This window comes from Pongo pygmaeus, chromosome 5, assembly GCF_028885625.2.
Source record: "Pongo pygmaeus isolate AG05252 chromosome 5, NHGRI_mPonPyg2-v2.0_pri, whole genome shotgun sequence".
Taxonomy (NCBI): Eukaryota; Metazoa; Chordata; class Mammalia; order Primates; family Hominidae; genus Pongo; species Pongo pygmaeus.
In genome coordinates, this window is record NC_072378.2 from 16893459 (window position 1) to 17181816 (window position 288358).

The following is a 288358-nucleotide window of genomic DNA, read 5'->3' on the forward strand; positions in this document are numbered from 1 at the left end:
AAAGCCTTTGGTATGCTGCTTTGAGTGTGTCCCATGCACATGCTACTTAGAAATTAATCTGTGATGTGGGCTGCATTTTAATATCAGTGCGGCTCTCACAGCCTCTGCTGTGCTGGTTTGTGTCTGATCCATGCATGCACTTGCGTGGGTTCATAAACAGGATTATGGGATCCCCTTCACTAACTCTCTCCTATCCACACTTCTGGCCCCTTTTCCCAGATCTTTCATCCAGAACGTTGGGGCTATCATCTAAGTTTTAGCAGTCAGCCCAGCTGATCCTTCCCAGCTCTGTGTTTGGGGCTGCCCCCAGGGAAAAGACATGAGAAAAGGATAAAAATGCACTTGAGAAATTCATTCTTTTGCAGGTCACCTCTCCAAGTTTCAACCTCCTTCCCCAATCTGCCTGCTTTGCCTTAATTTTTAGGGTCCCTGGGGAGCTGGTTTCTGTATTTTGCCGAGTTTTTAGTTATAAACAGTGGGAGAGGTCGACTGTGGCGGACTTGCCCTGTTATGCCAGAAACAAAGTCTAAGTTCATGTGGAAAGTACATTTTCAAGGAGCTTGGAAAGGAAAAGGAAGAAGAGAGCAGGATGCGGTGTGGCTAAGGAGGGAAGGTGGAGACAACGATGTCTTAGAAAGAGCTGGCGGTCTTGCTTGAAGGCCAGGAGCAGAGACCCAGAGAAGAAGTTAAATAATAACCATCTGCCTCAGTCAGAGAGGAAATGATGCGGGAGAGGACTCTGAAAATTAGGTCAAATCAGGCAAATTGCGGAGGGAAGTGGAAACATGGAGAAGTGACCTGCAAGGGAATTAATTTCCCAGGTGTCTGTCTTTCTTTCTTTCTCTTTCTTTCTTTCTTTCTTTCTTTTTCTTTCTTTCTTTCTTTTCTTTTCTTTCTTTCTTTCTTTCTTTCTTTCTTTCTTTCTTTTCTCTCTCTCTTTCTCTCTCTCTCTCTCTCTTTCTTTCTTTCTTCCTTTCTTTCTTTCCTCCTTTCTTTCCTTCCTCATGGCTTTGCCCTGCAGGTGGCTTTAAGCACAGAGCTGGGAAAGTGAGTCCAAGATGCAGGCTGCTACAACTCAGGTAATAACTGTCTTTCTGACCTGAAGAACTAGGTAAAGGGGCACTTGGGGGCCAGAGAGTATGGAATGGAGAAAGCTATGGAAGGAGATCCCATAATTTTGTTTGTGAATTCACACAGGTGCATGCATGGATCACATTGCAGACTCAAGAAGGAAGAGATGGGATTCAGGACATAAATGGTCGGTGTGGCTTAGAGGAGGGGAGGGATACTTTCTTCTCTGAGATGGAGGGAGGGAGGTGAAAATGAGGTTAATCCCCAGAGCTTTGGGGGTGAACAGAAAGGAAGCTGAGTTGGCTGATATCTAACATCCTACTAAGATCACCCGCCAAGAGTAAGAGGGGGCTGGTTTGGGGTCCAGGACTTACGAAGACATCTTTAGCTAATCAAATCCTTGTGAAGTTTAAATGGGCTTCAATCCAGTTGCAGTGCTAGTATCGTTTCATCTGTGACTGAGGCAGGTTATCCTATGTACCTTTTAAACCAGCACCGTTCCCCCAGGAGCTAAATGTCAGTGCAGAACTCATCAGAAGAGAACGAGGTCTAAACTTGAGTAACATGTGCATTGCATAGTCCCTCCATTTCCAGAGTTGAAAATGGCTTTGGAAAAAAAATCATACAATTATAATATGTGGACCACAGAAGAAAGAAGAAAAGTTAGCAGTGTTCTGGGAATGGTGCCCAGCTCTTTTATGACTCTGAGTAGTAAAGTTACAGCTTGCCACATGCAAACTTGTTGGCAGAATGCAAACTGAAGCAATGCTCAGTCAAGGCCTCTCACTCATCTATTTCATTTGTTGCCAGCATCACCATTATTAATGAGGAGCGACTGAGCCTCTTGGCAGGTTTGAGCTAGTTCTGATGTAATTGTCCATTATCTCTCTTGTAATTACTTCCATGCAGTTCAAGTTCCTCCCCTCTATTTCCTGAAATCTGACTCCCAGTACTTCAGTTCTGGGTGCACCAAAACGCCAAGTCACTTCAGATCAGATTTCTTCTGATTCTCTGAGTACTCCACTCCGTGCCTCTCCCACTTGCTGAGAAAAATCACTTAGAGTCAATGGTGATTCCATTTCTATTAACCAAGGTGCAATCTCAACATTTTCCTCCAGGCAAAGGTACAAATGACACATTTTTTCCACGTATGGTTTGCGTGTGTGTGTGTGTGTGTGTGTTAAGTGCTCTAAGACTGTTTTTATTAAAACAAAGCAAGAGCTACTTCCTGTGAGAATCAATGTTTTGTTGTTCAAGGATGGGGTTTTGTGTTTCTATGTTAAAGTCCCTTGGCCTGGAGTCAGGATTGGTGGTGGTGGTAACTGACTAAAGATTCACCCCAGAGTGTCAGCTATAGTGATCTCAACTGAAGATGAGGATAAGGAAAAGAGAAGAATTTATTAGAGGACGGAAAATGACTTGGAGATCAACTACCAACCACAAACTGCTGAGTTGATTAGTTTAAAATTAACGTACTGAGTGATGATCTCCTCTTGACTTTAGTGAGGATTTAATAGACGTTCTAGTCACCCAGGTAATCTTGGTTTTTTAAAAGTGAATTCCAGTGTCATATGATCATAGGACACTATTCTCATTCATGAGTTTTTGTTTCATAAGTAAGAATCTCATGGATCGGTTTATGAGCTCAAGAAGGAAGCTAAGCTGTAGACTCCTAGATATTTAAGGCTGAAAAAAGTAGGTTGAAATCCTCTTGTCCAACCCTTTTATTTTATAACCACAAATGGAAACACAAGAGACATTAAGCAACTTGCTAAAGGTCATACAGCTGGTTACTGACACAGCTGCAATTCAGATGCATGTGTGTTTCCTCCCTGTGTATGTGCTTTCCATCCAACGTACCTTCAAGATTCACACTTGTCTTGCTGCCTTTGCTTTTTCTCTTTCAGTTGAAGGGTTGGAGGCAGTGGGACGTGGGAAGAAGGAGAGTATTCACAGAGAGAAAGTCCTCTGAAAAGCAGTCGATTTCTCTGAAGGAAATGGCCCAAAGATGTTGATGCAAACTTATTGTAAGATTTCCATTCACTGAAGAGGAAGTCCGTGATCCTCACTCCTAAGAGGGATCCAGGAATCTAGAGACTCCTAAGACCCTCCAATATTTAGCGATGATGTCAGACCAGTGATTTTCTTGAGCTCACAGCACAAACTGTTATTAATGTTTCCTGCCCGTGCACCCCCTCCTACAATGTGCGAACACACACAGTTCATCATCATCTGATGATGGACATGCTGCAGTTTGAAAGTTCAGATTCTGTAGGTGTCCTTAGACTTGGTTAGCATGAGAATGTCCCCTTGAAAACAATCTCCAAATGAATGAAAAATGCTGGTGACTTCCAGGCAAGTTAGAAAATGAGTTCGTTTAGGTTTTCAGTGACCATCCTCTCTTCCGCAAATACATTCATTCTCATCCACATGGGCTAGTCTCATGAAGACATAACCAGGTCAAAATAGTCTCTCAGGGGTTATTTAGGATGTAACACTACACAGTGTTGTTAGAATGGTTAGAATCAGACATTTTCCAAGTCAGGGTTAGGGAAGACAGAGAGTCCAGGTGATACTAGAAATTCAGTCTCAGGGCCTGGCATGATGGAAATTAAACTGGCCTGACCCAAATCACTCATAACCACCAAACAGCTGGCATAAGCTAAAAAAAAAAAAATTCTGATTCAGGCCTCCAGGAATAATTTTTTGGAAATCTCTGAGCACTAGTTCTCATTTCCCAAATTCCTCTTCTTCCTTCTTCTATTGAAGGAACCAGACATAGGCCATCTGGGCAAGAGATTCCAAGAGAAAAGGTAACTCAGCCCTGTTAAACAAAGACCCAAGACTCATTCATACAGAGGCAACAGCCTAGAACATGCTTCTTGTCTTTGCTGGGAATGCCCTTCTTCCCATCCATGGATATACCAGTGGCTGCTCTTAAACTTCATTTTTTAACCAAATTAGACAATCAATTTGTGGAAGGAAAAGGAGGGTTTAAAAAGGAGCCCCAAGGCCCAATCCCAGTGGCAACAAAACCACAGCTATTTGTAGCGACTGAAGAAGGTGCTTTTAATCTCTTATGTCTAAGGATTTCTTTCTCCAAAATAATCTCTGTAGTCATCCCAGTTTAAAATTCTGTTTTTATTACCCCATCAGGCCTGTACATTGCAGTCATTGCAGCTCCTTTTACTTGGACTTGGACACAGCTTACATCTGTGGTCCATGGACCACAATCAACAGAAGTTTGTAAGAAATGTGAATCTCAGGCCCTGCCCCAGATCTACTGAATTAGGATCTGCATTTTAACAAGATCCCCCAGGTGACTGGTGTAGGAATTTGAGTTTTAGAAGTGCCACTCAGCTGGAGTCTCAGAAAACCAGCTATGAACCTGAAAATTTTCATCAGTCTTATTATGTTTTGCGGTCTACATAAGTTAAAAAAAAACTAAAAATATCTGCTTGTTGTTTTTGATATGCACACATATAACAAACTAACAATGTGTGTATGTATAAATATGTGTGTATATATATAAAATATATCAATATAATTCCATTTTTGTATGAAGATCCATCCTTTCAGTAAGGAGCTAAATATGATTAGCTCTGTAATAAATTTCTCATATCTTCCAGTAACTAATCTGGACCACACCCACACAGCACCCGTGCCAGTCACTGGTTAAATGGTGATAAGCAAAACATCCATATTTTCTGCCTTCCTGGAATTTACAGTAAGTCCAGTAAGAAGTTTTCACAATATCTGGAAAATAGAGACCATGTATTTTACATCGTTATGTCTTCCAAAGGGTCTAGAGCTAGAATGATGCAGTAAATGTTCAATAAACTTTTCTCAAGTTAAAATGATAACAACAGAATGCCTGGAAATTACCTGACTAATATTTTGCAATTGTTCAAGCTGTTTGGACGACACCCATCAGGAAGCTGAGAAAAATGTGGTTAACTTTTAATTTATTCTATTTCTTCTCACATTGTTAAAGTCTGAACAATTTGTTAGGTTTTATTTGTAACAAGTAACTTTCTAAATACAATGTATCCATGTTTTCAATACACATAAATAATAGTTGGCTATATATATTGCCTAAGCCTGTGTCTACCTGGCAGGAGAAAATAAAGCAAGATGTTCAGTTGGAACTTGTTCTACTTTTTTTTTTCCATATTGGTTTCTGCTTTTGTTTCAAGATGTGTGTGTCTGAGAGATTTCCAGACCACAGTTTTTGATTGAGTGACAGTGAGTCAGGTTCCCACCTGTTTTATCTGTAATACTTTCTTTGCAAGTTAAATAGAATGATGGAAAGATAATTTGGCTCCAATACAGAGTGATTTGAAAACAACAGAAAAAAAATTAGCTGGAAAATAGAAGCATAGGAAAAAAATCACAGAGCTGGAAGAAACCTTAGATAAAGTCTAATCATGTTGGAAGAAGAGTAGGGTGAATGGGGACAGTCCCTCCCCCTCACTTTATAGATGACGGAAAGAAGGTTCAGAAAGGAGAAATGACTTGCCTAAGGTCAATCAAGTTTTAGGGAAACAAATAGAAGTGATTTTTGAAAGATGTCTTCAGTTTTATATAAAAAATTCTCTAATGAATGTACTAGTGGGTTTTTATTTTTATAACCCAGATATATGGAAAAACTTACAAGGTAGGTGATATTTGCCTACGATATTCCAAGCTTTTTTTTCTATTTCCAATTTTACTCTGATGCCTTTTCTCCGACTCCCCCTTGTTGATTTTCTTATTATACTTGAAATGAGTTTCTTGCAGACATCATATAGTTGGGTCATGGTGTTTTGTTTTTTTAAGCTAACAATCTCTGTCTTCTAATTGGCATGTTTATACCGTTTGCATTTAAGATAACTATTGATGTACTTGGATTTAGGTCCACATTTTATTATTTGTTTTCTGTTTTATTCCTCTGTTTTCCTCCTTCTGCTTCCCCTTCTCTGCCTTCTTTGGGATTATTTAAACGTGTTTTAGCATTCCACTGTGATTTTTTTATTGTATGTTTGGCTATATCTCTTTGTATAGTTTTTTTGGCGATTGTTCTAGAGAATGCAATAAACATACATAGATTTTTTTACAGTTGACTAGAGATCAATATTTTATCACTTTAAGTAGAATGGAGAAATCTTATCACTATTAAGAATCCTTTGCCAGCCCAGCCAGGGTGGGATCATGCCTGTAGTCCCAGCACTTTGGTAGGCTGAGGCGAGTGGATCACTTGAGGTCAGAAGTTCAAGACCAGCCTGGCTAACATGGTGAAACCCTGTCTCTACTAAAAATATAAAAATTAGCTGAGCATGGTGACAGACACCTGTAATCCCAGCCACTTGGGATGCTGAGGCAGGAGAATTGCTTGCACCTGGGAGGCAGAGGTTACAGTGAGCTGAGATCATGCCACTGCTCTCCACCCTGGGTGACAGAGTGAGACTCTATCTTGAAAAGAAAAAAAAAAAAAGATCCTTTACCCTCTCCCATTAATGTTGTAGCTATCTAAAGCATTGTATGTATATATTTTGAAAACCTAATCCGATATGTTATAATTTTTTATTTCAATCATCCAATATATTTTAAAGAACTAAAGAGAAAAGTAGTCTACTATGTCTACCTACATATCTAACATTTCTGTACCTATTTCATCATTCCTGATATTCTAAATTTCCTTCTAGTATCACTTACCTTCTGTCTGTTTAGAAGAAATGTTTAGAAGTTCTTCTTGAGGAGGTCTGCTGGTTAAGAATTCTCTTAGTTTTCCTTCTTCTGAGAATATCTTTATTTCTCCTTCATTTGTCATGCATATTTTCCTGAATATAGAGTTGTGGGTTAATATTCCTTTGCTTTCAGCACTTAAAAAATGTCATGCCACTTCTTTCTGGCTTCATAGTTTTTCAGGAGAAATTTATAGTGACTTTTAAAATGTCACACTGCTTTGTTCTGCCTTCGTGGTTTCTTATGACAGATCTACAGTCAGCTGAAACATTGCTTCCTATAAGTAATGTGCTATTTTTTTCTTTGGGTGTTTTTAATACTTTGTCTTTAGTTTTCAGCAGTTTGATTATTATGTATCTGGGCTTGGGTTTTTTGTGGGTGGGGGAGTTGTTTATTTGTTTGTTTGTTTTTCTGTTTGGAGTTTCCTTAGCTTCTGGAATATGCAAGTTTATGTCTTTCACAAAACTTAAACTTTTCAGCCATTTATTTTCTAACATTTTTTGGAAAATGCACTTCATTTTCTCTTCTCTTTCTGAGACTCCACTGATATAAATATTACACATTTTGTGATCGTCACACAGGTCTCTGAGACTCTATTCATTATTTTTTTTTTCCAGTATTCTTTTCTCTCAGTTGCTCAGGTTAGATAATTTCTATTGGTCTATCTTCAGCTTACTAACCTTGCCTTTGACAGTTCTATCATACTGAGCTCATCTAATGAGTTTTTATTTTTGTTATTCTACTTTTTGGCTCTAACATTTTTATGTCATTCTTTATAATTTCAATTTTTATGAGACTTTCTATCTTTCCACTCATTTCAAAAATATTTACTTTTACTTCTTGGAGCATGTTTATAATAGCTGTTGTAAAGCCTTTGTCAGATAATTTCAACATCTATATCATCTCAGCATTGGCATTTGTTAACTGCCTTTTCCATGCAATTTGAGATTTTACTGGTTCTTTATTTGCTGAGTAATTTTTTATTTTATCCTGGACATTTTGGATTATGTTTTAAGATGCTGGGTCTTATTCAAATCTATGAAGAATTTTGAAGTTTTTGTTTTACTGGATGAACAGCATGTTTGGATTGAGGCCACAAGTTTCAAACAGCCTTCTGTAGTTTCAATGTCTATTCCATTTTCAAAGCTTTGTAGTGGTATTCAGATCAGTCCCAGGTTTGCACCATCCAGTGGCCATTCTGAGACCTGGCCAATAATCTGTCCTATAGTTCAATTCTCAAAGTTTACAGGATGCTGGTTGAGGTCAACCAGTATTGGTACAGGTCATAAGACTAGGAGTTCAGAAATACTTTAATGAGTTTACTTTCCTGAGCTTTTCCCTCTCTGCTATCTCCATGATACATTCCAATTCTCTGAGATTCCTCTTTTTTAATCCCCTGGTAGAAAGCTGGACTTTATTTGCCCATTCTGCCATGTAATTCCTACATATCCCATATCCAGAACCAAGCAGTGGGAGGATAGAGAGAGACAACAGCAGGGGCTCTCCCTCACCCTCTTGAAATTCTAGTTCCATCCATCTGAGAGGAAGGTCCATTCCTTCAGAGTTTCATATGCGTATAGGCCACTGGAACCTGGGGAGCAAGAGAATAGGAAAATAAAGAAATAAAACCACTGTCTCTATATGTTGAGACCCCTTTTCTTCTTGTGCTTGAACTAGAGGAATTTTCTGAAGCACTTTCTGTCTATACCAATGGCCATGTCTGGGTTTCAGGATGCCTGAGCCCAGGTCAAACAATAACAATTACAACAAAACAAAGGTAAATTCATTGATGGTTTAGTGGTACTTAGAATTCTGGTCTTACCCAATCCACCTACTTTTTACTTTTCAGAGCCCTCAAATAACTGCTCCATGCATTCTGTTCAAGTGTTTAACTTCATTGAGTAGGTGGAATATGTTTTTCCATCTTACTGGAAATCAGAACTTTGAAAGCTTTAAAAATTCAAAACAAAACAGATATTTAGGTCTCAGCCCCAGCGATACTAATTCAATTTGTACGGGATGGTATTAGAACAAAAGTTTGGGGTTTTTTGTTGTTGTTGTTTTGTTTTTTAAGATCATCCTTTTGATTCAAATATACGCCAAAGTTTAGAGTCACTGTCATAAACAAAGATACCTTCAGGCAGATATTCATTTTAAAATCTATTGCTACCCTTTATTGCTATCTTGCCAGATACTCTGCTAAATATTTTAAGGGTATTTAACTAATAGATAATGGTTAAGGGTTTGTGCTCTGAGATGAGCTGTACCTGGTTTTGAATTCCTACTAGACCACCCATTTGTTGTGTGTTCTTCAATAATTTGCTTCATCTCCAAGCCTCAGTTTTGTATCTGGGAAATGGAGTAATAATAAAACCTACATTAAGGGGTTGTTAGAAGTATTAAGTGAGTTAATGAAAGCATACAGTATAGTGCCTGGAATATAGTAAATATTCAATAAACATTATCAAGTATTACCACTGACATTGTGTAGGTGAGAAATTTGAAGCTCAGATAGGTTAAGTGAATTGCCCAAAGCTGCTTCTTAGAGCTTTTTGAGTTACATCAACCAGACCCTGAAAAATATAATATTACCCTCTGTAATGGGACAGTTGGAAATATCTGAGAAGATCTTTTAAGACTGAAATTGTTCAGATATAGTTTTGACTTTATGAAAAAGAAGTCTGTACAATTCATCTTAAATGTTCATGAGTAACAATTAAAAAGGCAGCTTCTTCTAGGAAGCCCGAGTTATGATAATATGTGGGCAGAGTCACCAGTGGAGAGTATTTGTTCTAGAAACCTTCAGTGACTTATTTCCATATATGCATATGCTTAAGGTTTTGCATGATAATAGAGAATAAGAAAATCTTGTGATTTCCTGGCCACGTAGAGTTCAGAAACAATGTTTTGTTTTTGTTTTTGTTTTTTTTAAGTTCTTGGACAGGATACATATAGGCTTAAGACTGTGTTCTGAAGCATCCATTAAATGGTTGCTAGACATATAATCTGTGTACATGTATAGTATAAATTATGATACAATATTTGTAATTCATGCATAGGGTTTTATTATCTGGGGAATTTTAAATTAACAAGGAACGCCTCCCAGGTTTTCTAAATTAAAGGCTTCACATGATATTTTAACTTATTTGCTTCCCAAAATGTACATTTAATTTTAATTTTCCTTTCTAGTTTTTTCTTTCTCATAATTATTTAAAAAAGAAAAACATGTTTTTCTTCTAGGCAGAAGAGGTCCTGGTACTCTCCTAGAAGAAGTTCTATCATTGTAATAGGATTCCTTCTTTGAGAATGAGGAATGGTGTCCAACTCTTATATTTCATCTGCGAATTTATTAATAGGAATAGCTCTTAGGAGATCTTTATAGCATCATGTAACATTATCCACATCAGAAGCACAACATCTAGCATAAATTTAATGCACCTTTTAAAACCACAACGTTGAAATATTCACAAGCTGTAAATGTGTTCTTGGTCTGTATGTGTAGATGGAGGGAGGCAAAGTGGTGGTAATGAAGTGGGAAGGCCCGGGAAGAACAGCTAACTGTATAGGGGTGAAATGACACTGTTGATACTCAGGTGGTAAATGTCAATATTTTTCCAAATTCAACTTTGACATTCAGAACAATTATAACTTCTGTCACATTTCCATGGGGCAATAACGATTTCCTTACATTGTAATTTATCTTCTTTGACCTTCAAATGGCATTTTTCGCCGCCTTTGTCAGATGTTCCTTTTAACTCTCAATCTTGAGGACCAAGTTTTGGCAAACAAGGATCTCACATTATCAACTGCATTTTAGTGAAGTCATATATTACAAGGAGTAGTTGGCAGCATGACCTAATAAATACCTCCCTCTTGTGTAGAAACTAGCACAAGTACACATCACAATACTTGAATAGGGGATCTTAGATATGATACATGACATAGTTGTAATGAGCCAAAGGTTTTCTTGGAAAAGATTGAGTGCTTATGAAGCAAGACAGAGAATCCTTCACTCTGCATTGCACCCAGCCACGTGTACAGTGCACATTGAAGTATAAATGGCTTTTAAAGTATAGCACCTCTGCTAACAAAGTCTCTTTGAACTGAGGTTAGGATAGGATGTGTGGGCTTGTATAACCATCAGAGTGTTTTAGAAAAAAACACAAACATGACAAGTTGGGTGGGGATTTTCATTTTCTAGTAGTGTAACATAATAGTCTAGAAGCAGTTGTGTCTGGAAAAGAAAAAACAAACAGATGTCCACAGCTGATTCCAACCATACCCATTGTGGATTTCCCACTGTGTGGCATTTCTCCTGCCAGTTCTTCTCTTTTTAGAAGACAATTTGGAGGAGGTGGAAACAGTTGGATTTAACGAGATTCAGTGTTGGGCCTGCCATTTACCAGCATTGATGGGATACATCTCTTCCCTGAGTCTCAGTTTCTTCATCTGTGAAACGGGAGAAAAACAGTAACGATTCACTAAGTCATTATGACTATTAAGAGAGGTGGCATTTAAAAATAACTTTGAAAACAATAAAGCTTTAAATATATGCTGATAATAACAATGGTAATAATAATAAACATTCATAATGGTAAACATTTACTGAATACTTACAATGTATCAGAAACTGCACTGAACATTTTTCATGCATCGTCTCACTTGGTCCTCATAGCAACCTAAAGAAACAGGTACCAAACATGATGCTTATCACCAAGTAAGGACTCAATAAATCTTTTTTTAGAGGATCTCTATTTTTCAGAGGAGAAAACTGAGGTTCTCCAGGTTTGATCATTCATTCATTCTTTCTTTCCTTCATTCATTTACTGTCCAAATACTTGCATTTAATTTTCCAACTAAAGACTTCAAGTTCCTTGAAGGGAGAACGCATCTTTCTCCAGATCACCAGAACCCCTGGATTGAATGAATGAATTTAGATCAGTAGTTCTCAACCAGGGGTAATTTTGCCACCCAGGGTACATTTGGAAATGTCCAATAGCATTTTTGCTTGTCATTTTTGCTTGGCCTCTACTGGGTTGAGGCCAGGGTGCTGCTCAGCATCCTACAATGCACAGGACATCTCCTCACACACACACAAAAAATGTCAATATGACAAAATGTCAACAGTGTTGAGGTAAAGAAATCTTGATTTAGATATATGAACAAAATAGGAAAATAAATTAATGCACTTGCTGAACCGTCTTCCAGAACATAATGTGTCATGCAAGCTCTCTCCAGTCATGAGAAGGTGCAAGCTCTCACCTGCCTCTGGTATGGACCCTCAACATCATCCCTTCATAATCCTCATTCTTCTTTTTTGTGCTCGAGGAGACTTCTCCCAGCAGAGATTAGATGATTGTGCTTAGCTAACTGCCATGATATGACAACTCAATAGAAAACCTGATAGAAATCCAAACCAGCTTTTCTCCAAGGAAAATTGTCTCCCCCTCCTATCTCTGCAAAAGATATTCTGCTAAAACAATCTCTTAGAATAGATCTGGTCAGTCAAAATGAGAAGAGGAGCTGATTCCAGCAAGTTTAATATATGATTTGTTCCTGATTCTTTCAAACTTTCTATCTTTATATTTTCTTTTACTCATTTTCTGACCTATTAATTTATTTTATCTTTCTAAATTATTCATATTTTTGTAAGGTATTCTTAATCATTTCTAGCATAAGGCAGGGAATAAACACATGCATCAAATAGCAAAGAGAGGCATGCCATTTAAAATTGCTCCAACATTTTCATTTTCTTCATTAGTGTTTCTTGAGCAGGGCTAGGATTTTTTTTTTTTTTTTCCTGCTAAGAATCACTAACTTAGCATAGAAAACTACAAGTAAATAAAAAAGCAACCAATGACTAAGTTTTTTTTCTTTGGGAGGGGTGGTGTTGAGTGAGCAGTGGCAAGATGGGGAGGATAGGAAAAGAGACCAGGGTGGAAGATATACAAGATATTTGATTCACTTTAAAATTCTGAGTAAAAAATACGCAACATTGATTAATAAATACAAAAATATAAACATGCTTCAGGTATATGCTATGCAAGGAAATGAGATAGTGCATAAGAAAAAGCGGTTGGGTAGGAGAAAGAGAAAGAAGAGGGGAAATACAAAAAGGGGGAGGGAGATAGGGGAAAGGGGAGGCGAGAGAGTGAAGTGGGGTAGAAAGGGAAGCACGGAGGCAGGGGGTGAGGGGATGGGAGAGGATACAAAGAGAAGAGAGGCCTGAGGATAGATAAAGGCCAACCTCTCCTGCCCACCCAATTACCATTCCCTGCAACACCCTCCCCCTTGTCTTGCCTCCTCAAAGCTTCACTCCTTTCTCATTTCTCCATTAGATAAAAATTCTGCAGAATGTCTGTCTGTACAGATTTTATGGTAGGACTTGAGAAATACAAAATGAGAATAATCATTTTTCAACTCAATGTTTTATTAAATTTTTATTGCCTTCAGGAAGGGCAAAGGCTTTATTCTTTAATTATTTGCTAAGCAGTTCCCTCTTTTCCCACCCTCTCTCCAAAACTGCCAGCAAACCTCTTTCCTTTCATAGAATGAACTAGGACAAAACAGGCCCTGTCCACCTATTACTATTACTTACTTTCTCTAAAATAAATAAACAAAACACATACACACCAGAATTCATCTAAGGTGAAGTCAGAAACATTTGTTCAGGTATAAATAAGAAAAATTTAATTCTACTTTCTGTGCAATATTGTAATTGATTTTCTGCAATTTTCAATTCTGTGGGTAGAAAATGGTTGGCAATTTTACACCCCCCATCTTCATGCACATGTACTAAATCCCATAATTAGTGTTGGCTGAGCTGATCGACACTTGAAATAATAGGTGCATTTTTTTAGACATGAAGGATGGTGCTTGGAGGTTAGTTATCCTCTGTAAAAATTCCTGGCAAATTAATTGCTCTGCTGTTGCACTGTTGAACATTAAATATTTGATCTCCCATAATTTCAACATTAAAGGCCTTTTCTAGTTTGTTGTGTTTACATCACCAAATCAAAATGTCTTTGACTAAGCAAAGACATATTTAGCTCTTTCAAGATTGTGATAAACACCTCTAAAAATAAAACACAAATTTATCTTTGTACTGAGTATACAGTTGGCAAAACAATTTTGTTAAAGGATGTTACAGAAATCAGGCGATTCTTCCAGGGAAAAGAATGGTACATGTATCTTATAATCATTGTATGGGAAATCTTGAAGTACTTTGAAAGAATTATTCATTTTCTTGTAAAGGAAATGATAATTCTTTCCCTAGTTCCTACTTCTTCCTGGTAACTTAAGAAGAATAAACAATATCACCTAAAATCGTGGAGAAATTTTACAAGCCATAATTATTATATGATTTGCAACTGCAGTTACTACTCAGAAAGCCATTCCTATATGTGATTCTGTCTCCAAAACTGTGTCACTGTGTCATAGACTTGTAGATGATCCAAGACTGTTGCAAAAAGGTTACCCAAAAAGGTTACCCAGCTCCTCAATACTGGATCCAGACTCTGTTAGCTGCTGCTTTATTTTCCCATTAGATTTCAATTATAAATCAATGTTTCAGAGAGGACTCTTCTTTCCCAAAGAATTGTCCACTTCTGATTGTTGGGATATTGAAATGTCATTACTAGTAATGTATTCACACATTCCATAAGTTTTTACTGAATACTTTTTGGACACATAAGAAATCACAATCCCTTCCCTAAAATGTTTGCAGATTTGGTATTGGAAGAAAGACAATTAAAGACAATTATGGATTTTAAAAGTCCACTAGTGGGCTGTATGATTTCAACTATGTGGCATTATGGAAAAGGCAAAGTTATAGTGACAGTATAAAAGATCGGTGGTTGCTAGGGGTCAGGAGAGAGGGAAGGATGAATGGGCAGAGCACAGAGATTTTTAGGGCAGGGAAAGTGCTCTGTATGATATTATCATGGTGGATACTTGTCATTATATACTTATACATCCAAACCTGTAGAATGTATGATAGCAAGAGTGAACCCTAATGTAAACTGCCAACGCTGCATGAAAATGATGTGCCAAAGTAGGTTCATGGATGGTAATATAGGTACCATTCTAGTAGGGATGTTAATTACAGGGGCGGCTGTGGATGGGCCATTTTCCCTTCCTTACTCCTGCCATCTTCCTTATTGTCTCAGCATGTACACTCCTTCATATTCTTTAGAAGGCAATTCCAGTCTCATGTCATTCACTAAAAATTATCTAACTACTCTAGCTCCAGCCCAATTGACTCTCTTAAAAAAAAACACAACAAAAATTACTCCAGAGACATATTATTTACATAACTAATCTGAGCCCTTAGCCATTGTTAGGTACGGTGAATTGGCTTAGTTAATCTTTATTTCACCCTTTCTGTAGCAGAATTCCTCACCCTCAGCACCATTGACATTTTGGGCCAGATAATCTTTTATTGTGGGGGCTGTCTTGTGTGTTGTAGGATGATTAGCAGCATTCCTGGCTTCCACTTACCAGATGCCAGTAGCACAGACCCCGAGGTGTGTTAGCAAAATCACCCCCAGTTCAAAACCGCTTCCAGGGTACTTCACTGAAAGTTGGAGGCTAGAAAGCTGAGAACTGTATGTCTCAGGTCCTATTGCAGCCCTGATTCTGGCCAGGAACTAGGTTCTGAGAATTAGCTGAAGTTGTGCTGGATTTTTAAGGTTCAACTGAAGTGGAGATTATCTTCCTTTACCCTTGGCTGTTCTCAAGTGGCAAAAATGGAGTTGTAGAGATACAAAATATTTCTGCAGCAATATTCCACGTCCCTTCTCCTGAGTGCTGAGGGCGAGTTGTGTATATGTGAATGGGGAGTTGGGGGGTGGGAGGGTGGTGAGGCATGAGTGGTCTCAGTGTTCCAGGGCCCATTCTATAATCTGATGAGTGCCCTAAGGCAATTTCTATGGCCACACAGTGTTGGCAGCTTCCTGATGTCTGAATAGCAGCTGTCAGAATGAGCTCTTGAACTTGAACAATCTGGTGGTGGCTTCAAAGGTACTAGTTTCCCTTGCGGTCAGTTCTGTCATGTTCTAGGAGGTGGTCTCCAAGGGTCAGTGGAGAGCAGACTCTTCAGCCCTTCCACAATTTTTTCTGCATCTAGTTTACTAAAGCAATATTTCCCCAAACTAAACAGTATGGTTTCTCTTTCCTGCACTGAACTCATATAATGCCTTACTTGGATTATTTGACTCTTAGTAATTTCCTTTCTTTCTGTGTGGTTGAATTCCAGACAGGAAGGAATCATATTTATTTATCTTACCTGCCCCCCATAATTTCTATTCAGTGTTATACTCACAGTGTGAAATCAGGAAACCAGTTTGATTAGTGTGTATTTGGCACTGAGTAAAAAGTTTCCTGATGAATAAAAAACTTAAAAGAAGGGATAAAAAACAAAATAGAGACAATCCTCTTCTCTGGTTCTCCCTCATCTTCAGTGTGGGTCTGCACATCTGAGCTAGGAGTAAGAAATTGACTCTAGTGGAAACTCTTGTGAGACTTTCTCATCAGCGAGCTCAATCATACTCCCCATCCCAGGTAAATGGCTATGTTATGTATCCAGAACACCTTCTTGCTGGAATAATCTCAGTCGGGTGTTTGGCTCTAGATCCCTATTTGCTGATGACCCTCAGGTTTGCATGTTCAGACCCAGCCCCTCTCTGAACTTCAAGTTTGTATAGACAAGTGCCTATGTGATATTTCCATTTGGATGTCTAATATTCATATTAAATGTATCATGTGCAAAACCAAACCCTTCTTTCCCTAGCCCAGTCTACTTCTTTCATTTTCTTTGCTTCTTAGTAAATGCCACCACCACCCACTCATGTATAAAACCTGCAAAATAACCATTAATTTCTTCCTTTCCTTCAACCTCCACTGTTAGACTATCAGCAATTCTGTGTTTTAACTTGAAAGTTGATCTAAAATCCATCCGCTTCACTGTATCTCCACCATGTCCAGCTTGGTTCAAGCCATTATCATCTCTCATTTTCTAGATGGTTTCACTGTTTCCAGTCTTTCTCCCACATTTTAAAACATAAATTGAATCATGACTCTACTCTGCATAGATCAAGACCAATAGCTTCTCATCAGGATAAGATCTATACACCTTACCCCAGTGAACAAGGCCCTACGTGATGTGGCCACTGCCTTGTTCTCCAAACTCATGCTATACCATTCTCCTTTTGCTATGGTTGGAATGTTTTGTCCCCTCCAAATTCATGTGTTAGAAGCTTAATTCCCAGTACAATGGGGTTAGGAGGTGGGACCTAATGGGAGATGTTGAGGTCATGAGGATTCTGCCCTCACAAATGGATTAATGCCATTATTAAAAAAAGCTTATGGGTTTGCTCTCTTCTGCTCTTCAGCCACATGAAGAACAGTGTTCCTCCTCCCTGAAGGATTCAGTGTTTAAGGAACCATCTTGGAAGCAGAGACATGCTCTCACCAGACACCAAACCTGCTGGTGCCTTCATCTTGGACTTTCCAGCTTCCAGAACTGTAAGAAATAAATTTTAGTTCTTTATAAATTATCCAGACTGTTGAATTCTGTTACAGCAGAATACTACAGGACAAAGACACCCCTTTTTCGTTATACTCCGTCCCTAGGCCTTCTTTCTGTCCTTGAATTGCCCAAGTTCATTCTCACCCCAGGGTCCCTTCCACTTTCTGTACCTGTGCACTGGCTGGCTGTCTGCATGTCTAGTTCTTGTCATCTTCCAGATCTTAGCTCACACGTCATTTTCCAGACATGTTTTGCTTGATCATCCCATCTTAAGTAAGATTAACAGGGTGGCCCTCTAAGTCACCCTGTTAATTTCCTTTATGGCATCCAACACTATCTGAACTACCTCATCTGCTTCCCTGCTCCTTTTCTGCCTGTGCCCACGTACCAGAATGTAACCCTCCTTAGGGCAGGATTGAGGATTTGCCTTGCTGCTACATTCCAGCACCTGAAACAATGCTTGGCACATAACAAGCTCTCAGGAAATATTTGTTGAATTAATGAATCGTTGAATATGTTCTCACCCATGTTTTTTAGACTTGTTTTAAAGAGTGGGAGGATAAAGTGAAACAAGTAGCTAGCTCTAAGACAATTATCAACTTTGCTCTATAGGAAAGGAGAGAGCCTTGCTGAACTGAAAGTGACATTGTCATTGCTTAGGTATGAAATTGACACTATTTCTGAAAAAGTTCTTTGGTGTTCTTTATTTCAGACACAGCCAGGCCTGGAAAATAGGGGCTTCACTGTGTGTTTTGTGCAGAATGGATAACAAAATTAATAACAATAATATTAGTGATAACAGCTTATATTTACATAAGTGTTTGCTGTGCATCGGGTACTGTTCCAAGCATTTTAATCCTGATAGAAACCCTGTGCTTAGGTGCTGTTATTAGTCTCTTTTTAACAGATGAGTAAACTGAGGCTCGGAGAGTTTAAGCCATGGCTAGTAAATGTCAGAACTCTGATTCTCACTTTGGGAGTCTGGCTCCACAGATGCTGTGCTGCCTCTACTAATAAATACATCTTTTTGATCATGGTGCAAGTGATGAGTGAAATCAATGGGCAAATTCAACTTTCCTTTAAGGTTCGCCGGTAGGTCTGAATGCTCCTTAGAGACCGTCTTGAAACATGTCAGCCAGCCCAGAAAGCCTGTGCTTGGGGCTTTGGAGTCCAGGGCTTCCAGGCAGAGCTCTATGCTACCTTCCTTCCCAGTCTCTGGACACCTATTTGAATCTCTCTGACTGACACATTTCCTTGCTAAACCTTTACAATCACTCAGACTCAACCAGTGACAGCATTCTGGTCTGCCATGCCAACGTGACACCATGCTGGGTACTTGGGCATGCGTGGTTGGTATTACCTTAGGTACCTACATTTTTTGCGCTCCTACCTTCCTGTGGCATCTATCCCATTTTTGGAATTAGTGTGCTCCCTTCATGTTGCTGCTTTGGATTCATCAAATCTCTGAAATAACACCTGGCCACTACCTCTACTTTAAGGCTGGCTCATTTGAGAAGGCCTATTTTAAAAGGTCAGTGTTGTTATTAGTGGAGAACAGCAGTAGCCAAAGCAGAACAGAGTCGGAGCATCAGTGCTCTGGTCAGAAACTCCCTGGGGATCGGAGCAGAGGAAAGTGCATGGAACCCTTTCTTGGCACATTGCTGGACCACGGACCTGATGCAATAATCTGTAAAAGCACACCCATAATACACGCAGTAGTCACAGATTTCTTCTCCTTCCTGCTGGAATATTGAGTTGGGAAAATCTTCCGAGCCTGAGCTGGCATGTTGCTAGCGAGGCAGAGATTTCAGGTGAGAAGTAAATGTGCAGAGCGGATGCAGTGACCTTTCTTATTTGCAGTGTTTTCATTCTGCAGCTTGCACGGCAGGGACCCTGACATCAGAGGCTCTGATGGCCCGAGGCTGTGTTGGAGAGGAAATAAATTAGCCTGCCCTACTTCCAGAGGCTCGAGTAATCTACGTGCAGCACGGAACCTGGGCAGGGCAAGATGTGTGTGGATGAGCGACCTCTCGTGGCTGGTAGCGGGAGCTGCATCGCCTGTTCCGACCGGCTGGAGGAAAGTAGAGGGGACCCTGGGTCACACCATGGTCTGTGTACCCAGTCCGGTCCTGGGTGTTAGGGAGGATTCAAAGGAATTATACACAGGCAAATCTAAGGAGCTTATCCTCCGACCTGGGGAAATAAAAGGAACATACGGTTTCTCTATTGACTTGAGGTCATAAGAGTTTCCTAGAAGGGAGAGACCCGCACGGATCAGAGTAATCCAGGAAGCTGAGCCTAGAAGGATGATTGGACTTCAGATAAAAAGAGGGAGGGCTTTCTGGGATAGGAGAAGAGCACAAACAAATCAGGCAGGAAGAAAACCTTGATGACATAGAACAAAGATTTTGAATGAAAAAAAAATGTTGAATAGTTTGGGGTTTATAGATACAACTGAAAACCAAGCGATGTGGTAGGGAAAGCAGGAATAGAAAAAGGTCCTGCCCTCAGAAGCCTTCGTAAAAGACCTCCTCAGGTCTCCGCCGCAGAAAAATAGCCTCACCACGCAGCCTGGGCTGCTCTTTCTGCCCCAGCGTTTGGTGCGTTGTGGACCTATCATGACAAAATCAGGGGTTGCAAACTCAAATGCCACTGGGGCCTAACAGTTAACGTGAATGCATGAAACAGACTGGGTGGAGGATTCTGGCATTTCCGAGATGTCGACTTCAATTTTAAATTTTTCGGTGACATTTAGACAGCCTAGAGTCATGACTAGGATTGGAAGTAGTGGAGGCTGTAACAAAAATAGGAGGGCTTGGGCCTCTTTACAATAGGCAGCAATGACTCAGCTCTGGCCGGTGCTACCGTCAGGGATATTGCCAAGTATTCCAGGTATTCAGTAGAAGCATATATATTACGTAAAATTTAATGGAAAATCTCCCCATGTTTAAATGTTGGATCGACTTTTTTTTTTTTTTTTTTTTTTTTGAGACGGAGTTTCGCTCCTGTTGCCCAGGCTGGAGTGCAATGGCAAGATCTTGGGTCACTGCAACCTCCGCCTGCCAGTTCAAGCAATTCTCCTGCCTCAGCCTTCCAAGTAGCTGGGATTACAGGCGCCCATCACCACATCTGGCTAATTTTTGTATTTTTAGTAGATATGGGGTTTCACCAAGTTGGCCAGGCTGGTCTTGAACTCCTGACCTCAGGTGATCCACCCACCTCGGCCTCCCAAAGTGCTGGAATTACAGGCATAATCCACCGCGCCCGGCCTGGATCAACTTTTGAAAACATCGTATGGATCGGAAAAACCATTTGGCCTGCAAATTGTCACTTTATAAATGGGGATTTGGATTAATCAGGTTTATTCTGGAAAAGAAAATTTTAAAACACTGAATTAAGTAGATTCTTATGTTTGGGGGAGAGCTATGGATGCTGGTGGCTGCTTTCATTTCTTTTTGGTGAGAGCCAAAAGTGTTTTTTCTCTGACGGGTTCCTTGAACAGGGCTCGGGCTAAGGTCAGGAGCCTTCTGCTCCTGTTGTCTGTCTGCCTCTTGTTAGCAAGTTGGGGTAACTTTTCTGAGTTTCTGTTTACTCATCAGTGAAATTGGCAATCTAATTCCAGGTCCTTTTAGCTCAAACATTCTATGACTCCTAAGGCACCATCTAGATCTAAAATGCCGCAATTCTTATTCCAAGCTGGAAGCACATGTGCTTTCCAGCTGACCTCACCTTACCTTATGCTCAGAGAGAGTTGCATTTTGTGTGCTAGCCTCCTGTGATCCTTCAAGAAAGGCAGTGTAATGTAGCAAAGTCATCGTCAACCTTAGCCACACATTGGAATAAACTGGAGAGTTTTGCAACAAACCCAATGTCAGGCCCCATTCTGAACCACCCAGACAAAGGGAAGTAGCCTCTGGGGATGGGCCCCAGGCATGGAGCTGTTTTCATGACTCCCTCAGTGAGTGTCATGGGCAGCCAGGATTGTGAATCAATGGTGTGGGCAGAAGTAGGCATTTGACCCGGTCTCTGGGATCTGAAAAAGCTGAGCAGCAGCAATGCACATTGGAATCTGAGGCAAAAGGGAAAATGTGGCCTCCTATACACACTTATCAAAACATCCACCCCTATTCTGAACAAAATGGAAAAAGTTAATAAAATCTCTACAATCAGAAATCAATAACTATATATAAAGCCTATGTTGCCCAATCTGTTCATGCACTATTGTCAACACTCATCAACCTGGCTGGGTACTCCATAGCCATGTGATGCCATGGAGCCATGGACTCATCGGACAGGCTGATTCCCATTGCACAATAATACAGCGTCATAAATCAAGCCAAGGACAGCAGCCTGTCATCTTTACTTAAAATGATGAAAGTTTGTTCATTATGGGTATTCTTACATTCATCTTAATTTTTTCAAATACTGAATTCAGATATTATTTATCTTGATTACTAAATGTTTTGCTGCCCCCTTCAATTTTACAGCCACATTGAGTAACTCACTCATCCCACCCTAATCCTGGGTTCAAATGCTGTCTCTGCCTAGGTAAGTTACTTAGCCAGTCTAAGCCTCCACTTACTCTTGCATAAGAGGCAATCTTAACCTCTTTTATAGAGTTGTGAAGATTAAATGAGGTAATGTAGTGAAGTGCTTAGCACCAACTGGGAGCTCTTGAATACACTAATATGTGTTGGCTAATGTTACATACAAAGATTATGTAATACTATGGTTATCATGGGTCTGATTTGTCTGTTTATTCGAAGACAGCTGGCTCACCTGGGATTTCCCAGTTCTCTGTGGTTATAGAATTGGGGGTGTCTCAACATCATAAACTGTCTCCAGCCAGTGGCATCTAGATTAGTGGCATTCAAGCTCTTCCACACAAACCCCCAAATCCAAAAACAACCAGTTATTATTCATAGCCAAACCATGACTATATAAATTGACTAAAAGCCATAATTATTTTAATCTATTCTATATATTTGGCTCTGTGCAAATTTAAATTCAAAGAAATGTAATCAATTTGAAGAAAAAGTTACATTTTCTTAAAATGTTTGAAGACTACACTTCTGGATCGTGTTTTCAAAGTTTAATGTCCCGAAGATTCAGCTAGTGGTCTTGTTACGTGTAGATTCTGATTCAGTAGGTGGGTGGTGAGGCCTGAGCCTCTGCATTTGGAGCAAGCTCTCAAGTAGGACTGGCTACATAATTTGTGGAGCCCAGTGCAAAATACAGGACTCCTTGTTCAAAAATCATTAACGATTCCAAGATGGTGATGACAAAGCACTAAAGCAAGTGGTTAGTGGTTTAGTGGTTTCTCAAATCAACAGGAAAAATACAGAAACTCCAATAGAAATTGGACAAAAAATATAAACTATAATTTTATGAAAATGCAGAGCTGGGCAAAGTGGCTCACACCTGTAATCCCAGCACTTTAGGAGGCCAAGGCAGGCAGATCGCTTGAGCCCAAGAGTTCAAGACCAGGCTGGGCAACAGTCTCAAACAGTTCCTGGGCACAAAGTCCTATACCTCTGCCCAGGTCACATGACAGGAAGCCAGTGCTGCTCTCAGGCAATGCTGATGTTGCTGGTTCAAGGCATACTTTGAGTAGCGAGAGTCAAAACTTCATTGTCCAAGAGAACTTTTTGTGATCACGGAAATATGTTCTATCTATGCTGTTCAGTACGGTAGCCACTTAACCACATGGGGCTATTGAGCACTTGAAATGAAGCTGGTGTGACTGCAACGAACGTTTTATTGAATTTTAATTAAATTTAAATGGCCCCATGTATCTGGTGGCTGCTGTAGCAGACAGCACAATTTGGACATCAACTTTGTCCAGCAGGACAGCTTCTTACTTTAGCAAATTGTCAGTTTCAAAATTGACTACAGAGCATTACAGTCAAGGGGGGTCAGAACAGATCTTTTTCTTTATGTTTTAATACATCTATTTAAACTTAAAAAAAAAATCTGACAGGTAATAAATGCTACTCCAAATAGTCTCATGGAAAAGACATGGCCCAAGCTGGCAGATAATAATTTTTCACATTTACTAAAATATATATATATATTTCTAATTTACTGTAGCAAATATTGGCAATTCATATGTTAAAAGTTTCTTGTCTCCTCTCATAAGAAATGATTGACAGCCTTTAAGTGCTGTCTGTGTCTCTTAAAACAAAAGTGACTGACATTCTTCAAGCAGACACACTTTTCTGCAGCCTTGCATATGACTTGCTCTCCCTAATGTGAAGGTGGTTTTCAAGCATCCTTGCTGCTTCTTAGGCTTTTAACCCTCTGTGGTCAGACGCCTTCTGGCTGGTAGTTAGAATGAGACTGTACAGGGAGGCAAGACCCACCAGATTGCTACCAGGCCTGCTATGATGAAACAAAGAGGCACTTCAATTCTGAAGGATTTTTTTTTTTAATTTGGGCTGAGTGAAATCTCCAAATTGCTAATCTCCAGAGAGGTTTTCTGATTTCCAAACTCTGTTCAAGACTTTAAACTTCCTTTTTGAAACAGGATTAGTGTGGCACTCAGTGAGAGAGATAAAGGGAAGAGGGAGGGAGATAGGGGGAGAAGAAAGAAAGAAAGAAGAAAGAGAGAAAGAAAGAAGAAAAAAAGAAGAAAAAGAAAGAAAGAAAAGAGAGGGGGAGGGAGAGAGAGAAAGAAAGAAGGAAAGAAAGAAAGAAGAAAGAAAGAAGAGAGGGAGGGAGAGAGGAAGAAAGAAAGAAAGAAAAGAGAGAGAAGGGGAGAGAGAGATAGAAAAGAAAGAAAGAAAAGAGAGGGAGGGAGAGAGAAAAGAAAGAAAAAAGAAAGAAAGGAAAGAAAAGAAAGAGAAAGAGGAAGGAAGGGAGGGAGGAAGGAAGAAAAAGAGAAAGAAAAAGAGAAGAAGGAAGGAGAGAGAAAGGAGGGAGGGAAGGAAGGAGTGAGGGGGAGGAAGGAAGGAAGGGTAGATGGAAGAGAGGGGAGGGTAGATGGAATAGAGGGAAGAAGAGAGAGTAGGAGGAGCAGGAAGAGAGAAAGAGGGAGGAGGAGAGAGAGAAAGGGAGAGAAAAACAGAGAAGAGAAGAGAGAGAGACATCTGACCTCTTGAGTCAAAGAAGATGCTATCAGAAGGCTGGGCAACCAGGAAGGAGGGAAGGAATGTGAGAAGGGGCTCATTTAAGAATAACAGTCTAAAACCAAAGTTCTACCCAACAAGAATGTGTAAGTACCACGGAAAACAGCCCTTGGTTTCTGTGACAGTTTTTTCTCTGGATCTGTAGTTAGTTCGTGGCTCTTGACATCAAAGCACAAAACACAGGAAGGATTAAACATTCTCCAAGTGCTCACTGCTTAGCAGCCCTGAGATACACTACTTAGACATCTAACACCTGGACACAGACCCAGGAATCTATGAGAAGTTAGGAGTGATAGCACAGTGGGGGAAAGGAGGTGTTATTCACAAGTGTTAGGTCAACTGGCCAAACATTTGGAGAAAATAAATATTGCTAAATACTTACACTTTACAACAAAATAAATCCCAGATGGATGAAATATTTGTGTGTTAAAAATAAACAAAAACTCAAACTATGAAAGTGTTGGTAAAAAAGTGGAGTTTCTGGGACAGGAGCATTGTAGGCACTTAATTTCACCAAGCACTGCCAGATTACTCTCCCAAATGGCTGCCACCCTTCCATTGCCAGTGCGAGAAGGGTTCTGTGCCTCCAAATCCACACCAACACCTGAGATTGTCTAGTTTCTGGTTTCAGCATTCTAATAAGCTCATTAGTGTTTTAAAATGCATTTCTCTGATTATAAGTGAATTTGAACATCTCTTTATACACTTGTTAATTTTGGGAGGTTTCTATTTCCTCTTATTTTATTTTATTTTATTTTATTTTATTTTGAGATAGAGTCTCACGCTGTCACTCAGGCTGGAGTGCAGCGGCATGATCTCGGTTTGCAAACTCTGCCTCCTGCAAACTCTGCCTCCTGGGCTCAAGCCATCCTCCCCCCTCAGCCTCCCAGGTAGCTGGAACTACAGGTGTGAGCCATCACGCTGGGCTAATTTTTATATTTCTTGTAGAGACAGAGTTTCACCATGTTTCCCAGGCTGGTCTTGAACTCTTGGGCTCAAATGATCTACCCGCCTCAGCCTCCGAAACTTTTGGGATTACAGGCGTAAGCCACTTTGCCCAGCCATGCATTTTTGTAACATGCCAGTTTATATATATTTTTTTTTTTTTGCCAAATTTCTATTGGAGTTTCTGTATTTTTCCGGTTGATGTGAGAAAGTTCCTTGCATGTTCTAGATATCGGTCTCTTGTTAGTTTAGGGTCTGCAAAGATTATTTTACTCTTTGTCATCCACTAACTTTGTCTATATTCATCTTGGTCAAAGTCCTTCATGTTGGTGCAGTGAGTTTCCTCTCACACAGGTCCCTAAGCGAATGCAGTGTTTGTTGTTTACGGTGGTGGAAGCTGGAGGTGAGCAGTGCGTCCATTCCTGGGAGGGCTATTGGGTGAAATGTGGGGCATGCATACTACAGAGGGCTGAGCAGAAGTTAATAGCAATGGACCCGAGGCACACTAACATCAAGGAGGGACCCTAAAAATGTAGTCCTGAGCAAAACACGTAAGACACAGAATGAGATATACAACACAATATCACTTATGCCACTTAAAATGTGTGAGCATTATACAATACATATTTAGCAAAAACAAATGCATACAAAAAAGATACATATTTAACACATTCAACTGGTTGTATGGGGGGACTGGAATAGGAAACATGGATAAAAGGGATTTTAAAAAGTAGAAAGGGACCTAGGAAGATTAACCACCGATAATGTCTTAGGAAATGAGGAATATAATTAACTGCACCAACTGCACGTGACGACCTTACAATTCGACTACAGAAGAAAATATAGGTAAATATTTATATTGTGTTGGTGTAAGAAAAGACTTTCTAAGAGCAACACTTATGACAAAAACTATAAAGGAATAGGATGATACAGCTGTCATATTGTGATATAATAAGAAATACATAGGCCGGGCGCAGTGGCTCACACCTGTAATCCCAGCACTTTGGGAGGCCGAGGCGGGTGGATCACCTGAGGTCAGGAATTCAAGACCAGCCTGGCCAACGTGGTGAAACCCTGTCTCTACTAAACATACAAAAATTAGCCATGCGTGGTAGTGGGCACCTATAATCCCAGCTACTCAAGAGGCTGAAGCAGGAGAATCCCTGAAACCCGGGAGGCGGAGGTTGCAGTGAGCCGAGGTCGTGCCACTGCCCTCCAGCCTGGGAGACAGAGAGAGACTCTGTCAAAGAAAGACAAGAAAGACAGAAAGACAGAAATAAAGACAGAAGGAAAGAAAGAAGGAAGGAAGGAAGGAAAGAGAAAAAAGAAAAATAAAAAATATATTTTTGAAAGTTTATAAAACTAAGTATAATAGAAATTTAAATTGAATTTTTCAGGGGTGTGTTTTGCAAGATTTTAGCAAATAGACTTCTGAAGTTATTAAAACTCACAGCTGTGCTAAGCTTCTTGAAATACTTTGCAGATAAGGTTGCCTCTGACTTCAGTTTCACTATAGCTACTCAGCATATGTGTAGGTGGTAGCCTCCCCATCTTCTCTCCTAACCTTCTGCCCTTTTAACTGGTGATCTATATGTGAGGACGGCTGCTAATGTGAACTCATTTCCTGCTCCCCAAAGCCGTGTGATTTCCACGAAGTTGCATCAAAGCAAAGGTATAGGGAGAGGGTTAAAAAAAAGTGGGGGCACTGGGGTCACTCAGCCTGGACAAGAAGAAACTCAGCACAGGACAACTGTCTTCAAATATCTGAGGGGCTCAAGAAGCAGAGGTGCCATGAGGAAATGCTTTCTACTCATGAAAGCTCTCCATCAAAGAACTGGGCTCCCTTGAGAAGCAGTGAGTTCCCCTTCCCTGGAAATGTATCCCCTGTAGAGGAGATCCTCTGCTGGCTTGAACCAGATCATTGCCAAGGTCTCATGATGCACTTGCATTTGGGGATTGACTAAGCACACAGCAGCATTATCAAGTTGCTTCCTCAAAGGATGAGAAGAAGACCACAAGGGGAATCGGTATCTGTGGAGGAGGCTTTGCTGCACGTGCCTGGTAGCCGGTGGAGAGCAAGATTGCAATGTGAGCTTAATTTCCTTAACGTCCTGCTTCTGAGATTCATCATCAGTTTCAGCCAGACTGCTCTACCCACTGTCTTCCAGTCCCAAAGCAGGCTGACCTCTCCACCTTCTAAACTGCCTTCCTCTCTACCTTCCCCACCCTAACCATTTTCCCACACCTCTCTTCCTCCATGGAGTCATCTCTTATAACTTCATCCTCCATCCTCTCCTGTGGCACTTAGCGGGGGGTCTATTTCAACATCATTGATAGAGCTCATCTTGGTCTACACACTTGCCCATTTACCACAGCGCAGCAAAATATAAAAGTTAAGACACTGGCCTTTGGAGTCAGACCAAAGTTAGAATGCAGGTCCTACCAATAACTACTTATTAGAATTTCCTTAGCACCCCTCAACGTTGGTTTCCTCATTTGTCAACTGAGCAACATGATGCAATTTCCTACCTATTTCACCAGGCACTGAGTGCATCATATGGATAATCTCTCCTAATCCCTTCACAACCTTAGAGGTAGGTACTCTTTACTATCTTCATTTGATGGACTCAGAGAATTACTGTCAGGCAGGTACAATGCCTTACCCAATGCCTGGTGCACTCTCAGCACCATACAAATACTGCCTCTTTTTGTTATAAGGCAGGCTGTGGGAGCAGGCGCTATTCTAGCAATGATAGCCCTAACTCCACTCCTTTCTCCTCATTGACCATGACAACCTATGGGGATGTGATACCAAAGTTGAGAATAGCCAGTCTGCACACTAATTGGGCATTTATTACATTCGATCTTGGACTTACCACATCACTCATGTGTCTAGATGTCTTATCTCTTGAGGACAAGAACTTTCAGTGACACATCTGGACGCTTCCCCCAAAGAACTATGAGCATCCCAAGCTCACACAGTCGTGGTGAATGGGGGAGGTGAATCCCAGCTGGGTGGTGACTCCAAGTCAGGCTCAGGAAGGGAGCTTTCCCAGGTGCCAGACAGATGCTTTAGGAAGAAATGACAAGCTGTGGGTGGAGGCTCAGATAACGGAGAGCTCTAGGTCTTCACACCTCCAAGCTTACCTTGGCAACAGCTCTTTTCCCTGTTCTCTTTTGAAAGGGAATTATGTGACTGCTGGCACTAGGCAATTATCATTCATGAACATTTTTTTTCTCGTGTCACGTCAGGAAAAGACACACAAAACTTGCCTGTGAACAGTACATTCAGGAATTACAGGCATGAGCCAATCTAGTTTTAAAAATGATGTTGCCATCTAAATTCTATTAACTCTATAATGCAATCTCCCTTAGACCAAAATATTGCAATTTCCTTCTCTTTTTACTTTCTTTTTCTCCAATTTAATTTGATTTTTGCTCTCTTTAGAGGATACACAGTAATCAGGTTAAGCCATCCTCTTTTCAGTATTGCCGTTAGAGTTCCTTCTCTTTCTATTTCAGTCCATTCTCTACTTCTTCCTTAATCCACTTTCTGCCCAGTGAATATCCCAAGAAGAACTGGACAGAGATAAATCATTTTGCCTTGGAAACTTATCAGGCTGAAAAAAAAAATAAACAAGCTGCTGCCCTTCGAAAGTCAGAAAATCACGTTAGCCTAAGGTACCAAGTCTGTTTATTTTCCTTTGTCTAAGGGATAGATTTCATTATGAAAGCTGGGCCTGACTGAATGGCCAAAGAAGTCCTTAACACTAAGGAAGTGCCAAAAATCATAAATGAATGTGTTTGCTATTAAAATGGTCCAATCTGGATTTCAGAAGGGATTATATATATTTTTTAAGGGTGGCAATCATAGAGGTTTTAAATAATAAATCTGCAACTTCAGCTCTTTTTGAGGGCATACAAAAACAGCTTGCCACCTCCCGAAAGCCCAGAGAGTAATTGACTTAACAAGACTGAAGCAGTATTGCTTTTTAGGCAGTTTAAGCTATAAACAATTTCTTCTTAACACCTTTCCAATGTTTGGGATAATAACATTCATCGAATTATATGAAAATATACACATCTTTTAAAATATCCAGTCTTTGTTCTTTCTCTTTCTATATCTGAGAAAATGAAGAATAGAATGAAGAAACTAGAATGGAGTAAGTGACGAGACTAAGTGGTTTTGTTTCTTTCTTGTGCATTTTGTTTACATGTTGACTTGGAAGAAAGGGCTCTCTGCCTACAAGATCTAGTTAAGTGCCTTTTTATTCTTTGGGGAAGGGAAATGAGGAATAACAATATGATAACATTTTCATCCTGGCAAGGCTGGAATGGTTACCCCATCCAAGATTAGTGCAGTGAAGGAGAACATCCTGGACTGGGATCATTCAAAGAAGCATCCCCAGCAATTGGGAAGCTTCACGGAAACTCCGTAACAAAAACTCAGGCACCCTGACTTGTTCACGAGTTCCCATATCCCGGTCAGCCTTGCTACCACCCTCACTCCAGCCTCCTAAACTGGTGTCCCAGCCCACTGGGATTCTGCCACCCTGCAGCAAGATGGCTTTGAACTGGGATAACCTTCAAAAACGTCTTCCTGGTTACATGCCCACCAGGTTTCGGACATCCTTGGTTACAGCCCCGCCAATGTGGCTTGGAAAATTCTCCATCCAGGAAGACTGGACACAAATCAATAGGCAATTCCTGCAATCCAAAGGGAGAATCTATGTTCTTCCAAAGAAGACTATGAGCCATTTAATCTGCAGGGGCAAGAAGGAATATATAAAGGCCTTTTGGTACAATTCTTGTTCTTTTTGTCAGACTTATCACTGACGGTATGATGATATAAATCAACAGAAACCAACATGAATCTATCTCATCTATCTATATCTATCTATCTTCTAATCTGTTTATCATAATGTAAATGTAGATCCAATTAATATTTTTGCTAATATTTCTACCATATTTACATGATGTAGCTTGACACAATAATGTCGTGACATTTAATCTCCCTTTTCTAAATGGACAAAATTAAAAGCAATTCAGCCCTAGGCGATGCAGCAGGCAACAGTGTATTACCAAGTATTGTCAGTGACTCTATGTGGGCTGTGGAGAAGGCTCCAGAGTACGAAAATTGAGTGAAAGAGTAGGCTTGTACACTTTGTGAAGCACACATGAACACAATTAGAATTTGCCTCAAACTTTGCAGTCAATTTACCTTGAATTGATGTCAAACAGGGAAAATTTCAGCCTGAGGACACATTCTAAAGGAACTGATCAGTATAGGAGAACAGAGGAAACAGAGCGAACTGGAATGGGCGTGTTAATAGGAACTCTGTCTCAGTCATGCCTGTAGTGTTAATGTGAATACGACAGTGGAATAAGTATCATTGAAGCAGATAATTCCTCTTGTTCCTATTACCCCACCATTCAACCTGCCAACCTGTCATTATTTTAAAGTAGAATTTTTTTCCTCCTTTCTGTTTTTAGCATTTATATCTGAGCACTGAGGTGCTACAATAATGTACCTGTAAAATGTACTGGGAGGGAGCCATATCAGGCCAAAGTCCACAGCCACAAAGAACACTTGAGGATCTTCAGTATAACTAGAGGCACTGCAAAAATACACCTCAAAACAACGTGGTCACGGTGGATGATCTTTATTTATCAAGTGCCTAGCTTATCATGATTGACTGTATTTAATAAGCATCCGTCTACTCACCTGCTCAAATGGAAATGATTCTGTCACCAGAGTTATCTGAAACCAATATAAGTCATTCAAAGGGTCCTTAATGAATCTTCTCTCCATTATCCATCTCTACAACGTCCAGGAAGGGCCCAGGCCAGGATACCATCTGCTATTTCAACAAATGGGTGAAAGGAAGGGTCTGGGGTTAAATGACATATATGGTGCTTTAGTAGCCATGCCGTGGGGCCAGTACTGAGCTTCTGTCTCTTTAGATCCTGAAGTAATTGGAAGCAGAATGTACAGGAGCACACTGAGGTCATCTCATCCCTGCTTCTTTTTTTAAGGGAAGAAGTCACGTAGGGTGGGAAGATCCAGTTTGGAAAATAAAACAAAAGTCAAAATGATAGGGCTGTGGGATTCTACCTGGGGTTCTCATCAACTTTACATCCTTTCTAGGGGACTGTTTCTGGGGTGTGGGTAGATGGCTTTCATCCTGGCTTTCAATGGATTCTAGTCCCATCCAATCCAATTTAATCTCTCAACACATACACCCCTACCTGCCTTTGATGCCAGATGGGGAAGAAAGGGCAAAGTGATGGAGGAGAGAGTTGAAGCCATGAGTTAGGCAAAAGGGAGACTAAGAGGATAACAAAGGAAGCAGATGGGGCAGGAGATCTGGAAAAGCGACTGAGAAATGGTGGTGGTAGGTGAAGCATGGACGTTCAATGCACAAAGTCTCATCAAAGCTGTCTTATCTGCCCAGTGTGTGGTCTCACACCACTCCAAGTTTTGTTTTTCTATCTCAGTGGAATTTCGTGCATATGTACTGGGGCCGGGAGGAATGGAAGCTGGGTTTGCAGTGGTGGGAAGGGAAATATGATGAGAGGAAAGGAATAAGAAGAAAAGAACTGCTAATAATACCCTTGATTCTCCCCTCTTGGCTTCGCCTCCATGTTTATCCAGAATGATGTGTGATTACAAGAGCAAGTACTGCAGATTCAGCAGCCGGGGCATGAAAATTGAAATTACTCACCTTTGAAGAAGGACACATTTGTGATCGGATAAATGGAATGACTGTGTTCATTCATCAGAGGCTGCTATGCATTGAATTTCCAACTGGTTAACTTCTAAATAACAGGACTTGCTATAATGAAGGGTGAGGGTACTTGAGTTTGGTTCTTATATCATAAAAAAGCATCAAGATTTTCACTTATATTAAACTTGGTGGGGAGCTCTTGATATAAAGAAATAGCAAATTGTGACCTGTGGTTCTTCATCTGTGTGGGAAAATATCTGAGAAATCTATGGCAGGATATGAAAAAGACTACGGTGCAAAGAGAAAGAATCATAGAGATCAAATTTGGCAACATCTATCCAAGCACTGCCTAAGGGAGAAGATGCTCTCTGGGTGATAGGAAGTACGTCCCCATCTAAGAGGGGGAATGTATACAACTATCAGACTCTATGCCATTAAAAATTCCAATCCAATTCTGATGCCATGCTTACCAATCCCCCTGCAATGATCTGGCTTCCCAGAGAGCTTGCTTAAAAGGGAGAGAAGAGACTGCTCAGGCCAGTGCAAATGTCTGGGCTAGCCAAAGTTTCACTTCCTATTGTCAATTCATACACTTGCACTTTATATATTTGTTTTAATATTCTAATTGCAATTCTCTTGTATTTAACTGAGTCAAAAAATGACATCCGAACAAAGCTCTCCTTCTTCAGAGCCATGAGGAGTAGTCATGATCAAGATCAACACTTGTTTCCAAATGTGTAACTCCCTTAATTAATGGAAGCTGATGTCTACAAAAATATCAAATTGTATAAGATGAATCCATTTTGAATGGATCTTAAGTGAGTCATCTTACTGGGTTGACTTGGTTATGTATTGACTTTGAATTTAAATACCACATACTCTACTTTCCATTGCTAAGTTCATACCCTGCATTTATGCCAATGGCAGAAAACACATGACCTTGTCATCCCTTCTAGCTGAAAGACATCTCTAGGAGAGTTGCCCAGGCTTTCAAGGTGTCTCCCCATTTCATTGGTAAGTACATTCTCTGGGTCTTCCCAGTATCCGCAAGGAATAGCTTGACCCACCCATTCTTTTAAGTGCCATGCTGTCACCAGTGCTAATAACTCTGGCTCTGGCAAATACCTCTGGAATTGAGTTCCCACACTCTATGACCTCCTTGTCCCATCCCCAGGCTTCCAAATCTCTGAGCTTATCTAGAACTCCCAAGCAGCCTCTAAGGCTTAGCTGTCAGCCCCTGAGCTGTTGGCCTCTTACCCTCCCTAGCATGTTGGTTGCAGAGCCATGCCACTCCCTAGCATGTTGGTTACAGAGCCATGCCACTCAATTCAGCTTTTCTTCAGATACATGATCAGAATAATCTTTTTAAAACTCAGATTTTTTTTCATCACCCCTTCTCCCAAAGGATTCAATGACTCACCATTGCTTTTAAGATGAAGCTTCTTACTGAAGCCAATGTGCCCAGGTTGCCCTTGCCCTGTTCCCACTCTCATCTGGCCCCACATTCTCTCCAACTTCCGCCCCAGCCTCACCAGCCCTCCTCTGTCTGCATTACTCACCATGCTCCTGCTTGCCACAGGGACTTTGTACATGCTGCTCCCTCCACCTTGAATGCTCTTTCTTCCCTCCTCCCTAGTTAACTCCTATTTGCCCTTCAAATCTCAGTTCGACCTCCATGTAGTCAATAGATGGATGAGCTGTTAAGGTATGTGGACGCCACCTTTTCTATGCCAAGGCTTTGAAACTGTAGTTTGCAGCTGATTTCTTGTTCCCTAGTGAAGCAGGGGTGGTGGATCAAAAGCCTGCCCTTGACTTTCTCCTTGCCTCAGACCCTAGGACTCTGTCAACCACAGCATGAAAACCACTGCTTTAGGTGATAAAGAATCATTTAAAGCAGAGGAGGGCAAGATAACATCTATGCTTTGGGCAGCTGGCTATTGAAGCAGTCCATCGTTGCTGTAGGGAGATCATGCATCTCTCATGTACCACTTCAGATCTTTTCAGTCTCCAGTCTTTTGCTGCAGCTGCTGCCATGGCAGATAGCACTACACGGGCTCTAGCAGACTCAATAAAGGTGCATACTGATGGTTGCCTGCTTCTCCCCAGGGCCAAGTGCCTCTCACTTCCCACCGTGGGGTTTCCCTGTTGATATCAAGGCGTGGGACATCACAGGATCCTCCCCAGACTCACAAATGCTCAAACTGTACATTCAGAAACTTATTACATCACAGGGTTAAGTTCTCCCTTTCTCCCCACCATAGAAGGATGGTCCTGAGAAGGAATTTCTGTGGCTTTTCAGAAGACTGTTTTCCAGGCTCAAGCAATCGGTCACACTTAGCAATAGCCAATGCAGTAACACACCGTTGTATTGATTCTTCCTCCCTCCATGTCCCTCTCCTTGTCTGCCCCCATGTCTCTCTTTGTGTGTGCTCCCTAATAAAGTAGCAGCCTCTGCCTCTGGCTAAGACAGAGAGACAGGAAACCAAGGCACAGGGATTTCCAGCAGGTCCCAGTCAGCAGAAGCCCATTCTTAAGTTTGGATGACTGGCAGCTTTGCCAATAATTCATGAGAGATGATCTAGGCCTAGTCACAAAGAGTAGCTACGAGAATAGAAAGAAGAGATAGATCAGAGAGAGGTCTGGGGAGAAGAAAAGGTAGAACACAATGACTGATGGGATTTGATATAGGATGAGTCCCAGGTTTCTAGTTGGTGCACTTGCGTAGGAAGATAGAAGTTCAGTTTTGCAAATGTTGTGCTTGAGCTGCCCATAAGATAATTAAAGAGAGGTGTCCAAGAAGTGGCTGGAGTTATGGATCTGGAGCTTAGGAGAGAGGTCTGAGCTGACCATGAAGGTGTGAGACTTATGGGGGTGCTTGGAGTCAAGGAGAGGGTGAACTGAATCACCCAGAGTAAGTACACAGAATAAGAAGAGGGCTAAGGAAGGAGTGGGGTGGATGAAAAAAGAATAGCTATGGAAGAGGAAGGATAAGTCTGAGATGTGTGAGCATATGAGCCAAGTGGTGTCCAGCCCAATCACCTGAGAAAATGATCACTGGTACATTTCTACATGAGAAAACAGAAGATTGGAGAAACACAGTCAAAAGAACTTTTGTTTATACGAAACTGACATAGTAGCTCCCAACTTGTCCCAATAGATAGGTAATATTCAACATAACATGGTCACTAACTCTAAATAACTTCTAAACTTTGAAACTGAAAAGACTGAACCATATGATCTCAGCAGAAGTCACGGTATTTAAGGGAAAAATTCCACACTTAAGAGAGGGGAAAATGTCAACTTACTTGCAAATTGATGAGTGCTTCAGTTTTAGTAACTCTTCAGTTTTAGTAACTCTCAAATAAGGATTCTTTGGCTGTATCCATACTCTAGGTCCAAATGTTCATTTGGGGAATTGGAGAGGGATAAGTTCTCAATCTCTTTCTTAGATTTATATCTATATTCAAAAATATAAAATAACTTTTAAAACCTAACAGACAAAAAAACTTGTTGTAGTTGTGGAATTTTTAATGATCATTTACAAAAGGGGCTCATATAGAACTTTTGAAAAAAACTCATTTTAATTGTGTATTCGGGAGCAAATTCAAAATAAAATTTACCCTTGAACAACACAGGGATTGGGGCACTGATGCTGCGTGCAATGAAAAATTAATGTGTAACTTTTGACTCCCCAAATCTTAATTACTAATAGCCTACTGTTGACCGGAAGCCTTACAGATAACAACATCAGTTAATACATATTTTGTATGTTATACATATTTATACTGGTGTATATATATATATATATATATATATATATATTTGTATGTTATATATATACTTATTCTTATAATAAAGTGAGCTAGAGAAAAGAAAATGTCAAGAAAATAATATGGAAGATAAACTATATTTACTATTCATTAAGTGGAAGTGGATAATCATAAAGGTCTTCATCCTCACTGTCTATACATTGAGTAGGCTGAGGAGGAAGAGGAGGAAGAGGAGGGATTGATCTTGCTGTCTCAGGGTGGCAAAGGCAAAAGAAAATCTGTGTATAAGTGGACCTGCACAATTCAAACCCATGCTGTCCAAGGGTCAACAGTATTATAAGGCTGGGAGTGGTAGCTCACACCTGTAATCCCAGCACTTTGGGAGGCCAAGCCAGGTGGATAGGTTGAGCCCAAGAGTTTGAGACCAGCCTGGGCAACATGGGGAAACCCTGTCTCTACAAAAAATACAAAAATTAGTTGGGCATGGTGGCTTACAAACAGTTCTTGAACTGATAGTAACAGGCTTAACCAATACTAGCAGCCAAACGGCTATTTAAACATACCAAGATTTCTTAGTTAATTTTGTTTTTTTTGAAATGGAGTTTTGCTCTGTTGCCCAGGCTGGAGTGCAGTGGCACAATCTCAGCTCACTGCAACCTCTGCCTCCCGGGTTCAAGTGATTCTCCTGCCTCAGCCTCCCAAGTAGCTCAGATCACAGGCACCCGCCACCATGCCTGGCTAATTTTTTTATATTTTTAGTAGAGACGGGGTTTCACCATGTTAGCCAGGCTGGTCTCGAACTCCTGACCTCATGATCTGCCCGCCTCGGACTCCCAAAGTGCTGGGATTGCAGGCGTGAGCCACCACGCCTGGCCTCCTAGTTAATCTTAACCAACAGGATAACCTGTGTCACATCAGATATTGAAAAATATATGTTTTTTTAAAAAATGAAATTTCAAGCTTAATTTGCTTGCATGATATATGTTTGGCCATATTTTTCTCTCTGGCTCATTCTATAGTCACAAAGGCTGTTGCACAGTGACTGCATGGTGCTTGGAATAAATGAGATGCATTATACAGCTTTTGATTTTCTAAGGCGGCTGGCTAAGTTACAACAACTTCGTGTATCTGGGGGCTTTTGACATAGGTCCAGTTAAAACAAAAACTTCTAACAAACCCTGGAGAAGGTTCCATTCAGCAGGATGAGCTAACCCCCAAAACAGTCACTTCTGGCAACTTATCCTGCTTAGGTTGCAGCTGTCGATTTGGTAAGCAGTCTGGTCTGTTGGTTGGCAAAGTGCTGTGAAAGCAGATGTGAAACTCCAGGACACACACACATACACATGCTATGCACACGCACAAGGTTACAATCACTGAACTCAAAGAAGAGACTCATCTTTTTACAAATTGAAAATGAGTAAGACTGCTTGTCTCAGTGTCTATTATCCTAATCCAAATGGCATGCAGACATCAATTGGAGCATTTGTTAGCTATTCAACTTCCAAGACTAATTCAACAATTACAATAAGGAATAGAAATTTTAGGCCCGACATGGTGGCTCACACCTATAATCTCAACACTTTGGGAGGCCAGGGTGAGAGGATCACATGAGCCCAGGAGTTCAAGACCAACCTGGGCAACATAATGAGACCCCGTCTCTACAAAAAAAAAAAATTTTCATTATCCTGGTATGGTGGCAGGCACCTGTAGTCCCAGCTACTCAGGAGGCTGAGGAAGAAGAATCACTTGAACCCAGGAAGTCAAGACTGCAGTGAGCCATGATCACACCACTGCATTCCAGAGCCTGGTGAATAGGATCAAAAAAAACAAAAAAAGAAGTAAATCACAGAGTACTCAAAAGGAAGATGCATTCTTAAGGTCTGGTTTCTTAGCAGTAACCTCCCGTTCCAGCCCGCTTGCTTACCATATAAAGGCTTAAAGAGACAATGTGACCCTACCTACCCTGCCATTGCAACTCTAGCCGGAGGGCACACTTCACACCTTCCGTAGTATAGGCAGGGCTCCAGCAATCTCCAGAACAGGATCCTTGTCAACAGGGCAATGAAATTCACATACTTAACACAAAGGGCCTTATTTCTCTATGCAGACAGCTGTATATTTGATGCAATTTTGAAATATGCATGTCAGGTCAATTCTCATTCTTCTATTTTTTAGTCCTTACTTTTTAAAATTCGAGCTTTAATAACTTAGTAAGAAATCTTTTACTGGAAAGATAGCTTTTCTTTTTCATGAAACTAAGTCTATATGAGGGAAGAGGACACGAGTGTTAGTTCAGCTATGTGGGAAATGTCCTTCCAATAACCCCTCCCCAAGAACTCCTTTGTATCTACCCCATAATGATACAAATGGTATTTGCATTGCTCTAAGTCAGAGATGTTGCTGCTGAGATTCTCACAGTTAGCAATGGAGGCTTCTGATCTGGTTGCATACACAACCAGGAAATAAGTGACTTCAGGGCCTTGGAAATAAGTTATTGGGTCTATTGAGCCCAAGGATACAGTATTTCTGGGTCTCAATTCTTTCATCTCTAAAATTATGTCCCACTTATTCTATGCATAACTCTCTTTATTCTCATTTATTCTACACACCATTGCCAGATTGATTTTCCTAACATTACCTCTGATCTCAGCTTTGCTCTGTTCAGCGGCCAATCTTTACCCTTAGCCTGACATAGAAACTTTTCATCCACAACTGAGACCTGCTGGTAAAAAATGTCAGCCAATTGTTTAGCAATTTTCCTCTCAAATCCCCCTACTTATACTCTGCCCTTTAGCCAAAGTGGACTGTTTCTGTTCTCAGTGTATTTTTACTCTGTTCTTTCTCCAATCTGTCTTGTAACTCTTTCAAGTCTCGTATAACCTATTTCAACTTTTGCCTCTTTAATCAAACATTTTTCGGGTCCTCCAAGGATGTATGTGGTCTTCCCTCTTTAAATAGGTACCAAACTTTTTACTTCTCTTAACAAGGTCTGTATTACTCCTAGAAGTGTGTGTGCTTATTTCAATCCCATCTTCTAGTTAACAGTAAGCTCCTCAAGGGCAGGCAACATGCCTTAACCTTATATTTGTGCCTATAGCCCAACCTCTACAGCACAGCATCTTCCCCAAAAAGGATATCTGTGGGAATAAACTGAATCTATATGTTTTCCACTTATTCATAAACAAGCGAAGGAGTGACAGATATTAGATGGGGCTATGCAAGTGAAGTATTGAATAAGAAGGACCATGGAGAACTGTTGTCTTTGTTCTATTTAGAGGAGAAAGAATATCTTTCATCCAGTCCTCATGCTAACCTGTTACTATCTCACACCATACCAGTGAGGTCAAGAAACAGCAAAAGAGAAAAAAGGGACTTCGAATTTCAACACCATGTCACCTTCAGAGTGAAGGGACTTCACTTGTCCCCAGCAGCATCCTTAGACAGTTAGTGAATAGTGGGAGAAATGCGGAGAGAGGAGTTTGGAAGGGGTGGGGTGGCTCCTAATCAAGAAAGTGGGGGCTGGGCAGGGGCTGGTAGCATGGGAATGAGAAGAGAAAAGAAAAAATGGGCCACACCAAAACACTGAACTGGGGAGGAAAGACCTTCCTGTGTGCAGATGAGGGCTGCTGGAAACCTACGACACAGCTCTGCTCTTCTTATAACTTAACCTCTGTCCTGGTCTCCTTTTCCATGAGATTCCATGGAGGCAATGATAGTCAAAGCACGTGAAGATTCTTGAATTAAAAGGCACTATGTAAAGACAAAGCATTATTATTATTATTAATTAAAGGAACTTGTCATAGACAGAAACAGACACCGCAATGCATAATTTTTTTAAAAAAATGAATACCATGCTGTCAAATTGGATACTGACTGGCTGTTAGATAATTTGGCAACCATAGCGGAGCAAATGTTCAGGAGAGGTGAGTATTTTTCCACTATTCCAGAAGGCTGGAAGCATAAACAGCAACAATTTTTGCATCAGTCTCTCAGTCGTGTCCATCAAATTAGGCTTTCAAGTTTAATGCTGAATAAAATACCCTAAACACAGCAGAGAGCAAGCCCAGACAGAACATCTTGAAAGTGGTAAAGCTGAAAGAGAGAGCGTGCACATTCCACGTGAATGTTTCAGCAGTGTCAGAAAATGCAGCACATTAAAAAAAATCAGTCAGTGGATTTCTTCAGTGCATTCCCTTTTCATAGTCCAAAGGGAATTCACATTTTAACTGTGGGATGCACTGTCATAGCTGCTTAGGCAGAGTGGTTAGTATCAGAAGGGGGAAGAGCAGTTAGCCAAACACCCTGTGCTCTACGATAAACTGGGGCACTCCAAGAGCAGGAAAAACCTACACAATAGGTGCATGCATCACGTAGCCCAGCTCTTCATGCCAACCATCAGCACAAGGCAACCTCAGCTGTGTTTGTCTGGATGTAGGACCAAGGGCATAGGTGGGGGGAGTGGAGGGTGGCATGTAGCCACAGACTTGCCCACAAGCAAAGGGATTAGCTAATAATAGTTGTGTTTATACCAGGGAGGATTGAAGACACGGCAGAAGGGGAAACTAAAGACATTACATTTTGGTGGAGCTAATTTTGGAAGAATGGGGAAAGTGCTGAGGGAAATGAAACAGGATAAAGCTGTTGAGGAGAAAGCCACGGAGGAAATAGAAAGTGTTCGGAGATAAATTAATGCATGACCAAAATCACTACAAGCTACCCAGTCATAAATATTCCAGCAGGGGGAAAGAAGGCCAAGGTGGATTAAAAGTGAGAATCAATGCTTAGAGAAACAGAAGTGCTGTATAATATGAATTTGTGGAAGTAGAAGAAATCAAAGATCGGCTAAAATACAGTGACTGAATGAAAGTCAAATGTGGAGAGGTAAATCTTTTGTTGGACAAACCCCACTGTTTACTTCTCGTACACTTTGCTTCAAGTTCCCTTCCTGCCATCCTATAAATACTCCTATTTGTATTTTTCTGTCTGGCATCCACTTCAACTCTCTTGATTCACGTCATGTTTACTCTCATATGTTCTTGACTGGAGGTAGGGAGTTGTATTTGAAGATGGGTTGGGGGGAACCTACCCCAGAGAAAATACTAAGGCCTTAAGCAATGGCTACCCTGCCTGCTTTTTTGTTTTTTGTTTTTGTTTTTTTTTTTTTGAAACAGAGTCTCACTCTATAGCCCAGGCTAGAGTGCAGTGGCGCGATCTCGCCTCACAGCAACCTCCGCCTCCCAGGTTCACACCATTCTCCTGCCTCAGCCACCCGAGTAGCTGGGACTACAAGCGCCCACCACCACGCCTGGCTAATTTTTTGTATTTTTGGTAGAGATGAGGTTTCACTGTATTAGCCAGGATGGTCTCGATCTCCTGACCTCGTGATCTGCCCGCCTCAGCCTCCCAAAGTGCTGGGATTACAGGCGTGAGCCACCGTGCCCAGCCTACCGTGCCTGTTAATAATGCCCCCTCAGCATCAGAGCAAGAGCTGAGAGAAAGGTTTGGTAGTTGAGCTGTAGACAATAAACAAGGTCTTGTTATGGAGAATACAGAGTCACTGAGGAGAGCACGTGGGAGTTTGTCTGCCTTCCTCTTCCCTTAGGGACACTGCTCGCAGTTCATCATGGAGAAGACATGTCTATCTGTGTGGTTTTGCACAGGGGTGAGGAAGGCACAAGAGACCTACAGCTTTAAGCCTTAACTTCCTCATAAGTAGGTCAAGTAGAAGTCTGCAAATTAAAAATGGAAATCAGGAAGGTACAAAAATTATACCTCGTGGATAAATTACAAGCAAATGACTCCAACTCAGCATGGCCAAAAAGGAAAACATAGTAAAAGGAATCTTCTGATCTGTAGCAATGAAATATACTTATCAACAAGCACTCATACTCTATCATCCAAAATAACTTGAGTTTTAATATGTCATTTTAATAGAGTTTTGGGGTCTCAGTTTGGTGGATAGCTTTCTTTTGGTATGAAGATTCTAGAAAATGTTCTAGGTACTAGTAGTTACTACTTCCAGGCAAACCCTTAAGACCCCTGTCTAGAGGCTCTGTGGGGAGTGGCCACAGGTTGGGAATCCCCAGTGTGCTCCACCGTCTTTGTGTCAGCTACACTTGGAGGAGCGTAGACATGGCTGGACCTTCCACATCTTTCTTTCACAATAGAGAGAGTGATTTCTTCACTGAGAAATCTGGTGCCTCGGAGTACCAGAAAACAGAGTAGGGCTTGGAGCCAGCTTGAAGACTAAGGACAGCAGGCTGATTCTCAGATTCTGGGGAATGCTCAGGGAGAAGAGACTATGCTTGACTAAACTGATATCCTAGCTCATAGTATGTCAATAAGAGGAAATTAGAAGACGACTGTACTGGGTTGAACTGTGTTCCTTTCCTAAAATGGATGTCCATCTAGAACCTCAGAGCATGACCTTATTTGGAAAGAAGTTTGTGGCAGATGTAATTAAAATGAGGTCATAAATTCAATGACTGGTGTCCTTATAAGAAGGCCACGTGATCACGTCTCTGAGTAGCCACTGCACTCCAGCCTGGGCAACATAGAAAGACCCTGTCTCCAAGGAAAAATAAAGAAGGCCACATGAAAACACGGTTATGGACAGCCACACCCAGAAGAAAGGCAACTATGTGATGACAGAGGGGAAACTGAAATGATGGCTGGGCACAGTGGCTCACACCTGTAATCCCAGCATTTTGGGTGGCCAAGGCAGGCAGATTGCTTGAGCTCAAGAGTTTAAGATCAGCCTGGGCAACATCATGAAACCCCATCTCCACCAAAAAAAAAAAGAAAAAACACATAAAATTAGCCAAGCATGGTGGCATGCACTTGTAGTCCCAGCTACTCAGGAGGCTGAGATAGGAAGATGACTTGAGCCTGGAAAGCAGGGGTTGCACTGAGCCATGATGGTGCCACTGCACTCCAGCCTGGGTCAGACCCTGTCTCAAAAAACAAAGAAAGAAATTGAAACGGTGCAGCTACAAGCCAAGTAATGCCAGCAACCAGCAAAGGCTAGAAAGAGGCAAGGAAGGATTTTCCCTACAGCTTTTAGAGGAGGTATGGCCCTGCTGATTGACACCTTGATTTTGAACAGCTAGCTTCCAGAACTGTAAGAGAATAAGTGCCTATTGTTTTAAGCTAACCAGTTCCTAGTACTTTGTTACGACAGTCTTAGGAATCTAATACATGGGCTATGACAGGCAGATATTCTGATAATAACCAGGAAATGGAATGAGGGAACAGTCAGAATAACTACAAAAAGCTCTTTCAAGGACAATAAAAGCACCACTTCCCAGAGCCTTTTGCCACAGAGTAAACAACTCAATGTAACCCCTACAAACAGTTGGGGGTAAAGGGAAAAGTCAGTGGACATTTAAAGTTTTGAGTCTGCAGACAATTTTGATGGGCATGAAAATAATGTTGTAAGGGCCAGGCGTGGTGGCTCACACCTGTAAGCCCAGCACTTTGGGAGGCCAAGGCGGGCAGATCATGAGGTCAAGAGACTGAGACCATCCTGGCCAACATGGTGAAACCCCGTCTCTACTGAAAATACAGAAATTAGCTGGGTGTGGTGGTGTGTGCCTGTAATCCCAGCTACTCGGGAGGCTGAGGCAGGAGAATCACTTGAATCCAGAAGTCAGAGTTTGCAGTGAGCCCAGATCAGGCCACTGCACTCCAGCTTGGTGACACAGCAAGATTCCGTCTCAAAAAAAAAAAAAGAAAAGAATGTTTTCATCCCCACTGGCCAGATATACGGCAAAGGAAATGGCAGGCAGGGACAGCAAAGAAAGTGTCTTTTGTTTCCAAGGGGCAGTGTTTTTCGCAGCCCTCTGCTGGAAGCTATTCTTTCCCATCCAAAAGCACAGGGAGGAAATAAATGGCTCCTTCTAGCAGATTTTGAGTAGAGACCCAAGAGACCGACTGATTCCTGGAACCAGTACAGGAGGGTATTCTGACACTCAGAATAAGCCACAGAATTCCAGCTGGGAAGATGTGTGGGGGTGGGGCAATTGCCTCTAAGGTGTTCTTCTACATGTTCATGACCAATTCCTTCTTCTATTTCTCAACATGTGGTTACAACCCTTCATGACTTTCCTTGAGGTCCCCGGCCTTCTCCTCTGCCCTTTTTTTCTTGGCTTTGTACATCCTTGCATTTCACTTCACAGAGAAAATTCAGTCCTCCTACCAGGGAGTACCTCCACCTCCTGCCCTGATATGGTTTGGCTTTGTGTTCCCACCCAAATCTCATCTTGAATTGTACTCTCATAATTCCCACGTGTTGTGGGAGGCACCCGGTGGGAAATAATTGAATCATGGGAGCGGTTTCCCCCATACTGTTCTCATGGTAGTGAATAAGTCTCACGAGATCTGATGGTTTTATCAGGGGTTTCCACTTTTACATCTTCCTCCTTCTCTCTTTGCCTGCTGCCATCCATGTAAGATGTGACTTGCTCCTCCTTGCCTTCTGCCATGATTGTGAGGCTTCCCCAGCCACGTGGAACTGTAAGTCCAATTAAACCTCTTTCTTTTGTAAATTGCCCAGTCTCAGGTATGTCTTTCTTAGCAGTGTGAAAATGGACTAATACATGCCGCCTTTACTGCAAGTATTACACATGTTCCTCTTCTGTCTTGGAGTAGTAGGTGCCCCCAACATGTATAAAGCCAACTTCTCCACCTGTACTCTGTATCTTCTAATCTTCTCAGGGACCTACTCTATCAATTACCTCCTCTTTCATGTCCTCAGCCTTTTCTTATTTCCTTCAGTATAAAATATATTAAATCCTCCTCATGTTAGAAAACCTCTCCCTGGCATGATAGCTCCCATTGCCTTTGGCAACCACTCTCTTCTATTCCTTTGCTTCTTAAAGATTCTTACAAGAACATCCTGCTTTCAGCAGGATGGTTTCCCTACCATCCTGCTTCAATCTAGTTTTTTATCCTATCACTATAATGAAACCATCCTCGCCAACATGGTTATCAAATTAAACAAATATTTTCTAGTTCTTATCTTCATTGATAACTCTGTGGTATTCAGTATTGCCCACAACCCCATCTCCTTGAAATTCTATTCTTTTTTTTTTTAACTTAAAGAACATTGGAAACTCTCTGCCCAAAAAATATCATTCACATGCTCATCTAAATACATACTGATGACTCTCAAATATATACCTAAGGCTCTGGTCTTTCTTCTTCATTCACATCCCAAAGGCCCTCCTAATTCAACAGGTTCAAAGTTAAACTCATCTGTCAGCTCTATTGTTCTCCTTCTTAGTTCCTTCCATTCCTTACTAATAATTAAGCTAAGGTTTCTTGAAGTGCCAAATGTGTAGGTGCTTGGTCCTGAGCTTGCAGAGAGAAATAAAATCTCAGAGACCAGCATGGGAGAAAGACAGGCAAATATTGAAGTCAAAGTTCAACAGTAGAAGCAAAACTAGAAGTAGTGGTATCATGGAAGAGAAGATGATTATTTGAATCAGGCCAGGAATGACATTAGGTCAGAGTGCCAGGGAATGCTCCCAAAGATAGAAGAGATTATCTCTCCCCTCAAAGAGCTGCTGGCTTGTCCCAGTCAATGCCCACCACCACCACCAATCCATGACACTAGTCTGAATCTCAGGAGTTTTCTTAGAGTCAACTTCTACATTGGATCAATTCCTATCAGTTCTACATGCAAAAATCTCTTAAAATTTTTATCTTGGACAATTCTATTTATCTCCTAATTGGCTTAAGTCCCATTTCATCCCCAATTCTACCTGCATGAGAGCAAGGAGTCCGTCCACTTTGTTTATGCCTGTATTCGATGATTCGATCAATTTCTGCACTCAGTGGGTGCTTAAGAAATGGCTATTAAATGCAAGAATGCTTCAGAGTGATATTCCCATCACTAAAACCTAGACCTGATCATACCACATTACTCTTTATGAATCTTCAGGGCTCCTCAGTGCCTGAAGGAAAAATTAAAACTCGGCTTGGCAAACAAAGCCCTTTACGATATGCTCTCTGCAGATTTTTATCAGCCTCGTTTTCACCGGTTCTTCTGTTCACCTTCCTTTTAACCACAAAAAACTACCCACTGACATGTCAGCCAGGGTATCACACCCTTTCAAGCTTCTGTGCCTTTGATTGTACTGCTCCCTCCTCTAAAATACATTTACCTTTCTGGTCCTTAAGATAGACTTCTATTCATCTTTTAAGATGCAGTTCAGGCATCTTTTTATTTTTGCCATTCATTCTCTCTGACCAAATAAGGCCATGACTTGTCCTTGATCCTCTGTGTTAGAGCCTCAAGATGTTTATCACTAATTGTCTCTTTGACATATTTACATATCCTCTTCCCCAATAAAACTATGAGCTCCTTGAAGACAGGAACTGGGAGTCAGAACAATAAAATCGACCTAATTAACACGCAATGGTGTCACTTTTGGGTCAAAGAGAAAACCAGCAGTAGAAACAGATGCAGGCCGATGTGAAATGTGCCTTCTACCGTACACATGTTGCTGTCTCCCTGGGTGAAGTTATATTATGTTTGTATAAGAAAGCAGTCAAGTGTGTAATATAGTTAGAAAGATTCTGATCAAAATGGTTTGGATTTTTAAAAATATTTGGGAGCTTACAGAAGATAAGCTTTAATTATCTAAAGTCTGTTGGTATGGAACACCTCATTCCTTTCCAAAGCTAGATATGGATATGTACAAAGGTTGCAAAACATGCAGAACACTTTCAGAGCAAATGCAAGATGACAAACACCACTGCTATGAGCTGCACTGTGGATCCCCAAAGGAAAAACTAGAAAGACCATGGATAAAAGCCACAAAACCAAGGAGACTACAAAACATTTAGCAGGAGAAGGGAAGGAGAGGTGGCATTATGGAGGGGACAGATTTCTAGAGGCCTAAAAGAGAACTTTCTTCTTTTAGACATAAAGGAAGACTGCTGCTTAGAAAGTGTTTTCAAAATCATGATACTTAGCATGCCTTTGACTCTTATAAATTGCAAAGGATGATTATGAATATTAACTAATTGATCAACCTGCAGAGCACTCTTTAGAATTCTATAGAACTGGACCCCAATTAAAAAGGAGCAAACATGCCTAGAGAAGTCCCATGAAATCTTGGGGTTGGGTCTGAATTCTCAGGAGCAATGAGGTCTGCCCTTGCAGATGTAAATTGCTCAGGTCTTAGCCTTGGGCCAGTTCTGGAACCTTTTTAGATGAGTTTAGTTGGTAAAGGATGGATATTTTTCATTTCAATAGTTGATTAATTATTTTAATGTGCATTTAAACAATTATAAATAAAGTATCTTATTCATGACTTTGTATGCTTGACATGAGTAAAAATTTAAAAAGTAAGTCTATTCAAGGAAAAATAGTAATGGTGCTGACACTTGCCTAGGGAAAAGGCCACCCTGGTTATATATCAATATATTGACATGTCAATAACTGAAGTTTTGAGAAAAGCTGAGAGCAATGCTCACTCTTATTTTCTCAAATGTATGCCTGTCTATTTAATCTTCATGTCTACAACTAAATGATTTTAAATTTGTGCAGTTTTTATTTCTGATGTGGAGTTAAAGGAAAACAGATAGAAAAGGGGGATGAGATGAGGACACAGGAAGCAAGTAAGGAAAGTTCTAAAACCATGCAAGCTCTGAAAACCGGTTAAAGAAAACTAGCAGAAACAAGTGTTTTGAATGCAGTGTACACAACAGTCTGCATGAAGATGCAGCTCTATTTTATTTAGAATTTGGCTCTCTTGAGTGGCCTGGGGAGACAGGCATCTCATTTTCTGGAGGGGCCCGGAGAAACAGCAGTCACTCGGCATTCTTCTTGCCAACATCTCTCACAAATAGCACGCAGCAGTGGCTCATTCTAACAACAGACAACACTACCGAGCACTCAGAGCCCTGTTCTCTCAGCAGAGACAAGGCTCCCGGAGGCAGTGACCAAAAAAAAAAAAGGATTTTTTTTGGAACTTCCTTTCTTATTTCCTTTCTTCAAATTACCTCTTCTAATTGCATACATGGAGTTTACAGAAATTTAACAGGAGAAATCAGGATGGGAAATATATGAGAAGAAGTGACATAAAGGCATGTCATGTCAAATCCGCAGGAGATTGCTGAAGCAGGAACCAGTAATAGATCTGCCAGAATAGAGATCTATGACATCGCATTTCAGCCACTAAAGGATGCTCTGTGGTCTTTTCTAGAAGGATCCAACCACCGGCCCTTGGACATCTCTCAGCCTCATCTCTGCCCATTCCAGCTAAAGTGGTTCATTCTCGCAGTCTAGCTGGTATCTCATTTTTCGTGACTCGGTCCAGCCTCACTTCTTTCATAAGACTTCCCTGGTTCCCATGGTCTGAGTCAGATGCAATGCTCTGGGCTCCCATAGTGCCTTCCTCTTTCCTTCCTACCTTCCTTCTTACTTCCTTTATTAGATCCTTCAGCAAATATTTATTGAGCACCTACTATGTTTTGATGACTGTTTTAGGTGCTAGAGCTATGATAACAGGCCCCCTCTTCTCATGGAGAATCCATGGAGACGGGTCAGGATGGGAAATAAAACACAACCCCCTCAAAAGCATCCCAAATTATAAACAACATAATTTTATAATAAAAGTTCTGTAATGGCAATAAAGAGGGTTACGTGTCATGATCTAAAGAGGGTCATTTAGTTTAGGTGGGGTAGACAGAGAAGGCCTCTCTGAAAAGATCATTTTAAGCTGAGATCATGATGATACAAAGGAGTCATAAATGAAAAGATCTGAAAGGTTAGCAGCAACAGCATATGCGAAGGTTCTAAGATAAGGAAGCGCTCTTAGGTGTTTCAGGAACAGAAACAAGACCAGTGGGGCTCAAGTGGAGTGGGTCAGGAGGTAAGCAGGGGCCAGGTCCCATGGGGCTTTTTCAACCATGGTAGAGCACAAGGATTTTATTCTAAGGACACTTTAGAAACCACCTACATAAGTGATGAGATGGGAAGAACTTATTAAATTTACTTAGGGAGCCATTTTGAAACTCTCCTGTTTACCAAACATGCTGAATGCACAGGTCTGGGGAGACCAGGTAGATACATTTGTGTTCCACTGACCAACACGCTCTGTAGACACATCGAACTTGACATGTTCAAAACCAAACTTATTACCTTCCTTTCACTCACCCTTCATTCCCCCGACCCCAGCCCAAGTGGCTTCTGCTGTATCCTATTAGCATCCCACAGTCATCCAAGTGGGAATTCAGAGTCATCCTTGATGCCTCCTCCACCTTCCAACTAAATTCAATCAGACTAAGTCCTGTTAGTTTTACCATCAAAATCTCTCTTGAAATGGTCCCTTCTCTCCTTCCTCACTGCCAACTGCGTTCATCCAGACTCTCATCATCTCTCCCCTGATATTCGTGATAGTCTCCTAAACTTGCTCCTGGTCTTCATGTTCAAGAGATCGTCCACATTGCAGCCAGTGTTCTCTTTCAAAAACAGGGAATGCGATCACAGCAGTAAGCCTCTGTCTAGGGGGAAGTACACTGACATTTCCTTTCTGGATATTGCTGACCTTCTTGCCTGTTTGATATCAGGGATACCTCCATGTGCTTACAGGATAAATCTCAAGTCCTTATTATGGTTTATCAGGACTTTATGTGTCTGACTCAACTTATGTGCCTGATGCCTCCCTAACATCCTACGTCCTACGATCACTTCTTGCTTCTAGAATACTCCCTGCCTTTTCCTGTCTCTTTGTCTTCACCCAAACTCTTTCCTCTGCCCAGAATGCTCTTCTCCCTGAGCAAACTTCACTTGCGTTTTAAGTTCCAGCTGAAATGAATCCTCCCATCGAAATGTAGGTGGTCCATTATCAGTGCCTCTGCGTATAGCACTTAGCACTTTATATTTTCAGGGCTTCTCATCTTGGTTATAAATCTTTGTATTCCCATGAGCTTATCAAGAGCAGAGATTAGGTCATGCTTATCTCTTTATTTCTAGCACTTGATACCATATCTGGAACAAAATGCATGGAAGACATTTGTTGAAAGGATAAACCAATGAATTACTTTTTCTCCCTCTGCCCCATTTGCCATATATTTTGATATCCAAGCCCACCTTTGCAAGCAAACAACAACAGCAACAAAACACAAATAATATGCAAAATGTCAAGCCATTTCTGTTCAATGTCCGCTATGGATACTTCCTCAGTCACAGCTTTAAATAATGTGAGGTGATGCTAAATTGGAATTATCTTGGCACGGTAAACGCATCTGAGATTTAACTGAGTTTAGGCCAAAAGATTTCATTTTTCAAGGAGTTTGCCAAAATGGCTAAAACAGAAACAAGCAGACACTGCTTTAAATATGGGTTGCTTCCTCTTTGTTCGAGGAGTTACTGGCCCACTTTAAAATGGGTGAAAGCTCCCCAGAGGAAAAAAGCAATGATCATTCCTTTTTGTTTAACTACAGGTAGAACAGCTACTTGGAGACCCCGGAGCATTTGAACTCTTTGTCCTGGCACTTTTATTCAAGTTTACCTAATGTAGTGCTCTGCTAAGAACGTGCTAATGAAAAAGTGGCGTTATTAATGTTTGGCTGTGCTTAGAAATCCAGGCAAGAAGGTCAGCAATATCTGGAAAGAAGATGTCAGTATATTCCCCTTAGGCATGGGTTTACCCACTGTATTCACAAAACAGAACACAGAAAGCAAAGGCAGAGGTCAGGCTGAGCTGGAAGACTTGATGCATAATCACACTGAAATACAACCAAACCCTACGGAGACAGGGGGTGCCATTGCACAGAGAAGATCTCTGTGAAGATCTCAAGATCACTTCAATTGTTCAGCTGTGTCCATCTTTGTCTGGACAATAGAAAGGCAGCTTCACTGAGCTGTACTCTCGTAACTTCTGGATGACTCCAATCCCACACTTGCAGGTTTCCATTTTCTCAGCTATAAAATAGTGGAATTCAGGTCTAGGAGAGTATGACTCTGAGTTTAGAGGAGCCAAAGATTGCTGACAAGAGAGTGTGTTCCATGTCATGGAAGGCTGCACAGAAGCTATAGGCTTTGAGCAGTACCTGGAAGAATGCATAGGACTTCAAGAGAGGAGTTAAGAGAGGAACGGCATCAATGTGAAGAGGGCAGAAGATTGTTCTGAGTTCAGTGAGTAAACCTGTTTGGAGAAGAGCTAAGTCCTACCATATCTGTTATTTAAATCTTTTATCTGCTAACATTAATCAACATTCTTCTATAGTGCCTTGTACTAGGACCCTGGGGTGGCAAAAAAAAGAGACATAGCTTATATCCCCGAAGGAACTCATAGTCTATGGAGGAGACAGACTTGTGAACAAGTTCAGAGCGGTGTGATTGATGCTACAATAAGAGGTGTAATCAAATGCCTTGGAAGCACATAGAGAGGACAGCCTGACTGCCCAGAAGAATCACAGAAACTTTTATGGAGGTAGTGACAATTGGAGAAGTCTTGAAGATGAGCTGGAGCTCACTAAGTGAGGCAGAAAGAGAGCTCCAGCAAAGAGTCCCTTGTCGTTGCTCAACACAAGCCTTCAGGTACTTAACAGTCTCTTCAATGCTCCTCGTATTTGCCAGACTCATTTTCAGCCTACTCATACTGCTCATTGCCCATCATGTTTGCCAAGCCTGGGATGCCCATTCCAAAATGCCCAGGTCCATCACCTCTCTGAAGTTTGCCGTGTGATCTCTTCAACTTTGTTAGCTAGAGAAATGATATGCACGCTGATACACCTGAGTTGTCCAGAGATTAGGCAAAACAGGGTATAGCAGTGTGAGGGCTCATACAACCCATGCAAACGAACTGCTCATTCGGGCCCATCTACTCCTGTTCCCAAAAACATTCCAGGAAAATGCAATGCCAAGTTAACAAATGGCTGCCACTATTCCAGCCCACAGTGTTCTCTCTGTGTTTGGAAATTCTAAAACACCCTTAGTTTGTACTGCCAACTTAGCATACACAAATGTATCCTTTTAAAAATAAATGCATCATTTTTATTGTTTCTTTTGTGTTAGTTGTATCTCACTAACTAGACAATAGTTAGTTGGACAGTTAGTTGTATCTCACTAGACAATAATCTCCTTCATGATGGCAACCAAGTCTAACATTCTTCTATAAGTAACATGACCCTATGCCCCCAGGCACCAGTGGCAACCCCAGTTACAACCAGTTATGTGTCCTACTTAGAAGTTTCCCACTAACCAGCCCTGTACTCGAAACATTCATCTACTCAGTTGCAGACACACTGAAAATATTTGATGAATTGATTTGCTCCAAATGTTCACGAATCCCCTCGTCCTAAAGACAGAATGTCCCAGAGCATTTCCTCATCTGTAACAGCTGCTCAAAAGTGTTCATTGCATCTAATACTATTAATTTTACACAAATGACTTCTAAAGCTACATCTCTATCCCAGACATGTCACATCAGCTTCAAGACTCCCATTGTCCTCTAATCCCAGTCACTTAATATGTCCAGAATTTATCCTCGCCACTCTGGATCACCCAGATACCTGCTCATTCTCTCTCATTTCCTATCTCAGTGATTGGCATCCATTCTGTTGATCAAGCCAGAACCCTGTGAGATATCTTCCACTTCTAAGTAGAAGGACCTACGATGACTCTGCTTCTTACTTTCTCGTATTACTTCCTTCCTTGATGATCACTCACTCACAAAATCCTGTCGATTTCATCCTTTAAATATCTCTTGAACACGGCTGCTGTATTTCAGATTGCCATCATCTCCTGTTTAGATTATGGTGAGGGCTTCCAAACACATTTTCCTGTTCACAGTCTTTCCAGTTTCTGGTCTATTTTCCACCGAACAGAGGGCTCTTTCTAAAACATACACATAATCATCTCACCCTTAGGCTTAAAAACTCTTTAGCGGTCTCACTTTTTTTCTTGGATAAAGTCCAAACTCCTCAATATGGTTCCCATTTACTTCTTTGACATCATTTCTCATTACCTTTATCTCTTTTTACTCTGGGGATTTATGCTACAGCCAGATTAAATACTCCAGGTTCACTGTGAATGTCTACTCTCATCTCCCAGCCTCTGCACAGCCTCTGCACATCCTCTTCCCCTTGCCTGAAACCCTTTTCTTGCCCTCCCATCTTTCATAAGGTGAACTCTTTTTATCCTTCAGCACTCCTCCAATCTTACTCTCAAGGATTACACCCAGCCCCCAATCAGCAACTGGAATGACCTAGCTAAAATGCATATCTAACCACGTCACTTCTTTGATCAAACGATTCAGTGCTTTCTGATCTCCTACAGCATAAAATCCAAGCTCCTTACTACATTGCTGCAGATGTTGACTTCTCATTGTTCTGTCTTTGTGCTTCATGTTTCATGTGCCTAAATGCCCCTCCATATTTCAGGAGGGTGCTGGATTTGATCTTGGCCTTAACACTTAGTAGCTGGGAATTCGTATCTGTTTATTCTCAGTACAATGGGGATATTCTATCTAAATACTGCATATATCTTAGACTTATTTTGATGATATGAATTAGTATTTTATGCATTGTACATAATGAGCTTTCAATGAGTATTGTTCATGATCTTCATTATCTTTATTGTTGTTGATGTTCTAGGGATTGTCTCCTTCAAGACATTTTTCAACCCCAAGATTTCATTCATTCATTCAATAATATGTATAGAGCCCCTGCCATGTTCCAGACACTCTGCTAGGCACTTGTGAATAAAGATTAATAAGGTAATCTTTGCTTTCAAGAATATTATAATGTAGTCCTCCTCTTCTGATACTAGTGGTAATCATATCACTTTACCATGGTGCACAAAAATCGTCTATTTATATCACTTGCTTCATGAGATTGTATCATCCTCAGAGTCAGAAATGGATTTATTCACTTTTAGTCTCCCAATGCCTAGTATACTTCCTGGCACATGGTACGTTTTCAATTACTGTTTGTTGAACTGAACAAATACCACACTTCAGCATTCCAGTCTTACTCAACTCTTGGCAAATATTCTGCAGGCAAGTCTCAAATTCATAAAAACTAGTTTATACCAGTTCCAAAATTTACTTTCTTGTTTCTGCTGTTCTGAAGAAAATAAAAATGTTACTGCACTATTTGTCGATTATTTCTGATTAATTTAGAAGTCTGCAGACTTTAGAGACAAAATATGCTATAGCACCTTATAAACTATGGATGGAAGTAAAACAAGATTTATTTTGGCTAGGTTTTCTTAGCAAGCTCCATAAAGTAATCATTGTGTACTTTTCTGGAAGCACCAATAACAGTCCTGCACCATGGACAAATTTCAGCAAGGATCATAGAAACCTTGAGCCACCCATCCATCCACCCTTCTCACCCTCCCTTCTTTTCTTCCTTCATCCATCCATCCATCCAACCAGCCAGCCAGCCAGCCAACCATTCATCCATCCATCCATCCACCCATCCATCCATCCCTCCATCCATCCGTCTGTTCATCCATCCATCCATTCATCCATCCATCTATCCATCTGTCCATCTGTCCATCAGTCCAACCATTCATCCATCCTTCTGTCCATCTACTCACCTAGACAACTATTCATTCATCAACTAACTTCAACTAGGCATAAACTCTATGGTCAGAATGGTGTCTGGGCACTGAAGTCTTATGGATTTCAAGTATTTCTTATAGAATTTTCAGCATTTCAGTAGGAGTAGTGGAGAAGATGACATGGATGTCTGTTTTCTCCTTAACACATTTGTTATTGGCATTTTTGTTTGATTACAAACACTTTTATCTGAGTTTATATTAAATATGACATATTTGAGGAAAGTTACCTTTTTAAGAAAGAATTTTTTTTTTTGAGACAGAGTCCTGCTCTGTCACCCAGGCTGGGGTGCAGTGGCGTGATCTCGGCTCACTGCAACCTCCGCCTCCCGGGTTCAAATGATTCTCCTGCCTCAGCCTCCAAAGTAGCTGGGATTACAAGCACATGCCACCACACCCAGCTAATTTTTTTTAATTTTTTTTTTTGTAGAGACGGGGGTTTTACCATGTTGGCCAGGATGGTCTCGATCTCTTGACCTCATGATCTGCCCACCTCGGTCTCTCAAAGTGCTAGGATTACAGACGTGAGCCACGGTACCCGGCCAAAATACTTTTTAAGTTGCTTTCAGAAAGCAAACGTGAGTGAACAGATAAAAGTTCTGAGAAATTAATGGAGCTAGAACCTTGGGACCTAATGAACAAATCAAGAGAAATGATGATGTGGTTCTAAGTTAAACAATGAATTCCCCGTTGCTTACTTAGCAAGTTGTAATTATTACCAGTGCCACATGTGCTTATAACATTAACAAATCCAACCCCCTAAATCAAATCTAATTGACCTTGAATAATGGCAAAGAATAGCCATCATAGTAAAACGGAAAATGTTTAACTTTTTTTGTGTTTGCACACTTTTCAGAAGCAACACATCAAGAATCACTTCCTTTTGAGAAAATTCCATAAGAACAATTCTACCACCATAGTCCATGGTGTTCAGCTCTCTCAAAGTCTGATCATCTCTTTTGAATTTTTTTTTAAAAAAAAGGGTCCCCACCTAGGTATGTCATTTCCTGCATAGTTATAGAGCTCCATCTGCTCAACAAGGCATGGACCAGCATGCCCTAAAGTCCCCAAATCTCAAGGGCAATAAAAAGATTGGATCAAATCTATGATGACAGGGAAATGATCACAAGCTTAGTCTTGCAAGAGCTTCTTTACAAAAGCCCCAAGCAAGTCAGCCTTCATCTGAGCTAGGTTAACATCAACAAGCAAAGGTTGTATTGTTATCTTGCACAGTCTATTTCTATGGGGAGTATTAGGGCAATTCCCACACTTACCTATCTTCTTTCTGCTGCACCTGGGGATCTTCAGCCCCCAATCCTATATCAAATCAATAAAAATATATTTAACTGTGAATGTCTGATGAAATCCTCCTGGAGCTCATTTTCCTTCTCTACTCCATTGCAGCATTTTCCAGGTGTTTCCCTTGAGAATGGACCATCAGCACTTCACAGAGTACACTGCCCACCTGCTCTTCCAAAAGCTGCAACCCACAGGCTCAGCAGCAATATCTGATGTAATTATTACATGTGTCTCATCTTGAAATCTGCAGAGGCTGGCAAACAGGACCACCTCAGTGGAGGACCTTAGGGAGACCTTCCACCAAAGAACAGCCTTCAAGTCTTCTGGTCTCACTCATTGACTGAAAGATCTGAATTTCTCATTATTAATTATTCACTATTTCCTAGGAGTCCCTAAGGCTTTCTAGTTATCTAAAGAACGAAAACATTAGAGACATAATATGCTGAGAAAGGAAAAAGAAAGAACGAAAACACTGTCTTTTCATTTCTTATCTGTGGATTTTACTTCCTTACCCTGAGTTCTATTCTGCGACTTAATTATTGTAGAATAATCTAATGGAATCATCATCTCAATAGTTGGATGCCTCATGTCCTTTCAACTAGAAGCAGTTATCTGCCTGAAGGTAGTCATCAACAAGGAGACAGACTCCTGGGCAGGGACCCAGTGGGGAACCTCTGAGAGACTGTGCAAATCAGGCCAGCTTTTCCAAGTGCTGAAATGAACCTGCAGCAGCCTTGCAGGCAAAGGTATATTTTAGGACAGCAGCACTGCATATTTAAAAGTTAAATCGCCTGTTACACATTAGTGTTTCTCTCTGTTTCTCAGAGACAGGCAGACACAATCTGTTTCTCATTGTGTCTGATTGTCTCTGTGTGTCTTTTTCTGTTCTGTCTCTCTCTCTCTCTCTCTCTTTTCTCTAGTTCTGTTTATCTCTTTGGGGTTCTCTCTCTGTCTCTATCCATCTACTTCTCCACTTCCCTCTTACTCTCCGTAGTGTAGCCCTTTTATTAAAACAATAAAATTCTATTGCCAAATAACTGCTACTAATTGGGTCACCTGAGCCAGTGTGCCCTACCCCATTCTTAGGTTGTTCTTCTTGTACTACAGAGACCTGAGCGAATACAGGTTTTAAGGGAGGAAGAAATTGATGTTTTTGTATCCTCAAGATTTAGATGCTCAAAAATGGTCTAGCTGTCTGCCAAAAGAAACGTGGAGAAGAAGTATGCCTCTGGGGATATGGAGTGCCAGGTCTTCTAACCATGCCAAGTCAATAATCAGTAAACTGATAACGTCACAAGAAGTGATGTGAAGTTGAACCCCAGGTCACAGGCTATCAGAAGTCAGATTCAGGCTATTCTGATGATTTTAGAAAATAGATAGTATTCAATCCATGTTACAGGGATGTTTTGAACCAGTCTTCTGGTTCAAACATGAAAACAGCTAAAGGCAACTTCTTGCATCTATCCTTCCCCCACGATCCTATCCAACAGCCACATCAACATCTGGTGAACATTGTAATCAGCCTTCATAATTGGGAGGAGGAAAGTGGAATGTTAGTATGAAAGAGTAGGAAAGATGATCAGAAATGATTCGGGGGGTGGGGGGCAATTGACAATTGGAGGGAAGCTTTCCTTTTCATGTCTTTTTCAACTCGGAATAAATATATCCTAAGTTGGGAAATGAGCCACTAAAATAAGCAAAAATTAATTGAATTTACTAATTTCTAAAGAATAGGTCCAAAGAGAGAGTGTTTTTTACCTATGAAATTGGCAAAGATTCTAAACTGAGAATGCCAAGTGCTGACAAAGGTATAGTGGAAAAGGCAATCTTAGGGCACTCATAAGATGGAAGCTTGGTACAACAGTTTTGGAAACAGTCTGATGGAACATTGAGCTCCTGGAAGTTTTTCATTTCCATTGACACAGTAATACAACTTCAGAGTAGAAGTCTAAAAATACGTTCTGAAATAGATAAAATATTAATGCACAGGGATGTTCATCATAGCATGATTCATTATTGCATAAAGAAAGATAAAGTGGAAACAACTTGAATATCCACCAATAGGGAGATAACGAAAAAATCATTTGTGGAGAACTTTAAATATAGAGAAATGCTTATATATGATGTTAGGAGAAAAAAGGCAACATACAAAATGGTCTAAACTATGATAATATGAGTAAGAAAAATTGAATGTGGAATAGTAAGCAATTTTTTCCTTCTGATTTTGTCATGCTTTAAAAATAAAGCAAGGATTTTTGAAAGCCTTACAAAATCTCTACAATATGCAAATATATTTGCTTTAATAATCAGGAAAAATGGCATTCTTTTGGCTGTAATCTGAGAGTGAAAGCCTTTCCAATACTTTGATTGAGACCTCAGAATTTGAACTCTTCTCACCAGTGCACAATGCTTGATTAGCTAAAATGTTCATTTATAGCATTAAAATAATCCTCTTAGTTCACCATAGTGCATTCTACTTTCATCCTCAGAAAACTGTGCACTTGAAGGCAGAAATTCACTCATATAAACCTTCCAACTAGACTCACCAACCAATTCTCTGAAGCACAGCTCTCTGAGAAAAGGGACTGTATAAATGTTTCCTTCTGAGATTCTTTGACTCTCTGATAACTTTCTATAATTATCCTTTATTGAATTAAATTACCACAGCCCTGATTACCCACCCACACATAGGATTTTCAAAAATCTTCTGGAGCAGTTTCCCAAATCTTCCAGGGTTTTCTGCAGTTGCAAAATCAGAGAGTTTAGCTAAACTGGATATTGCATGAAAATACACTGTTACAAGTTGGCTTACAAAAGTTATCTGGGAAGATTTTACTAACTATATTTTGGTGAATAAATGGAACTGGGAAAGTGTTGCAATCATGTTCTGGGATGTCTGTATCTGGGAAAGGATACTCTTGCTAGAAACCTCCACTGGGGCCCTTGAGCTGGCCTCAGGGTGTCATGGGATGGTCATCATACCTATTTCCAGATAAATTTATTATGTTCTCACAGAACCTGTTGGTCTGATAACTCAACATTGTCTTTACTTTGTGTATTCTGGATGCCTGTATTTGTCAGATATATGTACTAGAAATATCTTCTCCTAGTCTGTGGCTTGCTGATTCATTTTCTTAACAGTGACTTTTAACCATTTTTCTGAAGTCCAATTTATTATTATTTTTTCTGTTAGTTTTAGTGTTTGTTTGTGCTTTCTAAGAAATATATCCCTGTCCCAAGGTCACAACGATACTCTTCTGTGTTTTCTTCTAGAATCCTTATGGTTTTAGCTTTTAAATATAGTCTATGATCTATCTCAAATTAACTTTTGTGAGGTAGGTGTGGTTTAAGTTGATTTTACCCCATGCATTTGTTCAATTGTTTCAGAACTATTTTGTTGAAAAAAAAAAAGGCAAACTTCACTTTCCCTATTGAATTCTCCTGACATACTTGTTGAAAATAATTTCAACACAAATGTATGGGTTTATGAGTGAACTCTATTGTATTCCACTGATCTGTTTGTACATCCTTACACCAATATCACACTGTCTTGATTATAGAACTTAATAATGAGACTTTAAATTATGTACTTGGTTCCAGCTTGGTTCTTTTTTTTTCCTCTGAGATAATTTTGACTACCCAAGGCCCTTTACATTCCCAGATAAATTTTAGAATAAGCTCTTCAGTTTCCTTTTTTTTTTTTTTTTGAGACAGAGTCTTGCACTGTTGCCCAGACTGGAGTACAGTGGTGCGATCTCGGCTCACTGCAAGCTCCGCCTCCCAGGTTCACGCCATTCTCCTGCCTCAGCCTCCCGAGTAGCTGGGACTACAGGCACCCGCCACTACGCCCAGCTAATTTTTTGTATTTTTAGTAGAGATGGGGTTTCACAGTGTTAGCCAGGATGGTCTTGATTTCTTGACCTCGTGATCTGCCCGCCTTGGCCTTCCAAAGTGCTGGGATTAAAGGGTGAGCCACCACATCCAGTCAAGCATTTCAGTTTCTACAAAATGTCTTGGGATTTTGACAGAGTGTATTAAATCCACAGATAAGCTTGAGGATAACTGACATCTTAAGACTATTGAATCTTATTTATGAACATGGTATATATTTTGATTTCTTTAATTTCTCTTATAGATGTTCTGTAGTTTTCAGGGTGGAGATCTTGTCTTTCACTAATTTTACCCCTTAATATTTTACAGTTTTAGAAATCTGTTTCAAATTAGTTTAAAACATTTTTCATTCCTCTAGTGTTTGCTGTTATTAGGTTGGTGCAAAAGTAATTGCCTTTTTTTCCGTTAAAAGTAATAGCAAGAACTGCAATTCCTTTTGCACCAACCTAATATTTTATGTATATGCAGTTAATTCCTGCATATTGATCATGGACCCTGTTATGTCCAGAATTGGTTCCTTCTGGTGGGTTCTTGGTCTCGCTAACTTCAAGAATGAAGCCGTGGACCCTCCCGGTGAGTGTTACAGTTCTTAAAGATGGTATGGCCGGAGTTTGTTCCTTCAGATGTGTCCAGTGCTTTTTCCTTTTGACGGGTTCATGGTCTCGCTGACTTCAGGAGTGAAGAGACAGACCTTCGCAGTGAGTGTTACAGCTCTTAAAAGTCACGTGTCCAAACCCCGTCTCTACTAAAAATAGAAAAAATTAGCCGGGCATGGTGATAGGTGCCCATAGTCCCAGCCACTGGGGAAGCTGAGGCAAGAGAATGGCCTGAACCCGGAATGCAGAGCTTGCAGTGAGCCAAGAGCGTGGCACTGCACTCCAGCCTGGGCAACACGACCGAGCCTCTGCCTCAAAAAAAAAAAAAGAAGTGGCATGTCTGGGGTTCTTTGTTTTTCCCAGTGGCTTCGTGGTCTCGCTGACTTGACGAATGAAGCTGCAGACCCTCAGTGTGAGTGTTACAGCTCATAAAGGTACTGCAAACCCAAAAACAGAACAGCAGCAAAATTCATTGTGAAGAGCAAAAGAAAAAACCTTGCACCACCTGGAAGGGCACCCGACTGGGTTCCTGCTGCTGGCTCAGGTGGTTATTCCTTTATTTGGCCCCACCCACATCCTGCTGATTGGTCCATTTTACAGAGTGCTGATTGGTCCGTTTTTACAGAGTGTTGATTGGTGCATTTACAATCCTTTAGCTAGACACAGAGTGCTGATTGGTGCATGTACAATCCTTTAGCTAGACATAAAAGTTCTCCTAGTCCCCACCCAACCCAGAAGCTCAGCTGGCTTCAACTCTCACTGTGACCTTGCTAAATTTACTTATTCTAGTACAGATTATATCCAATTTACAATGATTTGACTTACGATTTTGTGACTTTACAATAGTGCTAAAGCAATATACATTCAGTAGAAATTGTATTTCAGGTACCCATACATCCATTCAATTTTTCACTTTCAGTATAGCATTAAATAAAGTACTTGAAGTATTCAACACTTTCTTATAAATAGGCTTTGCATTAGATGGTTTTGCTCAACTCTAGGTTGATAAGTATTCTGGGCACATTTAAGGTAGGCTAGGCTAAGCTATAATGTTTGGTAGGTTAGATGTATTAAATGCATTTTTGACTAATGATATTTTCAATTTATGATGAGTTTATCAGGATGTAACCCCACCGTAAGTCAAGAAACATCTATAGTTGTTTTGTAAAATTTTTAAGGCATTTTCTTTATAAACCATCATGTTATCTGCAAGTAAAGATCATTTGACTTCTTCATTCCCAATATGTGTATCATTTTTTCTTATAGTTTTATTAACATAAAGTTGTATTTTATCTAAAATTTTTGATAAAGACATTCACTACTAATACTTAAGAAAATGATGGAGACTATGTCTTTGCTTGAGCCACATATCAGACAGTCACATGTTACGTGTAGACAGGAAGATATTCTGAGAAGAAAGTGGGCTTCCTGAATGCAGATTTGAGAGAAGAAACCACTCTCATTTTCTCAAGATGATGATGAAAGGCAGTTTATCTCAGCCCACATAAAGCATTTACAGATATATTACCAGTTTTGACTAAATAAGTCTTTGAATTTTGACCAGTATTTTAAAAGGTTTTCCGTAAGGAAACCAAAGACTGAATATAAAGCACCAAGAACCAACTTCTTCCACTCCTAAAACTAGCTCTTTGAGAGACACTTTATGAAATAAAAACAATGCTGGTTTAACCAGATCTTATGATAAGTCACCTGGAGAGGCTGACTATGAAGGAAAGCAGCACAAGCAACCCAGAGCCTAAGTGAATATCAATTACTACAGGCTGAATGGAAGAAATGAAACACTATGAGCGTGTGACGCAGAACTCAGTTGACATCAGGGAAAAGGAAGGGCAGAGAGTGTTACAGCAGCTTATTATCAACCCCGTAGCATGTTTTTAAAGAAGATGAGAGAATGGTAATATTCTAGAAGTGACAACGAAAGACCCCAAATAGCCAAAGCAATCCTGAGCAAAAAGAACAAAGCTGGAGGCATCACACAACCTGACTTCAAAATATACCACAAAGTTATAGTAATCAAAACAGCATGGTATTGGTATAAAAACATACACATCAACCAATGGAACAGAATAGAGAACCCAGAAACAAATTCAGTATTTACAGCCAACTGATTTTTGACAAAAGTGCCAAGAACATACTCCGGGGAAAGGACATCCTTGTCAATAAAGTGTGCTGGAAAAACTGGATATCTATATGCTGAAGAATGAAACTAGACCCCTAATATCTCACCCTATACAAAAATAATTTCAAAATGGATTAACAACTTAAATGTAAGACCAAAAACTATAATATTACTAGAAAAAATATAGGAGATGCACTTCAAGACATTGGCCTAGGCAAAGATTTTATGGCTAAAACTTCCAAAGCACAGGCAACACAACCAAAAATAGACAAATGGGATTATATTAAACTAAAATCTTTTGCACAGCAAAGGAAACAATCAACAGAGTATACAGACAACCTGTAGAATGATAAAAAAATTTGCAAACTATTCACCTGACACATGACTAGTATCCAGAATACACAAGAAACTCAGACAACTTAACAGAAAAAAAATCCCATTAAGAAGTAGGTAAAGGATCTGAACAGACATTTGTCAAGAGAAGGCACACAAATGACCAACAGGTATAGGAAAAATGCTTAACATTACTAACCATCAGTGAAATGCACATCAAAGCCACAATGAGATATCACCTCAGCCAAATTAAGAATGGCTATTATCAAAATGACAAAAAAAATAACAGATGCTGGCAAGGATACGGAGTAAAGGGAACTCATACACTGTTGTTACAAATGTAAATTAGTACAGTTATTATGGAAAAACAAAATGAAAGTTTCTCAAAAAAACTGAAAATAGAACTACCATAGATTCCAGCAATCCCACTGTTGGATATTTATTTAAAGGGAAGAAAATCAGTACATCAAAAGGATACCTGCATCCCCCATGTTTATTACAGCAGTATTTAAAGTAGCCAAGATATGAAATCAACTTCAGTGTCCATCAATGGGTGAATGGATACAAAAATATGGTATAATACACAATGGGATACCATTCAGCCATAAAAACAGAATGAAACCCTGTATTTGCAGCAACATGGATGGAACTGGAGGTCATTATGTTAAGTGAAATAAACCAGGTACAGAAAGACAACTATCACATCTTCTCACTCACACGTGAGAGCTAATTTAAAAAGTGGGTCTCGTGGAGGTAGAGAATAGAACAAGAGTTATCAGAGGCTGAAAAGGGTGTGGGGAAGTGGTGGAGGTTGGGGGGATGAAGAGAGTTTCGTTAACAGATACAAACATACAGGTAGATAGAAAGAATAAGTTCTAGTGTTCAATAGCACAGTAGATTGACTATAGTTAATAATTTATTATATATTTCAAAATAGCTAGAAAAGAAGATTTGAAATGTTCCCAACAGGCCAGGTGCAGTGGCTCATGCCTGTAATCCCAGCACTTTGGGATGCTGAAGCGGGTGGATCACCTGAGGTCAGGAGTTCAAGACCAGCCTGGCCAACATGGTGAAACCTCGTCTCTACTAAAAATATAAAAATTAGCCTGCATGGTGGCAGGTACCTGTAATCTCAGTTACTCAGGAGTCTGAGGCAGGAGAATCGCTTGAACCCGAGAGGTGCAGGTTGCAGTGAGCTGAGATCATGCCATTGCACTCCAGCCTGGGTGACAGAGAGAGACTCCATCTCAAAAAAAAAAAAAAGAAAAAGAAGAAAAAGAAATATTCCCAACACAAAGAAACGATAAATGTTTGAGGTGATGATATGCTAATTACTCTACCTTGATTACTATACATTGTATGTAACAAAATATCACATGTAACCCATAAGTATGTACAAATGTCCTAACATATACATATGTTGTTATGTATATGATATACATACATACATCAATACAAGAACAATTAGAAAGCAAAATCAAGAATGTTAGATATTTTCATATTACATCTTAACAGAAAGAATTCTTTGAAATGATACTGTCTTGTTCTTTTAACACATAATATATTCAAAATTACTAGACCAATTAAAAAACACCTCATAGTTAACTTCATTTTATTTTCTGGCTATTTCAGGCAAAAGAAAGGTTTTATTTAACTTAGCCACATAATTTACTCATGAATCAAATTATTTTGGATATTTAATATTTGGGAAAAGTATAATCTGAAATTTGTTTAGCTTAGAAATGCCCATTGATTTTTTCAAATTCTAATAGCATTTAGAAATATTTGTTCCTTCCACTTTAAATCATACACCCCACCCCTGCCCTCCAACTCTTGCCTTCTGTTTTCAGCCACACTTCTGGAAAAATCTGTCTCCTCTCACTGATCCCATTTTCTTTCTTTTTTTAAAAAAACTTTTATTTTAGGTTGGGGGGTACATGTAAAGGTTTGTTACATAGGTGAACTCATGTCATGGGAGTTTGTTGTACAGTTTATTTCATCAACCAGGTACTAAGCCTAGTACATAATAGTTATCTTTTCTGCTCCTTTCCCGCCTCCCACTCTCCACCCTCAAGTAGACCCCAGTATCTGCTGTTCCCTTCTTTGTGTTCATGCGTTCCAATCATTTAGCTCCCGCTTATAAGTGAGAACATGAGGTATTCGGTTTTCTGTTCCTGCATTAATTTGCTAAGGATAATGGCCTCCAGCTCCATCCATGTTCCCACAGAAGCATGATCTTCATTTCTATGGCTGTATAATATTTCATGGTGTATATGTACCACATTTTCTTTATCCAATTTGTCACTGATGGACATTTAGGTTGATTTCATGTCTTTGCTCTTGTGAAATGTTGCAATCAATGTTCACATGCATGTGTCTTTATGGTAGAATGATTTATATTCCTCTGGGTATAGACCCAGTAATAGGTTTTCTGGGTGGAATTTAGTTCTGCTTTTAGCTCCTTGAGGAATCGCCATGCTGCTTATATTGCTTTCCACAGCGGTTGCACTAATTTACATGCCCACCGAAAGTGTTTAAGTCTTCCCTTTTCTCCACAACTTCACCAGCATCTGTTTTGTTTGTTTGTTTTTGTTTTGTTTTGAGATGGAGTCTCGTTCTGTTGCCCAGGCTGGAGTGCAGTGAGGCAATCTTGGCTCACTGCAATGCCTGCCTCGCAGATTCAAGCGATTCTCCTGACTCAGCCTCCAGAGTAACTGGGACTACAGGCATGTGCCACTAAGCCTGGCTAATTTTTGTATTTTTAGTAGAGACGGGGTTTCACCACGTTGGCCAGGCTGGTCTCCAATTCCTGACCTCAAGTGATCTGGACACCTCAGCCTCCCAAAGTGCTGGGATTACAGACATGAGCCATCACACCTCACCAGCATCTGTGATTTTTTTACCTTTTAGTAACAGCTATTCTGACTGGTGTGAGATGGTATCTTATTGCGGTTTTGATTTGCATTTCTCTAATGATCAGTGATCTCATTTTCTTAAATCCCCTTCAGTTTGTAAAGCACCGTGATTTGGTTTCTGCCCCACTAAGGTTCTGAAACTGCTTAATAACCTTGCTGGTACATAATCTTTCCTTCCTGACTTCTCCACAGCTTTTGTTGTTGTTTACCATACCCATTTAAACGACACACACACACAACACACACACACACACACACTATTTTTCCTTACGGTCTGCAACATGCCACTCTCCTGGTTCTCTGCCTATAGTTCCATTTTAGTTTCCCTGGCAGACTTGTTTCCCTCTCTATCTTTAAAATACCAATATTCTTCAAGGTCCTGACTTGGTCCCCTTATATGCCCTCATTTTCAAAATATTTTCCTAAATATTCTCAATCTTGCTCGTAGCTGTAATTATCAGCTTTACCCTGATGAATCCCAAGTCTCTATTTTCAGCCCAAACTTCATTTCTGAGCCCCAGTTCTGACATCCAACTGCCTATTTAACTTTTCCACTTGAGTGTCCAGATTGAACACGCCTCAAGCTGGACTCACTCTCTTGGATCCCCTCCTCCACCCCACCTGCTCATCTTCCCATGCTCCTTGTCTTGCATAAATAAGAAGTTCAGTCATTCTCAAGGAATCCCCAGGAAATCATCTTTGACCCCTCTTCTTTCTCCATGCCCCACATTCAACCAGCCACTAAGCTTTGCCCACTGGACTTCCTAAATATCTCACAAAAGCATCCAGTCCCTTCCAAACCCGCTCTATTATCCCAGTGCAAGCCACGCTCATTTCTCACTTCAGGTATGCATCTGTGTTCTTGCTGCTCTCCGTACCCTGAGTCTTTTCTCTCCTTGTTCTCCACACTGCTACCAAACTGATATTCTAACGTGAAAATCTGATCCTGACACCTCCCTGCTCAAGACCATTAGGTGGCTCTGTACTGCTCTCACAGCAAAGACTGGCTCTCTTAGCATTCCTTACAAGGCCCTGTGGGATCTGATTGGAGACGGTGCCTCTGGCCCCTTTGCATCCTGAACTTCCCCTGTCATAACAGTAAGTGCCTGATAATATCTCCAAACATCAGCCTTTGTGCTTTGCTTTTCCCAGCATCCTTGTGCTTGCGTGACTTTTCCGTTGTCAGAGGCATCTACTTTGCCTGGAGGAGAAGGAGGATTGTTAAAGCAGGAATTTAAAAAGCAGGAAACAGTCAATGTTCAGTGTTTCTTTTTTTAAAAACTTCTAAACAGGATTTTGAATATCTGAAGATATGTCCTGAGGGAATCAGAGAACAGAGTTTAGACCGTAAAAGTAACAGAAGAAAGAGGATGAAAGAAAATGAAGCCTCCCCTCCCTACCCTCCGTGTAAGTGGAGGAGATTGGGTGGAGGAGCAGGAACGTGATGGGGGAGGGAAGTGCATGGCCTTAGAGGAGGTGGGAGTGGGAATGAGAGGCCAACCTGGCAGGACAAACACACAGCAGTGGGGCAAGCATCTGAATCGCTAACTGTATGGTGAACAACACCAGGATTCATGTTAAAGCCCAACCAGTGCCTGCTAACCATTCATTGCCATTGTAGGTCATACCACACAGTACCCCAAAAGGGTGCATCTTCTCCTTGACAGTTTCCATTACAATACGTAAATTGTTGCTTTCTCATTGAAATGTGTGGGTTGCTGCTCCCTTCCATTTATCAAGCGCTTGGAATACTCACAAGTTTTTCCTCCAACAGAGGGTGATGGGACCCTGACACCCAGGAATGAGATGGTGGAATGGAAGGAACAGTGCCTAGCACTAAGGGTGGGGTGTAACTGGACGGCAGTGAGAACCATTCCTATCACACGCTTATTGCACAGTGTGCTAATAATTTCCTTGCTTTTCCTATCTCCCACGTGACTGTAAACTTATAAGGGCGGAAATCATATTGATCTTGGTCAATATTATGCCCAGTGCCCACTGCAGTGCCTGGCACATTGTGAGTGCTCAGTAGACACTGATTGGTTAAATCAACAATTTAATGAAGAATGAGTGGTTTTAAAGACATTGATTTTAAAAGACATGGATTTCCTTTAAGTAGAGAGAATATCAAGATGGTGATGGCTTTTTATCCTAAGCATCTAAGGCCTAACACTTTTAAAAATTAAGCAAAGGGACTGCACTATTAATAATTTTTAAGTAATTGTAGACTTTCCTGCTCTGTTAAGACTTTCCAGCCTTTGAGGCCTATTTATAGTCTCCTGTTATTCATCATTTGGAATGCCATATATATTTGGTATTTAAAATGATAAAGGCATTTGGGATGACATCTAGAGAGTTAGAATAAGCACTCACACCAGCATGAGCAAATTCCTTTCCTTCTATTGGCAAGAAATAGTTGGCCATACAGGGAATTATTATGTGACACTGTTTCCCTTTGTACTTATGGTACAAACGGAAAGGTGAATGATGACCCTCCAAAGATGTCCATGTCCCAGGCCCCAGAACCTGTGAATGTTACCTTATATCACAAAAGGTACTTTTTGAATGTGATTAACTTAAGGATCTTGAGATTTTGGGTTGTCCAAGGGCCTAATGAAATCACAAGAGTTCCTCTAAGAGGACGCAGGAGGGTCACAGTCAGAAAAGGAAATGCAAAGATGGAAACAGAAATTTGAAGATGTCATGTTGGTGGCTTAGAAGATGGAGGAAGATGCTGTGGGAGTCCAAGGCAGGCAGATCGTTCAAGCTCAAGAGTTTGAGACCAGCCTGGGCAACATAGCGAAACTCTGTCTCCACCAAAAATACAAAAACTTAGCTGGGTGCGGTGCCATACACCTATAATCTCAGCTACTTGGGAGTCTGAGGTGGGAGAATTGCTTGAACCCCGAAGGCAGAAATTGCAGTGAGCTGAGATGGCTCCACTCTGCACTCCAACCTGGGCAGCAGAGACCCTATCGCCAAAAAAAAAAGGCCATGAAGTGCAGGAACCTGCTAGAAGCCAGCAAAGTAAGCAGATTCTCCAGAAGGAACACAACCCTGCTGACACCTTTTCATACTTTTTCTTTAATGTCAAAGTTTAAAAAACAATTGTCAAAAATTGAACATATTTAAGGTGTACAACATAATTATTCGATATACATATGCACTGTGTAAGGATTGCCACAATCAACTGAAGTAACTTATCACCATTCATGCTGTACATCACACCCACACAACTCCACATTTTTTTTTAAGATGGAGACTCACTATGCTGCCCATGCTGGAGAGCAGTGGCACAATCTCAGCTCACTGCAACCTCCACCTCCCAGCCTCAAGCAATTCGCCTGCCTCTCAAGTAGTTGGGACTACAGGCATATGCCACTCCACCCAGCTAATTTCTTATTTTCATTTGACACAGGGTTTCACCGTATTGACCATGCTGGTCTCAAACTCCTGACCTCATGATCTGCCTGCCATTGTCTCCCACCACACTTCAACTACAGGTATCAGAACATTTTTTTTTCTTTTGGACAGTCTGGTGCTGTAGCCCACACTGGAATGCAGTGGCACGATCTCTGCTCACTGCAGGTGTCCAGAATTGGTGGGCTCTTGGTCTCACTGACTTCAAGAATGAAGCCACAAACCCTCATCATGTGTGTTAGTTTCTAAAGCTGGCACGCCCAAAGTTTGTTTTCTCTGTTGTTTTCACGTGTTTACAATTCTCTTTCAGACGTTCGTTATAAACAGTACAGCTCTTAAGACAGTATGCCTGCAGTTGGTCATTTCTCTCAAGTGGGTTTGTGGTCTCACAGACCTTGAGACTAAAACTACAAACTTTTAAGGTGAGAGTTACAGCTCATAAAAACACTGCACACCCAAACAACCAACCACAACAAGATACATTGCACACAACAAGGCGGGGGGGAAGGAAACCCCCCCCCCCCCCCCAACTCTTAGCATAACACAACACTATCCTAGCAGATTGCTGCTACTGGTACCAGCAGCCTGCTTTTATTCCCTTATCTGGCCCCACCCACATCCTGCTGATTGGTCCATTTTACAGAGAGCTGATTGGTCCATTTTACAGAGAGCCGATTGGCCCATTTTACAGAGAGCCGATTGGTCCGTTTTGACAGGGTACTGATTGGTGCATTTACAAACCTTGAGCTAGACACAGCGTGCTGATTGGTGCATTTACAATCCTCCAGCTAGACATAAAAGTTCTCCAAGTCCCCGCTCAACTCAGTAACCTAGCTGGCTTCACTTAGTGGGTCGTTTTGGGGTTGTAGGCGGAGCTGCCAACCAGTTCTATGTTGTGGCCTGGTGGTAAGGAGCAGCGAGCGTCCGTGGGGGAGCCCAAGGTGGGGGGTGTAGGTCTCAGGCATACCGGGCTGTGGGTTCGGAGCTAGGCATGGCGGGCTGTTACTTGTGAGCCCTGCCTTGTGGGTAGGTGGCTGACGCCCAGCATGGCCGGGCAGGCACTGGTGGGGAACCTATCTGCCACGCCCCGTGCGGGGCCTGTCGAGGCCGCGCCCACGCGGAACTTGCGCTGGCCCGCGAGCACCAGTCGCAGACCCTGTTCCCGCCTGCGCGTTTGCCTCCACACCCTTCCGTTCCAGCCCGCCCATGTTCCACCACATATCCCTGCAACCAGAGGGAGCCGGGCCTGGCCTCAGGCAGCGCAGAGAGAGGTTCCCATGGTGCAGCAGCGGGCTGAAGGGCTACTCAAGCGCAGCCCGAAGCTGAGGAGGCGCCCGGAGGCAGGGCTGCCTGCACGCTGTCACCTCTCACAAGCTGCGCCTCCCGGGTTCAGGCCATTTTCTTGCCTCAGCTTCCAGAGTAGCTGGGACAACAGGTGCCTGCCACCACGCCTGGCTAATTTTTTGTATTTTTAGTAGAGACAGGGTTTCACCCTGTTAGCCAGGATGTTCTTGGTCTTCAAACCTCGTGAATCGCCCGCCTGGGCCTCCCAAAGTGCTGGGATTACAGGCGTGAGCCACCCCGCCAGGCCCAGAACTTCATCTTACAACTGAAAGTTTGTACTCTTTCACCAACATCTCGTTTTCCCTACCCCCAAGCCCCTGGCAACCACCATCTTACTTTCTACTTCTAAAAGTTCAGCCGTTTTAGATTCTTCATATAAGTGAGGTGATGCAGTATTTGTCTTTTTGTGTCTGGCTTATTTCACTTAATGTAATGTCTTCCAGGCTTATCCATGTTGTCGCAAATAACAGGATTCCCCTCTTTTTTCTCTATCCATTCATCTACTTTTTTTTTCTTTTAGAGACAGGGTGTTGCTCTGTCACTGAAACTAGAGTGCAGTGGCACGGTCAGAGCTCACTGCAACCTTGAACTCCTAGGTTCAAGCAATACTCCTGCCTCAGCCTCATAAGTAGCTGAGACTACAAGCACACACCGCCACACCCAGCTGATTTTTAAGTTTTTAGTAGAGGCTGGGTGCAGTGGCTCACATTTGTAATTCCAGCACTTTTGGAGACTGAGGCAGGAGGATTACTTGAGCGCAGGAGTTTGAAACCAGCCTGGGCAACATGGCAAGACCTAGTGCTACAAAAGGTTTTTAAAAACTAGCAAAGCATGATGGCTCACGCTTGTAGTACAAGGTATTCAGGAGGCTAAGGCAGTAGGATTGCTTGAGCCCAGGAGTTTGAGACCAACCTAGGTGACAGAGTGAGACCGTGACTCAAAAAGAAAAAAAAAATCAGTTGTGTTTCTATATACTAACACTGAGCTATCTAAAAGAAAACCCCAAAGCTAAAAAAAAAAAAAAAAAAAAATCCTATTTGTAATATCAAAAAGAATAAAATACTTAGGAATAAATTTAACTGAGAAGATGAAATTTCTGTATACTGAAAGCTACAAAACATTGATGAAAGAAATTGAAGACACAAATAAATGGAAAGATTTCTCATTTTCATGGGCTGGAAGAATTAACATTCATGCACCTCATAACAACACTTTGGTGTTGGCCCGCATATCTGGTGGTCTATAAAACTCTAATGAAACTGAAAAATTCCTATTGACTAGTGATATCATAGCCACTGCAATAAAGTGCAACACATTACTCACGTGTTTGTGGTGATGCTCGTGTAAACAAACCTGCACTGCCAATCATATGAGTATATCACATAAAGGCCAGGCGCAGTGGCTCACGCCTGTAATCCCAGCACTTAGGGAGGCCGAGGAGGGTGGATCACGACCATCCTGCCCAACATGGTGAAACCCCCGTCTCTACTAAAAATTCAAAAACTAGCTGGGTGTGGTGGTGTGCACCAGTAGTCCCAGCTACTCAGGAGGCTGAGGCAGGAGAATCACTTGAACCCGGGAGACAGCGGCTGTAGTGAGCCGAGATTGTGCCACTGCACTCTAGCCTGGCAACAGAGCAAGACTGTCTCAAAAAAAAAAGTATAGCACATAAAATAATGTACAGTGTACAGTACTTGATGATTATAATAAACAACTATGTGACCAGTTTATGTATTTCCTATACTATAAGTTTTACTGTTATTTTAGAGTGTACTCTTTCTACTTATTTTTAAAAAGTTAACTATAAAACAGCCTCAGGCAGGTCCTTCAGGAGGGATTCCAGAAGAAGGCATTGTTATCATAGGAGATGACAGCTCCATGCCTGTTTGTGCCCCTGAAGACCTCCCAGTGGGACAAGATGTGGAGGTGGAAGACAATAATATTGATGATCCTGACCTGTGTAAAGGTAGGCAAATATGTGTGTTTGTGTTTTGAGTTTTTAGCAAAAAAGTTTAAAAAGTAAAAAATATATAAAAATTTTAAAAATAGAAGAAAGCTTACAGAATAAGGATATAAGAAACTATTTTTGTATAGCTTTAAAATGTGTTTGTGTTTTAAGCTAAGTGTTATTGCAAAACGGTCAAAAAGTTTAAAAAAATTTTAAAGTTTATAAAGTAAAAAAGTTACAATAAGCTAAGGTTAATTTATTATTAAAGAAAGAAAATATTTTTTACGAATCTAACGCAGCCTATGTGTACAGTGTTTATACAGTCTATAGTAGTGTACAGTGATGTCCTAAGCCCTCACATTCACGCACCACTCACTCACTCACTCAGAGCAACTTGAGTCCTGCAAGCTCCATTCATGGTAAGTGCGCTATACAGGTGGACCATTTTTTATCTTTTATACAGTGTTTTTACTTTTTCTATGTTTAGATATGTTCAGATGCACAAATACTTACCACGGTGTTACGGTTACCTACAGTATTAAGTACAGTAACATGCTGTACCAGTTTGTAGCCTAGGAGCAACAGGCTATCCCACATAGCCTAGGTGTGTAGTAGCCTATCCCATCTAGGTTTGTGTAAGTACACTCTATGATTTCACACAATTATGAAGTCGCCTAATAATGAACTTCTCAGAACATATTCCTGTCCTTAAGTGACACATGACTGCATTGTTAAGATGACCCCATTACCCAAAGTGATCTACAGAGTCAATGTCATCGCTACTAAAATTCCAATGACATTTTTACAGAAATAGAACACAAATCCTAACATTCATATGGATTTTAGTATTTCTGATCTCCAGAATTGTAAGATAATAATCTGTATTGTTTTAAGACTAGGAAATTAATACTATTCTGTAGACTTTATCAGTGGCATTAGACATACGCACCTACTTAACAGAGTGCTAGCTGAGAAAAGGTGTCTGTAAAGAACTTTATGAGGTGATGCTCAACTGGGACAGAAAGGGAATTCTATAAACAGATCGGGTGATGTTAGGGAACTTAAATTATTCATTTATGTATGAATTGCCTTATGAATATTTATAAGCATATGTCTGAATATTATAAACATATCCAGATTTCATATATATAATATACACACACACATACACACACACATCTCACACAAATACACACATACACACCATCTTGAGAGAGGTGTAAACAGAAGAGTGTGATATAAGAGTACTTAATCCATTTCAAAATTACACATGCCTTACGCAGACTTTCCCCATATAGTACTTGAAAAATTAAAGTGTTGCAAGAGTTAGTTTGGGAGAGGGGGAGATGGAGTTCTTGGGAGGTAAACCAATTAATAATTAGAATTAATTAAGTGAAATAATACAAAACATGCACCAGTGTTTCATGGTGGAGTAGTTGACTTTATTGATTTTCTCTAAGAATATGAAAAATCTTAAACACGTTGTGGATATATCTGATCTTTGAGCAAAACTGAAAATGTTTTAACTTCTGCTTTAATATCATTAGGGTCAAAGCCAAGTGTATAAATAGATGCCTTGAGTTATGGTGCCAACTTGTAAACCTAAATTCCACCCCAATTACAATGTTTTGAGGAACATAAATCACTGAGATTCTCCTAGCCAAAATAACACCCTTTACTCTCATCATGATGACCGAAGTTCAATTAGGAGCCATTTATTTCTGTAAGACCTCTAGTCTTCATCTTCTCTCAAAATGTCAACACCCACAGGCTGGATAGCTTTCAAGGGGGTTCTCACCAACTACCGTAACAGGAATAACCACTGAAGAATCCTTTTTAGGGCAGTAGGTGGTGAGAAGGGAGGGTAATATTAAAAGGAGGCAGAGGACACCAGAATATGCTGAACACTGGCCATAGCCACAGTCTAAGAACTCTATTGTGGCCGGGCGCGGTGGCTTATGCCTGTAATCCCAGCATTCTGGGGGGGCGAGGTGGGCAGATCACGAGGTCAGGAGATCGAGATGATCCTGGATAACACGGTGAAACCTCGTCTCTACTAAAAATACAAAAAATTAGCCAGGTGTGGTGGCAGGCACCTGTAGTCCCAGCTACTCGGGGGGCTGAGGCAGGAGAATGGCATGAACCCGGGAGGCAGTGCTGCAGTGAGCCGAGATCGCGCCACTGCACTCCAGCCTGGGCAACAGAGCAAGACTCTGTCTCAAAAAAAAAAAAAAAAAGAACTCTATTGTTACCAAACTTTGCTGCAAGCAAAATTGTGAAATAATTATTGCTAGTTGCATTAAATGCATTATTTCACCTTATCCCTACAACAGACCCACTTAAAAAGTGCTAATGAGATTCCAAATTTACAGGTGCATAAAATGAGGCATAGAGCTAGAAGTTGAAGAGTCAGTACTAAGTGCCAGGTCTGTGGGCCTCATTACTCTGCCTGTATTTATCCTATGAAGATTATCTTGGGCACCGGCCTCTTCCTTCACTGTGCCCTGACTTTCCATCTCAGATGCTCTGTGCTCTCCTGTCACCCTGTTGCTTGCACCCTCTCACTTAAGAGTCTCCATTATGATGGGTTCCAGACCCCTCCCTGAACTCCCTTCCACAGTGGCAAAGCTGGGGTTGATTTAACTCCAGGTGGGTTGCAGATGGAACTGAGAGACTCCACAGGGCTAACATGCACTTAGCAGGAAGTCCAAAGAAGGAGAAAGGTAGCACCCTGCTGATCTAGTGCTATGCAACAAGCCAAGGCCATACCTGGAATTATTTGGCAGCCATTGAAGGCCTCCCCTGCTCAGGGTACTGTGGTAGGTGCTGGGCAATTGCAGCCAGAGCTGGGAAAGTCTGAGACTGTGCAGTGGGGACACAGCCACATGAAGCAAGACTTTAAGGTAAGAGAAATAGAGCACAAAAGAGACTGTTGTTCTAGGATCCAAAATAGTGATTCTGTATTAGAATTGGAGTACAAGAAACAAAGCAAGAGCTTTGAGAGAATTGGCCAAGCAGCAACCTTGACCTCAAACTACTCAGCTGTGTTTGAATTTCTGCCGGATTAGTAGGGCTCAGCCTGCAGCGGATGCTCCTGTAGCCCACACCATTGTTTTTCAAACTACAGGTCATGACCTATCCAGTGATCATGGAATTGGTTTCATGGGTGGCAGTTAGCACTCTTTAAAATAAATAAAATAGACTAGAAAAGAAAATAACAAAGTGCATTGCATGTCGTAAGGATTTTAGCGTTGGGTACACGCATCTTGTTCTGATGTAAAATTTATTTCTTAATGTTACTGTCAAAAAAAGCTTGAAAACTCCTGGTTTGAAACTCAAGGATATAGGGCAGAAAGCCAGGTTAGTCATTATGTTTAAAATATTTTCTGCTTTTCCCAGATGACTGTGAGCTAATGTAATAAACCAATCCAGGCTGCAGTGTGGCTAGATATGAATGAATTAAGGCTTACAGCTTCTCTCATGGAGATTTTCCACATATAGCCCTGCTTGAGAAACAGAATTGTGGAATAAAGATGGAATACTTTAAGATTTTATCTTTTCTAGAGCAGTTTTAGGTTTGCAGCGAAAATGAGAAGAAGATACAGAGATATCCTATATGCCCTCTACTCCCCTACATGCACAGCCTCCCCTATTATCAACACCCCCCACCAGAGTCACAGCTATGAACCTACATTGACACATCAGGATCACACAAAGTGCAGAGTTTACATTAGGGTTCACTCCTTTTTTTTTTTTTTTTTTTTTTTGAGACAGAGTTTCCCTCTTGTTGCTCAGGCTGGAGTGGCTGGAGTGCAATGGTACAATCTCAGCTCACTGCAACCTCCACCTACCAGGTTTAAGTGATTCTCCTGTCTCAGCCTCCCAAGTAGCTGGAATTATAGGCGCCTGCCTCCGTGCTCGGCTAATTTTTTTGTATTTTTGGTAGAGACGAGGTTTCACCGTTTTGGCCAGGCTGATCTCGAACTCCTGACTTCAGGCGATCCACCGGCCTCAGCCTCCCAAAGTTCCAGGATTACAAGCATGAGTCACCCGCACCCAGCCAGGGTTCACTCTTAATGTTGTACCTTCTGGGGGTTTGGTCAAATGCATAATGACATGCATCCACCATTATAGTATCATACAGAGTAGTTTCACTGCCCTCAAAACATCCTCTGTGCCCTACCTGTTCATCCCTCCCTCTCCCAAACACCTGGCAACAACTGATATTTTTACAGTCTCCATAGTTTTGCCTTTTCCAGAATGTCATACAGTTGGAATCACACTGCATGCCGACTTTTCAGATTGGCTTCTTTCATTTAGTAATATGCATTTAAGCTTCCTCTATGTCTTTTCGTAGCTTGATCACTCGTATCTTTTCAGTGCTGAATGAATTCCATTGTCTGGATGTACCACAGCTTATTTACCCATTCACCTACTGAAGGACATCTTGATTTCGTCCAAGTTTCAGCAATTATGAGTACAGCTGCTATAAATATCCATGTGAGGTTTTTGTGTAGGCATAGCTGTCAACTTCTTTGGGTAAATATGAAGAAGTGAGATTGCTGGATTGCATGGTATGAGTATGATTAGTTTTGTAAGAAACCACCAAACTGTCTTCCAAAGTGGCTACACCATTTTATGTATTACCACCAACAGTAAGTGAGAATTCCTGTTGTTCCATGTCCTCACCAACATGTGGTGTTGTCAGTGTTCTGGATTTTGGCCATTCTAACAGGTGTGTAGTGGTATTTTACTGTTGTTTTAATTTGATTTCCTGAGGCATATGATGTGGGGCATCTTTTCATATGCTTATATACCTTACGTTTATCTTCTTTGGTGTAGTGTCTGTTAAGGTCTTTGGACCCTTTTAAAATCAGGCTGTTTTCTTATTGTTGAGTTTGATTTCTTTGTATGTTTTCAATAATGATCCTTTACAATATATGTCTTTTGCAAATATTTTCTCCCAGCTTGTGGCCTTGTCTTTTCATTCTCTTAATAGTGGCTTTCACAGAGCAGAAATTTTTAATTTTAATGAAGTTCAGCTTATCAATTATTTCTTTCATGAATTGTACCTTTGGTATATTAAATAAAAGTTACCACCAAACACAAGACTATTCAGATTTTCCACTACGTTATCTTCTAGGAGTTTTATAGTTTTATGTTTTATGTTTAGGGCTGTGATCCATTTTGAGCTAATTCTTGCGAAGTGTGTAAGATCTATGCCTAGATTTTTTTCCAGTTGTTCCAACACCATTTATTAAAAAGAATATCTTTTCTCCATTGTATTCCTTTTGCTCCTTTATCAAAGATCAATTGACTATATTTACGTGGCTCCATTTCTCGGCTCTCTATCCTATTCATTGATCTATTTGTCTATTATTTTGCCAATACCACATTTTCTTAATTATTATAGCTTTATAGTAACAGTTGAAGTCAGGTAGCCTCAGTCCTCCAACTTTGTTTGTTGTTCTTCAATATTGTGTTGGTTAATTTGAGTCAATTGCATTTTTGTATAAACTTTAGCATTCGTTTGTCAATAGCTACAAAGTAATTGGCTGGGATTTTGAATTGAATTCTATTGAATCTGTAGATCAAATTGAGAAGAATGGACATTCTGACAATATTGAGTCTTCCTATCGATGAATATGTAGTATCTTTCCATTCATTTAGTTCTTTTTTAATTTCTTTCATCCAAGTTTTATCATTTTTCTCATACATATTTTATACAAATTTTGACTTATACCTAAGTATTTCATTTTGGGGGATGCTAATGTAAATAGTATTGTATTTTTAATTTCAAATTCTATGTGTTCACTGTTGGCATATAGGAAAGTGATATGGTTGGATGTTTTGTCCCCTCCAAATCTCATGTTGAAATGTGACCTCCAATGTTGGAAGTGAGCCTAGTGAGAGGTGTTTGAATGATGGGATGGATTCTCATCAACAGCTTCGTGCTGTCCTCACTGCAATGAGTGAGTTCTGACTCTACGAATTCACACGAGATCTGGTTGTTTAGGAGAGCCTAGCACCTCCCTCTTCTTGCTTCCTCTCTCACCATATGATATGCTGGCTCCCCTGTTTGCCTTCTGCAATGATTGAAAGCTTCTTGAGGCCTCATCAAGAGCAGATGCCGGCACATGCTTCTCCTACAGCCTGTAGGACCATGAGCCAAAGTAAACCTCTTCTTTATAAATTACCCAGCCTCAGTTATTTCTTTAAAGCAATACAAATGAACTAACACAGAAAACTGGTACTGAGGAGAGGGGTGTTGCTATAAAGATACCTGAAAATGTAGAAGCAGCTTTGGAACTGGGTAATGGGCAGAGGTTGAAAGAGTTTGAAGGGATCAGAAAAAGATAGGAAGACACAGGAAAGTTTGGAACTTCTTGGAGACTTCTCAAGTGGCTGTGGCCAAAATGCTGATAGAAATTTGGACAGTGAAGGCCAAGTTGACAAGGTCTCAGATGGAAATGAGGAATTTATTGGGAACTAGAACAAAGGTCATCCTTGACACACCTTAGCAAAGGATTTGGCTGCACTGTGTCCATGTCCTAGGGATTTGCAGAAGTTTGAACTTAAGAGTAATGGCCTAGGGTATCTGGCAGAAGAAATTTTTAAATAGCAAAGCATTCAAGATGTGGCATGGCTGCTTTTAACAGCCTATAATCAGATACAGGAGCAAAGAAATGACTTAAAGTTGGAACTTATAATTGAAAGGGAAGCAGAGAGTAAAAGTTTGGAAAATTTGCAGCCTGATCATGTGGTAAAGAAGGAAATGGTGTTTTTAGGAGAGAAATACAAGCTGGCTGTGGAGTAACCATTTGCTAGTGAGATTTGCATGACTGAAAGGGAGCCAGTTGCTAATAGCCAAGACAATAAGAAAAATGCCTCAAAGGCATTTCAGAAGTCTTTGAGGCTGCCCCTCTCATCGTAGGCCTAGAGGAAAGAAAGGCTTGAGGGGTCAGGCTCAGGGGCCTGCTTCCCTGCACCACCTTGGGACAATGTTTCTTGCATCCTGGCCACCCTGTTTCCAGCCAGAACTCAAAGGGCACCAGGTTCATCTCAAACTGCTGCTCCAGAGAGCACAAGCCATAAGCCGTGCTGGCTTCCATGTGTTGTTAAGTCTTCAGGTGCACAGAATGCGATAATGAAGGAGGCTTGTCAGCTTCTCCATAGATTTCAGATGTATCAGAAAGCCTGGGTGCCCAGCAGAAGGCTGCTGCAGGGGTGGAACGCTCGCTGACTCTACTATGGCAGTGCCAAGGGGAAATATGGAATTGAAGACCCCACATACAGTGCCCACCAGCACACTGCCTTGTGGATCTGTGGAAAAGGGGCTGCCACCCTCCAGACTCCAGAATGGTAGAGCTATCAGCAGCTTACACATTGAGCCTGGAAAAGCTGCAGACACTCAACTCCAACACCTGAGAGAAGCCATGGGGGCTACACTCTGCGAGGCCACAGGGGCAGGCAACTGCCCAAGGCCTTGAGATCCCACTCCTTTAATCAGTGTGCCCAGGATGCAAGACATGGAGTCAAAGGAGATTATTTTAGAGTTTTAAGGTTTAATGACTGCCATGCTGGGTTTCAGACTTGTGTGGAGCCGATTGCCCCTTTTTTTTGGCTGATTATCCCCTTTTGGTCTGGGAATTTTTACCCATTGTCTGTACCAGCATTACATCTTGGAAGCAAATAGCTTGTTTTTTTATCTTACAGGTTCGTAGGTAGATGGAACCTACCTTGGGTCTCAGACAAGACTTTGGACTTTCAATTGAGTTGATGCTGAGTTTGAATGAGTTAGGACTTTGGGGGACTATTGGGAAGGGATGATTGTATTTACAATGAGAGAAGAACATGAGATTTGAGGGGCCATGTGCTGAATGATATGGTTTGCATGTTTTTTCCCCTTCAAATCTCATGTTGAAATGTGACCTCCAATGTTGGAGGTGAGCCTAGTGGAAAGTGTTTGGTTTAGGGGGGTGGATTGCTCATGAATGCCTTGTTTCTGTCCTTGTGGTAATGAATTAGTTCTCTCTCTGTGAATTCACAGGACATCTCATTGTTTAAAAGAGCCTGAAACCTCCCCTGCCTCACACCCTCTCTCATCGTGTGACATACTGGCTCCCCCTTTTGCCATCTACCATGATTGGAAGCTTTCTGAGGCTTCACCAGGAGCAGGTGCCAGCACCATGCTTCTCATACAGCCTGCAGAACCATGAGCCAAAATAAGCCTCCTTTCTTTATAAATTACCCAGCCTCAGGTATTCCTTTATAGCAATGCAAATGGACTAATATAGAAAGTGATTGATTTTCGTATACTAACCTGGTATCCTGCAATCTTGCTATATTTGCGTATTAGTTCCAGAAGTTTTCTGTTGATTCTTTTTGCATTTTCTATGTAGACAGTCATGTCATCTATGGAAAAAGTTTTATTTCTTCTTCTCAATCAGTACACCTTTTATTTCCTTTTTGGTCTTATTGTATTGCTAGAACTTCCAGTATGATGTTGAAAAGGAATGGTGAGAGGGGACATCCTTGCCTTATTCTTGATCTTAGTGAGAAAGCTTCTCGTTTCTCACCATCAAGAATAGTGTTGGCTGTGGATTTTCTGTAGATAATCTTTATCAAATTGAGGAAGTTCACCTCTATTCCTAGTAAGATTGAACACTTTTAAAACTAAATGAGCTCTCAGTTGTTTCAATACTTTCAGAGTTATTTACATGTTAACAAAGGTATCACATTGATCAGTACTCTGTGAGTCATTGTACTATTTTGCCTTCAGTAGGCAGTAAGCTAGAGCTAGTTTTGGGGACTTTGCTCTGGTCAGCATGGCAGTGCTATTTCATGGCTAAGTCGTGAGCTTTTCACCTCTTGGTTTATCTCAGTAGCTAATGCCAGTGAATCCAAACTCTGGATCCTGAAATCTTCCTTTGTCTTCAATTCCATATCTTCAATTACTCAGTAGACATTGTCATTTCAGATCTCTTTCCCCATCCAATCCTATCCAAAAATTTTGTCTTCTTTCCCCAAACAAGCAAGCATCTCCTCTCTTTTCTGTCTTTATTAATGACACTAACATCCTTTCAATAATCCACATTTTAAAGTTTGGGATCATATTTAATTCTCCTCTTTTATTCATTCCCTTGATACATGTACATATACTGTCAAGATAGAACAAATATTTGTTGAGGTATGGTCTTCTTTGTCTTAGGTTTCCCATTTCTAATTTCTACCTCATATCAGTACCAGAAAAAGCTTTTCTAAAGCCACCTCTATCATGCTATTTCTCCTCTGCAAATAAGTGACTCTCATTTCCTGCTACATTTCCTGCCAGAATGCATTTCCTTGCATTGTTTTCTGGCTTTTTCCATTCTTCACCTCAAACTCCTTCTCTCTGCCTCCCAGATTTAAACTTATTTCCAGTTATTTATTTAACAAACACTTAAATTGCACTTCCTCTGCTGCAGGAACTGTTCTAAATGCTTTAAAAAATCTTATATCTTTAACCCACATGAAAAACTCTGTGAAACAGTATTATTACCCGCCCTGTTACACGTGAGATACCTGAAGCACAAATTGGTCTATTAACCTCAGAATGTCTAGAGTCCTAGAGTTCATCTCACTATTTTCCAGTATTTTGTATGCCAGGGACTGAATGTTTTTGTCCCCCCAAAATTCACATATTGAAATCCTAATCCCCAATGTGATGGTCTTAGGAAGTGGGACCTTTGGTAGGTAATTAGGTCTTTATACATGGAATTAGTGCCCTTTTAAAAGCTCTGGAGAGCTCCCCTGCCCTTTCCACTATGTGATGACACAATGAGAAGGCAGCAGTCTATGAACCAGGAAGTGGGCCCTCACCAGTCACCGAATCTGCAATGCCTTGACGTTGGACTTCTCAGTCCCTAGAACTGTGAAAAATAAATTTCTGTTGTTTATAAGCCACCCAGTTTATGGTTTTCTGATACAGCAGCCTGAATGGTCTAAGACAGACAGAAAGGGACATATTTATTCTACGTGCAATGTTGTTTCCCTCACCTGAAATGCCACCCCATCTACCTGGTAGTTATAAAGATCCTCATCTTTCTTTCTTTCTTTCTTTTTTTGAGATTGAGCCCCACTCTGTCACCCAGGCTGGAGTGCAGTGGCACAGTCTTTGCTCGCTACAACCTCCGACTCCCAGGTTCAAGCAATTCTCCTGCCTCAGCCTCCCAAGTAGCTGGGACTACAGGAACTCGCCACCACGCCCAGCTAATTTTTTTATATTTTTAGTAGAGATAGGGTTTTGCCATGTTGACCAGGCTGGTCTCAAACTCCTGACCTCAGGTGATCCACCCGCCTTGGCCTCCCAAAGTGCTGAGATTATAGGCATGTGCCACCGCGCCCAGCCCTACCCATCTTTCAAAGCCCAATTTTTGGCATTCACCCATCTCCTTGGTGACTTATCTTTCTTAAAAACTCCAGGTCTCTTATTATTTATCTCCACTTATTCCTACAGTCTTCTACACATAAGTTGCCACTTTATCATATAGCTATATTATGTCTCCCTTACATTTCATTCATGTGCAATTGCCCTGTCTTGGAAGCAAAGACCATAGCGTGTAAGTGTTTTCTATTCCTCCCTTTTGCTTCTTTCCTTCTTTGCCCTCTTTATCCTTCCTCCCACCCATCCAATCCTTAAAAATATTGAGTACATAAAAATATTACAGAAATAATGAATTGACATTAGCAGTCATCATTTTATAGGGAGAAAGGGGAAGCCTAGTGCATTGGTTTGGATCCTCTGAGAAGCAGATAACAAGACAGAATTAGCCATGCAAGAGATTTATTGGGGTAAATGTCTGTGACAGAAAAAGAGGAGAGAGTCCATAGAAGTGGGGACAGTATTTAGAACACAATGCTGGAAGACTCTTCTAAAAAAGAGGAGGAAGGGTGGGGCAGGGAGAATCTCAGACTGCAGCAGAGTTCCAAGAAAGTCCCCGTCCAGTGACTGTGGAGTCCTCAAGCTAATGTCAGAAAGAGGAGACTGGCCCTTCTCAGGAAGAGGCTGCATTGGGACCCTGCAGAGCCAGAAAAATCACTGGCTGTAGTAGCTGGGGGGAAATGTGGCCTGGGCATGAACACAGAGATAGACTTGGAGTACAGCAGTCATGGCCATTGGTGATACATACTCATGACAGCAGGAGATCTGAGCAGCACATTTTTGTGACCATCCCTTCTGGAACGTTGGAAAGAATGTTAATTCTGAATCCAAAATCTTAACTTTGGATCCCTTACTGACTCTGCACCTTCACTTAAATTCTTATCTACATCTCTTCATTTGTAAATGGAAATGACCAATAGCTTACTGGGTATGATGATTAATTTTGTGTGTCACCTTGACTGGGCTAAGGGATGTCCAGAGAGCTGGTAAAACATTATTTCTGGGTTGTTTGTGATGATGATTCCAGAAGAGATTAGCACTTGAATCAACAGACTGAGTAAAGATCACTCACTAAGTGATGATGGCTATGGGCAGCATCCTCCAATCCACAGAGGGCTCACACAGAACAGAAAGGTGGAGGAAGGACAAATACTCTCTCCTTCAGCCTGGGCATCCATCTCCTCCTGCCCTCAAACATCAGAGCTCCTATTATAGTTCTTGGGCCTGCAGACTCAACAGGCAGTTACACCATTGGCTACCCCAGTTCGCAGGCCTTCGGATTCAGATGGAATTACACCACCAGTTTTCCTGGTTCTACAGTTTACAGACAGCAGATCATAGGACTTCTCAGTCTCCATAATCTCATGAGCCAATTACTATAATAAATCTCCCCTTATATCCATCTACTACATATACATCCTGTTGGTTCCGTTTCTCTGAAGAACCCTGACTAATGCACTGGGCTACCCTGAGAACCACACGTTGACAAGAATATATAGTGTTCTGTTTATGTTGCATATTATGTCATCAGGTCTATCTGATTATAGTGGCACCTAATGTTTGTGAAACATCACACAGGTCACCGCAAGCCTTTGTTCCAGCCAATTAGCCTGTGAGGAAGGCAAGACAACCATTTCTTTCCACATGCACTGCCCTGTTGGCTCTCTGGTAAACAGAAAGGTTCTAGGAGGGGACACTGAAATGTTCAATAGAGGTGGGATCAAGCCCCAGAGCCTGCTTGCCAGGTAGGATCTGGTTATAACTATGATAATCAAGGAATAAAATTCCTGAGAAAAAAATACACATAAAGAATCAGGTAGTCCCTATTGATTTAGGTAGCCTGGAGAGCTGGCCCAGTGGGCAGGCTGGCCAGATGCAGAGTCCAGCAGGTAAGAAACAATACCACCTGCAAACCTGAGACTCAGGAAGTGAGTTCTGATCTGGGACACCCACAACAGTGCCGACTCCCCCACCCTTTCTGGTGCACAGGTGGAAGGAGTGTGCATAGGTGTGAGTGGCAGATCTGGGGAGAAGGGGAAGCTGCCAGTACAATTTGCCTATGTAGGAGCAGAGGGCTCTGCCTTCAGGGCCAGCCAGCTACTGTGGGTCTTTACAGCAAGCACTGGCTGAATAAACCTACCTTCCCTTATGGGCCTTGACCCTCGACACAAATGCCAAGTTAGTAGCCTCAGAATTGTCTTTTCTCTTCAGAGAGAAGCGTGGAAAAGATAAAGCCAGAGGCAAGGAAAACTTCTCACTCTTCTGTGGCATGCCAGGTTCAAAGAATGCCAATAGCACCCATCATCCCACCCCAGGAAGAACAGCAGCAGCCCCTAATTTGGGAAGAGCATCATGACTAATGTGCTAGAGGTTGCACTTGCACAGATGATAGAATTTATAAAAGAAATTCAACATGGGTTCTGTTATGGGTTGAATTGTGTCTTCTCAAAACAGATATGCTGAAGTCCTAACCCCCAGAACCTCCAAATGTGACTTTGTTTGGAAAAGGTCACATTCTGATGAGCTTTATAGAGGTTGTCAAGTTAGAATGAGGTCATTAAGACAGGCCTAATCCAACATGACAGGTGTCCTTATAAAAAGAGGAAATTTGGACACAGACACATCCACACACGGAGACCTCCAAGTGGAGATGAAGGCAGATAGTGGGGTGATGCTTCTACAAGCCAAGGAACGCCAAAGACTGAAGGCAAATCACCAGAAGCCAGGGCCGAAGCCTGGGACAGATTCTCTCTCCCAGTCCTCAGAAGGAACAAGCCCAGATGATACTTTATCTCAGACTTGCAGCCTGCAGAACTGTGAGAGATCCATTTCTGCTGTTTAGCCCTCATCTGTGGCACTTTATTACAGCAGTCCCTTCCCCACAGACACTAGTACTAGTCCTAGGAAAGTTCACTCAAGCTGGCAGTGGTTCAGGAGGAGAATGGAAAGGATACTGACGCCACTCCTTTGCTTCTACTTGAGGACAAGCGGGTACCTCTCTTCCCGCTTCTTCTTACTGCTGCTCCCACCCACGCAGCCCCCAGGCTTGTCCTAGAGGGCTCTGGCGGTACACGCGAGGCCGGCGAGTGGTCATGGCAGGGAAGTTGTGGGGAGGGTGGAAATGGCGATTTCCATTCCTTTTTTCCTATTTCATGTCCTGCCGGAATATGAAACAAAACAAAACAAAACAAGACCAAATGCCCTTGGTCAAAACACCTCTGCGTCCAAATAGCAGCCCCTGAGGCAAAGCAGCTTCTGAGGCAAGGCGGGGCATCGCCGCACAGAGGCTTGGAGCCTTTGAGGAACAAAGAGGGCTTCAGAGCGCGCTGGCACTCCTTGGCTCACCCATTGATTTTCGTTTGCACAGACGCAGGCCCTCTTTTTGTAATCAGAGGGGGAAAGCGGATCTGTGGAAGGCAAATCTACCATCGGCTGCCTAAAAATAGACCCGCCGCCTCACCACCGTGCAAAACAGGCGCCGGCCCGCTGCTGTGCGCTGGTTGCAGCATGAATTCGCTGGGCAGGGATTTGCAGTGTAGACGCAGAGTTATTCTGGCCTCCGATGCTGCGCCCGGGCCTTAAATGGAATCGCGGTCTGTAGTAACTTTTGACAAGAGCTGGCAAGCTGAGCCTTTCTTTGAAATGCACTGGGGGGCTCTCGCACAAGAGCCAGGGCTTTGCAACAGGTGTGAGCTAGGGGGTAGGCCCCACAGATTATTAGGAGGGAAAGTTGCCTATGGTAAATTACCAACGGGGGGAGGTCAGAGTCAAAATCTCCATAGCAGAATTATTACTAATTGTGAAGCGCCAAGATCTTAAGAGAAGAAACCATTCTGACGTGTCATTTTTCCCAGGCCACGACATCTCTGTTAAACAAAAGAGACTCATATTTGAAGTGATGAAAAAGCCGTGAAAGATAATTTGAAAATTATGTCATGCCCAGCTTTGCCTTCCCTCAAGGCAAATAAAAGCCTTGGAATAAAAATGTTTCTATTTATTTTCAAATATTTGCATGGGTTGCCCCTTTAATCATCCATTCCCTCTGATATTACTCACAAGCAGTTTAAATGGAAGCTGTTAGCATGAATGAACACTCCTTAATGGCTGGATCACTGGAGGAAGTGAGCTGTAAAGCCCAAACAGTCAGATGAAGAAAAGCAATTAGTAAAATTTGCCTTTATCTCAAAGAAACTAGAATGTTTTAAATGCAATTATGTTTTGAGGGAAACAAATATGATGGTTGATTATCAGGGAAAATAGACTGAATCCTGCCCACTCGTAAATTCACAAACTCACTTCAAGTGGAAAACCCAAGTCTGCATCCTCGAGGAATTGTACAAATGTGCATCACGAGACAAGATCTGGCCCAATGCCTAGAAGCTGGTGAGGTCACCAAACTCATTACTCAGAAAATCAGCTGTGAGCCAAGCCCTCATTCCATTGCATTTCACATAGAATGGAGATTCCTCAATCTTTCACATGCTCCCACCTCCCATCATTAGAAGAAAAATGGGATTCCCAGGTATTTAACTTTGAGAATCTTACAGAGATCCAACATGGACGCTTTCACGCCACATCCTGATTTTAGCTGTGGCTCTTCTTGCTCTGTCTGGAGGCATCTCAGCAGTTAATGGGAGTGATTCACATGATCCTACTCCAATTCCTGCTATTTTAGGATACTTAGCTTTTCTTAGCCATGGATTTCTTCTGTCTAAATCTGCCCGACTGAATTGGAAGCTGCCCAGAATCTTCTTCTTTGGAAATTACATTTGTGCATCTAGGGTATATTTGTCGTTCCGCCCACGCTCCAGCCACTTTTTGAGAAGTGCAGAGCGAGTCATGTGACAGCCATCAGTGTATTTGCACCCTTTTTTGTTTAAAAACATAATCTGCATTACAAATTGCACCAATTCCTGTATGTAGTAAGTCATCATTCAATAAAAAGCACAAATGTATGCCTGTCACATTCAACATAATAAACTGCAAGTAAATACATCTTTTCTTAGTCCAAATCAGTCAGTAAATGATGTCTTTATTTTCTCTGTTATGCACCAAGTTTGCAATCAGCTTTATTCTTGATTCTCTCAGGCCAAGCCTACACAGCGTTAACAGCAGTGGAAGATTGTGCTTTTATCAGAAGCAGCTGAACACCTGAGGACAGGAACATGGCTGAAGCAATTCATTTCTCCAATTCACTTTGTTCTACTTTATCATCGTCATTCCAGTATTATCATCATGTTCATCAGATTCTCCATCTAAAAAAGATTTATCACAGTGTCTGCATCTGCAGGCGATACTATAATATAGATAAAACCATTGCTCCCTGCCTGCTCCGGATGAGTTTGCAAAGAGATATGGCATAGAAGAAACACTTTGTGCTTTGAAGCAAGACAAAACTGTGTTAAAATGGCAATCTTAGCCTGGGCAACATAGTGAGACCCCCATCTCTGCAAAAAATACAAAAATTAGCTGAGCATGGTGGTACACCTGTAGTCCCAGCTACTCGGTAGGCTAAGGCAGGAGAATCGTCTGAACTTGGGAAATTGAGGCTACAGTGAGCCATGATCGTGCCACTGCACTCCAGCCTGGGTGACAGAGCGAGACCCTGTCTCAAAAAAATAAAAAATAAAATTGCGGTCTTACTACTTACATTAGATATTTGATTTTGGTAATATTATTCAACCTCTGAGAGCCTTCGTTTCCTTATCTATATGATGACAAGAATAGTTACCTTACAAGATAGATGTGATAACTTCAAATTACATGGCTGTTGTGCTCACGACACAGTGCCTTTCTGATTAAGCATTGACTAGAACAGGGGCATGTTCTTATGAAAAAAGGCAAGCTGGCCAGGCTTTATTTACTATGGATGTGTTATTAATAACAGTGATTATAATAATGGATACCATGATCTCTTTTTATTCTATAACAAGTGGGTAAGGTCAAATATGGAACAATTTGAGCTTTAATAAAGATAATAATTGCAAGGGGGAAAGAATCAAGCATTTATCCTGACTTGCCTGTAAGAACTATTCCACTGAGTAACCAAACAGTTGCTGGAGAAACATGTCACCCCTTTGTATAGATGAAGAAACTGATAAGATAGTAAACCAGAATTTTCTCTTTTAAATTTGGATCCCCTTTTCACAAGGATCATGACCACCCCATTTACCCTCTTTCTGCCCCTCAAACGATTCAGGTTCTTTCTGCCTTAGCATCCTTGGACTAGCTGATTGCACTACCTGGAAAATTATACCCTCAGATCTTTGCATGTTCAACAACTTCCCATTACTTAGGTTTTAACTCAAATGCCCCCTCCTCAGAGAGGTCTTCCTTGATCACCCTATTTAAAGCAAGCTCTTCAACCCAGACACAGCCGCTTAGCACCCAGCACTTTCTACTTTTATGCTGGCCTGTTGTCTGTCCTTCAAGCAGTGCAGAAGTTCATGTGATATAATAATTAAGAATGTGGACTCAAGAATCAGATGATCCGTATTTACCTTTTAGTTTTACCACTTATTGACAGTGTGACCTTGGAAAGTGACCTAATCCTTCTTTCTGTGCCTCGGTTTTCTCATCTGTAAGATGGAGATGATAATATTTTCACTTGCAGCATGAAACTTCTGGGAGGATTATGTGAATAACAGACACAGATCATGTAAATCAACATCTGACAGAGTAAGCACTCAGTAAGTGTTAATTAAGCTTCTACAGTTACAAAGCTCACAGCGCTCTGTGACATCATCTCAACTTTAGTGTGTTTATTGTCTGCCTCCACTGCTGTGAAGGCATACAGCCTGCCTGTCTTGTTCAACACTCTATCTCCAGCATGTAGAATGGCACACAGCAGGGACTCAGTAACTATGTTTAGTTAATGAATGAAAGAACATCAGGTGTGTGCATAGCAGATACTAATGAGCAAGGTATGGAGGGGAAGAGTTGAGGGCAGAGTTGCTGTATATTAAGGTAAGATTGTTTCTGGGAACTTTCTGCTTCTGTTTGACTGTATATTATGCATTTATTTTCTCAGTGCCTTGCAAAGCCCTCTGTTCTTCTCTGATTTTGTCCATTCTCTCAAGCAGAGATATCTTACCAGCACCTCCACATGCGCTCATGACCTATGGGTGTAACTTCTTAAACTGTTAGGACTCAGGAAGAAAAAGTAGAAGGAATGCAGATTTTATGCCTACTTAAGAAAGGCGGGCAGTGGGCCAACTCTGTAAAACTCAGCATCACTGTAAAAATAGAGCAATATCCAGAAAGTGAGCAAAAAGAAGGGGATTTTGACAAAAGTCGCTTCTGCCACACACCCTCACATGCAGACACTCACACTGCAGACAGAGACACTGTCACCTCCAACACACACACAACCTTGATTGTGCTGTGCTGTTCTATAGGAATCTGTATATCCATGAGCCATAAAGCACAGGCTCACAGAGGCTGTCCCATTCTACTACACACCCAGTGCATGCAGTTCACCAAGTGATCATGGCACCTTGTCTCCGTCTCTTTACCTGGGCAAACATCCATGGCACCTGTCACCACTCCTCATCCAGTTTCCGTGCCCATCGCCCTCCTGATTGAGCTTCTCAATGCATTCTTGTTTGGTAATAACTAGGATGACATGTGTCCCTCTTTGTCCAGGATGGCCCTAATTTACATACTCAAGTAATATACCTCAAGTAATTACCTCAAGTAATCACCAATGACATTTTCAAAAGTGTCCCATTTTGGATACTAAATTATATGCCCACCTAGGTTTTGGTTTTGGTTTTGCTTTAGAGACAGGGTCTTGCTCTGTCACCTAGGCTGGAGTGCAGTGGTGCAATCACAGTTCACTGTATCCTCAAACTCCTGGGTTCAAGTGATCCTCCCACCTCAGCCTCCCGAGTAGGTGGGGCTACAGGTGCATGCCACCATGCTGGGCTAACTTTTTAAATTTTTGTAGAGACAGATTCTCACTATGTTGCCCAGGCTGGTCTTAAACTCCTGGTCTCAAGTGATCCTCCTGCTCTAGCCTTCCAAAATGCTGTTATTATAGGCAGGAGCCACTGTGTCCACCATGGCCTGATAGTTATACTCGGCTTCAACTGTGAGACTCAGAAGAGAATGCAGAAATCCCAATGGGAGTCCTTTTGTGAGCCCCAAAAGATCACCAGAGAGCGATCCACTGGATCTTCCGAATCCAATAGTAAGCTAAGAAGCTTTCACTGTTCCATTTCTAAAAGGAGTGCAGGAAGTAGGAGGATATCAAGGTGCCAAGATTATGGTGGAAAGTTGAAATGCGGGTGAGCTATAATAAAATGGAGTGGATGAAAAAAAAAAAGGTGGAGTCTTACTTCCTTTAGCTTCTTTATGCTAAATACGTAAGTAGATGTATTTCACCATTTAGAATAGAGCAACCCTGAAAAACTGCCTGTAAAACAAATTTCTGTTTATCATAGCCAATGTGCCTGTTGCACTTCTATTTAAAATATATTGCTCAGTGTTTTTATATTCTGGAACAAATGGACTTAAAAGCCTAATGAAATTTTCCTTACATGTGACTGGGGTGATCTAGGTTGTTTGAGGTGCAGTGATGGTGCATTAGTTCTTCCCCAGAGTGCACATCTTTGACATATACCATATCCCCCTCCTGAAGAGCAGTCTAAAGGTCTCCAAGGCCCTCTCATGTGTGTTCTCATCTCCTGAATAAAATTCTAAATCTTTTATGCAGGAAACAAGCTTTGTATTTTTTTGACTTTTCATTCAACTTTTCATACAAATACATGAATACCTTCTTGATGTAAAATATTCGAATAGTACTTTTCTTATATAATTCAAAAGATCTTGCACATACTTGACATAACATAGGTGTTTAGGAAAACCTACATTTAATAAATAATATGTAGTCATTCAGCGTATTTGAAAATGCTGCTGGTAATGTGCCATTAGAAGGTTTTTTCCACTGTGAAATAGATCACACACACAAAGGAGTGTACAAAATGTATGCTAGTGTTCAAAGTCTACTAATAATACGAATGCCCCAATACTTGTCATCCAGCTTAAGAGACAGTGTGTTACCAGTACCTTAGAACTTCTCTGAATTCCCCATCCAGATGTCTCCTTTTTCCTCCCTTTTCAAATTTCATGTTAATCATTTCTGCGCTTTTCTTACATTGCTAGACAGTGCAAATTGTTTTCCAAAGTGATTGTACCAGTTGACATTCACACCAGCAGTAGATGAAAGTTCCTGATGTTGTATATATATCATTGTCAATACTTGGTATTGTCTTTTCGATTTTTGACAGTCTCTTTAGTGTGCAGGGCCATCTCATTTTCATTCTAATTTGGATTTTCTGGATACTAATCCTGTGTCACTCATAATTTGAGAAAATAATTTCTCCTAATTTATGGACTTTTTTCAGTTGTTTTATGATAGAGTTTGATAAAAACAGATGTCCTTAATTTCCATTTACATATTTTTCCTTTTAGACTTTGTGCTTTTTGAAGCTTAAGAAATGCTTTCCTACCTGGAAGTAATAATGATATTCTGTTATATTAAATGTTTATAATTTTCATCTTTTACATTTAAGTTGCTAACCTTACTGGAAATTATATTTGCGTATGGTATGAGGCAGTGAGATTGTTAAAATCTGGATAATCAGTTTTTCTAGCACAAGTAATTAAATAATCCATCCTTTCCCTCAACTCTTAAATGTCTGCTCTATGTTACTCAAGTTGCCACATATGTATGGGTGTGCTTCTCAACTCTCTCTTCTATTCTGTTGCTCAATGAGCTCATGTCTCTTCCTAAACTAAAACCACATGTTAATCCTCTTAACTTTGTGATAATATTTGATATCTGGGAATGCAATCCCCCATGCTGTTGTAGTCATTGTTACTGTTTTTCTTCTTTAGTTTGACACATTCTATGTAAAACCATACTGAAGTTTTTGTTGATACTTTACTTACTCAATATCTACATAGCTTTTAATTGTTAGATAAACTATAGATACAGAAAAGCCACTAAAATGTACAGCCTAAGGAATAAGTATTAGGTAAAGAAAAACAGAACTTTGCTAGCCACCCTAAAAGCTTCCTCCACGTTCCGCAATCCAAACACAACTTCTTCACCTCACCAAAAGCAACCACTATCCTGAATTTTATAGTACTTTCTTTCTTTTTTACTTTTTTATCTTTTTAAATTTTTGTAGAGATGGGAGTCTCAATACGTTGCCCAGGCTGGTCTCAAACTCCTGGGCTCAAGTGGATCTTCTTGCCTCAGCCTCCCAAAGTGCTGTAATTATTGGCGTGAGCCACTGCGTCTGGCCATAGTCACTTTCTTGAAGTTCTTTATAATCTAAATATAGTATTGCCTGTTTTTAACATTTATATACTGTAAGAATAGCTCTTTTGGTTGTACAGTTCAGTGAGTTTTAACATATGCACAAATTCATAAAATCACCACCACAATCAGGATACAGAACAGTTCTATCGCCCCTGAAAATTCCCTCATACTACCCTTTTGTAGTCAAACCTTCCCCCACCCTTACCCCTGGTCAATTACTGGTAGTCTTTTTCCAGAATGTAATATAAATGAGACAGTGCAGCACATGGCCCTGATCCTGGCTTCTCTTAGCATAATGCATTTGAGGTTCATCCACATAGTTGGTATCATTTTATCACTGAGTAATATTCCACTGTGTAGAACAACATAGTTTTGTAACTGCATTCATCCGTTGAATGACATTTGGATTGCTTCCTGGTTTGGGTGACTATGAAGAATGCTTCTATAAACGTGTGTACAGGTTTCTGTGTGAACATGAATTTTTATGTATCTAGGTTAAATACCTAGATTGCCGGATCATACGTTAAGGGTGTATTTTACTTTATAACTGTCAAACTGTTTCCCAGAATGACTGCACCATTCCACAGTCCCACCAGCAGTGTATAAAAGTTCAAGTTGCTTTGTTTCCTCACCATCACTTGGGATTGTAAGTTTTATATATTTATTTTTGTTTTAGCCGTTCTAATAGATGCATAGTGGTAGTTCATTGTGCTTTTAATTTGCATTTCTCCTCTGAGTAATGGTGTTGAGCATTTTTTCCTGTACTTATTTGACATCCTTCTATCTTACTTGGACAGCGTCTATTCAGATTCCATTTTTATTTTTATTATTTTATTTATTTATTTATTTTGAGATGGAGTCTCGCTCTGTCACCCAGGCTGGAGTGCAGTGGCGTGATCTCGGCTCACTGCAAGCTCCGCCTCCCGGGTTCACGCCATTCTCCTGCCTCAGCCTCCCGAGTAGCTGGGACTACAGGCGCCCGCCACCACGCCTGGCTAATTTTTTGTATTTTTAGTTGAGACAGGGTTTCACCGTGTTAGCCAGGATGGTCTTGATCTCCTGACCTCGTGATCCGCCCGCCTTAGCCTCCCAAAGTGCTGGGATTACAGGCGTGAGCCACCTCGCCCAGCCCAGATTCCATTTTTAAATTGTTCATTGAGTTTTGAGAGTTATTTATACATTCTAGGTAACAGTCCTTTGATGCATATGAGATTTGCAAATATTTTATCCCTGTCTGTCACTTGTTTTTTCATTCTCTTACCATTGTCCTCCAGAGAGCAAAATTTTTTAGTTTTTAAGTCTACTTTATCATTTTTTCTTTTATGGATGCCGGTTTTGGTGACACAATCCCAAAAACTGCCCAATCCAAGACCACAAAGATTTTCTCGTTTTCTTCTAAAATTTTTATAATTAAAAATAAAGTTAGGCTTAAGTATAAAGTCTATTTTAAGTAAAATCTTTTATAAGGTATAAGGTATATAGATGACCAATTGTTCCAAGACCATTTGTTAAAACAACTCTCCTGTCTCCGTTTAGTCTTTACAACTTTATCAAAAATAAGTTGACCGTGTTTGTGTGGCTCTGTTTCTGGATTGTATTTTCTATTCCATTGAGCTATGTGTCTATCCTTATGCAAAAATCACTGTCTAGATTACCAGTAAGTCATAAAATCCAGTAATGGGAGTCCTCTGGCTGTTCTTTCACAAAATTGCTTTGGCTATGATAGTTCCTTTAATATTCACTAAATTTTACAATCAGTTTTTGTATTTCCACAAAATTCTGCTGGGATTATTTTATTGGAATCATTTTGAATCTATAGATCAATTTGACAAGTATTGGCGTCTTAACTATATTTAGTGTTCCAATGCATTAACAAAGCATGTTTCTCAATTTTTGGGGTCTACTTTGACTTCTAGAATCAACATTTTATACTTTTTTTTTTTAAATGGAGTCTCGCTCTGTCACCCAGGCTGGAGTGCAGTGGCGCCATCTCAGCTCACTGCAACCTCCGCCTCCCACGTTCAAGCAATACCCTGCTTCAGCCTCCTGAGTAGCTGGGATTGCAGGTGCCCACCACCACGCCTGGCTAATTTTTGTATTTTTAGTAGAGACAGGATTTCACCATGTTGGCCAGGCTGGTTTTGAACTCCTGACCTCGTGATTCACCTGCCTCGGCCTCCCAAAGTGCTGGGATTACAGGCGTGAGCCACCACGCCCGGCCAACCTTTTGTACTTTTTAGCATATAGATCCTATATGTCTTTTGTTATATTTATACCTAAATATTTAGCTTTTGAAGCTATCGTAGATGGTACTTTTAAAAAAAATACAGTTTCCAATTGTTCATTGCTAATATGTAGAAGTAAGACTAATTTTTGTATGATCACCTGGCATACTGCAACCTTACTAATTTCACCTGTTGGTTCTAGGAACTTTTAAATAACAGTATTTTCTATATAGTTACCTATTATAATATATATATATCTATATAATATATAGATATATATATCTATATAATATATAGATATATATATCTATATAATATATAGATATATATATCTATATAATATATAGATATATATATCTATATAATATATAGATATATATATCTATATATATAATCCTGTTGTCTCTGAATGGAGACTGTATTATTTCTTACTCTCTAATATGTATGAGCCTTATTTTTCTTGCCTAATTGCATGAGCTACAACTTCCAGCATGATGTGAAATAGAAACAGTGAAAATTGACATCTTTGTCCTGCTCCTGATCTCGGGGGGCAACATTCAGTCTTTTACCATTAAGTCTGATATTAGCTGTAGGCTGTTAGTTGAGGTCCTTTATCAGATTAAAGAATTTCCCGGCCAGGCACTATGGCTCATGCCTATAATCCTACCACTTTGGGAGGATGAGGCAGGTGGATCACCTGAGGTCAGAAGTTCAAGACCAGCCTGGCCAACCTGGTGAAACCCCGTCTCCACTAAAAATACAAAAATTAGCCAGGCATGATGGCGTGCACCTGTAGTCCCAGCTACTTGGGAGGCTGAGGCAGGAGAATCACTTGTACCTGGGGGGCGGAGGTTGCAGTGAGCTGAGATTGTGCCATTGCACCCCAGCCTGGGTAAGAAGAGCAAAACTCTTTCTAAAAAAAAAAAAAAAACCTACTATTTCTAGTTTGCTGAGTGCTTGTATCATGAAGGTGTTCTGGATTTTCTCAAATGCTTGTTCTGCCTCTATTGAGATGATACTGTGTTTTTTGTTCTTTAGTCTTTTAATATGGTGGACCTCATTGATTTTCAAATGTTGGACCACCCTTGCATTCTGAGATAAAATCCATGTGGATGTGGTATATTATTCTTTTTTCACATTGATGAATTTGATATGCTAATATTCTATTGAGAATGTTGGCATATTTACATGGGAGATATTGTTCTGTAGTTTTCTTTTGTTGTGCTGATATTGTCTTATAGTATCAGGGTAATGCTGGTCTCCTAAAATGAGTTGGAAAGTGCTCCCTCTTCTGTTTTCTGTTTCTAATCAGATATATCTGGGAGTGGACTTGAGATTTCATGAAGAGATTTATGGGATTCTTTTCTCAAGCTCCTTCCTCTGTGATTTCTCTATGCCCTCCAGCTCTCAGAGTCCCCTTTTCCCAGTCTCTTAGTTAGAAATACAGGATTTTATTCTCCCCATTCTGTTATACACTTTCCATGGCATGGTTCATTTCCAGGGTGAAGCGGCAAGAGAAAAGAAGCAAAAGGCTTTCCCCACCCTTTCAGATAACAGGGATCCTTTTCCTCGTTTCTTTCCTCAGAGAGGATTTTTCTCTCTCAGGGATTTAGTTGCCTGCTCACCACTGCTGCCACCAACACGGCTGCAGTAATACATCGTCAGGACTGGGTATTGCCCCATGGGAGGGGCAGGAGAGGAAGAAAACAGGGGATTTCCCCTGCTCTCTTTGTCCTGAAGTGCCCCACCCCTTCCTTATCTTCTGCTTAGAAAAACAGGGATTTTTCTAGAGATTTTTCTGCCCATGCTTGTTAATGCAGTTCCAGGATTCAGGCTACCCATAGACTAATCAGGGAAATACAGAAAGAAAAAATAGGAAAGTTGCATGCCATTCACCAGTTTTCAATTTTTTAATTCTCTCCCCAATCTACCTGCTATTGTTTATTTTCAGAGTCCTCAGACAGTTGCTTTGTTTATTCTGTCCCTGGGTTTTTAGTTGTGATTAGTGGGACAGAGAGTGTGTGCTTCCTTCACCAACTGAAAACAGAAGTCTGGTCTTTCTCATTTAAACCAAATGCGACATGTGCATTTGGTTTACAAATGTCTTTTAGTCTACATATTTCCCTCCATCCTTTCCCCCCTTACAATATATTTGTTAAAGAAGCTGGGCCATTTGAGTTGTAGTATATTTCTCGTACTCTAGATTTCATGGATTAAGACTCAGGTTTGATCTCTTTTACAAGAGTATAGGTGATTGTGTGTTCTTCCACTGGGAAGCAAATGATGTTTTGTTGTCTATTTTTCTATAATCTGCAGCCATTATGCTAGACCTCTAGAATCCATTAATTCATTAGCAGGTGCAAAATGACAATATTAACTTCTATAACTTCTTCTTTACTTATTCATTGGAGTACATTTTAAAAGAGAAATGTTTCCCCACCTACTATTTGGTTACTCAGTGGAATAGTTCTTATGGGCAAGTCAGGATAAATGCTTGTTTCTTTCCCCTCTTCCAATTATTATCTTTATTAAAGCTCATATTGTTCCATATTTGACCAGGGAGCATCTTCAAGCTGGCTCCTGAATCCTTTTGATGTGACTCCAGTCATCTTTGATAACTTCCCTGCTCTCTGATATGACAAGATATTCCAGGCTCATTTTGTGCATTTCCTACTCCAGAACTGGAATCAACCATTTCTCCAAGAAGCCTTGATAGCCTTCAGTGGAAAATCTAGTAGCGTTTCAATACCATCACCTAGGTACTAGGATGCTTGTTGCTACTGGATTAGTCATTGTTTTTAAGGCATTTTTAGTGGATAGAGCTAGAAAAATTATATGTGAGATAAAATAATAAGTTCGTATTGACTTTAAATACAGGGTTACAAATGTTTCACTTACACTTTTCTATATTACAACTGTATTTTCTTTCTTCCACACCAAGAATCCTGATTCTAAAGGATACTGGGGATGATACAATTAGAATATACCATCACTATTTGTTCAAACCACATAGTATACAGAAAAGCAAGCTAATACTACCACTACCAGTATACATACTAAAAGCGGTTTTTTTTAATTTTCACATGTTCTCCCCATTTTCAATTGTTGTCCAGTGTCTATGTTGTCAGAACATATATCCATTACATACTGTACTGTCTTTCTTTTGAGCATCATTAAGTCTTAGTTCTAAAAGTAACAATACATTTAATGTTTACCAGTTCATCTCATGTCATTATATCTCTAGTTATTTTGGTTGTCTGAAGATCATTCTGAGTAGATTACTCAGAAGGACCTCAGGTGAACAAAATTCCCTGAGTTTTTGCATCTTTAGTAGTCTGTTCTGGTTATGCTTGGAAGTCAGTTTTGCTGGATATAAAATCCTTGCCTCACATTTTTTTTCTTTGAATATATAGTACACATTATATTTTTATCTGTTGTTGTTTGAAAGTCTGATGGTAGTATAATTTATTCCCCTGTCTAAATTGTATATCCTTTTTGGTTAGATCCCCCCAAAGTATTTTTCCTATTTTTTAAGGTACAGCAATTTTACTAGAATATATCTTAGTGCTGGTCATTCTACTTTGACATTCTGAGGTATGCAGTGTGACTTTTCAATATATAATTTCAAATATTATTTTATTTCAAAATAGTTATCTTGAATTATATGATTCTGAGGGGGTAATAAAACAATAAAATTTTGAGGGGATTAATAAAATAATACATGCTTTGAGAGGATTAATAAAATAAATAAGATAATAAAGTAAATATAATTCAGATAACTATTCAAAATAGTTATCTGAATTATATTGAATTATATCTGAATTATAATTCAGATAACTATTCAAAATAGTTATATGAATTATATTGAGAGGGTTAATACATAACAAATCAACATAATAAATTTTATTAATAATATTAAAATAAATTATATGATTTGAATAAAATAAATTATATGATTTGGAGAGGATTAATAAAATAAATAAATTCACATTGCCTTTTATATATTAATATTCAATTAACATTAGCTGTAATTTAAATATCAAAATTCGGAATTCTCTTCCACCACCCAGGACAGATGAAGGAATATTTGCAGCTTCGGATTTCTAAGACCCTGAATGCATTGTTTGATGGTGAGAGGAACAGTGGTCAGGAGCTAGTTATGTTCACCATAGGCTGTTAGGAGCTAACGCCTCCCATATGGCACTAGGTAGGAAGCAAGACTGTAAAGATGTGCTGGCTTTGATTCTTGAATTTTGGAGCCAGAAATTCCCTGTAACTCAGCCCTAGCCCTGGAGCACACTTAGAAACCTGGAACTAAGTAGAGTCTTCATGGGTAAAATGTGTTGCCTCATTACCTGACATAGGACTGGCCCTATTTAGATATAGCTGGAAATTGGAATTGATTATAAGAAGTGCTGAAAGTTTTATCTGCCTTATTATATCTCTCACCAAACTGATCCAGTGTCTGAAATCTCCTCTGTAACGTTGCCAAGGACAGCTCAAGTAGCAGATGCATAGCTGGGATTTGAACTGGAATCTTTCTAACTCTAAAGACAAAATTCTCAGCATTCTATTCTCCTTAGTTACTTCCACATAGTTTTAGGCACACATTAGAACTGTGTGCATGAAAACAGGGTATGTTTTCCCAGCCTGTCTTGGAGAAAAGCCATCCATTTGTTCCAAGCACTTTGCTTTCGGTTCCCCATTGCCAATCTTAATAGTCAGCTCTAGTGGTGCTTGACTTTGCAACAACATGTACTTTATTAACTCGAGTTATATTAGAGCTGTAGGAACTGATCCCATAGATGCCAGCAAGATCTTGCCTGTGTTACCACTTCTGCCCTTCATCTTACCTGCTGCTTTGCTCCAGTACAGAGCCCTCTTGACTGTTTTCCCTGCCAGCATGGCTGGGTGGCAGAGGTTGCTGCCCGGCGTTTCATGGGCAGGCAGCATTGTAACGAGGGACATTCCAGTGTTTACTTAGAACAAGGGTGGAGACTTTTTTCTGTAGAGGTTCACTGACCATGGGAAAAAGATGTCCAGAGGCAACATAAGTAAAAAACAGATATATATCAAATATAAGTCTCAGCCACTTTGCATATGAAAAACTGTTAACAGGAAAACAAATTAGAAGAAAACAATTTAAAAATTATTGTTTCATGTTGTGGCTGTGTTTAAAAGAGAGATTGGGAGACAAGTAGAAGGAAGAAAGGAAATACTGTTGAAAAAAAAATTCAGAGGGATGGAGTAAAACCCAAAGATTTAAAGAGAGCAGTTGAATATATATACACATACACACACTTATATATGCATATAGGTATATATGTACATGTATGTATACCTATTCAAATGGATACATATATTCAATTGTGTCTATTCAATACATATACTGTCTTCAAATATATGTTCCATTGAATACAATATTTAATATGTGTGCATATCCATTCATTGATATTTATAACTTACACACACACACACACACACACACACGAGAAAGGGAGGGAGAATCAGTCAAAGGAGACAAACACACTTCCCTGGCCCCACTTTGTTTTTTCTATCGCTACCCTCTCTTTCTCCTTCAGCCATCCACCAATGTTCTGCCTTCCTCCTGTAGCTTCATTTTGGCCCACTTCCTGAGCCAGTTGTGAAAGGAAAGTAGAATAGCTACAGCCTCATTGCTACCAGTGTGATGGGTCTTGGAGTCAAATCTCAGGACCCACATAAGGGTTCCTACTGGCCAGCCTCATTTGCTTGGCAACCCAAGGGGCTCAACAAATCTTAACAAATGACTTCCCAGAAAACCTGGAAGCTGGACAGGTAGGCAGGTTGGTGAGGGTGCGGTGGTGAGGAGGGAGTGGCGGATCACAACAAGTCCTGTATCTCCATGACATGCCTAGACTGAGGCTCATCTTCACCCATTTATTGTTGGGGCTGTTATTTTACTATGACCAGAGCACCTTCTTCTTGGTGGGGGTTGAGTTTATTCCTACAAGAATCACCCTGGGAAGAGATAATGATGGGACAGGAAAAGAGGACTCAGAGGCAGGCCTCAAATTGGTTATGAGGGAATATCTCCTCCTCTGTCTGAGACTTGGAGCTGTTCAGGCCCAAGCTGTGATTCAATCTGGAGCACTTTGGAGCTCTTCTTTTGGGGGCCCAGCAAGGCACCCGGAGGATGGCACAGGAAGTAGGCTGTGTCAGTAAATTTCTCTCTGAGTTATGTTTCTTGTCCATCACTTCAGAACTCCGGGAAAACTCTCACCAAGAAATGGGCTTGTGTCTGCCCTGCAGTGGGGAATTAAGAGAAAGAGTGTATTCCAAGTTGGTGACAGGATAGACAGGGAGAGCAATGCCCTCTCCCTGGAGGCCACGGGGTATCAATAGCAGTGGTATTGACAGCAGCAGAGGAGAGCTGGGTGCAGAAGGATAAATGTCCTCCCAGGCATTGTAGGGATCAGCAGCAGTATCCTGTGACAACAGAAGGACAGCAGTGGGAGGGTAAGGCCTGAGGGACCTGCACCAACCCCAGAAATTGCATGGACATCTTGAAAGGGATGATTTCAAAAACAAAATTTATGATATCAACAGCATTGCGTTAGCATAACACCAACTGCTGTTTATTGTGCAAAAAATGCTTTCCATAAATCATCCCATTTAATCATCCCCAGAACCTTAGAAGAAAGTTAATATCTCTAGTGCTATTTTGCAAAAGAGGAGCCTTAACTGAAGCTCAGAGATAGTAAATAGCTAATAAATGACCCCTGGGGCTTTGAATCCAGATCTGTGCCTCCAAAACCAGTGCGCTTTGCACCACATCAAACTACCTCGCCCTGCTACCTCATTAATCAGAAGCTTAGGAAATCATGTGAGAACACTGACAACATTGCATTATGTAAATGAAAAGCTGCAGAGAGAATGGGCTGGGCTCAGCCTCCATTCCACACTCTGCGGCTTTTAAAGAAGTTGCCAACGGTCAGTTTTATGTTTTCATTGTGCTTGGGTAACTATAGGCATAAATGAAAATATAGTCTCTTGCTGTTTGTTTCATGCATAGGATTAAATTGAAGTGGAAGATTGGATTTGGCTCCAAGTCCAAAGTTTTCCCAAGCTGGTACAAAATTACTTCTTCTATTAATTCCATTTTTTTGGACACCTGGCTTCCATGTAACATGAGCAACTTTTCTACATTGCTCTATTTTGTTCTTTCACTTGCTTATCTTCTGAATCATTATCACAGCTCTTCCATAGCTCATGCTCAAAGTAAATATCAGTGATTGAAAGAAATTAACATGCCACAGAGGCTTCCTTCAGCAACAAAAGAAACATAACAGTCACGTTTCGGTACAAGTAAGCCTCTAATTCAGATACATAATGTTTAAACAGCCTTTAGAGATGGACCTTGAAAACCTTTTCTTGGAGAAGAAAACATAACACAAAAATATAGGTTTTAAAGTAGGTTCACATCAGACTCAATATATACCATTATTTTCTCATACATGAACCCTTTCATTTCACATTTCTTTCTGAGCCATTTGTGTCACTTTGATTTGCAATTATTTCATGAGAAACTAGCAGAGAGATATACCTCTTTATCATACTTACATTTGCAGCAAGTGTAAGAATATTTAACTACATTAAAATTGTGACAATATTTTACACACAGTAAGCAGCTTTAGAATAAGAAGAAAGCATTCAATTGGCCTAGATTGCAACCTTGTTCTCTGCATGTGATACAGAATATAATCTGGCACTCATCTCTAGACAGTAAGTTTTGCAAGGTTTCAATCCCACGGTGTTTGTGTGGCTATAATCTCTCAGACATTTTGCTCTCCCATTTTGTGATTCTATCACACTTAAATGGAAGAAAAATCAAATCACACTATAACCATCTAGGTCCCTATTATTAGGACACTTACTAGTGTTTTGCCTGGATATTATGAGGAATGATAGAAATACCTTTTCCTTGTAAGTGGTCCATACGTGGCAAAGGTGGTTTAGATATAAACGAACACAAAAATGGCCTAATGCAACAAGGGCAAATTTTAAAAGTGTATTAAACTGGCATATAGAAGTTTTCCACTTAAAATTATATTGCCATGATAAAATACTCCCAGATTACAGTTTTCATTAGTTGGTTGCTTTATATTTTCTCTGTCCAGGAAACAATTATGGACAGCTGACCATTGCTATTTATCCCATATGGTGACCCATATATTATTAATAAAAATCCTTCCAGTGACTACTCTGATGGCTTGAGGGTAGGGATGAAGCAAGCATTTTGGAGCTTTCTTAGAGCACCATTAAGATATCACCAAAACCTCATTCTAACTCCAGCTGTCACTTCTAATATTTTAACCCATGATGTATGAATTTTTAAATATAGATGCTACTATTTTTATTTAAGTGGCTAGGAATTTTTCCATGTTCACAAATAATCCAAGACTGAATGAAAGGGCTTGATATTAGTCTGAAAATGGAAAAGTGTCGATGGAGGCAGTCTCAGTAATTCTATCCCCTGGTCACATTCTCCAGAGGGGAGCATGAAGAAGCTTAGAAATAAGGAAGACTTTTTTTTTTTTACCCAATTTATCAAGACCAGGACATAGTGACTAACGTTGCACGCTCTTTCGTGATAACAGTAGCACCTCCACTTACTATGTACATACTCCATACCAGACACTGTTACAGGTAGAGGCTGTACATATGTTTGCCCTTTACAATGACCCCATTATTATCTGCAACTTACAAGAGAAAACTGAAGCGAGACACATTATGGACCAAATTTAAAGTGACAGCTATGTCAGGCTTCAAACTCAGGCAAGCCTGGCTCGTGGGCCTCTCCTTTCACCAGGATAAGATTCTGCCTCCGATCTCATGTGATGATAACACACACCTGGCATCACGAGGTCCTCATCTGCTTTAGAGATGGCTGAATGAAGCTAGGTAGATTTCAGTCATACCCACACCACAGTTAACTTACGCCCTCATTTGGGGATAAATCTGGAGTAATTGCAACTCTCTGTACTCCCCTGGCTTTAATTTGGATTATCAACATTTTCAAGCCTCCTAAATAAAGTGATTAGAATGGAAATGTTGTCATGTGAGATAGAGTTGGCAAATTCCCTTATAGTTGGGTGATATTGTTATATAGTAAGAAATACATGTTTGGTCTCTGCCCCTGGCTCCCCTGCCTCTGGCACGCAGCCCCTAAAACTCTTGAAATCTCTGGGGTTCTCAGAGTGTCTTTTGTGGGCTACTGAGATGACTGATAGCTGGGAGCTCTTAGGGCAGCTTCCAGATGGGGGCTGGTCACCAGAAAGAACAAGGTAGGATAAGTTTGGGACTTTCAACCCCATCCCCCAACCTACAGGGAGGGGAGAGGGGCTGAAGCTTGACTTGATCACCAATGGCCAACGATGTAATCAGTCATACATTACATGTAATTAGTAATGAAGCCTCCATAACAACCCAAAAGGACAGAGTCTGGAGAGCTTCTGCGTTGCTGAAGATATGGAGGTTCCTGGAGGGTGGTGCACCGGGAAAGTGCGTGGAAGCTCTGTGCCCCTTCCCATATGCCTGACCCTACACATTTGTTCCATCTGGCTGCTCATCCATAGCCTTTATAATATCTTTTGTAATAAATGCACAAATGCAAATAAAGTGTTTCTCTGAGTTCTAGCAAACTAATCAAACTCTGGGATCCCCAAATTATAGCTGGCTGTTCAGAAGCACAGTTTGCAACCTGGGGTTTGTTACTAGTATCTGAAGTGGGGGCAGTCTTTTGGGACTGAGCCCTTAACCTGTGGGATCTGATCCTATCTCCAGGCAGACAATGTCGGAATTGGATTATGGGACAATCAGCTGGTGTTCATGGAAAATTGCTTGGAGTAGGGAAAAATCCCCACACACATTCTCATGATCAGAGGTCTGAAGTACTCTGTGCGTTGATTATGTAAGAGTAGGAAAAATACTTTGGTTTCTTCTATCTCTAACAGTAGTTGCCATTTGTTAAGAAATTAGCAGGATTAGGATTGAAGAGGCCAACACTTGGAATACTTGGTTGAGAAGAGATTTCAGACGACTGTCTGCCATTGTCCACCCCTTTGACTAACCAACCTTTTAATATATTCATATACAGTCATGCACCACCACATAGCAATGTTTCTAATCAATGCTGGACCACATATATGACAATGGTCCCATAAGATTATAATGGAGCTGAAAAAATCCTATCACCTGGTGACATTGTAGCCATCATAAGGTCTTAGCACAATGTGTTTGTGGTGATGCTGGTGAACTCAAACCTACTGCACTACCAGTCATATAAAAGTAAGGCACATACAATTATGTACAGCACATAATACTTGAAAATGATAATGAACGACTATGTTACTGGCTTACATGTTTATGATATTATACCTTTTATCATTATTTTAGAGTATACTCCTTTTATTCACTAAAAAAAATAAAAGTTAACTGTAAAATAGGTATTCTGGAAGAAGGTGTTGTTATCATAGATGACACCTTCAGGTGTTCTTGCCCCTGAAGAGCTTCCAGTGGGACAACATGTTTCCACATGATATTGATGTGATGTCAGTATCACAGTGATGTTGATGATCCTGACCCTGTAGAGGCCTAGGCAATGTGTATGTGTCTTCATCTTTAACAAAAAAGTTGTAAAAGTAACAAATATATTCAACATTTTTAAAATAGAAGAAAAGCTTATAGACTAAGGATATAAAGAAAGAAAATATTTTTGTACAGCTATACAGTGTGTTTATTTATTTATTTATTTATTTATTTTTCAGACAAGATCTCACTCCATTGGCCAGGCTAGAGTGCAGTGGCATGATCATGGCTCACTGCCGCTTGGACCTTCTGGGCTCAAGTAATCCTCCCACCTCAGTCTCCCAAGTAGTTGGGGCCACAGGAGTGCACCACCATATCCAGCCAATTTTTTAATTTTTTGTAGAGACAGGATTTCTTTATGCTACCCAGGCTGGTATTGAACTTCTGGGCTCAAGTGATCTTCCCACCTTGGACTCCCAAAGTCCTGGGATTACAAGTGTGAGCCACTGTGCTTGGTCAATGTGTTTGTGTTTTAAGCTAAGTGTTATTACAAAAGAGTCAACAGGTTTTTTTAAATTTAGATGTTTATAAAGTTAAAAAAAGTTAACAGTAAGCTAAGGTTAATTTGTTATTGAAGAAAAATTTTTAAATAAATATAGTGCAGCTTAAGTGTACAGTGTTTACAGAGTCTAAGGTGGTAAAATGATGTCCTAGGCCTTTACATTCACTCACCACTCCCTCACTCACTGACTCACCCAGAGCAACTTCCAGTCCTGCAAGCTCCATTCATGGTCAGTGCCCTATACAAGTGTATCATTTTTTTATCCTTTTTTTTTTTTTCTTTTTTAGACCAAGTCTCACTCTGTCACCCAAGCTAGAGTGCAGTGGTGCAATCTTGGCTCACTGCAACCTCCCCCTCCTGAGTTCAAGCGATTCTCCTGCTTCAGCCTCTCAAGTAGCTGGATTACAGGCGCCTATCACCACACCCAGATAATTTTTGTATTTTAGTACAGATGAGTTTTTGCTGTGTTGGCCAAGCTGGTCTTGAACTCTTGACCTCAAGTGATCCGCCAGCCTCAGCCTCTCAAAGTGTGGGATTACAGGCGTAAGCCACCGCGCCTGGCCCCATTTTTTATCTTTTATACCATGTTTTTACTGTACCTTTTCTGTTTAGATATGTTTATATGCAGAAATACTTACAATTGTGTTCCAGTTGCCGACAGTATTCAGTACAGTAACATGCCGTACAGGTTAGTAGCATGAGAGCAATAGGCTGTACCATCTAGCCTGTGTGTGCAGTAGCTATGCCATCTAGGTTTGTGTAAGTACATACTGATGTTCATGCAATGACAAAATCACCTCATGATGCATTTCTCAGAACTTATCCCTGTTGTTAAGCATGACTGTAGTACACATTCATCCCATCTCCATGAGGATGACCCCAAAGTCTCATCAAATTATAGCAACAGCTATAATTTGCTCAGTTTCTATAGTAAATGGAAACCTTAGTTCTGTAGAAAATGGAAAAATGGAAAGCTCAGTTTCTGTAGTAAATGGAAACCTTACTTTTGTCCATCCCAATACAATAAAGAGGGATGAGTTGGGGCAGCCATGACATTCCCTTAGAAAGCAGAGCTTTAGGGAAGAAGAGAGAAATGGCTTAGTAAATTCACATGATTTTAGCAGAGCAAAGAGAGAGAGAAGAAAGAGGAGAGAGGGCGGACGAAAGATGAGAGTTGGAGCAGAATGTGCTGAGAGGGCCATTTAGGAGCCAGAGAGGTCTTCAGGAGGAGCCTGGCATTACTTGACTCATCTGCAGGCAAAATTGGGGAAGAGAGGACATTTGTGTTTCTGAAAATGTACTCTGATATCTCAACCCAGCAGAGTGACTGCTTATTCTGAGTTTTATGTTCTTGGACCTTTTCTCCCTGTGCAAACAAGAATGTCCTTTACTTTAAATCCTAAGTCCCTATGAAAGTGTAGGGACTTTCCAGACACTGCTGGCTCTCTGTCCAACCTCCCTTATTAGCAAAACCTTATTTCTGTTTGGGTGCTCAGCCTTCCTCTTTGGGACTCAGGAGTAAATCTTGAATCAGCCTCAGACAATCATGGTGGTCCCATTCCTCTTGACGGTAGCAGGTTAAGGTGTGCATGTTGCTCAGTTCTGGCTAAATGAGACATGGGAAGACATCTACTGAGGGGGCTTCTAGGAAAATCTTTCCTTCCATAGGAAGAAGCAATCCCTCCTCTTCTGCTCCATTTTATAGTGTCTGAAAATAGCACCTTGAACAGAAGCAACCATCTTTTGACCATGAGGAGGCTAGCCAGGGACAAGGTAGAGGCTAGCCAAAGGTCAACCTGTGAGGAAGACAGCAGAAAGGAAGAAAGAATCTGGGCTTAAGACATAATTTAGCCACTGAGCTGACCACACCTGGATCTGGGCCCTATCCAGTAACTTCTTGTTATGGGAAAGAATGCATCTCATCATGTTTAAGCCCTTTGAGTGGGTTTCCTGTTCAACAGTACCTAGGATTTGTTTTTTGGTTTGTTTTTTTCGGTTTTTTTGTTGTTGTTGTTGTTGTTGAGACGGAGTTTCACTCTTTTTGCCCAGGCTGGAGTGCAATGGCACGATCTCGGCTCACTGCAAACTCTGCCTCCTGGGTTCAAGCTATTCTCCTGCCTCAGCCTCCCGAGTAGCTGGGATTACAGGCATGTGCCACTCGCCCAGCTTATTTTGTATTTTTAGTAGAGAAAGTGTTTCTCCATGTTGGTCAGGGTGGTCTCAAACTCCCAACCTCTGGTGATCCATCCACCTCGGCCTCCCAAAGTGCTGGGATTACAGGTATGAACCGCTGCGCCCGACCAGTACCTGGGATTTGTTTTAATCGGATATGGTAAGACATGCAGACATGGAAATGACTATCATGAAGGAAAAAGTCTTAACTGTAGTCACAGTCCTCTAGGAAGACGAGGCAGAGCATGCCATGTGGGGCCACATGGTAAACACTTAGGCATGATGAGCTGTCAGAGAGTGGGAGGGACTGAATGTGGGAGGCTTTGCTGTGGTTTTCATGGGAAGGAATGAGCCAGGCAAGGTAAGCAGGCTAAGCAGGTTTAGGATTCGCTAGTTTGAATAATTTCAGCAAACCCAAGGCGTAAGAGCAGACCCTAGTCATGTGTTACCGGGCCCTGGAGTGGTGCTAGTGGCCCAGAGTGTAAGAGCCCACTAAAAGGAGGAGGTTGCAAATATGGGCTCTGGAGTGGTTGGTTTGTATATCAAAAGCACACTCAAAGACAGGTGATTTACTATCTCTAGCTATTAACTAACCCTGGAAGGGGCAATTTCTTCAGGGTCAGTAAGGCCCCAAATGTCAGAGCATCAAGAATACAGGAAATAAAATAGCATAGTTAATTGTTATTTCAACTGACACAGTTGTTTTCAAAACTTTTTGAGTTTTAAAATGAACGTGAAACCATTAGGAAAAATATGTGTTGCCAAAACCTTGTCTCTACAAAAAATATAAAAATTAGCCAGGTGTGTACCTGTAGTCCCAGCTACTCAGGAGGCTGAGGTGGGAGGACTGCTTGGGCCCAGGAGGTGGAGGCTGCACTGAGCCATGATAGCACCACTGCACTCCACCCTGGGCAGCAGAGCAAGACCCTGTCTCAAAAAACAAAAAATGAGATTTATTGTAGTATCTCAGGAATACTCAAGAAAATAGAAGAGATTATTTTGTTTTGGTCAAAGTTATCTGTTAATACTTCCTCAAATGATTCCATATAGACAACTATACATTCTGTCTCAGCTAAAAGGTCTAAAAAATCAAAAGAGAGAAAACCAAACTTCCAGTGGTTTAACTAAATATCATATTATGTTCTTATACATCAAATACTCCAGAGGTAGGAGCTCAAGGTTTGTACAGCAGCTCCACAATGATATCAGGGTATTCACAGCCCTATCTTTCTTCTTGGTCATCCCTAAAATGTGACTTTTAGCCTCATTCTTGTTGCTTCATGGTCACAAAAGGCTGCCTCCTCACCTGATAGTGTTTGCATTCCAGGCCACAAGAGGTGAAAGTTGCCTGGAACACATCCAGCAACTTCTACTTATAACTCGTTTGCCAGAACTGTTTCACATGGCTACCTGTCACTCCAAGGGAGGCTGGGGAATGTATATTTTTAGCTGGACCTGCCATTTCAAACACTTAGATTTCTGATATTAGTAATGAAGGAGGCAACAGATATTGGATAGGCAACAATTGCTGTCTGCTATGGTTCTCCCTATTGGCTACCCAATGTTTTTGGGTTTGTTTGTTTGTTTGTTTTGGTTTTGGTTTTGGTTTTTTGAGACGGAGTCTTGCTCTGTTGCCCAGGCTGGAGTGCAGTGGTGCAATCTCAGCTCACTGTAAGCTCTGCCTCCCAGTTTCACGCCATTCTCCTGCCTCAGCCTTCCAAGTAGCTGGGATTACAGGCACCCGCCACCACACCCAGCTAATTTTTTGTGTTTTTTTTAATAGAGATGGGGTTTCACCGTGTTAGCCAGGATGGTCTCGATCTCCTGACCTCGTGATCTGCCCACTTCGGCCTCCCAAATTTCTGGGATTACAGGTGTGAGCCACCATGCCCAGCCTGGCTACCCAATGTTTTTATAAATTCCTAGAACACATTCATCCCCACCCCATGAAGATTATTCCAAAGTCTCAAATTAGAGCAACACACTCAAAGTCTGGTTTCTGTAGTAAATAAACACCTTCCTCTGTCCCGTCCCAGTGCAGAATACATAGTGGCCTAATCTTTCATGTATTCAAACTAAGACCCTTGTCTGATGAATATTAGCAAGGTGTTGCCTTCTTTTAGGCAAAACCCACATTCCTATATTTCCTGGTGCATAAAGGAAAGCATATTTTTACCACAGTGCTTTCTTTTCAAACTTTCAAAAACTTCCATGGAAATAGAGCAGTTAGTCCAATGCATTTCTTCTTCTAAGTCAACCAAAAAATAAAACATTTCCAATGAAGAATGAGTTCTATGGGGAATTCAGAGGGGAAGAATCTCATGCAAAGAATCTCATGCTCTCTATAAGTAGTTTTGGTTAATAAAGTAATGAGTAGTTAGAATTTTCCAGCAATTATAAATAGAGTGGGTTATTTGGAACTCCAGAAAGAACTCTGCTCCATAGACTAACTTAATAAAACCTATATATAAAAAAAAAGATTTATATATAACATATTTATATATTTTATATTATATATAATGAACAATATAAATATATAGACTTATTTTTATATATACACACACACATATGAGAACACTAGCTATCGTGTAGGTAAGATCATTACAAATATGATGAGCACAGATTGGATTTGTTATTCAAAAACAGGATTTTACGTGTAATTATAATGGTTGATAAAACATTACTAGTATTGTGAAATCATGTTTTTCCCCAGTGTCAAGTTTAGCTCCTCATTCCCTAGTGCTGGTCTCAGCTGCTTTAGGACACAGAGTCAAATGATAATAATCATAAAACAATAATAGAACCTAACACTTACTAAACACTTAAGATAGGTTAGGCAATGTTCGAAGCCTTTACGTGTATTCACTAATTTAATCCTAATAACAACCCCAAGAGGGTGGGGTGCTATTTTTACTTTTTGCTGAGTCATAGACAAGTCTTGATAAACTTAATTGGGCTCAAACAACTTGGCAAACTTAACAGGGCTCAGTGCTCCCATGTGAAAGATCTGCTTTTTGGGAAGGAGATGAGTCAAAGGAAGCTGTAGAAGTTGAAGAGGTTTGCAGATAGGTAGGAACAGGCAGAATAATTATGACTGATGGAGAAGATCCACATGTCCCCTCCATCCCCCAGGCCTTCAATTTGTTACTTCTAATGTACATATCCCAGTGGTAAATATCGATAACACTTTTCATTTTATTTTATTTTTTTGAGATGGAGTCTTGCTGTGTCGCCCAGGCTGGAATACAGTGGCACAGTCTCAGCTCACTGCAACCTCCTCCTCCTCCTGGGTTCAAGAAATTCACCTGCCCCAGCACCCCCAGTAGCTGGAATTTCTGGCACATACCACCATACCCGGCTAATTTTTGTATTTTTAGTAGAGACAGGGTTTTGCCATGTTGACCAGGCTGGTCTCAAACTCCTGACCTCAGGTGATAGGCCCACCTCGGCCTCCCAAAGTGCTGGGATTACAGGCATGAGCCACTGCACCCGGCCTCAATAATACTTTTTAAACACAAGCTAGAAGCTATGAAAATTTGAGTTGATACCTTGATTAAATTAGGTAGAGATTCACTGTGAGATGTGTAAAAGATGACATGGCTCTTCTTGCCTCTTCCAGGTGGTTTCTTATGAGAAAATGAGTTTACATTCAGGAATAAAAAGGATTTATTAGAAAGCATTTGGGAACTGTTAGGGATTACACTTGCAAATAAGATACTTCTATTTAGAAATATTGAGAATTCATATTCATCTAATACCCAGGTACATCTGGAAGTGGATTACGTATAAGCATTTATATTTGCTTAATAATATTTGTAGAAATAATTTCTACTCTATGCTTTGTTCTTCAGAGGAGAAGTAAATATCTGAAAGGAGAGAAAAACTAAACCCAAAGACAATAGAAAAATTTAATTGACCTAAAATGTTTATACACTAGCCCATGCATTGTACAGTGCTGAAAATGACATAGTAGGAACAGAAAAGACACTACCTTTGCACACTAATGAATCACCAAAACTTGGTTATTAATAAAGGGGTGTTAAAAGATCACACGTTCTCACTTATTTGTGGAAGCTAAAAATTAAAACAATTGAACTCATAGTGATAGAGAGTAGAAAGAAGGTTACCAGAAGTTGGGAAGGGTAGTGGGGTGGGGGAGAGAGGTGGGGATGGTTAACAGATTACCAAAAAAATTGTTAGAAAGAATGAATAAGACCTATTATTTGCTAGCACAACAGAATGACTATAGTAAAAAATATCATTTAATTGCACATTTAAAAATAAAAGAGTATATCAGATTGTTTGAAACAAAAAGGATAAATGCTTAAAGGGATGGACACCCCATTTACCCTGATGTGATTATTATGCATTGCATGCCTGTATCAAAATATCTCATATCTCATACTAATATCTCTCAAAATATCTCATACTCAAAATAACCCACAAATATATACACCTACTATGTACCCACAAAAATTAAAAATAAAAACAAAAATGAAATGTAAAAATAAATAAAATAAAGGGATACCAAATCTGGGAAAATATACTGGCAGGAATTTCCAGGTCCCACTTGAAGGAAGAGATGGGAAAAGAGAGTCTCAAAATGACAACATGAAGTCTGAAAAAAATTTTGGACAGAGAACTAAGATTGTCCAGAGGACAGAGGAGCATGTGGCAGTGTGATCCTAATGCTCCTTCACTCAGGCTGTGGCTATGAATGAGGTCATAGTACTAGAAATAATTCAGACTTTATAGTTTATCTCCACTATTTGGCTAATCCAGTTCTCCACCTCCCACTCTTACTCCCGGGAGTCCCCTGGTTGCCACACATTTGCTCACGAAGAACCCCTCATATGTGCCCAGCCCCACCCTCCTCACTGATGTCCACGGTCCACGTTGCCTCCTGGGGCTGGCATGCCATTTCTGCCACTACAGGTGCCCTCTGGATGGGGATGCAGATTTAATGACCAAGGCACTGATGTCTTATAGATAACGTTTATAGATAGCTTTTAACTATTACAGTTCAAAATACTGACTGTTCCAGGGCTGTGCCACATTATTCACAAAAATGGGAGGCTGGCAACTGGGTGATACTCTGGCTTTTTGGCAACAAAGCAGATCTGCCCATCTCTCAGGGTCTCTTGTAAAAACAGTTCTAATCAGCTTCTACCTGTAGCCCCTCCTGCCCCCCCACCCCCGACCCCGACCCCGCCAACACTGTTAAGACCTAATTTTTAGGGCCACCCTCTATCTTTGAGAAGCAAATAAAGGTGTTTTTAGAAGTCCCCTCAGTTCTTTGCCATCTCCTCCTCTCCCTCTTCAAGCTGTCTCCATCAGTAATTGAAAATCTGTTCGATTCCCAGTGCAATAATCCCATCTCCTCAACCTATCACTATCTCACTGCCCAAGGACAATAACCAGGGATATCTCATTACAACACCCTTGCCACTGCACCAACAACATCCTCATCACTACTGAGTAATTTCAGGGCTATTACAAAATAAAGTGAAAATAATGTCTAAACTTGTTGCCTGGGTGTTATGCCAAGTTTTGGATCTCCATCAAGCCAACACCCTCTATTCATAAAAGTGTTTTCACTGGAAGTGCATGGGCTGGCCTTCAGTTGTGTTTATGGTATTTAAACTTAAACCTCCTGCCCATGTCTGATTGGACAAGGGGTGAAAACATGAGTTTAAGGAAATCAATCCACAGGTTAACCATATCAGTTGGGATCCTGGCAAGAAATAGAAGGCATTCACAAACTTGGATAATGAGAAGAGTTTAATAATGTACAGGCAGACATCAAGAAAACAAGTAAATTTGTACAGTAATCTCAGGCTAGCAAGGGCTAGGAGCTGTTACCACCCCTTGATCTAAAGTGAAAGAGGAGGGAGAAGTTGCTTGAACTCAAAGAGAGTAGTTTCATGGAAAGGGCTACCTGATAGAAAGAACTACTTTTGGTGGAGTGAGGTGGCCAATTTGTGGAAGGCCAGCAGAGAATGAGCTTAGAGAATATATAATGCAACCTCATTCTTCTCCACCCTTTCATCCCCTGCCAGTGCCTCTCATTGGCTAGGCCCAACCAAAGGACAGAGTGCAAAGAAGCCACCAGCATAGCCCATACAGGCCAACTTGGTGAAGCACAGAGCAGGATGGAGCATGGCCTGGGAAAGAAAAGTGGATCTGGAGGGGTAAACTGTAATGTCCATCAGAGCCTACTTCCACCATTCAGCCTTCATGCTTGAGCTTTCTCCAGTGAAAAATTCCTCTCTCCAACAGGACAGATGTACAAAATTCCATCAGCAATTCTGTTATGTGAGATATATAACACGATAAAGTTATTTAACAGCAGTGATCTTCAAAGAAGGTAGCAGAAGAAAATGAGAAAGCAATTAGCATAAAATGTAGCTAATACCGTCCTTGTTTCAATAACTGGTCATGAGGCCCAAGTTGTTATTCATAGTTTCCTTACTCCATGCACATTCTATGTTTCTCTTACTCTTTACCAACATGTCATCTGGTTGGAGTTCTTTACATTGTGAGGTGATCCCAACCATCATTACTATAGGATCTGAGTCATTGGTGGTCCTGTCTGTACTGGGTTGCTCCAATTTTCCATTGACCAGGACTGAAGTACTAAAAGGCTCTCCAATATATCTACTGGGTTCCGGACACAGTGTTTCTTGTCAACACTGCATAGCAGCAACCCAATTTCCCTTTAGGAAATCAATACTGGTGATTCTAGAAAGTACAGTGACCCCTAGCTGTTAGTTCTCTGGCGTGTGAAGCCCTAAATGATCAGTGAGTAATTTCAGCACCCAATCTAATGGAAACATTACTTTGTTCCCTGGTGGAAGCATTCTTCCATTGGCTAATGATAGGATCTCCAAACCCACTGAGACTAAGATTATAGAGGTGAGATGCTAAAAGAATTTATCACCATCAGACCTACACTATAAGAAATATTAGAGGAAGTACCTAGGGAAGAAGAAAAATAATACCAGATGGAAATATGGATCTACACAAAGGAATGTAGAACGCCAGAAATGGCAAGTATATGCATAAATACAAGAGTTTTAAAACATATTTAATTTCTTAAAAAGATATTTTTAGGCCAGGCGTGGGGGCTTACACCTGTGACCCCAACACTTTGGGAGTCTATGGCGGCCAGATCACTTGAGGCCAGGAGTTTGAGACCAGCCTGGCCAACATGGCAAAACCCCATCTCTATCAAAAATACAAAAATTAGCTTGACATTGTGGCACATGCCTGTAATCCCAGCTACTCAGGTCGCTGAAATATGAGAATCACTTGAACCCAAAAGGCAGAGGTTGCAGTGAGCCGAGATTGTACACTGCGCTCTGGCCTGGACAACAGAGCGAGACTTTGTCTCAAAAAAAGAAAAGGCGTTTTTTAAGCAAAAATAATAATGTTATATGAAATTCATGACAATAATAGTACAAAGGACAGAGGCAAGAAATTGAAGTAACTGCAGTGAGGTTATTTTGCTATGAATGGAGTGATAAAATATTGCTTGAATGTAGACTATGATAATTTTAAAATGTAAAACATAAGTCCTAAAACAACCACTAAAACACAAACACAAAATGTTATACCTATTAAGCAACAAAGGAGCTAAACTAAAATAAAGGAAGGCTGAAAAAATCCAAAAGAAAACAGAAAACAGAGATAAAAATAATAAAATGGAATAATTTTTAAAACATACAATAAACCCAAAAGAAGGCAGAAAATGAGGAACAGAACAGATTGGGACAAAAATAAAGCAATTAGAAATTTGATATACTCCATCCATAATAATCATATTAAATATAAACGGTCTAAACACCCCACTTAAAAGGCAAAAATGTTCAGTTTGTATTAAAAAGTGAGACCACCATGTCTATCTTAACATCATGTGAAAGGAGAATTCAGAGTAAAGAATATTATTGGGGATAAAGAGGAAGAGGGTCATTTCATAATGATAGAGGTCAATTAATCAAGAAGATATAACATTTATGCACATAACAACAGAATTTCAAAATACATGATGCAAAAGTTTGATAGAATTCCAAGGAGAAAGAGAAAAATCCACAATTACAATCAGAGATATCAACCACTGTCAGTAATAAACAGAAAAAGTAGACAGAAAGTCAGCAAGGACAGAGAAGACTTGAACAACACTATCAGCCAACTTGGCCCAACTAGCATTTATGGAACATACCTCTTCATAATAGCCAAATATACACTATTTTAAAGAGCATTTGGAATATTTACCAAGATGGACCATATTCTGGGTCATAAAACAAGTCACAATAAATTTAAAAGTATTCAAATCACCCAAAGTATATTTTATGGCAATGAAATTAAATTAAAAATAAATAACAAGAAGATATCTGGAAAAACCCCAAATACTTAGAAACTAAATCACACACTTTTAAATAACTAAATAACTCATGGGTCAGAGAGGAAATCAAAAGGAAAATCAGGAAGTATTTTGAACTTCTGCTTATTATAAAACAGAGGTAGCAAAATGAAAAGCAAGCTACAAAATGGATGTTGATAAGACGTATGCCTGATAAAGGACTACAATCCAGAACATAAAAAACAATTCCTTTAAATCAATAATAAAAAGACACACAACCCAATTAAAAATAGGCAAGAGACTTCAATGAGGAACTAACCAAGGGAGTTATCTGTATCACTAATAAACACATGAAAAGTTGTTGTGCATCATAAAGCATCAGCAAAAAGCAAACTAAAACTAAGCAAAATGCCACCAAATACCCATTAGAATGGCTACAAGTAAAAAAGATGAACAATATGAAGTGTTAGCAGGAGATGGAGTAACTGGAACTATTATACATTAATGATAGATGTGTATAATGGCATGCCCATTTGAATAAATGGTCAGCAATTTTTAATAAAGTTAACATGACCTAGCAATATGTACATATCCAAAATAAATGAGTAGTCACCATCAAAAGTCTTATACAAGAATGTTCATAGTCACTTCATTCATATAGCCCAAACCTGAAAAGAACCCAAATGTTCATGTACAGGTGAATGAATAAACAAATTCTGGATATTCTACTGAGGAAAAAAAAAAAGGCAAAACTGCTGGTGCATGCAACAACATGCATAAACCTTAGAAACATTATGTTGGGTCATTAAAGACAGATCCAAAGGAGTCAAATTGCATAATATCATTTATATAGAATTCAGAATAGGAAAAACTAGTTTAAGTGGATGAAAGTCAGAATTATTTGGTGGAGGGTGGCTTGTTAACTGGAAAGGAGCATGCATGAGGAAACTTACTGGGGTGATGAAAATATTTTATATCTTGATCTGGGAGTAGTTATATTGATGTAAATATATGTAAAAATTCATCAAGCTGTACATTTAAGATTAGTGCATTGTATTTTACATAAATTATGCATCAATTTTAAAAGAACTATAACATATGAACAGATTGCTGGGGCCCTCCCAGGATCTTGGAAGAAACTTGTGCAAGATGATCAATTCCAAAATCGAGTTCAAGGTAAAGTGATAAGATTAAAACTAAACTAATAAACAAATTCACCAAGGTTTTGGTATACAAGATCAATATATAAAAGTCAATTCTATCACTATACAATAACAATGAACAATTTGAAAATAAAATTAAGAAAATAATTTCATGTATAGTGGCATCAAAAAGAATAAAATACTTCAGAATTCATTTAACAAAAGAAGCGCAAGACTTTTATGCTGAAAACCACAAAAACATTGTTGAAAGAAATTAAAGACCTAAATAAATAGAAAGAAGACCTACGTTCATGGATAAGAATAATTAATATTGTTAGGGTGGGAATGCTTCTCAAATTAATCTATGGAATCAAGATAATCCCTATCAAAATCCCACTTGATTTCTTTGCAGAAATTGACAAGCTGATTGTAAAATTCCTCTGGAATTGCAAGGCACTGAAAATAGCCAAAACAATCTATTTTTTTTATTATTTCATTATTATTATACTTTAAGTTTTAGGGTACATGTGCACAATGTGCAGGTTAGTTACATATGTATACATATGCCATGCTGGTGTGCTGCACCCATTAACTCGTCATTTAGCATTAGGTATATCTCCTAATGCTATTCCTCCCCCCTCCCCCTCCCCCCACCCCACAACAGTCCCCAGAGTGTGATGTTCCCCTTCGTGTGTCCATGTGTTCTCATTGTTCAATTCCCACCTATGAGTGAGAATATGCAGTGTTTGGTTTTTTGTTCTTGCGATAGTTTACTGAGAATGATGATTTCCAATTTCATCCATGTCCCTACAAAGGACATGAACTCATCATTTTTTATGGCTGCATAGTATTCCATGGTGTATATGTGCCACATTTTCTTAATCCAGTCTATCATTGTTGGACATTTGGGTTGGTTCCAAGTCTTTGCTATTGTGAATAGTGCCGCAATAAACATACGTGTGCATGTGTCTTTATAGCAGCATGATTTATAGTCCTTTAGGTATATACCCAGTAATGGGATGGCTGGGTCAAATGGTATTTCTAGTTCTAGATCCCTGAGGAATCGCCACACTGACTTCCACAAGGGTTGAACTAGTTTACAGTCCCACCAACAGTGTAAAAGTGTTCCTATTTCTCCACATCCTCTCCTGCACCTGTTGTTTCCTGACTTTTTAATGATTGCCATTCTAACTGGTGTGAGATGGTATCTCATTGTGGTTTTGATTTGCATTTCTCTGATGGCCAGTGATGATGAGCATTTTTTCATGTGTCTTTTGGCTGCATAAATGTCTTCTTTTGAGAAGTGTCTGTTCATGTCCTTCGCCAACTTTTTGATGGGGTTTTTTGTTTTTTTCTTGTAAATTTGTTGGAGTTCATTATAGATTCTGGATATTAGCCCTTTGTCAGATGAGTAGGTTGCGAAAATTTTCTCCCATTTTGTAGGTTGCCTGTTCACTCTGATGGTAGTTTCCTTTGCTGTGCAGAAGCTCTTGAGTTTAATTACATCCCATTTGTCAATTTTGGCTTTTGTTGCCATTGCTTTTGGTGTTTTAGACATGAAGTCCTTGCCCATGCCTATGTCCTGAATGGTAATGCCTAGGTTTTCTTCTAGGGTTTTTATGGTTTTAGGTCTAACATTTAAGTCTTTAATCCATCTTGAATTGATTTTTGTATAAGGTGTAAGGAAGGGATCCAGTTTCAGCTTTCTACATAGGGCTAGCCAGTTTTCCCAGCACCATTTATTAAATAGGGAATCCTTTCCCCATTTCTTGTTTTTGTCAGGTTTGTCAAAGATCAGATACTTGTAGATATGTGGCATTATTTCCGAGGGCTCTGTTCTGTTCCATTGATCTATATCTCTGTTTTGGTACCAGTACCATGCTGTTTTGGTTACTGTAGCCTTGTAGTATACTTTGAAGTCAGGTAGTGTGATGCCTCCAGCTTTGTTCTTTTGGCTTAGGATTGACTTGGCGATGCGGGCTCTTTTTTGGTTCCATATGAACTTTAAAGTAGTTTTTTCCAATTCTGTGAAGAAAGTCATTGGTAGCTTGATGGGGATGGCATTGGATCTGTAAATTACCTTGGGAAGGATGGCCATTTTCATGATATTGATTCTTCCTACCCATGAGCATGGAATGTTCTTCCATTTGTTTGTATCCTCTTTTATTTCCTTGAGCAGTGGTTTGTAGTTCTCCTTGAAGAGGTCTTTCACATCCCTTGTAAGTTGGATTCCTAGGTATTTTATTCTCTGTGAAGCAATTGTGAATGGGAGTTCACTCATGATTTGGCTCTCTGTTTGTCTGTTATTGATGTATAAGAATGCTTGTGATTTTTGCACATTGATTTTGTATCCTGAGACTTTGCTGAAGTTGCTTATCAGCTTAAGGAGATTTTGGGCTGAGACAATGGGGTTTTCTAGATATACTATCATGTCATCTGCAAACAGGGACAATTTGACTTCCTCTTTTCCTAATTGAATACCCTTGATTTCCTTCTCCTGCCTAATTGCCCTGGCCAGAACTTCCAACACTATGTTGAATAGAAGTGGTGAGAGAGGGCATCCCTGTCTTGTGCCAGTTTTCAAAGAGAATGCTTCCAGTTTTTGCCCATTCAGTATGATATTGGCTGTGGGTTTGTCATAAATAGCTCTTATTATTTTGAGATATGTCCCATCAATTCCTAATTTATTGAGAGTTTTTAGCATGAGGGGTTGTTGAATTTTGTCAAAGGCCTTTTCTGCATCTATTGAGATAATCATGTGGTTTTTGTCTTTGGTTCTGTTTATATGCTGGATTACATTTATTGATTTGCGTATATTGAACCAGCCTTGCATCCCAGGGATGAAGCCCACTTGATCATGGTGGATGAGCTTTTTGATGTGCTGCTGGATTCTGTTTGCCAGTATTTTATTGAGGATTTTTGCATCAATGTTCATCAAGGATATTGGTCTAAAATTCTCTTTTTTTGTTGTGTTTCTGCCAGGCTTTGGTATCAGGATGATGCTGGCCTCATAAAATGAGTTAGGGAGGATTCCCTCTTTTTCTATTGATTGGAATAGTTTCAGAAGGAATGGTACCAGCTCCTCCTTGTACCTCTGGTAGAATTCGGCTGTGAATCCATCTGGTCCTGGACTTTTTTTGGTTGGTAAGCTATTGATTATTGCCACAATTTCAGCTCCTGTTATTGGTCTATTCAGAGATTCAACTTCTTCCTGGTTTAGTCTTGGGAGGGTGTATGTGTTGAGGAATTTATCCATTTCTTCTAGATTTTCTAGTTTATTTGCATAGAGGTGTTTGTAATATTCTCTGATGGTAGTTTGTATTTCTGTGGGATCGGTGGTGATATCCCCTTTATCATTTTTTATTGCATCTATTTGATTCTTCTCTCTTTTTTTCTTTATTAATCTTGCTAGCGGTCTATCAATTTTGTTGATCCTTTCAAAAAACCAGCTCCCGGATTCATTGATTTTTTGAAGGGTTTTTTGTGTCTCTATTTCCTTCAGTTCTGCTCTGATTTTAGTTATTTCTTGCCTTCTGCTAGCTTTCGAATGTGTTTGCTCTTGCTTTTCTAGTTCTTTTAATTGTGATGTTAGGGTGTCAATTTTGGATCTTTCCTGCTTTCTCTTGTAGGCATTTAGTGCTATAAATTTCCCTCTACACACTGCTTTGAATGCATCCCAGAGATTCTGGTATGTTGTGTCTTGGTTCTCGTTGGTTTCAAAGAACATCTTTATTTCTGCCTTCATTTCGTTATGTACCCCGTAGTCATTCAGGAGCAGGTTGTTCAGTTTCCACATAGTTGAGCGGTTTTGAGTGAGATTCTTAATCCTGAGTTCTAGCTTGATTGCACTGTGATCTGAGAGACAGTTTGTTACAATTTCTGTTCTTTTACATTTATTGAGGAGAGCTTTACTTCCAAGTATATGGTCAATTTTGGAATAGGTGTGGTGTGGTGCTGAAAAAAATGTATATTCTGTTGATTTGGGGTGGAGAGTTCTGTAGATGTCCATTAGGTCCGCTTGGTGCAGAGCTGAGTTCAATTCCTGGGTATCCTTGTTGACTTTCTGTCTCATTGATCTGTCTAATGTTGACAGTGGGGTGTTAAAGTCTCCCATTATTAATGTGTGGGAGTCTAAGTCTCTTTGTAGGTCACTCAGGACTTGCTTTATGAATCTGGGTACTCCTGTATTGGGTGCATATATATTTAGGATAGTTAGCTCTTCTTGTTGAATTAATCCCTTTACCATTATGTAATGGCCTTCTTTGTCTCTTTTGATCTTTGTTGGTTTAAAGTCTGTTTTATCAGAGACTAGGATTGCAACCCCTGCCTTTTTTTGTTTTCCATTTGCTTGGTAGATCTTCCTCCATCCTTTTATTTTGAGCCTATGTGTGTCTCTGCACGTGAGATGGGTTTCCTGAATACAGCACACTGATGGGTCTTGAGTCTTTATCCAATTTGCCAGTCTGTGTCTTTTAATTGGAGCATTTAGTCCATTTACATTTAAAGTTAATATTGTTATGTGTGAATTTGATCCTGTCATTATGATGTTAGCTGGATATTTTGCTCGTTAGTTGATGCAGTCTCTTCCTAGTCTCGATGGTCTTTACATTTCGGTATGATTTTGCAGTGGCTGGTACCAGTTGTGCCTTTCCATGTTTAGCGCTTCCTTCAGGAGCTCTTTTAGGGCAGGCCTGGTGGTGACAAAATCTCTCAGCATTTGCTTGTCTGTAAAGGATTTTATTTCTCCTTCACTTATGAAGCTTAGTTTGGCAGGATATGAAATTCTGGGTTGAAAATTCTTTTCTTTAAGAATGTTGACTATTGGCCCCCACTCTCTTCTGGCTTGTAGGGTTTCTGCCGAGAGATCCGCTGTTAGTCTGATGGGCTTCCCTTTGATGGTAACCCGACCTTTCTCTCTGGCTGCCCTTAACATTTTTTCCTTCATTTCAACTTTGGTGAATCTGACAATTATGTGTCTTGGAGTTGCTCTTCTCGAGGAGTATCTTTGTGGCGTTCTCTGTATTTCCTGAATCTGAATGTTGGCCTGCCTTGCTAGATTGGGGAAGTTCTCCTGGATAATATCCTGAAGAGTGTTTTCCAACTTGTTTCCATTCTCCCCGTCACTTTCAGGTACACCAATCAGACGTAGATTTGGTCTTTTCACATAGTCCCACATTTCTTGGAGGCTTTGCTCATTTCTTTTTATTCTTTTTTCTCTAAACTTCCCTTCTCGCTTCATTTCATTCATTTCATCTTCCAGGGCTGATACCCTTTCTTCCATTTGATCGCATCGGCTCCTGAGGCTTCTGCATTCTTCACATAGTTCTCGAGCCTTGGTTTTCAGCTCCAACAGCTCCTTTAAGCACTTCTCTGTATTGGTTATTCTAGTTATACATTCTTCTAAATTTTTTTCAAAGTTTTCAACTTCTTTGCCTTTGGTTTGAATATCCTCCCGTAGCTCAGAGTAATTTGATCGTCTGAAGCCTTCTTCTCTCAGCTCGTCAAAGTCATTCTCCGTCCAGCTTTGTTCTGTTGCTGGTGAGGAACTGCGTTCCTTTGGAGGAGGAGAGGTACTCTGGTTTTTAGAGTTTCCAGTTTTTCTGCTCTGTTTTTTCCCCATCTTTGTGGTTTTATCTACTTTTGGTCTTTGATGATGGTGATGTACAGATGGGTTTTTGGTGTGGATGTCCTTTCTGTTAGTTTTCCTTCTAACAGACAGAAGCCTCAGCTGCAGGTCTGTTGGAGTACCTGGCCGGCCGTGTGAGGTGTCAGTCTGCCCCTGCTGGGGGGTGCCTCCCAGTTAGGCTGCTCGGGGGTCAGGGGTCAGGGACCCACTTGAGGAGGCAGTCAGCCCGTTCTCAGATCTCCAGCTGCGTGCTGGGAGAACCACTGCTCTCCTCACAGCTGTCAGACAGGGACATTTAAGTCTGCAGAGGTTACTGCTGTCTTTTTGTTTGTCTGTGCCCTGCCCCCAGAGGTGGAGCCTACAGAGGCAGGCAGGCCTCCTTGAGCTGTGGTGGGCTCCACCCAGTTCGAGCTTCCCGGCTGCTTTTTTTTACCTAAGCAAGCCTGGGCAATGGCAGGCGCCCCTTCCCCAGCCTCGCTGCCGACTTGCTGTTTGATCTCAGACTGCTGTGCTAGCAATCAGCGAGACTCCGTGGGCGTAGGACCGTCTGAGCCAGGTGCCGGCTATACTCTCCTGGGGCACCGTTTCCTAAGCCCGTCGGAAAAGCACAGTATTCGGGTGGGAGTGGCCCGATTTTCCAGGTGCCGTCTGTCACCCCTGGAAGGGGAACTCCCTGACCCCTTGCGCTTCCCGAGTGAGGCAATGCCTCGCCCCTGCTTCGGCTGGCGCACGGTGTGCTCACCCACTGACCTGCGCCCACTGACTGGCACTCCCTAGTGAGATGAACACGGTACCTCAGATGGAAATGCAGAAATCACCCGTCTTCTGCGTCGCTCACACTGGGAGCTGTAGACCGGAGCTGTTCCTATTCGGCCATCTTCTGGATTACATTTATTGATTTGTGTATATTGAACCAGCCTTGCCTCCCAGGGTGAAGCCCACTTGATCATGGTGGATAAGCTTTTTGATGTGCTGCTGGATTCTGTTTGCCAGTATTTTATTGAGGATTTTTGCATCAATGTTCATCAAGGATATTGGTCTAAAAATCTCTTTTTTGGTTGTGTCTCTGCCCGGCTTTGGTATCAGGATGATGCTGGCCTCATAAAATGAGTTAGGGAGGATTCCCTCTTTTTCTATTGATTGGAATAGTTTCAGAAGGAATGGTACCAGTTCCTCCTTGTACCTCTGGTAGAATTTGGCTGTGAATCCATCTGGTCCTGGACTCTTTTTGGTTGGTAAGCTATTGATCCTTGCCACAATTTCAGAGCCTGTTATTGGTCTATTCAGAGATTCAACTTCTTCCTGGTTTAGTCTTGGGAGGGTGTATGTGTCGAGGAATTTATCCATTTCTTCTAGATTTTCTAGTTTATTTGCATAGAAGTGTTTGTAGTATTCTCTGATGGTAGTTTGTATTTCTGTGGGATCAGTGGTGATATCCCCTTTATGATTTTTTATAGCGTCTATTTGATTCTTCTCTCTTTTCTTCTTTATTAGTCTTGCTAGTGGTCTATCAATTTTGTTGATCCTTTCAAAAAACCACCTCCTGGATTCATTAATTTTTTGAAGGGTTTTCTGTGTCTCTATTTCCTTCAATTCTGCTCTGATTTTAGTTATTTCTTGCCTTCTGCTAGCTTCTGAATGTGTTTGCTCTTGCTTTTCTAGTTCTTTTAATTGTGATGTTAGGGTGTCAATTTTGGATCTTTCCTGCTTTCTCTTGTGGGCATTTAGTGCTATAAATTTCCCTCTACACACTGCTTTGAATATGTCCCAGAGATTCTGGTACATTGTGTCTTTGTTCTCGTTGGTTTCAAAGAACATCTTTATTTCTGCCTTCATTTCGTTATGTACCCAGTAGTCATTCAGGAGCAGGTTGTTCAGTTTCCATGTAGTTGAGCGGTTTTGAGTGAGTTTCTTAATCCTGAGTTCTAGCTTGATTGCACTGTGATCTGAGAGACAGTTTGTTACAGTTTCTGTTCTTTTACATTTATTGAGGAGAGCTTTACTTCCAAGTATATGGTCAATTTTGGAATAGGTGTGGTGTGGTGCTGAAAAAAATGTATATTCTGTTGATTTGGGGTGGAGAGTTCTGTAGATGTCTATTAGGTCTGCTTGGTGCAGAGCTGAGTTCAATTCCTGGGTATCCTTGTTAACTTTCTGTCTCGTTGATCTGTCTAATGTTGACAGTGGGGTGTTAAAGTCTCCCATTATTATCGTGTGGGAATCTAAGTCTCTTTGTAGGTCACTCAGGACTTGCTTTATGAATCTGGATGCTCCTGTATTGGGTGCATATGTATTTAGGATAGTTAGCTCTTGTTGTTGAATTGATCCCTTTACCATTATGTAATGGCCTTCTTTGTCTCTTTTGATCTTTGTTGGTTTAAAATCTGTTTTATCAGAGACTAGGATTGCAACCCCTGCCATTTTTTGTTTTCTATTTGCTTGGTAGATCTTCCTCCATCCTTTTATTTTGAGCCTATGTGTGTCTCTGCATGTGAGATGGGTTTCTTGAATACAGCACACTGATGGATCTTGACACTTTATCCAATTTGCCAGTCTGTGTCTTTTAATTGGAGCATTTAGTCCATTTACATTTAAAGTTAATATTGTTATGTGTGAATTTGATCCTGTCATTATGATGTTAGCTGGTTATTTTGCTCGTTAGTTGATGCAGTTTCTTCCTAGCCTCGATGGTCTTTACAATTTGGCATGATTTTGCAGTGGCTGGTACCGGTTGTTCCTTTCCATGTTTAGTGCTTCCTTCAGGAGCTCTTTTAGGGCAGGCCTGGTGGTGACAAAATCTCTCAGCATTTGCTTGTCTGTAAAGGATTTTATTTCTCCTTCACTTATGAAGCTTAGTTTGGCAGGATATGAAATTCTGGGTTGAAAATTCTTTTCTTTAAGAATGTTGAATATTGGCCCCCACTCTCTTCTGGCTTGTAGAGTTTCTGCCAAGAGATCCACTGTTAGTCTGATGGGCTTCCCTTTGATGGTAACCCGACCTTTCTCTCTGGCTGCCCTTAACATTTTTTCCTTCATTTCAACTTTGGTGAATCTGACAATTATGTGTCTTGGAGTTGCTCTTCTCGAGGAGTATCTTTGTGGTGTTCTCTGTATTTCCTGAATCTGAATGTTGGCCTGCCTTGCTAGATCTAGGAAGTTCTCCTGGATAATATCCTGCAGAGTGTTTTCCAACTTGGTTCCTTTCTCCCCGTCACTTTCAGGTACACCAATCAGATGTAGATTTGGTCTTTTTACATAGTCCCATATTTCTTGGAGGCTTTGTTCATTTCTTTTTATTCTTTTTTCTCTAAACTTCCCTTCTCACTTCATTTCATTCATTTCATCTTCCATCACTGATACCCTTTCCTCCAATTGAGCGCATCAGCTCCTGAGGCTTCTGCATTCTTCACGTAGTTCTTGAGCCTTGGCTTTCAGCTCCATCAGCTCTTTTAAGCACTTCTCTGTATTGGTTATTCTAGTTATACATTCGTCTAAATTTTTTTCAAAGTTTTTAACTTCTTTGCCTTTGGTTTGAATTTCCTTCTGTAGCTCGGAGTAGTTTGATCGTCTGAAGCCTTCTTCTCTCAACTCGTCAAAGTCATTCTCCGTCCAGCTTTGTTCCATTGCTGGTGAGGAACTGCGTTCCTTTGGAGGAGGAGAGGTACTCTGCTTTTTAGAGTTTCCAGTTTTTCTGCTCTGTTTTTTCCCCATCTTTGTGGTTTTATCTACTTTTGGTCTTTGATGATGGTGATGTACAGATGGGTTTTTGGTGTGGATGTCCTTTCTGGTTGTTAGTTTTCCTTCTAACAGACAGGACCCTCAGCTGCAGGTCTGTTGGAATTTGCTAGAGGTCCACTCCAGACCCTATTTGCCTGGGTATCAGCAGCGGTGGTGGCAGAACAGCAGATTTTCGTGAACCGTGAATGCTGCTGTCTGATCGTTCCTCTGGAAGTTTTGTCTCAGAGGAGTACCCGGCCGTGTGAGGTGTCAGTCTGCCCCTACTGGGGGGTGCCTCCCAGTTAGGCTGCTCGGGTGTCAGGGGTCAGGGACCCACTTGAGGAGGCAGTCTGCCCATTCTCAGATCTCCAGCTGTGTGCTGGGAGAACCACTGCTCTCTTCAAAGCTGTCAGACAGGGACATTTAAGTCTGCAGAGGTTACTGCTGTCTGTTTGTCTATGCCCTGCCCCCAGAGGTGGAGCCTACAGAGGCAGGCAGGCCTTCTTGAGCTGTGGTGGGCTCCACCCAGTTCGAGCTTCCCGGCTGCTTTTTTTTACCTAAGCAAGCCTGGGCAATGGCAGGCGCCCCTCCCCCAGCCTTGCTGCTGCCTTGCAGTTTGATCTCAGACTGCTGTGCTAGTAATCAGCGAGACTCCGTGGGTGTAGGACCCTCCGAGCCAGGTGTGGGATATAATCTCCTGGTGTGCCATTTTTTAAGCTCGTCGGAAAAGCGCAGTATTAGGGTGGGAGTGATCCAATTTTCCAGGTGCCGTCTGTCACCCCTTTCTTTGACTAGGAAAGGGAACTCCCTGACCCCTTGTGCTTCCCGAGTGAGGCAATGCCTCGCCCTGCTTCAGCTCGCACACGGTGCACTGCACCCACTGTCCTGCGTCCACTGTCTGGCACTCCCTAGTGAGATGAACCCGGTACCTCAGATGGAAATGCAGAAATCACCCGTCTTCTGTGTCGCTCAAGCTGGGAGCTGTAGACTGGAGCTGTTCCTATTCGGCCATCTTGGTTGCCACTAGCCAAAACAATCTTGAAAAAGAAAAACAAAGTTAACGGACTCACATTTTCCAATTTCAAAACTTTAGCTTATTGCAAAGCTACAGTAATTGAGAGAGTCTTGTACTGGCATAATAATAGATGTATGGATCAATGGAATAGAATTGAGAGTCCAGAAACAAACCCTTACATTTATAATCAGCTGATTTTAGATAGGAGTCCCCATATCTTTTTCAGTGGACAAAGAATAGTCCCTTTAACAAATGGTGCTAGAGCAATTGGATATCCACATACAAAAAATCAAGTTGGACCTTTTTCTTATATTGTACACAAAAATGAACTACAAACGGGCCACAGACCTAAGCGAAAGAGCTAAAAACCATAAAATTCTTAAAAGAAAATCGAGAAGCAAATCTTCATGACCTTGGGATAGGGAACATTAGCATAGATATAATACCAAAAGCATAAGCAACAAGAGAAAAATAGATGAATGAGATCATCAAAATTAAAAACTTTTGTACCTCAAAAAACACCATCAAGAAGTGAGAAAACTCACAGAATGGAAGAAAATAATTCCACATCAGTTATCTGATATGGGATGCATATCTGGAATATATTAAAAACACTTACAACTCAATAATAAAAAGACAACCCAATTTAAAAATGGGCAGCAAAGAATCTAAATACACATTTCTCCAAAGAAGATAGACAAAAATTTGACAATCACAGGAAAAATACTCAACACTATTAGTCATTAGGGAAATATGAAAATACATTAAAACCATTGAATTGTGCACTTTGAACCAATAGATTTTGTGATATCTTAATTTTATCTCAATAAAGGTTTTGAAAAAACCCTTAGAAATAATTCCTGAAATATTTATGGATAAAGCAACATGCTGTCAGGAATCTGCCATAAAAGAATCTGGAAGCAATGAGAAAAGAATAGGGTATAAGTGAAATAAGGTGGGACGTGAATTAATCATTATTCTTGAAGCGAGATGATAGGTACACCATAGTTACACTATTTCCTCAGTTTTCAGGTATGCTTGAAATTTCCCATAATAAGAAGTTAAAAATATATACTTAGGAAATCCCAAGGTGTACACAAAAACTTTTACATGAATATCCATAGCAGCATTCTTCATAATATCCAAAAAATGGAAACAACCCAAATGTCCATCAACTAATGAAGAGAAATGAAATGTGGTATATCCATGTAATGAAATATTATCTGTCCATAAAAAGGAATGAAATTCTAGTAAATCCTACCACATGGATGAACCTTGAAAATATTATGCGAAGTGAAAGAAGTCAGACACAAAAGGCCATATCTTGCATGATTCCATTTATATAAAGTGTCCAGAAGAGGCAAATCCATAGAGATAGAAAGCAGATTAGTGATTGCTTAGGGATTGGTGGAAATGTTCTTGTGTTTATCATTCACTCATTAAATAATTGATGATTAAGACAATGAGTTCCTGAACAATGTCGAGGAACTGCACCTCCTCTGATAAATCCTGGTAGGCTTCCTGGAGGAGTTAGGGGACAAATAATAGACTCTGCTACAACCCTGATGCTGGAAATCCTTAAAGAGGTAGGGACATTGTGTTGATGAACAACCCTGGGAAGCCTCTAGGAGGAGGAAGACTAGAATTGCTTGAGATTGCAGAAATCATAGGTTGGCTACAAAGGCAAGTTGATGTCAAGTCAAGGTAAGGAATTTCCTAGCAAGGTTACCAACCAAGGGCAGAGCATCCTAAGAAAGTGGGCCTAGGGCATGTGGAGTCAATTATAATTCCTCTTTTTGACACAAATGTGGGCTAATACCATTTATGACACAAACATCACCAACAATCAATCATGAGTCTTGGATGAACATTCCATTTGTTCTAGTACTGTACTAGTTTGGCGAGGGAGCAGTTGGAGCCCTCAGATACAGAGGAAAGAGCTGCCAATGACTGGAGGAAAAGTGAATAATCATAACTGACACTTACCAAGCACTTGGTATGTCCCAGGCACTGCACTGAGGACTAGAAATGTTTTAATTCCTTTAATCCTCACAATGACCCTATGAGGGACGTATTACTACTTTTATACATGAATCAAACGAGTTTGAAGGGGATAAATGACTTGACCAAAGGCATATAGCAGTGGAGCCATGATCTGCAACCAGTGTCCAACACCTGAAATTTTATTTTTAATCCCTACACTCGATGGTCTCAGGGCAACAGCAAGACCAGAGGTGATTAAATATAGAGATCACCTGTTCTAAAAATGCTAATTTCATATGGGAAGGGAAAGGTGAAGTGAGGGTCTACGAGGCAAAATGAGTTATGCAAAAGGGATGTGAAACATAAATGTAAGGTGGGTTTCAGTTCATTATGACCATGGTGGGAAAGGAAATTTGGAACTGAATCTGCGCTCTACATTCCAAAACAAGCATATGCCGTCAGATGAAGTAAAACCAAAGTGCAATCTACCATGAATCACTGTAATTGGCCAAATAGAGTACATTCCATATGAATAAAGAATTTATGAATCATTAGTGTGAATGAGTAGGTAATGGTGCATGCTGCTGGACCAGTCAGGAGTTAGAAAATAAAATATGATCATCATTGCTTACATTCATATCCAATTCCAACTTCATTGAAGCTCATTAGACTAATACTACAGTTTCAAATATAACAGTGCAAGCTTTTTGGAAGATTTAGCTTAACTTTTATGGAGCCAGAGTGAACTAGGGCAATAAAGCATTCTTTAGCATGGAACACCAAACATTTCTTGGGAGGGAAAACAGATTTCTATTGGCCACAGATTAGCAATGATTATCAGGACAAAGCTCATCAAAGGACAGGTCTGCTCGGTTTGGAAGGAACAGTATTATCGTGGTGGGCTCACTATAAACTCCCATGCTAAAATTTACCAGGGCCCAGAGCTGTTGAAGCTGCATGTGCTTAGTTGATATTGCACCCCAGGAAAAGTCTCCTAACTACTTTTGACAGTGCCACAGACTGCTGAATTTTCTCCCACCCATTACCTTCCATATCCCTAAGACCTGTCTCTCAGAGCTCAACGTCAGGTGTTTTAGAAGACGAATGGAAATAACTGTGCAAGATATAGTTCCAAGCCTTAGTAAATGTTCAATATCCTTGCTGAAATATAACTAATATGCATGAAACAGAGAACCAGAATATCAAGAATATAATTATATAAAGTACATAATTGAGTGATGAATGTGTTACAGGTTTTAGAAAAAGGAGAAATTAATGTGGACTGCCATGGTTAATGAAGATTTGACAAGAAAGACTGGACGTAGAAGGATTTAAACAAGTGAAGGCAAAAGTGCATGTACCAGGTCTTATTTATTTTAGTGCTTCATGTTTTCCCATTTGAAAAATAATGGAGGTTCCACTTACTGTGTCTCACAGCTGTACATTAGCTAGTGGGGGATAATGATAAAGATCCTTGAGATGAAGATGCTGGGATGCAGAGATATCTGAAGAAGAGGACTTATCTTGTCACCCAAATAGATAAGGCAGCAAAAGTGGGGGAATAGGCATCAAAACTCAATTAATTGCTTCCTTTAATGTAGCCTAGATTTGCCCAATGGCAAAATATCAAATGTGTACTGTATGATGTTTTTCTAGCATTTTCCTGGCCAGAACTTATGTGGCTCCCCTCTCACATAATTCTTATTCTTTGGCAAACCTTGAAATCTTCAACAAGAGCAAGAAATTAAATAGTGCTTCCTATGTGCCAGAGACTATTTCAAGAGCTTTAGAAACATACTAATATACTTAATCCTCTCTTAAAAAATTCTACATAATAAGTGCTATTATTATCATTTTACCAATTTTTACTGGTAAGGAAACTGAAGAACAAAGAAGCAGTGATATGGACTGAATGTTTCTGTCTCCCTGTCCTGCTCCCAATGTATATGTTGAAGCCCTAATCTCCTTTAAAAAAAATTATTTCCCTAGGTTTTTGGGGAACAGATGGTGTTTGGATACATGAGTAAGTTCTTTAGTGGTGATTTGTGAGTTTTTGGTGCACTCATAACCCAAGCAGTATACACTGCACCCAGTTTGTAGTCTTTTATCACTCACCCCCTTCCCACCATTTTCCCCTGATTCCCCAAAGTCCATTATGTCATTATTATGCCTTTGCATCCTCACAGCTTAGCTCCCACTTATGAATGAGAACATACGATGTTTGGTTTTCCATTCCTGAGTTACTTCACTTAGAAATAACTCTCAGTCTCCAATCTTATCTAGGTTACTGCAAATGCCATTAATTCTTCCCTTTTTATGGCTGAGTAGTATTCCATTGATGTGGTTTGGCTGTGTCCCCAACCAAATCTCATCTTGAATTGTACTCCCATTATTCCCATGTGTTGTGGGAGGGACCCAGTGGGAGATAATTTGAATCGTGGGAGCAGTTTCTCCCATAGTGTTCTTGCGATAGTGAATAAGTCTCATGAGTTCTGATGGTTTTATCAGGGGTTTCTGCTTTTGCATCTTCCTCATTTTTTCTTGCCGCCACTATGTAAGAAGTGCCTTTTGCTTCCCGCCATGATTCTGAGGCCTCCCCAGTCATGTGGAACTGTAAGTCCAACTAAACCTCTTTTTCTTCCCAGTCTCAGGTATGTCTTTATCAGCAGCATGAAAATGGACTAATAGAGTAAATTGATACCAGGAGCAGGGTGCTATTGAAAAGATACCCAAAAATGTGGAAGTGACTTTGGAACTGGGTAACAGGCAGAGGTTGAAACAGTTTGGAGGGCTCAGAAGAAGACAGGAAAATGTGGGGAAGTTTGGAACTTCCTAGAGACTTGTTGAATGGCTTTTGCCAAAAGCCTGATAGTGATATGGACAATAAGGTCCAGGCTGAGGTGGTCTCAGATGGAGATGAGGAACTTGTTGGGAACTGGAGCAAAGACAACTCTTGCTATGTTTTAGTAAAAAGACTGGCAGCATTTTCCCCCTGCCCTAGAGACTTGTGGAACTTTGAACTTGAGAGAGATGATTTAGGGTATCTGGCAGAAGAAATTTCTAAGCAGCAAAGCATTCAAGAGATGAGTTGGATACTGTTAAAGGCATTCAATTTCATAACGGAAGCAGAGCATAAAAGTTCAGAAATTTTGAAGCCTGACAATGTGATTGAAAAGAAAACACCATTTTCTTAGGAGAAATTCAAGCCAGTTGCAGAAATTTGCATAAGTAACAAGGAGCCGAATGTTAATCCCCAAGACAATGGGGAAAATGTCTCCAGGACATGTCAGAAGTCTTCACAGCAGCCCACCCAGTCACAGGCCCAGAGGCCTAGAAGGAAATGGTTTTGTGGGCTGGGCCCAGGGTCCCAGTGCTGTGTGCAGCCTAAGGACTTGGTGCCCTGCATCTCAACTGCTCCAGCCTTGGCTGAAAGGGGCCAATGCAGAGCTTTGGCCATGGCTTCAGAGGGTACAAGCCCTAAACCTTGGCAGCTTCCACGTGGTGTTGAGCCTGTGAGTGCACAGAAGTCAAGAATTGGAGTTTGGGAACCTCCACCTAGATTTCGGAAAATGTATGGAAACACCTGGATGTCCAGGCAGAAGTTTGCTACAGGGGCGGGGGGTCACTCATGGAGAACCTCTGCTAGGGCAGTGCAGAAGGGAAGTGTGGGTTGGAGCCCCCACACAGAGTTCATGCTGGAGCACTGGCCAGTGGAGCTGTGAGAAGAGGGCCACCATCATCCAGACCCCAGAATGGTAGCTCCACTGACAGCTTGCACCATTCACCTGGAGAAGCTGCAGACATTCAATGTCAGCCCGTGAAAGCAGCTGGGAGGGAGGCTGTACTTTGCAAAGCCACAGGGGCGGAGCTGCCTAAGACCATGGGAACCCACCTCTTGCATCAGTATGACCTAGATATGAGACCTGGAGTAAAAGGAGATCATTTTGGAGCTTTAAAATTTGACTGCCCCACTGGATTTTGGACTTGCATGGGCCTTGTAACCCCTTTGTTTTGGCCAATTTCTCCCATTTGGAATGGCTGTATTTACCAAATACCTGTACTCCCATTGTATCTAGGAAGTAACTAGCTTGCTTTTGATTTTACAGGCTCATAGGCAGAAAAGACTTGGCTTATCTCAGATGAGACTTTGGACTGTGGACTTTTGGGTTAATGCTGAAATGAGTTAAGACTTTGGGGGACTAATGGGAAGGCATGATTGGTTTTGAAATGTGAGGACATGAGATTTGGAGGCATCAGGGGTTGAATGATATGGTTTGGCTGTATCTCCACCCAAATATCTTGAATTGTACTCCCATAATTCCCAAGTGTTGTGGGAGGGACCCAGTAGGAGATAATTTGAATCATGGGGGCAGTTTCCTCCATACTGTTCTTGTGATGGTGAATAAGTCTCATGAGATCTGATGGTTTTATCAGGGGTTTCTGCTTTTGCATCTTCCTCATTTTCTCTTGCTGTCACCACGTAAGAAGTGCCTTTTGCCTCCCACCATGATTCTGAGGCCTCCCCAGCCATGTGGAACTGTAAGTCCAATTAAACCTCTTTTTCTTCTCAATCTCAGGTATGTCTTTATCAGCAGTGTGAAAACAGACTAATACATCCATCATGTGTCAGAGTTTCTTTATCCACTCATTGATTGATGGGCATTTGGGTTGGTTCCACATTTTTTTGCAATTGTGGATTGTGCTGCTATAAACATGAGTGTGCAAGTATCTTTTTCGTGTAATGACTTCTTTTCCTCTGGGTAGATACCCAGGAGTGGGATTGCTGGATCAAATGGTAGATATACTTTTAGTTCTTTAAGGAATCGCCACACTATTTTCCGCAGTGGTTGTACTAGTTTACATTCCCACCAGCAGTAGAGAACTGTTCCTTGTTCACTGTATCTACACCAACATCTATTATTATTATTTTTTTTTATTATGGCCATTCTTGCCAGAGTAAGGTGGTATTGCATTGTGGTTTTGATTTTCATTTCCTTGATCATTAGTGATGTTGAGCATTTTTCTATGTTTGTTGGCCATTTGTATATCTTCTTTTGAGAATTGTCTATTCACATCCTTAGCCCACTTTTTGATGGTATTGTTTGCCTTTTTCTTGTGGATTTGTCTGAGTTCATTGTAGATCCTGGATATTAGTCCTTTGTCAGATGTATAGATTGTGAAGATTTTCTCCCACTCTGTAGGTTGTCTGTTTACTCTGCTGACTTTTCCTTTTGCCATGCAAAAGTTCTTCAGTTTAATTAAGTCCCAGCTATTTGTCTTTGTTATTGTTGCATTTGCTTTTGGGTTCTTGGTCACGAAATCCTTGCCTAAGCCAATGTCTAAAAGGGTTTTTCCAATGTTATCTTTCATAATCTTTATAGTTTCAGGTCTTACATTTAAGTCGTTAATCCATCTTGAGTTGATTTTTGTATAAGGTGAGGGATGAGGATCCAGTTTCATTCTCTTACATGTGGCTTGCCAGTGATCCCAGTGCCATTTGTTGAATAGGGTGTCCTTCCCCCATTTATGTTTTTGTTTGCTTTGTCAAAGATCAGTTGGCTGTAAGTATTTGGGTTTATTTCTGGGTTCTCTATTCTGTTCCATTGGTCTATGTCCCTATTTTTATACCAGTACCATGCTGTTTCGGTGACTATGGCCTTATAGTATAGTTTGAAATCAGGTAATATGATGCTTCCAGATTTGTTCTTTTTGCTTAGTCTTGCTTTGGCTATGCAGGCTCTTTTTTGGTTCCATGTGAATTTTAGGATTGTTTCTTCTAGTTCTGAGAATGATGGTAATATTTTGATGAGAATTGCATTAAATTTATAGATTGCTTTTGGCAGTATGGTCATTTTCACAATATTGATTCTACCCATCCATCAGTATGAGATGTGTTTCCATTTGTTTGTGTCATCTATGATTTCTTTCAGCAGTGTTTTGTAGTTTTCCTTGTAGAGGTCTTTCACCTCTTTGGTTAGGTATATTCCTAAGTATTTTATATATTTTTGCAGCTATTATAAAAGGGGTTGAGTTCTTGATTTGATTCTCAATCTGATCACTGTTGGTGTATAGGAGAGCTACTGATTTGTGTACATTAATTTTTTATCTGGAAACTTTGCTGAATTGTTTTATCAGTTCTAGGAGTTTTTTGGAGGAGTCTTTCAGGTTTTCTAGGTATACAATCATATCATCAGCAAACAGCAACAGTTTGACTTCCTCTTTACCAATTTGGATGCCCTTTATTTCTTTCTCTTGTCTTATTGCTCCAGCTAGGACTTCCAGTACTATGTTGAAAAGAAGTGGTGAGAGTGGGAGAGTGGGCATCTTGTCTTGTTCCAGTTCTCAGAGGGAATGCTTTCAACTTTTCTCCACTTAGTATTATGCTGGCTGTGGGTTTGTCATAGATGGCTTTTATTACATTGAAGTATGTCTCTTTTATGCCAGTTTTGCTGAGAGTTTTAAACATAAGGGAATGCTGGATTTTGTCAAATGCATTTGCAGCTATTGAGATGATCATGTGATTTTTTTAATTCCGTTTATGTGGTGTATCACATTTGTTGACTTACATAAGTTAAACCTTCCCTGCATCCCTGTTATGAAACCCACTTGATAATGGTGGATTATCTTTTTGATGATATGTTGTTGGATTTGGTTAGCTCATATTTTGTTAAGGATTTTTGCATCTATGTTCATCTGGGATATTGGTCTGTATGTCTGTAGTTTTATTTTTTGGTTACGTTCTTTCCTGGGTTTGGTATTAGGGTGATATTGGAAGCCCTAAACTCAAATGTGATGATATTTGGAGGTGGGGCCTTTGGGAAATGATTAGGTCATGAAGATGGAGGCCCTCATGCATCTGATTAGTGCCTTTATAAGAAGAGACACAAGATTCTGGGAAGATGGCCAAATAGGAACAGCTTCAGTCTACAGTTCCCACTGAGACCAAGGCAGAAGGTGGGTGATTTCTGCATTTCCAACTGAGACCAGGAGACTCCCTTGGGTGCCTACACCAGCAGGGCCCCGGGTTTCAAGCACAAAACTGGGCAGCCATTTGAGCAGACACTGAGCAAGCTGCAGGAGTTTTGGGGGTTTTTTTGTTTGTTTGTTTCCCACACTCCAGTGGTGCCTGGAACCCCAGTGAGACAGAACTGTTCACTCTCCTGAAAGGGGGCTGAAGCCAGGGAGCCAAGTGGTCTTGCTCCACGGGTCCCACCCCCACAGAGCCCAGCAAGCTAAGATCTACTGGCTGGAAATTCTCGCTGCCAGCACAGAATCTGAAGTCAACCTGGGACACTCGAGCTTGGTGGGATGAGCATTTGCCATTACTGAGGCTTCAGTAGGTGGTTTTCCCTTCACGGTGTAAACAAAGCCACTGGGAATGTCAGACTGGGTGTGGAACCTGCCACAGCACCACAAAGCTGCTGTAGCCAGACTGCCTCTCTAGATTCCTCCTCTCTGGGCAGGGTATCTCTGAAAGAAAGGCAGCAGCCCCAGTCAGGGGCTTATAGATAAAATTTCCAACTCCCTGGGACAGAGCACCTGGGAGAAGGGGTGACTGTGGATACAGCTTCAGCAGGCTTAAACTTCCTGCCTGCCAGCTCTGAAGAGAGCAGCAGATCTCTCAGCACAGTGCTTGAGCTCTGCTAAGGGACAGACTGCCTCCTCAAGTGGGTCCCTGACCCCTGTGCCTCCTGACTGGGAGACACTCCAGCAGGGGTCGACAGATACCTCATACAGCAGAGCTCTGGCTGGCATCTATCTGGCAGGTGCCTCTCTGGGACGAAGCTTCCAGAGGAAGGAGCTGGCAGCAATCTTTGCTGTTCTGCAGCCTCTGCTGCTGATACCCAGGCAAACAGAGTCTGGAGTGGACCTCCAGCAAACTCCAGCAGACCTGCAGAAGAGGGACCTAACTGTTAGAAGGAAAACTAATGAATAGAAAGCAATAACATCAACATCAACAAAAAGGATGTCCAAGCAAAAACCCAGTCCAAAGGTCCTCAGCATCAAAGATCAAAGTAGATAAATCCATGAAGGTGAGGAAAAATCAGCACAAAAATGCTGAAAATTCCAAAAGCCAGAATGCCTCTTCTATTCCAAAGGATCACACCTCACCACCAGCAAGGGAACAAAACTGGATGGAGAATGAGTTTGACAAATTGACAGAAGTAGGCTTCAGAAGGTAGGTAATAACAAACTCCTCTGAGCTAAAGGAGCATGTTCTAAGTCAATGCAAGGAAGCTAAAAACCTTGATAAAAGGTTACAGAAACTGCTAACTAGAATAACCAGTTTAGAGAAGAACATAAATGACCTGATGGAGCTGAAAAACACAGCATGAGAACTTCGTGAAGCATATACAAGTATCACCAGCCAAATCGATCAAGCAGAAGAAAGGATATCAGAGATTGAAGATCAACTTAATGAAATAAAGCATGAAGACAGGATGAGAGAAAAAAGAATGAAAAGGAATGAACAAAGCCTCCAAGAAATATGGGACTATGTGAAAAGACCAAACCTATGATTGATTGGTGTACCTGAAAGTGACAGGGAGAATAGAACCAAGTTGGAAAACACACTTCAGGATATTATCCAGGAGAACTTCCCCAACCAAGCAAGGCAGGCCAACATTCAAATTCAGGAAATACAGAGAACACCACTAAGACACTCAAGAAGAGCAACCCCAAGAGACAATCATCAGATTCACCAAAACAAAGCAAAAATGTTAAGGGCAGCCAGAGAGAAAGGTCAGGTTACCCACAAAGGGAAGCCCATCCAATTAACAGCGGATCTCTCTGAAGAAACCCAACAAGCCAGAATAGAGTGGGGTCCAATATTCAACATTCTTAAAGAAAAGAATTTTCAACCCAGAATTTCATTTCCAGCCAAACTAAGCTTCGTAAGTGAAGGAGAAATAAAATCCTTTACAGACAAGCAAATTGCTGAGGAATTTTGTCACCACCAGACTGGCCTTCCAAGAGCTCCTGAAGGAAGCACTAAATGTGAAAGGAAAAACTGCTACCAGCCACTTCAAAAACATACCAAAATATAAAGACCAATGACACTACAAAGAAACTACATCAACTAATGTGCAAAATAACCAGCTAGCATCATGATGATGGGATCAAATTTACACATAACAATATTAACCTTAAATGTAAGTGGGCTAAATGCCCCCAGTTAAAAGACACAGACGGGCAAATTTGTTAAAGAGTCAAGACTCATCAGTGTGCTGTATTCAGGAGACCCATCTCATATGCAAAGATGCACATAGGCTCAAAATAAAGGGATGGAGGAATATTTATCAAGCAAATGGAAAGCAAAAAAAGGTAGGAGTTGCAATCCTAGTCTCTGATAAAACAGACTTTAAATCAACAAAGATCAAAAAAGACAAAGGCATTACATAATGGTAAAGGGATCCATGCAACAAGAAGAGCTAACTGTCCTAAATACTCATGCACACAATACAGGAGCAGCCAGATTCATAAAGCAAGCTCTTCGAGACCTACAAGGAGACTAGACTCCCACACGATAATAGTGGGAGACTTTAACACCCCACTGTCAATATTAGACAGATCAATGAGACAGAAAATTAACAAAGATATTCAGGACTTGAACTCAGCTGTGGACCAAGTGGACCTAATAGACGTCTACAGAACTCTCCACCCCAAATCAACAGAATATACTTCTTCACAGCACCTCATAGCACTTATTCTAAAATTGACCATAATTGGAAACAAAACACTCCTCAGCAAATGTAAAGGAATGGAAATCATAACAAACAGTCTCTCAGATCACAGTGCAATTAAATTAGAACTCAGAATCAAGAAACTCACTCAAGCCAGGCTCACACCTGGAATCCTAGCACTTTGGGAGGTGGAGGCAGGTGGATCATGAGGTCAAGAGATCAAGACCATCCTGGCCAATACGGTGAAACCCTGTCTCTACTAAAAATACAAAAAAAAAATTAGCTGGGCATGGTGGCACATGCCTGTAGTCACAGCTACTCGGGGGGCTGAGGCAGGAGAATTGCTTGAACCTAGGAGGCTGAGGTTGCAGTGAGTTGTGATCATGCCACTGCTCTCCAGTCTGGAGACAGAGTGAGATTCTGTCAAAAAAAAAAAAAAAAAAAAAGAACAGAAAAGAAAGAGAAACTCACTAAAAACCACAGAACTACATGGAATCTGAACAATCTGCTCCTGAATGGGTAAATAACAAAATTAAGGTAGAAATAAGTAAGTTATTTGAAACCAATGAGAATAAAGACACAATGTACCAGAATCTCTGGGACACAGCTAAAGCAGTGTTTAGAGGGAAATTTATAGCACTAAATGCCCACAGGAGAAAGTGGGAAATATCTAAAATCAACACCTTAACATCACAATTGAAAGAACTAGAGAAGCAAGAGCAAACAAATTCAAAAGCTAGCAGAAGACAAGAAATAACTAAGATCAGAACAGAACTGAAGGAGACAGAGACGCAAAAAACCCTTCAAAAAAAATCAATGAATCCAGGAGCTGGTTTTTTGAAAAGATTAACAAAACAGATAGTCCACTAGCCAGAATAATAAAGAAGAAAAGAGAGAAGAACCAAATAGATACAATAAAAAAATGATAAAGGGGATATCACCACTGATCCCACGGAAATACAAACTACCATCAGAGAATATTATAAACACTTCTACACAAATAAGCCAGAAAATTTAGAAGAAATTAATAAATTCCTGGACACATATGCTTTCCCAAGACTGAACCAGGAAGAAGTTGAATCCCTGAATAGACCAGTAACAAGTTCTGAAATTGAGGCAGTAATTAATAGCCTACGAATCAAAAAAGCCTAGGTCCAGATGGATTCACAGCCAAATTCTACCAGAGGTACAAAGAGGAGCTGGTACCATTCCTTCTGAAACTATTCCAATAAATAGAAAAAGAGGGATTCCTCCCTAACTCATTTTATGGGGCCAGCATCATCCTGATACCAAAACCTGGCAGAGACACAACAAAAAAAGAAAATTTCAGGCCAATATCCCTGATGAACATTAATGTGAAAATCCTCAATAAAATACTGGCAAACCAAATCCAGCTGCACATAAAAAAGCTTATCCACCACAATCAAGTTGGCTTCATCCCTGGGATGCAAGGCTGGTTCAACATATGGAAATTAATAAACGTAATCCATCACATAAACAGAACCAATGACAAAAACCACATGATTATCTCAATTGATGCAGAAAAGGCCTTCAATAAAATTCAACACCCCTTCATGCTAAAAGCACTCAATAAACTAGGTATTGATGGAACGTATCTCAAAATCATAAGAGTTATTTATGACAAACCCACAGCCAATATCATACTGAATGGGCAAAATGTGGAAGCATTCCCTTTGAAAACCGGCACAAGACAAGGATGTTCTCTCTCACCACTCCTATTCCATGTAGTACTGGAAGTTCTGGCCAGGGCAATCAGGCAAGAGAAAGAAATAAAGGGTATTCAAATAGGAAGAGAGTAAGTCAAATTGCCTCTGTTTGCAGAAGACATGATTGTATACTTAGAAAACTCCGTTGTCTTAGCCCAAAAACTCCTTAAGCTGATAAGCAACTTCAGCAAACTCTCAGGATACAAAATCAATGTGCAAAAATCACAGGCATTCCTATACACCAATAATAGACAAACAGACAAGTCATGAGTGAACTCCCATTCGCTATTGCTACCAAGAGAATAGAATATCTAGGAATACAACTTACAAGGGATGTGAAGGACCTCTTCAAGGAGAACTACAAACCACTGCTCAAGGAAGTAAGAAAAGACACAAACAAGTGGAAAAACATTCCATGCTCATGAATAGGAAGAATCAATATAATGAAAATAGCCATGAGGCCCAAAGTAATTTATAGATTCAATGCTATTCCCATCAAGCTACCATTGACTTTCTTCACAGAATTAGAAAAAACTACCTTAAATTTCATATGGAACCAAAAAAGAACCCATATAGCCAAGACAATCCTAAGCAAAAGAAACAAAGCTGCAGGCATCATGCTACCTGACTTCAAACTATATTACAAGGATACAGTAACCAAAACAGCATGGTACTGGTACAAAAACAGATATATAGACCAATGGAACAGAACAGAGGCCTCAGAAATAACATCACACATCTACAACCATATGATCTTTGACAAACCTAACAAAAACAAGCAATGGAGAAAGGATTCCCTATTTAATAAATGATGTTGGGAAAACTGGCTAGCCATATGCAGAAAACTGAAACTGGACCACTTCCTTACACCTTATACAAAAATTAACTCAAGATGGATTAAAGACTTAAAGGTAAGACCTAAAACCATAAAAACCCTAGAAGAAAACCTAGGCAATACCATTCAGGAAGTAGGCATGGCCAAAAACTTCATGACTAAAACACCAAAAGCAATTGCAACAAAAGCCAAAATTGGCAAATGGGATCTAATTAAACTAAAAAGCTTCTGCCTAGCAAAAGAGACTATCATCAGAGTGAACAGGCAACCTACAGAATGGGAGAATATTTTTACAATCTATCTATCTGACAAAAGTCTAATACACTGAATCTACAAGGAACTTAAACAAATTTACAAGCAAAAAACAAACAACCCCATCAAAAAGTGGGCAAAGGATATGAACAGACACTTCTCAAAAGAAGACATTTATGTGACCAACAAACATATGAAAAAAAGCTCATCATCACTGGTCATTAGAGAAATGCAGATTGAAACCACAATGAGACACCATTTCACACCAGTTAGAATGGTGATAATTAAAAAGTCAGGAAACAACAGATGCTGGAGAGGATGTAGAGAAATAGGAACACTTTTACACTGTTGGGAGTGTAAATTAGTTCAATCATTGTGGAAGACAGTGTGGCAATTCCTCAAGGATCTAGAACCAGAAATACCATTTGACCCAGCAATCCCAGTACTGGGTATATACTCAAAGGATTATAAATCATTCTACTATAAAGACACATGCACACGTATGTTTATTGCAGTACTATTCACAATAGCAAAGACTTGGAACCAACCCAAATGCCCATTAGTGATAGACTGCATAAAGAAAATGTGGCACATATACACCATGGAAAACTATGCAGCCATAAAAAATAATGAGTTCATGTCCTTTGCAGCGACATGGATGAAGCTGGAAACCATCATTCTCAGCAAACTAACACAGGAACAGAAAACCAAACACCGCATGTTCTCCATCATAAGTGGGAGTTGAACAACAAGAACATGTGGACACAGGGAGGGGAACGTCACACACTGGGGCCTGTTGAGGGGTGGGGGGCAAGGGGAGGGATAGCATTAGGAGAAATACCTAATGTAGATGACAGGTTGATGGGCACAGCAAACCACCATGGCACATGCATACCTATGTAACAAACCTGCGTGTTCTGCACATGTATCCCAGAACTTAAAGGATAACTTTAAAAAAAATGAAGAAGAAGAGACACAAGACAGATGATCTCTCTCTGCCATGTGAGGATACATTGACAGGACAGCTGTCCACAAGCCAGAAAGAGGTCTCTCACCAGGAACTAAATCAACTGGCACCTTGATATTGGACTTCCAGATGCCAGAACTGTGGTAAATAAATATCTATTGTTCAAGCCACCCACTTAGGTAGCAGCTAAGTTCAAGCCACTTAGATAGCAACTCTATCTAAGACAATTAGCTTATCCAAGGTATCACAGCTGGTGAATGGAAGTAGTAGATTTAAATAAAGACAGTCTAACTGGAGACCTTACACTTAACCTCCAAGCTATAATGCAATCCCCCAGTGCACCACTGGGATACTTTGCAACTGCTTGGCATTGCCAATCAAAGGAAGAGACAGCAAAAGTCTCTCCCAGATAGAAATGTTGCAAGAGGTACTGTGCAGGAGGTGTCCACAGACGACAATTTCACTGGAGTACCAGCAAGGGTAAGGAAGCCACCTTGACTATCTGGAGACCCCAACAGTGATTCCAGAGCCTACTGTGGAGGCCATGGCTGGAGAGAGTTGAACAACAGAAGAAAGGATAATGAGGTGTGAGGAGAGATGAGGAAGTGGAGCAGCAAGGATGGATGTGAAGTGGGGTAACAATGTAGGAAGGGTTGCAATGCAGGGCAGTACCTTAGAGATTGTGGACTCATTTCTTTTCATTGAAATAAAATTTCCTGGAAACAAATTATCCCAGTTTCTAAGGTCTTTTGTCTATGCTGAAATGCAATGAACCACAATGAGGGTGTTCTCAAAATTGGCAAGATACCAGCACAAGCTGGGAAATCTTTTGCTTACTTAAATTTTCATGATGAGGTTGACCAGGGTGTGTTTGTAAATCCTTGGCACATTCACGAAGGCATGTCCTGAGTCTTCCTCTTCCAGACACTGTTTACTCCATTGGCAGATATTAATATTGAAACATGTTTGGGTGGAGGCTCTAGGAAAATAGATGAAGAACAGCCCCTGCCCTCAAGGGGCTCACAATCTAGGGAACACTCACACACTTACATGATCAATGGCAATACAGTGACCTTGAAAATAGGACAAAAGGTGCCCAAAAAAAAAAATCACTGACAGGAAAATCCTGACTAGTCAAGAAAGTTTCAGGGAGAAAGTGTCATGGCTGACTTTTGCAAGACAAATAAGAGTCGGCCAGTTAGAGAAGGATAAAGGATGGACGTTCGCGGCAGAGGAGATGGCTGGATGAAGATGGGGATGCATAAAAGAGCATGCTGAATTCAAGCACTTGTAAAGTGAAGATCCTATTCTGAAGATCCTGTTTATTGCTCATTTTCTTTTATTCGCACTTAGGGATAGTTAGTAACAGATCAGTGGTAGGTGATGGGGAGAAGAGTAAATTGGTAACATTCTACCCATATTCCCTGCATTATAAAATACTCCCCTTCAGTTGAAAAATACAATGTAAAGCTCTGGATCTATCTATAACTGTCTCCCAAATTGCTTTTTGTCTTCTGAGTCACTGCAGGGGTTTCGTGCACCTCCTTTGTACCCATGAAACCCAACCCCTTCCTAGGATGGCAATAGCACCAGCTCCAAGTCTCTCATTTCCTGTCACTGGCAAATTTCTCCCTAATCTGATTACTACTTTGTTATTAGACTATTTTCATATTACCCTTTTTAGCATATAGATGGAATTTTTAGTTTTTTCTAAATGCTTCAGATAATCTTTATCCCTTTAAACACCCTTTAAATGCTTTTTCAATGAATGTTACTCATTACCGTGAGATTCGTTCCCCTCTGGTTCTTTTCAAAGGGCAGAGCATGGAGGAGATAACAGATTTTGACAAGTTATTAAAGAAGGGTTAGGTCCACAGATTTCATTGTATTTTCTCGCACAGAGTCTGGAGTAATATTTTATATTTATTTTGTTACACGGGGCCTTATCATATAATCCCCCCACCTGCCACCACCACCAAAGGAACCTACTATGTGGGAGTTCCTGTGACAATATGTGGCTTGCGAGTTGCCTGAAAGAGATCAGAGAGTATCTTAGAAACAAAGTAGAATTTGTCTCTCTCTGATCACGATAACCAGAAATGGAAAAGAACACTGAACCAAAAATAGTAGCACCATTTACTCTGACAGAATAGGAAACTAGCAGCTTCTGCTTGTGAGTTTTAGGATCTCGAGCAAGCAACACCTCTGTGACTCCTTTTACTCATCTGTCAAACAGAAAGGATGATATAGATGCAAATGTATTTCCCTAAACAGAATCCAGAATTAGTACAATTTTCAGTCCAATTTGTACAGCTCTGCATTTTACCAAAAGAAAGGACTAAAATAGTGGAGTAGTCCACCAGCCAAATGGTGAGCAGAGATTGCCACGGGCTTTAATAAAATTCTATTTATAGTCAGAATTCTGGAGCTATATTCACCATTGTCTGTTAGATAAAATAAATACCTGATTATTGTATACACCATTTACAGTGTAGCTTTAATGGAACATTCTAACACAGAAATGAGCAATCTTTAAGAGTTAGATGTTATGTGGGAAGGTAGAAAAATCACATGCTTTGGAGTCCAAAAATGTGGTTCCTATTCTCTGCTTGGTTTCTTTGTGAGTCTCACACCCACCATAGCCTAAGTCATTAGTTCCCAAACTTTGTCACATGGGTATCCCTCTCTGCAAAAAGGAGCAAACAGGTCGCTTGCCCAGGAATTTGGGGGAGATCCTGGAACCACCTCTTGTCATCAGAACATCCCCCATTGAAAATACTCTGATTTACTGTTAAAATCTATTTGACTTGTGATCGAATCCCTTTTATATGTATTCTTGGTTTCTAAATAAAAATGTTTAAAATTCGTTATTGTCATCTAAAATTTTTAAAAGTTGTTCAGAGCTGTCCCTCATGTAGCCTCCATTTCCTCACCTCCCTTCACTTTTAAAATTATTTCTGGCCAAGCACAGTGGCTCACGCCTGTAATCCCAGCACTTTGGGAGGCTGAGGAGGAGGATCACTCGAGCCTGAGTTCAAGACCAGGCTGGGCAACAGAGTAAGACCCCCATCTCTACAAAAACGTTAACAATTAGCCGAGTGTGGTGGTACACACCAATAATCCCAGCTACAAGGGAGTCTGAGACAGGATCACTTGAGCCCAGGAGTTTGAGTCTGCAGTGAGCTGTGATGGTACCACTGCACTCCAGTCTGGGCAACAGTGAGACCCTGCCTCAAACAAACAACAACAACAACAAATATATATATACACACATATATATACACACATATATATATACACATATATATACATATATACACACATTTGTATTTTAAAAATCCATGTATATATTTTTTAAAATTCAAATATTACTACAAAGTATTTATTGAAAATATAGTCCCCTTACTTACTCTCTAAGTCCAAGTCTGCTGACCAAGGGCAAATACTTTCCATTTTCTTAGCTTTTTCTTTGGATATTTATGGTCATATTTTAAAATAATATTCTTGGACTTTATGGAACTGAACACACAGCATGTAATCTTCTGCACATTGAATTTTTTATTCAATGTTATATGTGTAAGAGGCAGCCATGTGGTTCGTTTAATTACATGTTGTGTTGTTGTGTAACATTTGGTTCAATAATTATACCACAATTTACATATCAATTCTCTTGAGATTGGTCACTTGAACTCTTTCTATGTTTTTGCTATTCTAAGCAATTTACTATGAACATTCTTATACATGTCTCCAAGGAATACAGGCAAGATTTTCTTTCCATCCTGAGATGTAGAATAGCAGGATCACCAATATACACATTATCAACTTGTGTGTTTCACTTTCTTAATAAAACAAATTCTTTCTTTAAAATTTTATTTTTAAATTTTTAATTACTATGGGTACATAATAGTTGTATATATTTATGGGGCACATGGGATATTTTGATACAGGCATACAACATGTAAGGATCAAATTGGAGTAATTGGGGTATCTATCTCCTCAAACATTTTTCATTTCTTTGTGTTAGGAATATTCCAATTTTACTCTTTTAGTTATTTTTAAATATACAGAAGTTATTTTGAGACAGGGTCTCACTCTGTCACCCAGGCTGGAGTGCAGTAGCATGATCTCAGCTCACTGCAACCTCCACCTCCTGGGCTCAAGTGATCCTCCTGCCTCAGTCTCCCAAGTAGCTGGGACTATAGGTGCGTGCCACCATGCCCAGCTAATTTTTGCAGTTTTTGTAGAGATGAGGTTTCCCCAGGCGGGCCAGCCTGGTCTGGAACTCCTGACCTCAAGTGATCCGCCCACCTCGGCCTCCCAAAGTGCTGAGATTACACGCATGAGTCACCGCACCCAGCCAAATTATTGTTAACTATAGTCACCCTATTGTGCTACTGAATAGAAACCAAAATTCTTAATATAAAAGTAGGCAAATTCATCAGTCTCAGCTTTATGATTTGTCCTTTTCTTATGTATTCAGAAGTTGTTTCTTACTCTAAAATCGTGAAAACATTCTTCCATTTATTTGTAAATAAGTCCTGAATCCACCTGTGATATATTTTTGAGTCCTGTGTGCCTATTTCCTCTTCAAACCCTCTCATCTGGCTCCCACTTCCACCACATAACTGAAAGTGCTCTTGGGAAGGTAACCAATGGCTTCCACATTGCTTTATTCAATTCTCTTTTCCAGGCCTTATCTTAGATAATCACTCAGCAACTTTTGATACAGATGACTCCTCCTCCTTTGTGAAAGATCTTCTGTTCTTGGCTTCCATGAAAGCACATTTTCCTAGTTTTCTTTTACACATCAGGCAGCTCCTTCACCTTTGCATGTCTCCGTTCCCTTCTTGACCTCCCAGGTTCAAGCAGTTCTCCTGCCTCAGTCTCCCGAGTAGCTGGCCCTCTCTTCTTCTCTTTCTATGCTGTTTTTCCAGGCAATCTCGTCTATTCTAAGGGCTTTGTGCTGATGATCCTTAACATTGAATCTGTAGCCTATACCTTCCTCCTGAGCTCCAGCCTTATAACCCCTTATGGATGTCTCTTGGCATCCAAAATTATTATGCCTAAAACTGAACCCTTGATCTGCCTTTCCCAATTCCATAAATGTCACCCACATCCACCCTGACATATACCAAATATCTGGTGAGGTCTTCCTTGACATCTCCCTCAACATCTAGCACAATAGCGAGTCTTACTGAGTCTCACTAAAAGGCATCTGAAATCTGTACACCTCTCTCTCTGCTCACTACCAAGCATTCATTATCACCCAATGACTCCTAATCATGCCCCCTGCTTTAATTCTTGTTCCCTCCAATTTTTTTCCCAGATGAAAGCCAGAATGATCTCATAAAAATATAATTGGATCCATGTCAATCATCTATATAAAACCCTTCAAAACTTCTTATTGCAGTTAGGATAAAAATCCCAAATCCTTTATGTGGCCAAGAGGATACCTTGCATCAAATGACACCAGCCTCTTTATATATAATCCAGTATACCTTAAGGTCAACTTACAATACTCTTTCCCATTTGTTTTTTGGTTTGTTTGTGTCTCTCTTCCCTCAAGCTTCAGGTTAAGTGTCCTCCTCTCTGTTATATGATCTCGTAGTAACTTGACTTTCCTTTATATCATCTAATATGATTTGTGATTAGATGTTTGTCTGAAAATTAACTTATTTTCTGTATCCGCACTAGATCCTGACTTCCTGGGGGCAAGAACCATGTCTGCATTATTATTATTATTTCTCCCATACACCCTGGGCCTAGCACAGTGCCTACCCATGTTGGGAACCCAATAAGCCCTGTTAAACACCAAGGGCACGTGGAGAAGGCAATGCCCCTCTCTTCACTGAGAAGACTCATAATCTCGCAGAGTTCCTAGCAGCTGAGACTCAGAGTCTTGGGGCTGCATTCCTGTTTCCAGGAAGATGATGCTGGAGAATTCACTCCTTATGACTTCATCTTCATTTTTTTTTTCTGAGACAGAGTCTTGCTCTGTCACCCAGGCTGGAGTGCAGTGGCGAGATCTCAGTTCACTGCAGCCTCTGCCTCCCGGGTTCAAGCCATTCTCCTGCCTCAGCCTCCCAAGTAGCGGGGATTACAGGCACGCACCACCACACCCTGCTAATTTTTGTATTTTTGTAGAGATGGAGTTTCACCATGTTGGCCAGGCTAGTCTTGAACTCCTGACTTCAGGTGATCCGCCCTCCTCAGCCTCCCAAAGTGCTGGGATTACAGGAGTGAGCCACCGCCCCCTGCCTGGGCTTCATCTTCCTTATCCGGAAGCTTCCCCTTTCCCTGCTCGTGTTTACATCCCCTGCCCCGTAATTCCCACTACACTCCCTTTTGGGGCTAGGATTTCTTTCTAAGGGAGAGGACAGCAGAAGGGGATAAATTTTCCCCACAGAAGCCTGCCTGACTGTACAGGCTGTGTACACTGATTATTATTGTTACTTTAAATCGGAAATGTAATTAGTGTATTAGTACTTAATTGTATAGTAGTCTATTAGTAGCACAAAATCCATTCACCTAAGATTATTCTTGTAGGTGATTTGGACACAATAAAGTCAAACTTATTACTATTTCATCATCGCTGTGGTATTATTGCCCCCTGGTGGCTATGCTAATTACTTAGCCCTCACCGACTGGGAGCTATCGCTCTTCAAACAGCAGCTGGGATGTTCCCGGAGGATTGTGGTACTTGCTTCCCTCCAAACAAACCTAGAGACAATCCGGGCGCGGTGGCTCACGCCTGTAATCCCAACACTTTGGAAGGCCAAGGTGGGAGAATTACTTGAGGTCAGGAGTTCGAGACCAACCTGGCCAACATGGTGAAACCCTGTCTCTACTCAAAATGCAACTATTAGCCGGGGCGCACACCTGTAATCCCGGTTACTCAGGAGCCTGAGGCAAGGGAATCGCTTGAACTGGGAGGGGGAGATTGCATTGAGCCAAGATCATGCCACTGTACTCCAACCTGAGTGACAGAGTGAGGCTCTATTTCAAGAAGAAGAAGAAAAAAAACAAAAACTAGAGACAAAAAGGGCATGAGAGCATTTTTTTTTTATGAAAGTCTCTATGTCAACCCCACCCACACCTTTGTCTTAAGGGTGACCCACTCCAACCGTTTACTCCCCTTCCCCTAGACTTTTCTGTCTCTTCTTAGGCATCATTCAGTCTGGCAACAGCTAGAGTCATGAAGCCATGTGGTCTCCAAGAACAACAGTTGGCGACCCCCAGTTTAGAGAACACCTATAGTTCAACCTGATAGGCAGCATTTCCATGGCCTTAGGCTTTCAGGCAGCAAAAAAGTTTCAAATTTATAAAATCATAGAAGCACTGCCAGCCATCAGCCAGGTGAAGTTACCTATGATAATTGCTGTGCACTCTTAGGAAGTGTCACCTGTGCACTTTGGTTTCATGTTTCCAAATGCATACTCACTCTTCAAATCAGAAACTTACCCACAAGACACAATTCAGCCACTCACAATTGTACAGCCTGGTTCTAGCCTTTAAGATGAAATAGGAGAAAGGTGGATATGGGGAATTTTGTGTCTAATCGATAGAAAACGCTTTGGCCGAGTTGAAAATATATATATAGCAGTTTTTGCTATATGTTCTTTCCAACAGAGAGAAGCATTTCCAAAAAGCCGGAGGTAGTTGCTTTTATCCATAATGGAAGCAATTCAGTTAAATGGTTGTTCACAAAGCAGAACTTGTCGTGGAACCCAGGGTTCCTTGCTGCCTGCATTCCCTTTTTTTCCTCTCTAGCACTGAATTAAGAATCAGACAGCAACTGGCTCTGATTCTTGATCCCTTCGTTACTAGCTGTGTAAGGCAAGTTACTCAAGGATTTCCGAGCCTCAGGATCTTCCCTTTATATCCATAAAATGGGTATAATAATACCTACCTCATATGTTCGTTGTAAAGAACTTATGCCAGGCATGTATTAACCATTCAAGAGGCAGTAGCTGTCATCATTACTATAATTATTCTTGTAGTTATTCAAGACCTTATGATTGATCTCAAGGAAGAAAATAACAAAAAGCCAGTCAAAGCTCATTGTTTGCATCAGAGAACAATATTTAGTTAGTAACAACGGACAAATGATATCCTTCCCTTGCCCTCCTTTTCTGTCTCTCTGTGGCAGGTGGAATTCTCAAATGGACCCTAAAATTCCAGGCCCCTGGTATACGACCCTGGATAATCCCTTTTCCTTGGATGTGGGTAGAGCCTGTGATTATGATGGAATGTCACAGTCCATGAGCAGGTTACACTGTATGGTAAAGGGGAAGGCATTCTGCAGATATAATTAGGGTTTCACATCCGTTGATTTTTGAGTTCATTGAAGGAGATATTATCCTGGGTGGGTCTGACCAAATCAGGTGAGCCCTTAATTTTTATTTTATTTATTTATTTATTTTTCTTTTTGAGACAGAGTCTAGCTCTGTTGCCCAAGCTGGAGTGCAGTGGTGTGATCTCGGCTCACTGCAACCTCCACCCTCCAGGTTCAAGCAATTCTCTTGCCTCAGCCTCCCAGGTAGCTGGGACTACAGGCACACACCACCACGCCCAGCTAATTTTTTGTGCTTTAGTAGAGACAGAGTTTCACCATGTTGCCCAGGCTGATCTCAAACTCCTGAGCTCAGGCAATCTGCCCGCCTCAGCCTCCCAAAGTGCTAAGATTACAGGTGTGAGCCACTGCACCCAGCCTGAGCGCTTTAAAGGAGGCTCTAGAGGTTGGAGACAGGAGAAGCAGAGCTCTCTCTTGCTGGCCTTGAAGAAGCAAGTTGCTGTGAGTTCCACAGCTGCAAGGAAATGAATTCTGCCCATAATCACGTGAGCTTGGAAAAGGATCTCAAGTCCCAGATGAGACCCCAGTCAACACTTTGATTGCAGCTCATGAGGCCCTGAACAGAAGACCCAACTAAGTCATGCCTGGACTCCTGACCATGAAACTGTGAGAAAATAAATATGTGTTGTTTTAAGCCACTGAATTTGTGGAAATTTGTTATGCAGTTATACAAAACGAATACACTCCAATACCTCGAAAAATATTAACATGGTATTCACTGGTGTTTAATTTCCCAAAGAACTAGGAAAAGAGCCCAGATGTCAAAACTCTTATCCCAGTATTTGATTGCTTCTTTGACTTGTGGGTTATTTATAGAATATTTTTAGTTTCCAAATAGTTGGGAGCTTATCCAGAGATCATGTTATTGGTTTTTACATTATACTTCCAGTATGTTTCCATTTCTCCCCTCCTGGCCTCTGTGCTATCATCGTCATCACATATTGTACATTCACATATGTCATGAACTCCACACTGTATTGTTATTATTGTTCTTTAAACAATGAATTCTCTTTAAAGAAAATTAAGAAATAAGAAAAACTCATATGTAAATTACCATTTCCAATGCTTTTCATTCCTTTGTATAAATCCATAGTTCCATTTGGTATCATTTTCCTTCCATTTAAAGGACTTAACATTTCTTATATATGGGTCTGCTGGTGATGAGTTCTTTCAGCTTTTGTATGCCTAAAAACGTATTCATTTAGCCTTTGTTTCGAAGAGATATCTTCACAGGATATAAAAGTGTAGGTTGCCATATTTTTCTTTCAATATTTTACAATGCTTAGTACTTTAAAGTACCTTGGCACATAGCATGTTTCATTTCTCTGTCTGCTTTTAAGATTTTTCTTTTTATCACTGGTTTTGAGACATTTGATAAAGATGTTCCTTGATATAGTTTTTTTTTTTTTTAATGTTTCTTGTGCCAAGGGTTCCTTGGGTATCTTGGATTTGTGAGTTTATCATTTTCATCAAATTTGGATTGATGCCCATTATTTTTTCAAAATTTTTTCTGTTCCCACCTCCTACCCCCGCCCCCACCTTATCTTCTCTCCTTTGGGGACTCCAATTACATGTATATGCAGTTGTGTGACGTTTTTCTTCAGTTCACTTACACTGTGTTCATTTTTGTTCTTAGTCTTTTTTCTCTGTATGTTTGATTTCAGATAGTTTCTCTTGCTATGCCTTCAAGTTCATTAATCTTTTCTTATGCAAAGTCTAACTGATCATTAATTCTACTCAGTGTATTTATTTAAATACATTGTATTTAATATTTCCTGTAGCTCTTTGAACATATGGAATACAGTAATAAGAAGTTTTAATGCCCTCATCTGCTAATTTGAACATCAGCTCTGGGTCGATTTTGATCAGTTTATTTTTCTCCTAATTGTGGGTCACATTTTCCTGCTTCTTTGCATGCCTGCTAAGTTTTGTATTAGATGTCCGACATTATCAGTTTTACCTTATGGGTGCCACATAGTTTTGTGTTCCTATAAATATTCCTGAACGTTGTTTTGAGAGGCAGTTCCATTAGTTCAGTCCTTGCTTTTGCAATGTGTTAGGTGGGACCATAGCAATGTTTAGTGTAGGGCTAATTTTTCCCCACTAGCAAGGCCAAACCTGTCTGAGTACTCTAATCTATGCCTCATGAGTTTTCTGGTCTGGTTGGTAAGAACAAGCACTGTGAGAGCTCTGAGTATTATAGCCTCTAGGCCTTCCTGTAGTTATTTCCCCAGCTTTAGGCAGCTTTCTCATATGCATGTATTGACCAGTCCTCTGTGGAATACTCAAGGGGATCCTCTGCAGCTTTCCAGAATTCTCCCTCTGTCTCCTATCAGCTACTTTGCCCTGCAAACTCTAGCCACTTTTTCCTCCCTTGATTCTCAGCTCCTTCTCCTCAATTCAGGCAATCCACAGGGCTCCGCTGGGGTTTCCTTTCCCTGCACTACCATCTATAAACATCTTCAAGGTAGTTAGCTGGGGTTAATCAGAGAGCTCACCCTCTCAGCTTTCCATCTCTCAAGGATCACTGTCCTTCATCACCAGATGTCCAATGTCTTGACAACCATTGTTTTATATATTTTGGATTTTTTATTAATTTTTTTTCCTTGAGAGGGTAAATCTAGTGTTTGTTACTCTATCTTGACTGGAAGCAGAAGTCTATCTGAACCATGTTGCATCAGAAGAAAGGGCAGAAGGTGAGAGTCATCATTCTACTGAATTTCTAGAAGCTGTCTAGATATATGATAATCATACAATTGAGATAGTTTTCCTGTTTTACTCCCCGTTTCTTTTTACATAATAGACTGAGAAAAGGGGACAGGTCAGATGCATCTGTTTTTCTCTTGCAGGAATTTATAAATTTTTTAAACTTGTTTTCCTAACAGAATGAGAAATAAAAGAATTCTAAAATTATTGGTGAATTTAACTCAAAGCAAGCTAAAAGTCTTAAGAAGATAACAAGATGAATTTTTCCCTCTAGTAGTTTGAGGTGATACCACATCTGCTCTGAACCATTGAAAGTACAATCTTACTACATTATGTAGAATCCTTTGAAATTAAGATTCTTCCTGCTAGGTGAACATCCTTGCTAAGATCACTGCAAATACCTATCACTGTTGTCCGTTCCACATTTATCTGGTAAATATTCAGTCTAATTAATAGTCAGTTGGGATTAACTCTAAAGGGGAACAAGAATAAACTCAGCAGGAAAGTTTTAGGCCCTCCCATTATGGAGAATTCTTCAATTACTCCTTTTAAGTTTTCAGAGACTGTGCTAAAAAGGACTGATGATGCTGTTAGCTATAAAACCTGTCAGGGGAGAAGAATGTTCCCTGCTGCAGTGTTTGCTGAAGTTACATCAATGTCTGAGCAACATCCCCATCACTAAGAACACCACCTGGTTGTAAAGTAAACTGTATTTGGGGTAAAAAAAAAAAAAATGAAGGCATTTTGTCATGCAATACGGTATCATCCTCTGCTGAGTGCCAGAGAAATTCTACAAATGGAATAAGAACTAGCAGGATCTGGCTGGGCGCTGTAGCTCACACCTGTAATCCCAGCACTTTGGGAGGCTGAGGCCGGTGGATCACGAGGTCAGGTGATCGAGACCATCCTGGCTAATACAAAAAAAATTAGCCGGGCGTGGTGGCGGGCGCCTGTAGTCCCAGCTACTCGGGAGGCTGAGGCAGGAGAATGGCGTGAACCCGGGAGGCGGAGCTTGCAGTGAGCCGCAATCGCGCCACTGCACTCCAGCCTGGGCGACAGAGTAAGACTCCGTCTCAAAAAAAAAAAGAAAGAACTAGCAGGATCTGTGCAGGCATGGTAGACTTAGGGGCAACAGGAGCAACCCATATCCTACGCTTGTACCTCCATACATTATCCCCTTTTTGACTGTTTTGTACCTCATACAATCAGTATATTAACACGTGACCTCCTCAAGAACAAAAACTAGATGGTACTATTTAATATTCTTTTGGGGTCCCACCCAGTCCTAACAGCAATGATGCTGACATTGGCTATCTCTCTGACCTTGTCCCTACATCTTCCAAATCCCCATGCAGCCACACTGGCCTTTACGCAGTCCCTCACATGTGCCAAATATGCTTCTACCACAGGGTGCTTTCACTTGCTGTTCCCTCTGCTTGGAGCATTCCACTCACTTACATCTGTAACAGTCATTTCTTCTCTGCTTTTCCTGACACTCCAGCCTAAAATCACACCACCCCTCCAGTACTTTCCATCCTTTTCCAATCTTTATTTTCTGCCCAGCCCTTTTTACCACCTCACATGATATATATTCACTTATGTGTTTATTCTGTTGACCCTTAAACAGTAAGGCACTTGAAGGCAGGGGTTTTATTTTGATCTTCCTGTCTCCCCAGCACCTGAGACAGCAGCTGGTGCACAGTAGGGGCTCAATAAATAGTTGCTGAATGAATAAATAAGCAAGCATGTAGAACAAATTGTGAGCTAAACACGTGTGTGCATCATAAGGAAACTGGCTTGGTTAGATGGAAGTAGCGAATGATGTTTGGTTATACATTTAAAATTTAACAGAGCACACGACTGGAGATACTATTGGAGTTTGTTGGTATGGGGTCAGCTGAGATGCGGAGTAGCAATCTAGGAAGGCAATGAAGAAGGATTCATGGGAAAATTGAGGCTGGTTGAGTCTGAGACACTCCCTCAAGAAAGGCTTAGTACGAAGATCCTCAATCATGAATCCTGCAAAACATTTCTCAGCAGGCTGATGTACAGTTGTCCCTCGATCTCCCCAGGTTCCGGGACCCTGCAGACACCAAAATCCATGGATGCTCAAGTCCCTTATATAAACTGACATATCATTTGCATACAAACTACACACATCCTCCCATTTGCCTTAAATCCTCTCTAGATTATTTACAATACCTAATACAATGTAAATGCTATATAAGTACTTGTTATACTGTATTGTTTTTAATTAGCATTATTTTTTATTGTTGTATTCTTAATTTATAAATTTTTAACCTGTGGTGGCTGAATCTGTGGATGCAGAACCTGCAGACACCAGATACCCAGATACCGAGGGCCAACTGTATACCCTGTGGAGTGTGAAACAGCATAACCTTTTTTTGACCTGCACTCTTACTTAATATTAGCACCTGGAAGTGTGGTGGCAAGGTAGGTAACCACATTTAAAAACTGACCTGAACAGTAGCTGCACAGGACCATTTACAAACTGAGCTAGAGTTTTCCACTGGCACATTCCCCTTCCAAGATGGCACCAACTTTGTTATTTTATTTTTTTAAGAATAAATGACATTTTCATATTCACAGTGCATCAGTCTCGCTGGGGCTCCTCTACTCCCTTAATGGTTGTCATTATGAGGATTCCATCTGCTCACTCACAGCTGAAAGGTGGGCCAACAGGAGGGCCCAGCTGAGCACTTAATAGGTGCACAATACACGTTTCAGAAATTTAAAGTGGCAGAGCCACTTCTGCAAGCAATGACGCTGGTGCCACCTGGTGTGAGGATGAAGCCCCTTCAGGCAGAGGAAGATTGAAGAATGGAATTTCTCTTTACCAGTGGAGGCTGGTCCCCAGCACACTCATCTGTTTGGGAAAGGTCCCAAACCTTTCTCAATCCATCTCTCTCTCTCTCTCTCTCTCTCTCTCCCTGCCTCCCCCTGCCCCTTCCTTGCTTCCCCACCCCACTCCCACCCTACTAGGCTTGCACCTGAGTTTCACAGTCCTTGCAGAGAGAATTGGTGGCAGCCTCCCTGTGAGATTCTCCTGGTGAGACTCAGCAGACTTTCTAGGGGAGAAGAGCTGTAATTTTCCTCCAAGTAATTTTGACTATCAGGCCCTCACTGCAGCTTGTTCTGAAAAAGAATAGAGAACAGGCAGCTCTCTGTAGCTGCTATAATTGCAGAGCCAAATGAGAGAAGACAGAGGGAAGGAGGGTGTGAGCAAAAGAAGTGAGAATCATGGGACTTATGCAAACCCCATCCGTGCTCAGGAGGGAGCTTCCCTAGAGGAACAGTGGGGACAGCCACTGCGACGACGGTAATGCTTGAGTCTAGTTGGTGATATATGCCACACAGTACTTGCACACTTTTCTGATTTTCTTTTTTTTGTTACTTTTTATTTTTATTTTGAGACAGGGTCTTACTCTGTCACCCAGGCTGGTGTACAGGCTACAGTGCAGTGGTGCGATCTCAGCTCACTGCAGCCTCAACCTCCCAGGGTCAGGTGATTCTCCCACCTCAGCTGACCAAGTGGCTGGGACTATATGCCACCACGCCCAGCTAATTTTTTGTATTTTTTGTAGAGACAGAGTTTCGCCATATTGCCCAGGCTGGTCTCAAACTCCTGGGCTCAGTTAATCTGCCTCAGCCTCCCAAAGTGCTGTGATGGCAGGCATGAGCCACCACACCCAGCCCTGATTTTCCTAAAGCTTTGTGGCTTGATATATCAGTTGAATTATGTTGGTCTAAAAATGAGATGTAATCAAACTGGTGGTTTAAAAAAAAAATCCTGTTTAAAACCAGATTATTTGGCCAGGCGCGGTGGCTCACGCCTGTAATCCCAGCACTTTGGGAGGCCGAGGCAGGCGGATCACAAGGTCAGGAGATCGAGACCATCCTAGCTAACACGGTAAAACCCCATCTCTACTAAAAAATACAAAAAATTAGCTGGGCATGGTGGTGGGTGCCTGTAGTCCCAGCTACTCGGGAGGCTGAGGCAGGAGAATGGTGTGAACCCGGGAGGTGGAGCTTGCAGTGAGCCAAGATTGCGCCACTGCACTCCAGCCTGGATGAGAGTGAGACTCCATCTCAAAAAAAAAAAAGAAAAAAAACCAGATTATTTGACAAAAAACTTTTTCTTCACTTGCAGTAAAGCTAATTTGATAAATTTGTGAATTTCAGCCAGAATTTATAATTTTATCTACTTTACAATAAAAAATACATCTACCCTAAATGTCAAATTTGTAAATCATCTCAATTGCCATATATTGCATAATTATTGTGCAGGAATATTGTGAAGGAAGTACTTTTCAGGCCTTTTTTTTTCTAATTTAATTTTCCCAATAACCCTGGAAAGAAGATAGGTATTATTACTAGCTTCTTTCTTTTTTTTTTTTTTTTTGATACAGAGTCTCACTCTGTTGCCCAGGCTGGAATGCAGTGGTGCAATCTCGGCTCACTGCAGCCTCTGCCTCCCAGGTTCAAGGAATTCTCCTGCCTCAGCCTCCCAAGCAGCTGGGACTACAGACACGCGCCACCATGCCCGGCTGATTTTTTGTATTTAGAGTAGAGACGGGGTTTCACCGTGTTAGCCAGGGTGGTCTCGAACTCCTGACCTCAGGTGATCTGCCTGCCTCAGCCTCCCAAAGTGCTGGAATTACAGCCGTGAGCCACTGTGCCTGGCCTACTATCTCCTTTCTTAAAGAAGAGTAAACTAGGACTTAGGAAGGTGAAATAACGTCCCAAGGTCAAAGGTGAAGCCAGGTCAGTCTCCCTTGGAAGCCCAAGTTCTCTGCTCTGCTCTCTGCAATGTGTCAGTCATCCCTACGCATGTGAATAACCTGAGGTACTTGTTGAAAACACAGATTCCAAGGCACCAGTCCTGCAGGTTCCAATCCAGCACCCTTGTTCTTGTTGCTGGGAATATGCATTGATGACAAGCAGCAGAGGCTATTCTAAAACACATGCTGTAGTGCCTCGCTTTGAGAACCAGAGCTCCAGGAACTATTAAACATCCAGCACCTCCTAGTCCAGCCCCCAGAGATTAAATGGCTTCCTCAAGGCTGCTGCATGACAGAACAGGGCTGGGATCAGAAGGGACCCAGCCGGCCCAGCATTCTTTCCACCACATTCCAGTGGAGAAAAAATTCAAATTTCTGAGAGAGCTTTGTTCTTCCCCTCATTTTTTCAGTTCTTCAAGCAGCCAAACTCCCCTGGAGCGTCAAACAATATGTTCAAGGCCAGCACGGAAAAATCACACCACTAATTCGAAAAGTCTCAGTGCTTTGTGCCCACGTACTGCCAAAATTGGAAGCAGTGAAAATCATTTAAATATTACTTTTCTTTAATTGTGAGAATATCAGTGTGTGAAAATTGCCATGTGTAACCTTAAGAGTTGTTACAGCTTTCTAAAAAGCAAGCTTGCCTTTTCCAACTGCCATTCAGCAAGTATTGTTTCTCATTTTACACATCCCCATTAAACTCTCAGCACAGTATTAGACCTATACAATATCTAAATGCAGTTCAGAACTGCTTCTTAACATAGATGTAAATGGAAGTCTTATAATTCTATGAGATTATTATAGCTAAATTTACTGTTACACTGCCGTTCTCTGAGTTATTACCCTGAGATTGGTGTTTTACTCTCTGTATTTACCCAGTTTGTGTTGAATGAGCAAACATCAAGATTGTTGGCTTAATGCCAAGGTTCAACAAACAATTGTTCCCCTGTTTGTGGGCTTATTTATTTATTTCTAGTTGTTCTCTGCAAGAATCTGTCAAACCAACTCTCTTAAAGGGATACCTAAAATATGCCTGGACTCTGTGATTTGCGGCAACACCATTCATTCATTACTGGTGTTATTGCAAGTGTTGGCAAATGAATTGCAAAAATGTTGATTATGCAAATGTGTTGTCGTGTGTGTGTGTTTTTAATGACAATATTCTGATACAAATTTCCTTTAGTAATAGTAGTTTTCTTTATCACACAGCTGTTCACAGACAGATTTGTGAGCTTCCTAAACGTGCTTGGTAGAGTTACTGAGGCAACCTGCCCCAGCAGATTCAGAAGCCAGAAACTTCAGAGACCCCTTATAACTGAGCAACACAATGTATATGAGGGATGAGGGGTGACTGTTTTCAAGTAATGGAATGTTTGGGTTGAAATGTCTGGCAAAGGGATGTGAAGAACCAGAACAACATGGGATTTTAAAATTAGATCTTGGACCAGGCACGGTGGCTCATGCCTATAATCCCAGCACTTTGGGAGGCCGAGGCAGGATCACCTGAGGTCAGGAGTTCGAGACCAGCCTGGTCAACATGGTGAAATTCTGTCTCTACTAAAATACAAAAATTACCTGGGTCTGGCGGCAGGCGCCTGTAATCCCAGCTACTTGGGAGGCTGAGGCAGGAGAATCACTTGGATGAAGGAGGCAGAGGTTGCAGTGAGCTGAGATAGTGCCACTGCACTCCAGCCTGGGCAACAAGAGCAAAACTCCATCTAAAAAAAAAAAATTTTAATTTAATTTAAAAATAAAATTTGATCTTGAATTCAAGATGACACTCAAAATGCCACCTGTTTCCTACAAGCTGGTACCCTCTTGTCTTTTTCCAGAAGCCACGGTGCTCCCTGCACTACATCTCGGATGTAAAACAGCAGGGCAACACAGTGAAGTGTCATTCCCACCCTATAGCCCTCCTGTTGACCAGAGTGCTTCAGCCAAGCATGGGAGGGCTTATCAGCTGAATGAAGCCACTTAACATGTTTTACAGGCCTGGGAATTCTGTTATTTAATGAGATAAATTCCCTTGTGTGGCATTTATACCCTCGGAGTTTTTTGCCCTTCTGAAAGTAGCACAAACTCTTTCTGGCTTCTCGGGTTCCTTATAGTGATTTAATAACTTTGTGGGAGTTACTTTATCATTTTAAGTCTGAGATCAGCAAACATGTTCCATAAGAGGCTGGATAATAAAGATTTTAGGCTTTGCAGACCATATGATATCTGCCATAACTACTCAACTCTGCCAGAAAAGCAGCGGTTGGATGATAATATGTAAACAAATGGGAATGTCTGTGTTCCAATAAAACTTTATTTACAAACACTGACATTTGAATTTCATATAATTTTCACAAATCACTAAATCGTACTCTCCTTCATTTTTTTTTCAGCCACTTAAAACACAAAATCCATTCTTAGCTCATGTGTCCTATAAAGACAGAGTGGGCAAGATTTGGTCAGTGGGTTTTCTAGTCTTTGCTTCAGACTAATAGTAGGCTGATAAAGTAGAAATGCCAATATTAGCCACTAGCTGCCCTCATTTACTTAATCCTTAACAAGCACTCAAAATATTAGCTATTATTGTAATAATCAGTCCATTGAGACATGTTTGGGAATGAAAATCAGTACATAATTTTTCTATTTATGGAAAGATGCCAGTAAACTCAGTAAATGTGATATTGGGTTTAGAACTGATTTCTCTATGTGACTTTCTACTTCTTAGAAAAGCCTGGAGTTGGAACTGAAATCAGAAAGCTTCCATTGTGGAATTTGAAGCCTCTGGGCTGCCTATGACTCACCCTGCCCTAATACCCTGCCCTAATACACTATTGCTCAGAGTGCTGCAGGGAGACAAGGCTGATCTCTGGTTTGTCCTGCATCCCATGTGGGTTAAGTTTGTACCAGAACAGAGAGAAAACCGACTCCTAGGTTGGGTGATGGCAGGCGAGGATTTTCTTTTCTCCTTCACCCTGACCCACTAAATACAAAGAACCTTTCTCTACCAGGGAAGAGAAATAAGCAGCTGGTGTAACATCAGGGCTCCTAGTTGTAATTTTATGCATAAAGATGTTCCTAGACTGAAAATTCCTTGATAAAATGAGGCCAGTGTTTCTTTTCTTCTGTACTTGATTGTCTAATGGACTTTGTCTTGATTCTTCTCCTTCATTTTCCTCCTCACTTCTTTCTCCTGTCTTCCATTTTTCTTTTCTATTTTCTGTTTTTGCAGTAATGATTTAATATTCAGAGGTGTTCTACATCTTTGCTACTCAAAGTCTGGTTGTATTTATTACCTATGGTTTTTTTTAACATAGCTAGTTGAATTGTAAGTTTATATACTTTAATTTTAATAACAGCTGTATTTAACAACTGGGGCCAAATTTCCTGTTAATCGGCTCTCATCAGCCCTAACAGACACCTAGAAAAAGGGCATTTTCACAACTTCGGATATGTTAACTTAAAAAACACACACAGTATCTAGAAATGTGGAAAGGAGAGAAAACTTCATTTCTTATAAAGGGTTACAGCCTGCAAGGTGGCCATCCTTCAGGCTGGGAAGCTTGCCTCGTGCAAAGACCAGAGACAGGTGCTTCAAAGGAGTAGGGGTTGGGGTAACAGCTTTATCCTGAACCGGCTGGCTAAACGTACATATTCAACAGGTTGTAGGAGGAGCTATGAATATTCATAAAGGTAGTTCGGATGCATATGTATTAAATTAACATGCATGTTAACATATGACCCCATGTTCACTTTGGGGTGATTTAACATTTGAATGTATTAAAATTAAGTCCTATATATCAAAAGGTCTTTTGAGGACATGAAGCATGCAAGTCCATAACCTCTGTCAACTGGTCAGAAACAGTCCATGGTCGCTGGTCTTCTTACCAGCAGAAAGTTACTGAAATTGATCTCTTGTCCAATCAAAGCTGTAGTTAGGGCTGGTGTCGCAGGAGGTCAGTTAGTCAGAGCCTGTGAGCTGGATAAGCTGTAATTGTTTCAATATTGCTTATTTCCGGCCAGTGCTTGTTTAGCTGCTAAAGAGAAAGAAAAACTTCATAGCAAGATTAGAACATAGTTTCTTCTTTAAATGTAGAGGTGTATGACTTAACCATTGCCTTAGGTCCTATTTATAATTTGGTATGTTACTGCCACGAAAGTTCTGTCAATCTTCTTTTTTTTTTTTTGAGATGGAGTCTCGCTCTGTCACCCAGGCTGGATGGAGTGCAATGGCGCCATCTCGGTTCACTGCACTCTCCACCTTCCGGGTTCAAGCAATTCTCCCTGCCTCAGCCTCCCAAGTTTCTGGGATTACAGACACCCACCACCACGCCCGCTAATTTTTGTAATTTTAGTACAGATGGTGATTCACCAGGTTGGCCAGGTTGGTCTTGAACTCCTGACCTAAGGTGATCCACCTGCCTTGGCCTCCCAAAGGGCTGGGATTACAGGTGTGAGCCACCGCCTGTTCTGCCAATCTTCTGGTCTCTATTTTAACATTAATGCTGATCAGTTGTCGTGTCTAAACCAAGGCAGTATAAAAAAAAAAAAAAAAAAAGGCATGTCTGACCTCTCATTCCGTCATAACCAGGAACTTGGTTTTTAAGTTGTTCTGGGATCCCCTTGGCTCAGATGGGGTCTGTTCAGTCTATGGTGGGCTTAGGATTTTATATTAGTTTACACAGTGTAGTCCTAGGATGCTGCAGACGACACCTGCACAACACACTTGGGTACCACCTACTCGTTCTCAGCAAATTTCTGTTCACGGAGAGCCTTAAAAGAAAAAAAAAAAAAAAAAAAAAAAAGTTGTGTGCAGTATTTTACCCTTAGAGTTCTACAAACATCCATTTAACTTGCTCAAGAACATTTTATTGGTGTTCTTTGTGTTGGAATATTCTAATCGAGAATTTCCCCCAGTTTCCAGTTGGGGCATTACATGTGACACCCATGAGTTAATACTATCAGAGCTGTTCCCCCAACACCATTTTAGCTTTGTTTCAACTCTTCATTCAATAAATCTTCAATGTTTCTTGCTCCATAATTATAATACTTTGAGTTGAGTTTCATTTCCTCGTCTTTCCTCTTCCTCAATTTTAGTAAAACGAAAATTGACAGCAACATCCAATAACAGTGAAATGAGTTTAAATGCTGTAAGTAATCGGCTTCCTATCACAGAGATGAGCATTAGTTTCCTTGGAAGGACCCAGGATTTTTACACCTCCAAGAATCCTCAGTTGTACTTTCCTGGTATTGTGGTGACACAGAGAAACTGAGTCAGGCCACCTAGTTCCTCATCCTACCTTCATTAACTAGCTTCCCGTTGACCTTGGGAAAGTCACTCAACTTCTCTAAAACTAAAAAAAAAGAGTTGATAGGAGACCTCTAAGATTCCTTTTAGTTCCTGTTTTAATTCTTTTTAAAAATAAAAATAAAAATTAAGATTAAAAGAAAATATCCGGAAAAGACAAACTTGTTCCTCATTTGAGCAGTCTTCCTGGTCTGCCTTTTTTGACGGATAACACCTTCTTGATTTAATTCTCTGCTAGAAATATGCATAGCCATGCTCTTTCCATACAGCCTAACAGCTCATAAAATGCACCTGCCATTAAAATGATTTGCGTGACCCATCTGGCGGCTGCTGAGCTGTTTATGGTCCTATCCGCTTTTCTCCATCGTGTGGGTTTCTGTTTCTGCGACCGTCTTTCTGAGGTCGCTTTGTGCCACTGCCTTCTGGTGCTGTCGGGGCCGCCTCCACTCCGTCCTCCGGCTCTCAACAGCCGTCTCTGCGACTGGACACCTGCCTCGCATTCCACACGATCACCTTCACTACGGACAGTGTCTAAAAACAAGGATGTGGTCCAGGCACCAGGGGGAGGGGCGTGTCACACACACCGTGTCTTACAAAGAGGAAAAATAAGAGGTTCCCGCAAAATGCTTGCGACTCTGGTACTTTTCAAAGTAACGCAGCCAGGCAGCGGGCCTTCCCCCGGCCCCTCGCTCTGGATAGGGCTGCCATTTTCATCCTAGCTGTGATTTAGACGCCTCCAACCTTCTAGTTTTCAGTTACCAGAGTCCCATCTCCGCCCAGGTCCCGGGTCTGCATGACGTAATTTATTGTGGCAACCATTCCTGGAGGCTGCCCAGAAACCCAGTGCGTCCGGCCCGGGGTTTAAGCGCGGGAAGTGGGAGAGGAGGGTGGCGCCCGAGCGCAGGGGCAGGGGCGCAGGGCGCAGGAGCGCGGGACCACCGGCGCGGGAGCGCGGCAGGGAGCGCTCGCGGGGGCGCACAGCAGCCAAGCCCGCGGAGGAGGAGCGCGCGCGCGCAGCATGGGCTGCGGACCTTCCCAGCCTGCTGAAGACCGCAGACGTGTACCCGCGCCCAAGAAGGGCTGGAAAGAGGGATTCAAGGTAATAAATAAATAAATAAACAAACAAACAGACAGACAGACATAAAGCCTTTTGCCTGGGAGGTCTCGCGATTCCCACGCTTGGGGGCGACAAGAGTTGGCTGGAGCAGGGTCGGTCGAGGCTAGTTAACAGGTGGTAGCAACTTTATTCTACCGGTGTTTAACTGCTGTCTTAACCGGGTCTAGACAGATGGATGGATAAATATCAAAATATATCTATTTATATCGATAGAGAGTATAGATACAGATATATGGCTATAGGATCAATTTTGAGAGCCTTTGGTGTTTAAAGAGATTGCGAAGGTGGTCACACCCCAGGGCAGAGGCAAGGAATAACCGGATGAGCAGCATGTTCTGCACAGAGCTAGGGTTGACCGTGATTCTCGAGGGAAGGTTAGAGTCCCTAGGAACTGCCGTATACTATTGGCTTCTGAAAAATAGGCCCTTTGGTCTTTTCTTAAAGCTGGGAGAGATCTCAGAACCTATCTGGCTGCGTCCCCTCGATTCATAGATGAGGATCATGAGGCCCAGAGAGATAGGCGACTTGTCTGAGGCTGCACAGCTAATTTGGGGGCACAGCGAAGGTAGAATTTAGTTTTCAAGAGTTTCGTTCCAATATTCTTTTCCCTAATTCCTCAAAGTTGCATGCCCTGTAATTCTTCTAGAGACATTATGGGGAATTTTTTCCAGAGCGAGACCTAGAGGGATGAATTGGTTGAGCAGAAATGAGGTCCATGATTTCTTTGCATCCTTACCACCCTCCAGATTCCACAGACAGCGCTAGCAACCCTCAAGGGTTCACCTAAGAGGGGTTACACCGAAAGATAAGGCTACCATATAATTTATCATCAAAATTATGCTTTTAAGAGTGAAAGGGAACCTATTAATACATTTTCCCAAAGACCCTGGCCGAAGCACAGCAAATTGGGACTTATGGCCACCTTTCCGAAGGGTCATTTTTGGAGCTGCTGTTCAAAGAGCACACACTTGGTCTCAACAGGCACTGTGCAAGACACTATTAAGTGCCAGTTGCAGCACCTACTTCATGTGGGGCACATCTGTTGGGCTCTTGGAGTACATTTTGAAACAAGCAAACCAGAATCTAGTGAAGGCTGACTCCACATTTAGTACCTGGTGCCCTGGGGAAAGCCTGTGCCCAAATGGCCACCCATCTTAACACTGTTTTCTGCTTTCCATCCTAAAACTGCCACTGTCTCTGTATAGGGACCCATTACTTTTTTTTTTTTTTTTTTTTGGTGTTCTGTCACCCAGGCTGGAGTGCAATGGCACGATCTCAGCTCACTGCAACCTCCGTCCCCCGGGTTCAAGCAATTCTCCTGCCTCAGCCTCCTGAGTAGCTGGGATGACAGGCGTGCACCAACACGCCCGGCTAATTTTTATATTTTTATTAGAGACAGAGTTTCTTCATGTTGGTCAGGCTGGTCTCGAACTCCTGACCTCATGATCCACCGGCCCCAGCCTCCCAAAGTGCTGGGATTACTGGTGTAACTCACCGCACCCCGCTAGGACCCATTACCTTTTATGGGGTATTTCTGCCTCTCCTGCCAGGATCCTAACAAATTTCTCCTCCAGACTGCCACCTATCTTGCCAAGGGAAAAATTTCTCTTCGTGTGCAAAACCCTTTAGTTTATAATCTATCCTGTCCCTCTAATGTCATCCTCTTCTCTTGTCTTCTGCCAGTGCCTATCACTCATGGGCTCTTGGGTCTGCTAAGCCAAATGACTCTCAGGGCTCAGTTCTTCCAGGCTTCTCACACCTCCATGCCTTTACCTGTGCCATTCCCTCTTCCTGAGATGCCCTCCCTGGGACCCTCTCCTATTGGCCTGGTGAACTCATGATCACTTTGGACTAATACGTAGAAATACTTTTTTCTCCCATTTTTCAAAAATACATTAATGTCACTTAAAAGTGCTAATCCATTGTTTTTGTCCCCTTTTTCATACAAAAATCTTTCTTTTATTTTTTATTTATTTTGCTGGCCTGATTACATATAAGACTTCAACAGAAGGAAATGTGTTTCTTTTCTCGCCATTATCATTTGTTCCATCTCATGGTTACTGCTGAAACTAATTTCGTTGCATAGCATAGGAGGGGATGCTAAAAACCAGTCCTCACCGAGCGTCAAATACAAGATGTCTTCTGGGCCAAGCCATTCCAAGGCCCAGGAGGGTTCCTGGGTTTCTACCTAAATTTCTTGGGTAAGATAATTATCACTTCTCACTTGGATTTTTGTACAAGTCTCCTAATTGCTCTCCCTGGAACCTTTTTCTACTTCCTGCTCCACCTGACCACCTCCTCTAATCATCCTCATGACCTCCAGAAGGATCCTTCTCAAATAAAATCTGATTATCTCAGTCCTCTGTTGAAAAGAAGTCACCAACCCACCAGGTAGGACACATAAACCCACGGTCAAGAGTATGACAAGCTAGGTTTGATTTCTAGATTTATTATTTATTTGTTGTGTGACCTTTTTCAAGTTATTTAACCTCCCTGTGCCCCAGTTTTCTTATTTGTAAAATGAGGGCAGTAATAATATACATAGTGGGGCCTCTCTATCTGTGGGTTCCACATTTAGGGATACAAGAAGCACGGCTGGAAAATATTTTTTTTTAAAAAACTGTACTGAACATGTACAGACTTTTTTCTTGTTATTTTGCCTTAAACATACAGTACAACAACTATTTACATAGCATTAACATTGTTTTAGGTATTTATGAATAATCTACAGATGATTTAAGTCATACAGAAGGATGTGCATAGATTATATGCAAATACTACACCATTTTCTATAGAGGACTTGAACATCCATGGGTTTTGGTATCCAAGGGAGGTCCTGGAACCAATCCCCCACTAATGCTGGGGATGACTGTACTTATTTTATAGAGTTGTTGTGAGGGTTAAATAAACTCAATATAGGTAAAGTGCTCATACCAACGCCTGACGCAGAATAAGTGCCTGATGTAAATTATTTCAATTATTATTATAAGATAAAATCCTGGCCGGGTGCGGTGGCTCATGCCTGTAATCCCAGCACTTTGGGAGGCCGAAGCAGGCGGATCACCTGAGGTCAGGAGTTCGAGACCAACCTGACCAACATGGAGAAACCCTATCTCTACTAAAAATAAAAAATTAGCCGGGCGTGATGGCACATGCCTGTAATCCCACCTATTTGGGGGGCTGAGGCAGGAGAATAGCTTGAACCCGGGAGGCGGAGATTGCGAGGTGAGCTGAGATCATGCCACTGCACTCCAGCCTGGGCAACAAGAACAAAACTCTGTCTCAAAAAATAAAATAAAATACCTGTAATCCCAGCACTTTGGGAGGCCGAGGCGGGCAGATCACAAGGTCAGGAGATCGAGACCATCCTGGCTAACACGGTGAAACCCCGTCTACGTCTCTACTAAAAATAGAAAAATTAGCCGGGTGTGATGGCGGGCTTCTGTAGTCCCAGCTACTCCGGAGGCTGAGGCAGGAGAATGGCGTGAACCTGGGAGGCGGAACTTGCAGTGAGCCAAGATGGCGCCACTGCACTCCAGCCTGGGCGAAAGAGCCAGACTCGTCTCAAAAATAAAATAAAGATAAAATCCTAAATCCTTACTTAGCATGCTGTCCTGGCCCATCCTGGAGCTGACTTCTGCTAACTCCTCCAGTCTTGTCTCTCCCCACACTCACACCCTAGACAAACCTTAGGACTTGTTCCCCAGGCCCATTCTGTCCCTAGCTCCATGCCTTTGCACCAACTGTTTCCTCTCCTTCCAGACTTTTCCTTCTCCCTCTCTTGGGTCACATGATAAATGTGTACCCATTTTACAAGACACTCGAGGTCACTGCTCCTGAAGCTCTTCATGACCTCCCACCCCCAACCTCTGCCACCATGCTGGCAGGGTTGATCTTATACCTTCTACTATCATATTTCAAAGCATTTTATTATATGTGTTTGTTTCTATATTTGCCTTTCATCCTATGCGGTTACCTCCTTGAGGACAGGCACTGTTTTTTAATCTTTGTATCTCCAATTCTTACTACACTGCCTGATACTGATCAGGCACTAATGAATCTTTCTTGAGCAAATGCATGTCCCTCCTGGTTCCAAGATTCCTTAATGTCTTCTTGTCTCCTAGTAGCATAACTAGACTAATGACAGTCTGCAAGGAGGAAATTCAATTTTAAAATAACCTGAAAATAGACTGAGATTCGACTCATGCATATACCTTCTTTCCTAGCCCCAAGCACTTGACTTTGGAAATCTGATCTGGGAAAGGTATGATTATTATTAATTAAACACTCGATAGCTATTGGTATAATAATAATTTCTTTCACAGCTTTCATAAATGCATAAGGCTTAGGGTTCAGTAGTTCAGCAGGATCTTTAAAATGAAATGAACGTGTTTGCTTGCATGAAATATTTATGTTTCTTAGTAACATGACTTTAAAATATTCTAAGTCAAATTTCTTGAGACCTATATACAGACTTCCCCTTCACTTTTACTTTAGTCTAAAGTGGTGAGAAGATACAGTAATAAAATAATGCATAATAATAAGAAAAGCATGGAAAACTTCTTAGTTGGAGAAATGTTATTCTTCTATAAGAATAACTCAAAATTCTTGCCTGTTATAAAAGAGGAGAGGCTGGATTGGAATAGATGGTCTCCAAGGACCCTGCATAGTTTTTTCCTAATACCTGATAAGAAAATTCTAGTTGATTGTCAGTAAAGGGGAGTAAATTACTTCTTAAAAATCAAATTTTGAAGAAATTCTTCTTATATGTCTATAGACAAATATATTCACAAAATACATCTACTAATAATTTGACTTAAGAAGGTTTTAACTCCAGGGAGCCTTGACAAATTATTCCCTTCAAGCTTTTTGGTAAATATGTTTCCCAAAAGCTATAGAACAAATGTAGTACATCCATACCAAAAAACAAATAAGCAAAAACACACAACAAACAAACAAAAAACACCTGTCCGTAGTTTAAGCAATACCTTATTTGGAATGCTGATTATTTCTGTGCATAGCTGTTATCTTATAATTCACAACTTTTAAATTCTACTTAAAATTGATAAAAAGTTTATCCCTGAGACACTGAGGTATGAAATAAAGTTCATAAAATGTAGAAACACATTGAATCTGTACCGTCAAGGAAAAAATAGAACATTCCACTCACCATCCCATCCCCTCCCCAAGTATCATTACTTATATAATAATGGAGGTGACTTCTTTTCTTCTTCTTTCTTCCTTCTTTCTTCTTCTTCTGAGACAGGGTCTCACTCTGTCACCCAAGTTGAAGTGCAGTGGTGCAATCACGGCTCTCTGCAGCCTCAACCTCCCCTGGCTCAGGAGATCCTCTCACTTTAGCCTGCTGAGTAGCTGGGAATACAAGCATGAGCCAACACGCTTGGCTAATTTTTGATATTTTGTAGAGATGAGTTTGGCCATGTTGCCAAGGCTTAATGTAGGTATACTTCTTACTGGTGTGAAAATATAAATTCTTCATGTATGTGTAGAATAAGAACACTGCTATATCCCTGAGAGGCATAGATCTAATTAACTTATAAATATGTCTGGTCTTTAAACTATGTCTGTTCTCAAGTCTACACTCATTATGAAATTGGGTTAAAATTTCCAGAATGTGTTACACATGGGTAAGATATTTGAAAGACATTCTGAGTTTTCAAAAGAGAAGAACCTTAAATTTCTGCTCTGGTTTATGTTGTTTCATGATAAAAGACTGTGTTTTGTCTGCTACAATTTAGGTTTTGGTCACCAGCAGAGCTCAAAGGCAGACTGTCTCTAAGTAAGAACAGATGGGTAGAGATCCTTGCTAAGGCCTGGATTCCAAATCCAAGTAGTTATAGTAGCTTTGATAACACAATTGTGAGGTCACTGAGGTTGTGGTATTTAAATCTATGCCAAGTTGTAATGTACAGAAAGTCTTTGTGAAAAGCCATCGTTTAGACTGAAAATATTCAAATTTGCTCTCAATTCCAACGTGGGCATTTTGCTATTGTTGTTGTTGTTACTATCGTTAAATCATTAAATTTTTCCATTTGGAAAAAGTCCAAGAGTCTTTCAAGAGTCTCTACTTGGAAATGTTAAATGACAAAACTGGACCCTGTTTGTAACTCAGTGCTTCTCTAGGATCAAAAAATGATGGATCTGCAAACCAAAATAAACTTGTGAAAATACTTGTCTTACCGTCACTGTAGATATTGGCTTTTAGTAGTTTATTTGGAAAGAAGGAAAACAGTGTTCAATATGACTTACATGATGTGCATCTTTACCTTTAGCATGAACTGTGAGCATCAGATATGGTCTCCTTCCTGTTCTGTTCTTTTCTTTTCTTTTCTTTTTTTTGAGATGAAGATGGAGTCTCGCTGTGGCCCAGACTAGAGTGCAGTGGTGCAATCTCGGCTCACCGCAACCTCCACCTCTCGATTTCAAGTGATTCTCCTGCCTCAGCTTCCTGAGTAGCTGAGATTACAGGTGCCTACAGCCACACCCAGCTAATTTTTGTATTTTTATTGGAGATGGGGTTTTGCCATGTTGGCCAGACTAGTCTCGAACTCCTGACCTCAGGTGATCTGCCTGCCTCGGCCTCCCAATCTCCTTTTCTTTTGTTATATGTTTTATATATGTATAAAACACACATATATATAACATATGCACATATGTTACATGTAATATGTTGTATGTAAAGACTCTTTTCTTGGTTCTGCTTACTCTACAGGGACAGGATGGGCAGTAACTGTGTCCATAAAGAAGGACAGATGGACGGAGACAGAGAAAAGCACATCGTTGCTTTTAGGCTTTCTCTTTGTGCCAATTCCCGTTTCATATCCACTGAGTTTTTGATTACTTTCTTGTTTGTTTGGTTGGTTTTTCATTATTTCCCATGTAGCCCTGAGAGACAAAACTAATTAACCCTCAACACAATGAACTGATATTGGTTTAGCTGGAGTTATCATTTTGCGTAAACACAGTGATAAGGAGCTATGTAACTCCCACTACAAGCATGCAAGAATCCCTAACTGAATTATGAAAACCTGATCATGACAGACACCACCATAACCTAGCCATTGTGATCCCTACTTAGCCTCTGAGGAACTTCAAACATTAGAGTAATTCCAGAAAGTGGTTAACACATGCTTGTATATATTTTTTAAATTTGTATGACTTTTACTGTGAAAGTACCAAGAGTTTCATGACAAGGCCTTATTTTTAATTCATTTTTCTTAAAGAAAACATTTCCTGCCTAGAGTCATAATTTTAGAGCCAGAGGACCTCCCGTCTTCAAACTGAAGCTTTGAGAGGTTGCTTCTCACAGTACACTTTCTAATATTTCTGGACCCACTTCTTTCCCCTATTTTCGCTGCCACCATCTTTGCTTATGTTTAATCACTTCTCACCTTGACAACTGCAATAATTGCAACTGATCGCCATGTTCTGTTCCTTCCATCCACTCCTGTCACTTGCAGGAACCCAAAAGTGATTTTTCTAGAAAACCCTTCTGATGATTTTCACTTATTTCCATGGATAAAAATCCTACACAGGATTCCTGTTGCATTCAAAATAGAATCAATCTCCTTTGCTTGTCACAAAATACTTCCCTTTTTCACCTCAGTGCCTTCCACTGTCTACCCCAATCTGTTTCTGCTACACTGGAAGAATTCATGTTCCTGGACACACAATATGGTTTCATTTCTCTGTCTTGTGTATGCTGTTTCCCCTGCCTAGAATGTCCTTTTCTCCTTGTCCACTGGAAGCTCATTTATCAAGAACCAATTCAGGCATTTTTTCTTCTTTCATACCTTTTGCTCCCTCCAACAAGATACAAACTTTTCTCACAGTACAGCAAGGCTTTGCCGCAGAGAGTGGGAGGTTGGGTATGGCGTCACGTGCCTGTAGTTCTAGCTACTGGAGAGACCAAGGCAGGAGGATTGCTTGAATCCATGCACTTTGATTGTGCCTGTGAATAGCCCCTGCACCCCAGCCTGGGCAACATACGGAGACCCTGTCTCTAAAAAAAAGAGTAGGAAGTGGAGGGCAGACTCCCAAGGCCCTTCAAAGACTCGGCAGGAAAGAAAAGTGCCCCTTGGGCCAAAAAGTCAAATCAACAGACATTAAATGAGTCCGGTCGCGGTGGCTCATGTCTGTAATCCCACACTTTGGGAGGCCGAGGTGGGCGGATCACGAGGTCAGGAATTCGAGACCAGCCTGGCCAACATGGTGAAACCCTGTCTCTACTAAAAATACAAAAATTAGCCAGGCGTGGTGGTGCGCGCCTGTAATCCCAGCTATTCGGAAGGCTGAGGCAGGAGAATCACTTGAACCCGAGAGGCAGAGGTTGCAGTGAGCCGAGATCGCACCACTGCACTCAAGCCTGGGTGACAGAGCAAGACTCTGTCTCAAAAAAAAAAAATAGACATTAAAAGAATCCTGGGAAGACATTACCAAGTGGAAGATGCATGTGTTCTTTGTGTTCTTATCTCTTCTGGAGACACTGAGGAGACTTCCTGTGGTATGTGTGTCTTAGATGGAGAAGACCTTGATAGCATCCGTTGAAATGAGAAGTGGGAAACTTGCAATGAAAGAGGGCCAGCACCTGGAGAGAGAAGACATGATAGTCAGGGGAGATACGATAAAAGTTTTTCTGAACACATTAGCATTTAAAATTTACTTACTCTAAAAATAAATGACAGTTCTTTAAATTAAATTAATTCAGCTTTGTGAAAAACTCATTACATTGTTCTTATTTTGCTGTGGAACTGTGAAAAATTTAACAAGGACCAGCATTTTGTCATCAATGGTTTACTAAATCACCAAGAGGCCATTTTTATGCTTTGTTTTGACCTATTTACAAGCAATGGAACTGTGGTTTGAAGAAATAGACTCCTTGAATGGAGAAGGTGGGATTATAAATTAGTGCAGTATTTATGGAGGGCATTCTGGAAACACATATTAACATAAAATGTGCATATCCTTAGACCCAGCATATCCACATCCAGGAATGTATTCTCATGGAATGATTGGATGGGTTCACGGGTTCACAGTGATGTATATTCACAGATATTATTCCAACACAGTTTATAATATTGAAAAGTTAGAAACACCTACATATCCTTCAGTAGGACTTGGTTAAATACATTGTGGCATAGTTACATAATGAGCTCTAATGCCATCATCAGATAAGTAGCTACTCCTTATTGCTAAATAGAATGAGGTAGACCTATATATGTTGACATAGGTAAATGTTTCTTATATACTGTTAAGCAGGTTACAGAAATATAATATAATTTAATATGTAATTCTTATTATTTTTAAAACAGCTTTATTAAAGTATAATTCATATGATTCACCTACTGTCTTAGTCTGTTTGTGCTGCTATAACAGAATACCATGGACGGGGTAAATTACAAAATACAGAAATTTCTTTCTCATAGGAAGTCCAAGATCAAGGCAATGGAAGGTTTGATTATCTGGTGAGGGCTGTCCTTCTGTGTCCTCACGTGGCAGAAAAGCAGAGCAAGTTAGCTGAAGCTGTGTGAAGCTTCTCTTTTTAAACACCTTAATCCCATTAATGAGGGAGTATCCCGCATGGCCTAATCAACTCTGAAAGTTCCCACCTCTTAATATTATCATATTGGTAACACCTGAATTTGAAAGGGACACATTCAAATCATAGCATCCATTTAAAATGTACAGTTGACAGCCATTACCACAATCTAATTTTAGAACAATTTTGCCCCCTGCAAAGAAATGGCTACCCATTAATAGTCAATCCTTGTTTCCCCACCCTAAGCAATCAATAAATCTATCTTCTGTTTCTATAAATTTGCCTATTCTCAATATGAATGGCCTTTGTGATTGGCTTTTTTCACTTAGCATAATATTTCCAAGTATCATCTATGTTGCAACATATGTCAGTGTTTAATTTCTTTTTCTTGCCAAATAATATTCCTTTGGATGACTGTACCGCATTTTATTTATACATTCATCAGCTGATGGACACTTGGGTTATTTCCACTTTTGGGGTGTTATAAATAATAATTGTGAATATTTGTGTGCAGGTTTTTTGCAAGAACAGATGTTATTTTGCTTGGGTACACACTTAGGGGTGAAATTTCTGGGTCACATGGTAACTCTATGTTTAACTTTTGAAGAGCTCTCAAAGTGTTTTCTAAAGTGCTGCACCATTTCACATTTGCCCAGCAATATATGAGGGTTCCAATTTCTCCGCATCCTCACCAACACTTGTTATTATGGGTTGTTTTCATTATAGTTATCCTAGGGGATATGAAGTGGTATCTCACTGTGGTTTTGATTTGCATTCCTCTACTGATTAATAATATTGAACACCTTCTCGTGTGATTATTGGCCAGTTCCAATTTATTTTTAAAGGTTATGTGAGCAAATACATCTGGGCAATGATATGCTAAAATGTTAGTAGTGCTTCTGTCTAGAAGATATTGTTTCTTATTTTCTACTGTGTTTCTCTATCAATCAAGGTTCTACCAGAGGGAAAGAACCAGTAGGATAGATGGACAGATAGATAGGTAGATAGGTAAATTGTAAGGAATTGGCTGATACAGTCATGAAGGCTGGCTAGGAAAATCAAAATCCACAGGATAGGGCAGGTAGTCAAAAAGAACAGCCTGGAGTTGAAGCTGCAGTTCACAGGCAAATTTCCTCTTCCTCAGGAAGACCTCAGTTCTACTCTTGAATCTTGAAGCCTTTCAATTGACTGGATGAAACCTGCCCAGATTATCAAGGGTAATCTCCTTTACTTAAAGTCAATTGATTATATATATTAACCACATCTACAAACCACATTTATGGTAACACCAAGATTTGTGTTTGACAGAATAACTGGATACTATAGCCTAGCCCAGTTAACACATAAAACTGACCATTGCAATTCTCTTATATTATTCAATTATTTTTTACAATAAGTCTGCATCACTTTTTTTTTTTTTGAGATAGGGTTTCACCACCTTGCCCAGGCTGGTCTCGAACTCCTGGGCTCCAGCGATCCCCCCTCCCCAGCCTCCCAAAGTGCTGAGGTTACAGGCATGAGCCACCACATCCAGCCTGTATTACTTTTTTAATCAGCAAAAACAATATAGCTTCATTATTATAAATTGTTTTAATACCACAGTACCTCTACTCTCACACTCAATGCTGAACTTGTCTATCTTGGTATCCTCCAGAATGCTCAGCATAGTAGCTCTTACCTGGTAGATGCCTATTAGATACTATATTAGTTTTCTATTGCTGCTATAGCCAATTCACACAAATTTAGTGGCTTAAAACAGTAGTTGCCAACCTTTTTGGCACGGGACCAGTTTTGTGGAAGACAGTTTTTCCATGGACCAGGGTTGGGGGGATGGTTTCATGATGACTCTACAGCATTGCCTCTATTGTGTACTTTATTTCTATTATTATAACATTGTAATATATAATGAAATAATTATACAACTCACCAAAATGTAGAATCAGTGGGAGCCTTGAGCTTGTCTTCCTGCAACTAGACAGTCCCATCTGGGGGTAATGAAAAATAGTGACAGATTATCAGGCATTAGGTTCTTTTTTTTTTTTTTTTTGAGATGCAGTTTCACTCTTGTAGCCCAAGCTGGAATGCAGTGGCACCATCTTGGCTCACTGCAACCTCTGCCTCCTGGGTTCTCCTGCCTCAGCCTCCCAAGTAGCTCAGATTACAGGTGCCTGCCACCACGCTCGGCTAATTTTTTCTGTTTTTAGTAGAGACAGGGTTTCACCATGTTGGGCAGGCTGGTCTCGAATTCCTGACCTCAGGTGATCCACCCGCCTCGGCCTCCCAAAGTGCTGGGATTACAGACGTGAGCTGCTGCGCCCAGCCGCATTAGATTCTTACAAGGAGTACACAACCTAGATCCCTCGCAATGTGCAGTTCACAATAGGGTTTGTGCTCCTGTGAGAATCTAATGTCACTGCTGATCTGACAGGAGGCAGAGCTCTGGGGGTAATGTGAGTGATGAGGAGCAGCTGCAAATAAAGATGAAGCTTCGCTGGCTAGCCCGCTTCTCACCTCCTGCTCTGCAGCCCAGTTCCTAACAGGCCATGGACCAGTACTGGTATGTGGCCCGGGGGGTTGGGGACCTCGATCTATGGCTTCCTGGGTACTATACAGCCCACCACAGATACTAGCTGGCTAAATATTCACAAAGCAGACCCTGCAACATTGTTTTTATTTACCAAGAAATCTTGACTCTAACAAAACTGTTCCCTTTTCACAGGCTGATGTCGGTGCGCCTCATACTGGGGAAAATTGCAGCCCCCAGATGGAAGCTGCTCTGACCAAGAATACTGTGGACATTGCAGAAGGCCTGGAACAAGTCCAGATGGGAAGCTTACCTGGAACCATGTCAGAAAATTCTCCATCTCCTAGTGAAAGAAACAGAAGAGTAAATTCAGGTAACCTCCCTCTGCCCCCATTCACGTAGATCTTCACAAAATACTGTGTCTCTAAATACGTTTACAAGGTTTATTTGGTGGACCTTTTATCATTGCTTTCTGGGCCATGGAGTACATTAAATGGCAGTGCTTTTGTCTCTGAAACATTGGAATTTAGCCTTAGGCCTTCATTATGTGAGTAAATAATGCTAAGCATTAATCTTCTTGTCGATGAAGTAATTAAGACCATCTTTTAAAAAAAAAACTAAGAGGCTTTATTGGGAGTTAAAGCCAGACTTTAGGATTGGGACTTGCACAGTTCAAAGGAATTTAAACTCCCACGATGATAACATCTTTCCAAGGGAAAGTTCTACATTTACAAAAATAAATAAAACCTACAATAAACTGTTTTCCCTGTCTTTTCCCATCCAAAGTATCAGCAAATATACAACAAAAGAATCTTTCAGAAATGTGAAAGAGGTAGTTATGACTTACTTGTGCTATTTAGAAACTATTTGTAGGTTTTCCTATGGTGTGTTTTCCCTTGACTTGAGTTACCGCCTGGTGTCGATTTAAGTCATCTTATTTATATTCGGTCAGCCTTTGAAACATATTGAACTTCACAGCCCTCAAGGAAAAGTACTCTTTTTATTTCAGGGGGGAAGACTTTTCCTCCCCATCACTGTTGTTTCTTCTCTAGGTACAAGTTGGGATTGGAAAACAGATGGGTTCATACATGTGATTCTATTTCTTGAACTTCCCTGGCACACTCAGGTTATCACAGATTTTCTATTCGCCCTCCCCTTGCTGTTCTGATGTAGTCAGTGTGACCTCAGAGAATGACTAGGAGGTTGAGGAATGCAGCACAGGAACGGACTCTCCCTCCCTTCTATGTGTTAGGTTGACAAATACATTTTTTTCTTTCCAATAATTTTGTTGATGCAACTTCCCTCTAGACAACAACATGAATGCTAAATATCAGTGTTGGTCACAGACTTCATTCAGAGTGTCAGGCAGACAGGGACCTGGTGACCCAGAACAGTCAGTGCTACCAGCTGTGTGTATAATGTTAAAGGTGGCATGAAGAGGGTGACAGGTAAGCAGAAGGGTGTTGAGAGAGAACAGCTAGGGAGGAAGTCAGCTACCAAAGTAGATGTTTCTAAAATGCAGTGTCAAGGAGTCCTCAGGAAGCATCTTACCGCAGAGTGAGTAGGACCTAGTACCCTGAACTTTCTATTTGTCCTCTGCCCAGTTTTCTCTCTCTGTCTCAGCCCTTGGCATCCTCCTTTTTGTGTCTCTGCTCTTCAAATCTGCAGAGTATACTTCTTTTTTTTTGAGACAGAGTCTTTCTCTGTCAACCAGGCTGGAGTGCAATGGTGCAATCTCCACTCACTGCAACCTCCACCTCCCAGGTTCAAGCAGTACTCCTGCCTCAGCCTTCTGAGTAGCTGGGATTACAATAATGCACCACCATGCCCGGCTAATTTTTGTATTTTTAGTAGAGACGGGGTTTCACCATGTTGGCCAGGCTGGTCTCGAACTCCTGACCTCAAGTGATCCACCCGCCTCAGCCTACCAAAGTGTTGGGATTACAGGCATGAGCCACTGCACCTGACCCTGCAGAGTATATTTCTTAAGACTATCAAGTTTCACACTAACATTCCCCAAGTGTTTCCTTGTTTAAAAACTTTTTATTTCGTATAATTTCAGAGTCAAGAAAAGGTGCAAAAAACAAAGAACACCTATATTCTTTCACTCAGATTCCCCAAATGTTAGCCTTCTGCCACATTGCATTATGATATCCCCCCTTATGCAAGTAGATTTTTTTCTGTTAATAAGTTACAGACATAATGCCACTTTGCTTTCACATACTCCAGTGTGTATTTCCTAAAAACAAGGAAACTCTTTGCATAATCACTATACAAGGATCAAAATTGGGAAATTACCCTTTTTTTTGTTTGTTTTTTTGAAATGGAGTTTTGCTCTTGTTGCCCAGGCTGGAGTGCAATGACGCCATCTCGACTCACTGCAACCTCCGCCTCCCAGGTTCAAGCAATTCTCCTGCCTCAGCCTCCTGAGTAGCTGGGATTACAGGCACCCGCCACCATGCCTGGCTAATTTTTGTATTTTTAGCAGAGACGGGGTTTCATCATATTGGTCAGTCTGGCCTCGAACTCCTGACTTCAGGTGATCCGCCCACCTTGGCCTCTCAAAGTGCTGGGATTACAGGCATGAGCCACCACGCCCGGCCAGGAAATTACCTTTGATGTAGTACTATTATCTCATCTATAGGTCATATTCAAATTTTGTCAATTGTCTCACAACTGTTCTTTATAAATGAATTTCTGACTCAGGATCTATCTAATCCAGGATCACATGTTTAATTTAGTCATCTATGGTCTTTAGTCTTCTTTAATCTGAACAACTCCTCAGCTTTTCTTAGTCTTTTATGACCTTGATATATTTGGAAAGTATAAAACATTTATTTTGCAGAATGTTTATCAATTTGGGTTTGTTTGAGCTTTTCTCCTGATTGGATTTGGGTTACACATATTTTTTTTTTTGGAGACAGAGTCTCGTTCTGTCACCCAGGCTGGAGTGCAGTGGTGCAGTCTCAGCTCACTGCAACCTCCGCCTCCCAGATTCAAGCAAGCAATTCTGTCTGCCTCAGCCTCTCGACTAGCTGGGATTACAGGTGCCCGCCACCACACTCGGCTTTTTTTTTTTTTTTTTAGTAGAGACGGGGTTTCACCATGTTGGCCAGGCTGGTCTTGAACTCCTGACCTCAGGTGATCCACCTGCCTTGGCCTCCCAAAGTGCTGGGATTACAGGCATGAGCCAGGGTTACACAATTTTAGCAAGAATACCAAAAATGATATTGTGTCTTTCTTAATACATCAAATTAGGAGGTACATTATGTCTATATTCAACTCATTATGTTTATGGGGTTTTTGCTATGCAAAAGTTTATTTTTAATCTAGTAACATTATAAATGTTTAAAATTCAATTTGGATTTTGAGTCACAGTTAGAAAGCCTTTCCCTACACCAAGGTTAAAGATAAATTCACCCGTGTTTTCTTGTATAATTTCACTTTTTACACTTATGCTTATGAGGAGTTTCCGATGACATCAGAAAATGTGAACATAAATGTTAGCTAGATAGGAAATGAAACTGTATGTTCAGTATGATGTCAAATTTACAAAAATAAAATTTTGTATATTAACAATGGTAATCTCTGGGTGGTGAAAGCATGGACTTTTTTTAATCTTTTACTAGTTTCTGTATTTTCTAAATTTACTACAGTAACTATCACTTTTATAATCAAAAAGAAGCACAACATGGTTTTTAAACAATCCCCAATATTCTCCAATGTCCCAAGAAAGCATGAAAATTAGTTGAAATGACTGACATATTCCAGGAATCTCTGTATAAGTTAGCTGCTGTAAATATCAAGCCAAACACTTTAGAGAACTCCAGAAAGAATGGATCAGAATGGTTACGATAATTTTATTATGTTAGCGACAGATGTCAAACATGACATTCCTTTTAGAAACATCCTGGGAGATAAATGAACCACTGACAGTGGAACCACTTACATGACCTATTTGGGAGGAGAACAGTGGGACAGTTGAGAGCATGAGTGTTGGAGCCTAGCAGACTTGGATGTAGCCCTGGGTAACACACATGCTACCTGTATCACCTTGAGTAAGTTAATTAGCTTCTCTCACATCAGTGTTTATTTCTAAAGTAGGGATAATAATAGCACTCTCAGAGTTGATGTTTGCATTTGATGACATACAGTGTATCAAGTACTCAGTATAGTGCAGGTGCCTAAGTGCTCAGTAAATGGTCATTGTTATTATATTGACCCTTCCAGACAAGGCCACCTTCTTCTTTTTTTTTTTTTTTTTTTTTGAGATAGAATTTCACTTTTGTTGCCCAGGTTGGAGTGCAATGGCATGATCTCGGCTCACTGCAACCTCCGCCTCCCAGGTTCAAGCGATTCTCCTGCCTCAGCCTCCCTAGTAGCTGGGATTATAGGCATGTGCCACCATGCCTGGCTAATTTTGTATTTTTAGTAGAGACGGGGTTTCTCCATGTTGGTCAGGCTGGTCTCGAACTCCCGACCTCAGGTGATCCACCCGCTTCAGCCTCCCAAAGTGCTGGGATTACAGGCATGAGCCACCGCGCCCAGCTAAGGCCACCCTCTAACCAAAAAATCATTCCAGTTCCTTGAAGGGGATTCACCACTGACCTTTTCATTGAAATCTTCTCCATTGTTTCAAGTTTCTAGTTGACCTCCCCGTACAACATGTTTTACTACCCCATGCCAAAATCTGTACAGAGCACTTTAAAATGAGAAGCGGCTCTATTACAAACACTTGCAAGAGTAGAAAAAGCAGCACTGGACAGATACTGAGATAGGAGGAAAACTGTTGGAGTTACTTGCAGTGGCCAATCCTAGAAATCTCTTATACCGGAGAGGTTAATATGCTGAAGTGAGAGGCATCTGATTAGTGTGTGTGTGTGTCTGTGTGTGTGTGTTTTCTATCTTCCCAGCACAAATTCATGAAAAGTCTCATTGCTAACCATTGAGATTAGAAATTTTCGCTGGGTGAAGTGGCTCATGCCTATAATCCCAGCACTTCGGGAGGCTGAGGCGGGCAAATCATCTGAGGTCAGGAGTTCGAGACCAGCCTGTCCAACATGGTGAAATCCCATCTCTACTAAAAATACAAAAATTAGGCATGGTGGCATACACCTGTAGTCCCAGCTACTTGGGAGGCTGAGACAGGAGAATCACTTGAACCCGGGAGGAGGAGGTTGCAGTGAGCTGAGATCTCGCCATTGCACTCCAGCCTGGGTGACAAGAGTGAAAGTTCATCTCAAAAAAAAAAAAAAAAGAAAGAAATTTTTGTGGGAAGATGCCATCCACTAAATGGAATGGACTAGATTACTATCAGGACTTCCTGATGATGTCAGCATAGAAAATAGCTCATTTCTCAGGACTTCCCATTGCACTGTTACTGACAGGAAAAGCAAAACTGTCTTTGGCCCAACAGGCCAGCGCCATTTATTTTATAATGTGATGGCATAAACTCGGCTGCTTATTTGCTTATTTATATAATTGGATGATTTGTAATGGGGAAGCCTCTTTCATTAGTGCAGCTTATAAAGACTCCCCCATAAACTGTTTCAGTGCTCATTTTTAGAATCATGAATAAAAATTTAGCTGATATCACTCTAACTCCAATTCTGATTTGGTTCAAAGACTCTTTTCAAAAAGGCATACTTTTACTTATGTAGACTTAGCAGATGGCGTAATTATAAACTTAGGGTTGCAGAACTAGAAGTCTCTTGGCAACATCACGCTGTTTATCCTTTGTATACAAAGCATGGAAACCAAACCACAACTCAAAGAATCACCAAGAGTATCTGATTCTTAGCTGTGGTTTAGCTTCATAATTAGTCCAACAAACCAACGTCGTCGTACCCAAGTGTATGAGTGTTGTTACAACAAAAAGGCAGTCCACAGCAGCACACAGAAAGGCTTTTTGTTATCTTAATATGTGATCTGCTAAGTAAACAGTATATTATGTTGATGTGTATCCTCTGTAAGAACATGAAGAATTTGAACTTCAAAGGATCACAAAGACTTATAATAGAAATATATTAAGTGTTGAAACTAAGATCTAATTAAGTAGCATGGTTTAGAAGGCATCCATTTAGCGTTTGATTGAAAAAAATCTTCATTCTTAAATTTTGCTTTCTTTTTTCTTTTCTTCTTTTTTGGAATACCTAGTGACCAATGGATTAATCAATAAACCCCAACTCCTAGACAGTCGAGAGAGACAGAAGTCATCAGATATCCTGGAGGAACTAATTGTTCAAGGAATTATACAAAGCCACAGCAAAGTATTTAGAAATGGAGAATCATATGATGTCACGGCAAGTAATTTTATAATTAACATTAGCTTATAGTTAAAATTAGCATAAAATATGATTGATCATGAGTCATTATTTCCAGCATATGCAAATTACAATACAGATAACAGCATTTATTTAAGTCAGATTTTTCTCCCTTAAATTCCCCCCACACCTCTGCACACCATCTTGTATGGTTTGGTTCTGTGCTCCCACCCAAATCTCACCTTGAATTGTAATCCTCAGGTCTGAAGGGCGGGACCAGGTGGAGGTAATTGAATCATGGAGGTGGTTTCCCCTATGCTGTTCTCATGATAGTGAGTGAGTCTCACAAAATCTGATGGTTTTATGAGTGTCTGGCATTTCCCCTGCTTGCACTCATTCTCTCTCCTACTGCCTTGTGAAGAGGTGCCTTCCACCATGATTGTAAGTTTCCTGAGGCCTTCCAAGCCATGTAGAACTCTGAATCAATTAAACCTCTTTTTTTTATAAATTACCCAGTCTCAGGTATTTCCTTATAGAAATGTGAAAACAGACTAATACACCATCCTTTTTTGTGGACTCAGAGATTGCTCCAATTATTAATGATTAATTGATCCAGTAAAACATGTATTGGGTTTTACTAAATTTGAGAAACAATAGGCCCCACTGAATAACATACTTTCATTCTTTCAACAATTTTTCTTGAGCACTACCTATGTAACAGGCATTGTACAGGGCATTAGAAATGTAAAACTGAATCTGATTTATTCAGTAAGAAAATAGGCCTGACAAGTGTTTGAGGTGATGGATATGCTAATTACCCTGACTTGATCATTACACATGTATCAAAACATCATACTGTGCCCTATAAATATATACAATTATGTGTCCATTAAAAATAAAGTAAAACTTTAAAAAAGAAAATAAATAGGCCTAAATGCCAAAGCTAAAACAAATATGGCTATACATTTATCCATAGGCACACCCCAAAATCAAACATGAGGAATTAAATAGAATTCTAGAAATTGCTGTACTATTATTTTTCTTTGTTAATTTATCCTGATTAATCTGTCATAGTTTTTCTTCAGCATGAATAATATTTTTACTCTGATTTTAACTAGCTTGCCTAAAGTCTAGAGTTCTAAATTTTTTTTTTTTTTTTTTTTGAGATGGAGTCTTGCTTTGTCACCCAGGCTAGAGTGCAGTGGCACGATCTTGGCTCACTGCAACCTCTGCCTCCTGGGTTCAAGTGATTCTCCTGCCTCAGCCTCCCAGGCAGCTGGGGTTACAGGTGCCCGCCATCACGACCAGCTAATTTTTGTATTTTTAGTAGAGATAGGATTTCACCATCTTGACCAGGATGGTGTTGAACTCCTGACCTGGTGATCCACCTGCCTTGGCCTCCCAAAGTGATGGGATTACAGGTGTGAGCCACTGCACCTGACTGAATTCTAAATTTTTAAATAAATTCTGTATAAACCTGTGAAGAAGATAGCAGACTTAGGTGTTGCTGTTATTTTGTTTTGTTTTCTTGTTTGTTTGGGTTTTTTTTTTTTAAGCCAATGCTCCCAGGCACTACCAGTAGTCCTTGAAGTACAGGCAGAAGAGAGAAAGTGAAAAAAAAAAGAAATAACAATGAAAAGAAGCCAGAGAAAAAAATGAATGAAAAAGAAAAGAAAGAAAAGGAAATGGTGGAAATAGAGACCAGAAATTACCCCAAAGACTACTTAATGGTTGTCTATCCCTGTGTTGTAGGGAAAACAGTCCATTCAGAGTTAAAAACTCGTTATTTAAATCAAATTTGTCACCTAGACTGAGTCACTTAATGTTTGAATAAAGTTAATTTCCTTCTTTGTGTATGAGGAATGTTGAGAACTCATGAATAAAAGCCAAAGTGGCATTTTCTTTTGAAAAAGGAAAATAAATCCTGCAGAAAGTATTTGGGGGAAAGGAAAGGAGATTGCCAAACCTTGTGAATAACATTATCAGAGCTGCCAATAATAAGAGGATGTTGGGGGATGGGGGGAGGGCGGAAAGGAAGGTAAAAATGGATTATATAATGGAAAAGATAATGCCAACATAATGGCAATTTACATTTGCACAACGCTATCATGATACAAGGCATTTTGGAGTGCCTTATCTTATTTGAAAGTGCTAGAAGAAGGATGGGTTTTTAATATCAGAGGGGAGAGGAAAGATTTTTTTTTCTAGCTGTAGGTAAGTCTGTAGGGGTCAGGAAAAAATAAGGCATGTCAAAAGAAAAAGGAAAGCAAGTCTGAGAGGAGGCAGATAGATTGTGGAAACATTCAGTAGCTAAGCAATGTCTTCTTAAGGGAAATGCTATAGATACTTCGATGTCTACATACATACGCCAGTAGGAATCACATTAAAACATTCTCCATGATTCAATTGCCAGAGATGAATGAGTTCTGACTTAGACTTTGCAAGGGAGCCTACAAGGTTAATTAATATAGACTACCTTGTGAAAGAGATGCACCTTTAAAAAAATAATAACTATGGGCTGGACTTTTAATAACATCATTAAGTGAATCAAAGATGAAGACTATTTTTCATACTATATAGGCATATAGAATGGTTGTTGGGAACGTTCTCAAAAGGATTTAAATGTGACAGGCTTCAGGAATAGCACAATTTTGTTTTTTTGGCTTTGGTATTAGGCCAAGATATCCCAACATAAGCCAGGCTTGCAACAGACCAGGCAGCAACACACAGCTCTCTTGTTTCATCGCCTAATCCAGTGGTCCTTAACCTGCCGGTACATTGGAGTCACCTGGGGATATTTCAAACATCCCAGTGTCTAGGTACCACTTCCGACCACACAGCCTGGGCGTGTGGCCCTGCTTTCACACTTCTGAAAGCTCCCAGGTGATTCCCATGGGCAGCCCAGGTTGAGAACTACTGCCGTGAAGTTTCACCAGAACTCTACACAACGCTCTCAAATCCATTACCAAAGCTGGGAAGGGTTAAAGCTTTTGAAATCATTCTTGATTCCCTATTCATTGTGAAAGAGAATTCTGAAATATTCCTGAAAATATACCATTTCAGGAATAGGAACTAAGATTATACTCAGGAAGCCTAAGGAAATAAAAGAGATGCAGTTTCTGTGTCACGGATAAAACTTCTTTCAATTCAGAGGTAGCTGAGAACATATGCGTGTCAGACACCAGGTGTCTTGCATATTTTGGGAAGAGTTATGAGGCCAATGTAAAAAGATGAGAATGAATATTGAAGGACTGAGAGGGGAACCATATTAAGAATGGAAATATTATTAGATAATATTAATCATTAATAATATTAATACTTTGAATATCTAATATTTAATAAGTTTTTCCAAACCCAGACTGATAAAACTGGCTAAAAACAAAACAAGAAGTCAAGGGAAACAAAAAAGGGATAGTCAAAAAAAGATATTATTATGTCAGCAGTTACTACAATGTGGTGAATCTTAACAGACATGTAAATATTATTTCTTCACTGCTCTAGGGAATAACATTCTTTTAAATAAAATATTATGGGAAAAATAGAATAAATGTGAAAATACTTTGAGTCTCATGCTCTACCAGCAGAACTAGCCAAGCAGCCAAGGAGAATAGTTTAAAAATAAGACTTCTTATGTGGGCCAATAGTATATTTAAATACAAGGGCATTTCAGACTTAGATCTGGCTGCTTCTTAGCCAGGTCATTATCTTTCATTGAGTTATTTAGAGTGAAATTGAATAAAGGATGTTGAAAATTGAGGGTTCACCTTCATGAAGGTCCCTCATGAAGATCCCTCTTCCGAATCAGCGGCATCCCCCTTAAGCCAGTCTCTCCCTAGAGGTAAGGGGAGGATCTGTGTCCACCACAGAGCCCCCTTTGTCTTTTTTCTTAATCTTCATTGTAATCTTGCCAGTGAATACCACAGTAATTCCATAGTAATCTCTGGATAACCAGCTTTCAAGATGTTTATGCTAGAATACTTTATGTTTACTTAACAGTTAAAATCAGGCTAGGCAAGATGGCTTATGCCTGTAATCCCAGCACTTTGGGAGACCAAGACAGGCAGATGGCTTGAGCCCAGGAGTTTGAGATCACCCTGGGCAACACGGTAAAACCCCATCTCTACAAAAAAAAAAAAAATTAGCTGGGCATGGTGGTGTGCATCTGTAGTTCCAGCTACTTAGGAGGCTGAGGCTGGAGGATCACTTAAGCCTGGAAGGTCGAGGCTGCAATAAGCCTTGATTATACCACTGCACTCCAGCCTAGGTGAAAGAGCGAGACCCTGTCAAATAAAAAACCCAATTAAAAAAAAAAAGAGTTAAATGTGCTAGGCATGGTGGCTCACATTTGTAATCCTAGGGCTTTATGAGGCTCAGCTGGGAGCATCCCTTGAGGCCAGGTGTTCAAGACCAGCCTGGGCAACATGGTAAGATGCCATTTCTACAAAAAAAAAAAAAAATTAAGAGTTAAAATGATATGTAAGAAATATAAGATTAAGAAGCTAAGTATCGGATTGTTGAGTGAATCTTTCAGTGTATTTTTAAACATTCTAATTAGACTTAAGTGACTATATTGTAAACAAACATTGGTTTTATGTACACATGTCAATATGTGTATGGATAGGTATAGACCTCTTTAGAGAGATGTGATTGGCTCTCATTTATCCACATAGGTATTATTGAGTTTGTCTTTTATCCCAAATTCATTTCTCCCTGCCACTTAGCACGTCTTGGGTCTGCCTACCTGAGGCTCTGTGAATTCACTATTGACCTCTGTGTCTGGTCAAAGTTTATTCCCTTCTCTGTGTGACTTCTGTACTTGGGAACCTGAAGTGTACTTGCAGAGTTTGTTCACATTGCATAAGAGTCTCTAACATTATTTGTTGAACCTCACGGAGAATTTTTTAAGGAGGAGGAAGTTGACTGAGTTAGGACTCAATAACGCCAGCTAATGATCAGAGTGACCTTCCCCAGGAGGTCTAACAGTGACAAAACAAGAATGAAGGGCTCTTTTGCAGGATTGGCCTATTCTATCCACAAGACTCCCTTAAGGAAACAAAATGATGACAGGTTCATCTGTAGGTCAATAGTTAATTAAGAAAGCTCTGAGGAATACACAGTGTATGTAAGAAGTAAAATATACAAGTCAGTAGCTAGAAACAGGACTCTAATCTAATTGTAGCATTTTGAACTTGGCAGTCCTCTGAAAGTATTCTTTAAGAAAATAATTGAACTGGTAACTTCTGTAGGTTGATTTTGTTGTTGTCGATGTGTTGTTTCCACTGGTAACACCTCTCTAAGCATAAGATGATCATTGTTTTATATATATATATATATATATATATATATATATATATTTTTTTTTTTTTTTTTTTAAGAGACAGGGTCTGACTACATTGCCCAGGCTGGTCTTGAATTCCCGAACTCAAGTAATTCGCCTGCCTCGGCCTCCCAAAGTGCTGGGATTACAGCGTGAGCCACTGCACCCAGCTCATTGTTAACATTTTTAAGTGCCAACATATGATAAATTATGACTTCATAAAATTCAGTTGTAAAGAATACAGATATCTTTCTACAGGTTTTTTATTTTTTTACTTAAAATGTGGAACTCAAGAAAGAACATGGCTTGCACAGGTAGGATTAACTTCCTCTGTGGGGAGGATCATTTTAGAATTAAGCCACGGGAAGAGGTGACCAAAACAGAAAAATCCAAGTTCTCTCAGAACTACTGATCTCAGAATTTTAGTCAAGGTTCAGGCTCCTATGTATAGCCTAATCTGGCATTTCTTTAGTGGATCTTGGATTACTACTTAATTTTCTTTTAGCCTTCTACGCATGAACATCCCTAAAAAATCATTTTCTTGCTAATTTCACAGTATCTCTAGTTGAGCCGCCATAGCAAGTATTTCCCTCTTTTCAGCGGGTGGTTTTTGCCAGCAGGAAACTTAGGAGCCAATTGTCATAAAAATAACACAAAATGATGATGGGAGAGGGAACTTCCTTTGACAAACATTCCACGGTTTTCAAGTAGTGAAAAACTTTGCACCCCATAAACCATCAGATGGTTCTAAAGGGGCCAAAACGTCAATAAATGTTTTTTCTTTAGGAGACTTCCTGAGAATCATAGATTTTAAAGCTGAAAGGAAGCTTAACAGGCCTCTGCCCCCTTGCTGCTTCACAGTTGAGAAAATTGAGACCAAAGAGAAGAGCTGCCTGGGTCTCCACTATGCGCTGGGCATTCCTGCCGCCCCAGAGTTGAAGCTTATGCCTGCTGCCTGATGATCCCCCTGGCTGTAGGCTCTCCTTCCTCCCCTCTGTGTTTTCGCCCCTTTCCGCTTTGTCCTGGTTATGAGTTTGTGTTCTGCCTTTGGAAGAAGTCACTGCTTTGACTGAATGAAAAGTAGCTATCATTTGCAGAGTGGCTACTTTATCCTTTTCTTTCTTTTTTAAAACCAATCCCAAAATATGTATTATTAAACTTCTTTTACAAACGAGGAAACCATAGCTTGCAGAGTTTAAGGAATCATAGAGAGTCAATGCACACGCTGGGCGTGGAGGCTCACGCCTGTAATCCCAGCACTTTGGGAGGCTTAGGCAGGTGGAACACCTGAGGTCAGGAGTTCAAGACCAGCCTGGCCAACATGGTGAAACCCCGTCTCTACTAAAAATACAAAAATTAGCTGGGCGTGGTGGCACACACCTGTAATCCCAGGTACTTGGGAGGCTGAGGCAGGAAAATTGCTTGAACCCGGGAGGCGGAGGTTGCAGTGAGCCGAGATCGTGTCAATGCACTACAGCCTGGGTGACAGGGCAAGACTCGGTCTCAAAAACAAAAACGAAAAAAAGCGTCATTCCATAGCCCAGCCAGGATTCAAACCCAGGGCTGACTAAGTCTCGGTCTGTTGCCTTGTTTTACTCTGCTAAAATGCCTCTCTTTGATTTTTCCTCGGTACCTATAGCATTATAGTCTGGAGAAACAGTCTTTTAGAAATTACACTGAATATTAATAGCTCCTTTGTCTTTAAAAAAATCTTTAGAGAAATTATCTGGAACAATATTCAGTTCATTTTGTAATGCAGCCTTGGAGTTAACTACCCCCACCCAGTTGTAATAAACCTATATTTATATAGAAAGACGTCCATATTAAGTTAATTGAAGAAAGTGAATTGCAAAGCAGTGTGTATAGTATAACTCCATTTAGGTTTTGTTTAACATTACAGATATCCTTAACATATATATGTGTGTACATATATATATATGTGTGTGTGTGTGTGTGCAGAGTAGATATCTGGGAAGACACACACTAAACTCTTTACAAAGCTTCATGCTAGGGACTGGGATTGGAGGCCAGGTGGTTAAATACAGGATAAGGAGATGATTTATGTATCAGTTATATTTTTTATAATCCATCTATATTATCTTAAAACTAATTTTTAAAACAAAAACACCTTAAAACGTTCTTCATAAATACTTTATGACAGTTTTACTTATTTTGGAACTAGAAATTATAATTAGAAAGTCATCATTACTGCTTTGAACTGTTGAAAGGGTAGTTGATCATATGAAGTGGGATTTTTCCCCTGCTGTCATGAAAATGTTTGTCAAGTTCCTCCAGCAAAGCCCAGCACAGAGTTGTTGTTCAGTAATCGTTAATTATCTCTTTCTACCACAAAACCAGAAGCAGTGAGAACTAATCTCTGTCCCAGATGAAAGTAACTTGTAGCTTGTGGAATATTATAAAATCATCAGGTTGAACTCTTCACCTTAAACTACAAATTCACCCCCATTCTCCACTGCTTTTCATCTTATATTCATTCTCAAGATTTTTTCCTTCTAAGGGGTCATCTTCTATACAGTCTGAGAACACCTGCATTCATAGGGCCTTTTTGTAATAGCCTAGTGTTTTTAAGGCATCTAATAGATCTTATCGTTATAATTCTGTTGTTACCAACTTTCACATTGGTTTTTTTAATCTGCGCCTGGAAAGTTAGATTTTTAGAATTTACTTTATTTATTTATTTAATTATTTTGAGATAGGGTCTCACTCTGTTGCCAAGGCTGGAGTGCAGTGGCACGATCTTGGCTCACTGCAAGCTCCACCTCCTGGGCTCAAGTGATCCTCCACCCTCAGCCTCCCAAGTAGCTGGGACTACAGGCACATACCACCACGCCTGGCTAATTTTTTGCATTTTTGTAGAGATAAGGTTTCACTATGTTGCCCAGGCTGGCCTGTAATTCCTGGGCTCAAGCAGTCTTCCCACCTCAGCCTCCCAAAGTGCCGGGATTACAGGCATGAGCCACTGCACCCAGCCTAGAATTTACATTTTAAACTGTTTATTCTAACTCTTTTGCCCTTCTCTTCTGCCAGTGAATATGATTGTTTCTTCATGTAAAAAGATGTTTTATTCCAGTTGACTACGACTGAGAAGCCATTGAGAAAGCCACCTGCCAGACTGAAAAAACTCAAGATCAAAAAGCAAGTGAAGGATTTCACAATGAAGGACATCGAGGAGAAGATGGAGGCTGCCGAGGAGCGCAGGAAGGTAGTGAGCTCTCAGATGCTCTAGGCTTGAGGAGTTTGCTGTCTGTTAAAATGATCTCATGCTAGACCTTTCCTATCAGCAGTTTTAAGACAAACTGCATGGATCTATAATCAGGTTTTTTTTTATTACTTTACTAATTTTTTTAAGAGACAAAGTCTCACTATGTTGCCCAGGCTGGAGTACAGTGGCATGCTCAGAGCTCACTGCAATCTTGAAATTTTGGGCTCAGGTGGTCCCCCTGTCTCAGCCTCCTGAGTAGCTAGGATTACAGGCCCATACCACTACATGAGGCTGATTTAAAAAAAAAAAAATTGTTGGCCAGGCACGGTGGCTCATGCCTGTAATCCCAGCACTTTGGGAGGCCGAGGCAGGCGGATCACGAGGTCAGGAGATCGAGACCATCCTGGCTAACACGGTGAAACCACGTCTCTACTAAAAATACAAAAAATTAGTTGGGGGTGGTGGCAGGCACCTGTAGTCCCAGCTACTCGGGAGGCTGAGGCAGGAGAATGGCGTGAACCTGGGAGGCGGAGTTTGCAGTGAGCCGAAATCGCACCACTGCACTCCAGCCTGGGTGACAGAGCGAGACTCCGTCTCAAAAAAAAAAAAAAAAAGTTGTTTAGAGATGGGGTCTCATTATGTAGCCCAGGCTGGTCTTAAATTTCTGGCCTCAAATGATCCTCCTGCCTTGGTCTCCCAAAGTGTTGGGATTACAGACATGGGCCACTGTGCCTGGCCCATAGCTAGAATTTTAATGATCTTTATGCTTTTTATTATATGTTATGTTTAGTGGTTTTTCTTAAAAATTTCCTTTCTGTTGTAAAGGAATAAAGCAGGTTGGGTGAAAATTACGGTTTCATCCATATAGCATAAGTAAGCAACATCCAATTCGTGGAATTAAATGAAGTATGGAGTGTTCTTCATATGGAAAAAGAGAAACTTCAATTGAGGCTGGGGGCAGGAGGAGAGGCAGGGTTGGGGTGTGGTGTTAAACTGAGAGAAGCTGCTGCAGAGCATCAGGCTAAATTACTCCTGCTGCATTTTCACCAAGGGCTCCCACAACCCTCCACATGCCATTGGCCAGACCCAGCCTTCACAGCTGGGTCTGACAGCCTTCATTTCCCAGCTCTCTAATTGGCGTATCAGAGAGCAAGGACCAGATTCCAAGCTCCATGAGGGTAGGCCCCGTGTCTGCCTTCTTCAACAAGAGTTTCCCAACAAATGTTTGTTATATGAGTGAATAATGACATAGAGAAGCCATGAATGTTCAATACAAGCAACACTAATCACAACTTGTAGAAAGTTATTCAGGCTCTTTTTCATTCTTTAATACTGCATTTCAGACTAAAGAAGAAGAAATAAGAAAAAGGCTACAGAGTGACCCACTTTTGCCTTCAGTCAATCATTCAGATTCAGCTGAACTAGGTGGGGCTGAGGTTGCATTTGCCAAAGAACTTCAAAGGGTGAGGTCTGCTGGATTTGAACCATCTGACCTGCAGGGAGGAAAACCATTGAAGAGGAAGAAGAGTAAAAGTGATGCAACCTTGATTGATAGAAACGAAAGTGATGAAAGTTTTGGGGTCGTGGAGTCAGACATGTCCTACAACCAAGCAGATGACATAGTCTACTAAGCCATTTTTTGTGAATTTCATAAGAAAGCATTCATTCTCCCCATTTGTGACATTTGTAGTATGTCTCATATTCTTTGACTGACTGACCTCATTCCACTGGGATTTCTGCCTTGGGCTTAAGGATGATTGTGTGGGCTGCACAGGCTGAAGGTTAGTTGAGTAAATTAAGTAGCTATGCTAGCTTTAAAAAAAGAGTGAGGGGGAGACTTGACCAGCATAGATATTTGGCACTCTCCTTTGTGTGGCTTCAAACATTATGGAGATGTCTTTAATTTATAAGTGCCTTCAGCTTACATGAATAAGTTCGTGCCAAATGAAATCCTTCCTGTTTACTCCTGCCTTGTGGCGGGGTCCATCCTCTGCTGGTCCTTTAAAACAAATTGCATGGATTTGTATTAAGTATTTTAATGATTTATATGTTTTTTATGCTGTATGTCTACGGTTTTATGAATTTTTTTCTCTGTGTTGTGAAGGAATAAAGCAATGTCTTGAAGTTGGCTGAATTACAGTTTTATCCATATAGTTTAAGTTAGCAATATCTAATTCTCAGAATTACATAAAGAATAGAGTTTTCTTCTTGTGAAAACAGAAGAACTTCAGTTGAGGCTAGGGATGGAAGGAAGTTGCGAGGGTGCAGGTAGACTGGGAGCCAGCCCTGCTACCAGTGTCTGTCTTACCTGCAGACATGCTGAGCTGAGAAGCTGCTGGTCCTCATCTTATTGAATTATACCTTGGTTCTTCCCTCTCTTACCACTCACATCCAATCAATTATCTGGTCTTATGATTCTAGATGGTTTTTTTTTTTTGGAGACAGGGTCTCACTTTGTCACCCAGGCTGGAGTACAGTGACATGATCTTGGCTCACTGCAGCCTTGACCTCCTGGGGCTCGAGCAATCCTCCCACCTCAGATCCTCAAATAGCTAGGACTACAGGCATGCATCACCACACCTGGCTAATTTTTTGTAGAGATGGGGTTTCGTCTTGTTGCCCAGGCTGGTCTCAAACTTCTGAGCTCAAACAATCCACCCACCTCATTTGCTTGCAGACACATATCAAAAATCAGTGAGTGGCAAGTGACAATGAAGCTGCATCTGGTGGCAGGCTTTAGAGTGGCAAGTGAATTGATGTGCTTCAATCGTACAGCTGCATCTGGTGGCCTTAAAAGTATGTTTGAGGCAACTTCAAATCTCTGTATGTTCTGAATTAAAGTCCAGGCGGAATATCCTGACATTGCCACAAAAGCACTGAAAAGCCTGCTTCCATTTCTAGCATCCTATCTTTGTGCAGCAGGGTTTTCTGCAGTGACAGCAAACAAAGTGAGATTATGGAGTAGACTGGACATAAGCAACACATTTCGGATGTCACTGTCTCCCATCACCCCAGATGGGACCATCTAGTTGCAGGAAAACAAGCTCAGGGCTCCCACTGATTCTACGTTATGGTGAGTTGTATAATTATCTCATTATATATAACAGTGTAATAAGAATAGAAATAAAGCACACAATAAAGGTAATGCACTTGAATCATCTTGAAACTATCCACACACCCTCCCCCACGTTCATGGGAAAATTGTCTTCCACGAAACCGGCCCCTGGTGCCAAAAAGGTTAGGGATCTCTGTTGTATATGTTCGTATAGCCTGTAGGACTTCAGACACCTACAGCCAGTGAGGTATGATGGTGGTGGCAGAAGGAGGTAGAGGGGCTTCTTCAAAACTCATTGGAGAGCCAAAACCATTAGAGTCAGTCTACTTCTTACAACCTGACCCTGAGGCATGCAGGCTCTCTGTGTCTCAATTACCTTACATGTTAATTTGGGATAGCCACTGTCACAGAGTTGAATCAGATGAAATAATGTGTTTAAAGATACTGTGTAACTGCTTGCCTGGTTCAGCAGACTGAGTTGTCCCACTCCTTCTATGCAGATATCTTGATTCAGGGGTGCCCTGTCCACTCCATGCCCAGACAGCTCTCCAGGCATTCGGAACACCCACTCACCTGGAACAGCAGCCTGAATCACCCCACCCTTCCTGTGCAGAGATCTTGGTGCAGAGGGGCCCTCTCTGCTCTACTCCCAGGCAGATCTTCAGGCATCTGGAGCACCTAATCTCCTGCATTAGGAATTTGGGCCAACTCCCATCCCTGTGCAGAAAACTTGGGACTGAGGAGGTTTCCCAGCTCCACACCTAGGCACAACTCTGGTTGCTTCGTGGCCACCCGCTAGATTATCCCTCAGAGCTTGCGCTTGTTTCTGCCACTAGGGAATGTGCAGGCAAAGCTGCCTGGTCTGGCCCCACCCATCATGGCCCCTGCCCCTGCCCCCTCCGGGGCTGCATAGGGGAGCTCAGACCACTGTGAATTCCACAAATCACCCCATTGCCGAAGGCAACAGAGAGCTTCTGCAACAAACAAAGATCAAGTATATACACCGCCACATTGGCTGGCTCCTACCTATAAGTGCCATCTAAGGGCTTGTAGGTCAAACTGCACAGCCCAATATAAAACCTGCTGAAAGAAATGCATAGGGCTACATAGAAGCAAAGCCAAAAGACCCTACCCTGTTGGGGTACAGTACAGTTCCTCTACAGTAACAGGAACTGTACAGGGAGAAGGGGGAAGGAAATGGAAAAAAAAAAAACAATATTATAGGAAAACAAAGAAAAAGAAAAAACCCTATCTTCAGGAAAATAATAACACAAATTAGAAGTGCCAGTATCTCCAGATGAGAAGGAACCAGCACAAAGATTCTGCACCATGAAAAATCTGAATATAGTGACAAACCAAAGGATTGCACTAGCTCTCCAGCAATGGTTTCTAAATAAAATGGAAACTCAGAAATACAGACAAAGAATTCAAAGCCTGGATTGCAAGGAAGCTCAATGAGATACAGGACAAGATCAAAAAGCGGTACAAAGAAACTTCTAAAGCAATCCAGAAAATAAAGGAAGTGATGAACATCTTAAAAAGAAATCAATCAGAGCTTCTGAAATTGAAAAACTCAAGGAATTTGAAATACAACTGAAAGCTTTATCAATAAACTGAACAAAGCAGAAGAAAGAATTTCAGAGCTTAAAGGTTGGTCTTTCAAATCAACCCAGTCAGACTAAAATAAAGAAAAAATAAATTTTAAAAATGAAAAAAGTATTTGAGAAGTATAGGATTATGTAAAATGGCAAAACCTATGAGTTACTGGTATTCCTCAGAGAAAAAGAGAAACAGCAAAAAACCTGGAAAACATATGTAAGGGAATAATTCAAGAAATTTTCTCTAATCTTGCTAGATAGGTAAATATCCAGATACAAGAAATCCAGAGAACACCTGCATGATACTATACAAAATGATCACCAAGGCATACAGTCACCAGATTGTCCAAGTCAATCTTTAAAAAAAAAAAAAAACTTAAAGGCAGCTGGAGAAAAATGTCAGATCATGTACAAAGGGAACCCCATGAGGCTAATAGCAGACTTCTCAGCAGAAATATTACAAGCCAGGAGAAATTGGGGGCCTATTTTCAGAATTCTGAAAGAAAAGAAAATCCAAATAAGAATTTCATATCCTGCCAAACTAAGCTTCATACGCATAGGAGAAATAAAATCTTTTCCAGATGAGCAAGCACTAAGGGAATCTGTTACCACTAGACCAGCCTTACAAGAGATTTGTACTGGAATTCTAAACATGGAAATAAAAGAACAATACCTACTACCACAAAAATGCACTTAAGTTGACACAGACCTTATAACTACACAATAGAAACTGCAAAGCAACCAGCTAACAACTTCATGATAGAATCAAAACCTCACATATCAATATTAACCTTAAATGTAAGTGGTTTAAATGCTCCATTTAAAAGGCACAGAGAAGCAAATGGATAAAATAACAAGACACAAGACCCATCTATCTGCTGTCTGAAGAGAACCATCTCACACATAATGACACCCACAGGCTCAAAGTAAAGAGTTGCAGAAAGATCTACCACAAAAACAGAAGATTAAAAAAAGAGCAAGGGTCACTATTCTTATATCAGATAAAATAGACTTTAAACCAACAATAGTAAAAAAGGACATAGAAGGACATTACATAATGACATAGGGTTTAATTCAATAAGAAGACTTAACTATCCTAAATGCATATGCACCCAATATTGGAGCATCCAGATTTATAAAGCAAGTACTTCTAGACCTATGAAAAGAGTTAGACAGACACACAATAATAGTAGGGGATTTCAACACCCCACTGACAGCATTAGACACATTATTGAAGCAAAACACTAACAAAGAAATTCTGGACTTACATTCAACACTTAATAAATTGGACCTAATAGATATCTACAGAATGAATACATCACCCATTAATCACAGAATATACATTCTTCTCATCTGCACATAGACTCCACGATTGACCACATTATCAACCATAAAGCAATTCTCAATATGTTTTAAAAAAATTGAAATTATACCAACCATACTCTTGGACTACAGTAGCATAAAAATGGAAATAGATATCAAGAATACCTCTCAAAATCACACAATTACATGGAAATTAAACAACTTGTTCCTGAATTGCTTTTGGGTGAACACAAAATTAATGCAGAAATCAAGAAATTCTTTGAAATAAATGAAAACAGAGACACAACATACCAAAATCTGTGTGGGATTGCAGCAAAAGTAGTGTTAAGAGGAAAATTTAAAGCATTAAATGCCTACCTCAAAAAGCTAGAAATATCTCAAAAATGATCTCACATCACACCTAGTAGAACTAGAGAAACAAGAACCAACTAACCCCAAAGCTAGCAGAAGAAAAGAAATAACTAAAATCAGAATGGAACTGAACAAAATTGAGAGCCAAAAATCCATACAAAGAATCAATGAAACCAAAAGGTAATTTTCTGAAAGAATAAGCAAGATCAATATATGGATAGCTACATTAACAAAGAAGAAAAGATCCAAATAAGCAAACTCAGAAACAACAAAGGTGACATTACAACTGATCCCACAGAAATACAAAAGATCATCAGAGACTATTATGAACAACGCTATGCCCACAAACTAGAAAATCTAGAAGAAATGGATAAATTCCTAGAAACACACGATCTCCCAAAATTGAATCAGGAAGAAATTGAAACCTTGAACAGACCAAAATCTAGTTCCAAAATTGAATCAATGATAATAATTTTTAAAACCTACCAACCAAATAAAGCCCCAGACTAGATGGATTCACAGTGGAATTCTCCAGATATACAAAGAAGAGCTGGTACCAATTCCACTGAAACTATTCCAAAAAAATGAGGAGGAGGGACTGCTTCCTAACTCATTCTACAAAGCCAGCAAAAATCTAACTCATTCTACAAAGTCAACAATTAAAAAAGAAAACTACAGGCCAATATTCCTGATGAAAATAGACACAAAAATCCTCAACAAAATACTAGAAAACCAAATCCAACAGCATATCAAAAAGATCAAGATAAGTAGTATCAAGATCTTGATACTCATCAAGATCAAGTAGTATCAAGACCTTGATACTCATCAAGATCAAGTAGTATCAAGATCTTGATACTCATCAAGATCAAGTAGGCTTCATTCCTAGGATGCAAGATTGGTTCAACATATGCAAATCAATAACAGTTATTCACCACATTAACAGATTAAAAACAAAAACCATATGATCATCTCAACAGACATGGAAAAAGCTTTTCATAAATCTAACATCTCTTTATGATAAAAACCCTCAAGAAACTAAGCATCAAAGGAACATACCTCAAATTAATAAGAGCCATCTATGACAAACCCACAGTGAACATCATACTGAATGGGCAAAAACTGGAAGAACTTCCTCCTGAGAACTGGAACAAGACAAGGATGCCCACTCTCACCACTTCTATCCAATATAGTACTGGAAGTGCTAGCCAGAGTAAGCAGGCAAGAGAAGGAAATAAAAGGCATCTAAATAGAAAAAGAAAGAAGTCAAACCATCTCTCTTCACAGATGATAAGATTCTACATCTAGAAAAGCCTAAAAAGATTCCACCAAGAAGCTACTGGAACTAATAAATGACTTCAGTAAGGTTTCAGGATGCAAAATCAATGTATAAAAATCAGTGGCATTTTGTCCGGGCGCAGTGGCTCATGCCTGTAATCCCAGCACTTTGGGAGGCCGTGGCAGGTGGATCACGAGGTCAGGAGATCGAGACCATCCTGGCTAACACGGTGAAACCCCGTCTCCACTAAAAATACAAAAAATTCTCCGGGCATTGTGGCGGGCGCCTGTAGTCCCAGCTACTCCAGAGGCTGAGGCAGGAGAATGGCATAAGCCCGGGAGGCAGAGCTTGCAGCAAGCCAAGATCGCGCCACTGCACGCCAGCCTGGGCAACAGAGCGAGACTCCGTCTCAAAAAAAAAAAAAAAAAAAAAAATCAGTGGCATTTCTATACACCAATAACATTCATGCTGAGAGCCACATCAAGAACACAATCCCATTTACAATTGCCATTCACAAAAGCAAAATACCTAGGAATACATCTAACCAAGGAGGTGAAAGATTTCTACAAGGAGAACTATAAAACACTGCTGAAAGAAATTATAGATGACACAAACAAAAGGAAAAACATTCCATGCTCATGGATTGGAATAATCAATATTGTTAAAAGAGCAATACTGCCCAAAGCAATTTACAGATTCAACCCTATTCCTATCAAAACTATCAACTAGAAAAAAGTATCCTAAAATCCATACAACTAGAAAAAAACTATTCTAAAATTCATATGGAACCAAAAAAGAGCCTGAATAGCCAAAACAATCCCAAGCAAGAAGAACAAAGCAGAAGGCATCACATTACCTGACTTCAAACTATACTAGAGGCTACAATAACCAGAACAGCATGGGACTGGTAGAAAAACAGAGACATAGACCAATAGAACAGAATACAGAACCCAGAAATAAAGCTGCACACTTAGAACCATCTGATCTTTGACAAAGTTGACAAAAATAACCAATGAGGGAAAGGACTCCCTATTTAATAAATGGTGCTGGGATAGCTGGCTATCCATATGCAGAAGAATGAAACTGGACTCCTACCTTTCACCATAGACAAAAATTAACTCAACATGGATCAAAGAGTTAAAGATAAGACTTCAAGCTATAAGAATCCTAGAAGAAAACCTAGGAAACACCATGCTAGACATCAGCCTTGGGAAACAATTTATGACAAAATCCTCAAAAGCAACTGCAACAAAAGCAAAAATTGACAAGTGGGAGCTAATTAAACTAAAGAACTTCTACACTGCAAAATAACTATAATCAAAGTAAACAGACAAGTTACAAATTGAGAGAAAATATTTATGCACCTGACAAAAATCTAATCTCCAGAATCTATAAGGAATTTAAACAATAGAACAAGCAAAAACAAACAACTCCATTAAAAATGGGCAAAACACATGAATAGACACTTCTCAAATGAGGACACACAAGTGGTCAACACGAAAAAAAATGCTCCACATCACTAATCATCAGAGAAATGCAAATCGTAACCACAATGAGATACCATCTCACACTAGGCAGAATAGCTACTATCAAAAAGTCAAAAAACAAGAGATGCCGGCAAGGTTTGTGCAGAAGAATGTTTATACACTTGGTGGAACGCAAATTAGTTCAGCCACTATGGAAAGCATTTTGGAGATTTCTCAAAGAACTGAAAACAGAACTACCATTTGACCCAGCAATCTCATCACTGAATGTATGTGCAAAAGAAACAAATCTTTCTACCAAAATGACACATGGACTCCTATGTTCATTGCAGCACTCTTCACAATAGAAAAGACATGGAGTCAACCCAGGTGCCCATCAGTGGTGGACTGGATAAAGAAAATATGGTACATATACACCGTGGAATACTATGTAGCCATAAAAAGGAATGAAATCATGTCCTTTGCAGCAACATGGAGGGAACTGGAGGCCATTATCCTAAGTGAGTTAACACAGGAACAGAACACCAAATACCACATGTTCTCACTTATAAGTGGGAGATAAACATTGGGTACTCATGGACATAAAGATGGCAATAGAAACTAAGGACCACTAGATGGGGGAAGAGGGGAAGGAAGCAAGGATTGAAAAACTAACTATTGGGTACTGTTCTCAGTACCTAGGTGATGAAATCACTCATAGCCCAAACCTCAGCATCATGCAATATACTCATGTAACAAACCTGTACATGTGCCCCCTAAATCTAAAATAAAAGTTGAAAAAATAAGTAAAATTTAAAACTTAAAAAAAACTGTCAGATTTAAAACATAAATAAATAATAAAAGTACCATACAAACTAGAATATGCCGCTATTTTTATGTCACGTAAGTTATCTAAAATTCTATGTAAGCAACATGATGTTTTCCATCCATCCTGAGGCTTTTCTATGGAAGGGTTCACAAGGTGGCATGTGTCAATCTTATAAAATATTAGAGTAGCCTAAAATAATTGTACAAGGACAATTTCAAAAAGATTTGGATATCATTCACATCTCTGCAAATAATAAAATTTAAATGACCACAAAATACGTTCAACACAAATTTATAGTACTTCCAAATTAAATTCCCAAATTTGACAAATACCGAAATAATATTTTCTCTTGAAATCTTATGCTCTTGCCTATGTTATTTACAGTGGCTCAGATGACATGTTCATTGCATTAAAATCTATATGGTAGGCCGGGCACAGTGGCTCACACCTGTAATCCCAGCACTTTGGGAGGCCAAGGCAGGCGGACCATGATGTCAGGAGATTGAGACCATCCTGGCTAACACAGTGAAACCCCGTCTCTACTAAAGATACAAAAAATTAGCCGGGCATGGTGGCAGGCACCTGTAGTCCCAGCTACTCGGGAGGCTGAGGCAGGAGAATGGCATGAACCCAAGAGGCAGAGGTTGCAGTGAGCCAAGATCGCACCACTGCACTCCAGCCTGGGTGATAGAGTAAGACTCTGCCAAAAAAAAAAAAAAAAAAAAAAACACCTATATGGTATAAATGTGAACATTATCATTGATATCCTGCCTTGAAAACCTCTCTACATATATGGAGTTACATATGCAAAAGACAAACACATCCTAAATGATAATCTGTATATTTTCTTAGTGACTTATATATATAAATGATGTATATCATCATTTATGTGATGATATCATTTATATAATTACATCACTAGGAAAATATACAGATTATCATTTGTTGTATATTTATAAAATAGAAATTACTTTGTATTACTTTGTGTATTTACTTAGTGATATCATTTTCACAGGATGGGAAGAGTGATTATCAGACTGCAGAATGCCTGGATCCCAGAAATGTCTCTAAAGTTCCAAGTGCATTACTACTCACAAAAGCCATCTCAGGGTTTGGAGATGAGGAAACGGAGATCAGAGACTCTGAGCAACTTCCCACCCTCACAGAGCCATTACCATAAGCCAGGGAGGGAGTTTGTATTTGAATACTACTCTGCCTTCAAAATGCTATCAATTCCATTACTCCAATATTTTTTAAAAACTTCAAATGTATATGTGGCTTTTTCCCTTATCACCTTTCTTTTCTTTCTTCTTAAAGGATTATTTGTACTGATGAGTAATCTAAGAGAAAGATTGAGATATCTAAAATAGAGCCTCTTGTATAATGTCAATTTTTTGTATCAAAACAATGTTGGTTTTCTAATGTTTAAAAGCTAAATATTTGAACAGCCACCAGGGTATTTCAACTAAAATCAAACCACAACCTTCAGGTAGTTATGAGGCAGGGAACACATCATTAGGTAAATCTTTATAATCATCTGAATTGGTAGCAACTGAAAAATGCCTGTATAGTTTTCCTTTGAAAGGGGACCTTGCTGTGTCTAACAGAATGTACTTTGATAGTTAGCAATTCTTTAATTTTAGGTGGGAAAAAATACATATGGATAACTCACATTTAAGGTAATGTATTTAAAATAATATTTGAGGTATATTTTTAAATATTTCACATATATTTGAAATAACTCACATTGTGAGATACTTGGTTTGCAATAGTAATTTTGTAATCACAGGGATAAAATAAGATTTATCACAGTGTTGCTATAGTGACTACCAGAAATGTATGACTGTGCCTATTTCTGTGTTTGTTATTTCATTATCAGTAAATAGCCAGTATTTGAAGAAGTGTTTATATAGTGAGTACTATATTCTAAAGATGTGAAATGTTCAGATGTGTCAGTGTATACATCACTTTTGCATCCACATAATCTGTATACACAAAACCTTCATGTAGGGCAGAGTGGAGCCTATATCTCAGACAGCTCAGTAAAGGGCATTATTGTAAAATAAACTGTGAGAGATGACAGTTATATTCTCTTTGTGTCACTTGTATCTGCTTTTTAAAAATAATAGCTGCCTCTTTGGTTTTTAAAAATTACATGAATAATATGTAATAGGAAATATTAAAAACCATGGCCTCCCAAAGTGCTGGGATTACAGGTGTGAGCCACTGAGCCCAGCCATGGTTTTTAATATGGCGGGTGGATCACAAGGTCAGGAGATCCAGACCATCCTGTCTAACACAGTAAAACCCCGTCTCTACTAAAAATACAAAAAAATTAGCCGGGCGTGGTGGCAGGTGCCTGTAGTCCCAGCTGCTTGGGAGGCTGAGGCAGGAGAATGGCATGAACCTGGGAGGCGGAGCTTGCAGTGAGCCGAGGTCGCACCATCGCACTCCAGCCTGGGTGGCAGAGCGAGACTCCGTCCAAAAAAAAAAACCGTAAGAAGCAAACGACACCAAGAATCAAACACTTTCCCCTCCCCTTAAAATAACTGCAGCAACATTTTTGTATTTCAATAGTTTTTGGGGAACAGGTGGTATTTGGTTACATGGATAAGTTTCTTTAGTGGCAATTTCTGAGGTTTTTGTGCACTCACCACCCAAGCCAGTGTACCCTGCACCCAATATGTACTCTTTTACCCCTCACCCACCTCCCACCCTTTCCCCTGAGATCCCAAAGTCCATTCTGTCATTCTTATACTTTTGTGTCCTCATGGCTTAGCTCCGACTTATGAGTGAGAACATATGATGTTTGGTTATCCATTCCTGAGTTACTTCACTTAGAATAATGGTCTCCAAGTTGACCCAGGTCGCTGCGAATGCCATTCTTTCATTCCTTTTTATGGCTGAATATATATATATATATATGTATATATATATATATATATATCACATTTTTCCTTATCCACTCATTGATTAATTGGCATTTGGGTTGATTCCATACTTTTGCAATTGTGAATTGCTATTAATTCAAGTATCTTTTACGTATAATGACTTCTTTTCTCTGGGTAGATACTCAGGAGTGGGATTGTTGGATCAAATTGTAGATCTACTTTTATTTATTTAAGGAATCTCCACACTGTTTTCCATAGTGGTTGTACTAGTTTACAGTCTCACCAGCAGTCTAAAAGTGTTCCCTTTTCACCTTATCCACACCAACATCTATTTTTTTTATTTTTCGATTATGGCCATTCTTGGAGGAGTAAGGTGGTATCACATTGTGGTTTTGATTTCCATTTCCATGATAATTAGTGATGTGGAGCATTTTTTCATTGGTTGACCATTTGTATGTCTTCTTTTGAGAATTGTCTATTCATCTCCTTAGCCCACTTTTTGATGGGACTGTTTGGTTTTTTCCTGCTAATTTGTTTCAGTTACTTGCAGATTCTGGATATTAGTCCTTCATTGGATACATAGTTTGCAAAGATTTTCTCCCACTCTGTGGGTTGTCTGTTTACTCTGCTGATGATTTCTTTTGCTGTGCAGAAGTTTTTTAGTTTAATCAAGTCCCATCTATTTATCTTTGTTTTTGTTACATTTGCTTTTAGGTTCTTGTCATGAAGCCTTTGCCTAAGCCAATGTCCAGGAGGGTTTTTCCGATATTATCTTCTAGAATTTTTATGGTTTCAGATCTTAGATTTAAGTCTTTGATCCATCTTGAGCTGATTTTTGTATAAGGTGAGAGATGAGGATCCAGTTTTATTCTTCTTCATTCCTGTTGGACTACTCCTTTTATCATATAATGATAAGGGGCATTATCATATAGTGTCCCTCTTTGTCTTTTTTAAAGTCTGGGTTTTTTTGTTTGTTTTTTGTTTTGTTTTGTTTTGTTTGTTTGTTTTGAGATGGAGTATCACTCTGTTGCCCAGGCTACCGTGCAGTGGTGCGGTCTCGGCTCACTGCAACTTCCGCCTCCTGAGTTCAAGTGATTCTCTTGTGTCAGACTCCCAGGTAGCTGGGATTACAGGTGCCTGCCACAAGACCTGGCTAATTTTTTGTATTTTTAGTAGAGATGAGGTTTCACCATGTTAGCCAGGCTTGTCTTGAACTCCTGACTTCATGATCTGCCTGCCTTGGCCTCCCAAAACACTAGGAGTACAGGCATGAACCACTGCACCCAGCTCTAAATTCTGTTTCATCTGAAATAAAAATAGTTACCCCTGCTCCTTCTTTGGTGTCCATTTGCATGGAATACCTTTTTCTACCCCTTTATTTTAAGTTTATGTGAGTCCTTATTTGTTAAGTGAGTCTCTTGAAGACAACAGATATTTGGTTGGTAAATTCTTGTCCATTCTGCCATTGTATTTTTTAGGCAGAGCATTTAGGCCATTTACATTCAACATTAGTATTGAGATGTGAGGTATTATTCTATTCATCATACTAGTTGTTGCCTGAATACCTTGGTTTTTTTTTTTTTTCATTGTGTTATTGTTTTATAGGTCCTGTGAGATTTGTGCTTTAAGGAGATTCTTTTTTGGTGTATTTCAGGGATTTGTTTCAAGATTTAGAGCTCCTGTTAGCAGATCTTGTAGTGTTGGCTAGGTAGTGGCAAATTCTTTCAGCATTTGTTTGTCTGAAAAAGACTGTATCTTTCCTTCATTTATGAAGCTTAGTTTCACTGGATAAAAAATTCTTGGCTGATAAATGTTTTGTTTAAGGAGGCTAAAGATTGAACCCTCATCCATTCTGGCTTGTAGGGTTTCTGCTGAGAGATCTGCTGTTAATCTGATAGGTTTTCCTTTGTAAGTTCCCTGGTGCTTTTGCCTCACAGCTCTTAAGATTCTTTCCTTCGTCTTCACTTTAGATAACCTGGTGACTATGTACCAAGGCAATGATCTTTTTGCAGTGAATTTCCCAGGTGTCCTTTTAGCTTCTTGTATTTGGATGTCTAAATTTCTAGCAAGGCCAGGGAAGTTTTCATTGATTATTCCCTCAAACATGTTTTCCAAACTTTTAGATTTCTCTTCCTCAGGAATACCAATTATTGTTAGGTTTGGTCATTTAACATAATCCCAACCTTCTTGGAGGCTTTCTTCTTTTTTTTGTTCTCTTTTCTTTGTCTTTGTTCGATTGGGTTAATTTGAAAACCTTGTCTTCAAGCTCTGAAATTCTGTCTTCTGCTTGTTTGATTCTGTTGTTGAGACTTTCTAGTGTATTTTGCATTTCTTTAAGTGTGTCCTTCATTTCCAGAAGTTGTGATTGTTTATTATTTATGCTATGTATTCATCCATATCCTCTAACTTTTTTTTAAATTTCTTTAAGTCAGTGTTCACCTTTCTGTGGTGCCTCCTTGAATAGCTTAATAAATGACCTTCTGAATTCTTTTTCTGGCAATTCAGAGATTTCTTCTTGGTTTGGATCCATTGCTGGTGAGCTAGTGTGATCTTTGGGGGTGTTAAAGAACCTTGTTTTGTCATGTTACCAGAATTGCTTTTCTGGTTCCTTCTCATTTGGGTAGACTATGTCAGAGGGAAGTCTGGGACTCAAGGGCTGTTGTTCAGATTCTTTTGTCCCACAGGGTGCTCCCTTGATGTGGTGTTCCCCCCTCTTCCTCTAGGGATGGGGCTTCCTGAGAGCCAAACTGCACTGATTGTTGTTTCTCTTCTGGGTCTAGCTACCCAGCTGAGTTAGCAGGCTCCAGGCTGGTACTGGGGAGCATCTGTAAAGAGTACTGTATCTGTCTTCAGGTCTCTCAGCCATGAATATCAGCATCTGCTCCAGTGGAGGTAGCAGGGGAGTGAAGTGGACTCTGTGAGAGTCCTTGGTTGTAGTTTTGTTTAGTGTGCTGCCTTAGTGTTGGCTGACCTCCAGCCAAGAGGTGGCACTTTTAAGAGAGCATCAGCTGCAGTAGTGTAGGGAGGATAAAGCTTGCCCTAAAGTTGCCTGGATAAGTATTGAGGTTTCTCAGGTGGTGGGTGGGGCCACAGAGCTCCCAAGAGATTATGACCTTCGTCTTTGGCTACCAGGGTGGGTAGAGAAAGACCACCATGTTGGGGCAGGGCTAGGCATGTCTGAGCTCAGACTCTTCTCGGGCTGCTGTGGGGATTGGGTTGTGGTTCTCAGGCTGATGGAGTCATGTTTCCAGTGGGGTTATGGTTGCCTCTACTGCATCATGCAGGTCTCCCGGGGAGTGGGGAAAAGCTGGTAGTGACAGGCCTCACCCAGCTTCCACACAGCCAGCAGGGCCATTCTCACTCCAACTGTGTCCTCTCGACAGCACCAAGTTTATTCCCAGGCAGCCAGTGAGCAGGGCTGAGATCTTGCCCCAGGCTACAAGCCTCCCCACTGAGAAAGCAAGCAGGGCTTTCAGGTTTCACCCCTCCACACCTGCTATGGCTTCTGTGCTCCTATCTGTACCCCCAGATTGCCTCCTCCCCCCGATTCTGTCCAGGAAACTTTGTGTTTGGTCAAAATAGTTAAAAAAAGTTTAGCTGGAAGTTTCCTTCTCCCTGTGGTCCCAGTTCCACTAGCAGCCCTTCCCAAGGACCCCTGTGAGACAAAGTCAGAAATGGCTTCCTTGGGGACCAAGAGTGCCCACAAGGCTCTTCCCACTGCTTCCTCTACCCCTATATTTCACTTGGCTCTCTAAATTCATCTCAGCTCCAGGTAAGGTCAAATCCTTCTCCCATGATATGGTCCCTCAGGTTCCCCAGTGAGGATGTACATTTGGGGACAGACATTTCCCCTTTCACACTTTGGACACTCACAGTTTTTCAGCTGTCTTACGGAGCCTGCAGTGGCAGGCCGCTTCCTTCAAAGGGTCTGTGGATTCTCTCGGCTTTCCTGGTATGTTCCTATGGTAGTTCTTGGAGCAAAAGTTCACGGTATGAGTCTCCACACACTGCTCTGTCTGTCCGAGTGCAAGCTGCAAGTTAGTCTTGACTCCATCTGCCATTTTTCTTGATCTTGCCACATTGTGTTATACCTACTTCAATAGTTTCTCCTTGCAAAAATAGACTTACCCTACACAAGCTGCTTGGTATCTTGCTTTTTTCATTAAAGAATACAACATCTCCCCATATAAATAAATCTGCTTCCACAGTACCATTCTTAATGAACTGTCTGTTCACTTCTGTTCATGTCTCTCCTATTACAGTCTTTCTTAATATTGATTAGTCTCTCCCATTGTATTTCTAAGGGTTCCCATAGTTAATGATAGTTAAAAAACGTATGTTTCCATTTCTGTTTTGAAAATAAGTGAAAAGCAAAATAATTTGAACATTTCCCCCATCAAAGCAGAAGGGAGCAGAAGTTGCTATTCTCACTTTGCCCAATTACCCCTTTCCATTGTTTTTGTTCTTGATCGGGGCTCTCAGCTCAAAGACTATGAATGCAAACGAACACTGAAGCTTGATGCCACCAGTTTTTGCAAATTCACCTCCAGACTCTTCTCCTGTTCAGGAAGTTGAATTCATCTTATCACAATTTTAGTTCAGCACACTGAGACTTCAAGTATGCTTGATTTTTAGAAGTCCATGTGATAAAGAGAAAAAAAATGAGTGTTATTTATATATATCCGAGTTGGCTTTTCATTGATAGGAATAAAGACTAGCCACATTTTCAAAGTGTTATTGGCAGAGAAGTATTTGCAGATAAGGGTCTGAAACTTTTTCTCTTGTCATTTATAAACAATAAGTGAGTCATGAAAATCAAATGATTGGCTATTTTTAAGCACAAAATGAAATCATTCTAAACATCCAGGTCATGAAAGCAGTAACTCAATTCCTAGTAATTCCAGTAATTCATACATAAACTTTCTCTCTATATTAATGCAGTTCAATCTCTAAGCCAAACACAACGTATCATGGAAAAATGTATATGACAACAATTTATGCTTTTTCTTGCTTAATTTAAAATAAACAGCAATGCTCACTTGTTAAATGAGAGAAAGACTGTACAGAGGTTATCACTTAACTGACCTCCACTTACCAGCTTGCTCGATTGGCCTATGCCAGTGGATCTCTTTTTTTTCTTCTTAATTTTTAAGTTCGGGGTAGGTACACGTGTAGGTTTGTTACATAGGTAAGGTTGTGTCATGGGGGTTTGTTGTACAGATTATTTCATTACCCAGGTATTAAGCCTATTACCCATTAGTTATTTTTCTGGATCCTCTACCTTTTCCCAGTCTCTGCCCTCCAGTAGTCGCCAGTGTCTGTTGTTCCCCTCTGTGTGTCCATGTGTTCTCATCATTTGGCTCCCACTTACAAGTGAGAACATGCAGTATTTGGTTTTCTGTTGATGCATTAGTTTGCTCAGGATAATGGCCTTCAGTTCCATCCATGTTCCTGCAAAGGACATTATCTCATTCCTTTTTATGGCTGCATAATATTCAATGGTGTATATGTACCACGTTTTTTTTAATCCAGTCTATCATTGATGGGCATTTGGGTTGATTCCATGCCTTTGCTATTGTGAATAGTGATACAATGAACATATGTGTGCATGTGTCTTTAAAATAGAATGATTGATATTCCTTTGAGTATAACCCAGTAATGGAATTGCTGGGTCAAACGGTCTCTAGGTCTTTGGAATCGCCACACCATCTTCCACAATGGTGGCACTAATTATACTCCCACCAACAGTGTAAAAGTGTTTCTTTTTCTCCAAAACTTCACTAGCATCTGGTTTTTGTTGTTTGTTTGTTTTTACTTTTTAATAATAGTCATTCTGACTGATGTGAGATGGTATTTCATGTTGGTTTGGATTTGCATTTCTCTAGTGATCAGTGATGTTGAGCTTTTTTTCATGATTGTTGGCTGCATGTACGTCTTCTTTTGAAAACTGTTCATGTATTTTGCCCACTTTTTAATGGGGTTGTTTGTGTTCTTCTTATAAAGTTGTTTGCGTTCCTTATAGATGCTGGATATTAGACCTTTGTCAGATGCATAGTTTGCAAAAATTTTCTTCCATTCTATAGGTTGCCTGTTTACTCTGTTGCTAGTTTATCTTGCCATGCAGAAGCTGTTTGGTTTAATTAGGTCCCATTTGTTAATTTTTGCTTTTGCAGCAATTGCTTTTGGCATCTTCATCATGAAATCTTTGCCCGTGCCTGTGTCCAGAATGGTATTATCTAGATTGTCTTACAGGGTTTTTATACTTTTGGGTTTTTTTACATTTAAGTCTTTAATCCGTGTTGAGTTAATTTTTGTATATAGTGTAAGGAAGGGGTCTAGTTTTAATCTTTTCCATGTGTGGCCTATGCCAGTTGATCTCAAAATGTGATTCCTAACCAGCTGCATCAGCATCACCCGGGAAGTTGTTATAAATGCAAGTTCTCAGGCCCCACCCCAGGCCATCTGTATCAGATCATGGGGCCCAGTGATCTGGATTTTAACCAGGCCTCCAGGTGATTTTTATTTTTTGAGATGGGGTCTCACTCTCTTGCCCAGGCTGGAGTGCAGTGGCAAAATCTTGGCTCACTGTCACCTCTGCCTTCTGGACTCAAGCAATCCTCCCACCTTAGCCTCCCAAGTAGCTGGGACCACGGATGCATGCCACCACACCTGACTAATTTTTTGTATTTTTGGTAGAGATGGGGTTTCACTATGTTGCCCAGGAGGGTTTTGAAATCCCAAGCTCAAGTGATCCACCTGCCTCAGCCTCCCAAAGTGCTGGGATTACAGGCATGAGCCACTGCACCCGGCCCCTCCCGGTGATTTTGAGGCACACTTGAGTTTGCTCTATGCTTGCCATTTAGTCTGTAGACACACTAAGCAATGCCCACAATAAGATGCACATTCCAGACTAGGAGACAACTTTCCAGCATGCCTGAGTATACTCTGTCCACAAGGGTCAAGTTGAATACTTACCACGGCCACTTATGACTATTCTAAGACCTATTAATGCTATTTTTACCAGCTGTTATATTTAATTTTGAATAGCTTCTTTTACAATGGAGTTAGGGCCGGAGGCAGTGGCTCACGCCTGTAATCCCAGCACTTTGGGAGGCGGAGGTGGGTGGATCACGAGGTCAAGAGATTGAGACCATCCTGGCCAACATGGTGAAACCCTGTCTCTATTAAAAATATAAAAATTAGCTAGGCGTGGTGGCGAGCACCTGTAGTCCCAGCTACTCGGGAGGCTGAGGCAGCAGAATTGCTTGAACTCGGGAGGTGGAGGTTGCAGTGAGCCGAGATCATGCCATTGCACTCCAGTCTGCACAGAGTGAGACGACATCTCCAAAAAAAAAAAAAAAAAAAAAAAATGGAGTTAGAAAAGGAATGGCAAATTTGCCAAAAAATCTTCAAAGGATGATTCTACACTCACGTCATACTGTAAATTTCCAAACTTCATCCCCTAATTTAAGGTGACTAAAATTATAACTATAGGTAATACATTATGGATATGGTTTATATTATATAAGAATTGTAATCATGCATTGATGTCACATCAAAGTGTTTTCAAATGAAAGTATATATAAACGTTTTAAGTTAAAATATTTAAGATTTATGTGCATTGTTTCTTAAGACTCCTTAATCAACTCTTATTAGGAAAAACCAAAGTGCTTTTCCCACTCTCATGCGCTCAGTACAACACAGAACACTTCAATGCTGCTCACCAAAGTGGGTGGGGCGTTCTCTCCACCAACAATCAAGCAGTTCTCTAGCAGACACCAGCTGGGTGTTCTCTAATCCAATTCAATTATGACACAATCTACCTGGAGAAAGCATCAGATCCCACAGGCTAAGGGCTCAGTCCCACAAGACTGCCTCCCACTTCAACTGCCAATCACAAGCAGTAGGTTGTTAAGTATTCCCAACCTTCTGGCTATAAATCAGGGATCCCACAGCCCCCTTCTCAGGTTCAATTAATTTGCTAGAGTGACTCACAAAATCCAGGGAAACACTTTCCTTACATTTACCCATTTGTTATAAAGGATATTACAAAGGCTACAGATGAATAGCCAGATGGAAAAGATGCACAGGGCAAGGTGTGAAAGAAAGGTCCCAAGGGCAGGAGCTTCTGTCCCTGTGGAGTCGGGGGAGGGCCACGCTGCCGGCATGGGGATGTGTTTGCCAACCCAGAAGCTCTCTGAACCTCATAGTTGAGGGATTTTTACGGCACTGTCCTCACACAAGCATGACGGATTATTAATTCCATTTCCAGCCCTTTTCCCCTCTCCAGAGAATGAGAGACGGTGCTGAAAGCTCCAAGCTTCTGATCCTGGCTTCGTCTATCTGGTGACCAGCCCCCACCCAGGAGCCCATCAAGAGTCACCTCGTTAGGACAAAAGACACTGCTATCACCCAGGAAATCTCAACAGATGGAAGAGCACTCTGTCAGAAACTGGGGCAGAGACCAAACATTAGAACAAATGTTTGTTTCCTAGCACCCCATCACTCAGGAAATTACAAGGGTTGTAGGAGCTGTGTGCCCAGGACTGGGAGCAGAGACCAACATGTATATAGCTTACTATTCCATAACTTTTTGTATTAACTAATAACTTCTGAAACTCAATTGCAGCTATTGTATTTTAAGGAAACTTTGTAAGACAATCTTTAATAATATATTGATCAAAATTTTATATATATATATATATACTTTTTTTTTTTGAGACGGAGTCTCGCTCTGTCACCCAGGCTGGAGTGCAGTGATGCGATCTCCGCTCACCGCAAGTTCCGCCTCCTGGGTTCACGCCATTCTCCTGCCTCAGTCTCCCGAGTAGCTGGGACTACAGGAACCCACCACCACGCCTGGCTAATTTTTTGTATTTTTACTAGAGACGGGGTTTCACCGTGTTAGCCAGGATGGTCTCGATCTCCTGACCTCGTGATCCACCTGCCTCAGCCTCCCAAAGTGCTGGGATTACAGGCGTGAGCCACCACACCTGGCCAAAAATATTTTTATTGAATAATCCATTCTTGGCCAGGCACGGTGGCTCACACCCGTAATCCCAGCACTTTGGGAGGCCGAGGCAGGTGGATCTCTTGAGGTCAGGAGTTCGAGACTAGCCAGGCTAATATGACGAAACCCCATCTCTACTACTACAAAAATTAGCCAGGCATGGTGGCACGCACCTGTAGTCACAGCTACTCAGGAGGCTGAGACACGAGAATAGCTTGAACCCAGGAGGCAGAAGTTGCAGTGAGCCGAGATCGCATCCCTGCACTCCAGCCTGGGTGACAGAGTGAGACTCTGTCTGAAAAAGAAAAAAAAACTGTTTGGTGGTCTGCAAACAGTTGCTAGAAAAACTAACATCTCCAGCACAACACAATGTACAGCAAAGGAAAAAGTAATGTTCTTGGAAGATGGCCTTAGACTATTGGCTTGGTTAAATATTACATTACACAATTGTTGGTAATTTCATTTCATTCGGTCTCATAAAATCTGCTATTTCAGGTGTGATATAGGAGCATTGTGGGTTCCACATGGCCAGCATCCTCTGTCTCCTGTTGCCATTCAAAATTGGTGATAATATTTTTAAAACCACTTCAGGGGTTTGCAATTCTAAAATAGTTAGAAGATGTTGCTATTATTTATTTAGCTGATCCCTGTTGTTGGAAGTTTATTTTTAATTTATTAGTATTAGGACTTATTGTAAATAATTCTACTGTCCACATAAATAGGCTGGTTTATTAAGTTAGTCTTAAATTTAATCTCATAAGTTAAATAAAATGAAAAATTCCATTTTGGATCTTGTATGTGACATTACAAGGAAGTTGGCAAATGCCAGGCAATTGCCATTTCCACAGAAATATTGTGACATCCAGCGACTGCTTAATTAGTCCAAACAACTTGGAACCATTTGTTTTAACCTTCCAAGGAGGGTCTGTTTAGTCCTTTGTCCCTCCAAGCTTGCTAAAATCTGTGCAGCTTGAATGCTGGAAATTTACAAAAAAACAAACAAACAAAAGAAACAAACAAGTAATCCCAGTTGCAGCTGATGTAGAGAAATTCATTTCACCTTGTGTCCAAGGTGAACAATTTCTGGTCTGCAAACAGCTGATAGAAAAACTAACATCTCCAGCACAACACAATGTACAGCAAAGGAAAAAAGTAACGTTCTTGGAAGATGGCCTTAGACTATTGGCTTGGTTAAATATACATTACACAATTGTTGGTAATTTCATTTCATTCAGTCTCATAAAAACCTGCTATTTCAGGTATGATACAGGAGCATTGTGGGTTCTGCATGGCCAGCACACGCTGACCCTCAGACAAGGTTGAGGAGAGTAGGGAGAGGAAGAAAAGCTTGGGCTGTCAATGAGGGACACCCTTGAGGTGCCCTCTGAAATCCAACAATCAACCAACTTGAGCCCTTCCAGAGTTGGCTGCCAATTAACTGTTTTCCCCTATCCCCACATAATCTCAACAAGATCAGTGAATATTTTCAATACATTTTTGTCTTCTTCTTCCCATGATCTGAAGTCAAAATTTGGGAATGATTTTAGTTACCACTTCTTCACTCCAGTTCCTAGTTTTTCTGAGATAATTTAGCATTTTTGTTTTCAAATTGTTAGATTACCCATAAAGTATGACGTTTTATTTCTAGAGTCTATATTTGCACTTATATTACAGATTCATTGACAGTCTACCCTTAGTCATTTAGGTAGATAGATAGATATGAATAGATGATGAATATAAGTATCTCAAGTTTCATTGCTCACGCTCATTTCTTCTCATCTTCTTACACTATCATAATGTCTGCTTGGATTTGCTTGTAGTTTGGTTAGAGTATTTGCTCAAGAAAATCCCTCATTTGGGAACACTTAGGTTTATAATCTCTGAATTCTTATATACTCTCAAATTTCTTTCATTACCACATGAGATGCGATATCTTGGCTGGGTATAGAATTGTGGCTTTCAGTTCTTATCTCTCAGAAGTCTACAGCTCTCAGAAGTCTACAGATTCAATTCCACTAGCTTCTGTCTTTGCATGTGATGGAATGTAACAATGCCAGTCAGAATCTTTTTCTTTGAGAAGTGATTTGTCCTTTTTGCCTAAAGATTTTATGATTTTCTCTTTATTTTTTGAATTCAGAAATTCTATTGGGATTTGCCTGTATATGAGTCTTTTCTCATCGATGTGGCCTGGAAATCAGTATACAGTTTCTGTCTACAGGCCACCAATATCGATTTAACTTTTCTTTTATTATTTTTTAAAGGACTGCCTCTTTTCCTTCAGAAGCTTTATTATAGAATTAGACTTTCAGGCCTATTCTCCAAGTTTCATCATCTCTCTTGACATACTTTTTTTCCCCTCAGGTCATTGGGATATTTTTTGGACTTGCTCTTCCTGGCAACTAAGTTGTGTCTTGACAGTACATTTCTCTTCTACTTATTTCTGACATTGCTTAAATGGAAAATTATGATTTTTAACTTTAGAAATTCTGTTCTGTGCTGCCAGTGACACTCCTTATTTGATCTTTTTTTCCTCACTAAATTGTTGTCTGTCTCCTTCAGCAGCTTCATTCTATTGATTATATATTCTGTTTGTTATAACTCATCATCCTGCCTTTGACTGCTGAATGTCATTAGGTGGGATTTATTGTTGCTGTTGGATGTTTGGGTAGAGGATCTGGATAAGATTATTTAAATACTCCAGGAGGAGGGTGCTAAATCAATCTCCATCCCAGAGAGTTAACATGTGGAAGAAGTCAGGCTGCAAATCTCTGCTGATGTATGTGGAGGAAGGCTCCCTGACCCCTGTCTCCATGTGCTTTACCCATCTCAAGGGCAGAGAGGCCTTAGCTGGCCCATTTAGCTGCTTCTTGCCTTCCTAGAAGCCCAGTAACCAGGCCCATTTGTCAGGGCAGGTAGTGATTTTCCCCAGGGGCTCCTTTTGTTTCTGAATACTACATTCTTCCCAATATCCACCACTGCCAGTCCTGAGCTCCCTGAAACTCGTCTCCAGGCAATCATATAACCCCTGGAAGACAAAGTCCTATGCTGGTTCAATTAAACCTAGGACGTTGTTTTCATCCAGCTTTCTATAGACCTCAGCAGCTTTTTGGCTCAGGAGATCCATATGGATTGGACGTGGGAGTAAAGGAGAGGAGACAGCCACATTCAGATAGATGGCTACATCCCCCAAATGCTTCTAGTTTCTCTGAGAGGACTTAAAAATACTCTTCTGTTCATCGTTTAATAAGAGAAAAACTGTAACCTACAAATTATCTTGGGTTTTTCCATATCTGAATGATCGTATTGCTTTTTTTCCTCCAACCTATTGATGTAATGAACTGTGTCAGCATTTTTGCCGATACAGAACAATACTGCCACTCCTGGAATAAACCCCAACCAAGTCATTTTATCAGTCAGGGTGCTTTCACCTAAAAATAATGAAAAGCCCAACTCACATCAATTGAAACAATAAAGAAATATATCGATATATTTAACTAGAACACAAAAAGTAAGGCAGGTTCATGACTGGTTGTTCCAGGGCTTAACAGGCTCCTGTGACCTCAACATCAGCTTTGTCCTAAGGTGCAAATTCCTTGTGGTCATAGGATGGCTTTCAGTAGCAGCTGGAGCTATATGGTTCCTCCCTTACTTCTAGCAGAAGAGGATCATTTCAGGAAGCTTTCCCGTCAAAGCAAAAAGGACATTTCCTAAGGGACTATGAAAGTGGCTCCTTGCGTTCCTTATGCCCAGATTGTGTCCATGCCAATTCCTAAACCAGTCACTATCTAGGGAGTGGAAATTATCCATAGGCAAATCAAATCTCCCTTTGGAGTGAAGGACCAGATGGTTTTCCCTGAAGCAAGCGGGTAAGGGGTGGATTCTGGAATCAAACTGACTTCCACTCAGAAGGGAGAAAGGCAAAGGAATGATGAACAGGCAAGCACCAATGTAAACCACAATCACCATCCTGGATTCACTTTGCTAACGTGTGTGTGTGTGTGTGTGTGTGTGTGTGTGTGTTTAGTAGAGATGGGGTTTCTCCATGTTGGTCAGACTGATCTCGAACTCCTGACCTCAGGACATCCACCTGCCTCGGCCACCCAAAGTGCTGGGATTACAGGTGTGAGTCACCGCACCTCGCTTTTTTTTTTTTTTGAGATGGAGTTTCACCCTTGTCACCCAGGCTGGAGTGCAATGGCGCCATCTCGGCTCACTGCAACCTCCGCCTCCCGGGTTCAAGCCATTCTCCTACCTCAGCCTCCTGAGTAGCTGGGTTTACAGGCACCCGCCACCATGCCCAGCTAAGTTTTGTATTTTTAGTAGAGATGGGATTTCACCATGTTGGCCAGGCTGCTGTTGAACTCCTGACCTAGGGTGATCCGCCCACCTCGGCCTCCGAAAGTCCTGGGATTACAGGGGTGAGCCACCACACCAGACTGCTAACCTCTTATTTTGAATTTTGCATCACTGATATATGGTTTTCTTCATGATGATCATTTCTCATAAGAAAGATATCACAGGAATTTTCTACCAGAGACTTAAAAGTATGCAGCCCATCCTTCTCCCAAGCTGCTAGATTTGGGTCTGAGAGTCTCCTGATATTGCTCTTGCCAACTCTTAATTTCCAGGGGATTCAAATAATTTGTTTTCAACTTTGCTGAATTTGAGAAAGCTATACTGATGAGCTATAGATCGTCCTTTCAATTCTACCAATATTATTTATTTATGCTTCCAGTCTTTGATCCGCTTACTTTTAATATCAAGTGATATTTTATTATATCCATATTCCTTCCCATACATTTGATTTTGCAATCATAAGAAATAAAAAAGAGAGATCTCATGTTTCCTTTACCCACTTCCCCCCAGTGGTAACATTTGCAAAACTGTATTAACAAAAATCACAAGGATATTGACCTTGACTCAGTCAAGATATAGAACATTTCCATCACCACAAGGATCACTCGTGTTGCCCTTTTAAAATTATTTTTTATCTTTTATTGTGCTTTAAAAACACATAAAATTTACCATCTTAACATTTGTAAGTGTACGGTTCAGTAGTGTTGAGTATATTCACATTGCTGTGAAACTATCTTTACTCTTAATGGCTCCAATCTTTGGTAAACACACCGCATTTACTCTTCATCTTGCCCTGTATACAAGATACAGTGGTAGGGTGGGCAGAACACAAGTCAATTTTAGGGTGGGAAGGGAAAAACATATGTACATGTGAAAAAATAACAAAATTGACAGTATATTTCTCAAAAGATAAATGACGGAATAGACAATTCTGCCATCTCAGTCCTTCTTCCTTTTCTTTCATCCCCTCTGATTCTTTTTTTCGTAAAATTGATTACCTCTGATGAAATTCCACGGTGAGTTTTCTAATTAATCACAGTTCACTAGGAACTATTTTTCCCCACCTGCCATGAAATTTATTAAAACCAGGAGAAAGATTTTTCCTTAAGAGGCTTCATCCATCTTACAGTAGTGCTTTAGTCTGTGTCCAGCAGGTGGCACCAAAGGATAGTGAATAGAAATCAGTAAGCATCTTGATGGTGAATAGACTCAAAATTTGTGGGGGGTTTATGGCACTTTGAATCTTTCTACTTGATTGCATAATGATCAAAACTTTGCTTAGTCTATCCGCTGAATATTTTAGCTCCTGGATCACTGTAACGTTCTCCAACACATCTCTTGTCCTAATTTTTGGTGATGCTAATATCCATGTGGGTAATGCTTCCCAAGTCCTTCTCTCTGAGCTCCTTGACTTCTTCTCTTCTAGCGATCTCTAAAGTGCCACCCTGTGCAACTGATCTCACAGTAAATTCATGGTTACTAATATCTAGGCAGGGTCTCTTAATGAGGCCGGGAGTCCGCACCTGCCTTCTTGGATGTGGAAGACCTATCCATGCCCCCAGCTAAAGCCCATCCCATCTCAGCTACTCAAGGATGTCAGTCCTACAGGTCTCCCAATCAACATCTCCTCTACAGAACCTTTCCCAGCTTCACGTAATTGTGCTCTTCTTTCTTTGCGACTACCTGGAGGCCCCTTAACACCTGGTTTCTTTCTTATCCACACTTCCCACTCCAGGAACCACCCCTCCTCCTCCCCATTTCTTTCCTTCCTTTTACAGTCAAGTAAAAGGAAGAAAAGAGTTGTCTATACTCATTTTTTTTCTCCTGCTTATTCTCCTTTTAACCCATTTTAGTAATAGCATCACCCCCACCATTCCACTGAAACTGTTCTTGTTAAGGTCAAGGCTCACTGACTCTATTGGACAACTCTCAAGTCTCATTGTACTTGATCAGTCACAGGACTTGACATGGTTGATCGTTCCCTCCTCCTCACACACTCCCTTCACCTGCCCTCCAGAATGCCACGGTCTGGTCTTCCTCGCGCCTCACTGGCTGCTCCTTCTGTTTCCCTCGTGAGCTCCTCCTCATTACCCCGATCTGTACACATCGGAGAGCATAGAACGTTTTCCTTTGGACGTCATCTCTTTTCTAACTACATATTCATCTTCGATGGTCACATTCAGTCTGATGGATAAAACACCATTTCTATGCAGATAGCCCCCAAATTTTACATCCAGTGAAAACATCTTCCCCTAAGTCCAGGCTCCACTTGGATGTATCATCAGCCTCCAAACTCATTTTTTAAAATTGCACACACACACACACACTTTTTTATTTCAATAGCTTTAGGGGTACAAGTGGTTTTTCGTTACACAGATGAATTGTATACTGGTGAAATCTGAGATTTTCATACTTCCATCACCAGTGTACATTGTACCCAATATGTCATTTTTCATTCCTCACCCCCCTCCTGTCTTCCTGCTTCTGAGTCTTCAAAGTCCACGATACCACTTCGTATGCTTTGCGTACCCATAGGTTAGCTCCTGCTTAAAACTGAGAACATGTGGTATTTAGTTTTCTACTCCTGAGTTATTTCACTTAGAACAATACCCTCCAGCTCCATCCAAGTTGCTACAAAACACATTACTTTGCTCTTTTTTACGTCTGAGTAGTATTCCACAGCATCCCAACTCATTGTGTCCCAGATGGAGCTCTCTCTGCTTCTCTTAGAGCCTTTTCCACCTCCATGAATGCCAACTGCGTCCTCCCCATAGTTCAGGCCAGAAACCTTAAAGCCATTCTTGACTCCTCTCTTTCATACTTTTTACCCAGTCTCTTAATAAATCCTTTCAGCCCTTCTTTCAAAATATATCAGAGTCTAACCACTTCTCACTACCTAAGCACTAAAATCTTGTCCAAACCACATCCGTCTCTCACTGGATTATTGAAATAGCCTTCTAGTTCATCTTCCAACTCTGCCCTTGTCTCTTTTCTGTCTACTCTGAAGACAGTAGCCAGGGAGGTCCTGTTATAACATGATGTCGACCTAATCACTTGTCTAATCAACATCACAAAGGTCTCCCACCTCACACCAAGTAAGCCAGAATCATAACAACAGCCTTCGGTTCTGGGCTTCATCTTCAACTACTCTTCCCCCCACCTACTCACTCCAGCACACCAGCCCACTCTGTTCTTCAAACATGGCAGGCGTGGGTCCCACCTCAGAGCTTTTGTCCCTCTCATATGTTCTGCCCAATGGCTGCCTGGGTCACTCTTCCACTTCTTTCAGTCCAATGAGTTCTTCTCTGATCACCTGGCTTATTCAAGTATTGTTTCATTTCATTTTACTTTATTTATTTTTTATTTCTTTTTTTTTTTTTTCTGAGATAGAGTCTTGCTCTGTTGCCCAGGCTGGAGTACAGTGGCGCTATCTTGGCTTACTGCAACCTCCGCCTCCCAGGTTCAAACAATTCTTCTGCCTCAGCCTCCCGAGTAGCTGGGATTACAGTCACGTGCCCCCATGCCCGGCTAATTTTTTGTATTTTTAGTAGGGATGGTGTTTCACCATGTTGGCCAGGCTGGTCTCAAACTCCTGACCTCATGATCCACCTGCCTTGGCTTCCCAAAGTGCTGGGATTACAGGCATGAGCCATTGCGCCCAACCATTTTATTTTATTTTATTTTAGACAGGGTCCTCCCTCTTTCACTCAGGTTGGAGTGCAGTGGCATCATCATAGTTCACTGCAACCTTGAACTCCTGAGCTCAAGTGATCCTCCTGCCTCAGTCTCCCAAGCATCTGGGACTACAGCTGCATGCCATCATGCCTGGCTAATTTTTTTATCTTTTGTAGAGATGGAGTCTCACTCTGTTGCCCCTGCTGGTCTCAAACTCTTGGCCTCAAGGAATGCTTTCGCCTCAGCCTCCCAAAGTGCTGGGATTACAGGTGTGAGTCACCATTCCTGTTCCTAGACCACCTGTTTAAAACCACATTCTCACCCCACCCATCATTCTGTAACCTGCTTCTAGCTTTATTTTTCTCCATAGTGATGTGTATTGGTTTATTGCCTATCTTTCCCCAGCTAGAGCATAAGATCTACGTGGGCAGCAACCTGTGTTGTTTTGTTCCCTGCTGTGTCCTCAGAGCCAAGGAGGGTGCCTGGTACATGATTGATCCTCGATACAGACTTGTCGAGTGAATGAATAAATGAATGATTCCTCTGCATTGGATCAGCAGTTGACTTGCACAATATTTATTGTGCACAAACATAACCTTTCACTCCTGACATACAGTGTGTTGCCCTTCCTAAGCATAAGCACAGGCAGAGCTCCAAGTCCTTGGTCAATGTTTTATTGAAAGGGAAGTTTAAAACTCAGAACAAACCGGCGCTCATGCTTTTGTAAATCATTTAACAAAATATGTTCTGCCAACAATTTCCTTTCCTTGGGCCAGCTTTTATCTGAATGTGCAACACTTAATGGCATAAATTCTACAAGGCTGAACACAATGGCATGTTTTATAAAAATACCCAGCTGAGGACAGAAAAACACCCTTACCTCCAGAATTATCTATAAATGTAGGTATTCCCCAGCCTACCCAATGTTTTAGATACCTGAGAATGGACGACTATAATTTATTTTTTGGAACCATGCTAAATTTCTCCTTTGACCACTTAAATGTAAATACTTGCATTCATCTTAATGAAAAGGAAGGACCTTGGGTCTCCATCCTCCAGATGACAGCATGTCCTACGTTTTAAATGTAAAGAGTTTAAGTCATGTTTTGCTTTTTGTCAGGTGATATGGTTATGCCTTATGTCCCCACCCAAATCTCATCTTGAATTGTAAGGCCTAGGTATTGAGGTAGAGATCTGATGGAAGGTGATTGGATCATGGGAGGCTTTCCCCCATGCTGTTTCTGTGATAGTGAGTTCTCATGAGATTTGATAGTTTCTCAAGACAGTTTTCCCTGCTCGCTCCTGCATGCTCTTCTCTCTCCTGCCGTCTTGTGAAGAAGGGGCCTTCCACCATGACTGTAAGTTTCCTGAGGCCTCTCCAGCCATGCAGAACTGTGAGTCAGTTAAACCTCCTTTGTCTATAAATTACCCAGTTTCAGGCAATTTGTTATAGCAGTGTGAGAACGGACTAATACATCAGGTGAAATAATTTGCAGTTTATTTGTTCAGAATAATGAGACCACAGCCAAACTTTTTTTGTACCAATGGGATTTAAAATGCTAAACCCTGTTTGTGAGGTTTTGTAGGGAATGTGGAAAATGGCATTAATTCCTGTGTAGAGAGCATAGTGGTCTAGGAAAATTCCTTTTGGAAATCTGCATCTTTTCCATAGTGTCCAGCTTTGAAATCAGTTTCCAGGTCCAGCTAAATGAATAGGCTTAACCCCCATCTAAAGAGTTATGCTACCTTTTCACTCTAAGTATTTTATGCTTTAAGGAAAAAGTCAAGCAACTCTTGCTTATAGAGTTGGTTCTTGACCATCCTGTCTTTCACGCAATAAATGTTTCTTTTGCACGTATTCTGTGCTGGACACCATGCTAGGTCTTAAGGATGCAGAGAGAATACAGGGAAAAAATGAATAAAACTTAGCTTTATTTATAAGGGATCAGATCTATTAGGGAAGGAGAGAAACGTGCAAACAAGTAATCAAAATGCATTGAAATGTGTTCTAAATTAGTGTACAGAGGAGAGGAGAAAGAAACTATATTGCTGAAAGGTTCTGTGAAGGTCTCATGGAGAAAGTGACATTTTAGCAGAAGCTTGACTGATGAGTGGGAGTCTACCCAACATAGAAATAGGAGAAAAAGACTCCAGGGGGAGAACTGTATATGCAAAGACTGAAGGTGTGAACAACATGGTATGGTGATAAGACAGGGAAATGTCTGTGTGCCTGAACCAGAAGTGTGGAGTAGAAGGAGATGTGGCTGGCTGAGCTCAAGCGCCTGTGTACCTGGCTCAATGAGCAGGAATTAATCTGAAATGTTCAAGGGTGTTCAGCAATGGACGACAGCACTGATCTGTTTTGGGATGATCCCTCTAGTCCAGTTCCTCTGAAAGTGTGGCTGTGGGCCAGCAGCATCACCAAAGAGCTTGATAGAAATTTAAATTCTTGGCCCCAACCCCAGTCTTCAGAGTTTAAAATTCTAGGCATGGGATCTGGAAATCTGTTTGTAACAAGGCATCTGGATGATTCTGACGCACACTCAAGCTTGAGAACCACTGCTCCAGTAACTGCTCAAAGATGAGGTGGGTTAAAGGCAGATTGAAGCTCTGTGGATTGTTCCAAATAGCTCAGACCTGGAGGGCAGGGAGAGCCAGGCACATGAGTTTGGGCAGGACAGGGTGGATTAGAGCGAACTTTCTGAAAGCTCATGTTTGGCGGGAGACAAGCAAAAAATATCTAGAGCATCAGTTCTGAAATCTCATTGAGTACCAAAATTATCCAGGTGATTGTTCAAAAATATAACTTCTGGGTCCCACCAAGAAGTTACCAAGCTTACTAAGCAGTATCAGCACATCTGTTTGGGACTCCTCTTCCTCAGCTATTCTTATGTCTTCTTTGAATTTTGTGGCTTTTGTGCATGGAATCTGTCTTCTTGCTAAAGTTGTTCACCCCCTTGCTCTTTTCAGTGATTTCTGGTGACTCCCACCGGCCTTCTTTATAGAGGGATACAGCCTGGGAGCCTCAGATCACGGAGCCGCTGTCACTACACAGAGGCCTGTGGCTCTTCATTCTGGACACTCACTAAATCCCATGGAGAGTTTAAAAAAAAAAATACTGGTGCTCAGGCTCAACCTCAAACTGAAGAAATTAGAATTCCTGGGAGTGAAGTGTTTCTAAAACGCTCTCTAGGTGATTCTAACATGCAATTAGCACCGAGAACTGCAAACCAGTCCAACATCTTCATTTTAGTGAGACGAAGAAGTCAGAAAAAGAGAGATACCAGGGGCAAGGAGGAGGAGTGTATCATGTAATTTGGGTCAAATAAGGGCACAGTCAACTGTATTCAAATGCTTAAGAAGTGGAGAAGGAAGAGTACCAAGAAAAGGTCATTAAATTTAGTAATGAGGATGATACTGTTGGACTTCCAGGTACAAACGACAGAACAAAGCCAGCTCATAGACTCTCTCACCACTAACCAAGACAATGAACAAAATACTGTGAACAAACACAAAAGCCAAAAGGAAACAATAAAAATTTCCCAGTTGCAATTTAACAAGGAGAAAGGAACAACTTCTTACTACATACTTTGAAAAAGAAGCATCGGCCAGGTACAGTGGCTCATGCCTGTAATCCCAGCACTTTGGGAGGCCGAGGTGGGTGGATCACCTGAGGTCAGGAGTTCGAGACCATCCTGGCCAACATGGCGAAACCCCATCTCTACTAAAAATACAAAAAATAGCTGGGTGTGGTGGCACATGTCTGTAATCCCAGCACACAGGAGGCTAAGGCAGGAGAATTGCTTGAACCCAGGAGGTGGAGGTTGCAGTGAGCTGAGATCGTTCCACTGCACTCAGCCTGGGTGACAGAGCGAGACAAAAAAAAGAAGGAAGGAAGGAAGGAAAGAAAGAAAGAAAGAAAGAAAGGAAGGAAGGAGGGAGGGAGGGAGGAAGGAACAGAGAAGCATCAAGGGAAAGTGAGACAAAAAAGAAAGCGAGAGAGAAAGGGAGGAAAGAAGGAAGGAAGGAAGGAAAGAAGGAAGGAAGGAAGGGAGGGAGGGAGGGAAGGAGGGAGGGAGAAAGAGAGAAAGAAAAGAAGGAGAGAGAAGCATCAAGGGAAAAACCGAAAGATTCTGGAGTGGTACAATATGGTGTGGCTTCTGCCTGCTTTCTCCTTCCCAGAAACACTATGGTGGAAGAAGTTTAGTCAATAAAATCTTGAGCCATCTCACTCATAATACCTGCCAATTTCCGGAGAAGTAGACCAAGGGCATGGATTGGCATCTCATATGGTTTGAGATGTTTTGCCATTCTGCTTGAACCCAGGAGGCAGAGGTTGCAGTGAGCCAAGAACAGCCACTACATTCCAGCCTGGGTGACACAGTAAGACTCTCTCAACAAATGCAAAAGAAAAAGAAAGAAAGAAAGAAAGAAAGAAAGAAAAGAGCCTGGTGTCTCTCTTCCCTCTCTTGCCACGTGACACACTGGCTCTCCTTTCCTTCTGCCATAACTAAAAGCTTCCTGAGGCCTCACCAGAATCTGAGGAGATTTGAGTGCCATGCCTATACAGCCTGTAGACCCATGAGCCAAATAAACCTCTTTTTTTTTTAATAAATTACCCAGTCTCAGGTGTTCCTTTATAGGAACACAAATGGACAAATACAGCATCCCTGTGAAAAAATATAGATAAGCCCCTCAGATTAGAAGCCCTTCTCTCCCTAGGGAACTTTGAAAAATGCTAGAAAGATCACCAAGGTTTCCCACCCTCCAAGACACCGTGCTGGGCTGGGGTAACGAGCCTAACCTCACGCAAGTTGCTGAATCAAGTGGGCCCTTTGAATTTGACATAATCTCCAAGAACTTTCTTTTCCTTATTTATGTATGTATTTTTTTGTAGAGATGGGGTCTCACTATTTGCCCAGGCTGGACTCAAATTCCTGGCCTCAAGTGGTCCTCCTCTGCCTTGTCCTTCCAAAGTACTGGGATTATAGGCATGAGCTACTGTGCCTGGCCTCAAAGATCTTTCAGAACTCACATCCTCCAGGCTCAGACATTAGCCCCAGTTTGGCTTCGCATAAAAATAAACTAAAAGCAACACCTAGCCTTAAAACTGGAAACATACAATAAACTAACCAGTCTCAAAATACAGTAGGGAATATGTCAAGAAAAATGCGTTATGCTACATGACAGCAATTAGACATCTGAGCAGAGCTGTCTATTTATGAGTAATTTCTGCTTGCTCTACAGGGATTCTAAGGCCAAAAAGAAAACTAAGCGAAAAGAAAATTAAAGGTGAAAAGAAGAGAGCATGCAAAAGGTAGACAAAGAACCACATCTGGAAGAAAACATAATCAAGAAATAATTTCCTGTGCATGCATCATGCAAAAGGGGCACTTTATTTCAAAAAATAATTGTTTTATTCCAGAAGAGTCTAACATATTTGGAGGAAAGAGATTTAGAGGAGTGGTGAGACAGAAACCATATCCCAGGCTAGGCATGATAGCTCACACCTGTAATCCCAGCACTTTGGGAGGCCAAGGTGGGCAGATCACACGAGGCCAGGAGTACAAGACCAGCCTGGCCAACATGATGAAACCCCATCTCCACCAGAAATACAAAAAATTAGCTGGGCGTGGTGATGCACACCTGTGGTCCCAGCTACTTGGGAGGCTGAAGTGGGAGAATCGCTTAAGCCCAGGAAATGGAGGCTACAGTGAGCCAACATCATGCCACTGCACTCCAGCCTGGGTGACAGAGCAAGACTCTGCCTCAATTTCAAAAAAAAAAAAAAGAAATAAATAAAAGAAAAAGAAAAACAGATCCCAAAGAGTAAAGGTAGGGCTTACGCAGGATGAATAAAAAGGAAAACAGAAGTTTGAGAGCTGCTTATCTGAGAAAAAGAGGGGATTATTATTATTTTTGTTATTTTTTGAATCACAAGATAGAATCATTGAGCATATTTGTAGGAGAGAGAAAATAAGTGTCAGAAACAGTCTTATGTCTATTATTCTTAAAAAAAAAAAAAAAAAAGAAATTCTGACACATGTCACTACCTGGATGAACCTTGAAGACATTGTGTTAAGTGAAACAAGCTGGTCACAAAAAGACAAACATTGTATGATTCCACTGATCTAAAGTACCCTGGGTAGTCAAATTAATAGAGACAGAAAGTAGAAGGAGGATTGCCAGGGGCTGGGGAGGGGGAAATGGGGAATTGTTTAATGGTACAAAGTTTCATTTTTGCAAGATGAAAAGGGTTCTGGAGATCCTTTGCACAGCAATGTGAACATACTGAACACGACTGTACACTTAAAATGGCTAAGATGGTAAATTTTATGTTTTATGCTTTTTACCATAATTAAAAATAAATATATAAATAAATAAAATAGAAAGTCTTAAGGTTGAAATAGCCACTTTTGTCACCTCAATCTGATGGTGGCGACTCATCTGTTCAAGGTGATTTCCATCCCCTCTGATGGAAAGGAATCCTATTGGATCCAGCCTGACTTTGACCATATGCTGAAGCCACATTGTAGAAAATAACTTGGACTACATCATTTAAAAATAATCGTTTAATAACTTTTCATCATAAGTTAATAATAGATGACAAGTACTATACCACAACTTAATCTGTATTTATATCACTCAGTCTGGTTGTGGCACAGCTCCCTGTAGAATCTGAAAGCATTGCCTATGTTCATTAGCAGGAAAATGAACCGCAGCCTCTGTATTGAGCAACAGCTTTGCTTTCTCATGCATAACTGCTTGGAAGAAACCCCAAAGCTACAGTATCCACACAAGTCCTGGAATTCTCACAGATGAATTTTCAAGATAATCCTTATTCATTTTGTAGCAATTCCCCCTCTGTACACCCATTTCCTGTTTGATTATTTTTAACATTACTCAAGCTGGAGATTCTGGTCTGTGGGTAACAAGCTTTACCCTCAAATTGCTCTTTAAGGTGGTCAGCAAGGCTCTTTAAGAACATCCAGAAATCTCAAATTGAGGGGATGAGACCCCAGGAATAGATCACCTAAAGGACGAATGGAATGGGCTTCTCATTTCTCCTGTGTGCAATATACAGAAAGAATTTTCACTGTGTTTAATTGCCTTTCTCTGTCATTGATATCTGGCTCTTTAAAGGAGTGCAAGATAGTTAAAAAAGAAAAAATGCCTGTACTCATGGCAACCTCTGATGAAAAGGACCAGCAGCTATTGCCAAGGATAGGTGGTTTAGATGAAAGACCTGAAGCTGTGATAGGCCAGCTAACATAGAAAGCAAATGTGTGGTGCACCATAACAGCATTCCTTCCAGGAGAGGAGTGTTTTGGGATTGAAGATATCTCAAGTGGCCTTTTTAAAAACCCAATTGAAGTAATAGTTTACAAACAGCACTGTATCATAATGAGCATAAACATTTCTGTGAATAACACAATTTTCATATCTATCTATTTTCATGATTGCTGCATAATATTCCACCCAATGGATATAATGGATATTTTTAGGCTGAGTGTGATGGCTCATACCTGTAATCCCAACACTTTGGGAGGCTGAGGCAGGCAGATCACTGGAGCCCAGGAGTTCAATATCAGCCTGGGCAGCATGGAGAAACCCCATCTCTACAAAAAAAATACAAAAATTAGCCGGGCACAGTGGCACGCACCTGTAGTTCCAGTTACTTGGGAGGCTGAGGCAGGAGGATTGCTTGAGTCTGGGAGGTAGAGGTTGCAGTGAGCCAAGAATGCACCACTGCACTCCAGCCTGGGTGACAGAGCAAGACTCTGTCTCAAAATATGTGTATATATATATATATGTATAAAATATATATTTTTTTAATTTTCTCATATTTGTTTAATACTTTGACTGCTTCTGATATTGCACTGTTAGCGATAACCATGATGAACATCTTTTTCCAAGTAGGTTTTCCCATATTGTGAATTGTTTCCTTATAATAGACTCTCAGAAAGGAATTATGGAGTCAAAGGATAAGAACATTTTTGTAGTTCTTGATCCACGCTGCCCAATGGATTCCGTCAATTGAAGACCAGTTTCACTCTATCCCTGTGAACCTTCAATATCATTAAAAGAATTTTAATGTTGATTTGCTCTAATATGATTACTACTAAAGCTAAACATTTTCCATATATTCTTTATTCATTTATGTCTCTTTTTGTGAATTATTTATGTGATAATTTGGAAACCAATGGCAGAGAAGAAGTTAAGTTCTGAAGCTTTCTAATACCTTCAAACACTTCCTTTCACACATCTCAACTACCTGTGACTAGTAGGCCAGAAAAATTCCCATGACACTATTATCACACTAGGCCGCTCTGCGGGGAGTGAGCACGTCCCATGTGGTTTCAGGCCAATCCAGAAATGCCTTTGTGTTACCCACTGCCTTCTTCTGGCTGCCTGCCTGCCCTCTGGCATCTCAGAGAGGTGATGCTGCCACTTCTGCTGCTGAATACTTGATTCCTGAAATCCGTGGTTCCCAACACTGATTGCATATTAGAATCATCTGGGGAACTCTTAAAATTCCCAATACCCAGAACTTTCTATACACCAATTAAACCAGCTTTCTGGGCATCAGTGTTTGTGAAAGCTCGATTGAGGATTCCAAGGTGCAGCCAAGATTGAGAACCACAGCTTTAAATCCACAGTCATAAGGAGCACCCAACAAGGCACTCAGGATACAAAGCCCTGTGCAATGTCACCGCTGCCCTCAGGCAGCTCACAGTCCCCATGGTGGGGACAGAAAAAGGTTTGAATAACAAAGCACACTCTGAATGTTATAAAAGGGAGTAATCATAAATGAATAAGTATATAAACATATATATTTATAATTAAATAGTATATATATTTATAAAAAGTAAAATATAGTTATTTAAATAAATATATGTATACATTTACTTTTATTAACTATCACTTGATCAACCAGTACCATCAGCTTAAGGAAATTTTTCTGCACACAGTTTTTATCGTTAAGGGGTAAGCTATATAAAAACAGAGACTTGTTAAAAACACACAGGTAACAAAGGCTAAGTTTGTGAATATCCCTGAACTTTCAGCCACTACTAACCTACAAGGTTGATTTTCCACATACGGGCGCTGATTTTTTTTAAAGGATGACCTTAAAACACTTTCAGATTCTGGCTTGCCTAAGAAATGGTTGCTTATGTTCACTATGCTATATTTACTAAGGCACAAAATATATATATATATATGCATGCAGATTAGAAAAACCATTTAAAAACTAGAGATAAAAAGGGTTTTCGCTTGACTTCTCTTAAGAAATTTAACTCATTGCATTATTTCTCCCTGGGGTACTGGAGCAGTATTTACCTATTCACCACGTGGTGCTTTGGACAAATTCATAAATTACGGGCTTTGCCACAGTAAATGTCCCTACAACATCTCTTCTGACAAACCCAAGCCCCATTCTGTGGCAGACAAGTCTCTTCATTCAAGATCTGGATCAAAAGCATCAGAAATTGTTTTCTTACATTTTGCTAATTGAGAAATAAAGTTAGGCCTGCTTGAATGGTATTTATAACTATAAATCTAAATATTGTCTTTAGAATTTTAAAAATCTATCTCATTATTTTCTTGAATCTTAATGCATTTTCCCCCAAATTATCAAGATAATTACAGGTTTTAAAATGAAACTGGGTGTCGTGGCTCATGCCTGTAAATCCCAGCGCTTTGGGAGGTGGAGGCGAGAGGATTGCTTGAGGCTGGGAGTTTGAGACCAGCCTGGGCAACACAAGGGGGCCCTGTCTCTACTAAAATTAAAAATAAAAATTAGCCAGGCATGGTGGTGCACCCCTGCAGTCCTAGCTACTAGAGAAGCTAAAGTGGGAAATGGCTTGAGTCCAGGAGTTTGAGGCTGCAGTGAGCTATGAGCACGCCACTGCACTCCAGCCTGGGTCACAGAGCAAGACTGACCCTGTCTCTAAAAAAAAAAAAAAAAAAAAAAAGTGAAAATAAATAAATGAGTAAAATGGCTTTATAGGCTTCATCTTACAGACATTTAGCCCTTGCTTTTTCTATTAAGGCCAATAATGAAATATAGCTCCAATTGTCTATATATAAACACACAGACACACATTAGACCTCAAAGAATTGAATTTATTTTTATGGGTTAAAGCATTTGAATGTTATCTGAGACAGGATTAAAGGCAAAGTGTTCCTGACTCTTCCTAACAGAAATAGGATCATCGCTGGCCCTGGGCCTGGTGGTTGAGTCCTCAGCTAGAATCATATACTGTATTCAGCAAAAGACAGTTGAGCTCAGAAGCGTGTCCCAGGGTAAAATTGCTGCCCTAGCGGCTGTGCAAATTCTCAGGAAGCTAGATCAGAATTTCCAAGCAGCAGCTGGTCACGGCCATTCCTTAGCTATCCTGGACAGGGCAGGATTCTTGACCATACTGGAGGCCCAGATGCCAAATAGGACCCAGTGTTCATGCTCACCTAACCACAGGCCCTGACTCATGAATTTTTGTTTCTGGCATCTATGTTGATATAGATACTCTATTAGAATAACTCTGGGCTCTTCTGTTGTAAAACCAGAGAAGGCCAAAGATATATTTATTTCCCTCGATCACTAAGGCAAATGTCACCTCAGAAAAACCGGATGTTAATGAGCAGGAGAAACAACACTCTTATTTCATCCTTCCGCTGGCATGGCCTAGAGTTTGGCTGGTCTCTGATCCTGCCTCAGCAAATATGATGCACTTGACATTCATAGCAGTTTCTTGGATGAGGCGATTGGCTCCTGAGTGTTTACATGATTCCAGCTGATTCTCTTTCCTGCCACCCTCTAGGGGCTGAGCCAGCCATGGATGGGATTAGCCAGCCCCTCATTCCAAAGAGTAGTGCCCCCAATCTGTGCTGGTGCTCTGACATGAACACTCTTTCCTCTTCCTGAGAAACATTCTCCAAAGAAAATAAGGTACTTGGAATGAACACACAATTAAATATGGAAGGTGAGAGAAAGGAGAAATGGACACCTACCAAGTCCTAGCTCTTAAAGGAGAATATAATGCTCAAGACCAACACCTCTCCTTGAAGGATAATCTGGGCACATAAGACAGGTAGACTCTCCCTGTCTCATAGCTCTCCCTGCATGAGGTCAGCCAAGCTAAAAGGACTTCCTATTCCTCTAAGAACAACAGAGAGAAGGAAGCTGCAGGTTAAGTGGCATTAGCCTTACTTCTAGTAGCTAACATGGGTGTGGGGTGTCTCTCCCTGTGCTGAGGGAGTGAGGGGAACCAAGAAGAGAAACTTGGATGACCCAGAAAAGGGAATGAGGTCAGACTATAGTTGGACCCCAATAGGACCCTCAGCAAGTAATGCCCTGCCAAACACCTTACATGGCCAGAGCTCCTTTAATACTCAGACAATTCTGTGTGATATTATCATCCCAATTTTGCAAATGAAAAAATTAAAACTTTACATTGTTGAGTGTTGTATTCAGCATCTCACATTAAGTAGCCAAGTCTCATTTGAATCCAGGCCTGTCTGCCTCTAAGCCTCACATACTGCCCTGTAGCCCAGAAGGAGATCTAGGTTTCCTGCTTAATTTACCTGCTTTTGTCTTTGTCCTTCAAAGGAGGCAAATAAATATTCCTGAATGAAGTGTTAACTCCCTTAGGGAACCAGGAATGGAGAATGAGAAGGATAAGGAAATAATTTTGCTCTATTAAATAATGATTAAGTGCAACAAAACTAAACTTGATGGTAGAATTTGATCCGATTTTCTGTTGCAACCAACATTTGTGTTCTTGAAGGAGGACACAGGCTGCGATACTCATGTGTTACACTGTTCTTGAACTGCTATAAAGAAACACTCGTGACTGGGTAATTTATAAAGAAAAGAGGTTTAGGCTGGGCGCGGTGGCTCACGCCTGTAATCTCAACACTTTGGGAGGCTAAGGTGGGTGGATCACCTGAGATCAGGAGTTCGAGACCAGCCTGGTGAACATGGTGAAACCCCATCTCTACTAAAAATACAAAAATTACCCAGCGTGATGGTGGGTGCCTGTAATCCCAGCTACTTGGGAGGCTGAGGCAGGAGAATCACTTGAACCCAGGAGGCAGAGGTTGCGGTGAGCCAAGATCACGCCACCGCACTCCAGCCTAGACAACAGAGTGAGACTCTGTCTGAAAAAAAAAAAAAAAAAAAAAAAGAAAAGAAAGAAAAGAAAAGAGATTTAATTGGTTCATGGTTTTGTGGGCCGTACAAACATGGCAATGGCCTCTGCTCAGCTTCTGGAGAGGCCTCAGGGAGCTTTTACTCATGGTGGAAGGTGAAGAGGGAGCAGGCACGAACTCACCCACTATCACAAGGACAGCAGCACCAAACCATGAGGGAACCTCCCCCGTGACCTAAACACCTCCCACCAGGCCCCTCCTCCAACACTGGGGACAACAATACAACATGAGATTTAGAGGGGACAACATCCAAACTCTATCAGCTCACTCTTACTTTTTACAATATGAGGATATAGCCCAGAGCTACTTTTATCAACTTTCCTCCCTAAAACCTTAGCTGTAGCTCCTCAACAAATAAAAGGTATATTTACAATAGAATAGTTCTTCATGCTAGACACAATATTATAGTTTTTACTAAAACTATAGATTATCTCTAACACCAACTATGCTCTACAAATAGTACTTATCACAGGATTTAAGCAGAATATGTGACCCACTTTAACAAACTTGGAATACAAGACTTTTTTGGCTGAGATGGTTCTATCAAAGGAAGCCAACATCACATTCAAAGCATCGATCTTCTCAAAAGAGACATAGGCTGTGCACAGTGATTCACTCCTGTAATCTCAGCATTTTGAGAAGCCGAGGTAGGCAGATCACTTGAGGTCAGGAGTTTCACCAATATGGTGAAATCCTGTCTATACCAAAAAATACAAAAATTAGCCGGGCATGGTGGTACACACCTGTAGTCCCAGCTACTCAGGAGGCTGAGTTGGGAAAATAACTTGAACATGGGAGGTGGAGGTTTTAGTGAGCCCAGATCGTGCCACTCCACTCCAGCCTGGGTGACAGAGTGAGACTCCATCTCAAAAAAAAAAAAAAAGAAAAAGACAGAAGAAAAAAAAAAGACATGTACATAGCAAAATCATCAAGATTTGCATTAGACAAAAGAGGTTATAACTTAGACTCAAAGATCTCAACATAATTTGATAAATGTTCAAAAGAAACAACTTCTCCAGATATGTGAGGGTGTTTGGATCAAGAAGTGTAATTCCTTGACTGGGTTGAACCAATCACACCCCTTCCTGGCATTTTATTTTACCTTGGGACCAGAGGGAGAGTGAGTCAGTCCTGTTTCGACTGTGGGAACAGCAAGATGTAAAAACTGGGCCAGTCTGTAGTGATAATGGGGTCCTCAGGTGAAGAAAAGCGAAACAAAGCTTTTCCTTATGACGTTTATCTCTCATTAAAGTCTTTCCTTGATAGAGCCGCATCCTCACCCTTCTTGGTGTTTGGTTGTTTGTTCAACCCCTCCTTTGATTATATAAGAAAATCCAGTATCCTATTAAATCCCTTCATATGCTTAAGCTAATTTGAGTTGATCTTTTATCACATTCAAAGAAAAAAAAAGCAACTCATGATTAATGCACCATCGAACTGAAAATATATGAACTATTTGTCTCAAGGAATTTCAGGGCTATGTCAGGATTTTTAGTTCTTGATATAAGGAGGCCAAATCCTTTGATAGAGCTGCCAAATTATCCCTACCTTAAAAGGGCTCTGCAAGATCTGAGGGAGATGAAAGCAGTCAGAGGATAGCCCTGTTGTGGATCAGACATTTACATAAAAGGAAAGCACCCAGCACATCTGCATAGGAGCACATTTCCTGGCTGAGGGCAGATGCTAATAAGAATCTCATACCCTGCCCCTGGGCTTGCTGAGCTGCCCATAAAGGAGATGCACTAATGTGCCCACGAGACCTGAGCCTTTGAATATCGAGATGGAATCTTCAAGATAGTATTCAGTACAGAGATCGTATATGAGCCAATCACATACAAGTCATGTCAGTGATTCACAATAACTTTTAGACAATTCAAGAATGCCATTTACATGAGTGAATCCCACTAGTAATTTTTTTCCTAGACAGAAGCTTCAAACACCAGGCTGTCACATTCAAAACACTCTATAGCCCAATTCCTATGAAGCCTTTGCAAGCTCCTTAGAATCAGGTGCCTCTGCAGGGGAAGCAAGCAGGCAGGGGAGAAGGGGAAGGGGCAGGGGAGGGGGCCAGGAGGAGAGCCTGCTCACTGGTTCCAGCTCCACACAATGAAAGGGAGCTTAGCTCCCTAGGTCAACATCTGCAGGTGCCAGTCCTGCCCTTTGAAGCCTGATATTCTGAAAGGAGGAGCCACACCCTACCTGACAAGAGAAAAGGAGAAAGACCAGTTCTAGAGAAAACCTTTAACTTGATGGCATGTTCCATCCCCCATTCAGCACCACTTCCCAGGTCCTCCTGATAGTGGGTTGAATCATGTCCCACCCCATGTTCATGTCCAACCATAGCCTCAGAAGTGACCTTGTTTGGAAATAGGGTCTTTGCAGATGCATTTGCTAGAACCTTGAGATTAAATTATCCAGAATTTAGGGTAGGACGTAAATCTAATGACTGATGGGCTTATTACAAGAGAAGAAGACACAGAAAGACATGGACAGCGAAGGAGGCCTTGTGAAGAGAAAGGCAGAGATCGGAGGGAGGCTGCCACAAGTCGTGGAGTGCTGGGGCCACCAGAAGCTAGGAAGAGGCAAAGAAGGATTCTTCTCTAAAGCCTTCATGGAGAGCTTGGCTCTGCTGACACCTTAATTTTGGAGTTTTAGCCTCCAGAACTGTGAGAGAATAAACGTCTGTTTTGTTTTTGTTTTTGTTTTTTTGCGACGGAGTCTCGCTCTCTCGCCCAGGCTAGAGTGCAATGGCGCGATCTCGGCTCACTACAATCTCTGCCTCCCGGGTTCAAGCAATTCTCCTGCCTCAGCCTCCTGAGGAGCTGGGATCACAGGCACCTGCCACCACGCCCGGCTAATTCTTGTAGTTTTAGTAGAGATGGGGTTTCACCATGTTGGCCAGGCTGGTCTCGAACTCCTGACCTCAGGTGATCTGCCCACCTTGGCTTCCCAAAGTCCTGGGATTACAGGCATGAGCCACGGTGCTTGACCAACGTCTGTTGTTTTAAGCCATCAAGTTTGTGGTCATTTATTTATTTATTTTTTTATGGTAGCCTGTTTTGAATGAAACTTTTTCAGTTTCTCTATCAACTTAGCTGGTAGCTACTATTTTCAGGTACCACTTCAGTGATACACCCACAACCTGAAAGTTTAAGAGTGTTTAGTACTTACAGACACTGTGGGGTACACAGCATACCTGGAGGCCACAAACACACACACTGAAGTCAGGGGACACACACAGGCAGGGAGAGAGAAGAGGAGTGGCAACTGACTACATACTGGGGAATAGGATGTGGGTCACTTTAAGTTAGAGGGCAAATAAATGCCTGAATGGTCCTTTAAAGAAACAGAGGGCAAGCAGGGAGCCCTGTCTGCGAAGCAAGAGGAATGTCTCTAAGTTCTTATCTTTGGCCACTGGCGTGAGCCTTTTGGGTGTGGTGTAGAACCGGAAACTGTGTCAAGGATGACTGAGCCCTGCCTCTGGCATGAGAAAGCTAGACCTGAATTTTAAATTGATGCTAAGGCCACATAAAATGATACGCATCTACTACATAGCCACAAGGCACCAACATAGGCTGGAGGCCCCTTAGGCTTCCCTTCTCCATGCAGAACCAAGTGCCCCTGGCAGACCTACTTCCTCCCACACATCTTCTCTCGCCCCAGCGCCTCTCATCTTTGCCCTCCACTTTCCCATCCCAGTATCAAAGCACTCATTTTCTAAATGGGAGTCGTGTCAATTGACGCTCCAAGGAAAATCTGTTTGATTGACCAGTTTTTTGTTGTTGTTGTTTGTTTTCTTTTCTTTTCTTTTCTTTTTTGAGACAGGAGTCTTGCTCTGTCACCCAGGCTGGAGTGCAGTGGCCTCAGCTCACTGCAAGCTCCGCCTCCCGGGTTCAAGTGATTCTATTGCCCAGCCTCCTGACTAGCTGGGACTACAGGCGCCTGCCACCACGCCCGGCTAATTTTTGTTTTAGTAGAGACGAGTTTTCGCATGTTAGCCAGGCTGATCTCAAACTCCTGACCTGGTGATCCACCCACCGCAGCCTTCCAAAGTGCTGGGATTACAGGCGTGAGCCACTGCGCCCAGCCTGAACCAGTTCTTATTAGAAAAGATGATACTGACCGGGTGCGGTGGCTCACATCTGTAATCCCAGCACTCCGGGAGGCCGAGGCAGGCGGATGACCTGAGGTCAGGAGTTCGAGACCAGCCTGACCAACGTGGAGAAATCCCGGTTCCACTAAAAATACAAAATTAGCTAGGCGTGGTGGCACGTGCCTGTAATCCCAGCTACTCGGGAGGCTGAGGGAGGAGAATCGCTTGAACCCAGGAGGCAGAGGCTGCAGTGAGCTGAGATCTGCCATTGTACTCCAGCCTAAGCAACAAGAGCAAAACTCCATCTCAAAAAAAAAAAAAAAAAAAAAACAACAACGCCAGCAGGGTGGCTTACGCCTGTAATCCCAGCACTTTGGGAGGCCAAGGCGGGCGGATCATGAGGTCAGGAGACCAAGACCATCCTGGCCAACATGGTGAAACCTCATCTCTACTAAAAATACAAAAATTACCTGGGTGTAGTAGCGCATGCCTGTAATCCCAGCTACTCGGGTGGCCAACGCAAAAAAAAAAAAAAAAAAAAAAAAAAAAAAAAGGATGACACCACCATTTCCCCAAAACATTTCCATTTTTAAAGAGGATACTTAAAAACAAATCCTCAGTTGGTAGAATGTCCTATATGGGGGGAATATTTGAGGACTAGACACAGCTTCCCTTCTGAACAACAAGAAACATTCACCCTGGGATTCTCCAGGTTAGGATTTGGGTGCCTTTAGAGGCACTTCAGAGCAAGAACTCAGTTCCCCCGAGAGCTCCTGCCACCAACCCACCCAATTGATTCCCACCAGGCAAGATCATGTCAAAAATGCTTTCCTCATTTTGGCTGTATATATTCCCCCGCCATCTTCCTAGCCCTGCATCCAAATCACACAAAGCCATGAGAGCTAAAACAGACCTTAGAGATCCCCTCACTCAAAGTCCTCAGTATACAGGTAAGGAAACAAAGGCCCAGATAAGCATTGAGGCCATGCAGTTCACAGGACTGAGATGAGAACCATGATCTCTTCCAGTCCAGATACAGTAACTTAGCTGGGCGTGGTGTCACGTGCTTGTAATTCCAGCTACTCAGGAGGCTGAGACACGAGAATCGCTTGAACCCAGGAGGCAGAAGCTGCAGTGAATCGAGATCATGCTACTGCACTCCAGCCTGGGTGACAGGGAGAGAGTCTGCCTCAAAAGAAAGAAAGAAAGAAAGAGAGAGAGAGAGAGAGACAGACAGACAGACAGAAAGAAAGAAAGAAAGAAAGAAAGAAAGAAAGAAAGAAAGAAAGAAAGAAAGAAAGAAGGAAAGAAAATATGGTAACTGACACTTGTTGGTTGCTCACCATGTGCCAGGCACTGTGCTTAGTGCTTTGGACACATTAGATCATTCAATTCCCTCTGAGATATGCAAACCCTTCGTTAAATTCACAAACATATGCAAGAATGTACAAGAATAGTCCACTACCAAAAAAGAAAAAAGATGGCAAGAAGATGATGCAAAACATTTCTTTTCCTATTGAGAACCTTTCAGCTTGTCGGCTAAGATGCATCTGAGTGATCCTTCTCTTTCTGGTCTCATCCTCTTGCCCCCTCACTCAGGATCCTTCTGGCCCTTTCTGCCCTATGTTCTTCCCCCATGGGAGTTGGTTGCCCCCTGTAGACAGGAGGGGCACCGTGAGATCCTCAGTGTTCCGAGTGTCAGTTCTGTATGTCCTGGGAAGGCCTTGCCAAGCCTTTATTGGGTCCAAGAAGAAGCATCCAGCGTGGATCATCTACAGGAAAAAACCTCATCTTGCTAACATAACCACCGTTCACAGCAAAACTTCAATCAGTTATCCAAACAAAGCTTTGGTCTTTTCTCTGTCTTCTTGTGCACCCATTCAGCACCTAGATTGAAGATAGTCAAGGAGAGGGGAGAAGAATTGGGAGAGCAAAAGAAAACCCCGTCTTGCCACAGAGAGGTGCTCCTCTGAAGTGGAGTGAGGTTAAGTAACTTGACCAAAGAACTAAGGAACCAAAGGGCCAGCTTCAAACCGGGCTCTGTTTTTGTCTGCTATGTCTCATCTGCTCAGGGAGTTGAACTGTAACAGTCCAGAGAGTTTGGCCCTAGGCCTCTGCTTCCTTAGCTATCTTTTAGTGACCAGGGAAACCATCTCAGCCTCAGCCATGCCCTTGTCAGGACCCCTCTAAGAATTGGGGTTAATTTTGGAAGTAGGGTGAGCTCAGAGCAGCTGGAAAGTTGACAGTGCTCATGTCTTTCACTACCTCTTTGTGTCCCTGTCCTCATGCCTCCGTCTTTATCATTCGTTTTTTAAGACAGGGTCTCACTCTGTTGCCCAGGCTGGAGTGCAGTGGTGTGATATTAGCTCACTGAACCTCTGCCTCCTGGGTTCAAGTGATTCTCATGCCTCAACCTCCCCAGTAGCTGGGATTACAGGTGCACACCACCAGGCTAATTTTTGTATTTTTAGTAGAGAAGGGTTTTGACATCTTGGCTAGGCTGGTCTTGAACTCCTGACCTCAACTGATCCACCTGCCTCAGCCTCCCAAAGTGCTGAGATTACAGGCGTGAGCCACCATGCCTGGCCTGGTCTTTATCAATTATAACTGAGACCACATAGTTGCGTGGCCTCCATTTCCCAATTCATGCTGACCTGGAGGCAAAAAGAAGCCGCATTGATGATCGTGATTCTGCAGTCGCTTCCCTCTGGGGCCTCCTGCTCCCCTTTCCCACATCAAGCCTCCACCCTAGGGTATTTCACCAGCACTTATTCACATCCCCACTCTACTGACCCTGCTTGTATGAAAAATGAGGGGACTGAGCTTCCTGCTGTGGCCTCCACCACCTACCAACCTGGCACCAGCCCTGCCAGGCAGACACTGCCTCTGGTCAGTACTCCCAAAAGGACATACCATGGGTGCCTCTGAAGTGGGGAGAACCTCCTTCAATACCTTATGCAGAAACCTGTAGATACACCAGATATCTGGGTCTGATCCCTGAAGACCTTTATTTCTTGGACATGTCGACATAAGCCACATGTCTGTGCCCCTTCTTCCCTTTGTTCCTTCTTGATGAATGAAAAAAAAAAGATGGCAGCTAGAACTGGAGCAACCAACATAGACTACAGGTGACCTTGGAGAAAGAGGCCAGGGGCTGCTGATTGACAAGCTAGAATGAGCATTTGATGACTTTATCAACTGGATTTGCTTCCAGACTCTCATATGACAGAGAAACAAACTTCTATCTCCTTTGACACACTGCTGTTTTGGGATTTCTGTACATCATGGTTGAACCTAATCCTACTAACATGCTTTAGTTCTGTTCGTACTTAATGTGCTCAGTTAAGTGTGTTTAGTTGCAAGTAACAGAATATCAGGCCAGTGGAGATTTGAGCCATAAGACGTTTCATTGTCCCCCATTATAAGATGTCTTGAGGTAGGGAGTTTCAGAATGTGTTCTGTGGTTCAGCAGCACCAGGACACAAGGACAGCACCTCTGGGGTTCTCCGGAACTGGCACTCCTGGTCACAATCTGGCTGCAGCAGCACACTCTTACACAACAGCATCTGGAGCAGGAAAGAACTCTGTTAGTAGTAAGAAAATCTTTCCCATCAGTCTCTGAGCAGGTTTCCCCTTACAACTCACTGCCCACCCCTAGTCCAGTCACTGCCAATGGAGAGCAGGCTTGCCCCAACAGGTGAAGCCCATAGTAATTTATTCCCCCTGTGGTGAGGCACATTGTCATTCAATCTAAACCACCACTCCATTAGCAAACAAACAGAAAGAATAGTTGGGAAGTGGGTATGGGGGTGGGCAACCAGCATGTCTGCCCCACAAATCAAAACGCTCACTCTGCAGGGATAACGGCATTTGGGTCCTTTATTTGATTTTGTTCTCTATTTGGGTTCTCTATTTGGGTTCTCTATTTGTTCTCTATTTGGGTTGACGTGGTTCTAAAAATCCAAAACTAATTCATTCACTTAAGATGCGTAGCTTTTCTACTTAAAACAGACTACCTGATTATTTGGGGCTAAGGAAGAACTAAGTGGGAACAATATTTAACCAAGCTAACAATTAGGAAAGATGATTTTATCTTTTATGCTCTCAGAGAGAAACAAGAGCTGCTTATTTTAAGAAACACCCGTCTCAGTGGCTCTGGAGCCATTCTCTCCCAGCCTCCCTCCCTGGATTGTTGGTTCTATTCTTGAATCTTGTGTCTGCTCTTTCTCCATGGAGCTCTCTGGATCTCCTTCCTCATGCAATTCCCTCCCTCTTCTTCCAGGCTGGCCCTGTGCCTCCTCTTTTGTTATTGTTCCTTTTCTCTTTATTTCTTTTGTCTTTCTTGCCCCTTTCCTCCTCCCCCCCTGCCTTTCAACTGCTCCTAATGTTGAAGCATTCCTGCTAGAATCTGCTCTTTCATTAGATTTGTTTCCATGTTTATTTTTGTCACATTTAAAAGCAGGTGAGTTAAATGTTTGTACACTGCCTTCATGGAAAAGCTTTTACAAAATTAAACTAAACTAAATGACACACACACAAAAACAACCTTCCCCATTTCTGTCATGTGACTGATTAATTGCACTCAGTATTTGGTCTTGTGATGGAAAGGACTAGCAAAACGCAATATCCTATCAGGCTCTCTTCTTTGATTTGATCTAATTAATTCAGCCAAGCTCTGGCAGACAGTGCTAAGCCATATGGGCTGTCATGAAGCCCAGCAAATATTCATGTAGCTGGAACCTCTCAGGTATTTGGCTATCGACACAGAGATCTGGCTTGGACCCAGCACTGAGCCGGAGTGTCCTGCATGGGGGCTGCTGTGGACTGAATTGCATTTCTCCAAAATCCATACGTTGAAGCCCTAACCCTCAATGTGACTATATTTGGAGATAGGGTTTTTAGGAGATAATTAAGGTTAAATGATGTCATCAGGGTGGGGCTGTAATTTGGTAGTACTGTGGCGTTATAAAAAGAGGAAGAAAAAGATCTCTCTCTCTCTCTTTCTCCTCCTCTGCCATGTGAGAGCACCAAAAGAAGGTAGCCATATGCAAGCCAGCAAAAAGAGCCCTCAAAAGAGACTGAGTCTGCTGGCACCTTGATCTTAGGCTTCTCAGCCTCTATAATAGTGAGGAAATTAGTTTCTATTGGCTAAGCCATGCAGCCTATGGTATTTTGTTATTGCTGACCAAGCCGACTCATACAGGGCATGATGTGAGCACAAAGTGATGACTAAAACAACATGGAACAATTCCCTACCCAGCCTCCTCCCAGCTTTTGTAGTTGAAGCTCCATCCACCTAAGTGGGCTCAGCTTGTTCATCTGTGAATCAACAGAGTAAACTCTGGCTTCTGGGTGGGGTGGTGGTGGGGATGGGGAGTATAGTCACCTGGTGGGTTCATCTTGTCCACTGCACAGACAAAACCAATTCACTGAGACATGGGCATTGCTGTAGAGAAAGAGCTTAATTATCGCAAGGCTAAACAAGTAGAAGATGGGAGTAATTATTCAAACCACCCTCCCTGAAATCTTGGAGGCTAGAGTTTTACAAGGATAGTTTGGTAGCCAGGGGGCTACGGCATGGTGAGTGTTGATTGGTTGGGGATGCAATCATAGGGTGTGGAAAACAGTCCTTGGGCAGAGTCAGCCTCTGGGTGGAAGCCACGGGAATAGTAGTTGAGTCATGAGTCATGAGTCCAGGTAGTCAGTCACCAGAATGCAAATGTCTGAAAAACATCTGAAAAGACCACCCTTAGGTTCTACAAGAGCAATGTTATCTATAGGGTCAATTAGGGAAGTTATGAATCTTGTGACCACGCCTACATGACTCCTGAACAGTAAACAATGACTAGTTACCATTCAACTATGCATAGATCTTAACAGAAATTAGGCCTCTATCATAATCCTAATCTCATGGCCTTTCATTAGTTTTACAAAGGCAGTTTCAGTCCCTAAACAAGGAGGGAGTCAGTATGAGGGAGGGACTATTATCCTCCTTGCTTCAAAGTTAAACTATAAACTAAATTCTTCCCATGGTTAGCTTGGCCTATGCCCAGGAATGAGCAGAGAGCCAGCCTGTGAGGCTAGATGCAAGATGGAGTCAGTTAGGTTACATTTTTCTCACTGTTATAATTTTTGCAAAGGCAGGTTCAGGAGGGAACAAAATTTTGCTGACATAAATGATACCTCTTTCATATTTGTGGTGATTTCTTTATTTCTAGGATGATTCTTTCTCTTTAAATTTTATCCATAAAATTTTTAGTATGTATCTCTTAACAATACTCTTAAAAATAACCGTTATTATAACATTGTTCAAAATTGAATTCCACAATATCATCAATTATCTAGTATGTGTTCCTACCTCTAATTATTTCATAATGCATTAATGTGTGCATTTTCATTTTTACACATTGTTTATTTGAATCAGGTTCCAAATAAGGCTCACCAATGCCAATTGGTTATGATGTCTCTAAGTCTCATATAATCTATAGGATCCTCTTTCATCGTTTTATTTCATTGAATTTTTGTTGTTGTTGATGAAGAAAACAGGGTGATGTACCATATAGAGTTTCCCAGTTTGGATGTTCTCATTATATCCCATGGTGTTTTTTGTTTGTTTGTTTGCTTGTTTTTGTTTTTTGTTGGTTTGTTTGTTTTTGAGACAGAGTTTCACTCTTGTCGCCCAGGCTGGAGTGCAGTGGCGCGATCTCTGCCCACTGCAACCTCCGCCTCCCAGGTTCAAGTGATTCTCCTGCCTCAGCCTCTCAAGTAGCTGGAATTACAGGCACGTGCCACCACGCCTGGCTAATTTAGTAGAGATGCAGTTTCACCATATTGGCCAGGATGGTCTCAAGCTCCTGACCTCAGACGATCCACCCTCCTTGGCCTCCCAAAGTGCTGGTAGGCGTGAACCACCGTGCCTGGCTCTCCGTGGTGTTTTAACATGTTACTCTTTTTTTTTTTTTTTTTTTTGTAATTTCTTGTGAAGGATAGGTTGGATCTAGGGGCTTGATCACAAAGAGGATGAATTTTTTCAAGAGTGCTTTATAAGTGGTGATATGTGCTTCCATCAGAAGAACATAACATCAAGTCGTTTCTCTTTGTGTGATGTTGGCAGACACTGATGATAAATACACAGACCATTTAATGCATTAAGATACTGTATCAATTATTTCCATTTATTAGCTGGAGTAATTCTATAAAGAGAAATTTGTCTGTCTTAGCTTGGGCTATTACAACAAAAATACCACCGATTGGGTGGCTTATCAACAAGAGAAATTTATTTCTTACAGTTCTGGAGGCTGGAAATTCATAGATCAAGGTGCCAGCGATTCAATGACTGATGAGGGCCCACTTTCTGGCTTATAGATGGCCTTCATCTCAGTGAGTCCTCACATGGCATGGGTGGGTGAATGAGCTCTCTAGAGCTTCTTTTATAAGGACACTAATCCCACTCATGACCCCCTTCCAGACCAAATCCCCTACCAAGGGCCATTTCACTGGGGGTTCGGATTTCAACATAAGAATTTTGGGGGAACACAAATATTTGGTCTATAGAATTCCCCTCAACTACCATTTAGTTACGCAGTGGTACAGCTCATATAGAACCATCAGATAAATTCTTGATTATTTTCCTTTGTTTATTGGTTTTTACATTAATGAGCTGGTTCACTAGCATTCTCCAAGGGAGACCAATGGACAATAGTTCAAGTTGCCTTTTTTCTGTATTGTTATGAACATGTGGATTTTAACATATTTTATGTGTTTCAATCCATTGCAGTTACTATCCTTAATAATTTTTTTTTTTTTTTGAGATGGTGTCTCGCTCTGTCACCCAGGCTGGAGTGCAGTGGTGCGATCTCTGCTCTGTCACCCAGGCTGGAGTGCAGGTTGCTCACTGCAACCTCTGCCTCCCGGGTTCAAGCGATTCTCCTGCCTCAGCCTCCCGAGTAGCTGGGATTACAGGTGCACGCCACCACACCTGGCTAATTTTTGTATTTTTAGCAGAGATGGGGTTTTGCCATGTTGGCCAGGCTGGTCTTGAACTCCGGATCTCAGGTGATCCACCCACCTGGGCCTCCCAAAGTGCGGGATTACAGGCATGAGCCACTGTACCCAGCCTCTTAATAATGTTAAAATTGTCTGAACTTTAGCCAAGGGAAGCTTCTTCAGGTTGTTTCCTGGGGTCCTTTTAACATGACTTGGTAATCTTTGATCTCTTCCTTTCATCTTTGCTCTCTGATCCAGAAAGATATTCAGGCTCTTCCAGTACAGTTCCTGACCCAGACCTGGAATCAGTCATTTCTTCAAGTAACTTTGTTTCCTTTTAGTGGGAAATGAAATTGCACTATCACAGTCTAGCTGCTGGGGATATTTATTGCTATGAGCTTGATCATTATTTTCTCAGTATTTCCACAGACAGAACTAGAAAACTTTTTTTTTTTTTTACATAAAATGTCATGAGAACATATTGATACTTCCAATTCAAATTCAGAAGTGAAGGGTTTATTTAAACTTTTCTGTCTTAAATATGTCCTTTCTCCCATACCAGTAAAACTGACTGTCAATGACACAGAAAAATACAATTAGTGAAAACACCTTTGCAAAATTATAACACTAAGAGAAATCTGACATGGTTGACTCCATCTTGCTTCTAATCTCCAAACTGTCCTTGGTCATTCCTGGGGGTAGGCCAAGTTAATTTGGGGAAAAATGTAGTTTATAGTTTAAGTTTCAAAGCAAGGAAGATAATAGTCCCTTCCTAAAACTAACCCCTACCTTGCTCAGGGATTAAAAACTACTTTTGTAAGACTAATGAAAGTTCGCAAGATTAGGATCATGGGAGGGGCCTGAATTCTGCTAAAATATAGGCATAATTTCTATAATCCCTTAGTGCTCAGGGCTCAGGAGTCATGTGGTCAGAGGTCACAAGATTTGTGACTTCTGTACTTGCTCCCTATAAATAACATCACTATTGGAGAACCTAAGATTGGTCTTTTGAGATGTATTTTAGACGTTTGCATTCTGGCAACCAACTAACCCCACCTGGGCTTGTGACTCATGACTCTACTGTGGGGTCCTGTGACCCCCATCTAGAGGCAGACACAGCACACGAGGACTACTTTCCACAGCAAAGATGGCATCCCCAACCAATCAGCAGCACCCATCCCCTGTCCCACCAAACTATCCTTGACAAATTCTTAACCTTCCAGCCTTCAGGGAGATTGATTTGAGTAATAACTCTGTCTCCCGCGTGGCTGGCCTCAGGTCAGTTAAACTGTTTGCTGCAATGCCACGGTCTCAGTGGATTGATTTTGTCTGTGCAGCAGGCAGGAGGAACCCACTGGACAATTACATTAGAATAGCATACTGTTATTCATTTACTTTATCCTACAATGTACCCACAGCTGTCTTAGAGAAGGAATGTCAGCACTCGCCGATGATATGAATACTATAACCATTTTAAATTTCCTCCCATTATATTTGTCCTTAAGATATATCCCACTGGAATGTATAATCAAATTATTGTTTTTAAAGTCTCTTAGAATAGTTCTCTCTCATGTGAACTATTCTTCACATCTTCCAGAATGTATAGAGTGTAGATCTGAGAGGTCTGAGGAGGGCCAAGCCAGAACGGAGGTAAAGGACCTGTCTAAAGAAGGACCATATTCTTTCCAGGAGAATCAAATGCATTCACATCCAACTTAAAATCCTGCCGCTTCCTTCATTTACACCCTCTAACTCCTCATTTCCCTATCATCTCAACCCACGCTCAGCTATGCCAATGCTGCCTCTCACATTTATTAAAAATGTTTCTATACCTTTGATGCAGTAATTTCATTTCTGACCATTTATAAGTAAATTACGCAAAGAAGGAAAAAACACTTATGCCACGAAGATTTTAACAATTCATAGACTGAAAGATAGTTCTTAAACTTTAAAATGAAAAAATTTTTTCCTAAAGAACTTACGTAGAGTGTAGATTCTGGCCAGGCACAATGGCTTATGTCTTTAATCCTAGCATTTTGGGAGACGTAGGCCAGTGGATCACTTGAGCTCAGAAGTTCCAGACCAACCGGGGGAACATGGTGAAACCCCATCTCTACCAAAAATACAAAAAATTAGCTGGGTGTGATGGCACACATTTGTGGTCTCAGCTACTTGGGAGGCTGAGGCAGGAGGATTGCTTGAGCCCAGGAGGGGAAGGTTGCAGTGAGCTGAGATCACACTGCTACATTCCAGTCTGGGCGACAGAGCGAGACTCTATCTCGAAATAAAATAAAATTAAATAAAATTAAAAATAAAAATGAAATAAATCAAATAGAATTGTCAAAGAAAAGAGTCGAACTCCGTAAAATATTTGAAGAGATTTATTCTGAGCCAAGTATAAGTGACCATGGCCCATGACACAGCTCTCAGGTCGTCCTGAGAACATGCACCCAAGGTGGTCAGGGGGCAGCTTGGTTTAATATATTTTGGAGAGGCACAAGACATCAATCAAACACATTAAGAAATACTTTGGTTGGCTGGACACGGTGGCTCATGCCTGTAATCCCTGCACTTTGTGAGGCCGAGGTGGGTGGATCACCTTAGGTCAGCAGTTTGAGACCAGCCTGGTCAACATGATAAAACCTCGTCTCTATTAAAAATACAAAAAAAATTAGCTGGGCGTGGTGACGGGTGCCTGTAATCCCAGCTACTCGGGAGGCTGAGGCAGAAGAATGACTTGAACCCAGGAGGTGGAGGTTGCCATGAGCCAAGATCGTGCCACTGCACTGCAACCTGGGCGACAAGAGTGAAACTCCATCTCAAAAAAAAAAAAAAAAAAAAGAAAGAAAAAGAAAATAAATACATTGGTTTGGTCTAGAAAGGCAGGACAACTCAAAGCAGGGTGGGGCGGGGGTGGGGCACCTCCGGGCTATAGGTGAATTTAAACATTTTCTGGTTGACAGTTGGTTGAGTTTGTCTAAAGACCTGGGATTCTTAGAAAGGGAACGTTCAGGTTAAGATAAAGATTGTGGAGAACCAAAGTTCTTTTGAAGTCTTATATGGCTGCCCTTAGAGGCAATAGATGACAAATGTTGCCTATTCAGATCTTAGTTAATCTCTTTAGGATTGGGAGGGTCTGGAAGAAAAAGATCTAGCTATATTAATAAAGATTCTTTACAGATACAACTTTTCCCCCACAAAGAACAGCTTTGCAGGGCCATTTCAAAATATAGCAAAGAAACATGTTTTGGGGTAAAATATTTTGATTTTTTTCCTTGTCTCATAATGTATGCCAGAGTCAGGTTGGAAAGTAAGTCAATATATAGGGTTAAATAAAACCCATCTGATGAGAATGTATGATTTGTAGGGCATGACTTCCCAGACACCTTAGATAGGAATTTGGGCAAGACAAAAAAAAAAAAAAAATCAGAGTTTAGTCCTCAGAATGTAGATTCTATTTGCGACTTTTAAGCATATTCCCCTGACCACTGAGAAACAAAAATAAAATTCTGAGCCCCTCAACTGACTGAATGGATCCCCTCTTGGCCAAGGATACCCCCAGAGAAATTTTGGAGGCTAAATTCACAGCCATGATGGCACAGGAAATCGAACATGCTTCATTATATCCCCTCCCTTGATAACAGTCATGGGTTTTCTTCTCTAAGGGCTAAATAAAAGCCAGCTTTTTCAAAAGACTACTAACTTATTTTCCCAGATAAAGAACAAAGATTAGATTAATCATTCCTTCACCTCTCCCTGAGATAGATGAGATTAATTGTTCTTTCACGCCTCCCTGAGCCATCTGCTTCTTCCATTCCCTTTTTCTTCAAATGTTCACCTTATGTTACGTAAAATGTAGATTTTCTGGACACTAATTAAAGTTTCACAAGGATGCAATCAGTTGTCTCACTGCCATCCCCCCCATTTTTAAGGAAAATGAATAAATATTGACCCTCTTAAGAATCTTTTTGGAAGAAACAGCCACAGACACTTCAATGACTTGTGTTTTTCCTGGGCACACCATCTCGCTGGCTCAATAACCCTCAATGATTTGAAACTTATGCCTCAATTGTTCATTTTGGTTGTCACTACCAATTAAGTTGAGCACTTTTTCATGTGTCTACTGACATTTTTATTTCCTTTTGTGTGAAGTGCCTCATTTATGTAGGGGTTTTCTCATTTTTTTCTATGGATTCTCAGTTCTTGCCTTATTGATTTGTAGGAATTTTTAACATAGTCAAGATACTAGCCTTTTGTGGTAATACATGTTGCAACTATTTTCTTCTACTCTGTGTTTTGCCTTTTTACTCTCTACATGATGCTGTTTCATAAACAAAGTTTTTAATTTTATTATAATGTTATGTTTGTCAACTTTTTTCCTACATGATTAAGAAATTCTTCCCTGCTCTTGGGTCATTAAAGTCTTTCTATCTTCTATGGGATGTATAATTTTACTTTTCACATTTAGCTCTCTTAGCCTCCTAGAATTGATTTTTATGTATGATATGAGGTAAGCCTCAACTTTTACCTTTTTCCATACGGATATCTACTAGTCCCAGAACCATCATTCAAAAAGCCCATTTTCCCCCACTGATATACAAAGTGACCCTCGTCACAAAAATTTTCTAAATAAGCATATTTATTTCTGGGGTCTCCATTCTATCAGTCTGTTTATCTCTCCCTGTATCAATGCCACACTATGTAAATGCCATAGTTTATATCATATACTTTTCTTCAGAAGTATAACAGCAAATGTTATACTTAATGTTTTTAGTGGGGTTTTTTTGCATTTTCATTTGTATTTTCATATATTTTAGAAGTAGCGAATCAATTTCAATACATAATCTGCTGTAACTTTTATCAGGATTGAAAGGAACGTGTAGTTCAATTTAGAGAAAATTGGTATGCTTAAGTAATACTAAATCTTCTAATCCATGAATATGGTATATCTCTTCCTTTCTTTATTTTCTTAGATGCTCAATAAAGTTTTATTATTTTCTCTATAAAGGTGTCCTACACATTTTTAAAACCATTAATTTTTAGGTATGTTTAAATGTTCATGTTAAAAATATCCTTTTTCTTTCATTTTCTCATTGTTTGTAGCTACCACACAAAATGTAAGTAAATATTCCTCATTAAATTTGTATTCAGCAAAATTGCTAAACTCTTTAATTCATTCTAATAACATCTCTATAAGTCATTTGCATTTTCTATGTAAATTATTATATCATTTACAAAGAGCTACAGCTTTGTTTCTTCCTTACCAATGTTAATACTTTTTAATTATTTTTCCTGTCTTAATGTTCCAGATTGAACCTCTGGTACAATAGAAGTTGTGATAGTAGATGTCCTTGTCTCATTCTGACCAAAGGGAAAGTTTTTATTTTTCATCACTAAGTATAACATTTGCTATAGATTTGTTAGATGCCCTGATGAACATAAGAAAGTTTCATTTATTATTAGCTTGCTGAAAGCATTTTCTAAATTCTTATAAATGGATGTCAAATTTCATCAAACGTCATTTGTTTTAATCTATCAAGACCTTCTGTAAAGATTGAATGTCACTTTGGGAGGCCGAGGTGGGTGGATCACAAGCTCAGGAGTTCAAGACCAGCCTGGCCAACATGGTGAAATCTCATCTCTACTAAAAATACAAAAATTAGCTAGGTGTGGTGGCACGTACCTGTAGTCCCAGCTACTCGGGAGGCTGAGGCAAAGAATTGCTTGAACCCAGGAGGCAGAGGTTGCAGCGAGCTGAGATTGTGCCACTGCACTCCATCCAGGGTGACAAAGCGAGACTCCATCTCAAAGAAAAAAAAAAAAAGATTGAATGTGATGGATTACATCTGTTGATTTTTCTAATGTTAAACCATCTTGCATTCCTAGAACAAACCTAACTCGGTCATGATGTATTGCCCTTTATAAAATATATATGGTCTTGATTTTTGTAGGGATTCCTATATTTCATTCATTCATCCTCTTAACAAATGTTTATTGATCACATACAGTGTGCTAGGCACATTTCCACATCAACAAAACAAACCAGAGTCCTTGCCGTTGTGGAGATAAAATTCTGTCAACAAGAGACAGAAAGTATAATTAAATACAATTCACAAGTCTTATTCCAGGTATTAGAAAGTGAAAAGTACTATGGAATTTTTTAAATGGAACAGAAAGGGGGATAGGGAGATCCAGGGATAATTTGGGAAGGTACAGTGGAATAAAGTGGTAAGAGAAGGTCTTATTGAAAAGTAACAGCTAAGAAAATATTTTAAAGAGATAAGGGCATTAGCCATGTGGATACCTGGTAAATAGTATTTACCAGGAATGGGGAAGAACAAGAATATGTGCAAAGAGGCCAGTGTAGCTAGTCTGGAGTGAGCAATGTGAGGACCAATAGGTGAGGTGCTCAGAGGAGCTAAAGGACTAGATCATATGGAGACTTGTAGACCACTGAAGGATTTGTGAAATGGGGTACTGCAGGGTTTTGAGCAGAAGTACGGCATGATATGATTTTCAGCTTAAAGGGACCACTCTCAAAGCCTTGTTGAGAATGGACTATAGGAAGGCAGACATGAAAAGAGCAGGACCAGTTACGAAGCTATTACAATAATCCAGGTGCAAGATAATAGTGGTTCAGGTAAGGTAAACAGTGGAAGTGGTGAGTAATGGTTAAATTCTGGATATATTTGATGACTAAGACAACAGAATTTCCTGATGAATTGGATGTGTGGTGTGAGGAGGAAGTAAAAGACGAATTAAAACCAACTCTATTTTTTTTTTTTTTACATGTGTGGCTAGAAGAATGGTTTGGCAGATGAAATCCAAAGTTCCTTTTGGTATGTGTTGAGTTTGAGGTTTCTGTCATGAAGCCAGGTAGAACTATCAACTAGGCAGTTGAATCTGGAAATTGGGAGAAAAGTCCAGACTAGAGGTAGAAATTTGGGAGTTCTTGGCATACAGATGGTATTTTTAAATTAATGGTAATGATGATATTGCCAAGGAAATATGTATACATAGAAATAAGAAGAGGAGGCCAGGTGCAGTGGCTCACACCTTTAATCCCAGCAATTTGGGAGGCCGAGGCAGGCAGATCATGAGGTCAGGAGATCAAGACCATCCTGGCTAACACGGTGAAACCCAGTCTCTACTAAAAATACAAAAAATTTTCCGGGCATGGTGGCAGGCACTTGTAGTCCCAGCTACTGGGGAGGCTGAGGCAGAAGAATGGCGTGAATCCGGAAGGTGGAGGTTGCAGTGAGCCAAGATCGTGCCACTGCACTCCAGCCTGGGCAAAAGAACAAGACTCCGTCTCAAAAAAAAAAAAAAGAAATAAGAAGAGGCGAACCAAGTGTTCACCTTGTTGAACTCCAACATTAAGAGTTTGGGGAGAAGAGGAAAAATCAACAAAAGGGACAAAGGATAAGCAGACAATGAGATAGGTGGGGAATCCGGCAACTGCCTTATCTTGGAAGGCAAAGAAAAGTGTATTTCTAGAAAACAGAAAAAACTTCCCCTTATTCTGTCAAATGCTGTTGATAGGTTAGGTAAGATGGTGATAGAGGTTGATCTTAGATTTAGCAAGGTTATTCGTGCCTATAAAAAGAACTATTTTGATAGAGTAGTAGGAGAAAAGGCATGAATGCATGGAGACAAAATGGAAGGAGAGGACATAGTGAGAGAATATAGATAAACATTTGACGAAATATGGAAATGAGTAACTGGAGGAAGAAGTTTGAATGTTGAGGGAAATAATTTGGTAAAAGAGCAAAATACTGACTATGTAGCAAAGAGGGGAGAACTAGTAAACAAATGTCCTTAACTAGAAGAGAAGGATAGGATGCAGTGCAAAAATAGAAGGATTATGTTTTGGGGGGGGGCGTTGTTTATTTGTTTTTGAGACAGGGTCTGGCTGTGTCACCCCAACTGGAATGCAGTGGCACAAACATGGCTCACTGCAGGCTGGACCTTCCAGGTTCAAGCGATCCTCCCACCTCAGCCTCCCAAGTAGCTGGGGCTACAGTTGCATGCCACTACATCTAGTTAGTTTTCAAATTTTGGGGGAGATGGGGGTCTGACTATATTGCCCAGGCCGTTCTTGAACTCCTGGGCTCAAGTGATCCTCATGCCTCATCCTCCCAAAATGTTCGGATTACAAGCATGAACCACTGCCCCTGGCTGGGATTGGGTTTAGATAAGAGCATGGAAAAATCTATTATACTTAACAGGCAGGAAATACACGGGTGTAGATGAGAATACTTGCACGGGAGTAGGCTCTGTAGTAGAGGACTGTGGAAGTTCTGATTATTTCAAGTTTCTCAGCAAAGTAAGAAACGAGGGCATTAGCTTAAGGTCTAGAGTTTTAGATATTTTAGAGAAAAGTTGCTCATATTATCATCTTTTTACTTGTAAAATAACTACAGCATCAGAGGTGGAAACTTATTTTCATCCCTGTTATTGGTTATTTATACCTTATTTTTGTGTTCCTATGTCTTCATTTGTTGTCTATTTTATTTATTTCTTTACTTTATTTCCTGTCTCTAACTTCTGGGGGCGGGGACATTTTGCTGATTGTATTCTGATTTGTGACAGATGCTTAGCTCATTCATTTTCAGTCACTCTTCTTGTCTAATATATTTTTAAGATTTTAAATTTTTTATTATGAAATGTGTTAGCTGCCTTCTACAAGCAATTAAATATCTACTAGTTTTCAGTTCAAAATATTATCTAATTTCTAATACAGTTCCTTCTTTGACCTGTGTTTTTTGTTGAAGCATATTTTTTAATTTCTAAAAGTATGACCTTTTCTACTTATTTTTATTATTTATTTGTAGCTTACTTACATTGCAACTGAGCCAAGCTTTGTAAAATTTCAGTTCTTCATAATTTATTAGGACTTACTGTACGACCTTGTATTTTTTTCCTTTGCTATAAATGTTCTGTGTATGCTAGGGAAAAATGTGTTAGTGGGTGCAGTTTTCTAGCTATGTTTATTAGGTCAAGTTTATTAATCATGCTATTAAAAGATTTTATAGCTTATCTAATTCTTATATGCTAAATTTATCACTCAAGGGTGTATGCTAAAACCTTCTGCTGTGGCTGTGGATTTCTCTCTTTTTTTCCCCTTACATTTTGGTTAATATATGTTTACTGTATGTTTAGATTAGGTAATTAAGTTATACTGCTTAAATGTATTATCTTTTAATTTGAACATTTAGTTCATTTACATTTAATGTAATTGGTAACATATTTTGACTTATATCAACCATATTATTTTTTGCTTTATATTTTTTCAACCCATTCTACATTTTTAAAAAATCCTGGCATACCTACTTAATAAAGCCTGATGTTAATCAATAGGCATCCTCCTCTGGACAGTAACAAAAACAAAGAAACTTAGAACACTATTAACTCTATTAACTCTGCTTCCAATTTGCATATTGTGGTGAATATATATTAACTCTATCATATTTGTAACCCCTTCATATATTTCTTTATTGTTTTACATGCTTTTTGTTCCATCTTGCATCTCAGATTTTCCATCTGGAATTACTTTCCATCTGCCTGAAGCTTATTCTTTACAATTTCCTTTAGTGAGCATCTGCTTGTGGCAAACTTTCTCAGCTTTACTCATCTAAAAATGCATTTATGTTGTCCTCATTCTTGATAGATATTTTCATCCGGTCTACAATCCTAGGTTGGCTGTTTTTTTTTGTTTTTTTTTTAATGCACTGACAATATCATTTTACTGCCCTCTGGCTTCTCCTGTTACTACTAAAAAGGCTGCTATGAGTAATGCTGGTCCTTTAAAGGTTAGGGTAGATGGTAACCTTAGTGGCTCCCAATAAATCACAGCTCCTGGTATTCTTCCCAAATGGAAAGAAAGCCCCCTCTGTCCCAGGGATCAGAGATGAGCCTAGCTTTCAGCCAGCTCCCTTGAATAACCAAACAAGTGAGCTCAGGTGAAACTAGCAGAGGAATCTTTTAGCCAACCTACAGAATCATTTTAAAAAATAATAAATCATTGTTGTTTTAAGTCACTAAGGTTTGGGGTGACTAGTTTTATGGCAACATACAACCTAAACAGAAATTGCCACCTAGAACTGCAGTGTTGCAGTAACAAAATCCTAAAGGTAGGCAAACAAACAACAAAAATCTTAAATGTATGATATTGGCTTTGGAACTGGACAGTGGGCAAAGGCTGAAAACCTGGCTGGAAAATTGTTGATGAAGGCTGGAGGGGCTGCAAACAAACTATGAGTGGAGGCTGGAAAAGCAGGGAGGAACTTCTTATTGGAAGCTGTTAAGTGGGTAGTCATTGTTTTGTACAGTGAAACAATTGTGTCTTATCCCATTCAGGCTGCTATAACAAAATATAGTAAAGTAGGTGGTTTATCAACAACAGAAATTTATTTCCACAGTTCTGGAGGCTGGGGAGTCCAGGATAAAAGCTGACAGATTCAGTGTCTGGTGAGAGCCCACTTTGCGGTTCACAGACGGCTATCTTCTCACTCAGTCCTCACATGAAGAAGTAAGAGGGTCTGTAGTCTCTTTTTAAGGGCACTAATCCCTTTCCTGAGGGAAGAACCCACTTGACCCAATCACCTCCAAAAGCATCATTTTGGGGACTGGGATTTCAACATATACATTTGAGGGGAAGACAAACATTCAGATGACAGCAAATTGGCAACACTCTTGCCTGCAGTAACTTGGAAGAGGGGAAAATGGACCTTACTTAGATACAGTTGTAGCTGTAGCTAAAACCTCCAGCAGAATGCTGAAAGTATCATTTGGCCTCCTTTAGCTGCATATGATAAGACACATGGTATACATGATAAGAGAGAGGAACTAGAGCGAACTTTTCAGTCCGCAAGTAGAATTTAGAGGAAATCTAGAGTTACTGGATTGTGAAATAAAATTGTTTCTCATCCTCAATCTCTTCAGCCAGTAAAAAATTCTCAAAGTAAAACATGCTTAAGATAAAGAGGAAATCCATGTGTGGCAGTAAATTCCTTTATTAAGACCCCACAAAGAGTTAAGGCAGTACTTAGTAGATCCCATTAGCTAGACAAATGGACTTCTATGAATCATAAGGGTAGTGACCCACAATAGCTTGATGTGCCCAGTGTAGACGGAGGTCTGTCTTGGCCTCTTGGGGCCTCATGGCTTTTGGAACATGGAATAAATTCCATCTAGAGTCATAAGAAACCAAACATATTTTTAAGGAAATTGTGCCTGCTTGGACTCAAAGCAATAAAGAATAGCTCAAAAGAAAGGCTGTTTCTGAGCCCCCGATCATCTACAGGCAGAAAAAGGCTGAGAATGTCACTCAGCTGCAAACATGGGCCATTTTCTATCAAAAAGGAGAGATGTCCGAGGTTAGACCCAGGGGTCCAGAGGGTGTCACCAAGAACTTAAAAGAACAACGCTATGATATTATGATATAAGAAATATGTATTTGGTCTCTGCCCCTAGTTCTTGGCACACAGCTCCTAAAACTCTTGTAATCTCCCAAATAGTAAGAGTCTTTTGTATGCTAATGAGGTGACTGGCTGGCAGCTGCTAGCTAGCTTTAGAATGAGGTTGGTCACCAGAAAGAACAAGGCAGGATTAAAAGGTTGGGACTTTCAGCCCCCTCTCACCCCCAAACTCTGGGGAGGAAGAAGGGGATGAAGGTTCTGTTCATCATCAGCGGCCAAGGATTTCATCAATCATGCCTATGTAATGAAGCCTCCATACAAACCAAAATGGGCAGCGTTCACAGAAGCTTCCAGACAGCTGAACATGTTGAGGTTCCTCTAGTGTGGTGCCCAAGGAAGGGCATGGAAACTCCACATCTCTTCTCATACCTTACACTATGTATCTCTTCCATCTGGCTGTTCATTTGTATTTTTTATAATAAATGAGTAAACATAAGTGTTTCTCTGAGTTCTAATTGAACCTGAGGAGGGGGTCATAGGAACCCCGATTTAGAGCCAGTTAATCAGGAGCACAGGTCATAACAGGTCATAACATGTGGCTTATGATTGGTATCTGAAGTGGGGGCAGTCCTCTGGAACTGCACCTTTAACCTACGGGAGCTGATGCTATCTCCGGGCAGCTAGTGTCCGAATGAATTAGATTATTAGACACCCAAATGGTATCTGCTGGAGAATTTCTTGGTGTGTAGGGAAAACCCACATACACATCTGATGTCAGAAGTGTTGAGTAGTGTATGAGAGTAGGAAAAATAAGTTTTTGTTTATTTTTTTAGACAGGGTCTCACTTTGTCACCCAGGCTGGAGTGCAGTGGCACAATCATAGCTCACTTCAGCCTCAAATTCCTGAACTCAAGCAATTCTCCCACCTCAGCCTCCTGAGTAGCTGGGGCTACAGATGCACACCACCATGCCTAATTTGTCTTTTTTTTCTTTTCTTTGAGATGGAGTTTCACTCTGTCACCCAGGCTGGAGTGCAATGGCACGATCTCAGCTCACTGCAACCTCCACCTGCCGGGTTAGAGCAATTCTCCTGCCTCAGCCTCCTGAATAGCTGGGACTACAGGCACGTGCCACCATGCCCGCCTAATTTTTTATATTTTTAGTAGCGATGGGGGGTGGGGGGGTGGGGTTCACCATGCTAGCCAGGCTGGGCTCAAACTTCTGACCTCGTGATCCACCCACCTCGGCCTCCCAAAAAACTAGGATTACAGACGTGAGCCACTGTACCCAGCCAGTTTCATTTTCATATTGTAGAGTTGGGGTCTTGCTATATTAGCCAGGCTGGTCTCAAACTCCTGGCCTCAAGTGTTCCTCCTGCCCCAGCCTCCCAAAGTGCTGGGATTACAGGAGTGAGCCATTGCACTTGGCGTAAAATGTTTTTTTGTTTTTTTTCTATAATTTGAAAATGCTCTAGGCATCAACTCCTAGAGAATAGAACCAATTCCTGATCATCAAGAAATATTCCAGGCCGGGCACGGTGACTCATGCCTGTAATCCCAGCACTCTGGGAAGCCAAGGTGGGTGGATCACCTGAGGTCAGGAGTTCATGACCAGCCTGGCCAACATGGTGAAACCCTGTCTCTACTAAAAATACAGAAATTAGCTGGGTGCGGTGGCACATGCCTGTAGTCCTAGCTACTCCTACTAGGGAAGCTGAAGGAGGAGAATCGCTTGAACCCAGGAGGCAGAGGTTGCAGCGAGCCAAGATCGTGCCACTGCACTTCAGCCTGGGTGACAGAGCGAGACTCCGTCAGAAAAAAAAAAAAAAATGAAAAAAAGAAAAAGAAATATCCCATGCCCTTGGAATAGGAAAACCTGACCCCTGACATTAGGGCAGCTGAATTTCAGAATTGCTATGTAACAGTGACTAGCAGGTACCTCTTTCCTTTTTTTTTTTTTTTTTTTTTTTTTTTTTCTGAGATGGTGTCTTACTTTGTTGCCCAGGCTGGAGTGTGGTGGCGTGATCTCAGCTCACTACAACCTCCGCCTCCTAGGTTCCAGTGATCCTCCCACCTCAGCCTCCCAAGTAGCTGGGACTACAGGTGTGTGCCACAATGCCCAGCTAATTTTTGTATTTTTAGTAGAGATGGGGTTTCACTATGTTGACCAGGCTGGTCTCAGACTCCTGACCTTGGGTGATCTGCCCGCCTGGGCCTCCCAAAGTGCTGGGATTACCAGTGTGAGCCACTGCACCCGGCCTTTTCCTCCCTTTTTAATGAGAGTAAATACTGACTCATCTCAGCATTTTATATTTGGTGTGAAAGAGGCAGATGATTTTTCATTCACAGGCCTCTAAATTAAGAGGAGTTACATCTGAGGATCTGCACCCAAGGAGTCTCATCTGCATCCAGACCTAATACAGATCACAAGATGATGGACTTTGAGTCTGATACTATTATTTGGGTGATACTTTGAGTCCTGGTAAAAGGTGAATTTATTTTCCATGAGGGAGAGAATTGAATCATGGAGGCGGGAAAACAGAATGTGGTTGATTGAACTACACTTGACCCTTAACGCAGGTTTGAATTGTGCTGGTTCATTCATATGCATATTTTTTTCTTTTCTTTCTTGCTTGCTTTCTTGTTTTTTGTTTGTTTGTTTGTTTGTTTGTTTTAATGGAGTTTTGCTCTTGTCGCCCAGGCTGGAGTGCAGTGGCACGATCTCCACTCACTGCAACCTCCGTCTCCTGGGTTCAAGCGATTCTCCTGCCTCATCCTCCCAAGTAGCTGGGATTACAGGCACCTGCCACCACACCTGGATAATTTTTTGTATTTTTAGGAGAGACAGGGTTTCACCATGTTGGCCAGGCTGGTCTGGAACTCCTGACCTCAGATGATCCACCCGCCTCGGCCTCCCACAATGCTGGGATTACAGACGTGAGCCACCACGCCCAGCCTGCATTTTTTTTTTCAATAAAAATTACACCAAGTGTGCCTGCCTCTCCTACCTCCCCTTCGACCTCCTCCACCTATTCCACTCTGCCACCCGTGAGACAGCAAGACCAACTCCTTTTCTTCCTCTTTCTCTTCAGCCTACTCAATGGAAGACCATGAGGATAAAGACCTTTACAATGATCCACTTCCATTTAATGAATAGTAAATATATTTTCTCATTCTTACGAGTTTCTTAATAACAATTTTTAAAATTTTCTTTTCTTTAAATTACTTTATTGTAAGAATACAGTATATAATACACATAGCATACAAGATATGTGCCAATCAACTGTTTATGTTATCGGTAAGGCTTCTGGTCAACAACAGGCTATTAGTAGTTACGTTTTGTGGGAGTCAATTTTCAACTGCACAGGGTGGGTCAATGCCCCTAACCCTTGAATTTTTCAAAAAAAAACTGTATTTGTGGCTCCCAATGAATCACACTTCCTAATATTCATACCGTAGCATAGTTCTCTCCCATATTGACTCTGGGCTTGGCCAGGTAACTTACTTTGGCCAATAAGGCATCCACACATACGATGCAAACAGAGGCTATATAAGTATCTGCGTTTTGCGGTTTTCCCTCCTGGAATGCTTTTTTTTTTTTTTTTTGACGGAGTCTCACTCTGTCGCCCAGGCTAAAGTACATTTGTGTGATCTCAGCTCACTGCAACCTCCACCTACTGGGTTCAAGCAATTCTCCTGCCTCAGCCTCCCAAGTAGATGGGATTACAGGCACCGCAACCACACCCGGCTAATTTTTGTGTTTTTAGCAGAGACGAGGCTTCACTATGTTGGTCAGGCTGGTCTCCAGCTTCTGACCTCAGGTGATCCGCCTGCCTCGGCCTCTCAGAATGCTAGGATTACTGGCGTGAGCCACTGCTCCCAGCCTGGAATGCTATTTTTGTCATGTGAAGAAATTCAGTCTGTTGTCTTTGATGATGAAAGATCTTATGGTAAGTGAGAGATCAAGCCATCCCAGGCATCCCAGTTAAACCCAGCTCCTATGTAATAACCCACTATGGGATACAGAATACGGCTGTATGAATGAGCCCACACAAGACCAGTAGAATTGCCTCACCAAACCAGAGAATTGTGATAAATAATAAATCATCAGTCTTTTAAGCAACTAAGTTTTGAAGTAATTTGTTACATAATAGATAACTGAAACAAAGGTACTCTATCCTTTCTCTCCGGCTACTTTAAAATTTTCCTTTACTTTTGATGTTCTGAAATTTTATTATAATGTCTCTGGCTGTTGATTTATTTTTATTTGTTCCATGTTATATTTATCCAACTCCTCAAATTTATGGATTTGTGCCTATAATCATTTCTGGAAAATTTTTAGCCATTATCTCCTCTAGTATTGTCTGTGCTCCATTCTTGCTCTGCTCTCCTTACAGAACTCTGATTAGACATAGGGTGGACCTTCTCACCCTATCGTTTATGGGTCTTCTCTTAGCGTCTATTTTGTCTTTTTGCAACTCTCTGTCTCTTGCCTCTATGTTAGATCATTTCTTCTATCTTCCAGTTCAGTAATAGACTATATTAAACTTGCTTTTTTATCTTTTTTTTTTTTTTAGAGACGCACTCTCACTCTGTTGTCCAGGCTGGAGTGCAGTGGTGCCATCTTGGCTCACTGCAACCTCTGCCTCCTGGGTTCCAGCAATTCTCCTGCCTCAGTAGGAAGCAGGAGAGTAGCTGGGATTACAGGCGCCCGCCACCACCCCTGGCTAATTTTTGTGATTTTTAGTAGAGACAGGGTTTCACCATATTGGTCAGGCTGGTCTCGAACTCCTGGCCTCAGCTGATCCACCTGCCTCGGCCTCCCAAAGTGCTGGGATTACAGGCGTGAGCCACTGCGCCCAGCCTAAACTTGCTTTTAGATCTGTCCTTTGAGTGCTTTATTTTAATTACTATGTTTTATTTATGGAATATCTGTTTGGTCCCTTCTCAAATATACTGTATCATTTTTATAGTCTAAGCTTATTTTCAGATTCAATCTTGCCTTTTTTTTGTATACATAGTAAGCAGAGGGTTTATTCGAAAGGTGAGTAATTATTCTTTCATTTCTTATGCACAATATCTTATTTATGTATAACTGCTTTCATTGTTCTTTAGATATTATATTTGAGAATTTTAAAATCTGCGGTTTTTTATTATGGTACAGTATATATATAATATTTATTGTTTTAACCATTCATAATTTTATGTGGCATTAAATACATCCACAATGTTGTATAACCTTCACCACTACATTTATCCCAAACATTTTTATCATTCCCACCTAAAACTCTATACCTATTAAACAATAACTTCCCTTCCTTTCTCTTCTATCCCTGGTAACCTCTATTCTACCTTCTGTATCTATGAATTTGCCTACTCTACGTACCTTGTATAAATGGAATCATAGAATATTTGTCCTGTGCCTGGATTATTTCAATAAGCATAATGTTTCAAGGCCCATTCGTGTAGCATACATTGTGGGAATTTGTTGATGTCTAAGATGAAGGCATATTCCTCCTAAGATTATTTGTATTTGCATGTTCTGGGTGCCTAGAAGCAGTAACACTGTGGGACCACTTTTAAATTAAATTCAGAATTTCAATTTTTTTAACCATTCAGATATCAAATTGACGTGCAGATACTTAGAAGGGCTCATCTGCTAGGTACAAGTTCTCAGAGACTTTTTCTTATTCCTCTTGCTCTGCTGAGCCCCAGCATCTTTATGAAAGGTGTATTACTTTGCTAGGGCTGCCATAACAAAATACCACAAACTGGAAATCTTAGCAACAGAAATTTATTTTCTTACAGTTCTGGAGGCTGGAAGTCCCAGATCAAGGTGCTGGCAGGGTTGGGTCCTCTGAGGCCTCTCTCTTTGGTTTGCAGAGGGTCACCCACCTGCTACCTCCTCACACAGTCATCGCTCTGTGCACTGGCGTCTGTCCTGGTGTCTTTGTGTGTTCCAATTTCCTTCTTAGGACACCAGTCACATTGGATTAGAACACACCCTAACAGCCTCATTTTAATTTAATTACCTCTTTAAAGATACTATTTTCAAACAGGACCTCCGGGTATCAGAGATTTTGGCACATAGCTTCCATTTAGTCTTCTTGGTTCCCATATCCATTTACATTTTAATCTATTAATTTCTTATTATCTTGTCAGCTTTTCTATGTTTGAGTAACGTATCCTTGCAAGGTATCAGTATCATAAATAATATTCTACTGAATTTTATACCGTAAACATGTGAACATTTTGTTAATTTAGTAAAAGTATTTTCCCACTGTACTTATTTTATTTTTTTAAGAGACGGAGTCTCGCTCTGCCGCCCAGGCTGGGGTGCAATGGCGCGATCTCGGCTCACTGCAACCTGCGCCTCCCGGGTTCAGGTGATGCGCCTGCCTCAGCCTGCCAAGTAGCTGGAATTACAGGCGTCCACCACCAGCTAAATTTCTTTTGTATTTTTAGTAGAGACTAGGTTTCAGCAGGTTGGCCAGGCTGGTCTCAAACTCCTGACCTCGGGGATCCTGAGAGGTGACAACATGCCAGCAGCCCTCGGGCGCCTCCTCGGCCTCGGTGTCCGCTCTGGCCACGCTCAAGGAGCCCTTCAGCGCGCAGCTGCACTATGAGGGCCCCTCTCTGGGGCTGGCCGAGGCCAAAGCCGGCTCCCTCTACTGGCGGGGAAGTGTGAAGAGAGAGACGCGGGATGGAGCTGGGGCTGCGCTCGCGGGCCGGCACGGGTTCCGGGTAGGCGCAGGCTCGGCGGGCTCCGCGGGCCCCGCACTCGTCGCCGCCAGCCGGCGCCTCCTGGATTTGATTGGAGGCTGGGTCCCGTGCATGAAACGCCCTTCCTTCTTCGCGCGGTCGTTGGCCACGATGGCGGGTCTCCGTCTCTTTGTCGTTTCCCCTCTTTTCCTCTTGGTTGTCTGGGAGGAGCTTCCTCTGGGCGGCCATACTGCCCGGGCTGGGTGCCCCAAAGTCCCTGCAGCAAGTTCCAGTGAGAGGTGAAGCTGGCTGGGCTTCTGGGACAGGTGCGGAGTTGGAGAACTTTTCCGTCTAGCTGAAGAATTATAAATGCACCAATCAGCACTCTATGTCTAACTAAAGGTTTGTAAATGCACCAATCAGCATTCTGTGTCTAGCTAATGGGGTAGGAACTTGGAGAACTTTTGTGTCTAGCTAAAGGATTGTAAACGCACCAATCAGCACTCTGTGTCTACCTAAAGTTTTGTAAACTCACCAATCAGCACTCTGTCAAAATGGACCAATCAGCTCTCTGTAAAATGGACCAATCAGCAGGATATGGGTGGGGCCAGATAAGGGAATAAAAGCAAGCCACCCGAACCAGCAGCAGCAACTCCTGTAGTTCCATTCTGTGCTCTGGGAGCTTTGTTCTTTTGTTTTTTGTAATGAATGTTATTGTTGCTCAGTTTCCATTCAGATTTCCTTTATGAACTGTAACACTTACGGGGAAAGTCAACAGCTTCACTTCTAGAGCCAGCAAGACTGTGAACCCACTGGGAGGGATGAACAATTGTGCCACCTTTATGAACTGTAACACATTGCAAAGGTCTGCAGCCTCGCTTCTGAGGCCCGCAAGACCACAAACCCACTAGAAGGTACGACCAACTCCAGACGTGCTGCATTTGAGAGCTGTAACACTCACTGCTGAAGGTCTGCAGCTTCATTCCTGAAGTCAGTGAGACCATGAACCCGCCAGAGGGAAGAAACTCTGGACACATCTGAACATCTGAAGGAACAAAGTCTGGACACACCATGTTTAAGAACTGTAACACCACCAGGGTCTGTGGCTTCACTCTTGAAGTCAGCATAAACCGAGAATCCACCAGTTCTAGCTACAGTCCACCCATCTTGGCCTCCCAAAGTGATGGGATTACAGGCGTGAGCCACTGCACCGGGCCTACGTCTGTTTTTCTTTAGTTTCTTAACACAGATGGAATGATTAAGACTAGCAAGGCCTTGAGCACTAAGTGCAGAGATGGTCACAAAGTGGGAGTTCATTCAATATTTGTGGAATAAATAGAAGTTCTTTGTTATGATATGGTCAGATATGCTGTTGTTTTCCCTTGTGAATCACCCAGTTTCTGGCGTCCAAAAATTGAGGGTTATTCCTGTCATTTATACATTAAATGGAAGATATGCTGGAGTAAACAAATCAGTCAATATTTCTAAAATATACGGTATTACAAATGTAGGTAAAGTTAATACCAACCTTAATTTTATTTATTTTTTGTGGAGATGGAGTCCAGCTATGTTGCCCAGGCTAGTCTGGAACTCCTGGCCTACCACCTCAGCCTCCCAAAGTGCTGGGATTACAGGCATGAGCCACTGCACCTGGTCAAACCTTAACTTTATTCCGTCAACCTGATTAAATTATGCTCCAGACCTCTGATGATATTCTGACCTCATGAAATGTGATTAACACCTTGGATTATGTTTTTCTGTGCTCCTAAAGTAAGTTAATCATATTGGGAGACATGCCTGTATTCTCCCCCAAGGCAATTTGCTTATTAAAAACATTTTTCTGAGCCATTTCCAAGAACTTGAACCTTGGAGACATCAAACCAGTCTCAGGACATAACTTGACAAAGGAATTCGCTTCTCAGAGTCCTCTGCCTCACCTCAATTTCTGTAATTCTTTTCACCCTTTCCCTAATGCCTAGGGAGCAAAGGGGAACAGGAAATCTCCATCTTCCTATGGCAGCACTCACAGGATGAGGTCCTTCTCTTCCAAAGGTCCCGGGAGCACACTCCTCATTTGGTGAGGTGCCTATTTATATCAATGACCTTCCCACTTGCAGAACCTGAACAGCTGCACAATATATATAACGAAATGGAAAGTAACATGACACGTGTTTCAAAGAGAACACTGGGAAAGAGATATGTATCCAACGTTTCTTCCAGCTCTCAAAGGCTGTGCTTCCTTGAGTCAATATCATAAAAATAACAAGGGAGCCACCCTGGAGCATGACTGAGAAGGCTGTTTTAGGGAACATAATTTTGACTCCCTAAAGGCCAAGCCTGAAAGAAAGAAGAAAATGTTTAAGAAAGGAGAGGGGGGCTGCTAATAGCTCTTAATGAGTGATAGAGTTATGCTCTTTTAAAATCTGAAACAGGCCATCTTCAACGGCACCAATCATTTCACTCAATGTATTTGAAAATAATTATAGATTTATTTCTTGGTACCCTTGAGATACAGAATCATGTTTGTATGACTTTGTATCTGCAGGGCCTATCTAAGACAGTGCCTTATACACAATAGTCACTCAATTCATGTGTTGTCTTAATGAATTAGGACAATCTCAAGAGTGACAGAGGCTCTGTGTGTGTGTGTATGTGCAAGCACATGCATATACTACTAATTCTAAGGAATCAACTTTTATGGTGTACCTGCTGTATACCATATAATCAACATTTATGTTATACCACATTGCTCAAAGAATTGAGGCTTTTGAGGAGATGCCACAGGTGGAGTATAAAACTATTCTAAACTGTAATTTTTTTTTTTTTTTTTTTGAGATGGAGTCTCGCTTTTGTTGCCCAGGCTGGAGTGCAACAGCGCAATCTCAGCTCACTGCAGCCTCCGCCTCCTGGGTTCAAGAGATTCTCCTTCTTCAGCCTCCCGAGTAGCTGGGATTACAGGCATGCGCCACCATGCCTAATTTTTCTATTTTTAGTAGAGACAGGGTTTCTCCACGTTGGCCAGTCTGGTCTCAAACTCCCAACCTCAGGTGATCCACCTTCCTCAGCATCCCAAAGTGCTGGGATTACAGGCATGAGCCACCTCACCCGGCCTAAAGTGTAATTTTTTTTTTTTTTTTTTGAGACGGAGTCTCGCTCTGTCGCCCAGGCTGGAGTGCAGTGGCGCGATCTTGGCTCACTTCGAGCTTCGCCTCCTGGGTTCATGCCATTCTCCTGCTTCAGCCTCCTGAGTAGCTGGGACTACAGGCGCCCACCACCATGCCCGGCTAATTTTTTGTATTTTTTTAGTAGAGACAGGGTTTCACCATGTTAGCCAGGATGGTCTCAATCTCCCAACCTCGTGATCTGCCTGCCTGGGCCTCCCAGAGTGCTGGGATTACGGGCGTGAGCCACCGCGCCCGGCCTTAAGTACTATTTTAAAATATTTTTGTGATGACTATCAACTACATTTATGACTTTTTGTAGAACAACGGATTCGGCTGCTTGTCTCAGAAGTAATTATGCCCCCTTTTGCAATATTCACCATAGCTGAGCAATGGAGATTAGTCCTAGCTAAATGATGGAATGGTTGTTGACAGTACTTCCATTTGATGTTTTGTTTTGTTTTTCTTGTAACTGAGTCTCACTCTGTAGCCCAGGCTGGAGTGCAGTGGCGCGATCTCCACTCACTGCAAGCTCTGCCTCCCAGGTTCACGCCATTCTCCTGCCTCAGCCTCCTTAGTAGCGGGGACTACAGGCGCCTGCCACCACACCTGGCTAATTTTTTGTATTTTTTAGTAGAGACGGGGTTTCACCATGTTAGCCAGGATGGTCTTGATCTACTGACCTCGTGATGCGCCCGCCTCGGCCTCCCAAAGTGCTGGGATTACAGGCGTGAGCCACCACGCAAGTATAATTTTTTTGAAAGTCAAATTAACTCTCCTTCCACATCCACAAAAGACCAAAAAGCACAGGCCCTATCAGCCTAAGGAGCCTTCATCTTCTTTCTTACCCTCATCTTCCCCATTGTGCATCTCCATTAATTTGGAAGCAAGTATTGTGCTGCTTACTCAGATTGCTACAGTTGCTAGATGCAGCCCTGGAAGCCACAGTCCTACACTTTCATTATCCTTGTCTCAGAAGCACACTTCCTCTTTCTAACAGCGTAGTGGGAAAACAGCAATGTTGTTTTCCAGTTACTCACTTGTCAAGGCTCCTCAATAGAAAGCACAAAGAGCATACAAACACATGAATGTGTTCAAATAATTTGGAAACAGGTTGTTCTTTTACCATAGGGAGAACATGGAGACTTCTTTCTGTCACACCCCACCCAATTTTACCCACTAGCTATTTTCAGGGATATAAAGTTAGCTTTACTACTTCTTTTTTCCCAGAAAAAAAAGTTTTGAATAGGAGAATAGGAAAGTCGTTTTACCAAGATTAAGTGAAATCCTGGTCCCAAATCAAAGGGCATCAAGGTGGCAATATGAGGGAAAGAACACAGATGTGCCTATCTGTAAAACTCGAGGTTGTGTTCTAGATAGTCTGAGACGCCTTCCTGCTCTGGAATTCTAAGATTCTGTGATTTAAATTTAGAAAAATGATGAGGAAAGACAGGTATGTGAAAAGATTGGAGCTACCGCAGAGATAACCCATATGTTCTACCTTGCTACAGTGGTACAAGGCTGGCCTGGAGGAATCAGGACCTAAAGATAGTTTCAACAATTCCGCCACCTCTTCGTTGCATGGGTAAAGGTAATAGTAAAACAAACCTAGCTCTGGAAGCTAGGAAGAAGTAGAGACAAGTAGATATTGAATTCTGATTGATGAGACAATGCAAAGTAGACACTGGGGAGCTCTACAACCCATCAGTGAACCCAAATGGCAGGCAAAGAACAGACTGGAAATCAAAGTGTTTCCGGCATTGGTGGGTTCCTCTTCTTGCTGACTTCAAGATTGAAGCCATGGACCCTTGTGGCAAGTGTTACAGTTCTTAAAGATGGTAGGTCCGGAGTTTGTTCCTTCAGACGTTCATTATGTGTCCGGAGTTTTTTCCTTCTGGTGGGCTCATGGTCTCGCTGGCTTTAAGAAGTGAAGCTGCAGACCATCACACTGAGTATTACAGTTTTTAAAAGGAGGCACACTTGGGGTTGTTTGTGTCTGTTGGTAGGTTCGTAGTCTTACTGGCTTCAGGAATAAAGCTGCAGACCTCTGTGGTGAATGTTACAGCTCATAAAGACACCACAGACCCAAACAGTGAGCAGTAACAACATTTAGCAAAGAGCAAAAGAATAAAGCTTCCACAAAGTGGAAGAGGATTTGCCTAGGTTGCAGCTGCAAGCGCAGGCAGCCTGCTTTTATTCCTGTATCTGGCCCCACCCGCATCCTGCTGATTGGTCCATTTTACAGAGAGCTGATTGGTCCATTTTGCAGAGAGCTGATTGGTCTGTTTTACAGAGAGCTGATTGGTCTGTTTTGACAGGGTGCTGATTGGTGCGTTTACAATCCCTAAGCTAGACACAGAGTGCTGATTGGTGCATTTATAATCCTCTAGCTAGACATAAAAGTTCTCCACGTCCCCACTAGATTAGCTACACACAGCACTGATTGGTGTGTTTAGAAACCTTTAGCTAGACAGAGAGTGCTGATTGGTACATTGACAATCCTCTAGCTAGACATAAAAGTTCTCCAAGTCCCCACCCAACTGAGGAGCCCAGCTGGCTTCGCCTACTGGATCCTGCATCTGGGCCGGAGGGGGAGGGGAGCAGGGAGCACGGAGGGGAGCAGGGAGGGGGAGGGAGGGTGCAGGGGGAGGGGGAGGGAGGGTGCAGGGGGAGGGGCGGGAAGGGAGGGGGTGGGAAGGGTGCATGGGGAGGGCATAGGGAGGGGCAAGGGGGTGGGGATGGGGGAGGGTGGGGGAGGGGGTGGTGGGGAGGAAGGGGGAGGCGGGGAGGGGACGGGGGGAGGGGAGGGGGGAAGGGGGGTGCTCGGGTGGGCATGGCGGGCTGCAGATCCTGAGCCCTGCCCTGTGGGGAGGAGGCTGAGGCCTGCGGCTGTCAGTGCTGGGGGATCTGGCTCACCCTCTGCAGCTGCTGGCCCAGGTGGTAAGCCCCTCACTCCCCGGGGCCAGTGGCGCTGGTAGGCCGCTCCGAATGTGGGGCCCGCCGAGCCCGTGCCCACCCGGAACTCGCGCTGGCCCACGAGCACTGCATGCAGCCCCGGTTCCCGCCCAAGCCGGCTCCAGCCTTGGCCAGCCCAGAGAGGGGCTCCCACAGTGCAGCAGCAGGCTGAAAGGCTCCTCAAGTGCAGCCAGAGTGGACGCCGAGGCCGAGGAGGCGCTGAGAGTGAGGGAGGGCTGCTAGCACATTGTCATCTCTCAAAAGGACTGTTAATTTTCAGAGATCCAAGCAAAACAGGGGAAAGGTGGCCTCAAGGAAGTTGACTGGGACTTAGATGAACGCAAAAAGACGGAATCTGCTTGCAGAATTGGGTTCAAGGCAGGCCTTCTGGTCTCAGGAATAGGAAAAGGCCAATGTACAAAAGTAGATGTAAGTAAAGGAGGTGATGGATTAATGATGGCCACAAATCTGACACTTCTTCCAACAAGAGATAGGATCAATTTCCTACACTGTTGAATCTGGGCAGCTTTTTTGATTGATTTGATCCATAGAATCTGAAGGAAATTATGCTATGCTAGTTTCTTGGGTCAGGCCTTAAACAAGTGGCAGCTGCCACTACTTTCTGCCTCTTGGCACACTCACTCTTGGAAATTAGCTGCCATGCCGTGCGGAAGCCCAAGCAGTCTTCTAAAGACAACTAAGCTGAGAGAAAACAAAATCTCCATCCAGCCCTCCCAGCTGACTTTCAGCCAATAACGAGCATTAACTTGTCTGTTTATTATGAGTGAGTGAACCATCTTGGAAGTGGATCTTCCAGGCCCATTTGAGCTACCCCAGCTGATGACAGATGGAGCAAGGACCAGCTGTCCTTGCTAACTCTTCCCTAAATTACAGATTCATGAGCAAACTAAATGATTGTCTTAAACAACTGAATTTTAAAGTGATTTGTTATGTAGCAATAGATGACCAGAACAGTCATTATACTATTATCTCTACGTTTATGTATGTTTGAAAATTCCGGCCAGGCACAGTGGCTCACGCATTTAATCCTAGTACTTTGGGAGGCAGAAGTGGAAGGATCATGTGACCCTAGGAGTTCAAGACCAGCCTGGACAACACAGTGAGACCCAGATCTCTAAAAAAAGAAAAAAGAAGAACATTTCTATAATATTAACTTGAAAATATTTTAAATGCTTATGGAAACAGCAGCATGGTGTGACTTAGCATTTAAGCCCTTGAAAAGCGATGTTTCTCAAAGGGTGGTCTGGAAACCGTTTGCATCAAGTGCTTATAAAATAGATTACTGAACCTAACCTCACACTCGGTGAGTTAGAATCTCTCAGAAGAAAAAAGAACCTACATTTTTCACAGGCACTGCCAGGGAATTGATACCCTTTAAAGTTTAAGAGACACTGGGCTACCTTCGCCTCCTGGGTTCAAGCAATTCTAGTGCCTCAGCCTCCTGAGTAGCTGGAATTACAGGCACATACCATCACACCCAGATAATTTTTGTATTTTTAGTAGAGACAGGTTTTCACCATGTTGGCCAGGCTGGTCTCTGTCTCAAAAAAAAGAGACACTGGGCTAGAGCCATGGTTCTCAACCTTGGCTTCACATCGCAATCAGCTAGGGAGCTGTACAAAATACAGGTGGCTGGGTCCCATGCTCATAGTTAATAGTTTGAGGTGCACGTGGGCCCTAGGATTTTTCAAAGCTCTCCAGATGACTGCAATATGCAGCCAGGGTTGAGCGCTACTGAACAGAAGGGTTAGGATTGGAGAGCTCTGGAGGAGCCAGTTGTCACCATCTATGTGAAGGAGAGGGCTACAGAGACTGGGAGCTGCTGCAGAGTCTGCTGGAGCAGGCCACCTGTGAGGATGCATAACCCGAAAGAGCAATGGGGATTCTTTGGGAGACTAAGTGACATACGCCATGTGGGGTGGAAAATACAAAAACGTGAAAGGAAAGTCTGCATCATCATTTTGAACTAATGAGAAATGAAGGTCCCAAAACACAAACTCAAGTTCCCCTTCATGACTGGGTAGAAAATAGGTGTTTTTCTACTGAGAGGAATTCTGATTTTTATTTCCTTTTCAAAGTTATTTCTACCTCCACTTTAACTTTTTCATTTCTCTCTTGCGATCTCAAAGGCATTCCTAAGCATAACTTCATATCTGGGCCTCTGATTACGAGGGGTGTGGTGAGTTATTAAAGAAGTAGGTGTGGCCAGGCATGGTGGCTCACGCCTGTAATCTCAGCACTTTGGGAGGCCAAGGCGGGCAGATCACGAGGTCAGGAGATCGAGACCATCCTGGCTAATACGGTGAAACCCTGTCTCTACTAAAAATAGAAAAAAAATAGCAGGGCATGGTGGTACGTGCCTGTGGTCCCAGCTACTCAGGAGGCTGAGATAGGAGAATAACTTGAACCCAGGAGGCAGAGGTTGCAGTGAGCCGAGATGGCACCACTGCACTTCAGCCTGGGCGACAACAGAGTAAGACTCCATCTCAGAAAAAAATAAAAAAGTAGGCCTGTGGGAAGAGTCATTAAGTACAAGGAGTATGCAAGATGCTTCCAAGGGATTGCTGGATCTGCAAATGTAACGGGCCCCCAAATTATTTATTTTTCTTATTTTTTAATTGTTTTTGGCAACAGGGTCTCACTTTATCGCCTAGGCTGGAGTACAGTGGCATGATCACGACTCACTGCAACCTTGACCTCCCAGGCTCAAGTGATCCTCCCACCTTAGCCTCCCAAGTAGCTAGGACCACAGACATGGACCACCATGCCCAGCTAATTTGTTTTAGTTTTTATAGAGATGAAATCTCAGTATGTTGCCCAGGCTGCTCTTGAACTCCTGGCCTCAAGTGATCCTCCCACCTCCACCTCCCAATTGTTAAGATTACCCACGTGAGCCACCATGCCTGGCCTGGGGGCATAAATTATTAACATATGAGTATTCAGAGCTTCTCCCCTTTCCCCACTGCTAAAGGGAATTTTGTATTTGTCTACTTGATTTTAACCCTCTTCCGGCTTTCCCCAGATGGAAGAGAATTTATATGGATCCACTGGGAAGACAAAAGTGATACTAGAAAGCTGCACTGGCTGAGAGTTTTATTCTGGTATGAGTAAAACAGTCTTACCATGTCATGTGAGATGATTAGAAAGGAGAGAAAAAGGGTACAAATAAGTGATGCTGTGGATTATGAAAAGAATCTGTTTTTGATAGTCTCTGAGAAATTCAAAAGGAGAATTGAGTTGCTTTTTAAGTACTTTCACTTTTTCCTTGATGGCATCACCCACCTGAGTCTGGTCCTAGACAAGTGAGCATTGCATAAACATGAACCTAGTGTTGGAAGTTGCAATGCTGTTCCAGGGACTGACTGCTGTCCCTGTAAATTAGATGCAGTGTTCTGGGGCTAACATTCCACCTTTTTATGATTTATATATATTTTTATTAATAAGCATCCAAGAATTACCATATATATTTGACTAGTCAATTTTTTAGCACTACAAGAGGAAAAAAATGAATTTTTGTTACTCTGTTGCAGATGGAATCTCAAATCAAAATATTTTATGGACAGCTATATGAGAGGAGCAAGAAAAAATGTATTCCTGGTCAGTAGTAATGCCAACCACCGTCTGTATTGTATGAACCCAGTCTCTTGTGAGGAAGAACCAGTTCTCGTTTGCATGAAAATTACCAGACCAGGGTGTTAGTGGGGAATGGTTCTGAGTAGAGTCCTTGGGGGCAGAAATGGTTAATGTTTCCCAGATAGTGGTGGACTTCCCTACATTTCTCTACCTCCTTGCAGTTGGGTTGGGGACACATGATCAGACCTGGACAATGAGCTTCAAGCAGAAGGGATGCTTTTGTCACTCACTTCTAAGCCTGTGCATTTGAAAGCTAATGTTTCCTCTCATCCTCTCTTTCCCTTTCCAAAGTGATCTTGAAGGTACAGAATGCAGATGCCATCATCACTGGCCATATCAGGTTGGTGCAAAAGTAATTGCGGTTTTGCATTAAAAGTGCTCTGATTTCACTGTTTAGAGAGCTGCCAAGAGAAGCCTGCCTCAGGCTGTGATATGAGTGAAAAGTACACTTTTGTTAGGTTAAGCAGCTGAGAACTTGAGGTTTATTTGTTATTGAAGCATAACCTAGCATTACCCTGACTAACCTTGTCCCTGGGGAAAATGAGAAAAGATTATGTTACCCTTCTTACTGGAACACTGTGCAGAGAGAAGAAAGCCTATGGCTACTACTTTAGAAATCAACGTAGGAAGGCTACATTCCCATTTGCTGGGAGCTGCAAGGACACATTTGATATAAACATCTCGAGGCAGAATAATTTTGCATCTACTTGTCCAGATTCTCTGAGGTTCCCACTCATTGCTTGTCTCATACATTTTGTGACAAACTTTTCAGTAAACTTTACTATGATGACCTAGGGTGGAGCTCTGGGCAGAAATCTGTGTTCAATTTGAGGAAGATGTAGCAATACCTTTGAAAAAGCCAAGAGTCTTAATCTGCTTAATGATTTCGACACTGCCTTCTCACTTACCTGATGCTAAAGACTTTCTATAGCAGTGGGCTGCTGGGGGATGGCCGCCGTCCTCAAAGATCTTGTGGTCAAGGCTGGCTGACTTACAAGAAGACTGATCTCTTGGCTTTAGGCTCTCAGAACTTTAAAATAGTGCCACCCTGGCCAGGCGCAGTGGCTCACGCCTGTAATCCCAGCACTTTGGGAGGCGGAGGTGGGCGGATCACGAGGTCAGGAGATCGAGACCATCCTGGCTAACACGGTAAAACCCCGTCTCTACTAAAAATACAAAAAATTAGCTGGGCGTAGTGGCGGGCACCTGTAGTCCCAGCTACTTGAGAGGCTGAGGCAGGAGAATGGTATGAACCCAGGAGGCGGAGCTTGTAGTGAGCCGAGATCAGGCCACTGCACTCCAGCCTGGGCAACACAGCAAGACTCCATCTTAAAAAAAAAAAAAAAAAAAAAAATTGTGCCTCCTTGCTTTAGATGAAAGGACGTTTAGTTTCATTTTGATATAAGTCATAACTAGCGGCAAATTAAACCAAATTGGGATTTCAGAAATCAAGTCTTTATTACTTAAAACTAAGAGCTTTCCTTAAAGATTCAACAAGATCATGTTTTTTGTTTTATTTTGTTTTGTTTATTTGAGACAGAATCTCGCTCTGTCGCCCAGGCTGGAGTGCAGTGGCACAATCTCGGCTCACTGCAACCCAGCTCACTGCAACCTCCTCCTCCCAGGTTCAAGCAATTCTTGTGCCTCAGCCTCCCGAGTAGTTGGGACTACAGGTGCACACCATCACACCCAGCTAATTTTTGAGACAGGGTTTCACCATGTTGGCCAGGCTGGTCTCAAACTCCTGACCTCAGGTGATCCACCCACCTCGGCCTCCTAAAGTGCTGGGATTACAGGTGTGAGCCACCGTGCCCAGCCAAGATCATGTTTTTGAAGCCTCAACTGGATAATGTATATGAAAGTGCTTTATAAATCATTTGTTGTTGGCACTATCCATAGCTATGTTCACTCGTTTGGTTTTAGACAAAAGAGAATCATCATCATATTTTTTAAAGACGATTTAACACCAATAAAAATGTAGACTTATGCTCATGCAGACAGCTGCCTTGTGGGGTGTCTTTGTCCTTGACTAATGAATGTCCTCTCATAGTCTATGTCTGTTTCAATAGTGTGCAATCTGGTTATGTGAGTCTTTTTTTTTTTTTTTTTAAGCACCAAAACCCAGCATTTAGGCCACGGGTTTCTTTATTACCATCTAAGGAGTCCTGGCAGACTGGAGCCATTTTTCCCTCTGACAGACCTTTAAATGATTCTTCATGCATTTGTCACATAATTAAAATTAGATTACTTCAACTCCCTGCTGGCTGGCCTGAGTGGGGGCCCTTGTAAAGCCTCCAGCTGGCCCGGGGGCCTTTGAAAGGGGGAATATGGTCCAAACACACTCAGCCGCTGCTTTGCCCCACCCCCAGCCTGGAAGTCATTGTGCTCCTTGCCAGTTAGAGAAGATTTACCCGGAGTTTATCAATGGCTGCTTATTTTCTAAGGGCCGGATTTTCCATTCTAAAGAACGTGGAGTCAGAGATCAGTATGTTTTTTCCTAAGGAGCTGCAGCCGGTCTGGTCCTCTGTTTCTCAGCACCCAGAGAGCTCACCTTTTAGAGGTTTGCCTGGTAGGTCAGCTGAAATGGATAGCCAGGGACAGCAGAATGATTGCGCAGCTGAGAGCGTATATTGTAGTAAATATTTGCTGCCAAATAATTGTTTGTTTTCTCAGCCAAGGCAGAATTCAAAATCCCTTCTCTCTTCCCAAGGCCCTTCTCCTATAAACTTCTCCAGCCTTCTGCCAACAGGACACTCTCTGGCTGGGTTTCTCTGGACAGCCTAAATTAGGGCTTCACACTGAGAGCTCCCATCACTGCAGACAGCACAACGTGGCGCCTCGAAATATCTTCTCCAGCTGAATTTCCAACATCTGCCTTTTCTCTCTCTTTCTCAATTTCCTTAAAAATTTAAAGAAAGGACAGCCAGGCACGGTGGCTCACACCTGTAATCCGAGTACTTTGGGAGGCCGAGGTGGGTGCATCACGAGGTCAGGTGATCAAGATCATTCTGGCTAACATGGTGAAACCCCGTCTCTACTAAAAATACAAAAAAAAAAAAAAAAAAAAATAGCCAGGCGTGGTGGTGGGTGCCTGTAGTTCCAGCTATTCGGGAGGCTGAGGCAGGAGAATGGCATGAACCTGGGAGGTGGAGGTTGTAGTGAGCCGAGATCGCATCATTGCACTCCAGCCTGGGTGACAGAGCAAGACTCTGTCTCAAAAAAAAAAAAAAAAAAAAAAATTTAAAGAAAGGACAAGTGAAGATTAGTGTTACTATCTGTCAAGGAATCTCAGCTCCCTCTGCTAAAAGAACAGCTCTCATCTTTCACTCTTGGCATTTTCTCTCTCTGGCCAAGTGCCTCCTTTACAATCTTTCCCTGGGTCATTTCAGTTCATCTTCCCTCTGCCTGCCTTTTACTCGTCCACTTTCTATTATATTGCACAGCCGCAAAAGAAAGGGTTTGAATTCGATCCGATGTGAGCTAGACTCCCCTGTTAGCAATTTATTAGTGTTGTGACCTTGAGCTAGTGACTTAACCTCTCTGAACTTTATTTCTTTATCCTAAAATTGGGCATAATAATGGCCACCTTACGTGACTGTAAGGAGGATCAGGAATAATATAATTAATGCCTAGCCAATAATAAGTGCTTTAACCTGGCTTCTCAGCAGAGCAGAGGAATTATGCCCTTACGCTTAGTTATTAAACACTGCCTTCCCTATTTCTGTAAAGGCAGTTAATTTCTGTAACTTATTTATTATTAAATCCTTCACAATACGGTGGAGCTCCCTTAATCCACCATACAAAAGATAGCTATCGCCATCATTACTTACAAAAGATAGTCATCACCATAATTTATGCAAAAATGCCTTAACTGCAACTGCTCTGGGGTGTGTGTGTGCGCGCGCGCACGCGTGTGCACGCCTGCCTAACACTATTTGCAACGTGCCAGGCCTCTGATCGGTGATAAGCACTTGGTATGGATTCTCTTATGTGAGGTGGCTTCTATCGTATCCTCATTTCACAATGAGGAAATCAGGCTTAGGGATCAAAACTTGCCTGAAGCCCCCCCAGTTAGCAACTAGCAAAGCGAGGATTTGAGTCTGAGCAGTCTGGCTCTGGAGCCTGCACTCTATGCCTGTGTCTCAGCAATGCAGGGGGGTCAGTGAAGAAATTAGGACTTCCAGGGTTTTCAGGAAAAAAAATGTGCAAAAGTTCCTACAAACCTGGAGACATCCTTTATAGTCCTAGTCTCACAATCCTTTCTCTACTTCTCTGGATCCTCTGAGCCAGTGGAGCTCAACCAAGATAAATGATGTCCTCCGGAAGACATTTAGCCATGTCTGGAGACATTTTTGATTGTCACAGCTGGAAGGGTGGGTCAGGGGTGCTACTGGCATCTAGTGGGTAAAAGCCAAGGATACTACCAAACATCCTACAATGCAACAGACAGCTCCCCCTGCCCCTCCCAAAAAAAGAATTATCCATCCCAAAGTGTCAATAGTGTTGAGATTGAGAAAACTGGTTCTACATCTAGGAGCTTTCTTCCAATTCCTTCCCACAAAAGGGTGTGAGGTTGGGATAAGGAAATCCATGCACTTGTTTTTCTTATGCTACTATCTGGCATGGATATTTAAGGTCAATGCCAAAGCAACCCAACTTACACAATGTTGTCTATTGCAGGTTAGGATCATTCCAGGGCAATACATATTAAGATTTTATTAGGGCCAGTGCAGTGGCTTATGCCTGTAATCCCAGCACTTTGGGAAGCCGAGGTGGGTGGATCACGAGGTCAGGAGATTGAGACCATCCTGGCTAACATGGTGAAACCCCGTCTCTACTAAACATACAAAAAAATTAGCCAGGCGTGGTGGCGGGCACCTTTAGTCCCAGCTACTCGGGAGGCTGAGGCAGGAGAATGGCACAAACCTGGGAGGTGGAGCTTGCAGTGAGCCAAGATCACGCCACTGCACTCCAGCCTGGGCGACAGAGTGAGACTGTGTCTCAAAAAAATATATATATATATTTAACACATTTAGAGAAAGGTGCTCAAGTGTCTAAAAATTAGAAAAATAAGAATGACAGTATTTGAGGTGGAATTCATATTAAGCACAACTTAATATTTTAGGGCCTTTTAAAAACATTTAGGAACTACTGTAACTAGTGTCAAATGACAAATTATTAAATGCAAGTAAAGGTTTATTTTATTTATTTATTTTTAATAATTTCAACTTTTATTTTAGATTCAGGGGTACATGTGCAGGTTTGTTACATGGGTATGTTGTGTGATGCTGAGGTTTGGGGTATGAATGATCCCATCATCCAAATAGTGAGCATAGTACCCAATAGGTAGCTTTTCAAGCTTTTCAGCTTGTCTGCCTCCCTTTCTTCTCCACTAGTCCCCAGTGTCTATTGTTCCCATCTTTATGTCCACATGTACCCAGTGCTTAGCTCCCACTTATAAGTGAGAACATGCAGTATTTGGTTTTCTATTCCTGCATTAACTTGCTTAGGAGAATGGCCTCCAGCTATAACCATGTTGCTGCAAAAGACTTGATTTCATTCTTTTTATGGCTGCATAGTATTCCATAGTATAAATGTACCACATTTTCTTTATCTAGTCCAATGTTAATGGGCATCTAGGCTGATTCCTTGTCTTTGCTATTATGAATAGTGCTGTGATAAACATACAAGTACATGTGTCTTTTTGGTAGAATGATTTATTTGGGTATATACCCAAAAGAAAATAAATCAAACCCAGTAATGGGATTGCTGGGTCGAATGGTAGTTCTGTTTTAAGCTTTTTGAGAAATCTCCAAACTGCTTTCCACAGTAGGTAAACTAATTTATGTCCTCACCAACAGTGTATAAGTATTCCCTTTTTCTCTGCAGCCTCACCAGCATCTGTTATTTTTTTGGATTTTTAATAATGGCCATTCTGACTGGTATAAGATGGTATCTCACTGTGGTTTTGATTCCCATTTCTCTGATGATTACTGATGTGGAACATTTTTTCAGGTATTTGCTGGCCACTTGTATGTCCTGTTTTGAAAAGTGTCTGTTCATGTCTTTTGCCCACTTTTTAATGGGGTTATTTGTCTTTTGCCTGTTGAATTGTTTGAGTTCCTTATAGTTTCTAAATATCAGATCTTTGTCGGATTCATAGTTTTTGAATATTTTCTCCCATTCTGTAGATGGTCTGTTTACTCTGTTGATAGTTTCTTTTGCCGTGCAGAAGCTCTTAGTTTAATTAGGTCCGCAAGCAAAGATCCAAGTGCAAAAAAAGATTTGTACCAGCAGCTTAGAGAAAAGATTGCTAATTGTATTTTGATACAAATTTCGATGTAATGTGTCACTGAGCAGTGAAACTGTGTGATTTAAAAAGGAAGGGCCAGGCGCGGTGGCTCACGCCTGTAATCCCAGCACTTTGGGAGGCCAAGGCGGGCGGATCATGAGGTCAGGAGATGGAGACCATCCTGGCTAACATGGTAAAACCCCGTCTCTACTAAAAATACACAAAATTAGTCGGGCATGGTGGCGGGTGCCTGTAGTTCCTGGCTACTCGGGAGGCTGAGGCAGGAGAATGGCATGAACCTGGGAGGCGGAGCTGGCAGTGAGCTGAGATAGTGCCACTGCACTGCACTCCAGCTGGGGTGACAGAGCGAGACTCCGTCTCAAAATAAATAAATAAAAAGGAAGGAAGACGGGAGGAAACCAAGTGAAGGGCATACAGGATTTCTGTGTCTGTGTTATTTCTTAAAACTGCATGTGATTCAACAATGGTTTCAAAATTCTATTTTATTTATTTATTTATTTTGAGACAGAGTTATTATTTATTTATTTATTTATTTATTTATTTATTTATTTTTAGATGTAGTCTTGCTCTGTTGCCCAGGCTGGAGTGCAGTAGCATGATCTTGGCTCACTGCAACCTCTGAGTCCTGGGTTCAAGCGATTCTCCTGCCTCGGCCTCCCAAGTAGCTGGGATTACAGGCATCCACCACCACGCCCAGCGAGTTTTTGTATTTTTAGTAGAGATGGAGTTTCACCATGTTGGCCAGGCTGGTCTTGAACTCCTGACCACATGTGATCTGCCCGCCTCGGCCTCCCAAAGTGCTGGGATTACAGGTGTGAGCCACCACACCCAGCCTTAGTCTCAAAATTTTAAAAGCTTAATTTCAATAACAGAAGAGAGGAAGGATAAAGTAAAGGAAAGAAAGAATATGACATTTGTCTTTTGCTTTTTAAAATTAATTTCTATTTGTAGCAAATTACTACCAGTTACATTTGTTTTTAGCACTTATTTTCAAGATGTAGTTATGATGTGTGCTAAGCCTTTGGGAGGAACGTGGACATTAACAACGGGTCAACTCCTCTGGGCTGGACAGGGCCAATTTACCCATCAGGCACGGTAGGTACAGGCTCTAGGGCCAACAGAAATGTCTTAATCTTAATTTCTCTTAAAAATCAGAAAAAAAATGAATCTAATAATTAAAAATAATAAAATAATATTACAAATACTATATTTTGATATATTCTTGAATATGAATGATAGTCATTATAATGAATATATAGTCATAAATTCAGCCTAGATTATATTCGTTTTTATACCAACAAAGTCATTAAAAAGTATTAAAGTCATTAAAATATTATTAAAAAAATTTTTTTAATGGAGGAGGAGACCCATGAAATGGTTCGACACTGAACTGGGTATTAAGGGGATTTTTATAGACAGTTGTTGCTGTCATTAATTGCACCAGGATGGTTTTTGGCATAGATATGTTTATATATGTATGCACCTATTTATATAAGGAAATGATTTGAGGTCACTGGGGAAAGTGTTTATGAAATGATGCTGACCACGTGCCAAAGGCTGTAGTAACACCTTATGGCTATAAAACCAACTTTGTGATGTGCATGTTGTTCTAGCACCAGTGCACGACACTTGGGTGAGTTTTCCAGGTTTCTACTGCAGCGTTAGCCATGTTCCTGACAATAGCAGCTAATCACAAACACTGCAGCACTTACATCCCTCCCCTGTTGATGTTTCTTTTATTAGCACTCAGGGCTTCCAGGTGTGAGCAAGTAGAAACGGTCTATGGCATTACAGAAGTCCAAGGACACTTCCTGAGTGGACAAGGTGGGTGGGCGATCCAGTTGTCCACTAAGCAAGTGCCCTTGGGCTTCTGAGCTGGTTGGGTGATCTGCCTGCCATATGTGGCTTCCCATGGGACTCTGCAAAGGACTCTGACCTGGTTCACACCAGGTCACCAAGAGGTGTGAATGCAAGGAACAGTCCACTACCATTCACTGTCTTAACTGTGGCTATCTTGAAATGTGGCATCCATATCTATCCCCAAATTCAATGCCAGAAGCTGCTAATAAAGCATAGTCAGAAGCTGATTACATTTAGAAATACGTTTCCTGGTGTGTAGGTAGAAATATGTTTCCTGGTGTGTAGGTGCGGGGGGGCATCTTTCAGTGTGTCTTGTGCTTTGCCCATTGCTGCAGCAGCCAGGGGCTTACAGGTGTGTCCTGGCACACTGGCCTCAGCAGAGCAGCCTTTCTCTTGCTCACTGCCCTGAACTCTCTGTCATTGCTCACTGGGAGGCCTGCAGAGACCATCCAGCCACCCTGCCACATCTGTGGGCCTGGGACTGGGACAGGAAGGAGTCAACACCTTTGGGACAATCCTTGAGCAAGGAAAGTTGAGCCTGGGAATAAATACTCCTCCTTCTCTTGTGAATAATCTTCAAGTACATTTGAGAAGGTTTCTCAGAGGATCTGCAGTGGGCTAGGTCCCTAACTGACAATGAGAGAAACCAGCTCAATTGCACTCTGTTGAGTTGGCTTCCCTTCTTCCCCATGTCGCTCTCCCAAACACCTCCTCCCCCACTGCTGCTCCTTGGGTGCATTTTCCCAAGTGCACTGGCTGAACCAGGCCCTAGTCTCAGGCCATGCTTTTCAAGCTAAGACGGTAAGCATAACTGTGAAAGCAGTATGGTGCATAAGCGGTCCATGGCCCAAAGTCAAAGCCACAGCCACATTACCACACAGAGCCCCCAAAGAGGGAAATTGATTTCAACACTGTATATTTTGCTAATATTTGCCTGCTACTTACAGTATCAGCCACAACTGAATGTCCACAAATTGCAGGCTTGCAAAATTCAAGTGAGTTTGGCAAAAGGAGGAAAGCACTTACAAGTGTTCCAAAATGGGTAAGAGGAAAATTACCATGATTAGGAAAGAGATTTAGCATATCCCTCTTTTAATTGAGTTTAATGGAGTTTCTCCTTCCAAACTAAAATGTTATTTTAAAATGTGTTGGTGCCCTTAAGAAGGAATCCTCAATTTAATTCCCCGAATTTCATTTCTCAGTGGAAAACTGCCTATGTCTCACACAAAGACATCTGCAAACATTCATACAAATGTGTTCATAGGAACATCCTGAGACCAACAAGGAACCAGCCTTGTTCTGGTCATAACATGTCCTCATTTAATGTCATCAGAAAAAATAGCTCTATCACAATGAAAAGGAATATCACAAGAACATCTGGAAAAAACTGATATTCCTAAGTGATATATTTGAGTTCCAATTTTTGTTTTTAATTGTTTTGAGGGTTGGCCCACAATTTAAAAAAAAATAAAAAGAGAGATGATAAAAGGACTCTGTCAAAAACCTATTTTAAATACTTTTAAGTGTTGATCCAAGGAGAAAAGAAATGAACGAACCAGAGATGAGAAGGTAATAAAGATGCTGATATAACGACAGAAAAAGTGCTAGATAACCAATGAATAGGTCCAAAAACTAAAACAAAGAGGGGCGAGAAGGAGGTGGAGAAAGGGAGAAGAGACTTTAGGTCTAATTTCCTAACTTCCTAGTTCCTAGGACTGTTATTGGAAAGGAGTCCCAATCCACACCCTAAAAGAGGGTTCTTGGACTTCACACAAGAAAGAATTCAGGGTGAGTCCATACAGCAAAGTGAAAGCAAGTTTATTAGGAAAGTAAAGGAATAAAAGAATGGCTACTCCACAGGCAGAGCAGTGGCATGGGCTGCTCAACTGAGTATACTTATGGTTATTTCTTGACTTATGCTAAGCAAGGGGTGGATTATGCATGAGTTTTCTGGGAAAGGGGCTGGGATTTCTGGAACTGAGGGTTTCTCCCCACCTTAAACCATTTAGGGTAACTTCCAGATGTTGCCATGGCATTTGTAAACTGTCAAGGCACTGGTGGGAGTGTCTTTTAGCATGCTAATGTATTATAATTAACGTGTAATGAGCAGAGAGGACGCCCAGAGATCACTTTTGTCGCCATCTTGGATTTGGTGGGTTTGGCAGGCTTCTTTATCACATCCTGTTTTATCAGCAAGGTCGTTGACACCTGTACCTTGTGTTGACTTCCTATCTCATCTTGTGACTAAGAACGTCTAACCTCCTGGGAATGCAGCCCAGTAGGTCTCCACCTCATTTTACCCAGCCCCCATTCAAGATGGAGTCGCTCTGGTTCAAACGTCTCTGGCAGGACTAGGAAGGCAAAATAAGCTGCTGCTTTCTGTGGTATAAAATAATAAATTCTAAAAATCCAATCTATTCTAGAATGTCTTTTGTTTTAAGGCATTATTAAAAAAAAAAAAAAAACAACCCAGCACCTCCAGATCCAGATAAGCTGTTTTTCTGTATTGAGGAAATAAATACAGGTTAGTTGTCACCTACAGGAACTGCAAGAGAATGGGACACAAGGAGTGTAAATTTTGATCATTTTGATTATCACCTAGAAGGCAAGAGCACAGACCTGGGAAAAGACATTAAACAGTTCAGTAGAGAATCCTGGTTAATCAAAAGGTGGCATGATATCATAAGTGACTGATAGAGAGCTCACATATGGAAATTTAGTATATGAAAAAAGTGACATTTCAAATAAATGGGGAAAACATAAATTATTCAATACACGGTATTAGAACAAAGAGGTAGCCACCTGGAAAACATTAAAATAAACCCACATCACCTTCCTTGAACCAAAATAAATTTCAGAGAGAAAACATATTTCAATGTAAATAATAAGACCATAAAGTATTAAAAGGAAATGAAAAAATTTAAGTAATTATGGAGTGGGCAAAGATCTTTCCATGACTCAGAACACAGAAATATAACAAAGATAAATTTAAGTGTATAAAAATAATAAATTGGGCACAACAAAGAAAAAACATTAAAAATTGAAAACAACAAAAGTATTTACAACTCATACCACAGATATTAAGGTAATCTCCTAAATATATAAAGACTTACTTACAAATGGTTCTCAGATACATAAAAAGATGCTCAACCTCTCTCATATTAAAAGAAACACAAAATAAAACCATCAAAAGAAATAGCTTGGCAGCTAAGGATAAAGCAATTACAGGACTTCTCAAACCTAACATCTTAAAAACCACCTGGAGATATTATTAACAGTCAGATTCTGAAGGAGGTCAGTGTGGGGCCTGAGAATTATATTTCTAACAAGCTCCCTGCTGATGCTTATGCTGAGGGCCCACCAACACTTTGTGGAGCGTGCATTGCTGGAGGGCATATAAATTTGGACAATCTGTTTGGAGGGCAATTTGGTAATATCTTTCAAAATAAAAAGTATACATCTTTGTCAGCAATTCTACTTTAGTAATTACCCTATGATCGATTCATATATGCAAAATTATATGTGAAAAAGAAAATTTACTGCAGCATTTACTAATAATAGCAAAAAATTAGAATCAATATAAATATCCTTTGACAGGGGAGTATTTAAATACATAATCTATTGAGAAAAGAAAAGAACTTTTATCTGAGGAATGCAAGTCTTTTTAATTATCAGGCCCAGAGAGACATTAAAATAAAACCAAAATCACACCCTGATATGGTTTGGCTCTGTGTCCTCATTCAAGTCTCATCTCAAATTGTAATCCCCACATGTCGAGGGAGGGAGGTGATTGGATCATGAAGGTGCTTTCTCCCATGCTGTTCTTGTCATAGTGAGTGAGTTCTCATGAGATCTGATGGTTTTATAAGTATTTGGAAGTTCCTCCTTCACTCTTTTCTCCATCCTGCTGCCTTGTGAAGAAGGTGCCTGTTTCCCCCTCCACCCTGGTTGTGAGTTTCCTGAGGCCTCCCCACCCATGTGGAACTGTGAGTTAAACCTTTCCTTTACAAATTACCCATTCTCAGGGAAGTTCTTTACAACAGTGTGAAAATGGACTAATACACACCCTATTCCTTCCTTTGAGCTATGTATTCATCTGTTGAAACTGCTTGCTATTGCCACAAGTAGCTATAAATTAACCTAATAATGCCACACTGGACAAAATAACCATCACTCTATAGCAGGGGTGTCCAATCTTTTGGGTTCCCTGGGCCACGTTGGAAGAAGAATTGTCTTGGGCCACACATAAAATACACTAACACTAACGATAGCTGATGAGAAAAAAAAAAAATCACAAAAAAAATCTGATAATGTTTTAAGAAAGTATGAATTTGTATTAGGCCTCATTCAAAACCATCCTGGGCTGCATGTGGCCCATGGGCCACAGGTTGGACAAGCTTGCTCTATAGCTTAACAATGTATAGCCAATCATTAGCCAATGTTATTTCTGTAAACCAATGAGAATTCCTGACAAACAACTTTGTATCAGCCCACTCACTCCCTGCACCTCCCTTTTACCTTTAAAAATCCACACGTGGCCAGGCGCAGTGGCTCACGTCTGTAATCCCAACACTTTGGGTGGCCGAGGTGGGTAGATCACCTGAGGTCAGGAGTTCGAGACTACCCTGGCCAACATGATGAAACCCTGTCTCTACTAATAATACAAAAATTAGCCAGGCATGGTGGCACACGCCTGTAATCCCAGCTACTCAGGAGGCTGAGGCAGGAGAATCGCTTGAAACTGGGAGGCAGAGGTTGCGGTGAGCCGAGATCGTGCCACTGCACTCCAGCCTGGGCAACAAGAGTGAAACTCCATCTCAAACAAAAAAAAAATACACATGTAACTGCTGCTGATCTGAATGTACATTCAGGGCAGCTTGAATTCATGCTCCCAGGTTGCAATCCTCAAGCTTGGCCTCAGTCAACTGTCTGCTTACATTAATTTTGCCTCAACTTCATTCTTTCAGGTCAACACCATACAATTGAATATGCAGATGAGAGAAATAATAAGGCTAATGCTGATGTGGAGAAATCTCCAAGATAGTTTAATTATGTAAAAA

The 288358-nt window shown here is 41.1% G+C and overlaps 1 protein-coding gene across 4 annotated transcripts; it reads left to right on the forward strand.

Annotated features, from left to right (window-relative positions):
- The first annotated feature begins 69894 nt into the window (after nucleotides 1-69894).
- STMND1 (stathmin domain containing 1) lies at nucleotides 69895-195249 on the forward strand. Of its 4 annotated transcripts, none has more exons than XM_054493092.2 (6): nucleotides 69895-69976; nucleotides 72212-72380; nucleotides 178508-178685; nucleotides 184469-184614; nucleotides 192984-193115; nucleotides 194459-195249. In XM_054493092.2, exons 2-6 carry the CDS (start codon nucleotides 72282-72284, stop codon nucleotides 194744-194746), a joined length of 843 nt encoding a protein of 280 aa, XP_054349067.2. In that variant the 5' UTR covers nucleotides 69895-69976; nucleotides 72212-72281; the 3' UTR covers nucleotides 194747-195249. The 4 variants fall into 4 exon arrangements, with proteins under 4 accessions (XP_054349067.2, XP_054349066.2, XP_054349065.2 ...); XM_054493091.2 differs by having other exon boundaries at nucleotides 72227-72380; XM_054493090.2 differs by having other exon boundaries at nucleotides 69915-69976; nucleotides 72233-72380.
- Nucleotides 195250-288358: the final 93109 nt, after the last annotated feature.

Coding starts and splice junctions, on each gene's coding strand:
- STMND1 (XM_054493092.2), top strand. CDS start 72,282: ATGACAGCTCCATGCCTGTTTGTGCCCCTGAAGACCTCCCAGTGGGAC. Junction 184,615..192,983: donor GAGAATCATATGATGTCACG/GCAAGTAATTTT, acceptor GTTTTATTCCAG/TTGACTACGACTGAGAAGCC. Junction 193,116..194,458: donor CTGCCGAGGAGCGCAGGAAG/GTAGTGAGCTCT, acceptor ACTGCATTTCAG/ACTAAAGAAGAAGAAATAAG.